The sequence below is a fragment of the Panulirus ornatus genome, chromosome 3 (assembly GCF_036320965.1).
Source record: "Panulirus ornatus isolate Po-2019 chromosome 3, ASM3632096v1, whole genome shotgun sequence".
NCBI classification, from domain to species: domain Eukaryota; kingdom Metazoa; phylum Arthropoda; class Malacostraca; order Decapoda; family Palinuridae; genus Panulirus; species Panulirus ornatus.
In genome coordinates, this window is record NC_092226.1 from 62,251,913 (window position 1) to 62,473,671 (window position 221,759).

Below are 221,759 nucleotides of genomic sequence, written 5' to 3' on the forward strand. Positions count from 1 at the left end.
ACTTTACCTCTTCATCCCACCACTCACTACCATTTCTAATCTGCCCACCTCCCACCTTTCTCATGCCACAAGCTTCTGTTGCACATATGATATATATATATATATATATATATATATATATATATATATATATATATATATATATATATATATATATATATATATATATATATATATATATATATATATCATATTAGGGAGGAGCAGTGTGGTTTCAGAAGTGGTAGAGCATGTGTAGATCAGGTGAAATGCATATGATAGAGTTGACAGAGATGCTCTGTGGAAGGTGTTAAAAGTATAGGGTGTGGGAGATAAGTTGCTAGAAGCAGTGAAAAGTTCTTATCGAGGATGTAAGGCATGTGTACGAGTAGGAAGAGAGGAAAGTGATTGGTTCCCAGTGAATGTCGGTTTGCGGTAGGGGTGTGTGATGTCTCCATGGTTTAATTTGTTTATGGATGGGGTTGTTAGGGAGGTGAATGCAAGAGTTTTGGAAAGAGGGGCAAGTATGCAGTGTGTTGTGAATGAGAGGGCTTAGGAAAAGAGTCAATTGTCGTTCGCTGATGATACATCGCTGGTGGCTGATTCGGGAGAGAAAATGCAGAAGCTGATGACTGAGTTTGGTAAAGTATGTGAAAGAAGAAAGCTGAGAGTAAATGTGAATAAGAGTAGGGTGAAGGGACAAGTTGATTGGGAGATAAGTGTGAATGGAGAAAAATTGGAAGAAGTGAAGTGTTTTAGATATCTGGGAATGGATTTGGCAGCGGATGGAACCATAGAAGCAGAAGTGTCACAGGTTGGGGGAGAGGCCAAAAGTTCTGGGAGCGTTGAAAAATGTGTGAAAGGCGAGAACATTATCTCGGAAAGCAAAAATGGGTATGTTTGAAGGAATAGTGGGTCCAACAATGTTATATGGTTGCGAAGCATGGGCTATGAATAGGGTTGTGCGGAGGAGGGCGGATGTGTTGGATGTGGTTTGATCGAGTAAGTAATGAAAGAGTAAGAGAGATGTGTGGTAATAAAAACAGTGTGGTTGAGAGACCAGAAGAGGGCGTATTGAAATGGTTTGGTCACATGGAGAGAATAAGTGAGGAAAGATTGACAAAGAGGATATATGTGTCAGAGGTGGAGGGAACGAGAAGTGGGAGACCAAAATGGAGGTGGAAGGATGGAGTGAAAAAGATTTTGAGCGATCGGGGTCTGAACATACAGAAGGGTGAAAGGCGTGCAAGGAATAGAGTGAATTGGAACGATGTGGTATACCGGGGTCGACGTGCTGTCAATGGATTGAACCGGGGCATGTGAAGCGTCTGGGGTAAACCACGGAAAGTTTTGTGGGGCCTGGATGTGGAAAGGGAGCTCTGGTTTCGGTGCATTATACATGACAGCTAGAGACTGAGTGCGAACGAATATGGCCTTTGTTGTCTTTTCCTAGCGCTGCCTTCCACGCGCGTGGGAGGAGAGGGGTGCCATTTCATGTGTGGCGGGGTGGCGACGAGAATAGATGAAGGCATCATGTATGAATATGTACATGTGTATATATGTATATGTCTGTGTATGTATATGTATGTATGCGTTGAAATGTATAGATATGCGTATGTGCGTGTGTGGGCGTTTATGTATGTACATGTGTATGTGGGTGGGTTGGGCCATTCTTTCGTTTGCTTTCGTGAGCTACCTCTCTAACGCGGGAGACAGCGACAAAGATATATATATATATATATATATATATATATATATATATATATATATATATATATATATATATATATATATATATATATTTCATCCCTGGGGATAGGGGAGAAAGAATACCTCCCTCGTATTCCCTGCGTGTCGTAGAAGGCGACTAAAAGGGAAGGGAGCGGGGGCTGGAAATCCTCCCCTCTCATTTTTTTTTAATTTTCCAAAAGAAGGAACAGAGAAGGGGCCCAGGTGAGGATATTTCCTTAAAGGCCCAGTCCTCTGTTCTTAACGCGACCTCGCTAATGCGGGAAATGGCGAATAGTATGAAAGAAATATATATATATATATATATATATATATATATATATATATATATATATATATATATATATATATATATATATATATATATATATATATATATATATGATATGCGTATGTGCGTGTGTGGGAGTTTATGTATGTACATGTGTATGTGGGTGGGTTGGGCCATTCTTTCGTTTACTTTCGTGAGCTACCTCGCTAACGTGGGAGACAGGCGACAAAGATATATATATATATATATATATATATATATATATATATATATATATATATATATATATATATATATATATATATATATATATATATAGGGTGTTTTGGTCGAGGTGGTGTGCAAAGTGAGAGGGTCAGGGAAAATGATTTGGTAAACAGAGAAGAGGTAGTAAAAGCTTTGCGGAAGATGAAAGCCGGCAAGGCAGCAGGTTTGGATGGTATTGCAGTGGAATTTATTAAAAAAGGGGGTGACTGTATTATTGACTGGTTGGTAAGGTTATTTAATGTATGTATGACTCATGGTGAGGTGCCTGAGGATTGGTGGAATGCGTGCATAGTGCCTTTGTACAAAGGCAAAGGGGATAAGAGTGAGTGCTCAAATTACAGAGGTATAAGTTTGTTGAGTATTCCTGGTAAATTATATGGGAGGGTATTGATTGAGAGGGTGAAGGCATGTACAGAGCATGAGATTGGGGAAGAGCAGTGTGGTTTCAGAAGTGGTAGAGGATGTGTGGATCAGGTGTTTGCTTTGAAGAATGTATGTGAGAAATACTTAGAAAAGCAAATGGATTTGTATGTAGCATTTATGGATCTGAAAAAGGCATATGATAGAGTTGATAGAGATGCTCTGTGGAAGGTATTAAGAATATATGGTGTTGGTGGCAAGTTGTTAGAAGCAGTGAAAAGTTTTTATCGAGGATGTAAGGCATGTGTACGTGTAGGAAGAGAGGAAAGTAATTGGTTCTCAGTGAATGTAGGTTTGCGGCAGGGGTGTGTGATGTCTCCATGGTTGTTTAATTTGTTTATGGATGGGGTTGTTAGGGAGGTGAATGCAAGAGTTTTGGAAAGAGGGGCAAGTATGAAGTCTGTTGGGGATGAGAGAGCTTGGGAAGTGAGTCAGTTGTTGTTCGCTGATGATACAGCGCTGGTGGCTGATTCATGTGAGAAACTGCAGAAGCTGGTGACTGAGTTTGGTAAAGTGTGTGAAAGAAGAAAGTTAAGAGTAAATGTGAATAAGAGCAAGGTAATTAGGTACAGTAGGGTTGGGGGTCAAGTCAATTGGGAGGTAAGTTTGAATGGAAAAAAACTGCAGGAAGTAAAGTGTTTTAGATATCTGGGAGTGGATCTGGCAGCGGATGGAACCATGGAAGCGGAAGTGGATCATAGGGTGGGGAAGGGGGCGAAAATCCTGGGAGCCTTGAAGAATGTGTGGAAGTCGAGATCATTATCTCGGAAAGCAAAAATGGGTATGTTTGAAGGAATAGTGGTTCCAACAATGTTGTATGGTTGCGAGGCGTGGACTATGGATAGAGTTGTGCGCAGGAGGATGGATGTGCTGGAAATGAGATGTTTGAGGACAATGTGTGGTGTGAGGTGGTTTGATCGAGTAAGTAACGTAAGGGTAAGAGAGATGTGTGGAAATAAAAAGAGCGTGGTTGAGAGAGCAGAAGAGGGTGTTTTGAAATGGTTTGGGCACATGGAGAGAATGAGTGAGGAAAGATTGACCAAGAGGATATATGTTTCGGAGGTGGAGGAAACAAGGAGAAGTGGGAGACCAAATTGGAGGTGGAAAGATGGAGTGAAAAAGATTTTGTGTGATCGGGGCCTGAACATGCAGGAGGGTGAAAGGAGGGCAAGGAATAGAGTGAATTGGATCGATGTGGTATACCGGGGTTGACGTGCTGTCAGTGGATTGAATCAGGGCATGTGAAGCGTCTGGGGTAAACCATGGAGAGCTGTGTAGGTATGTATATTTGCGTGTGTGTGGACGTATGTATATACATGTGTATGGGGGTGGGTTGGGCCATTTCTTTCGTCTGTTTCCTAGCGCTACCTCGCAAACGCGGGAGACAGCGACAAAGCAATATATATATATATATATATATATATATATATATATATATATATATATATATATATATATATATATATATATATATATATATATAACGTTTTTTTTCTTAATTTTCCAAAGGAAGGAACAGAGAATTGGGCCAGGTGAGGGTATTCCCTCAATGGCCCAGTCCTCTGTTCTTAACGCTACCTCGCTAATGCGGGAAATGGCAAATAGTTTGAAAGAAAGAAAATATATATGTATATATATATATATATATATATATATATATATATATATATATATATATATATATATATATTTATATATATTATCCCTGGGGATAGGAAATTAAGAATCCTTCCCACGTATTCCCTGCGTGTCGTAGAAGGCGACTAAAAGGGGAGGGAGCGGGGGGCTGGAAATCCTCCTCTCTCTTTTTTTTTTTTTTTCAAAAGAAGGAACAGAGGGGGCCAGGTGAGGACATTCCAAAAAAGGTCCAGTCCTCTGTTCTTAACGCTACCTCGCTAACGCGGGAAATGGCGAATAGTTTAAGAAAAAAAAAAGATATATATATATATATATATATATATATATATATATATATATATATATATTTTTTTTTTTTTTTTTTATACTTTGTCGCTGTCTCCCGCGTTTGCGAGGTAGCGCAAGGAAACAGACGAAAGAAATGGCCCAACCCCCCCCCCCCATACACATGTACATATACACGTCCACACACGCAAATATTCATACCTACACAGCTTTCCATGGTTTACCCCAGACGCTTCACATGCCTTGCTTCAATCCACTGACAGCACGTCAACCCCTGTATACCACATGACTCCAATTCACACTATTTCTTGCCCTCCTTTCACCCTCCTGCATGTTCAGGCCCCGATCACACAAAATCTTTTTCACTCCATCTTTCCACCTCCAATTTGGTCTCCCTCTTCTCCTCGTTCCCTCCACCTCCGACACATATATCCTCTTGGTCAATCTCTCCTCACTCATTCTCTCCATGTGCCCAAACCATTTCAAAACACCCTCTTCTGCTCTCTCAACCACGCTCTTTTCATTTCCACACATCTCTCTTACCCTTACGTTACTTACTCGATCAAACCACCTCACACCACACATTGTCCTCAAACATCTCATTTCCAGCACATCCATCCTCCTGCGCACATCTCTATCCATAGCCCACGCCTCGCAACCATACAACATTGTTGGAACCACTATTCCCTCAAACATACCCATTTTTGCTTTCCGAGATAATGTTCTCGACTTCCACACATTTTTCAAGGCTCCCAGGATTTTCGCCCCCTCCCCCACCCTATGATCCACTTCCGCTTCCATGGTTCCATCCGCTGACAGATCCACTCCCAGATATCTAAAACACTTCACTTCCTCCAGTTTTTCTCCATTCAAACTCACCTCCCAATTGACTTGACCCTCACCCCTACTGTACCTAATAACCTTGCTCTTATTCACATTTACTCTCAACTTTCTTCTTCCACACACTTTACCAAACTCAGTCACCAGCTTCTGCAGTTTCTCACATGAATCAGCCACCAGCGCTGTATCATCAGCGAACAACAACTGACTCACTTCCCAAGCTCTCTCATCCCCAACAGACTTCATACTTGCCCCTCTTTCCAGGACTCTTGCATTTACCTCCCTTACAACCCCATCCATAAACAAATTAAACAACCATGGAGACATCACACACCCCTGCCGCAAACCTACATTCACTGAGAACCAATCACTTTCCTCTCTTCCTACACGTACACATGCCTTACATCCTCGATAAAAACTTTTCACTGCTTCTAACAACTTGCCTCCCACACCATATATTCTTAATACCTTCCACAGAGCATCTCTATCAACTCTATCATATGCCTTCTCCAGATCCATAAATGCTACATACAAATCCATTTGCTTTTCTAAGTATTTCTCACATACATTCTTCAAAGCAAACACCTGATCCACACATCCTCTACCACTTCTGAAACCGCACTGTTCTTCCCCAATCTGATGCTCTGTACATGCCTTCACCCTCTCAATCAATACCCTCCCATATAATTTACCAGGAATACTCAACAAACTTATACCTCTGTAATTTGAGCACTCACTCTTATCCCCTTTGCCTTTGTACAATGGCACTATGCACGCATTCCGCCAATCCTCAGGCACCTCACCATGAGTCATACATACATTAAATAACCTTACCAACCAGTCAACAATACAGTCACCCCCTTTTTTAATAAATTCCACTGCAATACCATCCAAACCTGCTGCCTTGCCGGCTTTCATCTTCCGCAAAGCTTTTACTACCTCTTCTCTGTTTACCAAATCATTTTCCCTAACCCTCTCACTTTGCACACCACCTCGACCAAAACACCCTATATCTGCCACTCTGTCATCAGACACATTCAACAAACCTTCAAAATACTCATTCCATCTCCTTCTCACATCACCGCTACTTGTTATCACCTCCCCATTTACGCCCTTCACTGAAGTTCCCATTTGCTCCCTTGTCTTACGCACCCTATTTACCTCCTTCCAGAACATCTTTTTATTCTCCCTAAAATTTACTGATAGTCTCTCACCCCAACTCTCATTTGCCCTTTTTTTCACCTCTTGCACCTTTCTCTTGACCTCCTGTCTCTTTCTTTTATACTTCTCCCACTCAATTGCATTTTTTCCCTGCAAAAATCGTCCAAATGCCTCTCTCTTCTCTTTCACTAATACTCTTACTTCTTCATCCCACCACTCACTACCCTTTCTAAACAGCCCACCTCCCACTCTTCTCATGCCACAAGCATCTTTTGCGCAATCCATCACTGATTCCCTAAATACATCCCATTCCTCCCCCACTCCCCTTACTTCCATTTATATATACTTACTTCCATATATATATATATATATATATATATATATATATATATATATATATATATATATATATTTTTTTTTTTTTTTTTTTGCTTTGTCGCTGTCTCCCGCGTTTGCGAGGTAGCGCAAGGAAACAGACGAAAGAAATGGCCCAACCCACCCCCATACACATGTATATACATACGTCCACACACGCAAATATACATACCTACACAGCTTTCCATGGTTTACCCCAGACGCTTCACATGCCTTGATTCAATCCACTGACAGCACGTCAACCCCGGTATACCACATCGCTCCAATTCACTCTATTCCTTGCCCTCCTTTCACCCTCCTGCATGTTCAGGCCCCGATCACACAAAATCTTTTTCACTCCATCTTTCCACCTCCAATTTGGTCTCCCTCTTCCCCTCGTTCCCTCCACCTCCGACACATATATCCTCTTGGTCAATCTTTCCTCACTCATTCTCTCCATGTGCCCAAACCATTTCAAAACACCCTCTTCTGTTCTCTCAACCACGCTCTTTTTATTTCCACACATCTCTCTTACCCTTACGTTACTTACTCGATCAAACCACCTCACACCACACATTGTCCTCAAACATCTCATTTCCAGCACATCCATCCTCCTGCGCACAACTCTATCCATAGCCCACGCCTCGCAACCATACAACATTGTTGGAACCACTATTCCTTCAAACATACCCATTTTTGCTTTCCGAGATAATGTTCTCGACTTCCACACATTCTTCAAGGCTCCCAGAATTTTCGACCCCTCCCCCACCCTATGATCCACTTCCGCTTCCATGGTTCCATCCGCTGCCAGATCCACTCCCAGATATCTAAAACACTTCACTTCCTCCAGTTTTTCTCCATTCAAACTCACCTCCCAATTGACTTGACCCTCAACCCTACTGTACCTAATAACCTTGCTCTTATTCACATTTACTCTTAACTTTCTTCTTCCACACACTTTACCAAACTCAGTCACCAGCTTCTGCAGTTTATATATATATATATATATATATATATATATATATATATATATATATATATATATATATATATATATATATATATATATATATATATATATATATATATATATATAATCGAACTAAGGCATTATTAACAGACTTAGTTTTAACGTATTTCTTGAAGGTGGAAATTATAGAAACTAAGACGCAAAGTATATTAGGTCCAAAATACCGAACAAAGAATCTTGAGAAAATGCCAGAGGAAAGAGAGCCATCTGCCTCCCATGAATTCTATAAACAGATCGGTTGGCACAGCTGACCGGACCACAACAACCAACACCCCCAGCTGATCAGACCACTCCGTACCACAACAATCCTCCCTCCAGTTAACCGGACCAGAATACTCATCACCCCAGCTGACCGGACCACAACAATCATCACACCAGCAGACCAGACCACACCTGACCATAACAATCCTCCTGCCAGCTAACCGGACCACAATACTCATCACCCCCCCAGCTGACCGGACCATAATAATCCTCCTTCCAATTAACCGGACCACAGTAATCATCACTCCAGCTGACCGGACCACAACCACGATCAAAAACCTTTATACTATGTATAGATGAACAGCAAGTTGTGGGCAGTGATCAAGCTCCCTGTGTACTGCTCATATAAACTTTGAACATTGTGATTTCCACTAGCTGGTATACCGGGTTTTACAACCCCTGACCAGATACAGCAGTATAGCGATCAGAAGTAAGTAGACTTCAGATGAGTTCCAAAACAAGAAGGTATTGGTAATTTTGCTGACTAGTCAACATTAATAGGTTAAGTGATATTTTGCCAGCAGACTTATTTTTCTTTATTTTTACTCTTACTGAATTTATCGACTGTACTATGGAAAAGAAGTTTTGCAAATATCAAAATTCAGACAGGTATCAGTTTCAGTGAGTGATAAGAATTATTTTAATGGCAGTGTGTCCACTGGCTCATGGGAGAGATCATATCTGTTACCATCTTGAAGGCAAAGTATTTGGTTAAATCAGATGCAGAAGTTTCGTTTAGCTTCACATTAAGATCATTTATGGAAACTAGATTTATTTGTTTCGCAGTACTAATGTCGTGGGTAGAGAATACTATAATAGTTACAATTTGAAGCATTGTGTTTTACTGAATGTTATTAGGGAAGGCAATCACATTGAGTGATATGTTTATCAGGGAAAGAGTGGTGTTCATAAAAGTAGAAGTACGTAAAACTCCTGTTGAAAATCAATGGAACCTGTGAGAACCTCATCTAACCTCTCTTGGTAATGTAGCCTAAGTGCACTGCACCAGCATGGAATGGTTCTGCTTCTAGGTATTGCGTTGAATGGCTGCTTGTAGAGTGCTTAGGCAGTGACACAAGGGAATGCTTAGTCTGTCTGTTTATATTTGTTGTCAATTGTGCAGTGTTCACATTCATGAATGTGACTGGGTATATCGACTAGAATACTGAATGTTAACACTTTGGAACCATCTTATACTTTCCCTTGAAAATTGAATTGTTCAATTGACCATCTTCATAGCTTATTGATGTTGGAGGATAGTAAAGTTTTCATAGCTGGCACTGAAATTGGTTGATGTGGTGAAAAATATGATCTTTATTAAAAGGTCATGAAAAGTATCAGAGCCATTGACATCAACTGATGAGCTGATGTCGAGATTAAAGTTCCAAAATGTCCACCACATGCTTCTCTAATTATCATTTGTTGTGTTAGAAAACCATATGGCAAACATTTTAGGACTTCAGTCTGAACATTGGATTTTAGGTTCATTCGCTACTCTAGCTCTGAGTGCCTCACATGCATAATTAGATGCTCCAGTGAATGATATGATAATTGACCTTCTTACTTCGAATAAGGCCAAAAGATATTAGGAACATAACCTCTGCATTTTGAATACCATATGTCTTCCTAGTACTTATATATTTTTATATATATATATATATATATATCTTAATCAGGAATTCACCAGAAAATTCTCTTGGATGCATCTATAAAGTGCCTTGTGGAAACTGTGATAAATTTTATGTTGGTCAGACTGGTAAGGCTCTTTCTGTTAGACTTAAGCAACAGAAATATAGTATAAGAACAGGACAAGACTGAAATGCCTTGTTTAATCACGTTAAAAACTATGATCATTGTATTGACTGGAGTAACCAAGAGAAATATCATTGAATCTTCTATTATTAAATACACAAAGAATTATAATCTTGATATTAGTGATGGTCTATACAAATTAGTTAATTTTATTGTTGATAAAATTTGTAAAATGATAAGTTTATGAATGCTTGTTGTATGTTTTGGACAGTCACATATTTACCATATGATGTCCTAGCTTCGTCTCTTCGATGTATATCAACTGACTTATATTTCTCTTGTGTCTTCCCTGATGATGTGATTATTACATGAAAGTGCACTTGGGAACTTATCGTGCTTCATTTTCCCCATGGACTCATAGGAATATATATTTTTTTTATTTATTTATTTTGCTTTGTCGCTGTCTCCTGCATTTGCGAGGTAGCGCAAGAAAACAAACGAAAGAAATGGCCCAACCCACCCCCATACACATGTATATACATACACGTCCACACATGCAAATATACATACCTATACATCTCAATGTACACATATATATACACACACAGACACATACATATATACCCATGCACACAATTCACACTGTCTGCCTTTATTCATTCTCATCGCCACCCCGCCACACTCGGAATACCATCCCCCTCCCCCCTCATGTGTGCTAGGTAGTGCTAGGAAAAGACAACAAAGGCCCCATTCGTTCACACTCAGTCTCTAGCTGTCCTGCAATAATGCCCGAAACCACAGCTCCCTTTCCACATCCAGGCCCCACACAACCTTTCCATGGTTTACCCCAGACGCTTCACATGCCCTGATTCAATCCACTGACAGCACGTCAACCCCGGTATACCACATCGATCCAATTCACTCTATTCCTTGCCCTCCTTTCACCCTCCTGCATGTTCAGGCCCCGATCACACAAAATCTTTTTCACTCCATCTTTCCACCTCCAATTTGGTCTCCCACTTCTCCTCGTTCCCTCCACCTCCGACACATATATCCTCTTGGTCAATCCTTCCTCACTCATTCTCTCCATGTGCCCAAACCATTTCAAAACACCCTCTTCTGCTCTCTCAACCACGCTCTTTTTATTTCCACACATCTCTCTTACCCTTACGTTACTTACTCGATCAAACCACCTCACACCACACATTGTCCTCAAACATCTCATTTCCAGCACATCCATCCTCCTGCGCACTACTCTATCCATAGCCCACGCCTCGCAACCATACAACATTGTTGGAACCACTATTCCTTCAAGCATACCCATTTTTGCTTTCCGAGAAAATGTTCTCGACTTCCACACATTCTTCAAGGCTCCCAGGATTTTCGCCCCCTCCCCTACCCTATGATCCACTTCCGCTTCCATGGTTCCATCCGCTGCCAGATCCACTCCCAGATATCTAAAACACTTTACTTCCTCCAGTTTTGCTCCATTCAAACTTACCTCCCAATTGACTTGACCCTCAACCCTACTGTACCTAATAACCTTGCTCTTATTCACATTTACTCTTAACTTTCTTCTTTCACACACTTTACCAAACTCAGTCACCAGCTTCTGCAGTTTCTCACATGAATCAGCCACCAGCGCTGTATCATCAGCGAACAACTACTGACTCACTTCCCAAGCTCTCTCATCCCCAACAGACTTTATACTTGCCCCTCTTTCCAAAACTCTTGCATTTACCTCCCTAACAACCCCATCCATAAACAAATTAAACAACCATGGAGACATCACACACCCCTGCCGCAAACCTACATTCACTGAGAACCAATCACTTTCCTCTCTTCCTACACGTACACATGCCTTACATCCTCGATAAAAACTTTTCACTGCTTCTAACAACTTTCCTCCCACACCATATATTCTTAATACCTTCCACAGAGCATCTCTATCAACTCTATCATATGCCTTCTCCAGATCCATAAATGCTACATACAAATCCATTTGCTTTTCTAAGTATTTCTCACGTACATTCTTCAAAGCAAACACCTGATCCACACATCCTCTACCACTTCTGAAACCACACTGCTCTTCCCCAATCTCAGGCTCTGTACATGCCTTCACCCTTTCAGTCAATACCCTCCCATATAATTTACCAGGAATACTCAACAAACTTATACCTCTGTAATTTGAGCACTCACCCTTATCCCCTTTGCCTTTGTACAATGGCACTATGCATGCATTTTGCCAATCCTCAGGCACCTCACCATGAGTCATACATACATTAAATAACCTTACCAACCAGTCAATAATACAGTCACCCCCTTTTTTAATAAATTCCACTGCAATACCATCCAAACCTGCTGCCTTGCTGGCTTTCATCTTCTGCAAAGCTTTTACTACCTCTTCTCTGTTTACCAAATCATTTTCCCTAACCCCCTCACTTTGCACACCACCTCGACCAAAACACCCTATATCTGCCACTCTATCATCAAACACATTCAACAAACCTTCAAAATACTCACTCCATCTCCTTCTCACATCACCACTACTTGTCATCACCTCCCCATTTGCGCCCTTCACTGAAGTTCCCATTTGCTCCCTTCTCTTACGCACTTTATTTACCTCCTTCCAGAACATCTTTTTATTTTTATTCTCCCTAAAATTTAATGCTACTCTCTCACCCCAACTCTCATTTGCCCTCTTTTTCACCTCTTGCACCTTTCTCTTGACCTCCTGTCTCTTTCTTTTATACATCTCCCACTCAATTGCATTTTTTCCCTGCAAAAATCGTCCATATATATACACATGTATATAGATGCATGTCCACACACGCAAATATACATGCCTATACTACTCAATGTATACATATATATACACACAGACATATACATATATACACATGTACATAATTCATACTGTCTGCCTTTATTCATTCCCATCGCCACCCCGCCACACATGGAATAACAACCCCCTCCCCCCTCATGTGAGCAAGGTAGCGCTAGGAAAAGACAAAGGCCCCATTTGTTCACACTCAGTCTCTAGCTGTCATGTAATAATGCACCGAAACCACAGCTCATAGTCATGCTCACCATGAGTCATACATACATTAAATAAGCTTGCCAGCCAGTCAACAATACAGTGACCCTCTTTTTTTTAAATTCCACTGCAATACCATCCAAACCCGCTGGCTTTCATCTTCCGAAAAGATTTTACTACCTCTTCTCTGTTTACCAAATCATTCTCCCTAACTCTCTCACTTTGCATACCACCTCGACCAAAACACCCTATATCTGCCACTCTATCATCAAACACATTGAACAAACCTTCAAAATTCTCACTCCATCTCCTCACATCATCACTACTTGTTATCACCTCCCCATTAACCCCCTTCACTGATGTTTTCATTTGTTCCCTTGTTTTACGCACTTTATTTACCTCCTTCCAGAACGTCTTTTTATTCTCCCTAAAATTTAATGATACTCTCTCACCCCAACTCTCATTTGCCCTCTATTTCACCTCTTGCAGTGGTTTTTTTTTTTATTATTATTATATAACCAAATTGGGAAGTGAGTCAGTTGTTGTTCGCTGATGATACAGCGCTGGTGGCTGATTCATGTGAGAAACTGCAGAAGCTGGTGACTGAGTTTGGAAAAGTGTGTGGAAGAAGAAAGTTAAGAGTAAATGTGAATAAGAGCAAGGTTATTAGGTACAGTAGGGTTGAGGGTCAAGTCAATTGGGAGGTGAGTTTGAATGGAGAAAAACTGGAGGAAGTGAAGTGTTTTAGATATCTGGGAGTGGATCTGGCAGCGGATGGAACCATGGAAGCGGAAGTGGATCATAGGGTGGGGGAGGGGGCGAAAATCCTGGGGGCCTTGAAGAATGTGTGGTAGTCGAGAACATTATCTTGGAAAGCAAAAATGGGTATGTTTGAAGGAATAGTGGTTCCAACAATGTTGTATGGTTGCGAGGCGTGGACTATGGATAGAGTTGTGTGCAGGAGGATGGATGTGCTGGAAATGAGATGCTTGAACACAATGTGTGGTGTGAGGTGGTTTGATCGAGTAAGTAACGTAAGGGTAAGAGAGATGTGTGGAAATAAAAAGAGCATGGTTGAGAGAGCAGAAGAGGGTGTTTTGAAATGGTTTGGTCACATGGAGAGAATGAGTGAGGAAAGATTGACCAAGAGGATATATGTGTCGGAGGTGGAGGGAACGAGGAGAAGAGGGAGACCAAATTGGAGGTGGAAAGATGGAGTGAAAAAGATTTTGTGTGATCGGGGCCTGAACATGCAGGAGGGTGAAAGGAGGGCAAGGAATAGAGTGAATTGGAGCGATGTGGTATACCGGGGTTGACGTGCTGTCAGTGGATTGAATCAGGGCATGTGAAGCGTCTGGGGTAAACCATGGAAAGCTGTGTAGGTATGTATATTTGCGTGTGTGGACGTATGTATATACATGTGTATGGGGGGGGGTTGGGCCATTTCTTTCGTCTGTTTCCTTGCGCTACCTCGCAAACGCGGGAGACAGCGACAAAGTATAATAAAATATAATAATAAATATTTTGTACATAGTCTAATATTGGAAGTTTTTTTTTTTTTTTTTTGCTTTGTCGCTGTCTCCCGCGTTTGCGAGGTAGCGCAAGGAAACAGACGAAAGAAATGGCCCAACCCACCCCCATACACATGTATATACATATGTCTACACACGCAAATATACATACCTACACAGCTTTCCATGGTTTACCCCAGACGCTTCACATGCCCTGATTCAATCCACTGACAGCACGTCAACCCCGGTATACCACATCGCTCCAATTCACTCTATTCCTTGCCCTCCTTTCACCCTCCTGCATGTTCATGCCCCGATCACACAAAATCTTTTTCACTCCATCTTTCCACCTCCAATTTGGTCTCCCTCTTCTCCTCGTTCCCCCCACCTCCGACACATATATCCTCTTGGTCAATCTTTCCTCACTCATTCTCTCCATGTGCCCAAACCATTTCAAAACACCCTATTCTGCTCTCTCAACCACGCTCTTTTTATTTCCACACATCTCTCTTACCCTTACATTACTTACTCGATCAAACCACCTCACACCACACATTGTCCTCAAACATCTCATTTCCAGCACATCCATCCTCCTGCGTACCACTCTATCCATAGCCCACGCCTCGCAACCATACAACATTGTTGGAACCACTATTCCTTCAAACATACACATTTTTGCTTTCCGAGATAATGTTCTCGACTTCCACACATTCTTCAAGGCTCCCAGAATTTTCGCCCCCTCCCCCACCCTATGATCCACTTCCGCTTCCATGGTTCCATCCGCTGCCAGATCCACTCCCAGATATCTAAAACACTTCACTTCCTTCAGTTTTTCTCCATTCAAACTCACCTCCCAATTGACTTGACCCTCAACCCTACTGTACCTAATAACCTTGCTCTTATTCACATTTACTCTTAACTTTCTTCTTTCACACACTTTACCAAACTCAGTCACCAGCTTCTGCAGTTTCTCACATGAATCAGCCACCAGCGCTGTATCATCAGCGAACAACAACTGACTCACTTCCCAAGCTCTCTCATCCCCAACAGACTTCATACTTGCCCCTCTTTCCAAAACTCTTGCATTCACCTCCCTAACAACCCCATCCATAAACAAATTAAACAACCATGGAGACATCATTATTATTTTGAAATTTGAAACATCGGTATTGGTTCTGAACTAATGATGGTTCAACTTTGTTATATTGATTAAGAAGTAATGCAGTTGTGTTTTGTAACCCACACAGCAACTAGAGGCTAAGATGTTATCTTTTTGAATTCTGTTTGATGTACATTTTTTTTTTTTTCTTTTTTATACTTTGTCGCTGTCTCCCGCGTTTGCGAGGTAGCGCAAGGAAACAGACGAAAGAAATGGCCCAACCCCCCCCACACACATGCATATACACACGTCCACCCACGCAAATACACATACCTACACAGCTTTCCATGGTTTACCCCAGACGCTTCACATGCCTTGATTCAATCCACTGACAGCACGTCAACCCCGGTATACCACATCGCTCCAATTCACTCTATTCCTTGCCCTCCTTTCACCCTCCTGCATGTTCAGGCCCCGATCACACAAAATCTTTTTCACTCCATCTTTCCAATTTGGTCTCCCTCTTCTCCTTGCTCCCTCCACCTCCGACACATATATCCTCTTGGTCAATCTTTCCTCACTCATCCTCTCCATGTGCCCAAACCACTTCAAAACACCCTCTTCTGCTCTCTCAACCACGCTCTTTTTATTTCCACACATCTCTCTTACCCTTACGTTACTCACTCGATCAAACCACCTCACACCACACATTGTCCTCAAACATCTCATTTCCAGCACATGCATCCTCCTGCGCACAACTCTATCCATAGCCCACGCCTCGCAACCATACAACATTGTTGGAACCACTATTCCTTCAAACATACCCATTTTTGCTTTCCGAGATAATGTTCTCGACTTCCACACATTCTTCAAGGCCCCCAGAATTTTCGCCCCCTCCCCCACCCTATGATCCACTTCCGCTTCCATGGTTCCATCCGCTGCCAGATCCACTCCCAGATATCTAAAACACTTCACTTCCTCCAGTTTTTCTCCATTCAAACTCACCTCCCAATTGACTTGACCCTCAACCCTACTGTACCTAATAACCTTGCTCTTATTCACATTTACTCTTAACTTTCTTCTTTCACACACTTTACCAAACTCAGTCACCAGCTTCTGCAGTTTCTCACATGAATCAGCCACCAGCGCTGTATCATCAGCGAACAACAACTGACTCACTTCCCAAGCTCTCTCATCCCCAACAGACTTCATACTTGCCCCTCTTTCCAAAACTCTTGCATTTACCTCCCTAACAACCCCATCCATAAACAAATTAAACAACCATGGAGACATCACACACCCCTGCCGCAAACCTACATTCACTGAGAACCAATCACTTTCCTCTCTTCCTACACGTACACATGCCTTACATCCTCGATAAAAACTTTTCACTGCTTCTAACAACTTTCCTCCCACACCATATATTCTTAATACCTTCCACAGAGCATCTCTATCAACTCTATCATATGCCTTCTCCAGATCCATAAATGCTACATACAAATCCATTTGCTTTTCTAAGTATTTCTCACATACATTCTTCAAAGCAAACACCTGATCCACACATCCTCTACCACTTCTGAAACCACACTGCTCTTCCCCAATCTGATGCTCTGTACATGCCTTCCCCCTCTCAATCAATACCCTCCCATATAATTTACCAGGAATACTCAACAAACTTATACCTCTGTAATTTGAGCACTCACTCTTATCCCCTTTGCCTTTGTACAATGGCACTATGCACGCATTCCGCCAATCCTCAGGCACCTCACCATGAGTCATACATACACTGAATAACCTTACCAACCAGTCAACAATACAGTCACCCCCTTTTTTAATAAATTCCACTGCAATACCATCCAAACCTGCTGCCTTGCCGGCTTTCATCTTCCGCAAAGCTTTCACTACCTCTTCTCTGTTTACCAAATCATTTTCCCTAACCCTCTCACTTTGCACACCACCTTGACCAAAACACCCTATATCTGCCACTCTATCATCAAACACATTCAACAAACCTTCAAAATACTCACTCCATCTCCTTCTCACATCACCACTACTTGTTATCACCTCCCCATTTGCGCCCTTCACTGAAGTTCCCATTTGCTCCCTTGTCTTACGCACTTTATTTACCTCCTTCCAGAACATCTTTTTATTCTCCCTAAAATTTAATGATACTCTCTCACCCCAACTCTCATTTGCCCTTTTTTTCACCTCTTGCACCTTTCTCTTGACCTCCTGTCTCTTTCTTTTATACATCTCCCACTCAATTGCATTTTTTCCCCTGCAAAAATCGTCCAAATGCCTCTCTCTTCTCTTTCACTAATACTCTTACTTCTTCGTCCCACCACTCACTACCCTTTCTAATCAACCCACCTCCCACTCTTCTCATGCCACAAGCATCTTTTGCGCAATCCATCACTGATTCCCTAAATACATCCCATTCCTCCCCCACTCCCCTTACTTCCATTGTTCTCACCTTTTTCCATTCTGTACTCAGTCTCTCCTGGTACTTCCTCACACAGGTCTCCTTCCCAAGCTCACTTACTCTCACCACCCTCTTCACCCCAACATTCACTCTTCTTTTCTGAAAACCCATACAAATCTTCACCTTAGCCTCCACAAGATAATGATCAGACATCCCTCCAGTTGCACCTCTCAGCACATTAACATCCAAAAGTCTCTCTTTCGCGCGCCTGTCAATTAACACGTAATCCAATAACGCTCTCTGGCCATCTCTCCTATATCTCGCTTTTTAAACCAGGTATTCCCAATCATCAGTCCTTTTTCAGCACATAAATCTACAAGCTCTTCACCATTTCCATTTACAACACTGAACACCCCATGTATACCAATTATTCCCTCAGCTGCCACATTACTCCAGATGGATTTGTATGTAGTATTTATTGATCTGGAGAAGGCATTTGATAGGGTTGATAGAGATGCTTTATGGAAGGTCTTAAGAGTATCTGGTATGGGAGGTAAGCTGCTAGAAGCAGTGATAAGTTTTTACCGAGGATGTAAGGCATGTGATTAAGTAGGAAGAGAGGAGAGTGATTAGTTCCCATTGAAGGTCGGTCTGTGGCAGGGGTGTGTGATGTCCCCATGGTTGTTAAATTTGTTTAAGGATTGGGTGGTTAGGGAGGCAAGTGCTAGTGTTTTGGAGAGAGGGACGAAAATGCACTCAGTTGGGGATGAGAGGCTCTGGGAAGTGAGTCATTTGTTGTTTGTCGTTGATACATTTCTGGTGGATGATTAGAGTGGGAAACTGCAGAGGTTGGTGACTGAGTTTCAAAAAGTATGTTAAGGAGACAGTTGAGAGTAAATGTGAATAAGTGCAAGGTTAATAGGTTCAGTAGGGTTGAGGGACAAGTTATTTGGGATGTAAGTTTAAATGGAGAAAAATTGGAAGATGTGAAGTGTTTTAGATATCTGGCAGTGGACTTAGCAGTGAATAGAACCATTGAAACATAAGTGAGCCACAGGGTGGGGAGGGGGGAAAGTTCTGGGAGCAATGAAGAATGTATGGAAGGAGAGAATCTTATCTCAGAAAGCAAAAATGGTTATGTTTGAAGGAATAGTAGTTCCAACAATTTTATATGGTTGCGAGGCATGGGCTATAGGTAGGGTTTTACTGAGGGTGGATGTATTGGAAATGAAATGTTTGAGGACAGTTTATTTTATGAATTGGTTTGATTAAGTAATGAAAGGATAAGAGAGATGTGTGGAAATGAAAAGAGTGTGGTTAAGAGAGCAGAAACAGGTGTCTTGAAGTGGTTTGGGCATATGGAGAGAATGAGTGAGGAAAGATTTGCAAAGAGGATATATGTATCAGAGGTGGAGGGAACAAGGAGAAGCAGATCAAATTGAAGGTGGAATGATGGAGTGAAAAAGATTTTGAGCGATTGGGGCTTGAGCATACAGGAGGGTGAGAGGCATGCAAAGAATAGAGTGAATTGGAACAATGTTGTATACCAGGGTCACTGTGCTGTCAGTGGACTGAACCAGGGCATGTGAAATGTCTGGGGTTTCATGGTTTACCTCAGACGCTTCACATGCCCTGGTTAAATCCATTGACAGCACGTTGACCCCAGTATACCACATTGTTCCAATTCACTCTATTCCTTGCATGCCTCTCACCCTCTTGTATGTTCAGGCCCCGATTACTCAAAATTGTTTTCACTCCATCCTTCCACCTCCAATTTGGTCTCTCACTTCTCCTCGTTCCCTCCACCTCTGATGCATATATCCTCTTTGTCAATCTTTCTTCACTCATTCCCTCCATATGTCCAATCCATTTCAACACTCTTCTGCTTTCTCAACCATACTTTTTATATTTCCACACATTCCTCATACCCTTACATTACTTACTCAATCACTCAATCAAACCACCTCACACCACATATTGTCCTCAAATATTTCATTTCCAACACATCCACCCTCCTCCATACAACCCTATCTATAGCCCATGCCTCACAACCACATAACATTGTTGGAACTACTATTTCTTCAAACATACTCAATTTTGCTGTCTGTGATAACATTATCTCCTTCCACACATTCTTCAGCGTGTCCTGAACCTTCACCCCCTCCCCCACCCTGTGACTCACTTCCATTTCCATGGTTCCATCCACTGCTAAGTCCACTCCCAGATATCTAAAACACTTCATTTCCTCCAATTTTTCTCCATTCAAACTTATATCCCAATTAACTTTCCCTCAATCCTACTGAACCTAGTAACCTTGCTCTTATTCATATATACTCTCAACTTTCTCCTTTCACTCTCTTTTCCAAATTCAGTCACCAACATCTGCAGTTTCTCACTCGAATCAGCCACCAGAGCTGTATCATCAGTGAACAATAACTGACTCACTTCCCAGGCCCTCTCATCCACAACAGACTGCATGATTGTCCTTCTCTACAAAACTTGCATTTACCTCCCTAACCACCCCTTCCATAAACAAATTAAACAACCATGGGGACATCATACACCCCTGCCGCAAATCAGCATGCAATCACTCTCCTCTCTCCTTACTCGTACACATGCCTTAAATCCTTGGTAAAAAGTTTTCACTGCTTCCAGCAACTTACACACCACATACTCTGAAAACTTTCCTCAAAGCATCTCTTTCAACCTTACCATGTGCCTTCTGTAGATCCATAAATACATACAAATCCATCCATTTTTCTAAGTACTTTTCACATACATTCTTCAAAGCAAACACCTGATCCACACATCCTCTACCACTTCTGAAACCACACTGCTCTTCCCCAGTGAGATGCTGTGTATATGCCTTAACCCTCTCAGTCAATACCCTCCATATGATTTCCCAGGAATACTCTACAAACTTATACCTCTGTAGTTTGAACACTCACCATTATCCCCTTTACCATTGTACAATGGCACTATGCATGCTTTCTGCCAATCCTCAGGCACTTCACCATGATCCATACATACAATGAATATTCTTACCAATCACTCAACAGCACAGTTACCCCTTTTTTAGGAAATTCTACTGCAATACCATCCAAAACCGCCGCCTTGCCGGATATCATCTTCCGCAAAGCTTGCACTACCTCTTCTCTGCTTACCAAACCATTCTCCCTGACCCTCTCACTTCACACATCACCCTGACCAATCCACCTTATATCTGCCACTCTATCATCAAATACATTCAACAAACCTTCAAAATACTCACTTCATCATGACCTGTTATTACCTCACTACTTGCCCCCTTCACCGATGTTTCTGTTTGTTCTCTTGTCTTACACATATTATTTACCTTTTTCCTAAAATTCTTTTTATTATCCCTAAAACTTAATGATACTCTCTCACCCCAACTCTCATTGCCCCTTTTTTCACCTCTTGCACCTTTCCCTTGACCTCCTGCCGCTTTGTTTTATACATCTCCTGGACATTTGCACTACTTCTCTGCAAGTATCTTTCAAATGCCTCTCTGTTCTCTTTCGCTAAAACCTTACCTCTTCATCCAGCCACTCACTACCCATTCTAATCTGCCCACCACCCACCTTTCCCATGCCACATGCATCTTTTGTGCAATCCATCACTGTTTCCCTAAGTACATCCCATTCCTCACCCACTCTTCTCGTGTCATTTCATCTCACCTTTTGCCATTCTACACTCAATCTCTCCTGGTACTTCCTCAAACAAGTCTCCTTTCCAAGCTCACTTACTCTCAACACTCTCTTCTTCCCAACATTCCCCCTTCTTTTCTGGAAACCTCTACAAATCTTCACATTTGCCTCCACAAGATAGTGATCAGACATCCCTCCAGCTGCCCCTCTCAGCACATTAACGTCCAAAAGTCTCTCTTTTGCATGCCTATCAATTAACATGTAATTCAATAATGCCCTTTGACCATCTTTCCTACTCGCATACGTATACTTATGTATATCTCTCTTTTTAAACCAGGTATTCCCCATCACCAGTCCTTTTTCAGCATACAAATTCACGAGCTCTTCACCATTTCCATTTACAACACTGAACAACCCATGTATACCAATTATACCCTCACCTGCCCTTTTTAGAAATTGAAATTCAAGTGGGGGTTTCCAGCCCCCCACTCCTGCCCCTTTATTCGCCTTTGTACGACACGCAGGGAATACATGGGAAGTATTATTTCTCTCCTATCCCCAAGGAAACAGAAGGAGTCATGTGGGGAGTGCTTATCCTCCTCGAAGGCTCCAATTGGGGTGTCTGAATGTGTGTGGATGTGACCAAGATGAGAAGAAAGGAGAGATAGATAGTATGTTTGAGGAAACAAACCTGTATGTTTTGGCTCTAAGTGAAACGAACCTCAAGGGTAAAGGGGAAAAGTGGTTTGGGAATGTCTTGGGAGTAAAGTCAGGGGTCGATGAGAGGACAAGAGCAAAGAAAGGAGTAGCACTACTCCTGAAGCAGGACTTGTGGGAGTATGTGATAGAGTGTAAGAATTTAGATTCTAGATTGATGTGGGTAAAACTGAAAGTGGATGGAGAGAGATGGGTAATTATTGGTGCCTATGCATCTTTTCATGAGAAGAAAGATCATGAGAGGCAAGTGTTTTGGAAGCAGCTGAGTGAGTGTGTTAGAAGTTTTGATGCACCAGACCAGTTTATAGTGATGGGTGATTTAAATGTGAAGGTTAGCACTGTGGCAGTTAAGGGTATGATTGATGTACAGGGGTGTTCAGTGTTGTAAATGGAAATGGTGAAGAGCTAGTGGATTTGTGTGCTTAAAAAGGACTGGTGACTGGGAATACTTCCTTTTAAAAGAGAGATATACATCAGTATACATATGTGAGTAGGAGAGGTGGTCAAAGGGCATTATTGGATTACGTTTTGATTGATAGGCGTGCAAAAGAGAGACTTTTGGATGTTAATGTGCTGAGAGGGGCAACTGGAGGGATGTCTGAGCACTATATTGTGGAGGCAAAGGTGAAGATATTTAGAGGTTTTCAGAAAAGAAGAGAAAATGTTTAGAAGAGAGTGGTGAGAGTAAGTGAGCTTGGAAAGGAGACTTGTGTGAGGAAATACCAGGAGAGATTGAGTGTAGAATGGCAAAAGGTGTAAGCAAAAGACGTGAGGTGAGGAATGTGGGTGAGGAATGGGTTGTATTTATGGGAGCAGTGATGGCTTGCACAAAAGATGCATGTGGCATGAGAAAGGTGGTAGTTGGGCAGATTGGAAAGGGTAGTGAGTAGTGGGATGAAGAAGTAAGGTTGTTAGTGAAAGAGATAAGGGAGGCATTTGGATGATATTTGCAGGGAAGTAGTGCAAATGACTGGGAGATGTATAAAAGAAAGTGAAAGGAGGTCAAGAGATGAAAAAGAGGGCAAATGAGAGTTAAGGCAAGAGAGTATCATTAATTTTTAAGGGAGAATAAAAAATGTTTTGGAAGGAGATAAATAAAGTGCGTAAGACAAGAGAACAAATGGGAACATCGGTGAAGGGGCTGATGGGGAGGTAATAACAAGGAGTGATGAAGTGAGGAGGAGATGGAGTGAGTATTTTGAAGGTTTGTTAAATGTGTTTGACGACAGAGTGGCAGATATTGGGTGTTTTGGTCGAGGTGGTTGTGTGAAGTGATAGGGTCAGGGAGAATAATTTGGTGAACAGAGAAGAGGTAGTGAAAGCTTTGTGGAAAATGAAAGCCAGCAAGGTGGTGGCTTTGGATGGTATTGCAGTGGAAGTTATTAAAAAAGGGGGTGACTGTGTTGTTGACTGGTTCGTAAGGATATTCAATGTATGTATGGGTCATGGTGAGGTGCCTGAGGATTGGTAGAATGCATTGTACCATTGTACAAAAACAAAGGGGATAAAGGTAGGTGTTCAAACTACAAAGGCATTAGTTTGTTGAGTATTACTGGGAAAGTATTAATTGAGAGGATAAAGGCATATACAGAGCATCAGATTGGGTAAGTGCAGTGTGGTTTCAAAAGTGGTAGAGGGTGTGGGTCAAGTGTTTGCTTTGAAGAATGTATGCAAGAAATACTTGGAAAAACAAATGGATTTTTATGTAGCATTTATGGATCTGGAGAAGGCATATGATAGGGTTGATAGAGACGCTCTGTGGAAGGTTTTAAGAGTATATGGTGTGGGAGGTAAGCTGCTAGAAGCAGTGAAAAGGTTTCACCCAGGATGTGTACGAGTAGGATGAGAGGAGAGTGATTGGTTCCTAGTGAATGTCGGTTTGTGTGTTTGATATCCCCATGTTTGTTTAATTTGTTTATGGATGGGGTTGTTAGGGAGGTAAGTGCTAGAGTTTTGGAGAGAGGGGCAAGTATGCAGTCTGTTGTGGATGAGAGGGCCTGGGAAGTGAGTCAGTTGTTGTTGGCTGATAATACAGCTCTTGTGGCTGATTCGTGTGAGAAACTGCCGAGATTGGTCTGTTGTGGATGAGAGGGCCTGGGAAGTGAGTCAGTTGTTGTTGGCTGATAATACAGCTCTTGTGGCTGATTCGTGTGAGAAACTGCCGAGATTGGTGAATGAGCTTGGTAAACTGTGTGGAAGGAGAAAGTTTAGAGTAAATGTGAATAAGAGTAAGGTTATTAGGTTCAGTAGGGTTGAGGGACAGGTTAGTTGGGAGGTAAGTTTGAATGGAGAAAAATTGGAGGAAGTGAAGTGCTTTAGATATCTGGGAGTAGACTTAGCAGTGGATGGAACCATGGAAGTTGAAGTGAGTCACAGGGTGGGGGAGAGGGCGAAGGTTCTGGGAGTGATGAAGAATGTGTAGAAGGAGAGAACATTATCTTGGAGAGCAAAAATGGGTAAAGGATAAAGGAATAGTAGTTCCAACAATGTTATATGGTTATCAGGCATGTGCTATAGGTAGGGTTGTGCAGAGTAGGGTGGATGTGTTGGTAATGAAATATTTGAGGACAGTATGTGGTGCGAGGTTGTTTGATCAAGTAAGTAATGAAAGGGTAGGAGAGATGTGTAGTACTTTGTGGTTGAGAGAGCAGAAGAGTGTGTGTTGAAATGGTTTGGACATATGGAGAGACTGAGAGGAAAAATTTATAAAGAGGATATATGCGTCAGAGGTGGAAGGAACATGGGGAAGTGGGAGACCAAATTGGAGGTGGAAGGATGTAGTGAAAAACATTTTGAGCGATTGGGCCTGAACATACAGGAGGATGAAAGGCATGCAAGGAATAGCGTGGTTTCATTGCATTTCACATGACAGCTAGAGACTGAGTGTGAATGAATGTGGCCTTTTTTGTCCTTTCCTGGCACTACCTCATTGGAAAGGGGGAGGATGCTGTTTCCTGTGCGGCGGAGTAGCTACAGGAATGGATGAAGGCAAGTAAGTATGAATATGTACATATGTATTTATGTATATGTCCATGTATGTATATATTGATATGTATATGTATGTATATGTGAGTGTATGGGGTTTATGTATATATATTTGTATATGAGTGGTTGTGCCGTTCTTCATGTTTCCTGGCACAACCTCGCAAATGCGGGAAATGATTTAAGTATGATAATATTGATAGAATATATATAGATGGAGAGATAGATAGATGAATAAATAGATTGGTGTTCATTTTCTTTGGCTGCAAGTGTCAACACTGTGATGAATCTACTTTGATGAGGCTGTATCATTGTAAGTAGGTGGACAAGTGTATAGCATCATCAAGAATTGTCCTACCTCAGAGGATTCTGCCTACTCTTTCCACACTATATATTTCTGATTTCTTTTCCTATCACAAACAGCTACAAAATGGCCAGTGGTCTTTTGCTGTTTAAATCCCTATGCATTCCTTTGTGCTTCTTTGTGTCCTTTTACACAGAATCGAGCCTCGAAGCCACAGGAGCCCCATAAATGGGGTCCTGGGGTTACATGACTAAATAGCTGTATTAATGCTTTCGTGTAGAGTTGAGGAGATATGATATGGATATGAAATGATTACTTATTACTCATGCATATTCCCATCCTGTTATGTTTTGATAATCAAAGATTTTTTTCATTTAAGCAGGATGACAAGGAGTGAAAAAGTACAGTGCAGAAAATGCCGGAGATTACTCCTTTCAAAAGATGAATTTTGTATTCTCGATGCCCATGGCCAGGAGTATCATGATGCAGGTCAGTGCCCTGTTGAATTGCTTAGATTTTTTTGATTTTTATTATATTATTGATGTATATGTTTATTTCTTAATTCTGTTTATGATTAAACCTGGGCCACTTGCTATGTAAGAATCATGACCTTTCTAAAGGCTCCTACAGCCCAAAGTTGTGCTATTTCCAGTTGCACAAAAATGTACACTCCTTTGGGATGAGTTCTGTGATGAGACTGCATTCCAAGAGATACAGCCATGCCAAAAGTGATTTTTTACTCACAGTGCAAACTCGAGCAGGCAGAATCCGGTAACACCAGGATATATATATCTTTCTTCTTTCTTTCTTTTAAACTATTCGCCATTTCCCGCATTAGCGAGGTAGCGCTAAGAACAGAGGACTGGGCCTTTTTTGGAATATCCTCAACTGGCCCCCTCTGTTCCTTCTTTAAAAAAAAAAAACAACGAGAGGGGAGGATTTCCAGCCCCCCGCTCCCTCCCCTTTTAGTCGCCTTCTACGACACGCAGGGAATACGTGGGAAGTATTCTTAATCCCCTATCCCCAGGGATAGGATATATATATATATATATTATGTTATTATACTTGATTGCTGTTTCCCGCATCAGTGAGGTAGCACTAAGAAACAGACTAAGAATGACCCATCCACTCATATACACGTATATATACATAAACACCCATACATACACATATTCATACTTGCTTGTCTTCATCCATTCTCAGCGCTAACCCTCCCCACAGGAAACAGCATCGCTTACCCCTGCTTCAGTGAGGTAGTGCCAGGAAAACAGACAAAAAAGCCACATTCATTCACACTCAGTCTCTAGCTGTCTCATGTGTTATGCACAGAAACCACAGATCCCTATCCACATCCAGGCCCCATAGACCTTTCCATGGTTTGCCCCAGATGTTTCACATCCCCTGGTTCAGTCTATTGACAGCACATGGACCCCAGTATACTACATCATTCCAATTCACTGTATTCCTTGCACACCTCTCACACTCCAGCATGTTCAGGCCCAATCAATCAAAATCCCTTTCACTCCATCCTTCCATCTCCAATTTAATCTCCTGCTTTTCCTCGTTCCCCCCACCTCTGACACATTTATCCTCTTTGTCAGCCTTTTCTCACTCATTCTCTCCATATGCCTAGACCATTTCAACTCACCCTTTTCTTACCCACACACTTCTTAGTACCGCACATCTTTCTTACCCTTTCATTACTTAATCAAACCACATCACACCACATATTGTCCTCAAACATTTAATTTCCAACACATTCACCCTCCACCGTACAACCCTGTCTTTAGCCCATATCTTGCGACCATATGATATTGTTGGAACTACTATACCTTCAAACACCCATTTTTGTTCTCTAAGATAATGTTCACTCCTTCAATACATTCTTTATCCCTCCCAGAACCTTCGCCCCCTCACCCACCCTGTGACTCGCTTCCGCTTCCATAGTTTCATTCGCAGCTAAATCCACTCCCAGATGTCTGAAACACTTCGCTTCCTCCAATTTTTCTCCGTTCAAACTCTCATCCCAGTTAACTTGTCCCTTAACCCTACTGAACCTAATTGCCTTGCTCTTATTCACCTTTACTCTTAACTTTCTCCTTCCACACACTTCTAGACTCGTTCATCAACCTCTGCAGTTTCTCACTCAAATCAACCACAAGTGCTGTATCATCAGCAAACAACAACTGTCTCATACTTACCCCCTCTCTCCAAAAATCTTGCATTTTCCTCCCTAATCACCCCATCCCTAATCAAATTAACCAAACATGTGGACATCACATGCTCCTGCAGCAGACAGACCTTTAATGTGAACCCTTCACTCTCCTCTCTTCCTACTCTTACGCATGCCTTACACCCTTGATGAATACTTCTCACTGCTTTCAGCAGCTTACCTCTCACACCATATACTCTAAAGAACTCCCACAAAGTATCTCTATCAACTCTGTTATATGCCCTCTCCAGATCCATGAATGTTACATACAAATCCATCAGTTTTTCTAAGTATTTCTCACACACATTCTTCAAAGTAATCACCAACTCCACACATCCTCTACCACTTTTGAAGCCACACTGCTCCTCCCTAATCTGATGTTTTCCAGGAATACTTATCAAACTTGTGCCTCTGTAATTTGAGCACTCACCTTTATACCCTTTGCCTTTGGACAGTAGCACTTTACATGCATTCTGCTGGTCATCAAGAAATTCACCATTATCCATACATTAATTATCCTTACCAACTAATGAACAACACAGTCACTCCCTTTGTTAATAAATTCAACTGTAATACCATCCAAACCCACCGCCTTGCCAGATTTCATCTTCTGTAAGGCTTTCACTACCTCTTCCCTCTTCACCAAACCACTCTCCCTGACTTTCTCACTTCACACACCACCCCAACCAAAACACCCTATATCTGCCAGTCTATCATCAGACACATTCATCATACCATCAACATACTCACTGCATCTTCTCACTTCATCACTCCCTGTTGTCACTTCCCTCTTTCCCCCTTCATCAGTGTTCCCATTTGTTCCCTTGTCTTACACACATTATTTACCTCATTCTAAAAATCTTTATAGTCTCCTTAAAGTTTAGTGATACTCGCTCACCCCAAATCTCATTTGCCTTCTTTTTCAACTCTTGCACCTTTTTCTTCACCTCCTGCTGCTTTGTTTTATACATCTCCCAGTCATTTGCTCTACTTCCCTGCAAAAATCATCCTAACGCCTCTCTTTTCTCTTTCACTAACAACCTTATTTCGCCTCTCTTTTCTCTTTCATTAACAACCTTATTTTTTCATCCTGCCACTCGCTACCCTTTCTTATCTACCCACCTCTCACCTTTCTCATGCTGCATGCATCTATTCACATGCCATCACTGCTTCCCTCAATATATCCCAATTCTCACCCACTTCCCTCACGTGAAAGCTTTGTGGAAGATAAAATCCGGCAGGGCAGCAGGCTTGGATGGTAATACAGTAGAATTTATTAAGAAAGGGAGTAACTGTGTTGTTGACTGGTTGGTAAAGATACTCAGAGTATGTATGGATCATGGTGAAGTGCCTGGGATTGGTAGAATGATTGCATAGTGCCATTGTATAAAGGCAGAGAGGATAAAAGTAAGTGTTCAAACTACAGAAGCATAAGTTTGTTGAGTATTACTGGAAAATTGAATTGGAGGGTATTGCTTGAGAGGGTGAAGGCATGTACAGAGCACCAGATAGGGGAGGACCAATGTGATTTCAGAAGTAGAGGATGTGTGTATCAGGTGTTTGCTTTGAAGAATGTGTGTGAGAAATACTTAGAAAAACAAATGGATTTGTGTGTAGCATTTATGAATCTGGAGAAGGCATATGACTGGGCACCACAGGCCCAGTAGATAGTGTAGGTTATATTTTTCTCAACCCCCTAGCCATTATGATCACTACAATCAGTGAGTGATGCAGCACTCTGCTAAGCTATACGATGTTAGACTGCCATTTTGGGTTCAAGTGTAGTAGTCTATTGTAACTTTTCCTATAGAATTAACCACCTATATAGTATATTTTGTATCGTGTTTGTGGAAGGTCCTAAGAGTATATGGTGTAGGAGGGAAGCTGCTAGAAGCTGTGAAAACTTTTTACCATGGAGGTAAGGCATGTGTACAAGTAGGAAGAGAGGAGAGTGGTTGGTTCTCAGTGAAGGTCGGTCTGCAGCAGGGGTGTGTAATGTCCCCATGGTTGTTTAATTTGTTTATGGATGTGGTGGTTATGGATGTAAATGCAAGAGCTTTTGAGAGAGGGGCAAATATGCAGTCACCTGGGGATGAGAGGGACTGGGAAGTGAGTCAGCTGTTGTTTGTCGATGATACAGCTCTGATTTGAGTAAGAAACTGCAGAAGTTGGTGACTGAGTTTGGGAAAGTGTGTGAAAGGAGAAAGTTGAGAGTTAATGGGAATAAGAGCAAGGTTATTGGGTTCAGTAGGGTTGAGGGACAAGTAAATTGGGATTAAGTTTGATTGGAGAAAAATTGGAGGAAGTGAAGTGTTTTAGATATCTGGGAGTGGATTTAGCAGCGGATGGAACCATGGAAGTGGAAGTGAGTCATAGGGTGGGGGAAGGGATGAAGGTTCTGGGAGCAATTAAGAATGTGTGGAAGGAGAGAACATTATCTCGGAGACCAAAAATGGGTATGTTTAAAGGAATAGTAGTTCCAACAATGTTATATGGTTGTGAGGCATGGGCTATAGATAGGGTTGTACAGAGGTGGGTGGATATGTTGGAAATGAAATGTTTGAGGACAGTAGGTGATGTAAGGTGATTTGATCAGAGATGTGTGGTAATTAAAGGAATGTGGTTGAGAGACCAGAAGAGGGTGTGTCGAAAGGGTTTGGACACATTGAGAGAATGAGTGAGGATAGTCATAGGGTGGGGGAGGAGGCGAAGGTTCTGGGAGGGATTAAGAATGTGTGGAAGAAGAGAACATTATCTTGGAGGTTAAAAATGGGTATGTTTAAAGGAATAGTAGTTCCAACAATGTTATATGGTTGTGAGGCATGGGCTATAGATAGGGTTGTATACAGGTGAGTGGATATGTTGGAAATTAAATGTTTGAGGACAATAGGTGAAGTAAGGTGATTTGATCAGAGATGTGTGGTAATTCAACTAATGTTGTTGAGAGACCAGAAGAGGGTGTGTTGAAAGGGTTTGGACACATGGAGAGAATGAGTGAGGAAAGATTGACGAAGAGGATATATATGTCAGAGATGGAGGGAAGAAGAAGTGGTAGACCATATTGGAAGTAGAAGGATGGAGTGAAAAAGATTTTGAGCGATTGGGGCCTGAACATACAGGATGGTGAGGCGTGCAAGGAATAGAGTGAATTGGAACGATGTGGTATACCAGGGTTGATGAACTGTCAATGGATTGAACCAGGGCATGTGAAGCACCTGAGGTAAACCATGGAAAGATTTGTGGGGCCTGGATGTGGAAAGGGAGCTGTGGTTTTGGTGCATTATACATGACAGGTAGAGTGTGAATGAGTGTGGCCTTTGTTGTCTTTTCCTAGCACTACCTCATGCACGTGCGGGAGGAATGGGTTGTCATTTCATGTGTGGCGGGGTGGCGACGGTAAAGAATACTTCCCACGCATTTCTCACGTGTCGTAGAAGGCGACTAGGACGGGAGCGGGGAGCTGGAAACCCTCCCCTCCTTGTTTTAACTTTCTAAAAGGGGAAACAGAAGGAGTAACACGGAGAGTGCTCATCCTCCTCAAAGGCTCAGATTGGGGTGTCTAAATGTGTGTGGATGTAACTAAGATGAGAAAAAGAGATAGGTAGTATGTTTGACGAAAAGAACTGGATGTTTTGGCTCTGAGTGAAACGAAGCTGAAGAGTAAAAGGGAAGAGTGGTTTGGGAATGTCTTGGGAGTAAAGTCAGGGGTTAGTGAGAGGACAAGAGCAGAGGAAGGAGTAGCACTACTCCTGAAACAGAAGTGGTGGGAGTATGTGATAGAGTGAAAGAAAGTAAACTCTAGATTGATATGGGTAAAACTGAAAGTGGATGGAGAGAGATGGGTGATTATTGGTGCATATGCACCTGGGCATGAAAAGAAAGATCATGAGAGGCAAGTGTTTTGGGAGCAGCTGAGAGAGTGTGTTAGTGGTTTTGATGCACGAGACCGGGTTATAGTGATGGGTGATTTGAATGCAAAGGTGAGTAATGTGGCAGTTGAGGGTGTACATGGAGTATTCAGTGTTGTAAATGGAAATGGTGAAGAGCTTGTAGATTTATGTCCTGAAAAAGGTCTGGTGATTGGGAATACCTGGTTTAAAAAGTGAGATATACATAAGTATACGTATGTAAGTAGGAGAGATGGCCAGAGAGCATTATTGGATTACATGTTAATTGATATGCGCATCAAAGAGAGACTTTTAGATGTTAATGTGCTGAGAGGTGCAACTGGAGGGATGTCTGATCATTATCTTCTGGAGGCAAAGGTGAAGATTTGTATGGGTTTTCAGAAAAGAAGAGAGAATGGTGGGGTGAAGAGAGTGGTGAGAGTAAGTGAGCTTGGAAAGGAGACATGTGTGAGGAAGTACCAGGAGAGACTGAGTACAGAATGGAAAAAGGTGAGAACAAAGGAGGTAAAGGGAGTGGGGGAGGAATGGGATGTATTTAGGGAAGCATTGATGGCTTGCGAAAAAAGATGCTTGTAGCATGAGAAGCGTGGGAGGTGGGTTGATTAGAAAGGGCAGTGAGTGGTGGAATGAAGAAGAAAGATTATTAGTGAAAGAGAAGAGAGAGGCATTTGGACTATTTTTGCAGGGAAAAAATGCAAATGAGTGGGAGACGTATAAAAGGAAGAGGCAGGACGTCAAGAGAAAGGTGCAAGAGGTGAAAAAGAGGGCAAATGAGTGTTGGGTTGAGAGAGTATCATTAAATTTTAGGGAGAATAAAAAGATATTTTGGAAGGAGGTATATAAAGTGCGTAAGACAAGGGAACAAATGGGAATTTCAGTGAAGGGGCAAATGGGGAGGTGATAACAAGTAGTGGTGATATGAGAAGGAGATGGAGTGAGTGTTTTGAAGGTTTGTTGAATGTGTTTGATGATAGAGTGGCATATATAGGGTGTTTTAGTCGAGGTAGTGTGCAAAGTGAGAGGGTTAGGGAAAATGATTTGGTAAACAGAGAAGAGGTAGTAAAAGCTTTGCGGAAGATGAAAGCCGGCAAGGCAGCAGGTTTGGATGGTATTGCAGTGGAATTTGTTAAAAAAGGGGGTGACTTTATTGTTGACTGGTTGGTAAGGTTATTCAATGTATGTATGACTCATGGTGAGGTGCCTGAGGATTGGCAGAATGCTTGCATAGTGCCATTGCACAAAGGCAAAGGGGATAGGAGTGAGTGCTCAAATTACAGAGGTATAAGTTTGTTGAGTATTCCTGGTAAATTATATGGGAGGGTATTGATTGTGAGGGTGAAGGCATGTACAGAGCATCAGATTGAGGAAGAGCAGTGCGGTTTCAGAAGTGGGAGAGGATGTGTGGATCAGGTGTTTGCTTTGAAGAATATATGCGAGAAGTACTTAGAAAAGCAAATAGATTTGTATGTAGCATTTATGGATCTGGAGAAGGCATATGATAGAGTTGATAGAGATGCTCTGTGGAAGGTATTAAGAATATATGGTTTGGGAGGCAAGTTGTTAGACACAGTGAAATTTTATATCGAGGATGTAAAGCATGTGTACATGTAGGAAGAGAGGAAAGTGATTGGTTCTCAGTGAATGTAGGTTTGCGGCAGGGGTGTGTGATGTCTCCATGGTCGTTTAATTTGTTTATGGATAGGGTTGTTAGGGAGGTGAATGCAAGAGTTTTGGAAAGAGGGTCAAGTACGAAGTCTGTTGTGTATGAGAGAGCTTGGGAAGTGAGTCAGTTGTTGTTCGCTGATGATACAGCGCTGGTGGCTGATTCATGTGAGAAACTGCAGAAGCTGGTGACTGAGTTTGGTAAAATGTGTAAAAGAAGAAAGTTAAGAGTAAATGTGAATAAGAGCAAGGTTATTAGGTACAGTAGGGTTGAGGGTCAAGTCAATTGGGAGGTAAGTTTGAATGGAGAAAAACTGGAGGAAGTAAAGTGTTTTAGATATGTGGGAGTGGATCTGGCAGCAGATGGGACCATGGAAGCGGAAGTGAATCAAAGGGTGGGGGAGGGGGCGAAAATTCTGGGAGCCTTGAAGAATGTTTGGAAGTCGAGAACATTATCTCAGAAAGCAAAAATGGGTATGTTTCAAGGAATAGTGGTTCCAACAACTTTGTATGGTTGCGAGGCGTGGGCTATGGATAGAGGTGTGCGCAGGAGGGTGGATGTGCTGGAAATGAGATGTTTGAGGACAATATGTGGTGTGAGGTGGTTTGATCGAGTAAGTAATGTAAGGGTAAGAGAGATGCGTGGAAATAAAAAGAGTGTGGTTGAGAGAGCAGAAGAGGGTGTTTTGAAATGGTTTGGTCACATGGAGAGAATGAGTGAGGAAAGATTGACCAAGAGGATATATGTGTCGGAGGTGGAGGGAACGAGGAGAAGTGGGAGACCAAATTGGAGGTGGAAAGATGGAGTGAAAAAGATTTTGAGTGATCGGGGCCTGAACATACAGGAGGGTGAAAGGCGTGCAAGGAATAGAGTGAATTGGAACGATGTGGTATACCGGGGTCGACGTGCTGTCAATGGATTGAACCAGGGCATGTGAAGCATCTGGGGTAAACCATGGAAAGTTGTGTGGGGCCTGGGTGTGGTAAGGAAGCTGTGGTTTCGGTGCATTATTACATGACAGCTAGAGACTGAGTGTGAACGAATGAGGCCTTTGGTGTCTTTTCCTAGTGCTACCTCGCACACATGAGGGGGGAGGGGGTTGTTATTCCATGTGTGGCGAGGTGGCGATGGGAACAAATAAAGGCAGACAATATGAATTATTTACATGTGTATATATGTATATGTCTGTGTGTGTGTATATATGTGTACATTGAGATGTATAATTATGTATGTTTGCGTGTGTGGACATGTATGTATATACATGTGTATGTGGGCGGGTTGGGCCATTCATTCATCTGTTTCCTTGCACTACCTCGCTAACGCGGGAGACAGCGACAAAGCAAAATATAATATAAATGATAAATATATATGATATATATATATATATATATATATATATATATATATATATATATATATATATATATATATATATATTTTTATTTTTCTATTTTTTATTTTTTTTGTTTTGTCTCCCGCGTTTGCGAGGTAGCGCAAGGAAACAGACGAAAGAAATGGCCCAACCCACCCCCATACACATGCCTTGATTCAATCCACTGACAGCACGTCAACCTCGGTATACCACATCGCTCCAATTCACTCTATTCTTTGCCCTCCTTTCACCCTCCTGCATGTTCAGGCCCCGATCACACAAAATCTTTTTCACTCCATCTTTCCACCTCCAATTTGGTCTCCCTCTTCTCCTCGTTCCCTCCACCTCCGACACATATATCCTCTTGGTCAATCTTTCCTCACTCATTCTCTCCATGTGACCAAACCATTTCAAAACACCCTCTTCTGCTCTCTCAACCATGCTCTTTTTATTTCCACACATCTCTCTTACCCTTACGTTACTTACTCGATCAAACCACCTCACACCACACATTGTGTTCAAGCATCTCATTTCCAGCACATCCATCCTCCTGCACACAACTCTATCCATAGTCCACGCCTCGCAACCATACAACATTGTTGGAACCACTATTCCTTCAAACATACCCATTTTTGCTTTCCGAGATAATGTTCTCGACTTCCACACATTCTTCAAGGCTCCCAGAATTTTCGCCCCCTCCCCCACCCTATGATCCACTTCCGCTTCCATGGTTCCATCCGCTGCCAGATCCACTCCCAGATATCTAAAACACTTTACTTCCTCCAGTTTTTCTCCGTTCAAACTTACCTCCCAATTGACTTGACCCTCAACCCTACTGTACCTAATTACCTTGCTCGTATTCACATTTACTCTGAACTTTCTTCTTTCACACACTTTACCAAACTCAGTCACCAGCTTCTGCAGTTTCTCACATGAATCAGCCACCAGCGCTGTATCATCAGCGAACAACAACTGACTCACTTCCCAAGCTCTCTCATCCCCAACAGACTTCATACTTGCCCCTCTTTCCAAAACTCTTGCATTCACCTCCCTAACAACCCCATCCATAAACAAATTAAACAACCATGGAGACATCACACACCCCTGCCGCAAACCTACATTCACTGAGAACCAGTCACTTTCCTCTCTTCCTACACGTACAAATGCCTTACATCCTCGATAAAAACTTTTCACTGCTTCTAACAACTTGCCTCCCACACCATATATTCTTAATACCTTCCACAGAGCATCTCTATCAACTCTATCATATGCCTTCTCCAGATCCATAAATGCTACATACAAATCCATTTGCTTTTCTAAGTATTTCTCACATACATTCTTCAAAGCAAACACCTAATCCACACATCCTCTACCACTTCTGAAACCACACTGCTCTTCCTCAATCTGATGCTCTGTACATGCCTTCACCCTCTCAATCAATACCCTCCCATATAATTTACCAGGAATACTCAACAAACTTATACCTCTGTAATTTGAGCACTCACTCTTATCCCCTTTGCCTTTGTACAATGGCACTATGCACGCATTCCGCCAATCCTCAGGCACCTCACCATGAGTCATACATACATATATATATATATATATATATATATATATATATATATATATATATATATATATATATATATATATATTTTTTTTTTTTTTTTTTCTTTGTCGCTGTCTCCCGCGTTTGCGAGGTAGCGCAAGGAAACAGACGAAAGAAATGGCCCAACCCACCCCCCCATACACATGTACATACACACGTCCACACACGCAAATATACATACCTACACAGCTTTCCATGGTTTACCCCAGACGCTTCACATGCCTTGATTCAATCCACTGACAGCACGTCAACCCCTGTATACCACATCGCTCCAATTCACTCTATTCCTTGCCCTCCTTTCACCCTCCTGCATGTTCAGGCCCCGATCACACAAAATCTTTTTCACTCCATCTTTCCACCTCCAATTTGGTCTCCCTCTTCTCCTCGTTCCCTCCACCTCCGACACATATATCCTCTTGGTCAATCTTTCCTCACTCATTCTCTCCATGTGCCCAAACCATTTCAAAACACCCTCTTCTGCTCTCTCAACCACGCTCTTTTTATTTCCACACATCTCTCTTACCCTTACGTTACTTACTCGATCAAACCACCTCACACCACACATTTTCCTCAAACATCTCATTTCCAGCACATCCATCCTCCTGCGCACATCTCTATCCATAGCCCACGCCTCGCAACCATACAACATTGTTGGAACCACTATTCCTTCAAACATACCCACTTTTGCTTTCCGAGATAATGTTCTCGACTTCCACACATTTTTCAAGGCTCCCAAAATTTTCGCCCCCTCCCCCACCCTATGATCCACTTCCGCTTCCATGGTTCCATCCGCTGACAGATCCACTCCCAGATATCTAAAACACTTTACTTCCTCCAGTTTTTCTCCATTCAAACTCACCTCCCAATTAACTTGACCCTCACCCCTACTGTACCTAATAACCTTGCTCTTATTCACATTTACTCTTAACTTTCTTCTTCCACACACTTTACCAAACTCAGTCACCAGCTTCTGCAGTTTCTCACATGAATCAGCCACCAGCGCTGTATCATCAGCGAACAACAACTGACTCACTTCCCAAGCTCTCTCATCCCCAACAGACTTCATACTTGCCCCTCTTTCCAGGACTCTTGCATTTACCTCCCTGACAACCCCATCCATAAACAAATTAAACAACCATGGAGACATCGCACACCCCTGCCGCAAACCTACATTCACTGAGAACCAATCACTTTCCTCTCTTCCTACACGTACACATGCCTTACATCCTCGATAAAAAGTTTTCACTGCTTCTAACAACTTTCCTCCCACACCATATATTCTTAATACCTTCCACAGAGCATCTCTATCAACTCTATCATATGCCTTCTCCAGATCCATAAATGCTACATACAAATCCATTTGCTTTTCTAAGTATTTCTCACATACATTCTTCAAAGCAAACACCTGATCCACACATCCTCTACCACTTCTGAAACCGCACTGCTCTTCCCCAATCTGATGCTCTGTACATACCTTCACCCTCTCAATCAATACCCTCCCATATAATTTACCAGGAATACTCAACAAACTTATACCTCTGTAATTTGAGCACTCACTCTTATCCCCTTTGCCTTTGTACAATGGCACTATGCACGCATTCCGCCAATCCTCAGGCACCTCACCATGAGTCATACATACATTAAATAACCTTACCAACCAGTCAACAATACAGTCACCCCCTTTTTTAATAAATTCCACTGCAATACCCTCCAAACCTGCTGCCTTATATATTTATATGTATATATATATATTTTTTTTTCTTTCTTTTAAACTATTCGCCATTTCCCGCGTTAGCGAGGTAGCGTTTAGAACAGAGGACTGGGCCTTTTTTGGAATATCCTCACCTGGCCCCCTCTGTTCCGTCTTTTAGAAAATTAAAAAAAAACGAGAGGGGAGGATTTCCAGCCCCCCGCTCCCTCACCTTTTAGTCGCCTTTTACGACGCGCAGGGAATACGTGGGAAGTATTCTTAATCCCCTATCCCCAGGGATAATATATATATATATATATATATATATATATATATATATTTTTTTTTTTTTTTTTTCATACTATTCGCCGTTTCCCGCAATAGCGAGGTAGCGTTAAGAACAGAGGATTGGGCCTTTTTTGGAATATCCTCACCTGGCCCCCTCTGTTCCTTCTTTTGGAAAATTAAAAAAAAAAAGGAGAGGGGAGGATTTCCAGCCCCCCGCTCCCTCCCCTTTTAGTCGCCTTCTACGACACGCAGGGAATACGTGGGAAGTATTCTTAATCCCCTATCCCCAGGGATAATATATATATATATATTTTTTTTTTTTTCTTTCTTTTATACTATTCGCCATTTCCCACATTAGCAAGGTAGCGTTAAGAACAGAGGACTGGGCCTTTGAGGGAATATCGTCACATAGCCCCCTTCTCTGTTCCTTGTTTTGGAAAAAAAAAAAAAAAGAGGGGAGGATTTCCAGCCCCCCGCTCCCTTCCCTTTTAGTCGCCTTCAACGACACGCAGGGAATACGTGGGAAGAATTCTTTCTCCCCTATCCCCAGGGATATATATATTATATATATATATATATATATATATATATATATATATATATATATATATATATATATATTCTTTTCATACTGTTTGTTAGTGAGTGAGTGGTGGGATGAAGAGTAAGATTATTAGTGAAAGAGAAGAGAGGCATTTGGACCATTTTTGCAGGGGAATAATGCAAATGAGTGGGAGACTATAAAAGAAAGAGGCAGGAGGTCAAGAGAAAGGTGCAAGAGGTGAAAAAGAGGGCAAATGATAGATCGGGTGAGAGAGTATCATTAAATTTTAGGGAAAATAAAAAGATGTTTTGGAAGTAGGTAAATAAAGTGCATAAGACAAGGGAACAAATGGGAACTTCAGTGAAGGGGGGTAATGGGGAGGTGATAACAAGTAGTGGTTATGTGAGAAGGAGATGGAGTGAGTATTTTGAAGGTTTGTTGAATGTGTTTCATGATATGAGTATTTTGAAAGTTTGTTGAATGTGTTTCATGATAGAGTGGCAGATACAGGGTGTTTTGGTCGAGGTGGTGTGCAAAGTGAGAGGGTTAGGGAAAATGATGTGGCAAACAGAGAAGAGGTAGTAAAAGCATTGCGGAAGATGAAAGCCGACAAGGCAGAGCGTTTGGATGGTATTGCAGTGGAATTTATTAAAAAAGGGGGTGACTGTATTGTTGGCTGGTTGGAAATGTTATTTAATGTATATATGACTCATGGTGAGGTGCCTGAGGATTGGCGGAATGCTTGCATAGTGCCATTGTACAAAGGCAAAGGGGATAAGAGTGAGTGCTCAAATTACAGAGGTATAAGTTTGTTGAGTATTCCAGGTAAATTCTATCGGAGGGTATTGATTGAGAGGGTAAAGGCATGTACAGAGCATCAGATTGGGGAAGAGCAGTGTGGTTACAGAAGTGGTAGAGGATGTGTTGATCAGGTGTTTGCTTTGAAGAATGTATGTGAGAAATAATTAGAAAAGCAAATGGTTTTGTATGTAGCATTTATGGATCTGGAGAAGGCATATGATAGAGTTGATAGAGATGCTCTGTGGAAGGTACTAAGAATATATGGAGTGGGAGGCAAGTTGTTAGACGCAGTGAAAAGTTTTTATCGAGGATGTAAGGCATGTGTAAGTGTAGGAAGAGAGGAAAGTTATTGGTTCTCAGTAAATGTAGGTTTGTGGCAGGGGTGTGTGATGTCTCCATGGCTGTTTAATTTGTTTATGGATGGGGTTGTTAGGGAGGTGAATGGAAGAGTTTTGGAAAGAGGGGCAAGTATGCAGTCTGTTGTGGATGAGAGAGCTTGGGAAGTGAGTCAGTTGTTGTTCGCTGATGATACATCGCTGGTGGCTGATTCATGTGAGAAACTGCAGAAGCTGGTGACTGAGTTTGGTAAAGTGTGTGAAAGAAGAAAGTTGAGAGTAAATGTGAATAAGAGCAAGGTTATTAGGTACAGTAGGGTTGAGGGTCAAGTCAATTGGGAGGTAAGTTTGAATGGAGAAAAACTGGAGGAAGTGAAGTGTTTTAGATATCTGGGAGTGCATCTGGCTGCGGATGGAACCATGGAAGCGGAAGTGAATCATAGGGTGGGGGAGGGGGCGAAAATTCGGGAGCCTTGAAGAATATGTGGAAGTCGAGAACATTGTCTTGGAAAGCAAAAATGGGTATGTTTGAAGGAAAAGTGGTTCCACCAATGTTCTATGGTTGCGAGGCGTGGGCTATGGATAGAGTTGTGCGCAGGAGGGTGGATGTGTTGGAAATGAGATGTTTGAGGACAATATGTGGTGTGAGGTGGTTTGATCAAGTGAGTAATAATAGGGTAAGAGAGATGTGTGGTAACAAAAAGAGTGTGGTTGAGAGAGCAGAAGAGGGTGTTTTGAAATGGTTTGGTCACATGGAGAGAATGAGTGAGGAAAGACTGACCAAGAGGATATATGTGTCGGAGGTGGAGGGAACGAGGAGAAGTGGGAGAATAAATTGGAGGTGGAAAGATGGAGTGAAAAAGGTTTTGAGTGATTGGGGCCTGAACATACAGGAGGGTGAAAGGCGTGCAAGGAATAGAGTGAATTTGAATCGTGTGGTATACCGGGTCGACGTGCTGTCAATGGATTGAACCAGGGCATGAGAAGCGTCTGGGGTAAACCATGAAAAGTTGTGTGGGGCCTGGATTTGGAAAGGGAGCTGTGGTTTCGGTGCATTATTACATGACCGCTAGAGACTGAGTGTGAACGAATGGGGTCTTTGTTGTCTTTCCTAGTGCTACCTCGCACACATGAGGGGGGGAGGAGGTTGTTATTCCATGTGTGGCAAGGTGGCGATGGGAATGAATAAAGGCAGACAGTATGAATTATATACATGTGTATATATATATATACATGTGTGTGTGTCTATATATATGTATACATTGAGATGTATAGGTATGTATATTTGCGTGTGTGGACGTGTATGTATATACATGTGTATGTGGGTGGATTGGGCCATTCATTCATATGTTTCCTTGCGCTACCTCACTAACGCGGGAGACAGCGACAAAGCAAAATAGATAAATATAAATATGAATAAATATATATATATTTTTTTTTTCTTTTTGCTTTGTCGCTGTCTCCCGCATTTGTGAGGTAGCGCAAGGAAACAGATGAAAGAAATGGCCCAACCCACCCCCATACACATGTATATACATACACGTCCACACACGCAAATATACATACTTACACAGCTTTCCATGGTTTACCCCAGACGCTTCACATGCCCTGATTCAATCCACTGACAGCACGTCAACCCCTGTATACCACATCGCTCCAATTCACTCTATTCCTTGCCCTCCTTTCACCCTCCTGCATGTTCAGGCCCCGATCACACAAAAATCTTTTTCACTCCATCTTTCCACCTCCAATTTGGTCTCCCTCTTCTCCTCGTTCCCTCCACCTCCGACACATATATCCTCTTGGTCAATCTTTCCTCACTCATTCTCTCCATGTGCCCAAACCATTTCAAAACACCCTCTTCTGCTCTCTCAACCACGCTCTTTTTATTTCCACACATCTCTCTTACCCTTACGTTACTTACTCGATCAAACCACCTCACACCACACATTGTCCTCAAACATCTCATTTCCAGCACATCCATCCTCCTGCGCACAACTCTATCCATAGTCCACGCCTCGCAACCATACAACATTGTTGGAACCACTATTCCTTCAAACATACCCATTTTTGCTTTCCGAGATAATGTTCTCGACTTCCACACATTCTTCAAGGCTCCCAGAATTTTCGCCCCCTCCCCACCCTATGATTCACTTCCGCTTCCATGGTTCCATCCGCTGCCAGATCCACTCCCAGATATCTAAAACACTTTACTTCCTGCAGTTTTTCTCCATTCAAACTTACCTCCCAATTGACTCGACCCTCAACCCTGCTGTACCTAATAACCATGCTCTTATTCACATTTACTCTTAACTTTCTTCTTTCACACACTTTACCAAACTCAGTCACCAGCTTCTGCAGTTTCTCACATGAATCAGCCACCAGCGCTGTATCATCAGCGAACAACAACTGACTCACTTCCCAAGCTCTCTCATCCCCAACAGACTTCATACTTGCCCCTCTTTCCAAAACTCTTGCATTCACCTCCCTAACAACCCCATCCATAAACAAATTAAACAACCATGGAGACATCACACACCCCTGCTGCAAACCTACATTCACTGAGAACCAATCACTTTCCTCTCTTCCTACACTTACACATGCCTTACATCCTCGATAAAAACTTTTCACTGCTTCTAACAACTTGCCTCCCACACCATATATTCTTAATGCCTTCCACAGGGCATCTCTATCAACTCTATCATATGCCTTCTCCAGATCCATAAATGCTACATACAAATCCATTTGCTTTTCTAAGTATTTCTCCCATACATTCTTCAAAGCAAACACCTGATCCACACATCCTCTACCACTTCTGAAACCACACTGCTCTTCCCCAATCTGATGCTCTGTACATGCCTTCACCCTCTCAATCAATACCCTCCCATATAATTTACCAGGAATACTCAACAAACTTATACCTCTGTAATTTGAGCACTCACTCTTATCCCCTTTGCCTTTGTACAATGGCACTATGCACGCATTTCGCCAATCCTCAGGCACCTCACCATGATTCATGCATACATTAAATAAACTTACCAACCAGTCAGTAATACAGTCACCCCCTTTTTTTATAAATTCCACTGCAATACCATCCAAACCTGCTGCCTTGCCGGCTTTCATCTGCAAAGCTTTTACTACCTCTTCTCTGTTTACAAAATCATTTTCCCTAACCCTCTCACTTTGCACACCACCTCGACCAAAACACCCTATATCTGCCACTGTATCATCAAACACATTCAACAAACCTTCAAAATACTCACTCCATCTCCTTCTCATATCACCACTACTTGTTATAACCTCCCCATTTATATATACATATATATATAGTTTTTTAATTTTCCAAAAGAAGGAACAGAGAAGGGGGCCAGGTTAGGATACTCCCTCAAAGGCCCAGCCCCCTGTTCTTAACGCTACCTCGATAATGCGGGAAATTGTGAATAGTATGAAAAAAAATAAAAATATATATATATATATTGTTGACTGGTTGGTAAGTTTATTCAATGTATGTATGACTCATGATGAGGTGCCTGAGGATTGGCAGAATGCTTGCATAGTGCCATTGCACAAAGGCAAAGGGGATAGGAGTGAGTGCTCAAATTACAGAGGTATAAGTTTGTTGAGTATTCCTGGTAAATTATATGGGAGGGTAATGATTGAGAGGGTGAAGGCATGTACAGAGCATCAGATTGGTGAAGAGCAGTGTGGTTTCAGGAGTGGTAGAGGATGTGTGGATCAGATGTTTGCTTAGAAGAATGTATGTGAGAAATAATTAGAAAGCCTATGAATTTGTATGTAGTATTTATGGATCTGGAGAAGTCATATGATAGAGTTGATAGAGATGTTCTGTGGAAGGTATTAAGAATATTTGGTGTGGGAGGCAAATTGTTAGAGGCAGTGAAAAGTTTTTATCAAGGATGTAAGGCATGTGTACATGTAGGAAGAGAGGAAAGGGATTGGTTCTCAGTGAATGTTGGTTTGCGGCACGGTTGCGTGATGTCTCCATGGTTGTTTAATTTGTTTGTGGTTGGGGTTGTTAGGAAGGTGAATGCAAGAGTTTTGGAAAGAGGGATAAGTATGCAATCTGTTGTGGATGAGAGAGCTTGGGAAGTGAGTCAGTTGTTGTTCGCTGATGATACAGCACTGGTGGCTGATTCGTGTGTGAAACTGCAGAAGCTGGTGACTGAGTTTGGTAAATTGTGTTAAAGAAGAAAGCTAAGAGTGAATGTGAATAAGAGCAAGTTTATTAGGTACAGAAGGGTTGAGGGACAAGTCAATTGGGAGGTGAGTTTGAATGGAGAAAAACTGGAGGAAGTAAAGTGTTTTAGATATGTGGGAGTGGATTTGGCAGTGGATGGAACCATGGAAACAGAAGTGAATCATAGGGTGGGGAGGGGGCGAAATTTCTGGGAGCGTTGAAAAATGTGTGGAAGTCGAGAATGTTATCTTGGAAAGCAAAAATGGGTATGTTTGAAGGAATAGTGGTTCACACTATGTTATATGTTTGCGAGTCATGGGCTATAGATAGAGTTGTGCGGAGGAGGATGGATATGCTGGAAATGAGATCTCCAAATTGGAGGTGGATAAATGGAGTGAAAAAGATTTTGAGCAATTGGGGGATGAACATGCAGGAGGTCGAAAGGCGTACAAGGAATGGAGTGAATTGGAACGATGTGGTATACCGGGGTCGACGTGCTGTCAATGGATTGAACCAGGACATGTGAAGCATCTGAGGTTAACCATGGAAAGTTTTGTGGGGCCTGGATATGGAAAGGGAGCTTTGGTTTTGGTGCATTATACTTGACAGCAAGAGACTGAGTGTGAACGAATGTGGCCTTTGTTGTCTTTTCATAGCGCTACCTCACACACATGCGGGGGGAGGGGCTGATATTTCATGTGTGGCGGGGTGGCGATGGGAATGAATAAAGGCAGACAGTATGAATTATGTACATGTGTATATATGTATATGTCTGTGTTTGTACATATATATGTATACGTCAAGATGTATAGGTATGCATATTTGCGTGTGTGGACGTGTATGTATATACATGTGCATGTGGGTGGGTTGGGCCATTGTTTCGTATGTTTCCTTGCGCTACCTCACTAACGCGGGAGACAGCGACAAAGCAAAATAATAAAAAATTATATATATATATATATACATGTATATATTGGACAATGAGGACAATGTGTGGTGTGAGGTGGTTTGATCGAGTAAGTAATGTAAGGGTGAGAGAGATGTGTGGAAATAAAAAGAGTGTGGTTGAGAGAGCAGAAGAGGGTGTTTTGAAATGGTTTGGGCACATGGAGAGAATGAGTGAGGAAAGATTGACCAAGAGGATATATGTGTCGGAGGTGGAGGGAACGAGGAGAAGTGGGAGACCAAATTGGAGATGGAAAGATGGAGTGAAAAAGATTTTTGTGTGATCGGGGCCTGAACATGCAGGAGGGTGAAAGGCGGGCAAGGAACAGAGTGAATTGGATCGACGTGGTATATCCTCAAACATCTCATTTCCAGCACATCAATCCTCCTGCGCACAACTCTATCCATAGCCCACGCCTCGCAACCATACAATTTTGTTGGAACCACTATTCCTTCAAACATACCCATTTTTGCTTTCCGAGATAATGTTCTCGACTTCCACACATTCTTCAAGGCTCCCAGGATTTTCGCTCCCTCCCCCACCCTATGATCCACTTCCGCTTCCATGGTTCCATCCGCTGCCAGATCCACTCCCAGATATCTAAAACACTTTACTTCCTCCAGTTTTTCTCCATTCAAACTTACCTCCCAATTGACTTGACCCTCAACCCTACTGTACCTAATAACCTTTACATTTACTCTTAACTCTCTTCTTTCACACACTTTACCAAACTCAGTCACCAGCTTCTGCAGTTTCTCACATGAATCAGCCACCAGCACTATATATATAGCCCTGGGGATAGGGGAGAAAGAATACTTCCCACGTATTCCCTGCGTGTCGTAGAAGGCGACTGAAAGGGAAGGGAGCGGGGGGGCTGGAAATCCTCCCCTCTCTTTTTTTTTTTTTTTTTTTTTTTTTTTTTTTTTTCAAAGGAAGGAACAGAGAAGGGGGCTGGATGAGGATGTTTCCTCAGAGGCCCAGTCCTCTGCTCTTAACGCTAATTCACTGATGCGGGAAATGGCGAATAGTATGAAAGAAAGATATATTGGATTACGTGTTTGATTGATAGGTGCGTGAAAGAGAGACTTTTGGATGTGAATGTGCTGAGAGGGGCAACTGTAGGGATGTCTGATCATTACCTTGTGGAGGTGAAGGCGAAGATTTGTCTAGGTTTTCAGAAAAAAAGAGAGAAAGAATGTTACGGTGAAGAGAGTGATGAGAGGAAGTGAGCTTGGAAAGGAGACTTTTGTGAGGAAAGATCAGGAGAGATTGAGTGCAAAATGGAAAAAGTTGAGAGCAAATGATGTAAGGGAAGTGGGTGAGGAATGGGATGTATTTAGGGAAGCAGTGATGGCTTGTGCAAAAGATGCCTGTGGCATGAGAGAGGTGGGAGGTGGGCAGATTAGAAAGGGTAGTGAGTGGTGGATGAAGAAGTAAGATTGTTAGTGAAAGAGAAGAGAGAGGTGTTTGGATAATTTTTGCAGTGAAGTAGTGTGAATGACTGGTAGAGGTATAAAAGAAAGAGGCAAGAGGTCAAGGTAAAGGAGCAAGAGGTGAAAAAGAGGGCAAATGAGAGTTTGGGTGAGAGTATCATTAAATTTTAGGGAGAAGAAAAAGATGTTTTGGAAGGAGGTAAATAATGTGTGTAAGACGAGAACAAATGGGAACATCACTGAAGGGGGCAAATGGAGAGGTAATAACAAGTAGTGGTGAAGTGAGAAGGAGATGGAGTGATTATTTTGAATGATAGAGTGGCAGATGTAGGGTGTTTTGGTTAATGTTGTTTGCGAAGTGAGATGGTCAAGGAGAATGGTTTGGTAAACAGAGAAGAGGTAGTGAAAGCTTTGCAGAAGATGAAACCTGGCAAGGCAGCAGGTTTGGATGGTATTGCAGTGGAATTTATTAAAAAAGGGGGTGACTGTTGTTGACTGGTTGGTAAGTACCTGAGGATTGGTGGAATGCATGCATAGTGCCATTGTACAAAGGTAAAGGAGATAAAGGCGATTGTTCAAATTACAGAGGTATAAGTTTGTTGAGTAATTCTGGGAAATTATATGGGAGGGTATTGATTGAAAGAGTAAAGGCATGTAAAGAGCATCAGATTGGGGAAGAGCAGTGTGGTTTCAGAAATGGAAGAGGATGTGTGGATCAGGTGTTTGCTTTGAAGAATATATGTGAGAAATACTTAGAAATAACAGATGGATTTATATGTATCATTTATGGATCTGGAGAAGGCATATGATAGATTTGATAGAGATTCTCTGTGGAAGGTATTAACATTATATGGTGTGGGAGGTAAGTTGCTAGAAGCACTGAAAAGTTTTTCAAGGATGTAAGGCTTGTGTATATGAGTATCAAAAGAGGAAAGTGATTGGTTCCTAATGAATGTCGGTTTGTGGCAGGGGTGCGTGATGTCTCCATGGTTGTTTAATTTGTTTATGGATGGGGTTGTTAGGGAGGTGAATGCAAGAGTTTTGGAGAGAGGGGCAAGTATGCAGTGTGTTGTGCATGAGAGAGCTTGGGAAGTGAGTCTGTTGTTGTTCACTGATGATACAGCGCTGGTGGCTGATTCGGGTGAGAAACTGCAGAAGTAGGTGACTGAATTTGGTAAAGTGTGTGAAAGAAGAAAGCTGAGAGTAAATGTGAATAAGAACAAGGTTATTATGTTCAGTAGGATTGAGGGACAAGTTAATTGGGAAGTAAGCTTGAATGGAGAAAAACTGGAGGAAGTGAAGTGGGTTCGATATTTGGGAGTGGATTTAGCAGCAGATGGAACCATGGAAGCAGAAGTGAGTCACAGGGTTAGCGAGGGGGCGAAGGTTCTGGGAACGTTGAAGAACGTGTGGAAGGCGAGAATGTTATCTCGGAGAGCAAAAGTGGGTATGTTTGAAGGAATAGTGGTTCCAACAATGTTATATGGTTGCGAGGATGGGATATAGATAGGGTTGAGCGGCTTAGGGTGAATGTGTTGGAAATGAAATGCTTGAGGACAATATAGGGTGTGAGGTGGTTTAATTGGGTAAGTGATGAAAGAGTAAGAGAGATGTGTGGTAATAAAAAGAGTGTAGTTGAGAGAGCAGAAAAGGATGTATTGAAATGGTTTGGTCACATGGAGAGAATGAGTGAGGAAAGATTGACAAAGAGGATATATGTGTCAAAGGTGGAGGGAACGAGGAGAAGTTGGAGATCAAATTGGAGGTGGAAGAATGGAATGGAAAAAATTATGAGGGATCAGGGCCTGAACATATAGGAGGGTGAAAGGCATGCAAGGAATAGAGTGAATTGGAACAATGTGGTATACCAGGTTCGACGTGCTGTCAGTGGATTGAACCAGGGCATGTGAAGAGTGTAGGGTGAACCATGGAGTTTTGTATGGCCTGGATGTGGAAAGGGAGCTATGGTTTCAGTGCATTACACATGACAGTTAGAGACTGAGTGTGAACGAATGTGGCCTTTGTTGTCTTTTCTTAGCACTACCTCACATACACACTCAGGGGGAGGGGGGTGCCATTTCATGTGTGGCGGGGTGGCAGTGGGAATGGGTGAAGGCAGTAAGTGGGGATGTGTACATGTGTATATACGTATATGTCTGTGTATGTATACGTTGAAATGTATAGGTATGCATATGTGCGTGTGTGGGCGATTATATATGAACATGTGTATGTAGTTGGGTTTGGCCATTCTTTCATCTGTTTCCTTGCGCTACCTCACCAACGCAGGAGACAGCAACTAAGTATAATAATAGAAATAGTGATATATATATGTGTGGATCAGGTGTTTGCTTTGAAGAATGTATGTGAGAAATACTTAGAAAAGCAAATGGATTTGTATGTAGCATTTATGGATCTGGAGAAGGCATATGATAGAGTTGATAGAGATGCTCTGTGGAAGGTATTAAGAATATATGGTGTGGGAGGAAAGTTGTTAGAAGCAGTGAAAAGTTTTTATCGAGGATGTAAGGCATGTGTACGTGTAGGAAGAGAGGAAAGTGATTGGTTCTCAGTGAATGTAGGTTTGCGGCAGGGGTGTGTGATGTCTCCATGGTTGTTTAATTTGTTTATGGATGGGGTTGTTAGGGAGGTAAATGCAAGAGTTTTGGAAAGAGGGGCAAGCATGAAGTCTGTTGGGGATGAGAGAGCTTGGGAAGTGAGTCAGTTGTTGTTCGCTGATGATACAGCGCTGGTGGCTGATTCATGTGAGAAACTGCAGAAGCTGGTGACTGAGTTTGGTAAAGTGTGTGGAAGAAGAAAGTTAAGAGTAAATGTGAATAAGAGCAAGGTTATTAGGTACAGTAGGGTTGAGGGTCAAGTCAATTGGGAGGTGAGTTTGAATGGAGAAAAACTGGAGGAAGTGAAGTGTTTTAGATATCTGGGAGTGGATCTGGCAGCGGATGGAACCATGGAAGCGGAAGTGGATCATAGGGTGGGGGAGGGGGCGAAAATTCTGGGGGCCTTGAAGAATGTGTGGAAGTCGAGAACATTATCTTGGAAAGCAAAAATGGGTATGTTTGAAGGAATAGTGGTTCCAACAATGTTGTATGGTTGCGAGGCGTGGGCTATGGATAGAGTTGTGCGCAGGAGGATGGATGTGCTGGAAATGAGATGTTTGAGGACAATGTGTGGTGTGAGGTGGTTTGATCGAGTGAGTAACGTAAGGGTAAGAGAGATGTGTGGAAATAAAAAGAGCGTGGTTGAGAGAGCAGAAGAGGGTGTTTTGAAGTGGTTTGGGCACATGGAGAGAATGAGTGAGGAAAGATTGACCAAGAGGATATATGTGTCGGAGGTGGAGGGAACGAGGAGAAGAGGGAGACCAAATTGGAGGTGGAAAGATGGAGTGAAAAAGATTTTGTGTGATCGGGGCCTGAACATGCAGGAGGGTGAAAGGAGGGCAAGGAATAGAGTGAATTGGAGCGATGTGGTATACCGGGGTTGACGTGCTGTCAGTGGATTGAATCAGGGCATGTGAAGCGTCTGGGGTAAACCATGGAAAGCTGTGTAGGTATGTATATTTGCGTGTGTGGACGTATGTATATACATGTGTATGGGGGGGGGGTTGGGCCATTTCTTTCGTCTGTTTCCTTGCGCTACCTCGCAAACGCAGGAGACAGCGACAAAGTATAATAAAAAAAAATAATAATTTATATATGTAGTATATTTCTTGTGTATTATTTTGTATAGATTTATACTACTGTTATGAGTGAATGATGCATTTTGATTTTTTTACATGTAACTATTTCAGTTGGCATTACAAAGGAGGAGTCAAGAAGTGGATGTTCATCAGTGGAGGAGCATAACTGTCTCTATTTGTCAGAGGATTCATTCCCAGATTATATTTTGACAGCTGTTAATGAAGTAAGTGGCATAGAGATCATGAGTCTCATGGAATGGAATTGGGATCTAAAATTGAATTTAGAAAATAGATAAGATCACTGTAGTGTAAGCACCTCTGGCCTAACTTGATTCATTTATTTAATTAATTTGATAATGATTGAAGGTAAAAAAAGTACACATCTGTCGATAAGTCAGTGGCAAGTGCTTATTTTCAGGATTAGTGCAAAGGATATTTTTTAATCATTTTAGCTTTTGAGCATATAGATATTTTCAAATGTTAGAGATCCTTGATTGATGTTTAAAATTTTTTGCTGAAAAAAATGCATGTTTGCTTTTTAAAACTAATATGAAGCAGTTACCACCATCATGAATTCAGGCTGTGGAAGTGAGCTATTTGAGAAGAGTATGTGGTGTGACTGGATGAAAGGAACAAAGAAATGAAGGGGTGTGTGAGAGATGTGGTATTTCAAGGAATGCAGAGGAAGTAAATTATGGAGTGACAGAATGGGTAAAATGTAATACTTTGAGGTGGGTTTGGCAAGTGGAAAGAATGCAAGACTGGGAGTCTTAAAAGGGGTTGGTGTGAGTGGAAGACCAACTGTGATATTGGGAAATAGAGTGGATGAATACCGTCCTCTTTTCCCCCTTCATGAATCTCTCTTTATTTCAATTAAGGCTCAGTCTTGATGTGGACTTTTGTCTGTGACTGGAATCTTCATCATATATACATGCGTATATATGTGATGTCTCCATGGTTGTTTAATTTGTTTATGGATGGGGTTATTAGGGAGGTGAATGCAAGAGTTTTGGAAAGAGGGGCAAGTGTGCAGTCTGTTGTGGTTGAGAGGGCTTGGGAAGTGAGTCAGTTGTTGTTTGCTAACGATACAGCACTGGTGGGTGATTCAGGTGAGAAACTGCAGAAGTTGGTGACTGGGTTTGGTAAAGTGTGTGAAAGAAGAATGCTGAGAGTAAATGTGAATAAGAGGAAGGTTATTAGGTACAGTAGGGTTGAGGGACAAGTCAAATGGGAGGTAAGTTTGAATGGAGAAAAACTGGAGGAAGTGAAGTGTTTTAGATATCTGGGAATGGATTTAGCAGCAGATGGAAACATGGAAGCGGAAGTGAATCACAGGATGGGAGAGGAGGCGAAGGTTCTGAGAGCATTGAGGAATGTGTGGAAGGGGAGAATGTTATCTTGGAGAGCAAAAATCATTATGTTTGAAGAAATAGTGGTTCCAACAATATTATATGGTTGTGAGGCATGGGCTATAGATAGGGTTGTGTGGAGGAGGGTGGATGTGTTGGAAATGAGATGTTCATTGACAATATGTGTTGTGAGTTGGTTTGATGGAGTAAGTAAAGAAAGGGTAAGGGAGATGTGTGGTAATCAAGAGTGTGGTTGAGAGAGCAGAAGAGGGTGTATTGAAATGGTTTGGTCGCATGGAGAGAATGAGTTAGGAAAGATTGACAAAGAGGATATATGTGTCAGAAGTAGAGGGAACGAGAAGTGGGAGACCAAATTGGAGGTAGAAGGATGGAGTGTTAAGGATTTTGAGCAATTGGGACGTGAACATATAGGAGGGTGAAAGGTGTGCAAGGAATAGAATGAATTGCAACGATGTGGTGTACCGGGGTCGATGTGCAGTCAGTGGATTGAACCAGGGCATGTGAAGCATTTGGGGTAAACCATAGAAAGTTTTGTGTGGCCTGGATGTGGAAAGGGAGCTGTGGTTTCGGTGCATTACACATGACAGCTAGAGTCTGAGTGTGAACGACTGTGGCCTTGTTATCTCTTCCCAGTGCTACCTTGCGTGCACGTAGGGGGAGAGCGGTGCTATTTCATGTGTGGCGGGGTGGGGGCAGGAATGGATGAAGGCAGCATGTATAGATATGTACATGTGCATATATGTATGTATATGTTGAAATGTACAGGTATGTATATGTGTGTGTGTTGGTGTTTACCTATATACATGTGTATGTGGGTGAGTCTGGCCATTCTTTGGTCTGTTTCCTTGTGCTTTCTCGCTGATGTGGGGAACAGCGACAAAGTATGATAGATCAAGGGGGCTAATGGGGAGGTAATAACAAGTAGTGGTGATATGAGGAGATAGAGTGAGTATTTTAAAGATTTGTTGAATGTGTTAGACGATGGAGTGGCAGATGTGGGGTGTTTTGGTCGAGGTGGTGTGCGAAGTGAGAGGGGCAGGGAGAATGGTTTGGATGGTATTGCACTGGAATTTATTAAAAATGGGGTGACTAAGTTGTTGACTGGTTGGTGATGATATTCACTGTGTGTATGACTCATGGTGAAGTGCCTGAGGATTGGAGGAATGTATGCATAGTACCATTGTACAAAGGCAAAAGGGATAAAGGTGAGTGCTCAAATTACAGAGGTATAAGTTTGTTGAGTATTCCTGGGAAGTTATGATTGTATTATTGTATTATTGTATTGTATATTGTATTGGTTTCAGAAGTGGTAGAGGATGTGTGGATCAGGTGTTTGCTTTGAAGAATGTATGTGAGAAATACTTGGAAAAGCAAATGGATTTGTATGTAGCATTTATGGATCTGGAGAAGGCATATGATAGAGTTTATAGAGATGCTCTGTGGAAGGTACTAAGAATATATGGTGTGGGAGGGAAGTTGTTAGAAGCAGTGAAAAGTTTTTATCGAGGATGTAAGGCATGTGTACGTGTAGGAAGAGAGGAAAGTGATTGGTTCTCAGTGAATGTAGGTTTGCGGCAGGGGTGTGTGATGTCTCCATGGTTGTTTAATTTGTTTATGGATGGGGTTGTTAGGGAGGTGAATGCAAGAGTTTTGGAAAGAGGGGCAAGTATGCAGTCTGTTGTGAATGAGAGAGCTTGGGAAGAGAGTCAGTTGTTGTTCGCTGATGATACAGCGCTGGTGGCTGATTCATGTGAGAAACTGCAGAAGCTGGTGACTGAGTTTGGTAAAGTGTGTGAAAGAAGAAAGTTAAGAGTAAATGTGAATAAGAGCAAGGTTATTAGGTACAGTAGGGTTGAGGGTCAAGTCAATTAGGAGGTAAGTTTGAATGGAGAAAAACTGGAGGAAGTAAAGTGTTTTAGATATGTGGGAGTGGATCTGGAAGCAGATGGAACCATGGAAGCGGAAGTGAATCATAGGGTGGGGGAGGGGGCGAAAATCCTGGGAGCTTTGAAGAATGTGTGGAAGTTGAGAACATTATCTCGGAAAGCAAAAGTGGGTATGGTTGAAGGAATAGTGGTTCCAACAATGTTGTATGGTTGCGAGGCGTGGGCTATGGATAGAGTTGTGTGTAGGAGGGTGGATGTGCTGGAAATGAGATGTTTGAGGACAATATGTGGTGTGATGTGGTTTGATCGAGTAAGTAATGTAAGGGTAAGAGAGATGTGTGGAAATAAAAAGAGCGTGGTTGAGAGAGCAGAAGAGGGTGTTTTGAAATGCTGTGGGCACATGGAGAGAATGAGTGAGGAAAGATTGACCAAGAGGATATATGTGTCGGAGGTGGAGGGAACGAGGAGAAGAGGGAGACCAAATTGGAGGTGGAAAGATGGAGTGAAAAAGATTTTGAGTGATCGGGGCCTGAACATGCAGGAGGGTGAAAGGAATAGAGTGAATTGGATCAATGTTGTATACCGGGGTTGACGTGCTGTCAATGGATTGAATCAGGGCATGTGAAGCGTCTGGGGTAAACCATGGAAAGTTCTGTGGGGCCTGGATGTGGAAAGGGAGCTGTGGTTTTGGGCATTATTACATGACAGCTAGAGACTGAGTGTGAACGAATGGGGCCTTTGTAGTCTTTTCCTAGCACTACCTCGCACACATGAGGGGGAGGGGATGTTATTCCATGTGTGGCGAGGTGGCGATGGGAATAGATAAAGGCAGACAGTATGAATTATGTACATGTGTATATATGTATATGTCTGTGTGTGTATATATATGTGTACATTGAGATGTATAGGTATGTATATTTGCGAGTGTGGACGTGTATGTATGTACATGTGTATGGGGGTGAGTTGGGCCATTTCTTTCGTCTGTTTCCTTGCACTACCTCGCAAACGCGGGAGACAGCGACAAAGCAAAATAAATAGATAAATAGATATTATTTATCCCTAAGGATAGGGGAGAAAGAATACTTCCCTCGCATTCCTCAAGTGTCGTAGAAGGCGACTAAAGGGGACAGGAGTAGGGGGCTGATAACCCTCCCCTCCTTGTATTTTAACTTTCTGAAAGGGGAAACAGAAGAAGGAGTCGCAAGGGGAGTGCTCATCCTCCTCGAAGGCTCAGATTGGGGTGTCTAAATGTGTGTGGATGTAACCAAGAGGAGAAAAAAGGAGAGACAGGTAGTGTGTTTGTGGAAAGGAACCTGGATGTTTTGGCTCTGAGTGAATTGAAGCTCAAGGGTAAAGGGGAAGAGTGGTTTGGGAATGCCTTGGGAGTAAAGTCAAGGGTTAGTGAGAGGACAAGAGCAGGGGAAGGAGTAGCACTACTCCTGAAACAGGAGTGATTGGAGTATGTGATAGAGTGTAAGAAAGTAAACATGGGTAAAACTGAAAGTGGATGGAGAGAGATGGGTGATTATTGGTGCATATGCACCTGGGCATGAGAAGAAAGATCATGAGAGGCAAGTGTTTTGGGAGCAGCTGAGTGAGTGTGTTAGTAGTTTTGATGCACTAGACCAGGTTATAGTGATGGGTGATTTGAATGCAAAGGTGAGTAATTTGGCAGTTGAGGGAATAATTGGTATACATGGGGTGTTCAGTGTTGTAAATGGAAATGGTGAAGAGCTTGTAGATTTATGTGCTGAAAAAGGACTGGCGATTGGGAATACCTGGTTTAAAAAGAGAGATATACATAAGTGTACGTATGTAAGTAGGAGAGATGGCCAGAGAGCATTATTGGATTATGTGTTAATTGATAGGTGTGTGAAAGAGAGACTTTTGGATGTTAATGTGCTGAGAGGTGCAACTGGAGGGATGTCTGTTCATTATCTTGTGGAGGCGAAGGTGAAGATTTGTAGAGGTTTTCAGAAAAGAAGAGAGAATGTTGGGGTGAAAAGAGTGGTGAGAGTAAGTAAGCTTGGGAAAGAGACTTATGTGAGGAAGTACCAGGAGAGACTGAGTACAGAATGGAAAAAGGTGAGAACAAAGGAGGTAAGGGGAGTGGGAGAGGAATGGGAGGTATTTAGGGAAGCAGTGATGGCTTGCGCAAAAGATGCTTGTGGCATGAGAGGCGTGGGAGGTGGGCAGAATAGAAAGGGTAGTGAGTGGTGGGATGATGAAGTAAGATTATTAGTGAAAGAGAGGAGAGAGGCATTTGGACGATTTTTGCAGGGAAAAAATGCAAATGAGTGGGAGATGTATAAAAGAAAGAGGTAGGAGGTCAAGAGAAAAGTGCAAGAGGTGAAAAAGAGGGCAAATGAGAGTTGGGGTGAGAGAGTATCATTAAATTTTAGGGAGGATAAAAAGATGTTTTGGAAGGAGGTAAGTAAAGTGCATAAGACAAGGGAACAAATGGGAACTTCAGTGAAGGGGGGCTAATGGGGAGGTGATAACAAGTAGTGGTGATGTGAGAAGGAGATGGAGTGAGTATTTTGAAGGTTTGTTGAATGTGTTTGATGATAGAGTGGCAGATATAGGGTGTTTTGGTCGAGGTGGTGTGCAAAGTGAGAGGGTTAGGGAAAATGATTTGGTAAACAGAGAAGAGGTAGTAAAAGCTTTGCAAGAGATGAAAGCCGGCAAGGTAGTGGGTTTGGGTGGTATTGCAGTGGAATTTATTAAAAAAGGGGGTGACTGTATTGTTGACTGGTTGGTAAGGTTATTTAATGTATATATGACTCATGGTGAGGTGCCTGAGGATTGGCGGAATGCATGCATAGTGCCATTGTACAAAGGCAAAGGGGATAAACATGAGTGTTCAAATTACAGATGTATAAGTTTGTTGAGTAATCCTGGGAAATTATATGGGAGGGTATTGATTGAGAGGGTGAAGGCATGTACAGTGCATCAGATTGGGGAAGAGCAGTGTGGTTTCAGAAGTGGTAGAGGATGTGTGGATCAGGTGTTTGCTTTGAAAAATGTATGTGAGAAATACTTAGAAAAGCAAATGGATTTGTATGTAGCATTTATGGATCTGGAGAAGGCATATGATAGAGTTGATAGAGATGCTCTGTGGAAGGTATTAAGAATATATGGTGTGGGAGGCAAGTTGTTAGGAGCAGTTAAAAGTTTTTATCGAGGATGTAAGGCATGTGTACGTGTAGGAAGAGAGGAAAGTGATTGGTTCTCAGTGAATGTAGGTTTGCGGCAGGGGTGTGTGATGTCTCCATGGTTGTTTAATTTGTTTATGGATGGTGTTGTTAGGGAGGTGAATGCAAGAGTTTTGGAAAGAAGGACAAGTATGCAGTCCGTTGTGGATGATAGAGCTTGGGAAGTGAGTCAGTTGTTCGCTAATGATACAGCAGTGGTGGCTGACTCATGTGAGGAACTGCAGAAGCTGGTGACTGAGTTTGGTAAAGTGTGTGAAAGAAGAAAGCTGAGAGTAAATGTGAATAAGAGCAAGGTTATTAGGTACAGTGGTACAGTAGGGTTAAGGGCCAAGTCAATTGGGAGGTAAGTTTGAATGGAGAAAAACTGGAGGAAGTAAAGTGTTTTAGATATGTGGGAGTGGATTTGGCAGCGGATGAAACCATAGAAGCGGAAGTGAATCATAGGGTGGGAGAGGGGGCGAAAATTCTGGGAGCCTTGAAGAATGTGTGGAAGTCGAGAACATTATCTCTGAAAGCAAAAATAGGTATGTTTGAAGGAATAGTGGTTCCAACATTGTTATATGGTTGCGAGATGTGGGCTATGGATAGAGTTGTGCGGAGGAGGGTGGATGTGCTGGAAATGAGATGCTTGAGGACTGTATGTGGTGTGAGGTGGTTTGATCGAGTAAGTAATAATAGGGTAAGAGAGATATGTGGTAATAAAAAGAGTGTGGTTGAGAGAGCAGAAGAGGGTGTTTTGAAATCGTCACATGGAGAGAATGAGTGAGCAAAGATTGACCAAGAAAATATATGTGTGAAAGGTGGAGGGAACGAGGAGAAGTGGGAGACCAAATTGGAGGTGGAAAGATGAAGTGAAAAAGAATTTGAGTGATCGGGGCCTGAACATGCAGGAGGGTGAAAGGCGTGCAAGGAATGGAGTGAATTGGAAAGATTTGGTATACTGGGGTCGTAGTGCTGTCAATGGATTGAACCAGCGCATGTGAAGCGTCTGGGGTAAACCATAGAAAGTTCTGTGGGGCCTGGATTTGGAAAGGGAGCTGTGGTTTCGGTGCATTATTACATGACAGCTAGAGACTGAGTGTGAACGAATGGGGCCATTGTTGTCTTTTCCTAGCACTACCTCGCGCACATGAGGGGGAGAGGGGGTTTTGTTATTTCATTTGTGGCGGGTTGGTGATGGGAATGAATAAAGGCAGACAGTTTGAATTATGTACATATGTATATATGTATATGTCTGTGTGTGTATACATATGTATATGTTGAGATGTATAGGTATGTATATTTGCATGTGTGGACTTGTATGTATATACGTGTTTATGTGGGTGGGTTGGGCCATTCTTTCGTCTGTTTCCTTGTGCTACCTCGCTAACGCGGGAGACAGTGACAAAGCAAAATAGATAAAAAAATAAACATATTTATAATTTCCCAGGAATACTCAACAAACTTATACCTCTGTAATTTGAACACTCACTTTTATCCCCTTTGCCTATGTACAATGGCACTATGCAAGCATTCTGCCAATCCTCAGGCACCTCACCATGAGTCATACATACATACATTAAATAACCTTACCAACCAGTCAACAATACAGTCACCCCCTTTTTTAATCAATTCCATTGCAATACCATCCAAACCTGCTGCCTTGCCAGCTTTCATCTTCTGCAAAGCTTTTACTACATCTTCTCTGTTACCAAATCATTCTTCCTAACCCTCTCACTTTGCACACCACCTCGACCAAAACACCCTATATCTGCCACTCTATCATCAAACACATTCAACAAACCTTCAAAATACTTACTCCATCTCTTTCTCACATCACCGCTACTTGTTATCACCTCCCCATTAGCCTTCTTCACTGAAGCTCCGATTTGTTCCCTTGTCTTATGCCCTTTATTTACCTCCTTCCAAAACATCTTTTTATCCTCCCTAAAATTTAATGATGCTCTCTCACCCCAACTCTCATTTGCCCTCTTTTTCTTCTCTTGCACCTTTCTCTTGACCTCCTGCCTCTTTCTTTTATACATTTCCCTCTCATTTGCATTATTTCCCTGCAAAAATCATCCAAATGCCTCTCTCTTCTCTTTCACTAATAATCTTACTTCTTCATCCCACCACTCACTACCCTATCTAATCTGCCCAACTCCCACGCCTCTCATGCCACAAGCATCTTTTGCGCAAGCCATCTCTGCTTCCCTAAATACACCCATTCACCCCCACTCCCCTTATGTCCTTTATCCTCACCTTTTTCCATTCTGTACTCAGTCTCTCCTGTTAATTCCTCACACAAGTCTCCTTCCCAAGCTCACCTACTCTTACCACTATCTTCACCGCAATATTCTCTCTTCTTTCCTGAAAACCCCTACAAATTTGCACCTTCTCCTCCACAAAATAATGATCAGACATCCCTACAGTTGCACCTCTTAGCACATTAACATCCAAAAGTCTCTCTTTTGTGCGCCTGTCAATTAACACGTAATCCAGTAATGCTCTCTGGCCATCTCTCCTACTTACAAACGTATACTTATGTATATCTCTCTTTTTAAACCAGGTATTCCCAATCACCAGTCCTTTTTCAGCACAGGAATACTCAACAAGCACTGTTATATGGGAGGGTATTGATTGAGAGGGTGAAGGTATATACAGAGCATCAGATTGGGGAAGAGCAGTGTGGTTTAAGAAGTGGTAGAGGATGTGTGGATCAGGTATTTGCTTTGAAGAATGTATTTGAGAAATACTGAGAAAAAAAATGGATTTGTATGTAGCATTTATGGATCTGGAGAAGGCATGTGATAGAGTTGATAGAGATGCTCTGTGGAAGGTATTAAGAGTATATGGTGTGGGAGGCAAGTTGCTGGAAGCAATGAAAAGTTATTATCGAGGATGTAAGCATGTGTTCAGGTAGGAAGAGAGGAAAGTGATTGGTTCTCAGTGAATGTCGGTTTGCGGCAGTAGGATGAAAGGGCTTGGAAAGTGAGTCAGTTGTTGTTTGCTGATGATATAGTGCTGGTGGCTGATTTGGTTGAGAAACTGCAGAAGCTGGTGACTGAGTTTGGTAAAGTGTGTGAGAGAAGAAAGCTGAGAGTAAATGTGAATAAGAGCAAGGTTATTAGGCACAGTAGGGTTGAGGGACAAGTCAATTGGGAGGTGAGTTTGAATGTAGAAAAACTGGAGGAAGTGAAGTGTTTTAGATATCTGCAAGTGGATTTGGCAGCAGATGGAACCATGGAAGTGGAAGTGAGTCACTGGGTGGGGGAGGGGACAAAATTTCTGGGAGCATTGAAAATGTGTGGAAGGCGAGAACATTATCTCAGAAAGCAAAAATGGGTATGTTTGAAGGAATAGTGGTTCCAACAATGTTATATGGTTGTGAGACATGGGCTATAGATAGGGTTGTGCAGAGGAGGGTGGATGTGCTGGAAATGATATGTTTGAGGACAATATGTGGTGTGAGGTGGTTTGATCGAGTAGGTAATGAAAGGGTAAGAGAGATGTGTGGTAATAAAAAGAGTGTGGTTGAGAGAGAAGAAGAGGTTGTATTGAAATGGTTTGGTCAATGGAGAGAATGAGTGAGGAACGATTGACAAAGAGGATATATGTGTCAGAGGTGGAGGGAACGAGAAGTGGGAGACCAAATTGGAGGTGGAAGGATGAAGTGAAAAAGATTTTGAACAATCAGGGCCTGAACATGCAGGAAGGTGAAAGGCTTGCAAGGAATAGAGTGAATTGGAATGATGTGGTATACCAGGATTGACGTGCTGTCAATGGATTGAACCAGGACATGTGAAGCGTCTGGGGTAAACCATGGAAAGTTTTGTGGGGCCTGGATGTGGAAAGGGAGCTGCAGTTTCGGTGCATTATACATGACAGCTTGAGACTGAGTGTGAACGAATGTGGCCTTTGTTGTCTTTTGATAGCACTACCTTGCGCACGTGTGGAGGGGAGGGGTTTGTCATTTCATTTGTGGCGGGGTGTCGAGAGGAATGAATAAATGCAGCAAGTATGAATTATGTACATGTGTATATATGTATATGTCTGTGTATGTATATATATATATATGTGTACGTTGAAATGTATTGGTATGTGTATTTGCATGTGTGGATGTGTATGTATATACATGTGTATGTGGGTGGGTTGGGCTGTTCTTTCAACTGTTTCCTTGTGCTACTTCGCTAACACAGGAGACAGCGACAAAGTATAATAGATACATAAATAGATAGATATATATTGTTGAAATGGTTTTGTCATATGGAGCGAATGAGTGAGGAAAGATTGACGAAGTGATAGATGTGTCAGAGGTTGAGGGAACAAGGAGAAGCGGATGAAACCATGGAGGCAGAAGTGAGTCACAGGGTTGGGGAGGGGGCGAGATAGTGTTCTCTCCTTCCACACATTCTTCATTGCTCCCAAAACTCTTGCATTTACCTCCTTAACCACCCCATCCATAAACAAATTAAAGAACTATGGGGACATCACACACCCCTGACACAGACCGACACCCATTTAGATCCAGTCTTTCTCCTCTTTTCCTTCTCATACACATGCCTTACATCCTTGGTAAAAACTTCACACTGCTTCTAGTAACTTTCTTCCCACACCATATCCTCTTAAGAACTTCCACAAAGTATCTCTATCACCCCTATCATATGCCTTCTCCAGATCCATAAATACTACTACAAATCCATCTGTTTTTCTAAGTATCTTCGCACATATTCTTCAAAGCAAACACCTGATCCACACACCCTCTACCACTTTTGAAAGCACACTGCTCCTCTCCTGTCTGATGCTCTGTACATGCCTTTACCCTCTGAATCATTACCCTCCCATATAATTTCCTTGGGACACTCAACAGACTTATGCCTCTGTAATTTAAACACTCACCTTTATCTCCTTTACCTTTGTACAGTGGCATTATACATGCATTCAGCCAATCCTCATGCACTTCACCATGATCTATATGTACATTGAATATCCTTACCAACCAATCAACAACACAATCACCCCCTTTTTTAATATATTCCTCTGCAATACCATCCAAACCCGCGGCCTTGCTGGCTTTCATCTCTCGCAAAGCTTTCACTACCTCTTCTCTGTTTACCAAACCATTCTCCCTGACCCTATCACTTCGCACACCACCTTGACCAAAACACCCTGTATCTGCCACTCTGTGATCACACACATTCAATAAACCTTCAAAATACTCACTCCATCTCCTTCTCACTTCACCACTACTTGTTATTACCTCCCCATTTCCCCCCGTCACTGATGTTCCCATTTGTTCTCTTGTCTTATGCCCGTTATTTACCTCCTTCCAAAACATCTTTTTACTCTCCCTAAAATTTGATGATACACTCTCACCCCAACTCTCATTTGCCCTCTTTTTCATCTCCAGCACCTTTCTCTTGACCTCCTGCACTACTTCCCTGCAAAAATCTTCAAATGCTTCCCTCTTCTCTTTCACTAACAATCTTAATTCTTCATCTCACCATTCACTACCCTTTCTAATCTTCTCACCACCCACCTTTCTCATGCCACATGCATCTTTTGTGCAATCCATCACTGCTTCCCTAAATACATCCCATTCCTCATATTTTTATGCTAAGTGTTACCTCAATAACTTTTTAACTGCAGTATTCTGTAATAATCATATAATGATTGGTTAATTGGAATTTTAACAGAGTTCTTGGACCAAGGGGAAGATTCATTGTCCAGGTTGTGGGGGTCGACTTGGATCATTCAACTTTGTATCTGGCAGCCAGTGTGCATGTGGCTCTCATGTTCTTCCACAAGTTCACTTACTTAGGTCCAAGGTATGTTGAAACAGTTACATCCTCTTTTGAAGTAATGGAAATTCTTTTCATTTGAAGATAGATGAGTTGTCCGGTAATATGGAAAATATAAAGAAATCAAGATTACACTACTCCCTCTGTTAACAAAAAGTCACCATTATGTAAAGCAAATTTTTATCCAAATTTTACTTATTGTAATGAAAATTCATAGCAACAAAAAATTGAGCTATAGATTAAAAGATACACCTGTGACCCTAGTAGTGGGGATATCTGAAACATAAGAAATTATCTATCCTTAATCTTTTTCAACCATCCTATAGCACTTATATCACTTTTTTTTATTGTTGTCACATAACCAAATATTTTAGCTTATTCACCAGATATAAAAAGGAAAATCTTACTTGTTTTTGTACCATTGACTGATAAATGAAATATTGATTCTGGATGATGCTACCCAAGTGATATGATGAATTACGGGTGAAATAAAGGCCAGACAATTTGATCAAGAGGTTGTTCTATACTCAAAACTAAAAAGTTTCATATCTATAATTATTAAATTTCCATAAAATTTGTGATGTCCATTACCAAACTTAAAGATACTGCCACATGCAACAGCAGTACTGTGCAGTGACAGTAATGTGAAACACCACTTGTGGATTGTTTTGATTTATGAAACTGTTGGGAAGTTTCAGTGTGCACTGTGTTGTAACTTTTGTAGAATATTTACAAACTTATGAACGGATGGCCCTCTAATCAGTGTCTCTTGTAAGAAGCAATTACTAATAACTGTTTGACCTCTAATCAGTGTGTCTAGTAAGAAGTAATTGCCTAAGAGCAAAAGAGGCAATGAGGAAATACACTGCAAAACCATTACACTGGAAGTTACACTTTAGGTTTTATGTTGGTTTGATACTGGTGAGAAGCTTAGGGAAGTTTCAAAATCTTTAGGCCATGCTTGCTCTTCTGTAGCAACAGTTGAAGCTTATTGTGAATAAAGATTCATAATGATAAAAGAAATCAGCCTGAACATTAAAGAAATATTCCCACAGCCCTGGCCCTTACACTCATACAGTGGGGAAACCTGGGTGTGTAAGAAAGGATCTTTCCACAATTGTTTTCAGCCATCCTATAATGCATATGACACTTTTTTTTTATTATTGTCAAGTCAAGTAGTCTAGCTTATGCACCAAATAAAAGGAAAATCTTTCATATTAATACCTATAATTTGTAAATGAAATATTTATTCAGATGATGCAACCCACATGATTCGATGAATTATGAGTGGATCTAGAGGTTGCTCTATACTTGCACAAGAAAAAGTCACATCTTTAGTTCATAAATTTCATGAAAAGAAGTCACAGAAATTAGTGATGTTCATTATTGCTGTATACTTGCACCTGAAAAAGTCACATCTTTAGTTCATAAATTTCATGGAAAGAAGTCACAAAAATTGGTGATGTTCATTATTGAACTTAAGATTACCACCATAGGTGGTAGAGAAACTCAGTGACAGTGCTTAGACAGCTACCCCTTTAAGAGCATGTAAACTGTCTTGTCATAGAAGTTCAGTGATGGAAGACATGGAAAGAATGATAAGAATGTGGCAGGAGGACGTGAAGCAATGTCACCATTGTTGTTAAGCATGGTCAGCTTTAGTTCTGTTTGTGATCATCTTTTGTATTTTTGCAGTATGTTGAAGGCAAATATTTTTTAACAAAAATGCATCCCCATTGGTATAATGGAAGTCTGTGGGAAATTGGGTCTCTTTTAATGAAGTTTAACACTTAGCACAACACTTCCTAGGGATGTAAATCCTTTGTTAAACAAGGGAGTGGTTTATAAGAAATATTTCAGAAACTTTGACATGTGAACACATTTTTTTTGCTAGAATGGAGTGATCAGTAGGTAGAGATAGATAAGCTAGATTTTTTTTCTTTTTCTTTGATAAATTTCCAGGAGCATGTCCCTACTGAAGCTCTGATGTTTTGGTAACATTTCAAAAATATTGCAAATTTCTGGTGTTTCATCTCATTCATTCATATAGAATTATCATCAGGAAAGGCTGACATTAGTCCTTAGTTTCTTTGGATATATAGTATTTCCCTTTTCTGTCAAAATTTTTAAACTGTAATTACTAAAGACTTATATTCAGTGAATAGTAGAATACATTTCATTACAGTTTCTTAATGTTTACTTCAACTGTTGGATAAAGGAATTAATTGAATAGGTGGATTAGATGGATAGATAATTATTCAACTTCATGACCATTTTGGGGGCTTTTGCAATTTTGAGGCTGCTCTCCAAGCAGGAACAGGGAAACAGTGAAATGATGGACTCCTCTAGAGTGATAAGTTCCTCAAGGAGACTGTACTTCCTTCTGTCTATCACTGATGATGTAGCCTCACGAGTAAGATAAGGTAAATGTAGAAGGGGTTTATTGTAGATTGTGTTCTCCCAATCTGGGTCCCACAATTACGTATCAATCATGTCTTGTAGATACAAGAGGGAGGAATTCCACCCAGAGGGCTAAGATACCAAGATTTCACTACAGATCTTTTCATTCTGAGAATATTCTTTTGGGTCTATCTGTATTCTATGTCTGTGACTCCCATTCCCTCTGGAAACTCCCATCAAGGGGTGACCATAGCAAAAGAGTCTCCATTTGTCCTTGTCCTTGCATGCCTCCCTTGCATACACCATTCCACGCACTTTTCTGCCATTTCTCTCCCTCCAGTTTTCCTCCACCCTATTTGCCCATGTCATAGGCGGTCTTCCACTCGCACCAACCCCTTTAATTGTACTATCATACATTCTCTTTGTAAACATCCAGTCTTGCATTCTTTCCACATGCCCAGACCACCTCAGAGTATTACATTTCACCCTTTCTACCACTCCAATATTCATTCCCTTTGCAATCCCTGCCATACCACATCTCTCATACACTTGTTCATTTCTTTTTTCATTCCATCTAGTCACACCACTTTCTGTTCTCAAATTGCTCATTTCCACAGACTGGATTCTTGACCCCTGTGACTCATTTCATGTCGATGTTTTGGCTGCATAGGTAAGGGTTGAGAGGACTATGCTGTCCCTTAATCCTCTCTTTACTTACATACTTACACCTCTTCCTTTCATCATTCTGTTAAGGGACCCAGTGACTTCCACCCTGTACCGCTCTTTCCCTTTTTTCTCCTTCCATATGACCAAACTTACCCAAGACAGCTCCAAAATACTTAAATTCTCTCATTTCCAGTCTTTCTTCACCACATCCAAAGCATAATTTAGCACACTTTCTCCTTTCACTCTATGTGGTTTTACAAAATCCATACTTTTGCTCTGTATCCTTTCAAACACCATTACTTTATTTTCACTTCATTTACCTTCAATTGGCTATGCTTACACACATTATAAGACACTCTTACAACCTTCTGCAACTCCTCTTCACTCTCAGCAAACAATACAGTATCATTTGCAAACAGGCTTACTACTATCCACCATATCTTACTGCCACACTTCATCTATGCACCCCTTTTCTTTGGTTTTGCTTTCATCTCCCATATCATTCCATCCATGTGTATATATATATATATATATATATATATATATATATATATATATGGATGGGGTTGTTAGGGAGGTGAATGCAAGAGTTTTGGAAAGAGGGACAAGTATGAAGTCTGTTGGGGATGAGAGAGCTTGGGAAGTGAGTCAGTTGTTGTTCGCTGATGATACAGCGCTGGTGGCTGATTCATGTGAGAAACTGCAGAAGCTGGTGACTGAGTTTGGTAAAGTGTGTGAAAGAAGAAAGTTAAGAGTAAATGTGAATAAGAGCAAGGTTATTAGGTACAGTAGGGTTGAGGGTCAAGTCAATTGGGAGGTGAGTTTGAATGGAGAAAAACTGGAGGAAGTGAAGTGTTTTAGATATCTGGGAGTGGATCTGGCAGCGGATGGAACCATGGAAGCGGAAGTGGATCATAGGGTGGGGGAGGGGGCGAAAATTCTGGGAGCCTTGAAGAATGTGTGGAAGTCGAGAACATTATCTCGGAAAGCAAAAATGGGTATGTTTGAAGGAATAGTGGTTCCAACAATGTTGTATGGTTGCGAGGCGTGGACTATGGATAGAGTTGTGCGCAGGAGGATGGATGTGCTGGAAATGAGATGTTTGAGGACAATGTGTGGTGTGAGGTGGTTTGATCGAGTAAGTAACGTAAGGGCAAGAGAGATGTGTGGAAATAAAAAGAGCATGGTTGAGAGAGCAGAAGAGGGTGTTTTGAAATGGTTTGGGCACATGGAGAGAATGAGTGAGGAAAGATTGACGAAGAGGATATATGTGTTGGAGGTGGAGGGAACGAGGAGAAGAGGGAGACCAAATTGGAGGTGGAAAGATGGAGTGAAAAAGATTTTGTGTGATCGGGGCCTGAACATGCAGGAGGGTGAAAGGAGGGCAAGGAATAGAGTGAATTGGAGCGATGTGGTATACCGGGGTTGACGTGCTGTCAGTGGATTGAATCAAGGCATGTGAAGCGTCTGGGGTAAACCATGGAAAGCTGTGTAGGTATGTATATTTGCGTGTGTGGACGTATGTATATACATGTGTATGGGGGTGGGTTTGGGCCATTTCTTTCGTCTGTTTCCTTGCGCTACCTCGCAAACGCGGGAGACAGCGACAAAGCAAAAAAAAATATATATATATATATATATATATATATATATATATATATATATATATATATATATATTATATTTTTATTATACTTAATCACCATCTCCTGCATTAGCGAGGTAGCGCAAGGAAACAGATGAAAGAATGGCCCAACCCACCCTCATACACATGTGTATACATAAATGCCCACACACACGCCCATATACATACATATACATTTCAACGTATACAATACATATCCATACACAAACATATACATATATACACTTGTACATATTACTTGCTGCCTTCATCCATTCCCGTCACCACCCCACCACACATGAAATAGTGCACACACACACACACACACACACACACACACACACACATGCACAAGGTAGCACTAGGAAAAGATATAAAAGGCCACATTCGTTCACACTTAGTCTCTAGCTTTCATGTGTAATGCACCTAAACCACAGCTCTCTTTACACATCCAGGCCTCACAAAACTTTTCATGGTTTACCCCAGATGCTTCACATCCCTGGTTCAATCCAGTGACGACACATCGACCCCAGTATAACACGTGGTTCCAATTCACTCTGTTCTTTGTGCGCCTTTCACCCTCCTGTATGTTCAGGCCCCTATTGCTCAAAGTCTTTATCACTCCATCCTTCCACATCCAATTTGGTCTCCTGCTTCTCCTTGTTCTCTCTACCCCTGACACATATATCCTCTTTGTCAATCTTTCCTCACTCAGCCCTGCCTCACACATACATGTATCCCAAAACATTTTCTCAACTCTCCTTCCAATCTTACACACATTTACTCCTGTCACTTGAAACCATATATCCCTAACACATCCCACAAAGCATTCCACTCAACTGTGTCATATGCTCTCACCAGATCCATAAAAGCTGCATACACCTTCTTACCTTTTGCTAAATACTTTTCCTTATAAATCCGACTGCAATACCATCCACTTACTGCATTTCATCTTCCATAGGGCATTCACTTCCTCTTCTCTCTTCACTAAATCACATGACTCTCATTTCACATACCTCCCCAACCAAAACACCCTACATCTGCCACTCATATCATGAAACACATTTAACAATCCTTCAAAATACTCTTCATCTCCTCCTCATTTCATCACTCACTGTTTTCACTTCCCTTTTTGCCTCCTTAACCAATGTTCCCCTTTATTCTCCTAGTCTTTCACACAGTATTTACCTCCTTCCAAAACACATTTTTATTCTCCTTAGAGTTTAATACTCTCCCACCCCAAGTCTCATTTGCCCTCTTTTTCAGCCCCTGCACCTTCATCTTGACCTCTTGTTGCTTTTTCTTATACATCTCCCAATCATTTATACTCCTCCCTTGTAAGTACTGCCTAAACTTCTCTCTTTTTGCTTTCAATAGCAACTTTACTTCTTCATCCCACCATTCACTACCACTTCTAATCTGCTTACCTCCTACCTTATGCATGCCACATGCATCTCTTGCACATACCATCACTGCTTTCCTAAATACCTCCCATTCCTCACCCATTCCCTTTGCTTCATTTAATCTTATCTTTTGCCATTATATGTTGATTTGTTCCTGGTATTTCTTCACACAAGTCTCCTTTCCAAGCTCACTTACTCTCTGCACTCTATTCGCCCAATATTGTTTCCACTTTTTCTAAAACTTGCAAATTTTCACCCTTGCCTCCACGAGATTGTGATCATACATCCCACCAGCTGCCCCTCTCAGCACATTTACATCCAAAAGCCTGTCTTTCGCATGCCTATTAATTAGAATGTAATCTAATGATGCATGTTGACCATCTCTCCTACTCACGTATGTAAACTTGTATATATCCCTCTTTTAAAACCAATACCCAGTTATCATTCTTTTTTCAGCACACAACTCCACAAGCTTTTCACTATTTCCATTCATAACATTGAATTCCCCAAGTGCTCTGATTTACCCTCAACTGCCACATTACTTACCTTTCCATTTAAATTACCAATCACTAATACAGGCAGCAAGTATGAATTATGTACATGTGTATATATGTATATGTCTGTGTATGTATATATATGTACATGTTGAAATGTATAGATATGTAAATGTGCATGTGTGGACGTGTATGTGTGTATATGTTTATGTGGGTGGGTTAGGCCATTCTTTCGTCTGTTTCCTTGCGCTGTCTCGCACACGCGGGAGACAGCGACAAAGTATGATAAAAAAATGAAGTATAGTGTATGAGAAGAGAGAGGTGTTTGGACTATTTTTGCAGGAACTTACTGCAAATGACTTGGAGATGTATAAAAGAAAGAGGCAGGAGGTCAAGAAAAAGGTGCAAGAGGTGAAAAAGAGGGCAAGTGAAAGTTGGGTAGAGTATCATTAACTTTTTGGGAAAATAAAAAGATGTCTTGGAAGGAGGTAAAGTGTGTAAGACAAGAGAACAAATGGGAACATCGGTGAAGGGGGCTAATGGGGAGATAATAACAAGTAGAGGTTAAGTGAGAAGGAGATAGAGTGAGTATTTTGAAAGTCTGTTGAATGTGTTTGATGATAGAGTGGCAGACGTAGGGTGTTTTGGTCAAGGTGCTATTCGAAGTGAGAGGGTCAGGGAGAATGGTTTGGTAAACAGAGAAGAGGTAGTGAAAGCTTTGCAGAAGATGAAAGCCGGCAATGCGGCGGGTTTGGATGGTATTGCAGTGGAATTTATTAAAAAAGGGGGTGACTGTGTTGTTGATTGGTTGGTAAGGATATTCAGTGTATGTATGGTTCATGGTGAAGTTCCTGAGGATTGGTGGAATGCATGCATAGTGCCATTGTACAAGGCAAAGGGGATAAAGATGAGTGTTCAAATTACAGAGATATAAGTTTGTTGAGTATCCCTGGGAAATTATATGGGAGGGTATCGATTGAGAGGGTAAAGGCATGTAGAGAGTATCAGGTTGGGGAACAGCAGTGTAGTTTCAGAAGGGGGTAGAGGATTTGTGGATCAGGTGTTTACTTTGAAGAGTGTATGTGTGAAATACTTAGAAAAACAGATGGATTTGTATGTAGCATTTATGGATCTGGAGAAGGCATATGATGGGGTTGGTAGAGATGCTTTGTGGAAGGTATTAAGAGTATATGGTGTGGGAGGTATGTTGCTAGAAGCAGTGAAAAGCTTTACCAAGAATATAAGGCCTGTGTACGAGTAGGAAGAGAGGAAAGTGATTGGTTCCCAGTGAATGTCGGTTTGCATAAGGGGTGCATGATATCTCCATGGTTGTTTAATTTGTTTATGGATGGGGTGGTTAGGGAGGTGAATGCAAGAGTTTTGGAGAGAGGGGCAAGTATGCAGTCTGTTGTGGATGAGAGGGCTTGGGAAGTGAGTCAGTTGTTCGCTGATGATACAGTGCTGGTGGCGTATTTGGGTGAGGAACTGCAGAAGCTGGTGACTGAGTTTGGTAAAGTGTGTGAATGAAGAAAGGTGAGTGTAAGTGTCAATAATAGTAAGGTTATTAAGTTCAGTAGGGTTAAGGGGCAAGTTAATTGGGAGGTAAGTTTGGATGGAAGAAAACTGGAGGAAGTAAAGTGTTTTAGATATCTGGGAGTGGACTTACCAGCAGATGGAACCATGGAAGCGGACGTGAGTCACACGGTGGGGAAGGGAGAGAAGCTTCTGGGAGCATTGAAGAATGTGTGGAAGGTGAGAATGTTTTCTCGGAGAGCAAAAATGGGTATGTTTGAAGGAATAGTGGTTTCAACAATTTTATATGGTTGGAAGGCATGGGCTATAGATGAGGTTGTGCAGAAGAGGGTGGTTGTGTTGGAAATGAAATGTTTCAGGACAGTATGTGGTGTGAAGTGGTTTGATCGAGTAAGTAATGAAAGGGTAAGAGGGATGTGTGGTGGTAGAAAGAGTGTGGTTGAGAGAGTGCAAAAGAGGATGTGTGAGTGAGGAGAGATTGACAAAGAGGATATATGAGTCAGAGGTAGAGGGAACAAGGAGAAGCGGGAGACCAAATTGGAGGTGGAAGGATGGAGTGAAAATGATTTTGAGTGATCGGGGCCTGAATATACAGGAGGATGAAAGGCATGCAAGTAACAAAGTGAATTGGAACAATGTGGTATTCCGAGGTTGACATGCTGTATATGGATAGAACCAGGGCATGGGAAGCATTGGGGTAAACTATGGAAAGTTTTGTGTGGCCTGGATGTGGAAAGGGAGCTGTGGTTTCAGGGTATTACACATGACAGCTAGAGACTGAATGTGAATGAATGTGGCCTTTTTTGTCTTTTCTTAGCACTACCTTACGTGTCTGTGCATGTGTGGGGGAGGATGCTATTTCCTCTACAGTGGGGTGGCGACAGGAATGGGTGAAGGTAGCAAGTATGAATATGTACATGTGTATATATGTACATGTCTGTGTACGTTGAAATGTATAGATATATATATATATATATATATATATATATATATATATATATATATATATATATATATATATATATATATGTGTGTGCATGTGTGGGCGAATATGTATATACATGTGTATGTGGGTGGGTTGGGCCATTCTTTCATCTGTTTCCTTGCACTACCTCATTAACATGGGAGACGGCGATTAAGTATAATATATGATAAATAGATAGATAAATCATGCAGGAGGGTGAAAGGAGGGCAAGGAACGGAGTGAATTGGAGCGATGTGGTATACCGGGGCTGACGTGCTGTCAGTGGATTGAATCAGGGCATGTGAAGCGTCTGGGGTAAACCATGGAAAGCTGTGTAGGTATGTATATTTGCGTGTGTGGACGTATGTATATACATGTGTATGGGGGGGGGTTGGGCCATTTCTTTCGTCTGTTTCCTTGCGCTACCTCGCAAACGCGGGAGACAGCGACAAAGTAAAAGAAAAAAAAAAAAAAAAAAGATAGATAAATATGGGCGTTTATGTATATACACGTGTATATGAGTGGATGGGCCTTTCTTCTGTTTCCTGGCACTACCTCGCTGATGCAGGAAACGGCAATTATGAGTAATGTAGCAGTTGAGGGTATAATTGATGTACATGGGGTGTTCATTGTTGTAAATGGAAATGGTGAAGAGCTTGTGGATTTGTATTCTGAAAAAGGACTGGTGATTGGAAATACCTGGTTTAAAAAGAGAGATATACATAAGTATATGTTTGTAAGTAGGAGAGATAGCCTGAGGGCATTATTGGATTTCATGTTAATTGATAGGCGTGTAGAAGAGAGACTTTTTGATGTTAAAGTGTTGAGAGGGGCAGCTGGATCACTATCTTGTCGAGGCGAAGTTGAAAATTTGTAGAGGTTTTCAGAAAACAAGAGAGTGTTGGCGAGAAGAGAGTGGTGAGAATAAGTGCGCTTGGAAATGAGACTTGTGTAAGGAAGTACCAGGAGATTGAGTGCTAAATAGCAAGTGGTAAGAGCAATGGGATGTATTTAGGGAAGCAGTGATGGCTTGCGCAAAAGATGCATGTGGCATGAGAAAGGTGGGAGGTAGGCAGATTAGATAGGGTAGTGAATGTTGGGATGAAGAAGTAAGATTGTTAGTGAAAGACAAGAGAGGGGTGTTTAGACAATTTTTGAAGGGAAGTAGTGCAAATGACTGGGAGATGTATAAAAGAAAGCGGCAGGAGGTCAAGAAAAAGATGCAAGAGGTGACAAAGAGGGCAAATGAGAGTTGGGGTGAGAGAGTATCATTAGATTTTAGGGAGAATGAAAAGATATTTTAGAAGAAGGTGAATAAAGTGCATAAGACAAGAGAACAAATGGGAACATCAGAGAAGGGAGCAAATGGGGAGGTAATAACAAGTAGTGTTGAAGTGAGAGGAGATGAAGTGAGTATTTTGGAGTTTTGCTGAATGTGTTTGATGATAGAGTGGCAGATATAGGGTGTTTTGGTTTGGATGGTGTGTGAAGTAGGAGGGTCAGGGAGAATGGTGTGGTAAACAGAGAAGAGGTAGAGAAAGCTTTGCAGAAGATGAAAGCCAGGAAGGTGGTGGGTTTGGATGGTATTGTCATGGAATTTATTAAAAAACGGGGTGACTGTGTTGTTGATTGGTTGGTAAGGATATTCACTGTATGGATGGATGGTGAAGTGCCTGAGGATTGGCATAATGCATGCATAGTGCCACTGTACAAAGACAAAGGGGATAAAGGTGAGTGTTCAAATTTCAGAGGCATGAGTTTGTTGAGTATTCCTGGGAAATTATATGGGAGGGTATTGATTGAGAGGGATAAAGACATGTACAGAACATCAAATCGGGGAAAGAGCAGTGTGATTTCAGAAGTGGTAGAGGATGTGTGGATCAATTGTTTGCTTTGAAGAATGTATGTGTGAAATACTTAGAAAAACAGATGGATTTGTATGTTGCATTTATGGATCTGGAGAAGGCAGATGATAGGGGTTATAGAGATGCTTTGTAGGTTTTAAGAGTATATGGTGTGGAAGGTAAGTTGCTAGAAGTAGTGAAAAGTTTTTACCAAGGATGTAAGGCATGTGTATGAGTGGGAAGAGACGAAAGTGATTGGTTCCCATTGAATGTCAGTCTGCGGCAAGGGTGCGAGATGTCTCTGCGGTTGTTTAATTTGTTTATGGATAGGGTGGTTAGGGAGGCAAATGCAAGAGTTTTGGAGAGAGGGCAAGTATGCAGTCTGATGTGAATGAGAGGGCTTGGTAAGTGAGTCAGTTGTTGTTCGCTGATGATACAGCGCTATTGGCTGATTTGGGTGAGAAACTGCAGAGGTTGGAGACTGAGTTGGGTAAAGTGTGTGAAAGGAGAAAGTTGAGAGTAAATATGAATGAGAGCAAGGTTATTAGGTTCAGTAGGGTTGAGGGGCAAGTTAATTGGGAGGTAAGTTTGAATGGAGAAAAACTGGAGGAAGTGAAGTGTTCTAGATATCTGGGAGTGGATTTGGCAGCGGATGGAATGATGGAAGCGTAAGTGAGTCACACGGTGGGGAAGGGAGCGAAGGTTCTGGAAGCGTTGAAGAATGTGTGGAAGGTTAGAATGTTATCTCAGAGAGCAAAAATGGATATGTTTGAAGTAATGGTGGTTCTAACAATGGTGTATGTTTGTGAGTCTTGGGCTATAGGTAGGGTTGTGCGGAAGAGGGTGGATGTGTTGGAAATGAAATGTTTGAGAACAGTATGTGGTGTGAAGTGGTTTGATCGAGTAAGTAATGAAAGAGTGAGAGTTGTATGGTGATAGAAAGAGTGTGGTTGAGAGAGCAGAGGAGGGTGTGTTGAAATGGTTTGGTCACATGGAGAGAGTGAATGCAGAGAGATTAACAGAAAGGATATATGTGTCAGAGGTAGAGGGGACGAGGAGAAGCAGGAGACCTAATTGGAGGTGGAAGGATGGAGTGAAAAAGATTTTGAGTGATCAGGGCCTGAACATACTGGAGGGTGAAAGGTGTGCAAGGAATAGAGTGAATTGGAACAATGTGGTATCCCAGGGTTGATGTGCTGTCTATGGATTGAACCAGGGCATGTGAAGCATGCGGTAAACCATGGAAAGTATTGTGTGGCCTAGTTGTGGAAAGGGAGCTATGGTTTCGGTGCATTACACATGACAGCTAGAGACTGAGTACGAACGAATGTGGTCTTTTTTTGTCTTTTCTTAGCACTACCTTGTGTGCATGTGCACATGGGGGGGGGGGATGCTATTTCCTCTGTGACAGGGTGGCGACAGGAATGGATGAAGGCAGCAAGTATGAATATGTACATGTGTATATATGTACATGTCTGTGTATGTATATGTATGTATACATTGAAATGTATAGGTATGTATATGTGCGTGTGTGGGCGTTTATGTACATACATGTGTATGTGGGGGTGGGTTGGGCCATTCTTTCATTTGTTTCCTTGCGCTACCTCACTAACGTGGGAGACAGAGATTAAGTATGATATATAATAAATAGATAGATGAATATGGGTGTTTATGTATATATATGTGTATATGAGTGGATGGACCATTCTTCTGTTTCCTGGCGCTACCTTGCTGATGCAGGAAACGGCAATTATGAGTAATGTGGCTGTTGAGGGTATAATTGATGTACATGGGATGTTCAGTGTTTTAAATGGAAATGGTGAAGAGCTTGTAGATTTGTATGCTGAAAAAGAGATGTACATAAGTATGCATATGTGAGTAGGAGAGATGGCCAGAGGGTGTTATTGGATTTCATGTTAATTGATAGGTGTTTAAAAGAGAGACTTTTTGATGTTAAAGTGCTGAGAGGGGCAACTAGAGGGATGTCTGATCACTGTCTTTTGGAGGCAGAGGTGAAAATTTGTAGAGGTTTTCAGAAAACAAGAGAGAATGTTGGGGAGAAAAGAGTGGTGAGAGTAAGTGAGCTTGGAAAGGAGATTGAGCGCAGAATGGCAAATGGTGAGAGCAATGGGATGTATTTAGGGGAACAGTGATGGCTTGCACAAAAGATGTGTGTGGCGTGAGAGAGGTGGGAGGTGGGCAGATGAGAAAGGGTAGTGAATGGTGAGATGAAGAAGTAAAATTGTTAGTGAAAGAGAAGAGAAAGGTGTTTGGATGATTTTTGCAGGGAAGTAGTGCAAATGACTAGATGTATAAAAGAAAGAGGCAGAAGGTCAAGACGAAGGTACAAGAGGTGACAAAGAGGGCAAATGAGAGTTGGGGTGAGGGAGTATCATTAAGATTTAGGGAGAATAAAAAGATGTTTTGGAAGAAGGTGAATAAAGTGCATAAGACAAGAGAACAAATGAGAACATCAGTGAAGGGGGCAAATGGGGAGATAATAGAAACTAGTGTTAAAGTGAGAAAGAGATAGATTGAGTATTTTGAAGCTTTGTTGAATGTGTTTGATGATAGAGTGGCAGATATAGGGTGTTTTGGTCGAGGCGGTGTGCGAATTGGGAGGGTCTGGGAGAATGTTGTGGTAAACAGAGATGAGGCAGAGAAAGCTTTGCAGAAGATGAAAGCCGGCAAGGCAGCGGGTTTGAATGCTATTGCAGTGGAATTCATTAAAAAAGGGGGTGACTATGTTGTTGATTGGTTGGTAAGGATATTCAATGTATGGATGGATCATAGTGAAGTGCGTGAGGATTGGGGGAATGCATGCATAGTGCCACTGTACAAAGGCAAAGGGGACAAAGGTGAGTGTTCAAATTACAGAGGCATAAGTTTGTTGGATATTCCTGGGAAATTATATGGGAGGGTATTGATTGACAGGGATATAGGCATGTACAGAGCATCAGATTGGTGAACAGCAGTGTGGTTTCAGAAGTGGTAGAGGATGTGTGGATCAGGTGTTTGCTTTGAAGGATGTATGTGTGAAATACTTAGAAAAATGAATAGATTTGTATGTAGCATTTATGGACATGGAGAAGGCATATGATAAGGTTGATTGAGATGCTTTGTGGAAGGTTTTGAGAGTATATGGTAAGAGAGGTAAGATGCTAGAAGCAGTGAAAAGTTTTTATCAAGGATGTAAGGCATGTGTACAAGTAGGAAGAGAGGAAAGTGATTGGTCCCAGTGAATGTCAGTTTGTGGCAGGGGTGCATGATATCTCCATGGTTGTTTAATTTGTTTATGGATGGGGTGGTTAGGGAAGCAAATGCAAGAGTTTTGGAGGTGCAAGTATGCAGTGTGTTGTGGATGAGAGGGCTTGGGAAGTGAGTCAGTTGTTGTTCGCTGATGATACAGCGCTGGTGGCTGATTCAGATGAGAAACTGCAGAGGTTAGTGACTGAGTTTAGTAAAGTGTGTGAAAGGAGAAAGTTCACAGTAAATATGAATAAGAGCAAAGTTATTAGGTTTAATAGGGTTGAGGGGCAATTTAATTGGGAGGTAAGTTTGAATGGAGAAAAACTGGAGGAAGTGAAGTCCTCAAGATATCTAGGAATAGACTTAGCAGCAGATGGAACCATGGAAGCGGAAGGAACCATGGAAGCGGAAGTGAGTCACAGGGTGGTGGAGGGGGCGAAGGTTCTGGGAGCGTTGAAGAATGTGTGGAAGGTGAGAACATTATCTCAGCAAAAATTGATATGTTTGAAGGAATAGTGGTTCCAACAATGTTATGTGGTTGCAAGGCATGGGCCATAGATAGGGTTGTGTGGAGGAGGGTGGATATGTTGTAAATGAAATGTTTGAGGACAATATGTGGTGTAAGGTGCTATGATCAAGTAAGAAATGAAAAGGTAAGAGAGATGTGTGTGGTAATAAAAAGAGTGTGGTTGAGAGGACAGAAGAGGGTGTATTGAAATGGCTTGGTCACATGGAGAGAATGAGTGAGGAAAGATTGACAAAGAAGATATATGTGTCAAAGGTGGAGGGAACAAAGAAAAGCGGGAGACCAAATTGGAGTTGGAAGGATGGAGTGAAAAAGATTTTGAGTGATCGGGGCCTGAACATACAGGAGGGTGAAAGGCATGCAAGGAGTAGAGTGAATTAGAATGATGTGGTATACCAGGGCCGACATTCTGTTTGTGGATTGGACCAGGGCATGTGAAAGATCTGTGGGGCTTGGATGTGGAAAGGGAGCTGTGGTTTCAGTGCATTGTGCATGACAGCTAGAAATTGAGTGTGAACGAATGCGGTACTTCTGTGTTTTCCTGGTGCTGTCTTGCTGGAGGGGGGGTGGAGGTGATGCTGTTTCCTGTGTGGCAGGTTGGCAATGGGAATGGATGAAGTGCAACAAGTATGAATATGTACATGTGTATATCTGTATATGTCTGTGTATGTATGTGTATGTATACGTTAGAATATATAGGAATATCCTCGTTTATGTATATGTATGTGTATATAAGGGGTTGGGCCATTCTTCGTCTGTTTCCTTGCACTACCTTCCTGACGTGGGAAACAGCGATTAAGTATAATAAATACATATATATATTTTTTATTTTTTTTTATTTTTTATTTTTTTTTTTTTTATACTTTGTCGCTGTCTCCCGCGTTTGCGAGGTAACGCAAGGAAACAGACGAAAGAAATGGCCCAACCCCCCCCATACACATGTATATACATACGTCCACACACGCAAATATACATACCTACACAGCTTTCCATGGTTTACCCCAGACGCTTCACATGCCTTGATTCAATCCACTGACAGCACGTCAACCCCGGTATACCACATCGCTCCAATTCACTCTATTCCTTGCCCTCCTTTCACCCTCCTGAGGATTGGCAGAATGCGTGCATAGTGCCATTGTACAAAGGCAAAGGGGATAAGAGTGAGTGCTCAAATTACAGAGGTATAAGTTTGTTGAGTATTCCTGGTAAATTATATGGGAGGGTATTGATTGAGAGGGTGAAGGCATGTACAGAGCATGAGATTGGGGAAGAGCAGTGTGGTTTCAGAAGTGGTAGAGGATGTGTGGATCAGGTGTTTGCTTTGAAGAATGTATGTGAGAAATACTTAGAAAAGCAAATGGATTTGTATGTAGCATTTATGGATCTGGAGAAGGCATATGATAGAGTTGATAGAGATGCTCTGTGGAAGGTATTAAGAATATATGGTGTGGGAGGAAAGTTGTTAGAAGCAGTGAAAAGTTTTTATCGAGGATGTAAGGCATGTGTACGTGTAGGAAGAGAGGAAAGTGATTAGTTCTCAGTGAATGTAGGTTTGCGGCAGGGGTGTGTGATGTCTCCATGGTTGTTTAATTTGTTTATGGATGGGGTTGTTAGGGAGGTAAATGCAAGAGTTTTGGAAAGAGGGGCAAGTATGAAGTCTGTTGTGGATGAGAGAGCTTGGGAAGTGAGTCAGTTGTTGTTCGCTGATGATACAGCGCTGGTGGCTGATTCATGTGAGAAACTGCAGAAGCTGGTGACTGAGTTTGGTAAAGTGTGTGGAAGAAGAAAGTTAAGAGTAAATGTGAATAAGAGCAAGGTTATTAGGTACAGTAGGGTTGAGGGTCAAGTCAATTGGGAGGTGAGTTTGAATGGAGAAAAACTGGAGGAAGTGAAGTGTTTTAGATATCTGGGAGTGGATCTGGCAGCGGATGGAACCATGGAAGCGGAAGTGGATCATAGGGTGGGGGAGGGGGCGAAAATTCTGGGGGCCTTGAAGAATGTGTGGAAGTCGAGAACATTATCTCGGAAAGCAAAAATGGGTATGTTTGAAGGAATAGTGGTTCCAACAATGTTGTATGGTTGCGAGGCGTGGGCTATGGATAGAGTTGTGCGCAGGAGGATGGATGTGCTGGAAATGAGATGTTTGAGGACAATATGTGGTGTGAGGTGGTTTGATCGAGTGAGTAACGTAAGGGTAAGAGAGATGTGTGGAAATAAAAAGAGCGTGGTTGAGAGAGCAGAAGAGGGTGTTTTGAAGTGGTTTGGGCACATGGAGAGGATGAGTGAGGAAAGATTGACCAAGAGGATATATGTGTCGGAGGTGGAGGGAGCAAGGAGAAGAGGGAGACCAAATTGGAGGTGGAAAGATGGAGTGAAAAAGATTTTGTGTGATCGGGGCCTGAACATATATATATATATATATATATATATATATATATATATATATATATATATATATATATATATATATATTATCCCTGGGGATAGGGGATTAAGAATACTTCCCACGTATTCCCTGTGTGTCGTAGAAGGCGACTAAAAGGGGAGGGAGCGAGGGGCTGGAAATCCTCCCCTCTCGTTTTCTTTTTTAATTTTCCAAAAGAAGGAACAGAGAATTGGGCCAGGTGAGGGTATTCCCTCAAAGGCCCAGTCCTCTGTTCTTAATGCTACCTCGCTAATGCGGGAAATGGCGAATAGTTTAAAAGAAAAAGAATATATATATATATATATATATATATATATATATATATATATATATATATATATTTTTTTTCACACTTCGCCATTTCCCGCGTTAGCAAGGTAGCGTTAAGAACAGAGGACTGGACCTTTTAGGGAATATCCTCACCTGGCCCCCTTCTCTGTTCTTTCTTTTGAAAAATTAAAAAAAAAAATATATAGATATATAAATATATTCATATTTATTTATTTATTTTGCTTTGTCGCTGTCTCCCGCATTAGCGAGGCAGCACAAGGAAACAGACGAAAGAATGGCCCAACCTGCCCACATACACATGTATATACATACACGTCCACACACGCAAATATACATACCTATACATCTCAATGAACATGTACATATACACACACAGACATATACATATATACACATGTACATAATTCATACTTTATTTGTTCCCATCGCCACCTCACCACACATGGGATAACAACCCCCTCGCCACACATGTGTGCAAGGTAGCGTTAGGAAAAGACACCAAAGGCCCCATTCGTTCACACTCAGTCTGTAGCTGTCATGTGATAATGCACCGAAGCCACAGCTCCCTTTCCACATCCAGGCCCCACACAACTTTCCATGGTTTACCCCAGAGGCTTCACATGCCCTGGTTCAATCCATTGACATCACGTCGACCCCGGTATACCACATCGTTCCAATTCACTCTATTCCTTGCACGCCTTTCACCCTCCTGCATGTTCAGGCCCCGATCACTCAAAATCTTTTTCACTCCATCTTTCCACCTCCAATTTGGTCTCCCACTTCTCCTCGTTCCCTCCACCTCTGACACATATCCTCTTGGTCAATCTTTCCTCACTCATTCTCTCCATGTGGCCAAACCATTTCAAAACACCCTCTTCTGCTCTCTCAACCACACTCTTTTTATTTCCACACATCTCTCTTACCCTTACATTACTTACTCGATCAAACCACCTCACACCACATATTGTCCTCAAACATCTCATTTCCAGCACATCCACCCTCCTGTGCACAACTCTATCCATAGCCCCCCCCCTCGCAACCATACAACATTGTTGGAACCACTATTCCTTCAAACATACCCATTTTTGCTTTCCAAGATAATGTTCTCGACTTCCAAACATTCTTCAAGGCTCCCAGAATTTTCGCCCCCTCCCCCACCCTATGATTCACTTCCGCTACCAGATCCACTCCCAGATATCTAAAACACTTTACTTCCTCCAGTTTTTCTCCATTCAAACTTACCTCCCAATTGACTTGACCCTCAACCCTACTGTACCTAATAACCTTGCTCTTATTCACATTTACTCTTAACTTTCTTCTTTCACACACTTTACCAAACTCAGTCACCAGCTTCTGCAGTTTCTTACATGAATCAGCCACCAGTGCTGTATCATCAGCGAACAACAACTGACTCACTTCCCAAGCTCTCTCATCCACAGCAGACTTCATACTTTCCCCTCTTTCCAAAACTCTTGCATTCACCTCCCTAACAACCTCATCCATAAACAAATCAAACAACCATGGAGACATCACACACCCCTGCCGCAAACCTACATTCACTGAGAACCAATCACTTTCCTCTCTTCCTACACGTACACATGCCTTACATCCTCGATAAAAACTTTTCACTGCTTCTAACAACTTGTCTCCCACACCATATATTCTTAATACCTTCCACAGAGCATCTCTATCAACTCTATCATGTGCCTTCTCCAGATCCATAAATGCTACATACAAATCCATTTGTTTTTCTAAGTATTTCTCACATACATTCTTCAAAGCAAACACCTGATCCACACATCCTCTACCACTTTTGAAACCACACTGCTCTTCCCCAATCTGATGCTCTGAACACGCCTTCACCCTCTCAATCAATACCCTCCCATATAATTTACCAGGAATACTCAACAAACTTATACCTCTGTAATTTGAGCACTCACTCTTATCCCCATTGCCTTTGTACGATAGCACTATGCAAGCATTCCGCCAATCCTCAGGCACCTCACCATGAATCATACATACATTAAATAACCTTACCAACCAGTCAACAATACAGTCACCCCCTTTTTTAATAAATTCCACTGCAATACCATCCAAACCTGCTGCCTTGACGGCTTTCATCTTCCGTAAAGCTTTTACTACCTCTTCTCTATTTACCAAATCATTTTCCCTAACCCTCTCACTTTGCACACCATCTCGACCAAAACACCCTATATCTGCCACTCTATCATCAAACACATTCAACAGACCTTCAAAATACTCACTCCATCTCCTTCTCACATCACCACTACTTGTTATCATCTCCCCATTAGCCCCCTTCACTGAAGTTCCCATTTGCTCCCTTGTCTTACGCACTTTATTTACCTCCTTCCAAAACATCTTTTTATTCTCCCTGAAATTTAATGATACTCTCTCACCCCAACTCTCATTTGCCCTCTTTTTCACCTCTTGCACCTTTCTCTTGACCTCCTGCCTCTTTCTTTTATACCTCTCCCACTCATTTGCATTTTTTCCGTGCAAAAATCGTCCAAATGCCTCTCTCTTCTCTTTCACTAATAATCTCACTTCTTCATCCCAACACTCACTACCTTTTCTATATATATATATATTTTTTTTTTTTTTCCTTTGTCGCTGTCTCCCGTGTTTGCGAGGTAGCGCAAGGAAACAGACGAAAGAAATGGCCCAACCCACCCCCATACACATGTATATACATACGTCCACACACGCTAATATACATACCTACACAACTTTCCATGGTTTACCCCAGATGCTTCACATGCCCTGATTCAATCCACTGACAGCACGTCAACCCCGGTATACCACATCGATCCAATTCACTCTATTCCTTGCCCTCCTTTCACCCTCCTGCATGTTCAGGCCCCGATCACACAAAATCTTTTTCACTCCATCTTTCCACCTCCAATTTGGTCTCCCACTTCTCCTTGTTCCCTCCACCTCCGACACATATATCCTCTTGGTCAATCTTTCCTCACTCATTCTCTCCATGTGCCCAAACCATTTCAAAACACCCTCTTCTGCTCTGTCAACCACGCTCTTTTTATTTCCACACATCTCTCATACCCTTACGTTACTTACTTGATCAAACCACCTCACACCACACATTGTCCTCAAACATCTCATTTCCAGCACATCCATCCTCCTGCGCACAACTCTATCCATAGCCCATGCCTCGCAACCAAAAAACATTGTTGGAACCACTATTCCTTCAAACATACCCATTTTTGCTTTCCGAGATAATGTTCTCGACTTCCACACATTCTTCAAGGCTCCGAGAATTTTCGCCCCCTCCCCCACCCTATGATCCACTTCCGCTTCCATGGTTCCATCCGCTGCCAGATCCACTCCCAGATATCTAAAACACTTTACTTCCTCCAGTTTTTCTCCATTCAAACTTACCTCCCAATTGACTTGACCCTCAACCCTACTGTACCTAATAACCTTGCTCTTATTCACATTTACTCTTAACTTTCTTCTTTCACACACTTTACCAAACTCAGTCACCAGCTTCTGCAGTTTCTCACATGAATCAGCCACCAGTGCTGTATCATCAGCGAACAACAACTGACTCACTTCCCAAGCTCTCTCATCCCCAACAGACTTCATACTTTCCCCTCTTTCCAAAACTCTTGCATTCACCTCCATAACAACCCCTCCATAAGCAAATTAAACAACCATGGAGACATCACACACCCCTGCCGCAAACCTACATTCACTGAGAACCAATCACTTTCCTCTCTTCCTACACGTACACATGCCTTACATCCTCGATAAAAACTTTTCACTGCTTCTAACAACTTGCCTCCCACACCATATATTCTTAATACCTTCCACAGAGCATCTCTATCAACTCTCTCATATGCCTTCTCCAGATCCATAAATGCTACATACAAATCCATTTGCTTTTCTAAGTATTTCTCACATACATTCTTCAAAGCAAACACCTGATCCACACATCCTCTACCACTTCTGAAACCACACTGCTCTTCCCCAATCTGATGCTCTATACATGCCTTCACCCTCTCAATCAATACCCTCCCATATAATTTACCAGGAATACTCAACAAACTTATACCTCTGTAATTTGAGCACTCACTCTTATCCCCTTTGCCTTTGTACAATGGCACTATGCGCGCATTCTGCCAATCCTCAGGCACCTCACCATGAGTCATACATACATTAAATAATTAAGTAATTAAGTATATATATATTCTTTTCTTTGTTTTAAACTATTCGCCATTTCCCGCGTTAGCGAGGTAGCGTTAGGAACAGAGGACTGGGCCTTATTTGGAATATCCTCACCTGGCCCCCTCTGTCCCTTCTTTTGGGGAAAAAAAAAAAAAAACACGAGAGGGGAGGATATCCAGCCCACCGCTCCCTCCCCTTTTAGTCGCCTTCTACGACACACAGGGAATACGTGGGAAGTTTTCTTAATCCCTTATCCCCAGGGATATATATATATATATATATATATATATATATATATATATATATGTATATGTATATATATATATATATATATATATATATATATATATATATATATATATATATTTTTTTTTTTTTTTTTTTTCTTTTGCTTTGTCGCTGTCTCCCGCGTTTGCGAGGTAGCGCAAGGAAACAGATGAAAGAAAATGGCCCAACCCACCCCCATACACATGTATATACATACGTCCACACACACAAATATACATACCTACCCAGCTTTCCATGGTTTACCCCAGACGCTTCACATGCCTTGATTCAATCCACTGACAGCACGTCGACCCCAGTATACCACATCGTTCCAATTCACTCTATTCCTTGCACGCCTTTCACCCTCCTGTATGTTCAGGCCCCGATCACTCAAAATCTTTTTCACTCCATCTTTCCACCTCCAATTTGGTCTCCCACTTCTCCTCGTTCCCTCCACCTCTGACACATATATCCTCTTGGTCAATCTTTCCCCACTCATTCTCTCCATGTGACCAAACCATTTCAAAACACCCTCTTCTGCTCTGTCAACCACACTCTTTTTATTTCCACACATCTCTCTCACCCTTACATTACTTACTCGATCAAACCACCTCACACCACATATTGTCCTCAAACATCTAATTTCCAGCACATCCACCCTCCTGCGCACAACTCTATCCATAGCCCACGCCTCGCAACCATACAACATCGTTGGAACCACTATTCCTTCAAGCATACCCATTTTTGCTTTCCGAGATAATGTTCTCGACTTCCACACATTCTTCAAGGCTCCCAAAATTTTCGCCCCCTCCCCCACCCTACGATTCACTTCCGCTTCCATGGTTCCATCCGCTGCCAGATCCACTCCCAGGTATCTAAAACACTTCACTTCCTCCAGTTTTTCTCCATTCAAACTTACCTCCCAATTGACTTGACCCTCAACCCTACTGAACCTAATAACCTTGCTCTTATTCACATTTACTCTTAACTTTCTTCTTTCACACACTTTACCAAACTCAGTCACCAGCATCTGCAGTTTCTTACATGAATCAGCTACAGGCGCTGTATCATCAGCGAACAACAACTGACTCACTTTCCAAGCTGTCTCATCCACAACAGACTGCATAATTGCCCCACTTTCCAAAACTCTTGCATTCACCTCCCTAACAACCCCATCCATAAACAAATTAAACAACCATGGAGACATCACACACCCCTGCCGCAAACCTACATTCACTGAGAACCAATCACTTTCCTCTCTTCCTACACGTACACATGCCTTACATCCTCGATAAAAACTTTTCACTGCTTCTAACAACTTGCCTCTCTCACCATATATTCTTAATACCTTCCACAGAGCATCTCTATCAACTCTATCATGTGCCTTCTCCAGATCCATAAATGCTACATACAAATCCATTTGTTTTTCTAAGTATTTCTCGCATACATTCTTCAAAGCAAACACCTGATCCACACATCCTCTACCACTTCTGAAACCACACTGCTCTTCCCCAATCTGATGCTCTGTACATGCCTTCACCCTCTCAATCAATACCCTCCCATATAATTTACCAGGAATACTCAACAAACTTATACCTCTGTAATTTGAGCACTCACTCTTATCCCCTTTGCCTTTGTACAATGGCACTATGCAAGCATTCTGCCAATCCTCAGGCACCTCACCATGAGTCATACATACATTGAATAACCTTACCAACCAGTCAACAATGCGGTCACCCCCTTTTTTAATAAATTCCACTGCAATACCATCCAAACCTGCTGCCTTGCCGGCTTTCATCTTCCGCAAAGCTTTTACTACCTCTTCTCTGTTTACCAAATCATTTTCTGTAACCCTCTCACTTTGCACACCACCTCGACCAAAACACCCTATATCTGCCACTCCATCATCAAACACATTCAGCAAACCTTCCAAATACTCATTCCATCTCCTTCTCACATCACCACTACTTGTTATCACCTCCACATTTGCGCCCTTCACTGAAGAGGCAGGAGGTCAAGAGAAAGGTGCAAGAGGTGAAGAGGAGGGCAAATGAAAGTTGGGGTGAGAGAGTATCATTAAATTTTAGGGAGATTAAAAAGATGTTTTGGAAGGAGGTAAATAAAGTGCGTAAGACAAGGGAACAAATGGGAACTTCAGTGAAGGGGGCTAATGGGGAGGTGATAACAAGTAGTGGTGATGTGAGAAGGATGTGGAGGGAGTATTTTGAAGTTTTGTTGAATGTGTTTGATGATAGAGTGGCAGATATAGGGTGATTTGGTCGAGGTGGTGTGCAAAGTGAGAGGGTTAGGGAAAATGATTTGGTAAACAGAGAAGGGGTAGTAAAAGCTTTGCGGGAGATGAAAGCTGGCAAGGCAGCGGGTTTGGATGGTATTGCAGTGGAATTTATAAAAAAAGGGGGTGACTGTGTTGTTGACTGGTTCGTAAGGTTATTTAATGTATGTATGACTCATGATGAGGTGCCTGAGGATTGGCGGAATGCTTGCATACTGCCATTGTATAAAGGCAAAGGGGACAAAGGTGAGTGCTCAAATTACAGAGGTATAAGTTTGTTGAGTATTCCTGGTAAATTATATGGGAGGGTATTGATTGAGAGGGTGAAGGCATGTACAGAGCATCAGATTGGGGAAGAGCAGTGTGGTTTCAGAAGTGGTAGAGGATGTGTGGATCAGGTGTTTGCTTTGAAGAATGTATGTGAGAAATACTTAGAAAAGCAAATGGATTTGTATGTAGCATTTATGGATCTGGAGAAGGCATATGATAGAGTTGATAGAGATGCTCTGTGGAAGGTATTAAGAATATATGGTGCTAACGTGGGAGACAGCGACAAAGCAAAGGAAACAGACGAAAGAATGGCCCAACCCACTCACATACACATGTATATACATACACGTCCACACACGCAAATATACATACCTATACAACTCAATGTGTACATATATATATACACACAGAGACATATACATATATACACATGTACATAATTCATACTGTCTGCCTTCATTCATTCCCATCGCCACCTCGCCACACATGGAATAACAACCCCCTCCCCCCCATGTGAGCAAGGTACCGCAAGGAAAGGACAACAAAGGCCCCATTCATTCACACTCAGTCTCTAGCTGTCATGTAATAATGCACTGAAACCACAGCTCCTTTTCCACATCCAGACCCACCCCACACAACTTTCCATGGTTTACCCCAGACGTTTCACATGCCCTGGCTCAATCCATTGACAGCACGTCGACGCCAGTATACCACATCGTTCCAATTCACTCTATGCCTTGCACGCCTTTCACCCTCCTGCATGTTCAGGCCCCAATCACTCAAAATCTTTTTCACTCCACCTTTCCACCTCCAATTTGTTCTCCCACTTATCCTCGTTCCCTTCAACTCTGACACATATATCCTCTTGGTCAATCTTTCCTCACTCATTCTCTCCATGTGACCAAACCATTTCAAAAAACCCTCTTCTGCTCTCTCACCCTCACTCTTTTTATTATCACACATCTCTCTTACCCTATTATTACTTACTCGACAAACCACCTCACACCACATATTGTCCTCAAACATCTCATTTTCAGCACCTCCACCCTCCTGCACACACCTCTACCCATAGTCCACGACTTGCAACCATACAACATTGTTGGAACCACTATTCCTTCATCCATACCTATTTTTGCTTTCTGAGATAATGTTCTTGACTTCCACACATTCTTCAAGACTCCCAGAATTTTCACCCCCTCCCCCAACCTATGATTCACTTCCGCTTCCACGGTTCCATCCGCTGCCAAATCCACTCCTAGATATCTAATACACTTCACTTCCTCCAGTTTTTCTCCATTCAAACTTACCTCCCAGTTGACTTGACCCTCAACCCTTCTGTACCTAATAACCTTGCTCTTATTCACATTCACTCTCAACTTTCTTCTTTCACACACTTTACCAAACTCAGTCACCAGCTTCTGCAGTTTCTCACACGAATCAGCCACCAGCGCCATATCATCAGCGAACAACAACTGACTCACTTCCCAAGCTCTCTCATCCACAACAGACTGCATACTTGCCCCTCTTTACAAAACTCTTGCATTCACCTCCCTAACAACCCTATCCATAAACAAATTAAACAACCATGGAGACATCACACACCACTGCCACAAAACTACATTCACTGAGAACCAATCACTTTCCTCTCTTCCTACACGTACACATGCCTTACATCCTCGATAAAAACTTTTCACTGCTTCTAACAACTTGCCAACCACACCATATGTTCTTAATACCTTCCACGTAGCATCTCTATCAACTCTATCATATGCCTTCTCCAGATCCATAAATGCTACATACAAATCTATTTGCTTTTCTAAGTCTTTCTTACATACATTTTTGAAAGCAAACACCTGATCCACACATCCTCTACCACTTCTGAAACCACACTGCTCTTCCCCAATCTGATGCTCTGTACATGCCTTCACCTTCTCAATCAGTACCCTCCCGTATAATTTACCAGGAATACTCAACAAACTTATACCTCTGTAATTTGAGCACTCACTCTTATCTCCTTTGCCTTTGTACAATGGCACTATGCAAGCATTCCGCCAATCCTCAGGCACCTCACCATGAATCATACATACATTAAATAACCTTACCAACCAGTCAACAATACAGTCACCCCCTTTTTTTTTTATATATCCCCTTAGGGTTGGAGGAGAAAGAATACTTCCCACGCAATCCTCACGTGTCATAGAAAGCGACTAAAGGGGGCTAGAAACCCTCCCCTCCTTGTATTTTAACTTTCTAAAAGGGAAAACTGAAGAAGGAGTCATGCGGGGAGTGCTCATCCTCCTGGAAGGCTTAGATTGTGGTGTCTAAATGTGTGTGGATGTAACCAAGATGAAAAAAAGGGTGAGATATGTAGTACATTCAGTAAAGTCAGGGGTTAGTGAGAGGACAAGAGCAAGGGAAGGAGTAGCAGTACTCCTGAAACAGGAGTTGTGGGAGTATGTGATAGAATGTAAGAAAGTAAATTCTCGATTAATATGGGTAAAACTGAAAGTTGATGGAGATAGATGGGTGATTATTGGTGCATATGCACCTGGGCATGAGAAGAAAGATCATGAGAGGCAAGTGTTTTGGGAGCAGCTGAATTAGTGTGTTAGTGGTTTTGATGCACGAGACCGGGTTATAGTGATGGGTGATTTGAATGCAAAGGTGAGTAATGTGGCAGTTGAGGGAATAATTGGTATACATGGGGTGTTCAGTGTTGTAAATGGAAATGGTGAAGAGCTTGTAGATTTATGTGCTGAAAAAGGACTGATGATTGGGAATACCTGGTTTAAAAAGCGAGATATACATAAGTATACTTATGTAAGTAGGAGAGATGGCCAGAGAGCGTTATTGGATTACGTGTTAATTGACAGGCGCGCGAAAAGAGAGACTTTTGGATGTTAATGTGCTGAGAGGTGCAACTGGAGGGATGTCTGATCATTATCTTGTGGAGGCTAAGGTGAAGATTTGTATGGGTTTTCAGAAAAGAAGAGTGAATGTTGGGGTGAAGAGGGTGGTGAGAGTAAGTGAGCTTGGGAAGGAGACTTGTGTGAGGAAGTACCAGGAGAGACTGAGTACAGAATGGAAAAAGGTGAGAGCAATGGAAGTAAGGGTAGTGGGGGAGGAATGGGTTGTATTTAGGGAATCAGTGATGGATTGCGCAAAAGATGCTTGTGGCATGAGAAGAGTGGGAGGTGGGTTGATTAGAAAGGGTAGTGAGTGGTGGGATGAAGAAGTAAGAGTATTAGTGAAAGAGAAGAGAGAGACATTTGGACGATTTTTGCAGGGAAAAAATGCAATTGAGTGGGAGATGTATAAAAGAAAGAGACAGGAGGTCAAGAGAAAGGTGTAAGAGGTGAAAAAAAGGGCAAATGAGAGTTGGGGTGAGAGAGTATCATTAAATTTTAGGGAGAATAAAAAGATGTTCTGGAAGGAGGTAAATAAAGTGCGTAAGACAAGGGAGCAAATGGGAACTTCAGTGAAGGGCGCAAATGAGGAGGTGATAACAAGTAGTGGTGATGTGAGAAGGAGATGGAGTGAGTATTTTGAAGGTTTGTTGAATGTGTTTGATGATAGAGTGGCAGATATAGGGTGTTTTGGTCGAGGTGGTGTGCAAAGTGAGAGGGTTAGGGAAAATGATTTGGTAAACAGAGAAGAGGTAGTAAAAGCTTTGCGGAAGATGAAAGCCGGCAAGACAGCGGGTTTGGATGGTATTGCAGTGGAATTTATTAAAAAAGGGGGTGACTGTATTGTTGACTGGTTGGTAAGGTTATTTAATGTATGTATGACTCATGGTGAGGTGCCTGAGGATTGGCGGAATGCGTGCTTAGTGCCATTGTACAAAGGCAAAGGGGATAAGAGTGAGTGCTCAAATTACAGAGGTATAAGTTTGTTGAGTATTCCTGGTAAATTATATGGGAGGGTATTGATTGAGAGGGTGAAGGCATGTACAGAGCATGAGATTGGGGAAGAGCAGTGTGGTTTCAGAAGTGGTAGAGGATGTGTGGATCAGGTGTTTGCTTTGAAGAATGTATGTGAGAAATACTTAGAAAAGCAAATGGATTTGTATGTAGCATTTATGGATCTGGAGAAAGCATATGATAGAGTTGATAGAGATGCTCTGTGGAAGGTATTAAGAATATATGGTGTGGGAGGCAAGTTGTTAGAAGCAGTGAAAAGTTTTTATCGAGGATGTAAGGCATGTGTACGTGTAGGAAGAGAGGAAAGTGATTGGTTGTCAGTGAATGTAGGTTTGCGGCAGGGGTGTGTGATGTCTCCATGGTTGTTTAATTTGTTTATGGATGGGGTTGTTAGGGAGGTGAATGCAAGAGTTTTGGAAAGAGGGGCAAGTATGAAGTCTGTTGGGGATGAGAGAGCTTGGGAAGTGAGTCAGTTGCTGTTCGCTGATGATACAGCGCTGGTGGCTGATTCATGTGAGAAACTGCAGATGCTGGTGACTGAGTTTGGTAAAGTGTGTGAAAGAAGAAAGTTAAGAGTAAATGTGAATAAGAGCAAGGTTATTAGGTACAGTAGGGTTGAGGGTCAAGTCAATTGGGAGGTGAGTTTGAATGGAGAAAAACTGGAGGAAGTGAAGTGTTTTAGATATCTGGGAGTGGTTCTGGCAGCGGATGGAACCATGGAAGCGGAAGTGGATCATAGGGTGGGGGAGGGGGCGAAAATTCTCGGAGCCTTGAAGAATGTGTGGAAGTCGAGAACATTATCTCGGAAAGCAAAAATGGGTATGTTTGAAGGAATAGTGGTTCCAACAATGTTGTATGGTTGCGAGGTGTGGGCTATGGATAGAGTTGTGCGCAGGAGGATGGATGTGCTGGAAATGAGATGTTTGAGGACAATGTGTGGTGTGAGGTGGTTTGATCGAGTGAGTAACGTAAGGGTAAGAGAGATGTGTGGAAATAAAAAGAGCGTGGTTGAGAGAGCAGAAGAGGGTGTTTTGAAATGGTTTGGGCACATGGAGAGAATGAGTGAGGAAAGATTGACCAAGAGGATATATGTGTCGGAGGTGGAGGGAACGAGGAGAAGAGGGAGACCAAATTGGAGGTGGAAAGATGGAGTGAAAAAGATTTTGTGTGATCGAGGCCTGAACATGCAGGAGGGTGAAAGGAGGGCAAGGAATAGAGTGAACTGGAGCGATGTGGTATACCGGGGTTGACGTGCTGTCAGTGGATTGAATCAAGGCATGTGAAGCGTCTGGGGTAAACCATGGAAAGCTGTGTAGGTATGTATATTTGCATGTGGACGTATGTATATACATGTGTATGGGGGTGGGTTGGGCCATTTCTTTCGTCTGTTTCCTTGCGCTACCTCGCAAACGCGGAGAAACAGCGACAAAGCAAAAAAAAAAAAAAAAAGAAAAAAAAAATGTAGTACATTTGAGGAAAGGAGCCTGGATGTTTTGGCTCTGAGTAAAATGAAGCTCGAGGGTAAAGGGGAAGTGTGGTTTGGGAATGTTTTGGGAGAAAAGTCAGAGTTTGGTGAGAGGACAAGAGCAAGGGAAGGAGTAGCACTACTCCTGAAACAGGAGTCGTGGGAGTATATGATAGAATGTAAGAAAGTAGACTCTTGATCGATATTGGTTAAACTGAAAATGGATGGAGAGAGATGGGTGATTATTGATGCATATGCACCTGGAAATGAGAAGAAAGATCATGAGAGGCAATTGTTTTGGGAGCAGCTGAGTGAGTGTGTTAGTAGTTTTGATGCATGAGACCGGGTTATAGTGATGGGTGATTTGAATGCAAAGGTGAGTAATGTGGCGGTTGAGGGAATAATTGGTGCACATGGGGTGTTAAGTGTTGTAAATGGAAATGGTTAAGAGCTTGTAGACTTTTGAGCTGAAAAAGGACTGGTGATTGGGAATACCTGGTTTAGAAAGAGAATTATACATAAGTATATGCATGTAAGTAGGAGGGATGGCCAGAGAGCATTATTGGATTATGTGTTAATTGATAGGCGCATAAAAGAGAGACTTCTGCATGCTAATGTGCTGAGAGGTGCAACTGGAGAAATGTGTGATCATTATCTTGTGGAGGCGAAGGTGAAGATTTGTACAGGTTTTCAGAAAAGAAGAAAGAATGTTGGGGTGAAGAGAGTGGTGAGAGTAAGTAAGCTTGGGAAGGAGACTTGTGTGAGGAAGTACCAGGAGAGACTGAGTACAGAATGGAAAAAGGTGAGAGCAAAGGTGGTAAGGTAAGTGGAGGAGGAATGGGATGTATTTAGGGAAGCAGTGATGGCTTGCGCAAAATGTGTTTGTGGCATGAGAAGTGTGGGAGGTGGGTAGATTAGAATGGGTAGTGAGTGGTGGGATGAAGAAGTAAGATCATTAGTGAAAGAGAAGAGAGAGGCATTTGGATGAATTTTGCAGGGGAAAAGTGCAAATGATTGGAAGATGTATAAAAGAAAGAGGAAGGAGGTCAAAAGAAAGGTGCAAGAGTTGAAAAAAAGGGCAAATGATAGTTGGGGTGAGAGAGTGTCATTAAATTTCAGGGAGAATAAGAAGATGTTTTGGAAGGAGGTAAGTAAAGTGCATAAGACAAGAGAACAAATGGGAACATCGGTGAAGGAGGCTAATGGGGAGGTAATATCAAGTAGTAATGATGTGAGGAGATGGAGTGAGTATTTTGAAGGTTTGTTGAATGTTTTAGATGATAGAGTGGCAGATATAGGGTGTTTGGACAAGGTGGTGTGCAAAGTTAGAGGGTTAGGGAGAATGATTTGGTAACCAGAGAAGAGGTAGTAAAAGCTTTGCGGAGGATGGAGGCCAGCAAGGCAGCAGGTTTGGATGGTATTGCGGTGGAGTTTATAAACAAAGGGGGTGACTTTGTTGTTGACTGGTTGGTAAGGATATTCAATGTATGTATGACTCGTGGTGAGGTGCCTGAGGATTGGCGGAATGCATGCATAGTGCCATTGTACAAAGGCAAAGGGGATAAAGGTGAATGCCCAAATTAAAGAGGTATAAGTTTGTTGAGTATTCCTGGGAAATTATATGGGAGGGTATTGATTGAGAGGGTGAAGGCATGTACAGATCATCAGATTGGGGAAGAGCAGTGTGGTTTCAGAAGTGGTAGAGGATGTGTGGAATAGGTGTTTGCTTTGAAGAATGTATGTGAGAAATACTTAGAAAAGCAAATGGATTTGTGTGTAGCATTTATGGATATGGAGAAGGCATATGATAGAGTTGATAGAGATATTCTGTGGAAGTTATTAAGAATATGTGGTGTGGGAGGGAAGTTGTTAGAAGCAGTGAAAAGTTTTTATCGAGGATGTAAGGCATGTGTGCGAGTGGGAAGAGAGGAAAGTGATTGGTTCTCAGTGAATGTTGGTTTGCGGCAGGGGTGCGTGATGTTGCCATGGTTGTTTATTTTGTTTATGGATGGCGTTGTTATTGAGGTGAGTGCAAGAGTTTTGGAGAGAGGGGTAAGTATGCAGCCAGTTGAGGATGAGAGAGCTTGGGAAGTGAGACAGTTGTTTGCTGATGATACAGCACTGGTGGCTGATTCGGGTGAGAAATTGCAGAAGCTGGTGACTGAGTTTGGTAGTGTGTGAAAGAAGAAGGCTGATAGTAAATGTGAATAAGAGCAAGGTTATTAGGTACAGTAGGGTTGAGGGAGAAGTCAATTGGGAGGTAAGTTTGAATGGAGAAAATCTGGAGGAAGTGAAGTGTTTTAGATATCTAGGAGTGGATTTAGCAGCAGATGGAACCATGGAAGCAGAAGTGAGTCACAGGGTAGGGGAGGGGGCAAAAGTTCTCGGAGCATTGAAAAATGTGTGGAATGCGAGAACATTATTTCGGAAAGCAAAAATGGGTATGGCTTACCACAGATCCTTCACATTCCCTGGTTCAATCCATTGACAGCATGTCGACCCCGGTATACCACATCATTCCAATTGACTCTATTTCTTGCAAGCCTTTCACCCTTCTGCATGTTCAGGCCCCAATCGCTCAAAATCATTTTCACTCCATCCTTCCACCTCCAGTTTGGTTTCCCACTTCTCCTCGTCCCCTCCACCTCTGACACATATATCCTCTTTGTCAGTCTTTCCTCACTCATTCTCTCCATGTGACCAAACCATTTCAAAACCCTCTTCTTCTCTCTCAACCACACTCTTTTTATTACCACACATCTCTCTTACCCTTTCATTACTTACTCGATCAGACCACCTCGCACCACATATTGTCCTAAAACATCTTGTTTTTACAACACATAACTCTATCTATAGCCCACGCCTCACAAACATATAACATTGTTGGAACCACATTTCCTTCAAACATACCCGTTTTTGCTTTCCGAGAAGCATTTGTCTTTCACACACTTTACGAAACTCAGTCACCAGCTTCTGCAGTTTCTCACCGGAATCAGCCCCTGTGCTGTATCATCAGCGAACAACAACTAACTTACTTCCCAAGCTCTCTCATTCACAACAGACTGTATACTTGCCCCTCTCTCCAAAACTCTAGCATTCACCACCCTAACAACCCTATCCATAAACAAATTAAACCATGGAGGCATCACGCACCCCTGCCACAAACTGATATTTACTGAGAACCAATCACTTTCCTCTCTTTTCACTTGCACACATACCTTACATCCTCAATAAAAACTTTTCACTGCTTCTAACAACTTCCCTCTCACATATATTTTTAATACCTTCCACAGAGCATCTCTATTAACTCTTATCATACGCCTTCTCCAGATTTATTATAAATGCTACATACAAATCCATTTGCTTTTCTAAGTATTTCTCACATACATTCTTCAGTACAAACACCTGATCCACACATCCTCTACCTTTTCTGAAACCACACTGCTCTTCCCCAATCTGATGCTCTGTACATGCCTTCACCCTCTCAATCAATACCCTCCCATATAATTTCCCAGGAATGCTCAACAGACTTATACCTCTGTAATTTGGACATTCACCTTTATCCCCTTTGCCTTTGTACAATGGCACTATGCATGCATTCCACCAATCCTCAGACACCTCACCATGAGTCATACATATATTAAATATCCTTAACAACCAGTCAACAACACAGTCAACCCCTTTTTTAATAAATTCCGCTGCAATACCATCTAAACCCGCTGCCTTGCTGGCTTTCATCTTCCTCAAAGCTTTTACTACCTTTTCTCCGTTTACCAAATCATTCTCCCTAACCCTCTCACTTTGCTCACCACCTTGTCCAAACACCCTATATCTGCCACTCTATCATCAAACACATTCAACAAACCTTCAAAATACTCACTCCATCTTCTCACATCACCACTACTTGTTATTACCTCCCCATTATCCCCTTTCACCGATGTTCCCATTTGTTCTCTTATCTTACACACTTTATTTACCTCCTTCCAAAACATCTTTTTATTCTCCCTAAAATTTAATGATACTCTCTCACCCCAACTCTCATTTATCCTCTTTTTGACCTCTTGCACCTTTCTCTTGACCTCCTTCCTCTTTCTTTTATACATCTCCCAGTCATTTGCATTATTTCCCTTCAAAACTCGCCCAAAAGCCTCTCTTCTCTTTCTCTAATAATCTTACTTCTTCATCCCACCACCCACTACCCTTTCTAATCTGCCCACCTCCCACGCTTCCCATGCCACAAGCATCTTTTGCACAAGCCATCACTGCTTCCCTAAATACATCCCATTCCTCCCCCACTCCCCTTACATCCTTTGCTCTCACCTTTTTCCATTCTGTACTCAGTCTCTCCTGGTACTTCCTCACACAGGTCTCCTTCCCAAGCTCACTTACTCTCACCACTCTCTTCACCCCAACATTCTCTCTTCTTTTCTGAAAACCTTTACAAATCTTCACCTTCGCCTCCACAAGATAATGATCAGACATCCTCCAGTTGCACCCCTCAGCACATTAACATCCAAAAGTCTCTTTTTCGCACGTCTATCAATTAATACATAATCCAATAATGCTCTCTGGCCATCTCTCCTACTTGCATACGTATACTTATGTATATCTCTCATTTTAAACCAGTTATTCCCAATCAATAGTCCTTTTTCAGGACACAAATCTACAAGCTCTTAAACATTTCCATTTACAACACTGAACACCCCATGTACACCAATTATTCCCTTAACTTCCACATTACTCATCTTTGCATTCAAATCACCCATCACTATAATCCAGTCTCGTGCACCAAAACTACTATCACTCACTCAGCTGCTCCGAAAACATCTGACTCTCAAGATCTTTTTTCTCATGCTCAGGTGCATATGCACCAATAATCACCCATCTCTCTCCATCCACTTTCAGCTTTACATATCAATCTAGAGTTTACTTTCTTACACTCTGTCACATACTCCCACCACTCCTGTTGCAGGAGTAGTATTAGTATGTAATTTGAACACTCAGCTTTATCCCCTTTGCCTTTGTACACTGGCACTATGCATGCATTTTGCCAATCCCCAGGCATTTCACCATGCGCCATACATACATTAAATATCCTTACTAACCAGTCAACAACACAGTCTCCCCCTTTTTTTGATAAATTCCACTGCAATACTGTCCAAACCCACCGCCTTGCCAGCTTTCATCTTCCACATAGCTTTCACTTTCACTACCTCTTCTCTGTTTACCAAATCAGTCTCCCTACCCCTCTCTCTTTGCCCACCACCTTGACCAAAACACCCTAAATCTGCCACTCTATCATCTAACACATTCAACAAACCTTCAAAGTACTCACTCCATCTCCTTCTCACATCACCACTACTTGTTATTACCTCCCCATTAGCCCCCTTCACCGATGTTCCCATTTGTTCTCTTGTCTCATGCACTTTATTTACCTTCTTCCAAAAATCATCTTTTATTTTCATGTATCATACTTTGTCGCTGTCTCCCACGTTAGCGAGGTAGCGCGAAGAAACAGATAAAAGAATGGCCCAACCCACCCACATACATATGTATATACTTACACGTCCACATACACACACATATATTCCTATGAGTCCACGGGGAAAATGAAACACAAAAAGTTCCCAGGTGCACTTTCGTGTAATAATCACATCATCAGGGGAGACACAAGAGAGAAATATAACAGTCAGTTGATATACATCGAAGAGACGAAGCTAGGATGCCATTTGGTAAACGTGATTGTCCTTTAAAAAAATATATATGTATGTATATATATATATATATATATATATATATTTTTTTTTTTTTTTTTTGCTGTCTCCCGCGTTTGCGAAGTAGCGCAAGGAAACAGACGAAAGAAATGGCCCAACCCACCCCCATACACATGTATATACATACGTCCACACACGCAAATATACATACCTACACAGCTTTCCATGGTTTACCTCAGACGCTTCACATGCCCTGATTCAATCCACTGACAGCACGTCAACCCCAGTATACCACATCAATCCAATTCACTCTATTCCTTGCCCTCCTTTCACCCTCCTGCATGTTCAGGCCCCAATCACACAAAATCTTTTTCACTCCATCTTTCCACCTCCAATTTGGTCTCCCACTTCTCTTCGTTCCCTCCACCTCCGACACATATATCCTCTTGGTCAATCTTTCCTCACTCATTCTCTCCATGTGCCCAAACCATTTCAAAACACCCTCTTCTGCTCTCTCAACCACGCTCTTTTTATTTCCACACATCTCTCTTACCCTTACGTTACTTACTCGATCAAACCACCTCACACCACACATTGTCCTCAAACATCTCATTTCCAGCACATCCATCCTCCTGCGCACAACTCTATCCATAGCCCACGCCTCGCAACCATACAACATTGTTGGAACCACTATTCCTTCAAACATACCCATTTTTGCTTTCCGAGATAATGTTCTCGACTTCCACACATTCTTCAAGGCTCCGAGAATTTTCGCCCCCTCCCCCACCCTATGATCCACTTCCGCTTCCATGGTTCCATCCGCTGCCAGATCCACTCTCAGATATCTAAAACACTTTACTTCCTCCAGTTTTTCTCCACATATACACACATATATACACACAAATCCATTTGCTTTTCTAAGTATTTCTCACATACATTCTTCAAAGCAAACACCTGATCTACACATCCTCTACCACTTCTGAAACCACGCTGCTCTTCCCCAATCTGATGCTCTGTACATGCCTTCACCCTCTCAATCAATACCCTCCCATATAATTTACCAGGAATACTCAACAAACTTATACCTCTGTAATTTGAGCACTCACTCTTATCCCCTTTGCCTTTGTACAATGGCACTATGCAAGCATTCCGCCAATCCTCAGGCACCTCACCATGAGTCATACATACATTAAATAACCTTACCAACCAGTCAACAATACAGTCACCCCCTTTTTTAATAGATTCCACTGCAATACCATCCAAACCTGCTGCCTTGCCGGCTTTCATCTTCCGCAAAGCTTTTACTATCTCTTCTCTGTTTACCAAATCAGTTTCCCTAACGCTCTCACTTTGCACACCACCTCGACCAAAACACCCTATATCTGCCACTCTATCATCAAACTTATTCAACAAACCTTCAAAATACTCACTCCATCTTCTCACATCACCACTGCTTGTTATCACCTCCCCATTTGCGCCCTTCACTGAAGTTCCCATTTGCTCCCTTTTCTTACGCACTTTATTTACCTCCTTCCAGAACATTTTTTTATTCTCCCTAAAATTTAATGATACTCTCTCACCCCAACTCTCATTTGCCCTCTTTTTCACCTCTTGCACCTTTCTCTTGACCTCCTGTCTCTTTCTTTTATGCATCTCCCACTCAATTGCATTTTTTCCCTGCAAAAATCGTCCAAATGCCTCTCTCTTCTCTTTCACTAATAATCTTACTTCTTCATCCCACCACTCACTACCCTTTCTAATCAACCCACCTCCCACTCTTCTCATGCTACAAGCACAATACTTAGAAAAGGAAATGGATTTGTATGTAGCATTTATGGATCTGGAGAAGGCATATGATAGAGTTGATAGAGATGCTCTCTGGTAGGTATTAAGAATATATGGTGTGGGAGGCAAGTTGTTAGAAGCAGTGAAAAGTTTTTATCAAGGATGTAAGGCATGTGTACGTGTAGGAAGAGAGGAAAGTGATTGGTTCTCAGTGAATGTAGGTTTGCGGCAGGGGTGTGTGATGTCTCCATGGTTGTTTAATTTGTTTATGGATGGGGTTGTTAGGGAGGTGAATGCAAGAGTTTTGGAAAGAGGGGCAAGTATGAAGTCTGTTGTGGATGAGAGAGCTTGGGAAGTGAGTCAGTTGTTGTTCGCTGATGATACATCGCTGGTGGCTGATTCATGTGAGAAACTGCAGAAGCTGGTGACTGAGTTTGGTAAAGTGTGTGAAAGAAGAAAGTTAAGAGTAAATGTGAATAAGAGCAAGGTTATTAGGTACAGAAGGGTTGAGGGTCAAGTCAATTGGGAGGTAAGTTTGAATGGAAAAAACTGGAGGAAGTGAGGTGTTTTAGATATCTGGGAGTGGATCTGGCAGCGGATGGAACCATGGAAGTGGAAGTGGATCATAGTGTGGGGGAGGGGGCGAAAATCCTGGGAGCCTTGAAGAATGTGTGGAAGTCGAGAACATTATCTCAGAAAGCAAAAATGGGTATGTTTGAAGGAATAGTGGTTCCAACAATGTTGTATGGTTGCGAGGCGTGGGCTATGGATAGAGTTGTGCACAGGAGGATGGATGTGCTGGAAATGAGATGTTTGAGGACAATGTGTGGTGTGAGGTGGTTTGATCGAGTAAGTAACGTAAGGGTAAGAGAGATGTGTGGAAATAAAAAGAGCGTGGTTGAGAGAGCAGAAGAGGGTGTTTTGAAATGGTTTGGGCACATGGAGAGAATGAGTGAGGAAAGATTGACCAAGAGGATATATGTGTCGGAGGTGGAGGGAACGAGGAGAAGTGGGAGACCAAATTGGAGGTGGAAAGATGGAGTGAAAAAGATTTTGTGTGATCGGGGCCTGAACATGCAGGAGGGTGAAAGGAGGGCAAGGAATAGAGTGAATTGGATCGATGTGGTATACTGGGGTTGACGTGCTGTCAGTGGATTGAATCAGGGCATGTGAAGCGTCTGAGGTGAATCATGGAAAGCTGTGTAGGTATGTATATTTGCGTGTGTGGACGTGTATGTATATACATGTGTATGGGGGTGGGTTGGGCCATTTCTTTCGTCTGTTTCCTTGCGCTACCTCGCAAACGCGGGAGACAGCGACAAAACAAAAAAAAAAAAGAAGATTTAAACACACACACAGACATATACATATATACACATGCACACAATTCACACTGTCTCCCTTTATTCATTCCCATTGCCACCTCACCACACATGGAATAACATCCCCCTCCCCCCTCATGTGTGCAAGGTAGCGCTAGGAAAAGACAACAAAGGCCATATTCGTTCACACTCAGTCTCTAGCTGTCATGTAATAATGCACCGAAACCACAGCTCCCTTTCCACATCCAGGCCCCACAGAACTTTCCATGGTTTACCCCAGACGCTTCACATGCCCAGGTTCAATCCATTGACAGCACGTCGACCCCAGGTATACCACATCGTTCCAATTCACTCCATTCCTTGCACGCCTTTCACCCTCCTGCATGTTCAGGCCAAGATCACTCAAAATCTTTTTCACTCCATCTTTCCACCTCCAATTTGGTCTCCCACTTCTCCTCGTTCCCACCACCGCTGACACACTTATCCTCTTTGTCAATCTCTCCTCACTCATTCTCTCCAAGTGACCAAACCATTTCAAAACACCCTCTTCTGCTCTCTCAACCACACTCTTTTTATTACCACACATCTCTCTTACCCTATTATTACTTACTCGATCAAACCACCTCACGCTTCATATTGTTCACAAACATCTCATTTGCAGTACATCCACCTTCCTCCGCACAACTCTATCCATAGCCCATGCCTTGCAACCATATAGCATTGTTGGAACCACTGTTCCTTCAAACATACCCATTTTTGCTTTCCAAGATAATGTTCTCGCCTTCCACACATTCTTCAACGCTCCCAAATATTTCGCCCCCTCTCCTACCCTATGATTTACTTCCGCTTCCTTGGTTCCATCCACTGCCAAATCCACTCCCAGATATCTAAAACACTTCACTTCCTCTGGTTTTTTCCATTCAAACTTACCTCCCAGTTGACTTGTCCCTCAACCCTGCTGTACCTAATAACCTTGCTCTAATTCACATTTACTCTCAGCTTTCTTCTTTCACACTCTTTACAAAACTCAGTCACCAGCTTATGCAGTTTCTGACACGAATCAGCCACCAGCGCTGTATCATCAGCGAACAACAACTGACTCACTTCCCAAGCTCTCTCATCCAGAACAGATTGCATACTTGCCCCTCTTTCCAAAACTCTTGCTTTCACCTCCCTAACAACCCATCCATAAACAAATTAAACAGCCATGGAGACATCACACACCCCTGCCGCAAACCTACATTCACTGAGAACCAATAACTTTCCTCTCTTCCTACACTTACACATTCCTTACATCCTCGATAAAAACTTTTCACTGCTTCTAACATCTTGCCTGCCACACCATATATTATTAATACCTTCCACAGAGCATCTTTATCAACTCTATCATATGCCTTCTCCAGATCCGTAAATGCTACATACAAGTTCATTTGCTTTTCCAAGTATTTCTCACATACATTCTTCAAAGCAAACACCTGATCCATACATCCTCTACCACTTCTGAAACCACACTGCTCCTCCCCAATCTGATGCTCTGTACATGCTTTCACCCTCTCAATCAATACCCTCCCATATAATTTACCAGGAATACTCAACAAACTTATACCTCTGTAATTTGAGCACACACTCTTATCCCCTTTGCCTTTGCACAGTGGCACTATGCAAGCATTCCGCCATCATCTTATTCTCCCTAAAATTTAATGGTACTCTCTCACCCCAACTCTTGTTTGCCCTTTTTGTCACCTCTTGCACCTCTCTCTTGACCTCCTGCCTCTTTCTTTTATACATCTCCCGTCATTTGCACTATTTCCCTGGAAGAACCGTCCAAAAGCCTCTCTCTTCTCTTTCACTAATAATCTTACTTCTTCATCCCACCACTCACTACATTATTATATTATATATATTTATTTATTTCATCAAACGTAATTGCTGTTTCCCGCACACAGAGTTAGATATAACAGCATATTTTGAGTTATTAGTCTTCTTTCTTATTTCACTCAAGCTTTCACCTTCACAGAGGCATTATCAAAAGTCTACAAAAAAGAGAAAAAAGCTGTCACAAAACCTGGATACAAAGTACAAGTAAGAAACACACTCGGAAAAAACACAGTACATAGTGCATAAAGTAAGGTAAAACACTAAAAGCGAAGCAAATTGATGATATCATAAAGGGTGGTATGAGTTACAAACTAATTACAAAATATGGGAACAGAAAAATAGAAAAACTTACAATTGAAGAAACACAGAACATTATTAAACAAGGTGGTAATATAGAAAGTTGAGGGTAGGTTGGGCTTGTCAGCAATCCAAAAACATGTTTGCTCACAATGAACAATGATATGGTAGATTGCTCTAGAAGTTTGAATCATACCAATGCGGTATATGAGTACCAAAGCAATATTGGGAACTATCAGCCCTACCATATAAACTACAGTGGACATATATCCTGCACCCTGAGCTGTTGCCTCTTGCTCCACTTACAATAAGGTAGAAGCAGACATCATGATGCACAAAAGTATGGAACGAGACTTACAAGGGAGATTATAGTGAATAACACCAAAACCATTACTAGTTGTAGTGATTGGAGGAGACTACAGATATCAGAAGGCATTCACATTAGAGAGAGCACCTGTCATCAGCATCCAGACAGACATGACCACTGCCATGCATCTCTGTGAAGGCATTTGCCCCCTTCACCGATGTTCCCATTTGTTCTCTTACCTTACACACATTATTTTCCTCCTTCCAGAACATCTTTTTATTCTCCTTAAAATTTAATGATATTCTCTCACCCCAACTCTCATTTGCCCTCTTTTTCACCTCTTGCACCTTTCTCTTGACCTCCTCCTGCTTTCTTTTATACATCTCCTAGTCATTTGCACTACTTCCCTGTTATACATCTCCCAGTCATTTGCACTACTTCCCTGCACCTCTCTCTTCTCTTTCACTTATAGCCTTACTTCTTCATCCCACCACTCACTACCCTTTCTAATCTGCCCTCCTCCCACCTTTCTCATGCCACATGCATCTTTTGCACAAGCTATCACTGCTTCCCTAAATACTTTCCGTTCTTCCCCCCATTACCTTCATGTCATTTGCTCTTACCTTTTGCCATTCTATGGTCAGTCTCTCCTGGGACTTCCTCACACAAGTCTCCTTTCCAGGCTCACTTACTCTCACCATTCTCTTCTCCCCAACATTCTCTCTTCTCTGAAAACCTCTACAAATCTTCACCTTTGCCTCCATAAGATTGTGATCAGACATCCCTCTAGCTGCCCCTCTCAGAACATCTACATCCAAACGTCTCTCTTTTACACTCATATCAATGAACACGTAATCCAGTACATATGTATACACAGACATACACATACATCTACATATATTCCATGCACATATTCATACTTGCTTGCCTTCATCCATTCCAGACCCCAACCCGCCCCACAGGAAACAGTATTGCCACCCCCTGCACCAGTGAGGTAGCACCAGGAAACAAAGAAAGGCTCATCCGCTCACACTCATTCTCTAGCTGTCATGTGTAATGCACTGAAACCACAGCTCCTCTATCTACATCCACGAACCACAGACCTTTTCATAGTTTACCCTGGATGTTTCACATGCCCTGTTTCAGTCCATTAATGGCACTCTGACTCCAGTATACCACATCATTCCAATTCACTCTGTTCCATGCGTGCCTTTCACCCTCCTGCATGTTCAGGCCCCAATCACTCAAAATCTTTTTCACTCTATCCCTTTACCTCCAATTTGGTCTCTCACTTCTTGTTCTCTTCACCTCTGACACATATATTTTCTATGTCAACTTTTCCTCTCTCATTCTCTCCATTATGTCCAAACCATTTCAACACACCCTCTTCTGCTCTTTTTACCTCACTCTTTTTATTACCACACATCTCTCTTATTCTTTCTTTACTTACTTGATCAAACCACTTCACAGCACATATTGTCCTCATACTTTTCATTTCTAACACATCTACCCTCCTCCTCGCTGCCCTATCTAAAGCCCGTGCCTCACAATCATGTAATATTGCTAGAACTACTTACCTTTCAAACATATCCATTTTTGCTCTCTAAGATAATGCTCTCTCTTTCCACACATTCTTCATTGCCCCCAGAACCTTTCCCCCCTCCCCCACCCTTTGACCCACTTCCACTTCCATGGTTCCATATATATATTAGGAAGGTAGTACCTGGAAGAGATAAAGAAATTGCCTCATTTGGTCATATCCATTCTTTAGCTGTAATGTATAATGCACCAAAACCAGAACCTTGTATCCACAACCAGGCACAACAGACCTTTCCATGGTTTTCTTCAGCTGCTTTACATGCCCTAGTTCATCCCATAATCCCTTTATACTCTAATTGGCTCTATTCTCTGCACACCTAGCACCCCCCTGCATGTTCAGGCCTTGAACCTTCGAAGAATCTTTTACTCCATCCTTCCACCTCATCCTTGGTTTCCACCATGTCCGTATTCCTTCCTCTTCTGACATGTATATCTTCTAAGTCATCCTCTCCTCATTCATGCTAACCATATGTTCAAACCATTTCACACACCCTCTGTATTTCTGCTGTACACACTTATCCTACTACCACAACCTCTCTCTTTCATTGTCATGTCTTATTTAAGCAACCCTCTTCGTGCCACATCTGTCCTTAGACACATCATTTCCAACACATCCCTTATCTTTATATTTACTTCATTCAATGCATGCTCTTGTCCTCAAAAATGTTTAGGGATGGATACCTCAAAGCATCCTTCACTTCATCCCATATCATCTCAGTTTCCCCTTTCCCCCTTCTTCCTCCATTTGACACATGGATGGTGCTATTCAGTCTTCCTTTGCTCATCCTCTCCACATGCCTGAACCATATCTGCATGCCCTGGTCAGCCATCTCAATCCAGCTGTGCTTACTACTACCCTTCTTTCTAACGCTGTCATTCCGTGCGTGATCAACCCACCTCACATTACAGATTATCCCTGGGCATTTCATTTCCAGTACATCAAACTCATGGCTCAAGACTCACATTCACACAATGTTGTTGGAGCAACTATACCTCCAGGTTTACCCATCTTAGCCCTTATGGGCACTGACTTCTCTTTCCACACACACTCTTTAATCCCCCCCCCCCCTCACTCACCTGGTTACTCATTATAACCTCCTTGGGTCCATCCATATATTATAACATTGTATTCTGCACTTTTTCCCCTCCATACATTCCAATTTTTCCGGGAGATTCAGCTTCTTCCAAACTCTATTCAACTCAACCAATTTTCTAAGATCTTAACCAATTTTCTTAGATCTTCATTCTACCACACTGTACCTCTCCTTTTGAAGTGAAACCTTAAAATGCCACACATCGTCATAGCAGCCTCTTTTGGTGCTCTCTTAACCCTCATCCTCACATGGTACTGTGTGCTAGTTTTTTAAAAGATTTTTAGGCTTTTTGTATCCTAAAATCATTATATGGAGATAGATCTTGTGATGGCTTTAAATATTTGTTTCAGGTGGACTGGATGAAAGTAGGTGAGGCATTGCCCTGTCCTGTCTCATTTCCTGATCATGCTGTTGCTCTGTCTGCTGTCACATTGCCTTTTGATACTGAATCAACCACATGTAAAGGTGTTGAAAATTGTGTTTCTGATGATGGAAGCAACAGAGACTGTTCTTCTGTCTTGCCAGCCATCTTGCAAACCAGCTGTAATGGTAACTAGAAATAAATTTTTTGAATATTTAAAGTAATTCATTTAAAATCCCTCCTACAGGTAGGGCTTCAAAAACTCTAGCATAAGAAAGTAAAACTGGAAATCCCAGTTTTCTTTGCTGACAACTGATTTTGAGATATCAGTTTTTATCAATGATTTAAAGGTATCACTGAAATGATAAGTAGTTTCTACCAATGAGAAAGATCATATTATTTCATCCAGTTTTGATTAACAGCTTATTTTTCTTTTATTCAAAGATTCTTCATACCAAACATATGTTGAGATATCTGTTTGAAGGACAAAATTCATCTTGATACTGGTTACTTTAACGACAATTCCCTTAGTTTTAGAAATTTCTGTTTACTTATTCACTGTTGATAATAGTTGATAGCATGATTATAAAGTTAGAAAAATTATTACTAACATGTTAACTTGTCTGCCACTTCTCCTGTTTAGAAATTCATGGTGCTTATAGACTTTTAGCATTACATTCAAAGTAGCAATACTTGAATCTATGTTGAAAAACTCTGCACTAAAGAATCAATTCCCCATTGTTTACAACAGAATGAGGGGGTTAGGTGTTTGATATTTCACTGATATATTCACTAAAAGGTTTATATTTGGTAAGTGGGCTTAGAAAAGAGGCCTGTGTGAAGACACACCAAGAGAGATTGGATGAAGATTGGATAAAGAGTAGTACAGGATGAGAGTAAATTAAACGAGAGAAAGATAAATAGAGGGTATTTAGGGAAGTAGTTCTTACATGTACCAGTGAAGAGTGTGGTATGCGGATGGTGGAATGTGAACATATGAGAAAAGGCAGTGAGTGAAGGGATGAGGAAGTTGAATTACTAGCAATTGAGAAAAAAGTGCTGTATGGATAGCATCTGCAGGGAAGGAGTGTGAGTGCTTGAAAGGAGTACAAAAGAAGTTGCAAGTAGCAGATGGTCAAGAGGAAGTTACAGATGAAAATGAAGGCAAATGAAAGATGGGATGAGAAAATATCAATGAATGTTTTGAAAGGTGATTATTGTAAGGAGAACAAAAGAAATGGAGAGAACAGTGAGGAGAGCAAATGAGAAAGTCTTCATGGTAAAAAAAGAGATGAAAAGAAATGGAATGTGTATTTTTGAAAGACTGTTTAATGTGTTAGATGATAAGGTAGCAGATGTGGCATGTGTGGGACAAGACAGTATAAGAAAAAATGGCTAGTAGTTTAGTGAAAAGAGAGGAGGTAATGAAAGCCTTGCTTAAGGTGAAGTCTGGCAAAGTGGCAGTGGTGATGTGATTACAGATAGATTTCTTAAGAAGATGGGTGATTGTGTTGTTAATTGGTTAATCAGGCTATTCGGTGTTTGTATATCCCAAGGTGAGGTACCTGAGGACTAGGAGAATACATGTACAACACCCTCACATGCAAGCAAGGGGGACAAAAATGGAGGCTTGATTTACACCGATTAAGGTGTATGGAGAAGTAGTGACCGAGAGGTTGACACACACATATCATCTGAATAGGAACAAGCAGTATGGCTTCCAGAGAGTGTGTGGACCAGGTGTTTGCTTTGAAGAATTCTTGTGAGACTACCTAGAGCATTAATTGTAGCATTTTTGGGTCTGGAGAAAGCTGATGAGCTTATGATATGATTGACAGATGCATCAAGGAATGTGTGAGAATGTATGTGGTAAATGGAAGATTACAAGGGAAGAGTTTTTACTGGGAGAGTAAGGAATGCGTGTGGGTAGAAAGGGAAGAGGGTAAGTGTTACCTATTTAAAGTGAATTCACATCAAGAATGTGTGATGTCTCCATAATTGTTTAGTCTGTTTATGGGACAGGGTGGTGAGACAGGTAATGCAAGGGCCTTTTTGCATTGGTCAGATCTGGTGGGGGAGCATAGATGATGAATTAGTTACTGTTTGCAGATGATATGGCTGTGATGACAGACTCCAGAAAGAAGCCCCAGAAGCTCGTGGCAGAGTTTCAAAGAGCATGTGAAAGGATAGTTATGAGTTAATGTGAACAAGAGTAAGGTAACGAGGGGCAACAGGGGGATAAAACAGGTTTGAATGGGGAAGACCTGAAGGGAGTAGAGTGCCCTTGGTACTGGGAGTTTACATGGCAACAGATGGAATCATAAAAGTTGAAATGTCATAGGGTGCAATAGCAAGCATGTGTAAGGAAATTTCAGCATCTGTTCGGGGAAAGATGAGTACATTTGAAGGTATAATAGTCCTGACAGTGTTGTTGTGTTATATGGATATGATTCTTGGGCCTTAGGTAAAAGAGTGGAAGAGGGTGGATGTGTGAAAAATAGATTGCCTTTGGATGAAATGTGGTGTGAAGCAGATTGAGCATGTAAAGAATGAAAGCATAAGAGAGAGATGTGGCAGTAAGTATAGTTTGATTCAGAGAACTGGCATGGGTGTGCTGAAATGGTTCGGACATATGGATAGTAGGAGTGAAAAAGGACTGACTAAGGGGGTTTGCATGTCAGAAGTTAAGGAAGCAAGGGAGGGGGAGAACAAGGAGATGGAGGATGGAGCAAAGAAGACTTGAAGATCATTTTAGTGTATGGAGGGGTGACATGCTGTCAATATGATGAACTGGGACATGTGAAATGGTCAAGGTAAACCTTGGAATAGTCTGTGGAGTTTAATTGTTGATGGTAAGTGCTGGTTTCAGAATGCTATTCAGTACAGCGAGGAGGTAGATGCATGCGGATGAGGTTGTTCATTTTATCCTTGATGCTACCTCACTAACGTGGGAGAAGCTGTTATGTGTAACATAGAAAATTAAGAGCCTTGGAACAACCTGTTTTGAAGGTAAGAGATTTCAGGGAAATGATATTTCCCAAGTAATCTCCTTGCTGTTTGCATTTCCTCATAAGTGCAGTGAACACTGTTAACTAATTTACATATTCATGATGATTAGATCATCTACCATCTTGCATTATTATGTCAGTATTATGTGTGGTAAGCCATTTTGTACATTCCAAGCAAAGCATCTCATGTTGAATGATTTAACATTTTGTCAATGATTTTTTATCGCCACAGCTTCAGGTGTCATTAGTAATGCCTGGATCACTAGAAAATTTTATTGTAACATAAAAAAGATGTAAATGAATTGCTCTTTACATAACTGTCCATCAGGATCATCATGACCACATTTTGTATTCTAAGCAGGTTAGTGCAGGGAGTACATTTTTTCATAGATTGTACTTGATAATCACCTTTATGCCAGTAAAGAGTCATAGACATGTTTTTTCTCACACAGAATTTTTTGGAACAATTAGCTGGTCTTCAGGTAGCATTTGGAACACTGTTCTACTGTTGTATAGATATTCTCTGATATAACTAATTAAAGTGACTAGACCTTCTGTAAGGATTGCATATCACTCATTAAAACCTGATGTGCATTGCAAACAAAATGCTGTTGAATATGTTGTGTTTACCATCCTTATAATGTTCACTCTCATCTGCCAGCCTTAAGGTCAATGCTCAGGTATTGATTTATATCTGAAGATGGTTCTCTGATGCAGTCTCAGATGGAAAGCAGATGTTTGGCAACCAGTTCTTTGGGAAAAAGTGATGAACATAAGCTTTGCTGAACTAAATTATCTTGTGGCTCAAATTGCTGCAAGTATTTGCAGTTCAGGGATGGCAGCAGCTTTTAAAGTTGGGGGCTCACAGGAGTAAAAGCCAGGGGTCTGAAGGCAACTGCAGTTCTATACAAGGAAGTTTAAACAAAATGGGGAGCTGAACTCCCTGCTTTTCAAAATGGGGAGCTTCAATTCCCCCTTTCCCCCCTGTGCTGCCACCACTGCAGTTTGAAGCTTGTTATAGCTGGGAATTGGCAGTCTTTTGGGATAACTTACTTATTCATGTATAATGTTAGCTACCTACTAGTCTCTAGACACAGAGTAACTTTACAGTTGAAGCACAGGCAATAATGAACATATGAATCTGCTTCAAAAGCAGGTGACTGTGTTGCGTTAGAATTTGGTGAGATTTTTCTCTCAACTCTGAGCTACAATCTGGATCATGAAGAGAGTTTAGTTTTACAATTGGCTGATGCTTCAGAAGAGCTTTGCCAGCTGTATGGAATATTTCAAAATTTGACAGGTCTTATTCAATAAATGAATTCCAGATTGAGTGATGCACTTGAAGTGAATGACTTTCTCAGAGAAAACACTACAATACACTTAGATTGAATGACTTACTTAAAAGAGAATACTAATCAAAGGAAGTTTGCACCCTCCATGACAGATGCATCCTTCAAACTTGGGGAAAGAATCTATAAAAGTGAAGTGGCCCGGAAGTATGGACGTCAGATAAGACATAGACAGCATGGGAAAGAGAAGGATACAGGAGTTGAGGAAACAAGTACAACAGCTGGCTGTTCTGATGCTGATTTATTAATGACATCATCAAATTTTGAGGTCTTAACTAATGAAGACCTCAGTGAGGTATAGTTCCAGTGATTCATACTACAGTTACTAATTAATCACACAATAAAGAAACCATAAGAAAACTTAGATGATCCCTTGAATAATTTCTACACTATTTGTCAGAAATTTTTTTATATGTTTCACAATCAAGTGGTGAAAAAGGTAGTTTACATATGTTTAAGAACTCTTTGTCAAATTTGTTGCACAATAACCTACCTGCTTACATCATATATCCCAGCATACACCTTCAGAGCGGTGCTGCATGTAGAATCTTTTGCAAACACTTTTGTTATAAAACATCTCTTCATCTTCATCTTTAATCATCACCTTCATTGGAGAATTCTACATGCTGACAGTCACATAAATGAAGCATTCATCTCCTTTTTAAAGAAGATTCAAAATCTAATTAGAAAAGAATGCAGGTTGCCTTGCTAAATCACCTTTGTGATTTACATCCTAATATACATCAGCAGCAGATGAAATAGTTTTTGTAAGGGAAGATTGGTAGAAGGAAAAAAATCATGATAATGCCTTGCATACTCAACTTAATTTTTGCCATTTTAGAAAATGACATTTTTCTCAAGAGCACCTTATTTGTAGAAGAAAACTACAGATACTATTTAGCTGCTTGGGGCAAATGGTCATACAAGCGCATTTCCTTAAGGACCAATACGGGATTTAATCCTTGCTCTAGGTTCGCTCTATGTGGCCACAGGTGTAGATGCTTGTGAATATATTGTAACCCATTTACCTCTTACCACCTCAGTTGGTTTTCCTTTCTAAGTCTGTTCACAATTTTCAAGTGGCATCCCCAGAGGTAGGGCAGAAAGAATTCTACCTCCATATTCCCTGCGTGTCATAGACGGCGACTTAAGGGGGTGGAAGCGAGAGGATGGAAACCCTCCCCTTCTTGTATTTCAATTTCTAAAAGAGGAAACAGAAGAAGGAGCCTATTGGGGAAAGCTCATCCTCCTCGAAGGCTCAGACTGGGTTGTCTGAATGTGTGTGGATGTAACCAAGATGAGAAGAGAGGAGAGATATGTAGTATGTTTCAGGAAAGAAACCTGGATGTTCTTGTCCTGAGTGTAACAAAGCTTAAGGGTAAAGGGAAGGAATGGTCTTAGGGGTAAAATCAGGGGTTGGTGAGAGGGCAAGAGCTAAGGAAGGAGTATCACTACTCCTGAAGCAGGAGTTGTGGGAGTGTGTGATAGTGTAAGTAAGTAAATTCTAGATTGATTTTGGTAAAACTGAAAATGGATGGCGAGAGATAGGTGATTATTGATGCTTATGCAACTGGCCATGAGAAGAAAGATTATGAGAGGTAAGTGTTTTGGGAGCAGCTGAGTAAGCGTGTCAGCAGTTTGGTGTACAAGGCGGTTGTTAGTGATGTTTGTATTTAACTCGAAGGTAACGTAACAGTTGAGGGTATGATTAGGGCACAGGGGTACTCAGTTTTGTTAATATGAATGGTGGTAAATTTGTAGAGTTGCGTGCTGAAAAAAGACTGATGATTGGGCATACCTGGTTTAAAAGAGGGATACGTATACACAAGTATACTTATGTGTCAGTGGACATTATTAGATTACATATTAATTGATATATGTATAAAAAAGAGACTTTTGGATGTAAATGTGTTGAGAGGGGCAGCTAGTGGGATGTCTGATTTCTATCTTGTGGAAACAAGGTTGATGATTTGAGGAGGTTTTTGAAAAAGAGGAAACAAAGTTGGGGAGAAGAGAGTGGTAAGAGTAAGTGAGCTTGGAAAGGAGACTTGTGTGAAGAAAGACCAGGAGAGATTAAGTGTAAATTGTCAAAAGGTGAGAGTAAATTATGTGAGGGGAGTGGGTGAGGAATGGGAGTTTTTTTTATGTTGAAGGCTCCAGTCACGCACAAAAGTCCACATCAAGGCCAGGCCTTAATTGAAATATAGAGAGAATCATGAAATGGAAAGATTAAAGATAAAGGAAAGTATTTACAAATTTTGGAGGAAGTGAGAGACCTGTCTTCTGAAATGTGCCAGGTCATAGTTATTGGGAACACATGAGAAGGTAGAAAGTTCCAAAGCTTTGACGTGTAGCGAAAGAAGCAGGTATCAAAAGGATCCATCCTTGAGTTGCCAATGACCACACAATAATCATGTGATGCAGCAGCTTGCCAAGTATTTCATGGTCTAGCTAGTGATGGGGGTACTTATGCAGCCAGCTCTCAAGAGCAAAAGCCAAAGTAACACCTATAGAAGAGGGAAAGTGAACCAACATTGTGGCGTAGGGCAAGGGGGTCAAGTTTGGAAGTTAGCATAGGACAGTTATATGTTGGATCACTTTCAACTCAACTCTGTCAAATAAGGATACAGAGCTAGAACCACCCCAGATGTGGGAGCAGTACTCCATACAAGGACGAATCAGTCCCTTGTATAAACAGAGCAACGATTTAGAAGAGAAGTTTCAACATCTAAACAGAACACCCAGTTTCTTAGAGGCAGCCTTAGCTATTCCTGTAATGTGGGGTTTCCAAGAAATAGTGGATATTACATTAATACTAAGTATGTTTATTGAGTCAAGAGGTGGAATTACAGAACTGTCAAACGAGGAGAGATGAGAATTATGAGGGGTTTTCGATAGAGAGATGTGAAGAAATTGGGTCTTGGAGGCATGAAGTATAACTAGATTTTGTCTACCCCACTGCAATTCGAATGAAAGAAGAGGGAGCAGAATTGAAGGATGTGGATGAATGCAGTGTTGAGTCATCATCATATGAGTGCATTGGATTGTTTGTGGAGGAGAGGAAATCATTGAAAAAAGGAGAAAAATTGTAGGGTACAGGACAGAACCTTAAGGGACACCACTGTTGATGGAGAAATTTGGGGAGGCTGATCTATCAACAACCACAGAGATAGATATGAAGGAGCACATTGAGGGAGGGAAGCCAAAAGAAGGGAGCTTAAAGATGAGACCCTGATGCTATACCCTGTTGAAAGCCTTAGATATGTCAATGGTGACTGCATGACTCCCCAGCCATTAGTAAGATAGGATAGAATATCACCAATGGATCTCGCCTTACTGATCAGAGAGAGGACTATTATTTTTGAGTTGTTTAAGGATATGGGAGTTGAGGAGGGATTCAAAGACTCTGGAAATGGTAGATGTCAAAGCAATAGGACGATAATTAGAGGGGTCAGAACAATCACCCTTCTTAGGGATGGGATGTATCAATTCATGCGTCCAAGGAGAAGGAAAAGTTTTGGTTTTTAAACAGAAATGGAACAGATGAGCAAGCACAGGTGCAAGTTTAGAAGCACATTCTTTCAGTACACAGGGATGGATGCCATCAGGACCATAAGCTTCGCTTGTGTCCTAAGAAAGAAGTGCTTTTTGGACAGTCTGAAAAGAGATAATGGCAAGAGGCTTAGGATTAGTAAAAGGACCATCAGCAGGTGAAAGAATGTTAGAGTCATCCAAGGTGGAGTTAGAGGAGAAACAGGAACCAAAGACAGTTGCTTTGTCTACAGGAGAGACAGCTATAGCGCCATCCGGACAGAAAAGTGAAGGAAATTTAGAGCGACAGAAGTTGTTAGAGACTCTCATAGCTAAAAACCAGAAAGACATATTATTGGATGATGAGGAGAGGTTATTACACTTCCTTTGAATAAAGGAATGTTTTGTCTCATGGAGAATATGCTGCAGTGATTATGGGGAGTGATAAAAGCTGAATGGGAGCCAGAAGAAGGAGAATTTTTCCAAGCCCAATATGCTTAATCCCTTGCCTGAATGGCCTCAGGACAGGAATAACTGAACCATGGATTGGAAGAGGGGATAAAAGCGTCCATTCCCGCAAGAATAACCTCTGCTATGCGTTAGGTGGGGAGAGAGAAGCATCATCACATAAGAGACAGTAATTTATCCAAGGAAAGTCAGAAAAAAGTTACGTAAGTTATTCCAGTCAGCTTTGTTGAGATGCCAGTACTTACGCTTAGAAGGGGCTGCTAGAGGAGGAGGTGAACCAATTGGGGGCAAGATTGTATGTTTACAGAGGAATGGACTAAAAGTGAAAAACAAATCCAGAATATTGGGAGAGTGGTCACAGTGGTCAGGAATATGGGTAGGATTGGAGATAATTTGTTCTAAATAATTGAGAGTGGAGAATATGAGGGCTTCAATCCCTCCACCATTTGTATGGGAGGAATTCAACCATTCCCCATGGTGAATGTTGAAATTCCCAAGGTAGAGGATCTCAGCTTGGCAGGAGTTTAGATAGCCGAAGAAGGAAATAAAATTTGTAGAATTAGTAGAGCAATAGGGAAAATTGTGGTAGTAGGGAGACAGACCTTGAGCCACATAACATCAAAGTTTGGGGACTCAAGGTCCTTGAGTCAAGCAGGTGTGTTGATGTTGGAATAAGCACAGACACCACCTTTGAACCGGAATTGTGAGTGGAGGTTATAGTTAGATATGAAAAAAGAACTAGTGAGAACATCATTAGAAAACTGTCTCAGATAGAAGTAAGATATCAGAAGAGGTACTACACAGATGTTCAACTGAGAAGAGGTTACTAGAGAGACCACAAATATTGGTATAGTGGATGGAAAAAGAGGAAGGTCTAACAAAGAGGGAAAGGCCATAGGAGGGACCAGTACAACTACTGCCAGAGCTCTCCCTCTCATTGACAGTAGTCAGGCAGAAACCCAGAGATTATTCGCATTTCATGATACCAGGGACTGGAAGATGTAGATGGCATCAGAAAGAGTAGTGAGTGGTGGGATGAAGAATTAAAGTTGCTAGTGAAAAAGAAAAGAGAGACATTTAAGTGGTTCTTACAGGGAAGGAGTGCAAATTTTTGGGAGATGTATAAGAGAAAGTGGCAGGAGGTCAAGAGAAAGGTGCAGGGGTTGAAAAAGAGAGCAATTGAGAGTTGGGTGAGAGAGTATCATTAAACTTTAGGTAGGGTAAAGAGATGTTTTGGAAGGAGGCAGATAATGTGAGAAAGACAAGAGAACAAATGGGAACATTGGTGAGGGGGGCAAAAGGGAAATGATAACAGGTAGTGATGAAGTGGGGAGATGGAGTGAGTCTTTTGAAGGATAGTTAAATGTGTTCGATGATAGAGTGGCAGATATATGATGTTTTGGTCAGGGTGGTATGCGAAATGAGAGCGTCATGGAAAGTGGTTTGGTGAAGAAGACGTTGAAAGCCTTGTGTAAGATGAAATGCAGCAGGGCGGTTGGAATGGATGGTATTGCAGTTGAATTTATGGAGAAAGGAGTTGATTTTGTTGTTAAGTAGTTGGTAAGGATATTCATTGTATGTATGGATCATCATGAGGGACCTCAGGATTGCTGGAGTGCATGTATAGTACCATTGCATAAAAGCAAAGGGGATAAAGGTGAGTATTTAAACTACATAGGTATAAGTTTGCTGATTATACCTGGTAAGGTATATGAGAGGGTATCGATCGAGAGGGTGAAGTGATGGACATAGGATTAGATTAGGGAGGAGCAGTGTGGTTTCAGAAGTATTGGAGGATGTGTGGATCAGGTGTTTGCTTTAAAGAATATGTGAGAAATGTTTAGAAAAATAGATGGATTCGTATGTGGCATTTATGGATCTGTAGATGGCATATGATAGGGTTGATAGAGATGCTTTGTGGAAGTTCTTAAGAATAGCTGAGAAGTCTTTATCAAGAGTGTATGGCATGTATACAAGTAGGAAGAGAGGAAAGTGAATGATTCCATGCAAAGATTGGTCTGCAGGAGGATATGTGATGTTATCATGGTTGTTCAGTTTGTTTATGGATAGGGTGGTAAGTAGAGGTTAATGTGAGAGTCTTGGAGAGAGGGGCAAGTATGCAGTCTGTGAGGGATGAGAGGGCCTGAGAAATGAGTCAGTTGCTGTTTGCTGACGATAAAGCATTGGTGGCTGATTTGAGTGAGAAACTACAGAAATTGGTGACTGAGTTTTGAAGAATATGTGAAAGGAGAAAATTGAGAGTGAATGGGAATAAAAGTAAGGCTATTAGTTTCAGCAGGGTTGAGGGACAAGTTAGTTGGGAGGTAGGTTTGAACAGAGAAAAATTGGAGGAAGTGAAGTGTTTTAGATACCTGGGAGTGGACATGGCAGCAAATGGATCCATGAAGCAGAAGTGAGTCATATATACATGGGGTTGAGGGACAAGCTAATTGGGAGGTAAGATTGAGTGGAGAAAAACTGGAGGAAGTGAAGTGTTTTAGAAATCTGGAAGTTGATTTAGCAGCAGATGGAGCCATGGAAGCAGAAGTGAGTCACAGGGTGGGGGAGAGGGCGAGACTGTTATCTCGGAGAGCAAAAATGGGTATATTTGAAGGAATCGTGGTTCCAACAGTGTTATTTGGTTGCGAGGCATGGGCTATAGATAGGGTTGTGCAGAGGAGGGTGGATGTGTTGGAAATGAAATATTTGAGGACAATATGTGGTGTGAGGTGGTTTGATCGAATTAGTAATGAAAGGGTAAGAGAGATATGTGGTAATAAAGGAGTGTGGTTAAGAGAGCAGAAGAGGGTGTGTTGAAATGGTTTGGACATGTGGAGAGAATGAGTGAGGAAAGATTGACAATGAGGATATATGTATCAGGGGTGGAGGGAAGAAGAAGCAGGAGACCAAATTGTAGGTGGAAGGATGGAGTGAAAAAGATTTTGAGCGATCGGGGTCTGAACATACAGGAAGATGAAAGGTGAGCAAGGAATAGAGTGAACTGGAACGATGTGGTGTACCTGGGTGGATGTGCTGTCAGTGGATTGAACCAGGGCATGTGAAGCATCTGGGGTAAACCATGGAAAGGTCTGTGGGGCATGGATGTGGAAAGGGAGCTGTGGTTTGGTTGCATTGCACATGGCAGCTAGAGACTGAGTGTGAACGAATGTGGCCTTTTTTGTCTGTTCCTGGCACTTCCTCACTGGAGGGAAGGGATGCTATTTTCTAATGTGGGAGGGTGGGAATGGGAATGGATGAGGGCAGCAAGTATGGATATGTACATGTGTATATATGTATATATCTGTGTATGTATATGTATGTATGTGTTGAAATGTATATGTATGTATATGTGCATGTGTATGTGGATGGGTTAGGCCATTCCTCATTTGTTTCCCTGCTCTACCTCGCTAATGCGGGAGATGGCAGTTAAGTATAAGATATTATATATGATAATATATATATATATGTGTGTGTATGTATATGTACATGAATGTGTTTTTATGTACATATATGTGTATGTGAGTGGGTGTATCTTTCTATGTCTGTTTCCTGGCACTGCAGTGGTAATGCAGGAAATGGCAATTAAGTATGAATGAAAACTGAAAAATAGAATATGTATTTAACCTTACAGTTTCAAGATATTCATATATCACTGAAAAATAAAATAATCCCAGAGGTTATTTTGTCTCCTGGTATCCCTCTGATAATATATAGAAGATTTGTAGTTGTGTCAGCACAAAACGTTAGAAATTGTGGGAGTAAGGCCTGAGTATCAAGTCAGATGCCATTGTGCAGGTTTTATTTTACCTTCACTGAAAGATTTATTACTGATTTTCTCTTATTCTGTATAGTGAACCTCTTCTTGTTTTAGTAATTGTGATTCACATATAATTAAAAAAGAAAAGCAAAATTTTAAACTCTGAAAAATGTGCAGTGTTTTAGAAATAGGTGGGTAGTAGTGGCAACACTGTCTTCACTTGCACTACAGACATCCTTACTTGTCTCATCTTGGTCAAAATTCAATTAACAGACAAGTTGACTTGAACGTATGAGTCCTGCCACATACATTAAGTTAAACCCACTATTGGTAGCACATGAAGATACAGATAGCAGATCAGTTACTACTTCAGGGAAGCCTGCTTGTTCATTATGTTTACAAATTGTAATGAGCTAACTTAGATTTATTAAGTAAGAATGATTAATTTCTCAGGGCTTTTCCCACATTAGGTAATTCAACGAATAATAGACCTGTAAATAAGTAAAGAAGAGTTTAATGTTCTAGGAAGAATTCTTGTACAGCTCTGCAAGTAATGCATCATACAAGCTTCATAGGTTTCATAACCATTGCAGGTTTACATCATTTTCTGGCTACATAACAATGGATTGTTTCTTATGTCCAAGCTTTTAATAACTTCTCAAACTTTCTTTCAATGTAGACTTTGCGTGTTGCAGTCTTCTCAAGCCTGAATGCAAGAATAAAAGCTACAGGTTAATCTTTATACTGCCTATGGTTATGAAGATGATTTGATAGCAGATTGCTTACCTGTACATTTCATTTAGGTTTAGCTAGGCAAACTAAAGTTGGTTTTCAGCAGTCACAGCCTGTAGTTTTTAGTGGTTTTTGTGGTTAAGGCCAATTGAGACATCTGTCTCTTCGTCATTCAGTTAATATGCCAATGTTCTTTCATGTTCTGTTATTAGACATGGTATCAGTTGTAAATCTCATTATTCATGTTACTGAATTCATATTTCTCACCTTTGTAATCATGCCTTAAATCACTTCAATATTGCTGTTAGATTATACACACATCTCTCTTAAATCATTTCAGTATTACTGCTGAATTATATACTCATTTGCCTAAAATCATTTCAGTATTGCTGTTGAATTATATACTCATCTTTACTTTTGGTTTGCTTAAGTGAGAAACAAGATAAGTTTAAGAAATGGCACATTTTTAGTTACATTCTCAGCTTCACACATTTTAGGTTCATATCTATCTATCTATCTCTATATATCTCTGATGCCCATTCTCTCTGGGAACTCCCATCAAGGGGGTAGCCATGGCATTAGGGACGTCCACTTATCTCTGTCTTTCCATGCCTCCCATGCACACTCCATGCTGTGCATTCTCCCACCATTTCTCTCTCTCCTTTACTCTTCTACTCTTATTTTCCTATGTCACAGGTGCTCTTCCTCTAACACCAACCCCTTTAATCATACTTTCATACACTCTTCTTGTAGACAACCAATGTTGCATTCTTTGCGTATGCCTAAAGCACCTCAAAGTATCATGTCAAAGTACTATGTTTCACCCATTCTCCCACTCCATAATTGATTTATTGCCTGTGCATTCTGTACCATCTTTTGTATGACCCCTCATAGCTGTCCTCATTCCAGCTAGTCATACCACATGCTCCTCCCTAATAACTCATTTCTATATCCTAGATTCTTGACCTATGTGACTCTATGGTAAACTAATGTAAGTCGTAAAGGCTCATAAGCAGTCAATAAGGAAACAAATATATGTTGCAAAGATGTGGCTGTCTTTCTAGAAATTATTTTGAAGTAGATTTTTGATTGATTATTAATAGGACCAACCTTGTGTCAACTAGATTTACAATTCATGCTGTAGTCTTTTGATATCATATAATGACGGTTGATTTTAAAATACTATTATTTCTTTGGGCATAGCCCGTGCATGATTATGGTGAGAAAGCATTTGCTGATACCTCAGAGTACCTCTAAATCATCAGGACAGGTTCTAGTGATTTAATTTAGTTTTGAAAGATTTTATTATATATAGAAACATTTCAGAAGAATTCAGTTACAAAACTGCTTATAGCTATGTAATGGCTATCTTTTTATAACTGGACGTAGCATATCCCACATATTGGTACAAGGATTGTGTAAGCAATCATGGACATCAAAATGCATCACAGATTGTAATGTATTACAAGTATAAGATAACTTTTCTTTGTCTTGTTGAAAGGATGATTTGAGTAAAGAACAAGAGGAGATGATTCCTGAGCACCTTCAATGCCCTGTGTGTCTGGACATACTCTACAGTCCTCTAGTTGCACGACCCTGTGGACACACGTTTTGTGAGCCTTGTTTGCGTCGCCTAGCCCAAACAGACCCCACTCACACACTCTGTCCTCTCTGCAGGCAGACAATTGGCCAATGCATGCCTTGTCCAGGTGAGACTTGGATTTCTATTGCTTCCCCGAATGTCATCTTTAACCCATTGACTGCAGCTAGTCTATATATTTGATATGCCTTTAGTGCAGCAATTTTCAATAGATATGAAGAAATCCCTGGGGATAGGGGAGAAAGAATACTTCCCACGCATTCCTCGTGTCGTAGAAGGCGACTAAAGGGGACGGGAGCAGGGGCCAGAAACCCTCCCCTCCTTGTATTTTAACTTTCTAAAAGGGGAAACAGAAGGAGTCACACGAGGAGTGCTCATCCTCCTCGAAGGCTCAGATTGGGGTTTCTAAATGTGTGTGGATGTAACCAAGATGAGAAAAAAGGAGAGATAGGTAGTATGTTTGAGGAAAGGAACCTGGATGTTTTGGCTCTGAGTGAAACAAAACTCAAGGGTAAAGGGGAAGAGTGGTTTGGGAATGTCTTGGGAGTAAAGTCAGGGGTTAGTGAGAGGACAAGAGCAAGGGAAGGAGTAGCACTACTCCTGAATCAGGAGTTGTGGGAGTATATGATAGAGTGTAAGATAGTAAATTCTAGATTGATATGGGTAAAACTGAAAGTTGATGGAGAGAGATGGGTGATTATTGGTGCATATGCACCTGGGCATGAGAAGAAAGATCATGAGAGGCAAGTGTTTTGGGAGCAGCTGAATGAGTGTGTTAGTGGATTTGATGCACGAGACCGGGTTATAGTGATGGGTGATTTGAATGCAAAGGTGAGTAATGTGGCAGTTGAGGGAATAATTTGGTATACATGGAGTGTTCAGTGTTGTAAATGGAAATGGTGAAGAGCTTGTAGATTTATGTGCTGAAAAAGGACTAGTGATTGGGAATACCTGGTTTAAAAAGTGAGATATACATAAGTATACGTATGTAAGTATGAGAGATGGCCAGAGAGCGTTATTGGATTACGTGTTAATTGATAGACGCACGAAAGAGAGACTTTTGGATGTTAATGTGCTGAGAGGTGCAACTAGAGGGATGTCTGATCATTATCTTGTGGAGGCGAAGGTGAAGATATGTGGGGGTTTTCAGAAAAGAAGAGAGAATGTTGGGGTGAAGAAAGTGGTGAGAGTAAGTGAGCTTGAGAAGGAGACTTGTGTGAGGAAGTACCAGGAGAGACTGAGTAGAGAATGGAAAAAGGTGAGAACAAAGGAGGTAAGGGGAGTGGGGGAGGAATGGGATGCATTTAGGGAAGCAGTGATGGCTTGCGCAAAAGATGCTTGTGGCATGAGAAGCGTGGGAGATGGGTTGATTGGAAAAGGTAGTGAGTGGTGGGATGAAGAAGTAAGATTATTAGTGAAAGAGAAGAGAGAGTCATTTGGATGATTTTTGCAGGGAAAAAATGCAAATGAGTGGGAGAGGTATAAAAGAAAGAGGCAGGAGGTCAAGAGAAAGGTGCAAGAGGTGAAAAAGAGTGCAAATGAGAGTTGGGGTGAGAGAGTATCATTAAATTTCAGGGAGAATAAAAAGATGTTTTGGAAGGAGGTAAATAAAGTGCGTAAGACAAGGGAGCAAATGGGAACTTCAGTGAAGGGGGCTAATGGGGAGGTGATGACAAGTAGTGGTGATGTGAAAAGGAGATGGAGTGAGTATTTTGAAGGTTTGTTGAATGCGTTTGATGATAGAATGGCAGATATAAGGGTGTTTTGGTCGAGGTGGTGTGCAAAGTGAGAGGGTTAGGGAAAATGATTTGGTAATTAGAGAAGAGGTAGTAAAAGCTTTACTGAAGATGAAAGCCGGCGAGGCAGCAGGGTTGGATGGTATTGCAGTGGAATTTATTAAAAAAGGGGGTGACTGTATTGTTGACTGGTTGATAAGGTTATTTAATGTATGTATGATTCATGGTGAGGTGCCTGAGGAGTGGCGGAATGCTTGCATAGTGCCATTGTACAAAGGCAAAGGGGATAAGAGTGAGTGCTCAAATTACAGAGGTATAAGTTTGTTGAGTATTCCTGGTAAATTATATGGGAGGGTATTGATTGAGAGGGTGAAGGCATGTACAGAGCATCAGATTGGGGAAGAGCAGTGTGGTTTCAGAAGTGGTAGAGGATGTGTGGATCAGGTGTTTGCTTTGAAGAATTTATGTGAGAAATACTTAGAAAAACAAATGGATTTGTATTTAGCATTTATGGATCTGGAGAAGGCATATGATAGAGTTGATAGAGATGCTCTGCGGAGGTTTTAAGAATATATGGAGTGGGAGGCAAGTTGTTAGAAGCAGTGAAAAGTTTTTATCGAGGATGTAAGGCATGTGTACGTGTAGGAAGAGAGGAAAGTGATTGGTTCTCAGTGAATGTAGGTTTGCAGCAGGGGTGTGTGATGTCTCCATGGTTGTTTAATTTGTTTATGGATGGGGTTGTTAGGGAGGTGAATGCAAGAGTGTTGGAAAGAGGGGCAAGTATGCAGTCTGTTGTGGAAGAGAGAGCTTGGGAAGTGAGTCAGTTGTTGTTCACTGATGATACAGCGCTGGTGGCTGATTCATGTAAGAAACTGCAAAAGCTGGTGACTGAGTTTGGTAAAGTGTGTGAAAGAAGAAAGTTAAGAGTAAATGTGAATAAGAGCAAGGTTATTAGGTACAGTAGGGTTGAGGGTCAAGTCAATTGGGAGGTAAGTTTGAATGGAGAAAAACTGGAGGAAGTAAAGTGTTTTAGATATCTGGGAGTGGATCTGGCAGCGGATGGAACCATGGAAGTGGAAGTGAATCATAGGGTGGGGGAGGGGGCGAAAATTCTGGGAGCCTTGAAGAATGTTTGGAAGTCGAGAACATTATCTCGGAAAGCAAAAATGGGTAAGTTTGAAGGAATAGTGGTTCCAACAGTGTTGTATGGTTGCGAGGCGGGGGCTATGGATAGAGTTGTGCGCAGGAGGGTGGATGTGCTGGAAATGAGATGTTTGAGGACAATATGTGGTGTGAGGTGGTTTGATCGAGCAAGTAATGTAAGGGTAAGAGAGATGTGTGGAAATAAAAAGAGTGTGGTTGAGAGAGCAGAAGAGCGTGTTTTGAAATGGTTTGGTCACATGGAGAGAATGAGTGAGGAAAGATTGACCAAGAGGATATATGTGTCAGAGGTGGAGGGAACGAGGAGAGGTGGGAGACCAAATTGGAGGTGGAAAGATGGAGCGAAAAAGATTTTGAGTGATCGGGGCCTGAACATGGAGGAGGGTGAAAGGCATGCAAGGAATAGAGTGAATTGGATTGATGTGGTATACCGGGGTCGACGTGCTGTCAATGGATTGAACCAGGGCATGTGAAGTGTCTGGGGTAAACCATGAAAAGTTGTGTGGGGCCTGGATGTGGAAAGGGAGCTATGGTTTCAGTGCATTATTACATGACAGCTAGAGGCTGAGTGTGAACGAATGAGGCCTTTGGTGTCTTTTCCTAGTGCTACCTCGCACACATGAGGGGAGAGGGGGTTGTTGTTCCATGTGTGGCGAGGTGGCGATGGGAACAAATAAAGGCAGACAGTATGAATTATGTACATGTGTATATATGTATATGTCTGTGTGTGTATATATATGTGTACATTGAGATGTATAGGTATGTATATTTGTGTGTGTGGACGTGTATGTATATACATGTGTATGTGGGCGGGTTGGGCCATTCTTTCATCTGTTTCCTTGCACTACCTCGCTAACGCGGGAGACAGCGACAAAGCAAAATAAATAAAATGAATATGAAGAAATCTGTTAAATTTTTTGTTTCACTTAGTTGCTCTGCATTCTCAACACAGACATACAGTCAACATCACAATGCATTATTATCAGTGGTCCCACACAGTGGAAGTGGCCAGCTCCCTGAGTGTTGCAGGAGCTTCATAAGGATAGAAGGGAGATGCAGATAAGGGTTTCAGTGCATTACACTTGACATCTAAAGAATGGATGTTAGTTGATGTGGTCTTTCTTCCTCTGTTCCTAACAATATCTCTATGTTGTGGGAGATGGCAATCAGATATGAAAACCATATATTTATCATTACAGTAACATGAAAGATGGTGATTATGAAAGAACGGAGAAAGTAACACATTACTTATGGGTGTGGTGAGATTATCAAATGAGTAACTGTTCAGGCTGCAACAATCTCAGGCATATGAGCATCTGCCAAACTGCATAATATATATACATCTCAGTGTGCAAATATGTTATAATTCCTGAGCAAAAATGGGTATGTTTGAAGGAATTGTGTTTCCAACAATGTTATATGGTTGCAAGGCTTGGGCTATAGATAGGGTACAGAGGATGGTGGATGTGTTGGAAATGAAATGTTTGAGGACAATATGTGGTGTGAGGTGGTTTGATCAAGTAAGTAATTAAAGGGTAAGAGAGATGTTTGGAGATGAAAAGAGTGTGGTTGAGAGAGCAGAAGAGGGTGTATTGAAATGGTTTGGACATAAGGAGAGAATGAGTGAGAAAATATTGACATAGAGGATGTATTTGACAGAGGTGGAGGGAAGGAGAAGCGGGAGACCAAATGGAGGTGGAAGGATGGAGTGAAAAAGATTTTGAGTGATCAGGGCGTGAACATACAGGAGGGTGAGAGCGTGCAAGGAGTAGAGTGAATTGGAATGATGTGGCATACTGGGGTCGACGTGCTAACAGTGGACTGAACCAGGGCCTTGAAACATCTGGGGTAAACCATGGAAAGGTCTGTGGGGCCTGGATGTTAATAGGGAGCTTTGGTTTGGGTGCATTACCCATGACAGCAAGAGACTTGAGTGTGAACGAATGTGGCCTTTTTTGTCTGTTTTCATGGCACTACCTCACTGAAGCAGGGGATTACGATGCTGTTTCTGGTGGGGCGGGGTAGCGTCAGGAATGGATGAAGGCAAGCAAGTATGAATATGTACATGTGTATATATGTATGTCTGTTTATGTGTATGTATATGTATGTATGTGTTGATATGTATGTATATGTGCATGTATGAGCATTTATGCATATATATGTGTATATGAGTGGATTGGCCATTCTTCATCTGTTTCCTTGCACTACCTTGCTGATGCGGGAAACAGCAATTAAGTATAGAAAAAATCTAATGATATAGATTTGTGTAAGGTTTTCATATGTATATTATTTCTAAACATTTTATTTGCTGCATAGGATGTACGAAATGATGTACTAAGCCCAACAGGATTTGGATGATTACTGAGTGGCTGAGTTGATAAAATAGGATGTAGGAAGTGGAAACACTGTCAGAGTTACCTGTAGTTGCTTCCTCATTTGCTGCTTGGCTGTTTACTGCATCTGGGGCATTTATATGCCCTGTGCCATACATGGTACACTTTCACTTAGCTATGTTCTGTACCATGTACAGCACAGCAGCCAATGGGTTAATGATTATTATCATTGCCTGTTTTAGGATTTTAAATTGCTTACCTGTTTTACAAGTAAAGCTCATTGTTTTCTTCATAGGAATGTGGCACTCATCACAAAAATGATACAGTAGAGAGGTCTTTTCTTTCAAACTATTCGCCATTTCCCGCATTAGCGAGGTAGCGTTAAGAACAGAGGACTGGGCCTTTGAGGGAATACCCTCACCTGGCCCAATTCTCTGTTCCTTCTTTTGGAAAATTGAAAAAAAAAAAAAAACCGAGAGGGGAGGATTTCCAGCCCCCCGCTCCCTACCCTTTTAGTCGCCTTCTACGACACGCAGGGAATACGTGGGAAGTATTCTTAATCCCCTATCCCCAGGGATAAACAGTAGAGAGGTGTGACTTATAAATAGCTTGAAGAGTTATGCTGATGGTTTGGTGGATTTTGGTGTTTGTCTTAGCACAGATGTCAGATGCGATAGGTTCACCATACATAGGAGTATACCTATTGGCACTGTATACTTGGTAAAAAAGTATCTTCCCACTTTTTTATCTGAAAAACATGATACCACAAATGAAAGATTCTGAGAAATGCCCATTGATCTGGTTTATATTGGCAGCTGTGCTTTCATGTTACTGTAATATATCATCTTTTCTTTGTGATATTGAAGGCTCCAGTTACAGACAAAAGTCCAAATCAAAGCCAGGGCTTGAATGAAATATAGAGAGAATTATGAAAGGGAAAAAGAAAAGACTAGGGAAAGAATTTTCAAATTTGGCAGGAAGTGCAAAACCTGTCCTTTGAAATGTGCCAGGTCATAGTTATTGGGAAAGACATGAGAAGCTTCAACATGTGAGGGGAGAAGGAGATATCAAAGCATCCCACATTTGAGTTGTGATAGCTACACAATGATCATGTGATGCAGTAACTTGCTAAGTATTGTGTGGTCTAGCTAGTGGCATGGGAGCAAAAACCAAAGTAATACCTATAGAACAGGGAAAGTGACTCAACACTGTGGTGCAGGGTAAGGGGGTCAACTATAGAAGTTAGCCTGGGATAGCTTATAAGTTGGATCACTTTTGACTCAACACTATCAAATAAGGAGTCAGAGCTAGAACCTCTCTAAATGTGAGAGCAGTACTCCGTACAAGAATGAATCAACCCGTTGTATAAACAGAGCAACGTTTCAGAAGAGAAGTTTCGATGCCTACACAGGACACCCAGTTTCTTAAGAGGCAGATGTAGGCATTTATGTAATATAGGGTTTCCAGAAAAGAGTGCTTGTTACCAAAGTGGATTTCCAAGAAAGAGTGGATGTTACAGTAGTGGGGTTTCCAGAAAGAGTGGATGTTACAGTAATACCAAGTATGTTCATTAAGTCAAGAGGTGGAATTACAGAACCTTCAAAGGAGAGATGAGAGTTGTGAGGAGAGATGGGTAAAAACTGGGTATCGGAAGTATTAAACTTGACAAGATTTTGTGGCTGATCCATCAACATCCACAGAGATAGATCTGCTAGAGAGAAAGCTGGATGTGAAGGAGCAAATCGAGGGAGGGAAGCCAAAAGAGGGGAGCTTTGAGATGAGACCCTGTTGCCACACCTTGTCAACTTTTCCTGTCATTTGCCAGAATAAAGTTTATATTGATTTCATATTTCAGTGAAAATATTAAGTGGGGCTCCCATAATTGTTTGCAAATTTGTCTCACATTCATGCTTGCCAACCCTACTGGGAGAACATGAATCATATTAATCATTTTGATATTCACTGGGCCCATCCAAGGAAGATACTTTTTTACTGAGTGTACAACCATGTTTTGTGTATTTATCCACCTCAGTGCATAGTTCATGTACATTAGGAAAAGGATGATATTAGTAGATGCTAAAAACATTGTAGGTGGTGGGGTACAGAAACATAGCTAGATTCCAAATTTACCCTTGTACAAAGCTTGAATATATTATTTCATTTCAAATAAATCAAGCTTATGCCCTTTACGTACGATAATGTAGATGCACCCATGTAAAGCTTTATCAGCCATATAAGATAATTTCATTTGTTCCAGAGTCTCATATCCTGCAAAAATTTCTGTCAGAATCATTTTTCTTTATGTAGCATGTATGATTTTTTGGCAGAACCTTAGATTCATGGTGATACTTTTAATTAGATACACATCAATTAATCTTCACCAAAATATTCTTGTGAAGATGAGGCACCTTTTAAGACATGCTCTTACAACAAAAGAGTAGCATAATGCTGTACTTTATGAAAAATGCCCATCATTGTTGGTAGTATAAGTTGAAGTTCTTGTGCTCACTAGCAGCTCAATCTCTACCCCCCATTTTATCTTTTTTTTCAATACCTAGTCAATTATTAGTTCTTGAGTTAAGTGACAGCATACTGAAAAAAGTGTGAAAATATATGAAAAATACAATTTCTATCTTATCTTTATATATCTGTGATGCCTGTTCCCTCTGGGAACTCCCATCAAGTGGTGGCCATGCTAGAAGAGTCTCAACTTATTCCTGTCTTTACATGCCTCTCTCGTATACACCATTCCATGCGTTCTTCCTGTATTTCTCTCCCTCCAGTGTTCCTCCACCCTATTTGCCCATGTCACAGGTGGTGTGCCACTCACACCAGCCCCTTTTATTATACTATCGTACACTCTCCTTGTAAACTCACTGTCTTGCATTCTTTCCACATGCCTAGACCACCTCAAAGCATTACATTTCACCCATTCTACCACTCTGTAGTTCATTCCCTCTGCTTTCCTTGTCATACTACATCTCTCATACATCTCTTCATTTCTTTCTTCATTCCATCTTGTCACACCACATTCTCTTCTCAAATAGCTCATTTTTACAGCCTTTTTTTTTTTTTTTTTTTTTTTTTTTTTTTTTTTTTTACCCCTGTGCCTCATTCCTTGTCCATGTTTTGGCTGCATAGGTCAAGGTTGGGAGGACTGTGCTGCCCCTTAATCCTCTTTTCACTTCCATACTTACACCTCGACCCTTCATTATTCTATTGAGTCTTCTACCCTGTAATGGTCTCTCCCATATCTTTCCTTCCATGTCACCACACTTAGTCAAGACAGCTTTTAGGTACTTATATTGTCTCACTTCTTCCAGTTTTTATCTCCCCCATATCCAAAGGACAATTTAGTACACTTTCTTCTTTCACTATATGGTTTTACAAAATATATACTTTCACTCTGTTTCCTTTCAAACACCATTACTTTTACCTACATTTTACCTTCAATCACCTAGGCTTACACAAATCATAAAACACACTTATAGCCTTCTGCAATTCCTCTTCACTCTCAGCAAACAACACAGTATCATCCTCAAGAAGGCTTGCCACTAGCCACCATATCTCGCCACCACTTTCCATCTCTGCACCCATTTTCCCTAGTTTTGCTTTCAACTCTCTTTACTATATTTTTTACCAAGTACTGTATAGGTTGAATGGTAAGTTGACCCACATGCTAGCATTTCTCAGCTCACTCTTGTTTCTGCACCCACTAGTTGTTCCATCTCTGTCACTTTTTTTTTTAATAACCAAATGAGTTAGATAAGTATGTACCGAAAAGAACTGTGTTGAAAATATATAAGAATACAGTGTACTATATCATAAACTGAATGAAAGTTGAGCTGTCTTACTGAGAGAGCTGACCAGTGTCTGCTAAACTGATTTGGACAAATGTAGAAGATGAGCAAAGAAGAACTTCCACAGAGGATCTACACTTCAGAAGTGGATGGAGTGAGAGGGAAGGGAAGACTAAGGAAGAGATGGAAGGATGTAGTGAAAGAAGCTTGTGGGCGTTGTGGCCTAAATATTCAGTAGGGTGAGAGGCATGCATGGGACAGAGCAGATTGAAGCAATGCGCTATACAGGTGGTGATGTACTGCCAGTGGCTGGACTGAACCAGAGCATGTAAAGTGATCAAGGAAAGCACAGAGTGGCTTTTGGGGCTAGGTTATGGATGGTGGGCTTTGGTTTTGGTGCATCATCGAGACATCTAGAGATTGAAAGTGAGCAAGTTAGGCCTTTTATTTGTCTGTTCCTGGTACTACCTTGCTAAGGCTGAAAGTGGTGAGCAGTTACGAAAAGAATACTTGTAATAATCTTTGTCTGTTTCCTTGCGCCACCTCGCTGATGCAGGAAACGAAAGTTATGTATAATGAATAAATAAATAAATAAATAAGAAAAATACTTTTGATAATCAGTTGCTGTATTCATTAGCTGTTCTAATTTCATTACTCATTTTCTGCATTATTTTTGTGAATATCAAGATAATTTTCAGTCTATTAGCTCGGTAATAACTACTGAAGAGAATTGTTAAGTAGAGTTAGCACACTTATGATTTTTTTCATACTTGATCACGAGTTCCTGTGTAAGTGAGGTAGTGCCAGAAAAAGACAAAGAAAGGCCACATCCACTCACATCCATTATGCTGCTGTCATGTGTTGTGCACTGAAACCACAGCTCCCTATCAACAAGAAGGCCCTACAGACCCTGGATGCTTCAGTTGCCCTAGTGAAGTCCATTGACAGCATGTCGATCTCAGTATACCACATTGCTCCAGTTCACTCTATTCTGTGCACATCTTTTATCTTCCTGCATGTTCAGGCCTCAAATGCTCAAAATCTTTTTCTCCTCATCTTTCCATCTTCAGTTACACTTCCTCATTCTCCTTGTTACCTCCACTTTTGACATATATCCTCCTTATCAACCTTTCCCCGCTCATTTTCTCCATATGTCCAAACCATTTCAGCACAGCCTCATCAGCTCTCTCAATCACACTTTTTTTTTATTTCCACAACTCTCTTACCCTTTCATTTCTCACTCAATCAAACCACCTCACACCATATATTGTCATCATACATCTCATTTCCAATGCATCCACCCTTCTCTGCACAGTTTTTTTTATAGCCCATGGTTTGCCTCCATATAATGCTGTTTGAACTACTGTCCCTTCAAACTTACCCATTTTTTTTCCTCCCAGATACTGAACTCTCTTTTCACACATTCTTCAACTCTCCCAGAACCTTTGCCTACTAATCCACCCTATCATTCACTTCCGCTTCCATGTTTTCATTCTCTACCATGGCCACTCCCAGATATCTAAAACACTTTACTTCCTCAATTTTTCTTCAATGAAACTCACACCCCAACTAACTTGTCCTTCAGCTTAAAGTCTAATAACCTTGATTTTATTCACATTTGCTCTCAATTTTCTACTTTCACACACACTTCCAAAGTCAGTCACCAAGTTCTGCACTTGAATCTACCTCCAGTGCTGTATCATCACCAGACAACATACTCACTTCTTAGGCCTTTTTATCCCCCATAGACTACATACTGCCGCTTTCTACAAGACTTTCGCTCTTACCACCCTTTTCATTCCATCCATAAACAAAGTGAACAACCATCGTGAGATCATACACCCTTTCGTACTTCATCTTTCATTTGGAACCATCCACTATCCCCTCTTCTGCTCATACACATGCCATACACTGTTGATAAAAACCTCTCATATGCTTTCTTCAGATCTATGAATGCCGCATATAAATTCAACCGTTTCTCTAAGTATTTTATACACATTCTTTAAAACAAACACATGATACACACATTCTATGCCACTTCTGAAACCTCAGAGCTCCTCCCCAATCTGAAGCTCTGCTCATGCCTTCACCTTCTCAATCAGTACCCTCCCATACAACTTACCAGATCCACTCAACAGACTTATACATATTAGGTTGGAACACTCATCTTTACCCCCCCCCCTTTCCTTTAAACCGTGGCACTATACATGCATTCCACCAATCCTGAAGCACCTCATTATGATCCATACATTCATTGAAAATCCAAACTAGTCAACACAGTCACCCCCTTTCTTAATAAGTTCAACTGCTATATCATCCACTCCAACTGCCTTGCCACATTTAATATGTAATACTTTCACCACCTTCTCTTTCATCATCATACCACTCTCCATGACTCTCACTTTGCATACCATCCTGACCCAGATTCCCAACATCTGTCATCAAATTCATTCAACAATCCATCAAAATATTCACTCTATTAAGATATCAAAATTTTTCTCTCAAATGTGTATAACATTTTGCTTGCAGTGTCTTTCAGACATTTATTGCTGTACAATAATGCCAAGCCATGAGATCTTATTCTTATATGATAAACAGCATTTATTTGTATGTGACATGATGAGTGCAGTACAACTGAACTTATAGGATTTGTTTTGACTTGAGAAATTTATCCTCTATGATGCAAAGTGTGAACCAGATTGGTGTTCCTGGTTGGCTGTTTGGGATCTAAACTTATTAACTGCCAGGGTCATTAAAGCCACCAGCATCAAGCTTCATCCACCAAATAAGAATTTTTAACATCTTTAGGTGATAAGGATGATCTTCAGATCGCATGCACTCTCATTACACTCTTATTATACAAGTATTTTAGAATCACATGTGCTCTCATTACACTTATTATACAAGTAGACTATGAACTTTATTACCAGTAGAGAGTTTTTTTGAAAAATGTTAATTTAGAGTAACTTTAGGCCATAAAAAGACAGTAAGTGAGAAACTTGTTAGAAAAGATGTAAGGAAGTTGTGGATGAATAGATTAGGCTAAGTGATGAAATTGCGAATGTTTATAGTATACAAAAGCTTCAGAAATTTTGATACAGAAGAGAAGTTCAAGAGATGGGACATTTAAGTTTAGGATTCTGTTGGTAATTACATTATTTTCATATTATTATACTCAGTTGCCGTCTCCCATGTTAGCAAGGTAGCGCAAGGAACATATGAAAGAATAGCCCAACCCACCCACATAGACATGTATATAAATAAATGCCCACACACGTACATATACATACCAAAACATTTCAATGTATACATGCATACACATAGACAGACATAAACATATATACACATGTCCACATTTATACTTACTTCTTTCATCCATTTCCATTGCCACCCCACCACACATGGAAAACAGCACCCCCCTCCCCCCCTCGTGTGCACGAGGTAGCGCTAGGAAAAGACAACAAAGACCATATTCATTCACACTCAGTCTCTAGCTGTCATGTGTAATGCTCCCTTTTCACATCCAGGCCCCACAAAACTTTCCATGGTTTACCCTTGACACCCTGGTTCAATCCATTGACAGCACATCGACCCCAGCATACCACATCGTTCCAGTTCACTCTATTCCTTGCACGCCTTTCACCCTCCTGTATGTTCAGGCCCTGATTGCTCAAAATCTTTTTCACTCCATCCTTCCACCTCCAATTTGGTCTCCCACTTCTCTATGTTCCATCCACCTCTGACACATATATCCTCTTTGTCAATCTTTCCTCCCTTATTCTCTCCATGTGACCAAACCATTTCCATACACCCTCTCCTGCTCTCTCAACCACTCTTTTTATTACCACACATCTCTCTTACTCTTTCATAGCTTACTCTATCAAACCACCTCACACCACATATTGTCCTCAAACATTTCATTTCCAACACATCCACCATCCTCCGCACAACCCTATCTATAGCCCATGCTTTGCAACCATATAACACTGTTGGAACCACTATTCCTTCAAGCATACCCATTTTTGTTCTCTAAGATAACGTTCTTGCCTTCCGCACATTCTTCAGTGCTCCCAGACTTCGCCTCCTCCCCCACCCTGTGACTTCCATGGTTCCTCCCGCTGCTGAGTCCACTCCCATGTATCTAAAACACTTCACTTCCTCCAGTCTTTCTCCATTCAAACTTACCTCCCAGTTAACTTGTCCCTCAACCCTACTGAACTTAATTACCTTGCTCGTATTCACATTTACTCTCAGCTGTCTTCTTTCACACACTTTACCAAACTCAGTCACCAACTTCTGCAGTTTCTCATCCAAATCAGCCACCAGTGCGAACAACAACTGACTCACTTCCCAAGCTCTCATCCACAACAGACTGCATACTTGCCCCTCTCTCCAAAACTCTTGCTTTCACCTCCCTAACAACCCCATCCATAAACAAATTAACCATGGAGACATCATGCCCCCCTGCTGCAAACCAACACTGGAAACCAATCACTTTCCTCTCTTCCTGCTCGTACACATGCCTTACATCCTCGATAAAAACTTTTCACTGCTTCTAGCAACTTACCTTCCACACCATATACTCTTAATACCTTCCACAAAGTATCTCTGTCAACTCTGTCATATGCCTTCTCCAGATCCATAAATGCTACATACAAATCCATCTGTTTTTCAAAGTATTTCTCACATACATTCTTCAAAGCAAGCACCTGATCCACACATCCTCTACCACTTCTGAAGCCACACTGCTCTTCCTCAATCTGATGCTCCTGTACATGCCTTTACTTTCTCAATATAATTTCCCAAGAATACTCAACAAACCTATATCTCGGTAATTTGAACATTCACCTTTATCCCCATTGCCTTTATACATTGGCATTATATATGCATTCCGCCAATCCTCATGCACTTCACAATGAACCATACATACATTGAATATCCTTACCAACCAGTCAGCAACACAGTCACTTCCTTTTTTAATAAATTCCATTGCAATACCATCCAAACCCACCACCTTGCCAGCTTTCATCTTCTGTAAAGCTTTCACTACCTCTTCTCTGTTTACCAAACCATTTACCCCTGACCCTCTCACTTCGCACTCCACCTCAACCAAAACACCATGTGCCACTCTTATCATCAAACACATTCAACAAACCTTCAAAATACTCACAATATCTTCTCACTTCACCACTACTTGTTATTACCTCCCCATTTGCCCCCTCCACCAATGTTCCCATTTGTTCTCTTGTCTTACGCACTTTATTTACCTCCTTACAAAACATCTTTTTATTCTCCCTAAAATTTAATGATACTTTCTCACCCCAACTCTCATTTGTCCTCTTTTTCACCTTTTGCACCTTTCTCTTGACTTCCTGCCTCTTTCTTTTATATATCTTCCAGTCATTCGCACTACTTCCCTGCAAAAATCATCCAGACGCCTCTCTCTTCTCTTTCACTAACAATCTTACTTCTTCAGCCCACCACTCACTACCCTTTGTAATCTCCCCACCTCCCAGCTTTCTCATGCCACAAGCATCTTTTATGCAAGCCATCACTGCTTCCCTAAATACATTCCATTCCTCTCCCACTCCCCTTACATCATTTGCTTTCACCTTCTTCCATTCTGCACTCAATCTCTCCTGGTACTTCCTCACACGTCTCCTTTCCACGCTCACTTACTCTCACCACTCTCTTCACCCCAACATTCTCTCTTCTTTTCTGAAAACCTCTACAAATCTTCACCTTTGCCTCCAGAAGATAATGATCAGACATCCCTCCAGTTGCCCCTCTCAGCAGATTAACATCCAAAAGTCTCTCTTTCACACGCCTATCAATTAACACGTAATCCAGTAACGCTCTCTGGCCATCTCTCCTACTTACGTACATATACTTATTTATATCTCTCTTTTTAACCCAGGTATTCCCAATCACCAGTCCTTTTTCAGCTCACAAATCTACAAGCTCTTCACCATTTCCATTTACAACACTGAACACCCCATGTACACCAATTATACCCTCAACTGCCACATAACTCACCTTTGCATTCAAATCACCCATCACAATAACCCGATATCTTGCATCAAAGCTGCTAACACACTCACTCAGCTGCTCCCAAAACACTTGCCTCTCACGATCTTTCCTCTCATGACCAGGTGCAAAGGCACCAATAATCACCCATCTCTCTCCATCCACTTTCAGTTTTACCCATATCAATCTAGAGTTTACTTTCTTACACTCTATCACATACTCCCACAACTCCTGCTTCAGGAGTATTGCTTCTCCTTCTTTTGCTCTTGTCCTCTCACCAACCCCTGACTTTACTCCCAAGACATTCCCGAACCACTCTTCTCCTTTACCCTTAAGCTTCGTTTCACTCAGAGCCAAAACATCCAGGTTCTTTTCCTCAGACATACTATGGATCTCTCCTTTTTTCTCATCTTGGTTACATCCACACACATTTAGACACCCCAACCTGATCCTTCAAGGAGGATGAGCACTCCTAGCATGACTCCTTCATCTGTTTCCCCTTTTAGAAAGTTAAAATATAAGGAGGGGAGGGTTTCTAGCCTCCCGCTCCCATCCGCTTTAGTCGCTTTCTACAACATGTGGGGAATGCGTGGGAAGTATTCTTTCTCGCCTATCCCTAGGGTTGGTAGTTGGTAGTTATTTTGATGATATAATGTATTTGCAAGATTTGTATATCTTTGTCACTACATATCATCTTATATATTCATTTTATAAAACACTGATTGTAATTCATCATACACACTTAGTTATAGTCTTATATATTACTTGCGTATTAGAGTTGGCAACTGAGGTACGTGAGAACTTCTCAGAGTTGTACAGACAGCGACGTCAGTTTGAGTTGCAACATAACAGCCAGCACATGCCACTTCCATGGCTCAAAAACTTCAGGTTAGTCATCCATGTAATATTCATGCATGATCTTTTGATATTCATTTCTTTTTTATTATTATTATATCAAATTCATCTTTACATAAGAAGCTGACCCTTCAAATGTATGAGTGGTAAGATTCATACTTATGAATTAAGAAAACTATATTTTTCCTTCAGACACATACTTATAGTGTCTTTTGAATATTCATTTCTTTACATTATTGCCAAGCCACAAGATCTTATTCTTTGCAGCCTGCTGTTATATTTACAAGTTTCCACTTAAATGTTAGAAAACTGTTTGATAGATTCATGCTAACACATGTAACACAGACAATAGAAACAGTTTCATTTATCATAAATTTCCAGATTAAGATATACTCATCAAGATGGACACAGCTGGATCGAAAGAGCAGGGGGCTGGTGGACAGTGATGTGGATGATGTCTTTAAATATTTTAGGTATTGGAATTTTATTGTATCTTGGGAGACCTGTGAAGGATGAGCAAGATCTTCATGTGCATCCAGATTCTTGAATGCTTGTAGAATCATAGAATCAACATATTTTTTGGAACTATTGTTAAGCAGTGTTCTTGAGGGCATGTATGTGTAAACGATAAACAGAAAATAAAAGTGAAAAAAAAATTACAGACAAAGGCGAATAAACTTGCTATTTTCATTCCAAAAAGAAGCTAAACAATATTGCAAATATAATCAAGATGATTATACAAGGGAGTTGTAGCACCATACATTTAGATAAACTGATCATTATTACATGGGCTTAAATATTTCTGGAGTATTTCAGCTAGGATAGTGAAATTAAAGCAAATAAGTTGAGAGGATGGCAGATTGCTAGAAACTTAAAAAGAATGACAGAACTAATAAATGTGTCTTTGATTGTGGTAATGATCTTGAGATTGAAGGTGTGCAATTTACGATATATTATGTGCTCATAAAAGCAGGTCTCTGATAGAATGCCTAATAAACTGCAGGTAGTTCAGATGGATATCCTAAGATGAATGACATGTTGAGGAATGAGGAAATGTGAGAAAATGAGGGGGGAAATACAGCTTGGGAAAAAATAGTTGACATGTTAAAATGCAGAGTACTGAGATTATTTCCACAAAGACTACATATTACATATTACCGCATATTACAGATCATGTATGACAAAAAGAAGAATCCATAACAAGAGAGCTTTTAGGGCAGTGATTATTGACATAAGTTTTGTACAAAATTTGATAGATGTGTTGCTTAAGAAAGATGTAAAGGAATAAGATAGATACAATATTAAAGATTAAAACATGAGATTCATGTTGATATTTGTTGAAGAACATAAACAATTTTTATTGGTGACTTTGAAACATAGACACACAAAATTGAGATGACAGCAAAATGATTTGGTATAAATGACAGAGTTAGATTAGTGCATTGACTGGAATAGATATACACATTTTTAAGAGAATGGTAGACTAATAAACACAGATTAGCATTAGCATAGCTCTATTTTGTTACAAAAAGGCAATTATTGTGCCATTCAAGATACAGTGCATTGTTTGTAATATGAGATGTCCATTATGCACAATGTACAGTGTATATTATTTGTAAGTGATTTCTAGGCATTAACTAAGGTGAATGATACCAAAAATGTTTGTAAAGGATATGTTATGATTATGATAACGTAACAGAAATATTTCTCTTAAAATTTCATACGTATAGCTGTAAGATAATAGACTTTGTTTAGTTTGAAGTTCAGAAGTTAATAAGCCATTGTGTATTTAGTTAGGCATTGAATTCTTACATATTTTAACGTAGATTTAAAGACAAGACTTTTCTACACATTTTTATGCGATTCTGCAGTTTATTCCATACCCCTTTTGTCTTTGATTTTGATAGCATTTTCAGATTTTTTTTGTATTTGGTAAAAAGTAATTATTTTTTAGTCTCACAGAATACAGATGGTTACACTCATATAATTGCATTTGTGATAAAAAGGATGGTTTGTAATTGTAGTTGACAATGGTAAATATTTAAATATTACCAAGTAGCCAAGTAGATACATATGTCATCAAAATTTAGGAGGTTCTGTTACTTAAACAAAACAGAAGAACTGTGACTCAGAAAAGATTTATGAGGTCTTTTTTCTTTCCTTTCATACTTGGCCTCCATTTTCCATTTTAGCAAAGTAACGTCAGGAACACATGAGGAATGGCCACATCCACTCACATCCATTTTCTAGCTATCATGTGTAATGCACTGAAACCACAGCTCCCTATCCACAGCCCAACCCTTCCATGGTTTACCTGGACACTTCATGCCCTGGTTCAGTCCATAACAATATCTCTCCCCCTGTATACCACGTTATTCCGGTTCACTGTACCCCTGCACACCCTCCACCCTCCTGTATGTTCAGACTTCCATTGTTTAAAATCCATCTTGCAGCATGCTTCCATCTCCAGTTTGGTCCTTCTGTTCTGTTTTCCTCCTCTTCTGACTTACATATATGTCCAAACCATTTCAGCATCCTGGTCTTCAGCTCTCTTAAACATACTCTTTTTACTACCACTTCTTTCTCATACCTTTTCATTACTTACTTAATCAAACCACCTCACACCACATATTGTCCTGAAACATTTCATTTCCAACACACCAACCATCCTGCACAGTCTTTTTTAAAGCCCATGCCTTGGGACTACTATACCTTTAAACAAACCCATTTTTGCCCTCACAAATAATGATCTTTCCACACATTCTTCAGTGCTACCAGAACCTTCACCCCCTCACTTTCACTTCCATGGTTCCATTTGCTGCCATGTCCACTACCAGGTATCTAAAATACTTCACTTCCTCCAGTTTTCTATGTTCAGACTCACTCCCCAACTAAACTGTCCCTTAACTCTGCTAAAGCTAATAACCTTGCTTTTATTCACATTTATTCTCAGCTTCTTCCTTTCACATACTCTTCCAAATAGTCAGCAACTTTTGCAATTTCACAGTCGAATCTGCCACCACTGTTGTATCATCAGTAAGCAACTGACTCATTTCCCAGGCCCTTTCATCCCCTACAGACTACATACTTGTCCTTCTCTCCAAGATTCTTTTATTCACCTCCCTCACCACCCCATCCATAAACAATTTGCCCCTCTTTTTCAACCCTGCATCTTCCTTTTGACCTCCTGCCACTTTCCTTTATACATTCCCCAGGCATTTGCACTCCATCCTTGTAATTACCACCCAAATGCCTCCTTTTTCTTGTTCAATAGCAACTTTCTTCATCCCACCATTCACAGCCCTTTCTAATCTGCCTGCCTCCAACCTTTTGCATGCCACATGCATCTCATGCACATTCCAGCTCTGCTTCCATGATTACCTCCCATTCCCCACTCACTCCCCACTGCTTCCTTCACTCTCACCCTTTACCATTCTACTCTCAGCCTCTCCCGGTATTTCTTCATACAAGTCTCTTTTCCAAGTGCACTTACTTTCACCACTCTCCTCTCACTGATATTGTTTCCTCTTTTCCTAAAACCTCCACAAATCTTCACCTTTACTTCCACAAGATAGTGATCTGACATCCCACCAGCTGCATTTCTCAGCACATTTACATCCAAAAGTCTCTTTTACGTACCTTATTTATTGATATATTCATTATATTTTGTCGCTGTCTCCTGCGTTAGCGAGGTAGCTCAAGGAAACAGACGAAAGTGGCCCAAAACACCCACATACATATGTATATACATACACGTCCACACACGCACATATACATACCTACACATCTCAACATATACATATATATACACAGTCAGACATATACATATATACTCATATGCATAATTCATACTGTCTTCCCTTATTCATTCCCGTCGCAACCCCGCCACAAATGAAATGACAACCCTCTTCCCCCGCATGTGCACGAGGTAGCACTAGGAAAAGACAACAAAGGCCACATTCGTTCACACTCAGTCTCTAGCTGTCATGTATAATGCACCGAAACCACAGCTCCCTTTCCACATCCAGGCCCCACAAAACTTTCCATGGTTTACCCCTGATGCTTCACATGCCCTGATTCAATCCATTGACAGCATGTCGACCCCAGTATACCACATCGTTCCAATTCCCTCTATTCCTTGCACGCCTTTCACCCTCCTGCATGTTCAGGCTCCAATCACTCAAAATTTTTTTCACTCCATCTTTCTACCTCCAATTTGGTCTCCCACTTCTCCTCGTTCCCTCTACCTCTGACACTTATATCCTCTTTGTCAATCTTTCCTCACTCATTCTGTCCATGTGACCAAACCATTTCAAAACACCCTCTTCTGCTCTCTCAACCACACTCTTTTTTATTACCACACATCTCTCTTACCCTTTCACTTACTCGTTCAAACCACTTCACTCCACATATTGTCCTCAAACATCTCATTTCCAACACATCCACCCTTTGCTGCACATCTCTGTCTATAGCCCACGCCTTGCAACCATAGAACATTGTTGGAACCACTATTCCTTCAAACATACCCATTTTTGCTTTTTGAGATAATGTTCTCGCCTTCCACACATTCTTCAACACTCCCAGAATTTTCACCCCCTCCCCAACCCTATGATTCACTTCCGCTTCCATGGTTCCATCCGCTGCCAAATCCACTCCCAGATATCTAAAACACTTCACTTCCTCTAGTTTTTCTCCATTCAAACGTACCTCCCAATTGACTTGTCCCTCATCCCTACTGTACCTAATAACCTTGCTCTTATTCACATTTACTCTCAGCTTTCTTCTTTCACATACTTTACCAAACTCAGTCACCAGTTTCTGCGGTTTCTCACCTGCATCAGCTACCAGGGCTGTATTATCAGCGAACAACAACTGACTCGCTTCCCAAGCTCTCTCATCCACAACTGACTGCATACTTGCCCCTTTCTCCAAAACTCTTGCATTTCCCACCCTAACAACCCCATCCATAAACAAATTAAACAACTATGGAGACATCATGCACCCCTGCCCCAAACCGACATTCACTGAGAACCAATCACTTTCCTCTCTTCCTACTCGTACACATGCCTTACATCCTTGATAAAAACTTTTCACTGCTTCTAACAACTTGCCTCCCACACCGTATATTCTTAATACCTTCCACAGAGCATCTCTATCAACTCTATCATATGCCTTCTCCAGATCCTAAATGCTACACACAAATCCATTTGCTTTTCTAAGTATTTCTCACATACATTTTTCAAAGCAAACATCTGATCCACACATCCTTTACCACTTATGAAACCACACTGCTCTTTTCCAAGTGCACTTACTTTCACCACTCTCTTCTCACTGATATTGTTTCCTCTTTTCCTAAATCCTCTACAAACCTTCACCTTTACTTCTGCAAGATAGTGATCTGACATCCCACCAGCTGCCCTTCTCAGCACATTTACATCCAAAAGTCTCTTTTACATACCTATCAATTAATATATAATCCAGTAATGCCTGCTGACTGTCTTTCCTACTCACATGCATATACTTGTATATGCCCCTCTTTTTAAACCCAGTATTCCTAATCACTAGTCCTTTTTCAGCACACAACTCTACCAGCTGTTCATCGTTTCCATTCATAATACTGGCTGCTCCATTCCCCCCAATTATACCCTCAACTTCCACATCACTCACTTTCATATTCAACTCACCCATCACTAATACCTGGTCTCTTGCATCAAAACTGCTGACACACTCATTCAATGCTTCCAAAACCCTTGCCTCTCATGATTTTTCTTCTCATGGCCTGGTGCATAAGCAATAATAGCCACCTATCTCTCGCCATCCATTTTCATTTTTATCCACATCAATCTAGAATTCACTTCCTTACACTCTTTCACACACTCCCACAACTCTTGCTTCAGAAACAGTGATCTTCCTTTCTTATCTCTTACCTCTCACCAATCCCTGACTTTACTCCCAAGACATTTCCAAACCACTCTTCCCCTTTACCCTTGAATTTTGTTTCACTGAGCCAGAACATCCAAGTTTCTTTCTTTAAACATACCATGTATCTCTCTTCTTATCTTGGTTACATCCACACACATTTAGACACTCTTGTCTGAGCTTTCAAGGAGGATGAGCACTCCCTGCTTGGCTCATTCTTCTGTGCCATCTTTTAGAAATTGAAATACAAGGGGGTGGGGGGGACCAGCTCCCCACACCCTCCCCCTCATGCTGGGAATGAGGTGTGCCTATGTTTGTCAGCTTGATGCTTGAAGCAGAAATAGCAATCAGTTAAGTAAGATTTTTCACTTATCATGTACCTTGAATTCCATAATGATAGTTTCTGGAGTGATGTGTCATGATTGATACTTTCAAATGTTTTGCAAAGCTCAGTGAATACAGTTGCAGGGATACTGTTTCTGATCAGATCAGAGTAAATAACCTGATATAGCTAGGTTTTGTTTTGGAGATGTTTGGTTTAGGAAAGATCCAAATTGATTAGGTTGCATGTCAAATGTAGTATATATATGAATATGATCTAAAATCTTTGGTCTTGTCAAACTATGCCTGCTTGAGGTTACACCTTTAGTGAAAGGTTGTCTTTGTTGAGGCTGTATCATTGTCATGTAACAGAATAGAGCACAGTCTCTTCAAAGATTTTTTCATTTCAAAGGAGTCTGTCATGTGCCTGCAACTGATTGTAGCACAGCCTTGAAGCTACAAGAGCTCCTGGGCAAGGGATGTTTGGACATACCACCCCCAAACAAAAATAGGGGTCCTGGGTTGTTAATATAATGATAATCTGAAATTTATAATATATCAACTTTTGAAATACTTTTGATGTATGTAAAGAGATCAGTTGATATTTGATCATGCTTGTATGATTGCCATTTTTAAGTATTGGTGTTCTTGCAGCTTTCAGTGTGCTGTGGAAAAAAGTTATCATTGGTAGATTCCCTTAATAAGGCTGAAATTTGAGAAGAGGTATTGTGATAGGAAAATTTAAAAACTGTACCTGCTTTTAATCCCGACCATTTGTTATGATTTTCAAGTCTAAAAGTGCTTTTGATACCTCTTCATTTGTTGAAGTAAGCTACAGAAATTGCTGGTAAGTGTCAGTTAGTTACAGCACTTTTTTCTTTGGAAAAGTACTGAAGGGATTACATTAATGTTTAACCCTATGGAGGTAAAAAATTACTTAAATAGGTAGCCACCTCTGTTTGATCTTTTTAGGTTTGCATGGTTTCTTTTTGATTCAGTATTAGATCATATATTTTCTTTATGTATACTTTTTACTGTTATACATGATACTTTGTGTTTGTAAAATTGCTACTTGGCAATTATTGATAATTACCAGTACTACCCGCCTGGGTATCAGGAGGGTTAGTGACATCTGCTTAGTGAGCTTGCACTTTAGTGGTTGTCAAGTTACACTCCTCTGACCCAGGTAGCTGTATTTTCTTTCTGCCTCACTAACATATGGACTACTGGCATTCAGTCCACAAACATACAATCTCTCCTTGTCATTGTAACACTTAACACTTAAGCTCATTCTTCAGTACTCTAGATTTTCCTGCAGTGAGCACTATTTGCAAGCCCTGCCTTTTGGCAAAATGGTAGTAGTAGATAGAAACATTTGGTAGAAGTAGTAGGTAGGAGCATTAGATAGTAGTCATTAGGAACATTAGGTGGAGCCTCTGCAAACACTCTGCTAGACTTGCCTTCTGCCAGTGTTCTGTTAAGGGTGGGGCACTAAAGCTATGAAGCAGCACTAGAGTTCTTTAGTTATGGAGACTCTGTTGCCATGGCCACCGCTTTGAGGGAGTTCCAATTGGAACAGGCATTAGAGATATAGATAGTATTATTTTACATAGAAGCAAAAATTAGTTAGTAATCCTAATCAGAATTCTTTGGCATTGTTATGTTTGGACTTCATAAATTTAAGAATTGAATCAGTAAAGCCAGGTTTATGTAGTCTTTTTATAATTACATGTTTGGTGAAAAGTGGATTGTGTTTGTTAAAATTCCATCTTACACCATTATCCAGGCTCCATGACTTAAACTGTTTGAATATTATGTAATCTTAATTATATAGTGTCTGGTGTATGAAATGTCAGTTAAAGAATGTGGAGTAATAGCAAGTGGTACTGTTATCAATGATAATGCCAATCATTTACAGATTGTAGTGTTGGTTTGTAAATGATCAAAGGTGGAGGTAGCCACAGGTGAGATCCTGGTTGGTTGGGTTTGGTGGATAGTGAAGGCATGACTTTATGACACTAGTAACTTCTTGTTAGTGGGATTTGTGCAGCCAATGCTGAATTCTCTAGAAATAAGAGTTTTGTCATTATGATTTTCAGGAAGCAGGATTTTTTTTATATTATCAGTAAACTTGTATCCACACATATGACCCAACCTGGTTGCTCAAAGTTTGCATAGATGTAGTCATTCAGCTGTTTTGTTACAGTTTGTGATAACAAAGGGTACATTTTAAATCTTTTGTACATATTTGCTCTTTCTTAGATGAGCAAGGTAACACCAGGAATAGATGACTTAGTCTTAGAGGGGAAAACTTCACTGGGGTCTTTCATGTTTCTTGTTTTGGAAAGTAATATATGAGGAGAGGACTTCCAGGCTCCTGCCCCACTTAGTCACCTGTGACACACAGGGGTTAAGTAGGCAGTATGCTTTCTTCCAAATTCCTCGGGATAGCATGTTATATAATTCATATGATTTAATTCAGTATTGTTTCATAAAATTCATTTCTTTTAATTGTGTATTGATGTAAAACAACAAATTATACAGATTTGGAAATTATAAGTTACAAGTTATGTGTTATGTTACTGAATATGTTTAAATTCACATTTTCTTGCATGAATTGGTAAAAATTTTTTTACTCTACTGTATTTAAAACATGCAGTACTACATATACTTATAACTTAGGATCACATAGTTAGCAAGAAGTTTGTTTTATGATAATGTAAAAGTGCACATAATGATGAAGTGATTGGAAGTTGTAATTCTTAGGGAACATTGTATTTGATTGGGATCTCAGTGGGCAAGTGAAAGTGGAGATACAAAAATACCAAATATGATTGGAAAAACAGAGTGAAAGCTTACACATGTGGAAGGGAAAATTCACTGGACTTGTTTGTGGAAGCTTGCTGGTACTGTGGTGTGTGGAGGAGCTATACAGTATGGTAAATACTTATGTTCTGATCACACTTATTGGACATAATGTATGTTTCAGTTTTGCTGAATCAATCACCATTAAAGAATTACTTCAGAAAAGTATGATTCACATTGGATGTAAGATATGTACTTGCTTAAGCTGTCCCAGGACCCATTTTATGGGGCTTCCCTGGTGCTCAGGCAGTCAACCACATCCACCTGCTAGAAACACAGGTCAAGAAGCATGATGTGTGGTTGTCTTCGTAGTGTATGTGCAGGGTAGCTGAGGAGCAGGTGATTTGTGTCTTCAGTGAGGAAGCTGCATTTTGGGTGTTAGGGATTCTGTGAAATGTTAAACCAGTGTTTGTAATGTTGAAGAGATGGATAGTATCTAGATTGCAGACAACAAAATGCAGCTAGTAATTGCCTTGGAAGCATAGTTTTAAATAGGTGTATGGCTCATGTGTAATGCTGAAGTGAGGTTTTTGTTTGCGTTTGAAGGTTGATGGGTGGTAATATAGTGGCATGGATAGGAGAGTGTTAGTGCTTTTGCATGAAGATGAGTGCTAAATGTTTTGAGGTAAGATCATATTGGAAATTGTTTTGTTGTGCAGTTGTTAAATGTTTGAATTTGTAAAGCAGCCAGTGATTTGTCTGTGTTATGTTGGAAATTATAAGTTACAAGTTATGTGTTATGTTACTGAATATGTTTTAAATTCACATTTTCTTGCATGAATTGGTAATAAATTCTTTACTCTACTGTATTTAAAACATGCAGTACTACATATACTTATAACTTAGGATCACATAGTTAGCAAGAAGTTTGTTTTATGATAATGTAAAAGTGCACATAATGATGAAGTGATTGGAAGTTGTAATTCTTAGGGAACATTGTATTTGATTGGGATCTCAGTGGGCAAGTGAAAGTGGAGATACAAAAATACCAAATATGATTGGAAAAACAGAGTGAAAGCTTACACATGTGGAAGGGAAAATTCACTGGACTTGTTTGTGGAAGCTTGCTGGTACTGTGGTGTGTGGAGGAGCTATACAGTATGGTAAATACTTATGTTCTGATCACACTTATTGGACATAATGTATGTTTCAGTTTTGCTGAATCAATCACCATTAAAGAATTACTTCAGAAAAGTATGATTCACATTGGATGTAAGATATGTACTTGCTTAAGCTGTCCCATACCATTTTATGGGGCTTCCCTGGTGCTCAGGCAGTCAACCACATCCACCTGCTAGAAACACAGGTCAAGAAGCATGATGTGTGGTTGTCTTCGTAGTGTATGTGCAGGGTAGCTGAGGAGCAGGTGATTTGTGTCTTCAGTGAGGAAGCTGCATTTTGGGTGTTAGGGATTCTGTGAAATGTTAAACCTGTGTTTGTAATGTTGAAGAGATGGATAGTATCTAGATTGCAGACAACAAAATGCAGCTAGTAATTGCCTTGGAAGCATAGTTTTAAATAGGTGTATGGCTCATGTGTAATGCTGAAGTGAGGTTTTTGTTTGCGTTTGAAGGTGTGATGGAGGGGTAATATAGTGGCATGGATAGGAGAGTGTTAGTGCTTTTGCATGAAGATGAGTGCTAAATGTTTTGAGGTAAGATCATATTGGAAATTGTTTTGTTGTGCAGTTGTTAAATGTTTGAATTTGTAAAGCAGCCAGTGATTTGTCTGTGTTATTTCTTTAACATGCAGTACTACATATACTTATAACTTAGGATCACATAGTTAGCAAGAAGTTTGTTTTATGATAATGTAAAAGTGCACATAATGATGAAGTGATTGGAAGTTGTAATTCTTAGGGAACATTGTATTTGATTGGGATCTCAGTGGGCAAGTGAAAGTGGAGATACAAAAATACCAAATATGATTGGAAAAACAGAGTGAAAGCTTACACATGTGGAAGGGAAAATTCACTGGACTTGTTTGTGGAAGCTTGCTGGTACTGTGGTGTGTGGAGGAGCTATACAGTATGGTAAATACTTATGTTCTGATCACACTTATTGGACATAATGTATGTTTCAGTTTTGCTGAATCAATCACCATTAAAGAATTACTTCAGAAAAGTATGATTCACATTGGATGTAAGATATGTACTTGCTTAAGCTGTCCCAGGACCCATTTTATGGGGCTTCCCTGGTGCTCAGGCAGTCAACCACATCCACCTGCTAGAAACACAGGTCAAGAAGCATGATGTGTGGTTGTCTTCGTAGTGTATGTGCAGGGTAGCTGAGGAGCAGGTGATTTGTGTCTTCAGTGAGGAAGCTGCATTTTGGGTGTTAGGGATTCTGTGAAATGTTAAACCAGTGTTTGTAATGTTGAAGAGATGGATAGTATCTAGATTGCAGACAACAAAATGCAGCTAGTAATTGCCTTGGAAGCATAGTTTTAAATAGGTGTATGGCTCATGTGTAATGCTGAAGTGAGGTTTTTGTTTGCGTTTGAAGGTTGATGGGTGGTAATATAGTGGCATGGATAGGAGAGTGTTAGTGCTTTTGCATGAAGATGAGTGCTAAATGTTTTGAGGTAAGATCATATTGGAAATTGTTTTGTTGTGCAGTTGTTAAATGTTTGAATTTGTAAAGCAGCCAGTGATTTGTCTGTGTTATGTTGGAAATTATAAGTTACAAGTTATGTGTTATGTTACTGAATATGTTTAAATTCACATTTTCTTGCATGAATTGGTAATAAATTCTTTACTCTACTGTATCTAGAACATGCAGTACTACATATACTTATAACTTAGGATCACAAATATTATTATTCCAATATGCATGTCGTTGTGATGAATTTAGAATACAAGTTATATGTATTTATTGACAATATAATACAGGAATCAATAAGGGCAATTTTTGTGGCTGCTCAAAATGGAATTAGACTTACAAATGTCATGAGAAACTAATTTTTTGTGCAATACTGTGTGAAAAAAATTATTGCTTTGATGGTCATTGAAATTTTGTTACAGAAAAACTATGGAAAACTGCTTGAGTGTAGAATGTTAGATTCTAAGCATCACAGTGTGTTAACTCGTTCTTCACGTTTGGGCATACTTGAAGAAAATAACATATTACTACATATACCAAATGCTTCATTGTTATTTTGAGAAACTTATACAGGTGTAGGCATGTCCTTACTCATATCCTGCTCTTAAAGTCTTTCATTACTTTATAAGCTGTAACACTACTACCTCACATCAACACTTCAGCACTTTCCCAAGACATCTCCACATATCAGTGTTTCTTCCACAGATCTGCCCACAAGATGAACTTATCTTTATGTTATTGGTTTCTGCTCCTTCTTGTCAGTTAGGTGATAAAAAGTTTCAGTAAATGTATTTGTGTATTTTGGCTAACTATAACTAGTGGACATGTGATATTTGAGAAACCTTCAATAGAAATAGCATATTCCCATGTTTTCGGATTAATGTTTCTTCAAAGGAGTAAAGTAGTGTGAATAGAATGATTTTCATCACTAGTTAATGTAGATGTTACTATGATATATTACTGTACTGATTATGCTATTTTATACTTAGAGTAAACATGCTACTGCATTTTCTATTCATTATTGATAATGAAACTGACAATTTAGTGAAAATCTGATGATATCCACTGTAATTTTGGTGCTTGTAAGTTACAGCTTTGTAGTTTTGATAATATCAATAAGTGATGTGATTTGCACTGTGGATTGTTTTTATGCTGACTCAGAAAATAGATATATGTATAGAATGCTGAATGGAGAAACAGCATGTCAACTCTTTGTAACTACAGCCAATTTTTTTATGCTGAACTGAATGAAAGCCATCTAGGGTAAAGGATGTTGCATTGATTATATTAATTCTGTCATGTAAGTGACAGTAAGATTTATTAAACAATATATAGGAGCTCAAAAGGATTCTCTACATTGTAATAGAGGATTCTGCAACATGAAAACCTGTGCCATATTCATTAAAAAGTGTGTGGTTGATGTTTGATAGATTTTTTTTAAACTTGGCTCATGAGTGTTTACAGGGTCACAAGTGTAGCCAGAACCCTACTTACTGTCACCAGTAGAGGTATTCTTGATAACATAAATATAGTCATATGTATATTTGCAGAGAATTCTACAGAAATCTGTCATACTAAGAGATGGTAATTTTAAGGATAAGCAGCTTGTACTTCAGGCAAGTCATAGACTTAAAATTTAGTTGATAATCAGTGTCTTTTTCACCATAAATTCTGCATACAGCATTCAAAGCAAGTTGGTGCATTCTGTCATTCTCAGACATTTCTGTTGTGAACTATCACCACACTTTTGAATGTTGAATATTTACGAACAGTATGCAGCACATCATTCACCTGATCATTCATATATGTATATTAGTGCATGTATATAAATAGGATATTACTGTAGATTTAAATACAAAATGGTGTGATTTAATGCATATACATCAGTATATACTCCAGTTAAAAGACCATTTTCTTCATTTTTTAAGTTATGTAAATTAACATCATTTGTAAATCGCTTATTATTGTAATTTGAGATATAGAATTATGTTCCAAAATGATGTTTTCATTTGTGAGTGAATGTGTTTTATTATATCTGTTGGTTAAAAGACTGTTTTGTTCCTTTTTATTTATCCACATATGCCATTTCATATTCATAAACAGCATTTTACTGAGAGTTGAAATACAAAATGAGGAGTTTTTAATAGCTTATATTACTTTGTGATGGAACGCAGATGTTCTCTTAAATAAAAAGAGAAAAATGCAGCCAACAGTGATTGCATATTATATATTTAACACTACCCTGCTAATGTGGGAAATGGCGAATATGTATGAAAAAAAATTTCACAGATATATAAAAAAAGAAATGAGACCTTGGTGGAAAGAGACTTTTTCATCTCTATGATTATATCTGAGACTGAAGGGAATGTGAGCTTGATTGTGTTTACCATTGTTCCCTCCATCAGCAAACTATGGCCACTCACAGAACAACATATCAAACTGCTTCAGCCTCCATTCATTCATATTCTTGGTAACTTCATTTTTGGCATTCCTACTCATTACCATGGAGTTAGAAACAAAAGAAAAAGAAAAACATTGAAAACTGGGATTCAGCATAACAGTAGGGATCTTCAAAAATGATAGCAAATTGTAAGGCTGGACTTTGGAGAATGTTTTTGAAAGAAAAGCTCCTCATCATACTTGGATAGGAATATTAAAAGGAACAGTACAGCCCACTCCTGTGTTTGGATAACATGGACCTTAGGTTAAGAAGTCAAATAAAAAAAGACAAGTTTTATCAATTAATTTTTGGAATTTTTAGTCAGGAGTACGTTGGATTGAACTATTTTATTTTATTTATTTTGCTTTGACGCTGTCTCCCATGTTAGCGAGGTAGCGCAAGGAAACAGACGAAAGAATGGCCCAAATCACCCACATACACATGTATATACATACACATCAACACATGCAAATATACATACCTATACATCTCAACGTATACATATATATACACACACAGACATATACATACATACACATGTACATAATTCATACTCTCTGCCTTTATTCATTCCCATAGCCACCCCGCCACACATGAAATAACAACCCCCTCCCCCCGCATGTGCGCGAGGTAGCGCTAGGAAAAGACAACAAAGGCCACACTCGTTCACACTCAGTCTCTAGCTGTCATGTGTAATGCACTGAAACTACAGCTCCCTTTCCTCATCCAGGCCACACAGAACTTTCCATGGTTTACCCCAGACACTTCACATGCCCTGGTTCAATCCATTGACAGCACGTCTACCCTGGTATACCACATTGTTCCAATTCACTCTATTCCTTGCACGCCTTTCACCCTCCTGCATGTTCAGGCCCCGATCTCTCAAAATCTTTTTCACTCCATCTTTCCACCTCCAATTTGGTCTCCCACTTCTCGTTCCCTCCACCTCTGATGCATATATCCTCTTGGTCAATCTTTCCTCACTCATTCTTTCCATGTAACCAAACCATTTCAAAACACCCTCTTCTGCTCTCTCAACCACACTCTTTTTATTACCACACATCTCTTTTACCCTATTATTACCTACTCAATCAAACCACCTCATACCACATATTGTCCTCAAACATCTCATTTCCAGCACATCCACCCTCCTCTGCACAACTCTATCTACAGCCCACGCCTCGCAACCATATAACATTGTTGGAACCACTATTCCTTCAAACATACCCATTTTTGCTTTCCGAGATAATATTCTCGACTTCCACAGATTCTTCATCACTCCCAGAACTTTTGCCCCCTTCCCCACCCTAATATTCACTTTCGCTTCCATGGTTCCATCTGCTGCCAGATCCACTCCCAGATATCTAAAACACTTCACCTCCTCCAGTATTTCTCCTTTCAAACTTACCTCCCAATTGACTTGTCCTTCAACCCTACTGTACCTAATAACCTTGCTCTTATTTACCTTTACTCTCAGTTTTCATCTTTCACACACTTTACCAAACTCAGTCACCAGCTTCTGCAGTTTCTCACACAAAGCTACCAGCGCTGTATCATCAGTGAACAACAACTGACTCACTTCCCAAGGTCTCTCATCTACAACAGACTGCATACTTGCCCCTCTTTCCAAAACTCTTGCATTCACCTCCCTAACAATCCCATCCATAAACAAATTAAACAAGCATGAAGACATCACACACCCCTGCCGCAAACCAAATTCACTGAGAACCAATCTATTTCCTCTCTTCCTACCCATACAAATACCTTACATCTTCGATAAAAACTTTTCACTGCTTCTAACAACTTGCCTCCCACACCATATATTCTTAATACCTTCCACAGAGCATCTCTATCAACTCTATCATATGCCTTCTCCAGATCCATAAATGCTACATACAAATTCATTTGCTTTTCTAAGTATTTTTCACATACATTCTTCAAAGCAAACTCCTGATCCACACACCCTCAACCACTTCTGAAACCACACTGCTCTTCCCCAATCTGATGCTCTGTACATGCCTTCACCCTCTCAATCAATACCCTCCCATATAATTTCCAAGGAACACTCAACAAACTTATACCTCTGTAATTTGAGCACTCACTTTTATCCCCTTTGCCTTTGTACAGTGGCACTATGCGAGCATTCCACCAAACCTCAGGCACCTTAAATACATTAAATAACCTTACCAACCAGTCAACAATACAGTCACCCCCTTTTTTAATAAATTCCACTGCAATACCATCCAAACCCGTCGCCTTGCTGGCTTTCATCTTCCACAAGACTTTTACTACCTCTTCTCTATTTACCAAATCATTCTCCCTAACCCTCTCACTTTGCACACCACCTCGACCAAAACACCCTATATCTGTCACTCTATCATCAAACACATTCAACAAACCTTCAAAATACTCCCTCCATCTCCTTCTCACATCACCACTACTTGTTATCACCTCCCCATTAGCCCCCTTCACTGAAGTTCCCATTTGTTCCCTTGTCTTATGCACTTTATTTACCTCCTTCCAAAACATCTTTTTATTCTCCCTAAAATTTAATGATACTCTCTCACCCCAACTTTCATTTGCCCTCTTTTTCACCTCTTGCACATTTCTCTTGACCTCCTGCCTCTTTCTTTTATACAGCACCCACTCATTTGCATTATTTCCCTGCAAAAATCGTCCAAATGCCTCTCTCTTCTCTTTCACTAATAATCCTACTTCTTCATCCACCACTCACTACCCTTTCTAATCTGCCCACCTCACACGCTTCTCATGCCACAAGCATCTTTTGCGCAAGCCATCACTGCTTCCTTAAATACATCCCATTCCTCCCCTACTCCCCTTACGTCCTTTGTTCTCAACTTTTTCCATTCTGTACTCAGTCTCTCCTGGTACTTCCTCACACAAATCTCCTTCCCAAGCTCACTTACTCTCACCATTCTCTTCACCCCAACATTCTCTCTTCTTTTCTGAAAATCTCTACAAATCTTCACCTTCGCCTCCACAAGATAATGATCAGACATCCCTCCAATTGCACCTCTCAGCACATTAAGATCCAAAAGTCTCTCTTTCATGCGCCTATCAATTAACATGTAATCCAATAACGCTCTCTGGCCATCCCTCCTACTTACTCCTACTTACATATGTATACTTATGTATATCTCTCTTTTTAAACCAGATATTCCCAATCACCAGTCCTTTTTCAGCACATAAATCTACAAGCTCTTCACCATTTCCATTTACAACACTGAACACCCCATGTACACCAATTATTCCCTCAACTGCCACATTACTCACCTTTGCATTCAAATCACCCATCACTATAACCCGGTCTCGTGCATCAAAACTACTAACACACTCGTGTAGCTGCTCCCAAAAGACTTGCCTCTCATGATCTTTCTTCTCATGCCCAGGTGCATATGCACCAATAATCACCCATCTCTCTCCATCTGTTTTCAGTTTTACCCATATCAATCTAGAGCTACTTTCCCTACACTCTATCACATACTCCCACCACTCCTGTTTCAGGAGTAGTGCTACTCCTTCCCTTACTCTTGTCCTCTCACTAACCCCTGAATTTACTCCCAAGATATTCCCAAACCACTCTTCCCCTTTACCCTTGAGCTTCATTTCATTCAGAGCCAAAACATCCAGGTTCCTTTCCTCAAACATACCACCTATCTCTCCTTTTTTCTCATCTTGGTTACCTCCACACACATTTAGACACCCCAATCTGAGGCTTTGAGGAGGATGAGCACTCCCCGTGTGACTCCTTCTTCTGTTTCCTTTTTTAGAAAGTTAAAATACAAGGAGGGGAGGGTTTCCAGACCCCCACTCCCGTCCCCTTTAGTCGCCTTCTACGACACTTGAGGAATGCGGGAGAAGTATTCTTTCTCTCCTATCCCCAGGGTTGAACTGAAATCAGTTTTTATGTCTTGCCACTGCTCATAGTGTATGTAGAATAATATGTCATCATCCTTGTATCTGTGCATCTGTATGTGGACATTGTCAGCACAACTCAAAAACAATACACAATAGAAACTTCATATTCCATAGGTACCCCCTGATCAGGTAAAACCACTGTTTTTTAATGCTTTAATATGAAAGTGCTGAATGACGTTGGAAATTCAAATGTATAACAGAAATATTAGGCAAAGGCAACTATCATAACATAGAAATTTTGGTGATTGATGAACTCCTTCTTCTTGTAACATTTTACTTTTTTTTTTTTTTTTTTTTTTTTTTTTTATACTTTGTCGCTGTCTCCCGCGTTTGCGAGGTAGCGCAAGGAAACAGACGAAAGAAATGGCCCAACCCCCCCCATACACATGTACATACACACGTCCACACACGCAAATATACATACCTACACAGCTTTCCATGGTTTACCCCGGACGCTTCACATGCCCTGATTCAATCCACTGACAGCACGTCAACCCCTGTATACCACATCGCTCCAATTCACTCTATTCCTTGCCCTCCTTTCACCCTCCTGCATGTTCAGGGCCCGATCACACAAAATCCTTTTCACTCCATCTTTCCACCTCCAATTTGGTCTCCCTCTTCTCCTCGTTCCCTCCACCTCCGACACATATATCCTCTTGGTCAATCTTTCCTCACTCATTCTCTCCATGTGCCCAAACCATTTCAAAACACCCTCTTCTGCTCTCTCAACCACGCTCTTTTTATTTCCACACATCTCTCTTACCCTTACGTTACTTACTCGATCAAACCACCTCACACCACACATTGTCCTCAAACATCTCATTTCCAGCACATCCATCCTCCTGCGCACAACTCTATCCATAGCCCACGCCTCGCAACCATACAACATTGTTGGAACTACTATTCCTTCAAACATACCCATTTTTGCTTTCCGGGATAATGTTCTCGACTTCCACACATTTTTCAAGGCTCCCAAAATTTTCGCCCCCTCCCCCACCCTATGATCCACTTCCGCTTCCATGGTTCCATCCGCTGACAGATCCACTCCCAGATATCTAAAACACTTCACTTCCTCCAGTTTTTCTCCATTCAAACTCACCTCCCAATTGACTTGACCCTCAACCCTACTGTACCTAATAACCTTGCTCTTATTCACATTTACTCTTAACTTTCTTCTTCCACACACTTTACCAAACTCCGTCACCAGCTTCTGCAGTTTCTCACATGAATCCGCCACCAGCGCTGTATCATCAGCGAACAACAACTGACTCACTTCCCAAGCTCTCTCATCCCCAACAGACTTCATACTTGCCCCTCTTTCCAAGACTCTTGCATTTACCTCCCTAACAACCCCATCCATAAACAAATTAAACAACCATGGAGACATCACACACCCCTGCCGCAAACCTACATTCACTGAGAACCAATCACTTTCCTCTCTTCCTACACGTACACATGCCTTACATCCTCGATAAAAACTTTTCACTGCTTCTAACAACTTGCCTCCCACACCATATATTCTTAATACCTTCCACAGAGCATCTCTATCAACTCTATCATATGCCTTCTCCAGATCCATAAATGCTACATACAAATCCATTTGCTTTTCTAAGTATTTCTCGCATACATTCTTCAAAGCAAACACCTGATCCACACATCCTCTACCACTTCTGAAACCACACTGCTCTTCCCCAATCTGATGCTCTGTACATGCCTTCACCCTCTCAATCAATACTCTCCCATATAATTTACCAGGAATACTCAACAAACTTATACCTCTGTAATTTGAGCACTCACTCTTATCCCCTTTGCCTTTGTACAATGGCACTATGCACATTTTACTTATGGTGGGATATTAGTCCGTGCAAGTGCCTCTTTGTTTCTAAGATTGTTTCACTTCATTACATTTCAGCTGGGGGTTTAATTCAAATTCTGACAGGGGCCATTTTTTCCTGCTTCCAGTATGATTAATTTGTCTTATGTGATAACACATATAAATGATATGACTGTTTATTGTGTTGATGGTTCTCATGCATTTAATAAATTATTTGATATTCTGAAAGATACCTGTTTTGTAAAGAGCACTATACCAGTTATATACCAACATGATAACTGTGTTGATGAAGATTGCACCCATGAACATGAAAGTGAATGATGACCATAAATTTCACTATGGAGAATAGTTAGTTTGCCAAAAGGATAAAAAAAAAAACTAAATTAATGAGGCTTACACTAACAAAGCAGAGAGAGAGAGAGAGAGAGAACAAATGCAAGAGGGTCAGATGGGAATGGAAAGATGTAGGAAAGAGGGTTGACATGGAGATGTGTGGAGAAGTGTAGGATAGGAGTTGTATGATGATTCTAAGGAGACACAACATTTCAAGAGTTTTTTTGGGGATGAAGATTAGAAAGAAGTGCAAGTATGGTGGCAAGCAAGAAAATGAAACAAAAAATGAAGGGAAGAGTATGAAAGGAAGGTAACTGAAAGCTTAGATGGAAGTGCAGTGAATATAAGGATGCAAACATGTGTGAATGAGGTGTTTAAAATATTTATCTTTATTTATTTATAATACTTAGTCACTGTCTCCCACGTTAGTGAGGTAGTGCAAGGAAACCGACGAAAGAATGGCCCAACCCACCCACATACACATGCATATACATAAAATGTTTAGAGAAATACTGTTAGAGGTTGTAAAATTAGTAGTAGGATACAAGGTTGTGAGATATAGGAATAAAAAGGGCACTGCATGGCGGACAGAAGAGATCAGAAATGCTGTGGAAGAGAAGGAAAAGGTATATGGCAGATTAATCAATAGTAATGTACCAGCAGAGGAGGAGGGAAGAATATTGAATATGAAAGCAAAATGATAAGAAGCTGATAGAGGAAAATAAAGAAAGAGTAGATGAAGATTTTGGAAGAAAGCTATGTGAAAAGTTTCAGGATAATAATAAACTTTATTGGAAGAAGGTGAAAGAGGTGGATGTAAGAGTGGAAATGTTACTATGTGAAGTAAGGAAGGAGAGTTGCTAAATTAAATGAAGGAAGTGAAAGGAAGACGGAAAGAGTATTTTGAAGAACTGATGAATGTGGGAGATGGGGAGGCAGCAACTGTTAACATAACATGAGTACAGAGGATAGATGGAAGAGGAAACAAGTGCAAGGGCCCTAGAGCAGAAGGGAGATAAGAAGGGCAATAATAAGGCTGAAGGTAGGAAAGGCACCTTGATTGGATGAGATTAAGGCTGAAATGCAGAAGTATGAATGAGAAATTGTGATGAGAGTGGGTGCATCTGATAGGTAATTTAGTATGGAAACAGAAGGTTGTGTCTAAGGACTGAGTGAAAGCTATTATTGTTCCTTTATACAAAGGATGTGTGCAGCTAAGGATGCTAAGGATGTGTGCAGCAATTATAGGGGAATAAGTCTGTTAAGGATACCAGGAAAAGTGCATGCATGAATGATGATTGACAAGAGTGATAGAAGCAACTGACTAGAGTAAGAAAGGTAGGGGATGTGTGGATCAGATTTTTGTGGTAAAGATAACCATGGAAAAGTATTTAGTAAAAGGTAAGAAGTTGTAAGCAGTTTTTATGGATCTGGAGAAAGTATATGACAAAAATTCGAGTGGAATGCTTTATGGGATTTGTTAAGGATATATGGGGTAGGGGAACAACTGTTAGATAGTGTGAAAGCCCTCTATAGAGGAGGAAATACATGTGTAAGAGAGGATAGAAAGTTGAGTGAAAGTTTTTGTTTATATGTAGGTGTAAGGCAGGGTTGTGTGATGTCACCATGACTTTTTTATATATTTAAATGGAGTTATAAGAGAGATGAAAGCAAAACTAGGGAAAAATTGGTGCAGAGATTGAGTGTTGGGGTGAGATATGGTGGCTAGTGGCAAGCCTTTTTCAGAGGATACTTTGTCGTTTGCTGAGAGTGAAGAGGAGTTGCAGAAGGTTGTAAGTATGTTTTATGATGTATGTGAGCATAGGTGACTGAAGGTAAATGCACGTAAAAGTAAAGTAATAGTGCTTGAAAGGAAACAAAGTGAAAGTATAAATTTTTGCAAAACCATATAGAGTGAAAGAAGAAAGTATACTAAATTGTGCTTTGGATATGGGGGAGAAACACCGGAAGAGGTGAGAGAATTTAAGTATTTAGGAGCTGTCTTGAGTAATTGGTGATATGGAAGGAGATATAAGGGAGAGGGCAATACAAGGTAGAAGAGTCACTGGGTCCCTTGAAAGAATAATGAAGGAAAGAGGTGTAAGTATGGAAATGAAAAGAGGATTAAGGGACAGCATAGTCCTCCTGACCCTGACCTATGTAGCTGAAACGTGGCCATGGAATGAGTCACAAAGGTCAAAAATCCAGGTTGTGGAAATATTCTGTTTGAGAAGAGCGTATACGATAACTAGATGGTATGAAGAAAAAATGAAGGGGTGTATGAGAGATGTGGTATGGCAGGGAATGAATTGTGTAGCATTTGAGTAGGTGAAACACAAAACTTTGAGGTGGTTTGGACAAATGGAAAGAATTCAAAGAATTTGCAAGGAGTGTATATGATAGTACATTTAAAAGGATTGGTAAGAGAAGACCATCTGTGACATGGTGAAATAGGGTGAAAGAATACTGGAAGGAGAGGAATGGGGGAAGAATTGCATGAAATGTTGTATGTGAGGTAGGCATGTAAGGACAGGGATTAGTGGAGACTTTTTTGCCATTGCCATCCCTTGATGGGGGTTCCTAGAGGGAACATGCATCAGAGATATAGATAGATAGATATATACTAGTGTGGGATAGGAAGAGTGTTAGGAAAGGATTTAATTCCAGGAATATAGAGGAAAAATTTAGAGGGTCATAGTGAGGGTTAAAGAGTGTTTGGAATTGGCTGAAGAGACCATGGAATAAGCATGTGAGAGAGAAGGATGGTGAGATTTGAGGAGGACTGAAGGAAACGAGTGAGTGAGAGTGAATGAGGGAAGGTAACATGTGGGTAAAAAAAGATATATAAAGCATAGGTGGGGATGAATGGGAGGGTAAGGTATGGGTAAGAGAGGACATATGAAGGATAGGTGGAGATGAATGGAGGAGGGTAACATGTGGATAAGAGAGGACATGTAAAGGACAAGTGGGGGAAAAGTTTGAAGTGGAGGATGGTTGTCAGAGGACACATCTGGTAAGAAATAGATGAGGCAGAATGTGAATGATATGGGTGGCCAACAGAGAATAACAGATAACACATGAGGCAGTCAATTGGTGACAAGGATTAGATGACAGAAAATGTGGGTAATAACAAAGAGTGCAGGTGAGGCATAGTTGGGTTAAGGAGAATGATGGTAAGTGGGTACTAAGAAGGTCGGATGGGCAAGATGGGGGAGGCAGAATGTGGATGAGAGGGACAGGTTAGGAAGGGTGTGACAGGGAGATATATATATATATATATATATATATATATATATATATATATATATATATATATATATATATATATATATATACATATATATATATATATATATATATATATATATATATATATATATATATATATATATATATATATACATATATATATATATATATATATATATATATATATATATATATATATATATATATATATATGTTTTTTCTTATTAGTTATAAATCTAGCTTGTGTAACCAGTCTCTATCATTAACAGCACCACTGGTGACCAAAGTGCTTCATATTAGATACTGTATGTTTTTTCAATAGTGCCAAAAATGATGACGTGGTAAGAATAGAAGTCCTGCACAGTTCCTAGACTGTGACATTGGCTATTCAGGGAAGATTAGTTATGATAGGGAAAGTGAAAAACAGATTTCTGCTAATAATGTGGTCTAATAGAAGTAAAGGGCCTGAGGATACAACTCGCTTATGACAATGCCAGATTTGAGACTCCTACCGAATTATTATGGTTAGTGTAGCACCATCATTTCAATGATGTTTCACAACAACTTTTTAACTTAAAGCCTTGGAAAGGTTATTCATGCAGCAATAGAAGTAGTAGGTAAGAACATTAGGCAGGAATATATGTTAGAAGCATAGGTAGTAGTCGGTAAGAATATCTGGTAGGAACCTCTGGAAACACCGGGCTTGTGTTGCTTTGTGCCAGTAACCTGTTAAGCATGAGACACTGAAAGCTAAGAAACGGCACTGAGTTCAGCAGTTAGAGATTCTTTTTGCCATGGCCACCCAAAAGAGGGCGTTCTTCAAGGGAATAGTCGTTGAAGATATATGAATAGCAATAAAGATGTTATGTCATTTTTTTTCATAATTATGTCTTTCAGGGTTTTGAACTTAGAAGTGAATATACAAATTTTACCAAGCTTTGTTTAATAAATGCTGCTCTCACATCCTTACTTGGCAAAGTTAGTGGTCAGAATTATAAATTCTCCTTGGCCTACTGCAAAATTTGATACACTTCTATTGTTATTATTTCCGTTTATCCTTTTGAAAGCTGTCTACTTGTGTTCCCCCACCAATAGCAAGACTACGTAATATTCGGTAAGTTACTGCGTTACATTATTACTATGTGGCCGTTGGCAGCTCAAAGGCTGGCGGTTGTGATAAGTTTCTTTCCCTACACCTGGAAGCTTTGGAACTCTACCCTCTCATGTCTAAAAAGGACAGGTTTTCCATTTTTTTTTTTTTCTAAAAGTTCGTAAATACTTTCTCTTGTCTTTTCATTAATGTCTCTATATTTCAGTTGAGGCCGGGCCTTGGTATGGACTTTTGACTCTGACTGGAACCTCCAGCTTAGAGAAAAAGAACAAAAAATGATGAGCATTTTCTACACACGATATTAAAAGAACAAACCAAGAGATTTACGTACAAATGAATAAAAACGCGTCTTACCCCCTACTCCCCACCTCGTAATCGATTTCCAAGGAACCCTAGATTGGATAATTAAATAAAAATGCTGTCATAACTGAAATCACAAATACGGATGTAGATGAAATACGAAAACGTGAGCAGAAGTTCGAACTCATTATGGTCCGAGAACTGAAACAACCTTTTCCACGTTTTCAGAAACGAGTCAGACATTTCTTCTCAACCCATGTATACCTTATGTTAGCCAAGTGTATTTTCAATATATTCGCATCGCTCATAAACACATTTGTACTTTTTAAGCGTGTATTGTATTTTTCTTATAGCTTGTTCCGATATATTTTTCCTGTTTTATTTTGCTCCTTACCGATGATCAGTCTAACTCATATGACTTACATGGTCACCTGTTGGTCATTTGTGACAGTTACATAGACAAGAGGTAAAGACTAATGAATGGGGTCACTTGATGAGCTACATGGTTTTGCCACCTGTCACCTGGTTGGCGGATTGGGTTGTCAGATTTCATCATTTACCTTTGTAACATGCTTACGCTCGCTTATAGATATGCATATCTGTTGAGTTTTCTTGGCGTGTTCATGAGCAGACTCGCGTAATTTGCATGGTTACCTTTCGTGGGACGTCATCGCTAACTAATGAAAGTATTTAGCACCAGCATGTGCGCGCCATATCACGGTCAAAATCATGACCGGACGAATGGTCGCATTTTTTTTTTCAAGCGGAAGTAACGAGACAATCTTGTCAAATGCGCATCATGCACAACATATATATCAGTTTTTGAAAAAAGGCTACACACACACACACACACACACACACACACACACACACGCGAACTATGCCGATAACATTCAGAAAATACACCGTACGTGTGTGCCAGTTATGGCATCTGGAGAACCCACCCAATATTTCACATTCCGACTAAACTCTGTTACTGCAATTTCAATATGCATTTTCTTTCTATACTGTGAGCGTTGCAGTTTATTTTTGGCTCTTCTGGTTTGGATATTATTGGTACCGAAACTATGTTAAGTAAATAACGGTTTATTGGATATAGGCAATCATTCGCAGCGATATTTTGATAATCTGTGCACACCGTCGTACTCAAAGACTATATAATATAGTGTTTAGTCTTACTCTGACCGTAGAAAAAGACACTTGTTATAGATGGATAAAATTTTACCACGGGTTTTTAGAGAATAGAATGCAGATAGAAGAATCCCGAGATTTATAACACATTTTTAGAAATTATCGTTTACAAAAACTTTATATCATCAATACTTATTTACACCAATACAACGTTACTACTTCTTTTTGAATCACTATTTTAGAATAAACCTTAAGATTTATTTCGTAATATTTTCAGAAGTAATTTTGAGTTGGAAAATCTTATAACATTAAATCAAGACTTTCGCTGTGACGTCACGATATTATATTTTTGAAATTATTATACAAAACATACTATAGCATTTATATTTTTTATAAAATGTGTGATTAAAAAAAGAATCCGTATTTTTCACTAATAAATGATATATATGTATAGTGTCGAAAATTACGTCTATGTTGGTTCTGTTGACAGCAGTTCTTTTACAAGCAGCAGCAAAGGTGAGGTCGACGGGTGTTGAGCGCTGAGTTATTTTTTTCAAGTTTTTCGAATGTATCATGGATAAGTTTGGAGTTATTATGTCGGACTTAAAGTACGATAATGGTATTCGTTCTTGCTGAGGGATTTGGTTGTTATTGCTTGATGAATAGTAGGATGATTGACGATATAAAATGACGGATCATAACAGACGCCCAGTAACGGACGATGCAAGTCGATATGGCCGTTGGTTCATGCTTTATGTATGTATCCGAAATGTTGGTTAACATAGATCAGTCGATGCAGTTTTATGTGGCGGCAATCCTTAAATGTGTTTTTCGAAGTTATAAAGCAATTGCTAAAAGGAAGCTTGTAAATATGGTCCCCTTGGGTTAAGTTTGGGCGTCGTCCCTTCGTAAGGCCTTGCCTGTCTAGGGTTTTGTACATCGGGTAGAAATTTAAAGTCAGGACTTGGCAAAGGTTTAATAAAGATTATCTTGAAAGAGAATGTAACTTTTGTCAGTGCAGTGTAAGATCTACGTTCGTGATTTATTGTGGGTGATCCTTAGAGCAACGCATGCCTATATATGCCTATATGAGAACTATATGATTACCGATTTGGACATCACAGGGAACCGGAGTTTTGGTTTGGGGAATTCGCATAGTCGTCGATTTGTGACGGAAATGAAGGTCAGAAGTGTTCATAAAGATATCAAGATCAATATTAACCTAGGGAAATCTTAGAATTTAATAAATTTTTACAAACCTAACCCAAATTTCGCTTGATGTCCGTAACTGTAATACCTAAGACTTCTCCCCATTCTCAGTATAACCTTGGAACTCCCCATTGCCATGTTTTGTTAGGGCGAGATTTAGTCAGCGTTGCTCTCTCTGCAGTTTTATTACAGGTGACGGTGGCTATTGGCCCTTCATCTCCCCCCCCCCCCCCCAAGGTTGTCTCCATAATTTGGCTACTCGTAATCCTATGTCCTGATTGTTAGACTTCATTGATAAGGCAAGTGATACAAAAGTTTCGGATGGATGATTTAAAATTCTGAATAGTGATTGAAGGTTCTTCTGATTCATTTTATATGTCGTTCTTGTTGTGAATTAGTCCATTTTATTCAAGTAATTGGTTTATATGGATAAATTGACTTTGGTTCTCGTATGCAAGTCGATGGGTGCAGACAATAGATTTCATAATTTTTTCGTATGATTCACAGGTTCTATTTATACATCGCAGATCATTTTCTTGGAGAAATAGTAAAACCCACTGACTGTGGCTACTTTAGATGCTTAGCATTTCTTCAGTGTGGCAGTTGCCATCAAATTTCAAAATGCCTTTTTCTTGTCATTCAAAACCTTTTTCAGCAGAAAAGAAATTTGTACATTCTGTCACGTGTGGTGGCGTAGCCCAAGGAATAAATACTTGGTTTGCAGCGCACTTCCAGGTTTACAGTGCATCCCCACTGAAAGGTGTAACATGTGCACATCTTTATGCAGTTGTTATATATTCCTAATCAGATGTTTCATTATTTATGTACATTTTCATATGACAATATTTTTACTAATATTCATTGCTGCCTAAGCATTGCTAAAATCTCATGACATGATGGTTACTGACCAATTGGTGTGAAGATATGGGTGAAGGAAGTAGGAAATGCCTCAGACTAGACAAACATCGTTGTAGGCAAAATGTGTCCCGTGCCATATGGCATAAGAGCAGAAGGACCCTGTATTATTCAGTGTATGTGAAAATCTAGGTTGATAGAAGCTGCTTAAGGGAAGACTTCTTGTTTCATAATCTGATGCAGTGAGAATATACTTCGAGTTGGAAATGTCATATGTCTGAAATAATGCTAATGGAATTTATTATGATGTAGAAGGGTACTGACTTAGAGGGCTTTGGATTGTGGCATGGATGCTTGTCTACATAAATGTAATATAAAGTTACGAGTTTCTTGATGGTGTGAATTTGCTTAGCCAAACACTGCGCTAGAGTTGCCCTCTTCTAGTAGCTTGTTAAAGATGAGGCATTGAAGGCTATGTGACCCTGGAGTTCACTAGTTATGGAGACTTTGTTGTGGCCACATACTTGAGGGAGTTCCAGTTGAAATAAGGATCAGAGATATAGTGAATGTGTTCTCCATACACTTGCGTACATTTTGTACATTTTGGTTCATTCCGCCAATGATTTTCTATTCATATTGTACATAATTTGACATAGTTCATATATAATTACACAGCATTATTTGAAGAGGGCTTGCTGGAAAGCCACTCTATCATCAAGAGGTAGTGAGAGCTTTGTGGAAGATGAAAACTGGCAATTGGCAGGTGTGGATGGTACTGCAGTGGAATTTATTAAAAAAAGGGAGTGACTGTTTTTGACTGGTTGGTAAGGATATTCAGTGTATGTATGGTTCATGAAGTGGCTGAGGATTGGCAGAATGCATGATAGTTGATAGAGATGCTCTGTGGAAGGTATTAAGAGTATATGGTGTGGCATTTAAGTTGATGGAAGCCGTGAAAGTTTTTTATCAAGGATGTAAGGCATGTATACAAGTAGGAATAGAGGAAAGTGATTAGTTCCCATTGAATGGCATTTTGCGGCAGGGGTGCATGATGTCTCCATGGTTTAATTTGTTTATGGATGGGGTTGTTAGGGAGGTTAATGCAAGAGTTTTTGAGAGGGGCAAGTATGCAGTCTGTTGTGGATGAGAGGGCTTGGGAAGTGTTGGTTGTTGTTTGCTGATGATACAGCTTATGTGGCTGATTTGGGTGAGAAACTGCAGAAGTTGGTGACTGAGTTTGGTAAAATGTGAGAGCAGAAAGCTGAGTAAATGAATAAAAGCAAGGTAATTAGGTTCAGTAGGTTTGAGGGACAAGTAAATTGGGATGCAAGTGTGAATGGAGAAAAACTAAAGGAAGTGGTGTTTTAGATATCTGGGAGTGGATTCAGCAGCGGATGTAACCTTGGAAGCGGAAGTGAGTCATAGGGTGGGGGAGGGGGCAAAGGCTCTGGGAGTGTTGAAGTGTGGAAGGTGAGAACGTTATCTCGAAGAGCAAAGATGGTTATGTTTTAAGGAATAGTGGTTCCAACGATGTTATATGGTTGAGGCATGGGCTATAGATACTATCGGGTTGTGCGGAGGAAGGTGATGGATGCACTTGGTAATTTTGCATATTGAAAATTTTTCCTCAAAGATTTTCAGTAAGTTGCATGGATATTAACATGTGAAGATGTGCAATATTAAACAATGTAATGATCTGAAATGCGTATTTTGATGTCGGTAAAATGATTGGTAAAGCATGCATATTGGCATCTCATGTTACGCTCGGGGACTTTCTCCCACACGTACTATGTTGTGCTGACTGAAATCAATTATAAGTGAGATGATAATGGACAAAATGTACCTGATTTTTTTATTTTTTCACATAGAAATCCATTTCAAATTGTAGGGTTAAATTGTCGGAATGCAAACAACTAAATTGGAAAAAAATTCTGAATAAAGCTTTTGGAATTATAAAATCTCTTGAATTACTTATAAAAAAGTGTAAAGTGCGTAATTGAAGGTTTTGGCATTTAGTTATATGTTCTAAGATATTATGTTCTTCAGTGGTTAGTTTAAAAAAATTTTCCATATGGTATTCAGGCAATTGTGAATCGCTTGTAAGACGGTTATTAAGGTTTTTATTAGCTGGTCATTAATCACTTGATTACACATTTAGGTATTTATGATTTTTATTTCTTCTCAGATTTCATCATGGCTGTGGTGTGTGCTGGTTGTGACTGGAACTCATTTGAGATTGACCGTAATTTTCAGGATAAAGAAAGACTTTTTGATTTTCTTTTGAGCCATAATTTGATTGTGCCAACATGTGTTTGCCCTAAGTGTCAGCGTGTTGTTAGTGTAAATCCAAAAACATTGTCATATAGATGTGATAGAACCCTAACAGGTGAGAACAAGAGGAAACAGGTAACACGTTGTCGCTTCTTCAAGAGTGCTCTCAAGGGCACATTTTTTGAGAAGGCTCACTTACCCTTAGATAAAATTCTTTTGTTGTCATATTTGTTTTTGACACCTCAGAAAAGTGTGTCGTATGTTTCCCGAGAACTGCGGATTTCAAAAACTACCATTACAGAATGGTTCGGTTTTTGCCATGAGGTACTAGTATATTATTGTGTCTCAAAGAGAGAGAAGATTGGTGGCGTGGGTAAGATTGTTGAATTATATGAAACCGAGTTTGGCAAGCATAAATATCATCGTGGACGTTTAATGGCCGGAAACTGGGCCGTAGGGGGCTTCCAACGTGACACCAAGCAACTGTTTTTTGTGCCTCAGGAGGGAAGGAGCGATGAAAAATTAGTGAATGTAGTACAAGAATATATCTTCCCAGATACAACCATAATAGCAGATTGTTGGTCATCTTGCCATGGTTTGCGTGACCACGGATACATACATAAAACTGTGAACCACAGCCGCAACTTTGTGGACCAGAGCCTGGCAGAATATCTATTTAAAAAGTGTTTCATGAAGATGGATGATCGTTTCCACAATTTTATGCTCCTTGCTGGTGAGCTATACAGTTTTTAGTAAGGTAAGTTAACAAATTGCCTGCTAAGTTAAAGTTAGGTTTAGTAATGTGTACTTGGGTTTAATTTGTTTCTTAGGTTTTTGCTGCATTTTTATGGGCTTTATATAATTTTTTTCCCCCCCACTTGCCTTAAGAGCCCTTCCATTTTGGGGGCAAGTCAGTTGGTCTTATTGTCTTAAATGTTGTATCATAATTGCCCCAGGAAGAGCAATATTGTTTTGTTTAATATATTTTTTATAAAAAAAATTTTCTCAAAAAAGTAGATGCTGCTAAATTTATATGGTGTTCTAGTTGTCCTCAAATACTACTTTCTAATGGAGTTATGCCCAACTATATATTCCAAGCAATTTTTCTGTGTCGTCTAATCTCCAGGACTTCAGGATTCTTTCGATTAGAAGTTGATTTTTGTTTCACGCTTAGTGGATTTTGATCTATTTGTACAATTTTCTAATTTTTGCAGTCCTTTGTTTTCACAAAGCTCATGCATTAATGAGAGAGCTTGGGAAGTGAGTCAGTTGTTCGCTGATGATACAGCGCTGGTGGCTGATTCATGTGAGAAACTGCAGAAGCTGGTGACTGAGTTTGGTAAAGTGTGTGAAAGAAGAAAGTTAAGAGTAAATGTGAATAAGAACAAGGTTATTAGGTACATTAGGGTTGAGGGTCAAGTCAATTGGGAGGTGAGTTTGAATGGAGAAAAACTGGAGGAAGTGAAGTGTTTTAGATATCTGGGAGTGGATTTGGCAGCGGATGGAACCATGGAAGCGGAAGTGGATCATAGGGTGGGGGAGGGGGCGAAAATTCTGGGGGCCTTGAAGAATGTGTGGAAGTCGAGAACATTATCTCGGAAAGCAAAAATGAGTATGTTTGAAGGAATAGTAGTTCCAACAATGTTGTATGGTTGCGAGGCGTGGGCTATGGATAGAGTTGTGCGCAGGAGGATGGATGTGCTGGAAATGAGATGTTTGAGGACAATGTGTGGTGTGAGGTGGTTTGATCGAGTAAGTAACGTAAGGGTAAGAGAGATGTGTGGAAATAAAAAGAGCGTGGTTGAGAGAGCAGAAGACTGTGTTTTGAAATGGTTTGGGCACATGGAGAGAATGAGCGAGGAAAGATTGACCAAGAGGATATATGTGTTGGAGGTGGAGGGAACGAGGAGAAGAGGGAGACCAAATTGGAGGTGGAAACATGGAGTGAAAAAGATTTTGTGTGATCGGGGCCTGAACATGCAGGAGGGTGAAAGGAGGGCAAGGAATAGAGTGAATTGGAGCGATGTGGTATACCGGGGTTGACGTGCTGTCAGTGGATTGAATCGGGGCATGTGAAGCGTCTGGGGTAAACCATGGAAAGCTGTGTAGGTATGTATATTTTGCGTGTGTGGACGTATGTATATACATGTGTATGGGGGTGGGTTGGGCCATTTCTTTCGTCTGTTTCCTTGCGCTACCTCGCAAACGCGGGAGACAGCGACAAAGCAAATATATATATATGTATATATATATATATATATATATATATATATATATATATATATATATATATATATATTGCCAAAATAATGCAGCTCTGAGCAAAGCTCATATGTCAAAGAAGTGTTCAACCTGAACAAAACACCCCAATGGTAATATATATTTTGCTTCTTGAATTGCATCACATGTACCCCATGATGAGGCTTCGCATACTCCCAGGGGGTTTATCGAACCTAGGTTGGGAACCACTACACTGTTGTCATGTTTTAAGCAACCCCTTGTCAGCGAGACCACAAATACTGTTGCATTTTTAGTATGTTGTCCAAAATTTGTCTCTGCGGTCTCTAGTTTTGTTAAATAGTGAGTATATCATTTAGTGTTACAGATGAATGCTATGGTGTTATCCAGCATGATGGTGAAATATTGACCGTCACTCTTTTTATTCTAATGTAGCAGACATAAGGCAACTAAGGAGTGCTGCCATTATATACATTATATACACTGAATGTTTATATTTCTTAGATTACCAATGGCGGTTTTATATTGGTATTTTATTTAGGAGAGAACATGCTTATTTTAGCTATGGGATTTTTGTTGTAATCTAACAATTGTTTTGAATAGAAATGTGTGTCTTTTTCATTAGGATGATTTCTTTTCTTGCTTTTCAATATTAGGTAGCCTTGTAGCGAGGAGGAATATGAAGAACAGGGAAAATATGGAGTTGAACATTAATGGTAATGTAAATTAAGATACACCCCTTCCCCGACATGCTTCTTGAGTTCCGTTCTGACCATTCACACGGATCTCAAAGTGGATGTAAATTGGACACAAGGCAGCATGGCATGTAGAATTTTTATGCTGTACATCATTATTTTATCCAACTCTTATTTCTATCATGATTTTCATTTTTTATTAACTACCTTTATTATGTGATTTTATAATTTTTTGTTTTAAGATAGGGGATCAGGTGTAATTTGTTTATCTGAATGTTATAGAAGAGATGTGGCTGTGGAGTCTAGTAATTGCTGATCATTGTTGTTAAAGTTAATGCCATGCATCATTATGGATTAAATGTAAATGCTGTTGCAGTGCTTCAAACGTGTAGGTTGAGTTCAGATGTCTACAATACTGTTATGAATTGGATACTCTTCAAAATAGGTTTGCCGAATGTAAGTGGAAGGAACTCGTACAGCACTCCAAAGGTTTAATGCTTCACATGAGGTCCTTCACAAAGGACAGGACAGCTGAAAACAAACATTCCCATGGAGCCTTAAGAATATAAAAAAAATTTTCCATTTGATTCATTTGGCTAAATAAAGCTCTTTAGGATATGAAGTTGACAGCTATATTCAGGATGGATAATTGCAAAGGGCCTTTTTCGAAATGAAGCCCAAAGCAAAGTACTTATATTTGTTAATCACATCCTTTTGCTTGTGAATCGTATAACTTTGGTGACTGTGACCATTACATGATTGTTCCATGTGTGTCAAGGAAAAGATTAGCACAATTGTTCTATGTGTGTTAAGGAAAAGATTAGCACAAATAAAAGGTTATAATCCTTACTGTAAATAGAAGGTGAACATGTAATAGGATAGAGACTTGCTTTAGATAAGATTAATCAAATTGATTGTATACTCTGTTAATGAGATGAAGCAAGGCAGATGAAGCAGTGAGGATGAAACTTGGCCTAGTCTGTGGAAGTTGTGCTTTGGTTTCTGAAGATTGTATGTGATAAGGAGAGTTAGGTTATGTGTGAAGCCATTGTTTGTTTGTTGCCAATTCTATTTTGCTGAGATGATCCCACCCCCCATAGTGCCTTTCTTGGCTGAGCAAGGCACCATCAGAAACATACAAGAGTCTCATTTGCACATGTGTACTTCCTGTCACGTACAGTGTATTGAAACTTCTGTTTATCATTCACAGCTAAGCCCTTCTGACCTTTAAATAGTTGCAATTGGTGGTAGAGGGTTTTGTAACAAAGCAGGGGTTAATGGGAGTTTTTATTGTTTTGTCCTCTATATCGTCTCTGTCGTAGGCAGAGGATTGAAAAGAGGATTGAAAAACTGCAAGACTAAAAATGTTTAGGTCTGGAACAGGTAAGTGTTACGTAATTGCCTTAATTTGATTTATGAAGTATTACAAATAATGTTGCTTGTTTCCAATTGAATACATTTTTTAGGGCTAGGTTCTTAATACTATTTTCATGATTATTAGAGATTAGTTGATTTTAAGCATGCATCCTGCAGAAACAAGATAAATTTTTGCTTTTCTCTTGAGTCATGCAAGAATAAAGAGTTAAGTTTGAAGGTTAGTAAGTGGTTTGCTTACCATCCTATAGGTAGTTCTCGACAACAAAAAGCATTTGATTTTATAGGTAACTGCAAAAAAAATTTTTCACACTTTGTCGCTGTCTCCCGCGTTAGCGAGGTGACGCAAGGAAACACGAAAGAATGGCCCAACCTACCCACATACACGTGTATACACGTATATACATACACGTCTACACACGCACATATACATACCTATATATCTCACCGTATACATATATGTACTTAGTCATATACATATATATACGAACATAATTCATACTGTCTGCCCTATTCATTCCCATCACCACCCAGCCACACATGAAATGACAGCCCCCTCCCCGCATGTGTGTGAGGTAGGCCACATTCGTTCACACTGTCTCTAGCTGTCATGTATAATGCACCAAAACCATGTTTAAAGGATGAAAACATCAGCAGAAAATTTGGACATTTATGTAAGCATAGATAAGGGTATGTATGAAAAAGTATTCCTAACATTAATGTATGTTTGAACATAGAGTATTGCCAACATTGTTTTACTGAACCGAGTCTTGGGTAACATTGTATACGAAAGAAAGAGGATGAATGTGTTAAAAATAGATTCTTGGTGAGGTGGAGCAATAAAATGTCAAGAGATGTGATGGTAAGTTGAATGTGATAGAGAGGGCCAACTATGGTGTATTGAAATGGATAAGACATAAGGAAAGCATGTGTGAAGAAAGAATTACTGAAGATGTATGTCAAAAGTGGAGGGGGAAGGGGGAGACTGAGGAGATGGTAAGATTGAGAGGAGACTTAATTAGGGGGTGAACATGTTACAGGATGAAGAGTTGCTTTGGATAAGATTAATTGAATTGATGTAATACTCTATTAATGAGCTGAACCAAGGCAGATGAAGCAGTAAGGATGAAACTTGGCCTAGTCTGTGGAAGTTGTGCTTTGGTTTCAGAACATTGTATGTGATGGGGAGAGTTAGGTTGTGTGTGAAGCCATTGTTTGTTTGTTGCCAATTCTATTTTGCCGAGATGATCCCAACCCCCATAGTGCACTTCTTGGCTGAGCAAGGCACCATCAGAAACATACACGAGTCTCATTTGCGCATGTGTACTTCTTGTCTGTCATGTACAGTGTATTGAAACTTATGTTTACCATCCACAGCTAAGCCCTTCTGACCTTACCATTGCCTCATCTCACCTTATTTGCATGCCCCAGGAGTCCCTTATTTATTCAGCAGGGCTCCTGCAGCACTTAGGGAGCTGGCCGCATCCTCCGAATAGAACCACAGGTCATATAGTGTTATGATTGATTGTAAATTTTGGCGTTTAAAACTCTCAGTAGCTGCTTATTTGAAATACTGCGATTATTTTTAGTACATTATGATTATCAAGGAGGCATTACATTGACCATAGACTTTAAATGGGCTAATGGGTTTATTAACTGTATTTGGGCCAAGACCCACCTAAATACTTAATACACTTGAGCACTTTTCTGGGAATTGTGGAGGACTCCCCAATTTTTTTAGCATGGATATAATTATATTTTATTTATTTGATATATTTTCTCGCTGTCTCCCGCATTAGTGAGGTAAAGCAAGGAAATGGATGAAAGAATTGCCCATCCACATACACATGTATCTGCATAAACGCCCACACATGCACGTATACATATCTATACATTTCAATGTATACATACAGACTTGTATACACGTATACATATTCATACTTGCTGCCTTCATCCATTCCCATCGCCACCCCACCACAAATGAAATGGCATCTTCCCCCCCAATGCACGTGCGAGTTAGCTGTCATGTGTAATGTACCAAAATTACAGCTCCCTTTCCACATCCAGGCCCCACAAAACTTTCCATGCTTTACCCCAGACGCTTCACCTGCCATTGTTCAACCCATTGACAATACGTAGACTTCGGTATACCACATCATTCCAATTCACTCTTATTTCTTGCATGCCTTTCATCCTCCTGTATGCTCAGGCCCTGATTGCTCAAAATCTTTTTCACTCCATCCTTCCACCTCCAATTTGGACTCCCACTTCTCGTTCCCTCCACCTCTTGACACGTATATCCTCTTTGTCAGTCTTTCCTCACTTGTTCTCATCTTGTAACCAAACCATTTCAATACACCCTCTTCTGCTCTCTCATCCACACTTTTTATTACCAAACGTCTCTTACCCTTTCATTACTTGCTTGGTCAAACCATCTCGCGCCACATATTGCCCTCAAACATCTCATTTCCAATGCATCCACCCTTGTACAACCCTATCTATGGCCCATGCTTCGCAAATGTATAACATTTTTGGAACTACTATTCCTTCAAACATGATACCCATTTTTGCTCTCCAAGATAGTTCTTTTCTTCCACGCATTCTTCATTGCTCCCAGAGCCTTTGCCTCCTCCCCCACTCTGTGACTCGCTTCTGCTTCCATAGTTTCATCTACTGCTGAGTCCACTCCCAGATATCTTAAACACTGCTCTTCCTCCAATTTTTCTACTTTCAAACTTGCATCCCAATAAAGTTGTCCCTCAACCCTTCTGAACGTAATAACCTTGCTCATATTCACATTTACACTCTACCTTTTCCTTTTGCACGCTTTTCCAAACTTGGTCACCAACCTATGCAGTTTTTCGCACAAATCAGTCAGTAGAGCTGTATTGTCAGCAAACTACCGACTCGCTTCCTAGGCACTTCCCTCCACAATAGGCTGCATTCTCGCCCCTTTCTCCAAAACTCTTGCATTTACCTCCCAAACCACCCCATCCATAAACAAATTAAACAACCATGGGGAAATCACACACGCCTGCTGCAGACCAGCATTCACTGGGAACCAATCGCTCCTTTCTTCCTACTTATACACGTGCCTTACATCCTTGGTAAAAACTTTTCTCTGCCTCTTGCAACTTGCCTCCCATGCCATATACACTTAAAACCTTCAACAAAGTGTCTCTATCAACCCTATCATATGCCTTCTCCAGATCCATAAAAGCTACATACAAATCCATTTGTTTTTCTAATCAACAAAGTCATGTGAAACAACATAGTTAATGCTCTCTAAATTAGTCCCTGTATCTCCAAGGAAGATGATTACCCATTTGGCATTATGTAAATTTTGCTAAACTTGTAAGACAGTTCCATGTACAAGTGTTATGCTAAATATTTAGAAATCCAGATTTTCGAGTTCTAGATTTCGTCTGCATTTTGCTGGGAGATGGTATGAAGATGAACTTGTAACTTTAACCAGCTACCCTTAAAAGGATAACTTATGGCTCACCTAGGTTATGTCAACAGAATTTCAGAATCCAAGTGCAAGGCGCATGGCTTTTTTTTTTTTTATTATAGCATCCATATTATGAATAAGGACACCTGTTAAGGTAGTGTATGATGGGTACAGGCATTCAGTTGGTGGGTTAGTCAGTATAGGTAGTAACAGATTTACTTTGTGTTGTCCCCTGATGTGATTTTAAGAATTACATTTTACTGAAATTCCTGACAGATGCAGATCTTTGTGAAGACCCTAACGGGTAAAACCATCACTCTTGAGGTGGAACCCTCAGATACCATAGAAAATGTGAAGGCCAAAATCCAGGATAAAGAAGGTAGGTGTATGGCTCTCAAAAGATGGGCAGCTGCTCAGTTTTTGTAAGTAGTTAGAAATATAATTGTTAACTCTTGTATATCCTTGAGCAATTAATAAATCAATTGGTTTTTGTATATCCATGAGCAATTAATAACAAAACAGTTGTGTTACTTGGAATAATATTAGCTGGTGTTATGGAACTTCTTTTTGCCAATTTTGTCTCGTGAATAGTGGCAGCTTCTTTTCTCTGTTTTTTTGTCTGCCCTCGTGTCACACCTAAACCCGCTTCATATCCATGATCATACCTTGAAAATATGTATTTTAAATATTCATGAATCTTTATAGTTGTTCCAACATCTAAAGAAGTGAATGGCATAAGACCCAAAGCGCTAGGTTGATTTATGTACTACCTACAGAAATGTTCGACTTATAATGGTTATGGAACTATTTCTCTAATGGTATTTCTGTCCAGTCTTTATTCATTCTGAAGATAAGTTTTATGTAGAACATCTTTTTAGATAAAATTATGTATTACTACTGTGAAAGTAATGGAAATTGAAAATCGCACTCATGCACATTTAAGTTGAATTAGTGATTTTCCATTTTATGGAAAAGTGATAAGCACATGCCTCAAAATTAGTACGAGTTAAACTATCCCTTTATGTGAACCTCTTATGTGCAGCTTTGAAGTTGCAGGATCACCAAAAGGGGTCTTGGGTTTGTATTATAGTAATATTGATGATAAGTGGAATTGAGCTCTCAACCAAATGTAGTTATGGTTATAAAGCTGCTGCTGTAATTGCTTATCTTTAAATAGTTGCAATTGGTGGTAGAGGGTTTTGTAACAAAGCAGGGGTTAGTGGGAGTTTTTATTGTTTTGGCCTCCATAATGTCTCGGTCATAGGCAGAGGATTGAAAAACGGATAAAGAGATAATGATCTTTAGGTCTGGAATAGTAAGTTTTATGTAATTGCTTAATTTGATTTATGAAGTATTACAAATAATGTTGCTGTTTCCAATTGAATACATTTTTTAGGGCTAGGTTCTTAATACTATTTTCATGATTATTAGAGATTAGTTGATTTTAAGCATCATCCTGCAGAAACAAGATAATTTGTGCTTTCATCTGAGTCATGCAAGAATAAAGAGTTAGTTTGAAGGTTAGTAAGTGGTTTGCTTACCATCCTATAGGTAGTTCTCGACAACAAAAAGCATTTGATTTTATAGGTAACTGCAAAAAATTTTTCACACTTTGTCGCTGTCTCCCGCGTTAGCGGGTGACGCAAGGAAACACGAAAGAATGGCCCAACCTACCCACATACACGTGTATACACGTATATACATACACGTCTACACACGCACATATACATACCTATATATCTCACCGTATACATATATGTACTTAGTCATATACATATATATACGAACATAATTCATACTGTCTGCCCTATTCATTCCCATCACCACCCAGCCACACATGAAATGACAGCCCCCTCCCCGCATGTGTGTGAGGTAGGCCACATTCGTTCACACTGTCTCTAGCTGTCATGTATAATGCACCAAAACCATGTTTAAAGGATGAAAACATCAGCAGAAAATTTGGACATTTATGTAAGCATAGATAAGGGTATGTATGAAAAAGTATTCCTAACATTAATGTATGTTTGAACATAGAGTATTGCCAACATTGTTTTACTGAACCGAGTCTTGGGTAACATTGTATACGAAAGAAAGAGGATGAATGTGTTAAAAATAGATTCTTGGTGAGGTGGAGCAATAAAATGTCAAGAGATGTGATGGTAAGTTGAATGTGATAGAGAGGGCCAACTATGGTGTATTGAAATGGATAAGACATAAGGAAAGCATGTGTGAAGAAAGAATTACTGAAGATGTATGTCAAAAGTGGAGGGGGAAGGGGGAGACTGAGGAGATGGTAAGATTGAGAGGAGACTTAATTAGGGGGTGAACATGTTACAGGATGAAGAGTTGCTTTGGATAAGATTAATTGAATTGATGTAATACTCTATTAATGAGCTGAACCAAGGCAGATGAAGCAGTAAGGATGAAACTTGGCCTAGTCTGTGGAAGTTGTGCTTTGGTTTCAGAACATTGTATGTGATGGGGAGAGTTAGGTTGTGTGTGAAGCCATTGTTTGTTTGTTGCCAATTCTATTTTGCCGAGATGATCCCAACCCCCATAGTGCACTTCTTGGCTGAGCAAGGCACCATCAGAAACATACACGAGTCTCATTTGCGCATGTGTACTTCTTGTCTGTCATGTACAGTGTATTGAAACTTATGTTTACCATCCACAGCTAAGCCCTTCTGACCTTACCATTGCCTCATCTCACCTTATTTGCATGCCCCAGGAGTCCCTTATTTATTCAGCAGGGCTCCTGCAGCACTTAGGGAGCTGGCCGCATCCTCCGAATAGAACCACAGGTCATATAGTGTTATGATTGATTGTAAATTTTGGCGTTTAAAACTCTCAGTAGCTGCTTATTTGAAATACTGCGATTATTTTTAGTACATTATGATTATCAAGGAGGCATTACATTGACCATAGACTTTAAATGGGCTAATGGGTTTATTAACTGTATTTGGGCCAAGACCCACCTAAATACTTAATACACTTGAGCACTTTTCTGGGAATTGTGGAGGACTCCCCAATTTTTTTAGCATGGATATAATTATATTTTATTTATTTGATATATTTTCTCGCTGTCTCCCGCATTAGTGAGGTAAAGCAAGGAAATGGATGAAAGAATTGCCCATCCACATACACATGTATCTGCATAAACGCCCACACATGCACGTATACATATCTATACATTTCAATGTATACATACAGACTTGTATACACGTATACATATTCATACTTGCTGCCTTCATCCATTCCCATCGCCACCCCACCACAAATGAAATGGCATCTTCCCCCCCAATGCACGTGCGAGTTAGCTGTCATGTGTAATGTACCAAAATTACAGCTCCCTTTCCACATCCAGGCCCCACAAAACTTTCCATGCTTTACCCCAGACGCTTCACCTGCCATTGTTCAACCCATTGACAATACGTAGACTTCGGTATACCACATCATTCCAATTCACTCTTATTTCTTGCATGCCTTTCATCCTCCTGTATGCTCAGGCCCTGATTGCTCAAAATCTTTTTCACTCCATCCTTCCACCTCCAATTTGGACTCCCACTTCTCGTTCCCTCCACCTCTTGACACGTATATCCTCTTTGTCAGTCTTTCCTCACTTGTTCTCATCTTGTAACCAAACCATTTCAATACACCCTCTTCTGCTCTCTCATCCACACTTTTTATTACCAAACGTCTCTTACCCTTTCATTACTTGCTTGGTCAAACCATCTCGCGCCACATATTGCCCTCAAACATCTCATTTCCAATGCATCCACCCTTGTACAACCCTATCTATGGCCCATGCTTCGCAAATGTATAACATTTTTGGAACTACTATTCCTTCAAACATGATACCCATTTTTGCTCTCCAAGATAGTTCTTTTCTTCCACGCATTCTTCATTGCTCCCAGAGCCTTTGCCTCCTCCCCCACTCTGTGACTCGCTTCTGCTTCCATAGTTTCATCTACTGCTGAGTCCACTCCCAGATATCTTAAACACTGCTCTTCCTCCAATTTTTCTACTTTCAAACTTGCATCCCAATAAAGTTGTCCCTCAACCCTTCTGAACGTAATAACCTTGCTCATATTCACATTTACACTCTACCTTTTCCTTTTGCACGCTTTTCCAAACTTGGTCACCAACCTATGCAGTTTTTCGCACAAATCAGTCAGTAGAGCTGTATTGTCAGCAAACTACCGACTCGCTTCCTAGGCACTTCCCTCCACAATAGGCTGCATTCTCGCCCCTTTCTCCAAAACTCTTGCATTTACCTCCCAAACCACCCCATCCATAAACAAATTAAACAACCATGGGGAAATCACACACGCCTGCTGCAGACCAGCATTCACTGGGAACCAATCGCTCCTTTCTTCCTACTTATACACGTGCCTTACATCCTTGGTAAAAACTTTTCTCTGCCTCTTGCAACTTGCCTCCCATGCCATATACACTTAAAACCTTCAACAAAGTGTCTCTATCAACCCTATCATATGCCTTCTCCAGATCCATAAAAGCTACATACAAATCCATTTGTTTTTCTAATCAACAAAGTCATGTGAAACAACATAGTTAATGCTCTCTAAATTAGTCCCTGTATCTCCAAGGAAGATGATTACCCATTTGGCATTATGTAAATTTTGCTAAACTTGTAAGACAGTTCCATGTACAAGTGTTATGCTAAATATTTAGAAATCCAGATTTTCGAGTTCTAGATTTCGTCTGCATTTTGCTGGGAGATGGTATGAAGATGAACTTGTAACTTTAACCAGCTACCCTTAAAAGGATAACTTATGGCTCACCTAGGTTATGTCAACAGAATTTCAGAATCCAAGTGCAAGGCGCATGGCTTTTTTTTTTTTTATTATAGCATCCATATTATGAATAAGGACACCTGTTAAGGTAGTGTATGATGGGTACAGGCATTCAGTTGGTGGGTTAGTCAGTATAGGTAGTAACAGATTTACTTTGTGTTGTCCCCTGATGTGATTTTAAGAATTACATTTTACTGAAATTCCTGACAGATGCAGATCTTTGTGAAGACCCTAACGGGTAAAACCATCACTCTTGAGGTGGAACCCTCAGATACCATAGAAAATGTGAAGGCCAAAATCCAGGATAAAGAAGGTAGGTGTATGGCTCTCAAAAGATGGGCAGCTGCTCAGTTTTTGTAAGTAGTTAGAAATATAATTGTTAACTCTTGTATATCCTTGAGCAATTAATAAATCAATTGGTTTTTGTATATCCATGAGCAATTAATAACAAAACAGTTGTGTTACTTGGAATAATATTAGCTGGTGTTATGGAACTTCTTTTTGCCAATTTTGTCTCGTGAATAGTGGCAGCTTCTTTTCTCTGTTTTTTTGTCTGCCCTCGTGTCACACCTAAACCCGCTTCATATCCATGATCATACCTTGAAAATATGTATTTTAAATATTCATGAATCTTTATAGTTGTTCCAACATCTAAAGAAGTGAATGGCATAAGACCCAAAGCGCTAGGTTGATTTATGTACTACCTACAGAAATGTTCGACTTATAATGGTTATGGAACTATTTCTCTAATGGTATTTCTGTCCAGTCTTTATTCATTCTGAAGATAAGTTTTATGTAGAACATCTTTTTAGATAAAATTATGTATTACTACTGTGAAAGTAATGGAAATTGAAAATCGCACTCATGCACATTTAAGTTGAATTAGTGATTTTCCATTTTATGGAAAAGTGATAAGCACATGCCTCAAAATTAGTACGAGTTAAACTATCCCTTTATGTGAACCTCTTATGTGCAGCTTTGAAGTTGCAGGATCACCAAAAGGGGTCTTGGGTTTGTATTATAGTAATATTGATGATAAGTGGAATTGAGCTCTCAACCAAATGTAGTTATGGTTATAAAGCTGCTGCTGTAATTGCTTATCTTTAAATAGTTGCAATTGGTGGTAGAGGGTTTTGTAACAAAGCAGGGGTTAGTGGGAGTTTTTATTGTTTTGGCCTCCATAATGTCTCGGTCATAGGCAGAGGATTGAAAAACTGGAAGAGTAATGATCTTTAGGTCTGGAATAGATAAGTTTTATGTAATTGCTTAATTTGATTTATGAAGTATTACAAATAATGTTGCTCGTTTCCAATTGAATACCTTTTTTTAGGGCTAGGTTCTTAATACTATTTTCATGATTATTAGAGATTAGTTGATTTTAAGCATCATCCTGCAGAAACACAAGATGAATTTGTGTTTCATTCCTGAGGCATGCAAGAATAAAGAGACTTAGTTTGAAGGTTAGTAAGTGGTTTGCTTACCATCCTATAGATAGTTCTCGACAACAAAAAGCATTTGATTTTATAGGTAACTGCAAAAAGATTTTTTAAGATTTTTTAGATTTGCAAGTTGAGGGCAGGTATTTGTTCTCTGTTAATGTTGGTTTGCAGCAGGCGTGCGTGATGTCTCCATGGTTGTTTTATTTGTTTATGGATGGGGTTAGGGAGGTGAATGCAAGAGTATTGGAAAGAGTGGCAAGTATGCAGTCTGTTGTGGGTGAGAGAGCTTGGGAAGCGAGTCAGTTGTTCGCTGATGATACAGCACTGGTGGCTGATTCGGATGAGAAACTGCAGAAGCTGGTGACTGAGTTTGGTAAAGTGTGTGAAAGAAGAAAGCTGAGAGTAAATGTGAATAAGAGCAAGGTTATTAGTTCAGTAGGGGTGAGGGACAAGTCAATTGGGAGGTAAGTTTGAATGGAGAAAAACTAGAGGAAGTGAAGTGTTCTAGATATCCGAGAGTGGATTTGGCAGTGGATGGAACCGTGGAAGTGAATCATAGGGTGGGGGAGGGGGTGAAAGTTCTGGAAGTGTTGAAAAATGTGTGGAAGTCAAGAATGTTATCTTAGCAAAAATGGGTATGTTGGAAGGAATAGTGGTTCCAATAATGTTATATGGTTGCGAGGTGTGGGCTATAGATTAGAGTTGTGCGGAGCAGGGTGGATGTGCTGGAAGTGAGATGTTTGAGGACAATATGTAGTGTGAGGTGGTTTGATCGAGTAAGTAATGAAAGGGTAAGAGAGTTGTGTGATAATATAATGAATGTGGTTGAGAGAGCAGAAGAGGGTGTTTTGAAATGGTTTGGTCATATGAAGTGAATAAGTGGGGAAAGATTGACAAAGAGGGTATATGTGTCTGTGGTGGGGGGAACAAGAAGTGGGAGACCAAATTGGAGGTGGAAAGATAGTGAAAAAGATTTTGAGTGATCGGGGCATGAACATGCAGGAGGGTGAAAGGCGTGCAAGGAATAGAGTGAATTGGAACGATGTGGTATACCGGGTCGTCGTACTGTCACTGGATTGAACCAGGGCATGTGAAGCGTCTGAGGTAAATCATGGGAAGTTTTGTGGGGCATGGGTGTGGAAAGGGAGCTATGGTTTCGGTGCATTACACATGACAGCTAGAGATTGAGTGTGAACGAATGTGGCCTTTGTTGTCTTTTCCTAGCGCTACCTCATGCACATGTGGGGGAGGGGGTTGTCATTTCATGTGTGGCGGGGTGGCGACAGGAATGAATAAGGGCAGACAGTATGAATTATGTACTTGTGTATATATGTATTTGTCTTTGTGTATATACATGTATACGTTGAGATGTATAGGTATGTATTTGTGCGTGTGTGGACGTTTATGTATATACGTGTGTATGTGGGTGGGTTGGGCCATTCTTTCGTCTGTTTCCTTGCGCTACCTCGCTAATGTGGGAGACAGCGACAAAGTATAATAAATGTAATTTCTTGGTTATTTTTTTTATTAATTAAACATTTAATTTTTTTTCTTTTAAACTATTCGCCATTTCCCGCGTTAGCGAGGTAGCGTTAAGAACAGAGGACTGGGCCTTTGTGGAATATCCTCACCTGGCCCCCCTCTGTTCCTTCTTTTGGAAAATTAAAAAACGAGAGGGGAGGATTTCCCTCCCCCGCTCCCTCCCCTTTTAGTCGCCTTCTATGACACGCAGGGAATACGTGGGAAGTATTCGTAATCCCCTATTTAATGCATTGTGTGATATTGCGAGTGTTATACATCGCTTTAAGGATAAGGGCTGGATTAGATTCTGTTAAGACAATTTCAGTGTTGATTTGTGCCCGGCATAAATATCACTTTTTCATGTGTCTTATGTTGCAATTAATGTTTTACATTTACTTTAAATTGAAAGTTGAATTTACAGGTATCCCTCCAGACCAGCAGCGCTTGATTTTTGCTGGGAAGCAGCTTGAAGATGGTCGCACTCTTTCAGATTACAACATTCAAAAGGGTAAGTTATTTGCTTTTGTTTCCTTCTAAGAAATTGAAAAGTTATTGGCCTGTTATTGAAGAATATTTCAAGACTGTAATTTATTTTGTTAGGCCTCAGCTGGTATATAAACTCCATCTAGAACATGTCCTTATGGATTTTATTAACTTTGTCAGTGCTCGGCTTTATTTTATGATTGGAATTGGATTGGTAATTGCTACTTCCATTCAAAGTTTTATCTTGTCATGCTTTACTAAGGAAATGTTATTTCTTGGAATGGGAGAGAAAATACCTATATGATTATGCATGTTAATAAAAGGCAACTATGAGGCAGGAGTGTGGGGCTAGACATTCTCTTGTAATCAAGGACCAGGAGCTATGCAAGGATTTTATTCAAGGGTCAAGTTCCTAATGCTACATTCCTTAGGCAGGAAAGGCAAACAAAACAGACTTAGATGAAATATAAAGGATTTGTACATTTCAGACATTGGGTCAGATATGATTCAAGAAACTTTCATATTTAATCATGGCACAAGTTTTTGTTAAAGACAAAGTTAATGTCACTACCAAGTCTTTATCTTTCTATGATTAATGAATGTTTTAGTTTTAGGACAGGTTGTTACCCAAGATGTTTCTGATGTATTACATGTATCACGTATTTGACATTCATTCCTCTCTACCCATCTAATTCAAATTTCAGATAAATTACATGTACTGTGTGTATAACATTCCACCTTTCATGCCTAACCTTCTAAAGTAGTATTTCTGATAAAGGGCAAACTCCTGATCACAGTACATAACACTTTTATTTACTGTATGCATTGATACATAGAGTCGACGCTCCATCTTGTCCTGCGTCTTCGTGGTGGTGTCATTGAACCTTCCCTGAAACTTTTAGCCGAGAAGTACAACTGCAACAAAATGATTTGCCGCAAATGTTATGCACGTCTTCACCCAAGGTATGTGTATTGTCTCTTGGAACAAAGTAGAATTTGGTTCAATATATCAAACAGGATGTGATAACAATAAGGCATTTTGTGACATGTTTGCCCTAAGCCAAGGCTGAAAGTAAGCTATTGTAAATAGTCGGATACTTACCACCTGTATCTATTGTAATCTGTTTGTAAATATAAAGGATTTGGATATGTTTTTTCTGTCTGCAAACACACAATCTCTCCTTGTCATACATAACAGTTGACAGCACTTAATTTGAATATAGCTCATTCTTCGTAACTAGGTTTTCCTGCGGTGATCACTGTGCACCAGCCCTGCCTTTTGGCAAAATGGTAGAAGCAATAAATGGAAGTAGTAGGTAGGAACATTTAGGCAGGAACATAAGGTAGAATTATTAGGTGGGAAAGTTAGGCAGGAGCATTAGGTAGTAGTATTCAGAAGGAACATTTGGTAGGAGCCTTTGCAAACACTGCACTACTACAGTTGCCCACTACCAGCGGCAGATTAAGGATGAGGCACTAAAGTTTGAGTCGACACTAGAGTTCATTAGTTGTAGAGACTTGATTGCTGTGGCTTTGCCCTAGAGGAGTTCCTAATGCTCCTGCCTAAATGTTCCTCCTACCATTTTGCCAAAAGGCAGGGCTAGCACATAGCGCTCAGAGCAGGTAAATCTAGATTAGTTATGAAGAATGAGTTGTAAGAGTCGAGTGTTGTGTATTACAAGGACAGATTGTATGTTTGTGGACAGAATGCCAGTAGTCCATTTATGGGTAAGGCAATTTGACTACTACTGAAATGCTGGCTTGCCACATAGCCATCACAACCCTCCCAGGCATGTAGTAATGGTAATATACTTGATATCTACTTTAGGAAGACAAAAGGCAGCCACTTATGCAAAGGATCATTATATTGCCATGTTTAGGTTGATATCAAGGCAGCCACTTGTACAGGTATCATTATATATTGCCTTACTTTGGCCTCCAGTAGTAGTATTTTATTTATTTTATTTTGCTTTGTCGCTATCTCCCGCGTTGGTGAGGTAGCGCAAGGAAACAGACAAAAGAATGGCTCATCCCGCCCACATACACATGTATATACATACATGTCCACACACGCAAATATACACACCTATACATCTCAACGTATACATATATATACACAGACATATACATATATACACATGTACATAATTCATACTGTCTGCCTTTATTCATTCCCATTGCCACCCCGCCACACATGAAATAACAACCCCCTCCCCAGCATGTGTGGGAGGTAGCGCTAGGAAAAGACAACAAAGGCCACATTCGTTCACACTCATTCTCTAGCTGTCATGTAATAATGCACCAAAACCACAGCTCCCTTTCCACATCCAGGCCCCACAGAACTTTCCATGGTTTACCACAGACGCTTCACATGCCCCGGTTCAATCCATTGACAGCACATCGACCTCGGTATACCAATTCGTTCCAATTCACTCTATTCCTTGCACGCCTTTCACCCTCCTGCATGTTCAGGTCCCGATCATTCAAAATCTTTTTCACATCCAGTTTGGTCTCCCACTTCTTGTTCCCTCCACCTCTGACACATATACCCTGTTTGTCAATCTTTCCTCACTCGTTCTCTCCATGTGACCAGACCATTTCAAAACACCCTCATCTGCTCTCTTAACCACACTTTTTATTACCACACATCTCTCTTACCCTATTATTACTTACTCGATCAAACCACCTCACACCACATAATGTCCTCAAACATCTCATTTCCAGCTCATCCACTCTCCTCCGCACAACTCTGTGTATAGCCCGCACCTCGTAACCGTATAACATTGTTGTAACCACTATTTCTTCAAACATACCTATTTTTGCTTTCCGAGATAATGTTCTCGACTATCACATTCTTCAACGCTCCCAGAACTTTCGCCCCCTCTGCCATCCTATGATTCACTTCCTCTTCCATGGTTCCATCTGCTGCCAAATCCACTCCCAGATATCTAAAATACTTCACTTCCTCCAGTTTTTCTCCATTCAAACTTATCTCCCAATTGACTTGACCCTCAACCCTACTGTACCTAATAACCTTGCTCTTATCCACATTTACTCTCAGCTTTCTTCTTTCACACACTTTACCAAACTCAGTCATCAGCTTCTGCAGTTTCTCACATGAATCATCCACCAGCACTGTATATGAGCCAGCACTTATATGGTTTCTATGTTGCCCTGCTTTTCTTCCTCACCCATACATGGACTACTGGCATTTTGTCACACCACACCTAACTATTGATAACTCTTAACTCACACAAATCAGTCTTAACTAAATTTTCCTGCATTGAGTGCTGTGCACTACCCCTGCCTTTTGGCAAAATGGCATGTGCTGATACAAAACATGTGGAGTGGGCAACATAAACAATAGTCATGAGCCAGCACTTCAGTGGTTGCCAAGTTTTACTGCTTTGACCCAAGTAGCTGTCTTTTCTTTCTTCCTCACCCACACATAGACTGTGGCATTCTATCAACAAACATACAGTCTCCCTATCGCATATCACACACTACTATTAACTCTTAACTTGAACAAAGCAGTCTTTATAACTTGATGTTCGTGCATCGAATGCTATGCACTACCCATGCCTTTTGGCAGAATGGTAGGAGCAATAGATAGAATTAGGCAGTAGCATTTGGTAGAAGTGTTAGGTTGGAACATTAGGTAGTAGTTGGTAAAAATTGTAATTATCCATAGATGGTAGCCTCAAGTATTGATAAATTGTACTTGAAGGCAAGAGTGTATGTGCAGCTGAAGTGAGTATGTCTTTTTCAGAAGTTGCAAAGACAGTTAGGAGAAAAACAAACTATTTAAAAGCAGCAAAGTAGACATAGTTAAGGACATTTGTTGTTTTTAGTCTTTGTTCATTCTTTGTCATTATAGTTAAACTCAAAGGATGAGATTGCTGGTGCGACTGTGTTAAATTTATGGTTAAACTGTATGTTCAGGCAGGACTTGGCTGTCTGCATCATGATGATTTATCGGAAGTTCCCTCAACTGAGATGTTATACCTGACACAAATCCTTGGTGTGATATTTTCCATCCGAGATTTTTTCTTTATATAAAGTCATTCACATAAGGGATCTTGCTGATTCTTTTCTTCAATTTCAGAGCCACTAATTGTCGCAAGAAGAAATGTGGACATACATCAAACATCCGACCCAAGAAGAAGATCAAGGGTTAAGCACTCTTGAAAAGAAAATGAGAGGTGAAACCATAATTTTGTGATTAAAAGTATCGAATAAAAAAGTTCAGCAATTTTTTTGTTTACCTTTGGTGTGAAAATTTTGGTACAAACCAGTTTTAGGGATATTGGAAGTGAAGGGCAAGATGAGCTGAAGTAGTTGGCTTTTTGATAAAAAAAAAAGATTCGGATCTGGAGTTAGACAAAATTGTTAGATTTTAGTCTTGAATAATTACTCAGAGGGGTTTTTGGTGAAATATTTAAGGCCAAAACATGGGAGAATATCCCTGCCCATAAGATGTGAAGGTGACTACCTCAAGAGGTTGTGATGGAGGTAAAAGGGAGGGATTGCATCAACATAAAGTGGACCTTGACATGCAAAGATAGTCCCAATACATGGTTTGGGAATTTCTGTAAGGGGGTGACAACTGCAGGATTCTCCAAAACTGGTGATGTACATTGTTGCTGCTTGGCCTTTTATTGTCTAAACAGTCCACTGGCAATAGGCAACCCCTGCACAGTTTTCAGAGGCTCATACTTAGAGGCCTGTCTACACGAGCGGGCCTGATCGGTGGGCTTGCCCGTTAACGGGCATATTTGATGGGCAAACGATCAAATTGCCCGAAAGCCCGCCGAGCGAAATCACTGAGCTGGTGCCTGGTAGCTGGAGTTTCTACCCTGCCAGACGCAAGATAATATCGTGAACCCACAGTGGGCCTTCATCCCACATCCCACGGCATAGTAGCACAGTGAACATTTAACGATGGCAGCCCAGGATAACTCTAGTGAGCCACCAACAATTTTTTGGTCTAAAGCACTTACTAGTACTTTGATTGACCTTTATCATAAGAATCCATGTTTATGGAATGTGAAGCTGAATAAGTAGACCCACTTGCTAAAAATCGCAGAGTTGCTTCCAGATGAGCTTCTGCTGTAATGCTGTTTCTCATAACTGTGTCTTTCTAAACTATGTATGGCTCCACCTTTGATAACAAGATGTAAAAAGTGCTTACACTCATCCTCGGTTAATTTCTGAAGTCGTGTTCCTCACTACTTTGTAGTTCATGAAGTTTTGTTGCAGTGCTTCCAAACGTACTTCTTTTCTTTAACCAATCTTTACACCATATCCTTTTCTTTTTCTTCTTGAGACACAAAGCTATTATCATAGAGCACAAAATCTTTTTCTTGACAATGCTAGGCACCATGGTTCTCGTACCGCACTCCACCCGCTACTGGCAACATCGTCGGGCAGGCCCGGCTGTTCATCACTTTGGTCGTGTGGACAACATTCACGGGCAGGCCCGCCAGAATTTGCCCGTTAACGGGCAAACCCACCAATCAGGCCCGCTCGTGTAGACAGGCCTTAATGTTGCTACTGACTACAACTACCTTATGCTCTTACTACAACTACCTAACTTCTACTTCTGTGTAATGTTCCTACCTTCAACTGCCACCATTTCACCAAAAGGCAGTTATGTAGGAAGTTATGTGAATTGTGTTGCTATGTGCGAGGAGAGATTGTATGTCTGGGTGAACAGAATGAGAGAGGCAGAAAAGACAGCTACCTGGGTCAGAGGAGTGCACCTTGATAATCACAGGTGCTGGCTCATTACAAAGTCATCACTAACCCAACCGATAGCCAGGCTGGTAGTACTAATAACACATCTCCCTTGGTGGTAGTAGTCTACCAACTACCACAATCATCACCTATCAAAAACAAATAATAGCTAGCATGAAGTGTTTTAAATTTTTTTTTTTCATATTTGATCATTTACCTTGCAAGTTAGTGCTAAGAACAAACGAAGAAAGGCCATATCTGCTTGCATCCACTAACTAGCTGTCGTGCATAATACGCTGAAACTACAGCTTCCTAAACACAACCAGGCCCCACAAATATTTCTATGGTGTACTACAGGTGCTTCATATGACCTGGTTCAGACTGTTGCAGCTTGTCAACCCCTGTACACCTCATCGTTCCAGTTTACCGCTTCACATGCATGCCTTTAACTATCTTGCATGTTTCTTAAAATCTTTTTCATCCCATCCTTCCATCTCCTGTTTGGTACCTCCATTCTTGTTTTCTCCAATGCTGACATTTATCTAAAGTCAAATTTTTCTTTGTCCAAACCTACCCTTTTCAGTGCTCTCAGCACTTATTACCACAAATCTCTCAACCTTCCATTACTTGGATCAAATCGCCTCGCACAACAAAGTCTAAAAACATTTCATTTTCAACACATTTGCCCTCCTTCGCAAAGCCTTATCAATTAAACCATGCCTTGCATCCATATGATATTGGGACACCCTTTCTTTCACCTTCTAGATAACTCTCTCCAAACAATCTTTAGTGCCCCCACTTTTGTACTCTCAACGTGCATGGTTCCATTTGCTGTTATGGCCAGTCCCAGGTATCTAAAACACTTTGCCTCCACCAATTTTTCCTCATTCAAACTTGCACCTCAAATAATGTCCCAAAACCCTAACCCTAATAACCTTTAAGAAAAAACTAAACTCTAAACTCTAACTTCTTTGACACACATTATGCAGTCAAACTAACTTCTTTGACACACATTATGCAGTCAAACTAGTAGCTATTGCAGTTTCTCCCTAGAATATGCCACCAGTGCTGTATCAGCAAACAACTGACTCTTCCCAGGCCCTCTCATCGTCTACAGACAGCATACTTGCCCGTTTTCAAGACTCGTTACTTTCCTTGCCACCCCAGACATAAGTTATACTACTATGGTGACACCACACACCTTTGCCACAGACCAGCCTTCATTTTGGAACCATTCATTCTTCTCCAAACTCTTACACTTTCCTTACAACCTTGGTAGAAAATTCAAACTACAAGCAACTTTCCTCCCACATTACTCTTAGATCACAGGCCACACCTATCAACCTTGCTTTCTCCAGATCCGTAAAGGTCTCAAACCCATATGTTTCTTTTTAAGTATTTCTCGCATTCTTTAAAGTAAATGCATGATCCATACTGCTCCACCCTAATCTAATGCTCATTTAGTTACTCTTTAATATAACTTACCACATAACAAAATTGAACCTCTGAATTTTGAACTCTCATTTATCTCCTTTGCCTTTGTGCAGTGGCACAATACATTCATTCCTCTCTAATCCTTGGACACACCACCATGATCCATATATATTTTCTCTTTTAATACTGTTCGCCATTTCCCGCGTTAGCAAGGTAGCGTCAAGAGCAGAGGACAGCCTTTGAGGGAATATCCTCACTGCCCCCTTCTCTGTTCCTTCTTTTGGAAAATTAAAAACGAGAGGGAAGGATTTCCAGCCCCCCACTCCCTCCCCTTTTAGTCACCTTCTATGACACACAGGGAATACATGGGAAGTATTCTCTCTCCCCTATCCCCAGGGATGGCAAACTGAAATAAGAATGGGAATAAATTAAGGTTTTTAGTACCAAAATCTCTCTATATCGGTAATGAAAAATGTAATGAAAGTCTTTGATACTTGATCAGATAATTTAAACTATATCATAATGCTCCCTCTCGCCAAAGATGCTAACTAAATATGAAGCCTTATGAAAGTTTTCAATTTTTTAAAACAATGCTTAATTGCAATACTTTTTGTCCCCCAAAGAATATTTCAATCCTAGGATGATATTCACCGTGAAAAATACACCATTTACTAAGATTTTGAGATGTGGTTTACAAAGAATAATTGCAAAAACGAATGTAATACAGCACAAGAAATGGTTAAGGAAAAATTTTTTTTATTACATGTTAGCAATTAACATAGTGTAAAATAAACTGCAGTATAATTTTTTTAAGACTTGATTGCAGTTTTCCACATAAGTGAAGTAGTGCCAAGATCATATGAAGAAAGGCTGGATTTGCTCATCTAATTCTCCTTCTGGAAGAGATATACCAAAAGGATCATGTGAAAGTTTTTACTAATGTACACATTTGAAATTCAGCACGGTAAACAGCCCAGCACTGAGGTTTGGAAGGAAATTTGTTTTCCCAAGAATAATGCCAAGAAATACAGGTGATAAATAGTGATGGATTGCGCAAAAGATGCTTGTGGCATGAGAAGAGTGGGAGGTGGGCTGTTTAGAAAGGGTAGTGAGTGGTGGGATGAAGAAGTAAGAGTATTAGTGAAAGAGAAGAGAGAGGCATTTGGACGATTTTTGCAGGGAAAAAATGCAATTGAGTGGGAGAAGTATAAAAGAAAGAGACAGGAGGTCAAGAGAAAGGTGCAAGAGGTGAAAGAAAGGGCAAATGAGAGTTGGGGTGAGAGACTATCAGTAAATTTTAGGGAGAATAAAAAGATGTTCTGGAAGGAGGTAAATAGGGTGCGTAAGACAAGGGAGCAAATGGGAACTTCAGTGAAGGGCGTAAATGGGGAGGTGATAACAAGTAGTGGTGATGTGAGAAGGAGATGGAATGAGTATTTTGAAGGTTTGTTGAATGTGTCTGATGACAGAGTGGCAGATATAGGGTGTTTGGGTCGAGGTGGTGTGCAAAGTGAGAGGGTTAGGGAAAATGATTTGGTAAACAGAGAAGAGGTAGTAAAAGCTTTGCGGAAGATGAAAGCCGGCAAGGCAGCAGGTTTGGATGGTATTGCAGTGGAATTTATTAAAAAAGGGGGTGACTGTATTGTTGACTGGTTGGTAAGGTTATTTAATGTATGTATGACTCATGGTGAGGTGCCTGAGGATTGGCAGAATGCTTGCATAGTGCCATTGTACAAAGGCAAAGGGGATAAGAGTGAGTGCTCAAATTACAGAGGTATAAGTTTGTTGAGTATTCCTGGTAAATTATATGGGAGGGTATTGATTGAGAGGGTGAAGGCATGTACAGAGCATCAGATTGGGGAAGAGCAGTGTGGTTTCAGAAGTGGTAGAGGATGTGTGGATCAGGTGTTTGCTTTGAAGAATGTATGTGAGAAATACTTAGAAAAGCAAATGGATTTGTATGTAGCATTTATGGATCTGGAGAAGGCATATGATAGAGTTGATAGAGATGCTCTGTGGAAGGTATTAAGAATATATGGTGTGGGAGGAAAGTTGTTAGAAGCAGTGAAAAGTTTTTATCGAGGATGTAAGGCATGTGTACGTGTAGGAAGAGAGGAAAGTGATTGGTTCTCAGTGAATGTAGGTTTGCGGCAGGGGTGTGTGATGTCTCCATGGTTGTTTAATTTGTTTATGGATGGGGTTGTTAGGGAGGTAAATGCAAGAGTTTTGGAAAGAGGGGCAAGTATGAAGTCTGTTGGGGATGAGAGAGCTTGGGAAGTGAGTCAGTTGTTGTTCGCTGATGATACAGCGCTGGTGGCGGATTCATGTGAGAAACTGCAGAAGCTGGTGACGGAGTTTGGTAAAGTGTGTGGAAGAAGAAAGTTAAGAGTAAATGTCAATAAGAGCAAGGTTATTAGGTACAGTAGGGTTGAGGGTCAAGTCAATTGGGAGGTGAGTTTGAATGGTGAGAGGCTGGAGGAAGTGAAGTGTTTTAGATATCTGGGAGTGGATCTGTCAGCGGATGGAACCATGGAAGCGGAAGTGGATCATAGGGTGGGGGAGGGGGCGAAAATTTTGGGAGCCTTGAAAAATGTGTGGAAGTCGAGAACATTATCCCGGAAAGCAAAAATGGGTATGTTTGAAGGAATAGTAGTTCCAACAATGTTGTATGGTTGCGAGGCGTGGGCTATGGATAGAGTTGTGCGTAGGAGGATGGATGTGCTGGAAATGAGATGTTTGAGGACAATGTGTGGTGTGAGGTGGTTTGATCGAGTAAGTAACGTAAGGGTAAGAGAGATGTGTGGAAATAAAAAGAGCGTGGTTGAGAGAGCAGAAGAGGGTGTTTTGAAGTGGTTTGGGCACATGGAGAGAATGAGTGAGGAAAGATTGACCAAGAGGATATATGTGTCGGAGGTGGAGGGAACGAGGAGAAGAGGGAGACCAAATTGGAGGTGGAAAGATGGAGTGAAAAAGATTTTGTGTGATCGGGGCCTGAACATGCAGGAGGGTGAAAGGAGGGCAAGGAATAGAGTGAATTGGAGCGATGTGGTATACAGGGGTTGACGTGCTGTCAGTGGATTGAATCAAGGCATGTGAAGCGTCTGGGGTAAACCATGGAAAGCTGTGTAGGTATGAATATTTGCGTGTGTGGACGTGTGTATGTACATGTGTATGGGGGGGGGGGTTGGGCCATTTCTTTCGTCTGTTTCCTTGCGCTACCTCGCAAACGCGGGAGACAGCGACAAAGTATAAAAAAAAAAAAAAAAAAAAAAAAAATAGTTCAGTGTGATTTTTAGGCCCACAGGTTCAAAATAGAAATATAAGGCAAGGGAAGACTTTTGCACTTGAAATTTCAAATGTATACTACAGTAAAACTTCAAGTTATGCAAAAGGCTTGGGGAAATCAGCTGTCTCAAATAAAAACTGATTTGTCTTCTTAAATACATTAAATAATTCAATAATTACCCTTCACTCACTTATGCAGGGTTGTGTTCAGTTCTGCAAAAACCTTGCATGAAGACAAAACACATAGCACTGGTGATATTTCATTACCTTCAAGTTATTTAACTTCTTACATCAAATAAACTTTGCCATTCTTTACTTGCTTTAAATAGTTCTGGTTTCAGCTACATTGCCTTCTTTACATAACACACATAAGTCTTCTAATAAGGGCATTTTCTCCATCTCCATACGTGAATTTCTAGTCCTTGTGGTTACCTAGGAAGACTGAGGAATAGTGGAACACACCACTTGAAATTTTTTCTGCAATCTTCTCTGTTATGCAGACTGTAAAGATGTCTAGGCTGTATTTCAACTTTCTAAACTGGGAAACAGAAGAAGGAGTCACGCGGGGAGTGGTCATCCTCCTCGAAGGCTCAGATTGGGGTGCCTAAATGTGTGTGGATGTAACCAAGATGAAAAAAAAGGAGAGATAGGTAGTATGTTTGAGGAAAGGAACCTGGATGTTTTGGCTCTTGAGTGAAACCAAGCTCAATGGTAAGGGGGAAAGAGTGGTTTGGGAGTAAAGTCAGGGGTAAGTGAGAGGACAAGAGCAAGGGAAGGAGTAGCACTACTCCTGAAACAAAAGTGGTAGGAGTATGTGATATAGTGTAAGAAAGTAAACTCTAGATTGATATGGGTAAAACTGAAAGTGGATGGAGAGAGAGGGGTGATTTTTGGTGCATATGCACCTGGGCATAAGAAAGATCATGAAAGGCAAGTTTTTTTGGAGCAGCTGAGTGTGTTAGTACTTTTGATGCTCAAGACCAGGTTATAGTGATGAATGATTTGAATGCAAAAGTGAGTAATGTGGCAGTTGAGGGAACAATTGGTGTACATGGGGAGTTCAGTGTTGTAAATGGAAATGGTGAAAAGCTTGTAGATTTATATGCTGAAAAAGGACTGGTGATTGGGAATACCTGGTTTAAAAAGAGAGATATACATAAGTATACGTATGCAAGTAGGAGAGATGGCCAGAGAGCATTACTAGATTATGTGTTAATTGATAGGCGTGCGAGAGATATTTGGATATTAAGGTGCTGAGAGGTGCAACTGGAGGGATGTCTGATCATTATCTTCTGGAGGCGAAGGTGAAGATTTGTAGAGGTTTTCAGAAAAGAAGAGAGAATGTTGGGATGAAGAGAGTGGTGAGAGTAAGTGAGCTTGGGAAGGAGACTTGTGTGACGAAGTACCAGGAGAGACTGAGTACAGAATGGAAAAAGGTGAGAACAAAGGACGTAAGGGGAGTGGGGGAGGAATGGGATGTATTTAGGGAAGCGGTGATGGCTTGTATAAAAGATGCTTGTGGCATGAGAAGGGTGGTAGGTGGGCAGATTAGAAAGGGTACTGAGTGGTGGGATGAAGAATTAAGATTATTAGTGAAAGAGAAGAGAGAGGCATTTGGACAAATTTTGTAGGGAAATAATGCAAATGTCTGGGAGATGTATAAAAGAAAGAGGCAGGAGGTCAAGAGAAAGATGCAAGAGGGCAAATGAGAGTTGGGGTGAGAGTGTATCATTAAATTTTAGGGAGAATAAAAAGGTGTTTTGGAAGGAAGTAAATAAAGTGCATAAGACAAGGGAACAAATGGTAACATCAGTGAAGGGGGCTAATGGGGAGGTGATAACAAGTAGTGGGGATGTGAGAAGGAGATGGAGTGAGTATTTTGAAGGTTTGTTGAATGTGTTTGATGATAGAGTGGCAGATATGTGGTGTTTTGGTCAAGGTGGTGTGCAAAGTGAGAGGGTTAGGGAGAATGATTTGGTAAACAAAGAAGAGGTTGTAAAAGCTTTGCGGAAGATGAAAGCCAGCAATGCAGCGGGTTCGGATGGTACTGCAGTGGAATTTATTGCAAAAGGGGGTGACTGTATTTTTGACTGGTTGGTAAGGTTATTTATTGTATGTATGACTCATGGTGAGGTGCCTGAGGACTGGCGGAATGCTTGCAAAGTGCCATTGTACAAAGGCAAAGGGGGATAAGAGTGGGTGCTCAAATTAAAGAGGTATAAAGTTGTCAAGTATTCATGGGAAATTATATGGGAGGGTATGGATTGAGAGGGTGAAGGCATGTGCAGAGCATCAGATTGGGGAAGAGCAGTGTGGTTTCAGAAGTGGTAGAGGATGTGTGGATCAGGTGTTTGCTTCAAAAATGTATGTGAGAAATAGAAAAGAAAATGGATTTGTATGTAGCACTTATGGATCTGGAGAAGGCATATGATAGAGTTGATAGAGATGCTCTGTGGAAGGTATTAAGAATATATGGTGTGGGAGGTAAGTTGTTAGAAGCAGTGAAAAGTTTTTATCGAGGATGTAAGGCATGTGTACATGTAGGAAGAAAGGAAAGTGATTGGTTCTCAGTGAATGTTGGTTTGTTGCAGGGGTGTGTGATGTCTCAATGGTTGTTTAATTTGTTTATGGATGGGGTTGTTAGGGAGGTGAATGCAAGAGTTTTGGAAAGAGGGGCAAGTATGCAGTCTGTTGTGGATGAGAGAGCTTGGGAAGTGAGTCAGTTGTTGTTCACTGATGATACAGCGCTGGTGGCTGATTCGTGTGAGAAACTGCAGAAGCTGATGACTGATTTTGGTAAAGTGTGTGAAAGAAGAAAGCTGAGAGTAAATGTGAATAAGAGCAAGGTTATTAGGTACAGTAGAGTTGAGGGACAAGTCAACTGGGAGGTAAGTTTGAATGGAGAAAAACTGGAGGAAGTAAAATGTGTTAGATATCTGGTAGTTGATTTGGCAACGGATGGAACCATGGATGCGGAAGTGAATCATAGGGTGGGTGAGGGTGCGAAAGTTCTGAGAGTGTTGAAAAATGTGTGGAAGGCGAGAACGTTATCTTGGAAACAAAACTGAATGTTGGTTTGCGGCAGGGGTGTGTGATGTCTCCATGGTTGTTTAATTTGTTTATGGATGGGGTTGTTAGGGACGTGAATGCATGAGTTTTGGAAAGAGGGGCAAGTATGCAGTCTCTTTTGGATGAGAGAGCTTGGGAAGTGAGTCAGCTGTTGTTGCTGATGATACAGCGCTGGTGGCTGATTCGGGTGAGAAATTGCAGAGGCTGTTGACTGAGTTTGGTAAAGTGTGTGAAAGAAGAAAGCTGAGAGGTAATGTAAATAAGAGCAAGGTTATTAGGTACAGGAGGGTTGAGGGACAAGTCAATTGGGAGGTAAGTTTGAAAGGGGGAAAAACTGGAGGAAGTGAAGTGTTTTAGATATCTGGGAGTGGATTTGGCAGCAGATGGAACCATGGAAGGGAAAGTGAATCATAGGGTGGAGGAGGGGGGAAAGTCCTGGAAGCGTTGAAAAATGTGTGGAAGTCGAGAAGATTATCTCGGAAAGCAAAAATGGGTATGTTTGAAGGAATAGTGGTTCCAACAATGTTATATGGTTGCGAGGCGTGGGCTATAGATAGAGTTGTGCGAGGAGGGTGGATGTGCTGGAAATGAGATGTTTGAGGACAATATGTGATATGAGGTGGTTTGATTAAGTAATAATAGGGTAAGAGAGATGTGTATTAAGAAAACGAGTGTGGTTGAGAAAGCAGGTGTTTTGAAATGGTTTGGTCACATGGAGAGAATGAGTGAGGAAAGTTTGACCAAGAGCATATATGTATTAGAGGTGGAGGGAACGAGGAGAAGTGGGAGACCAAATTGGAGGTGGAAAGATGGAGTGAAAAAGATTTTGAGTGATCGGGGCCTGAACATGCAGGAGGGTGAAAGGCGTACAAGGAATAGAGTGAATTGGAATGATGTGGTATACCAGGGTCAACATGCTGTCAATGTATTGAACCAGGGCATGTGAAGCGTCTGGGGTACACCATGGAAAGTTCTGTGGGGCCTGGATGTGGAAAGGGAGCTGTGGTTTCGGTGCATTATACATGACAGCTAGAGACTGAGTGTGAATGAATGTGGCCTTTGTTGTCTTTTCCTAGCGCTACCTCTAGCACATGCTGGGGAGGGCGTTGTTATTTCATGTGTGGCGGGGTGGCGATGGGAATGAATAAAGGCAGACAGTTTGAAATATGTACATGTGTATATATGTATATGTCTTTGTGTGTATATATATGTATACGTTGAGATGTATAGGTATGTATATTTGCCTGTGTGGACATGTATGTATATATATGTGTATGTGGGTGAGTTGTGCTATTCTTTTGTCTGTTTCCTAGCGCTACCTCGCTAATGCAGGAGACAGCTACGAAGTAAAATGAAAATAAATATTTTTTTATTTATATTTATTTTGCTTTGTCGCTGTCTCCTGTGTTAGCGAGGTAGTGCAAGGAAACAGACGAAAGAATGGACCAACCCGCCCACATACACATGTATATACATACACGTCCACACACGCAAATATACATACCTATACATCTCAATGTACACATATATATACACACACAGACATATACATATATACACATGCACATAATTCTTACTGTCTGCCTTTATTTGTTCCCATCGCCACCTCGCCACACATGGAATAACAACAACCCCCTCCCCCCCCTCATGTGTGCGAGGTAGCGCTAGCAAAGACACCAAAGGCCCCATTCGTTCACACTCAGTCTCTAGCTGTCATGTAATAATGCACCGAAACCACAGCTCCCTTTCTACATCCAGGCCCCACAGAACTTTCCATGGTTTACCCCAGACGCTTCACATGCCCTGGTTCAATCCATTGACAGCACGTCGACCCCGGTATACCACATCGTTCCAATTCACTCTGTTCCTTGCACACCTTTCACCCTCCTGCATGTTCAGGCCCTGATCACTCAAAATCTTTTTCACTCCATCTTTCCACCTCCATTTTGGTCTCCCACTTCTCCTCGTTCCCTCCACCTCTGACACATATATCCTCTTGGTCAATCTTTCCCCACTGATTCTCTCCATGTGACCAAACTATTTCAAAACACCCTCTTCTGCTCTCTCAACCACACTCTTTTTATTTCCACACATCTCTCTCACCCTTACATTACTTACTCGATCAAACCACCTCACACCACATATTGTCCTCAAACACCTCATTTCCAGCACATCCACCCTCCTGCTCACAACTCTATCCATAGCCCACGCCTCACAACCATACAACATTGTTGGAACCACTATTCCTTCAAACATACCCATTTTTGCTTTCCGAGATAATGTTCTCGACTTCCAAACATTCATCAAGGCTCCCAGAATTTTTGCCCCCTCCCCCACCCTATGATTCACTTCCGCTTCCATGGTTCCATCTGCTGCCAGATCCACTCCCAGATATCTAAAACACTTTACTTCCTCCAGTTTTTCTCGATTCAAATTTACCTCCCAATTGACTTGACCCTCAACCCTAATGTACCTAATAACCTTGCTCTTATTCACATTTACTCTTAACTTTCTTCTTTCACACACTTTACCAAACTCAGTCACCAGCTTCTGCAGTTTCTCACATGAATCAGCCACCAGCGCTGTATCATCAGCGAACAACAACTGACTCACTTCCCAAGCTCTCTCATCCACAACAGACTGCATACTTGCCTCTCTTTCCAAAACTCTTGCATTCACCTCCCTAACAACCCCATCCATAAACAAATTAAACTACCATGGAGACATCACACACCCCTGCCGCAAACCTACATTCCCTGAGAACCAATCACTTTCGTCTCTTCCTACACGTACACATGCCTTACATCCTTGATAAAAACTTTTCACTGCTTCTAACAACTTGCCTCCCACACCATATATTCTTAATACCTTCCACAGAGCATCTCTATCAACTCTATCATATGCCTTCTCCAGATCCATAAATGCTACATACAAATCCATTTGTTTTTCTAAGTATTTCTCACATACATTCTTCAAAGCAAACACCTGATCCACACATCCTCTACCACTTCTGAAACCACACTGCTCTTCCCCAATCTGATGCTCTGTACACGCCTTCACCCTCTCAATCAATACCCTCCCATATAATTTACCAGGAATACTCAACAAACTTATACCTCTGTAATTTGAGCACTCACTCTTATCCCCTTTGCCTTTGTACAATGGCACTATGCAAGCATTCCACCAATTCTCGGGCACCTCACCATGAATCATACATACATTAAATAACCTTACCAACCAGTCAACAATACAGTCACCCCCTTTTTTAATAAATTCCACTGCAATACCATCCAAACCTGCTGCTTTGCCGGCTTTCATCTTCCGTAAAGCTTTTACTACCTCTTCTCTATCTACCAAATCATTTTCCCTAAACTTTGCACACCACCTCGATCAAAACACCCTATATCTGCCACTCTATCATCAAACACATTCAACAAGCCTTCAAGATACTCACTCCATCTCCTTCTAACATCATCACCACTTGTTATCACCTCCCCATTAGCCCCCTTCACTGAAGTTCCCATTTGCTCCCTTGTCTTACGCACTTTATTTACCTCCTTCCAAAACATCTTTTTATTCTCCCTGAAATTTAATGATACTCTCTCACCCCAACTCTCATTTTCCCTCTTTTTCACCTCTTGCACCTTTCTCTTGACCTCCTGCCTCTTTCTTTTATACCTCTCCCACTCATTTGCATTTTCTCCCTGCAAAAATCATTCAAATGCCTCTCTCTTCTCTTTCACTAATAATCTTACTTCTTCATCCCACCACTGACTATCTTTTCTAATCAACCCACCTCCCTCGCTTCTCATGCCACAAGCATCTTTTGCGCAAGCCATCACTGCTTCCCTAAATACATCCCATTCCTCCCCCACTCCCCGTACCTCCTTTGTTCTCACCTTTTTCCATTCTGTACTCAGTCTCTCCTGGTACTTCCTCACACAAGTCTCCTTCCCAAGCTCACTTACTCTCACCACTCTCTTCACCCCAACATTCTCTCTTCTTTTCTGAAAACCCCCATAAATCTTTACCTTCGTCTCCACAAGATAATGATCAGACATCCCTCCAGTTGCACCTCTCAGCACATTAACATCCAAAAGTCTCTCTTTCGTGCGTCTATCAATTAACACGTAATCCAATAACGCTCTCTGGCCATCTCTCTTACTTACATACATATACTTATGTATATCTCGCTTTTTAAACCAGGTATTCCCAATCACCAGTCCTTTTTCAGCACATAAATCTACAAGCTCTTTGCCATTTCCATTTACAACACTGAACACTCCATGCATACCAATTATTCCCTCAACTGCCACATTACTCACCTTTGCATTCAAATCACCCATCACTATAACCCGGTCTTGTGCATCAAAACCACTACCACACTCATTCAGCTGCTCCCAAAACACTTGCCTCTCATGATCTTTCTTCTCATGCCCAGGTGCATATGCACCAATAATCACCCATCTCTCTCCATCAACTTTCAGTTTTACCCATATCAATCTAGAATTTACTTTCTTACACTCTATCACATACTCCCACAACTCCTGATTCAGGAGTTGTGCTACTGCTTCGCTTGATCTTGTCCTCTCACTAACCCCTGACTTTACTCCCAAGACATTCCCAAACCACTCTTCCCCTTTACCCTTTAGCTTCGTTTCACTCAGAGCCAAACCATCCAGGTTCCTTCCCTCAAACATACTACCTATCTCTCCTTTTTTCTCATCTTGGTTACATCCACACACATTTAGACACCCCAATCTGAGCCTTCGAGGAGGATGAGCACTCCTCGCGTGACTCCTTCTTCTGTTTCCCCTTTTAGAAAGTTAAAATACAAGGAGGGGAGGGTTTTATCCCCCCGCTCCCGTCCCCTTTAGTCGCCTTCTACGACACGTGAGGAATGCGTGGGAAGTATTCTTTCTCCCCTATCCCTAGGGATAAAATTCTCTCTTATTGTTGTTCACTTCATCTTCTTCATTTCGAAGAAATATATATATATATATATATATATATATATATATATATATATATATATACGGAGAAGATCCTGATTAACCAGGGAACTCCACGGTCATCCCCTTTCATAATAAATTCAGCTGCAATTTCATCCACTTAGCTGTTTTGCCACTTTTTCATGTTGCATACTGTTTTCACCACCTCTCTTAAGCAGTCCATGGACCTCTTGATGGTCTTTGTATACCACCCTTACCCAATCACCCTTCTACAGCTGGTACTCGGGGGAGTAGTGGTAACCTCACAGATAAAGGAATTAGCAAAGCAAGGTCAAGTAAGGCCAGTGGGGGACAACTTGGGCAGTATAAGCAGCAAGGTAATGCAGCTATAAGTCTGGCACTGCGGGAAGGGTTAGAGTAAGATGGCGAACCCAAGACATGGAAAACCGTCTCTCCCACCGCTGCACACAAAGACATTAACAGGGATGACCCAAATGCGCACACCGATGAAAAAGGGTAAACTCAGTTTAGAAAGCAACTCCAAGGAAAATAAGTTCAATATACACAAATGGCAGGAGCATCATTATGAAATGCAATGAACTTGTGTCCAATGCATGTACTGGAAAATCTATCATTATTGCAATTTTGGAAACTTGGGTAAACTTGGAGAATAAGCACTTAATTGCTGAGTTAGTGGTACCAGGATACAAACTACGAAAGCGCTTATACAGGGGAGATGGTGGAGTTTTGATTTATGGTGATAATCTTATGTGCTATTAGGCACATAAGTAGATACTCGCATGATTATATTGACATTACTGACAGGTTCAAAAGTTAACTTCATCGTGGAGTTATTTACAGACCTAAGCAAAAGACGATAATGATAAGATGCTGTACAATGAAATCAAAACTTTAGTACTAAAAAACAGTAAAGAGGTTATAATAGGAGACTTCAACAGTCCAAACATAAACTGGAACTAGTTAACAGGTGACCATGATGGAACTAGACTAACAGAACTGACTGAAGACACTTTTCTAGAAAAGTTAATCAAAAAGCCAGCTGGAGGGAAAAACATTCTTGATCTTGTCCTTACCAGAGATGCAAACTTAACTAACAAAGTAGGCGAGAGTTTGTCAAGCAGCAATCACAGTTTGATTAAATTATGAAATAATTTCTATTCCAGATTACAGTTGAGTAAATTTCCAAAACTAGACATGAAATAAATTCTATCCCAGATTACAGGTGAGCAGATTTTGAAAACTTTAGACATGAAATTCGCAGTACCAATTGAACAAAAATTTTTGATGTTCACACAGTAAAGAAAATGTGGAATAATTCTAAAAAAATCCGAGATTGAAAATAAACATTCAGTGAATCATGAAGAGAACTTGCAATATTTCAAAATCATCATGAATGAATAGGAGAATGGGACTAATTTGCCAAAAGAAGAAAACATAGAAATTCAAATTAATTCCTGGTGATGAAAATTGCCACGAATTAATCAAAATCCAAAGAGAGTGTAAGGAGGTCATAAGACAGAGAAATGCAATGAAGAATAATGAATTTCCTTGAAAGTTAAGAATTCTTCAAATATATAAGACAAAGGAAGACAGTAAGAGGAACTGGACATTAAGAAATGAACATAACTTGCCAACAACTGATGACAAGGAAATGGCTACCATACTAAATTATTTCTTTAACTCTTTATTCACAATTGAAGAAACATCTCCAATACAACAACCAATGAAAATGTTTCAAGGATCTGATGAAGAAGGTTGGGGAAGTAAAGAGCTCTGAAGTACTGAAATACCTGGACCAATTAAATCCAATGGCCCAGATAACTTAGCTACAAGATTTTTTAAGAGGTCAGGAGACAGCTGATATACCCAATAGAAATATTCAACATATCTCTAATGGATGGGTAGGTGCTAACTGACTGGAAACTAGCAAATGTTACTTGTATATATAAAAGGAGACAAAAAGTGTGCCTTGAACTACCACCCAATCAGCCTTATGTCAGTGTTAGGTAAAAAGATGGAAAAAAATAATACATGATAAAATGTCTTGTTTCTTCATCATACATCATTTTGCTTTGTCGTTGTCTCCCGCGTTTGCAAGGTAGCGCAAGGAAACAGATGAAAGAAATGGCCCAACCCACCCCCATACACTTGTATATACATACACGTCAACACACGCAAATATACATACCTATACATCTCAATGTACACATATATATACATACACAGACATATACACATGTACATAATTCCTATGGTCTGCCCTTATTTATTCCCATTGCCACCTCACCACACATGGAATAACATCCCCCTCCCCCCTCATGTGTGCGAGGTAACGCTAGAAAAAGACAACAAAGGCCCCATTCGTTTACACTCAGTCTCTATCTGTCATGTAATAATGCCTGAAACCACAGCTCCCTTTCCACATCCAGGCCCCACAGAACTTTCCATGGTTTACCCCAGACACTTCACATGCCCTGATTCAATCCATTGACAGCACGTCGACCCCGGTATACCACATTGATCCAATTCACTCTATTCCTTGCCTGCCTTTCACTCTCCTGCATGTTCAGGCCCCGATCACTCAAAATCTTTTTCACTAAATCTTTCCACCTCCAATTTGGTCTCCCACTACTCCTCGTTCCCTCCACCTCCGACACATATATCCTCTTGGTCAATCTTTCCTCACTCATTCTCTCCATGTGCCCAAACCATTTCAAAACACCCTCTTCTGCTCTCTCAACCACGCTCTTTTTATTTCCACACATCTCTCTTACCCTTACATTACTTACTCGATCAAACCACCTCACACCACATATTGTCCTCAAACATCTCATTTCCAGCACATCCACCCTCCTGTGCACAACTCTATCCATAGCCCATGCCTCGCAACCATACAACATTGTATGGTTGCGAGGCGTGGGCTATGGATAGAGTTGTGCACAGGAGGGTGGATGTCTGGAAATAAGATGTTTGAGGACAATATGTGGTGTGAGGTGTTTTGATCGAGTAAGTAATGTAAGGGTAAGAGAGATGTGTAGAAATAAAAAGAGCGTGGTTGAGAGAGCAGGAGAAGGTGTTTTGAAATGGTTTGGGCACATGGAGAGAATGAGTGAGGAAAGATTGACCAAGAGGATATATGTGTCGGAGGTGTAGGGAATGAGGAGAAGTGGGAGACCAAATTGGAGGTGGAAAGATGGAGTGAAAAAGATTTTGAGTGATCGGGGCCTGAACATGCAGGAGGGTGAAAGGCGGGCAAGGAATAGAGTGAATTGGATCGATGTGGTATACTGGGGTCGATGTGCTGTCAATGGATTGAATCAGGGCATGTGAAGCGTCTGGGGTAAACATGGAAAGTTCTGTGGGGCCTGGATGTGGAAAGGGAGCTGTGGTTTCGGGCATTATTACATGACAGATAGAAACATGGTGTCTGCAATAGAAGATCCTGCCTGACAAATTTGCTGGAATTTTTTAATTGTTATTTATCAGAATTGGCATGAAAAAGTACCCTCTAATGTAGCATATTTCTAAAATGCTTTCAATAAAGTACCTCAAAGAGACTGTAACATAAACCACACACACTCAGTGAAGAACTCTGTACATGGATCAGAGGCTGGCTTACCGGAAGAAAGCAGCATGTGGTATTAAACGGGAAAGCCTCAGACTGGCTAGATGTAATGAGTGGTGTGCCACGGGTTGGTCCTAGGCCCAAATTTTTTCATATACATTAATAACCTAGAACTTGTTCTCATATCAATGATCTCCAAATTTGCTGACGATACTAAACTAAGAGGTAGAGCCGTAAACAGGTGGGACTGCAAAATGATTCAGAGAGATCTTAGCTTACTAGCAGAGAGGTCAGACAGATGGCAAATTAGGTTTAATATAGACAAGTGTAAAGTTAAACACTTTGGAGACAAGAATATACATTAGGAGTATAAACTATTTAGAAACTCTCTAACTAAAGTAAATGAAGAAAAGGACCTTGGAGTTGTCATTAACAACAATCTGAAGTACATGAAACAGTGTCAAGCAGCAGGAAAAAAGGCAACCAAATGTTAGGATTCATATCCAGGAACCTATATTACAAGACAAGAAAAAATTTTCACATGATGTCATTCTGTAGTAAGAGACCACACCTAGAATGCAGTTCACTTTTGGTCCTCACACTATAAAAAATACAAGGAAAAATTAAAGCAAGTACAAAGATGCGCAACAAAATTGATCTCATCTCTTAAAAATCTGGCATACAAAGAGAGGCAAAAATGATTGGATCTCTTCTCCCTTGAAAAACGTAGACTTCACAGGAACTTAATCTAAGTGTTCAAAATTCTGAACAAGTTCAATAATGTAAATCATGAACATCTTAAAATACAAGAAAATACGGTTACCAGGACAAATGGAGTAAGTCTCAAAGCTAAAAGATGTAATACTTACTTGGGAAAAAGCTGTTCCTATAGGTGTGTTGAGTACTGGAATACATTACCTTCAGACATAGTGAATGCTAAAACTACAAGTACCTTCAAAAGTGGTTTGGACAAATATTCTGTAAATTTAGGTATACTCTTGAGAAAAATGCCAGAAATAAACTGTATAAATGACAGCAGTAATGGGATAGTAGAAGGCTAATAAGCAGCAGCGGGGAGTCAGTGCTTAAAAAACTGGTGAGCAGAATTATATTTTTTGTCAAGTTATAAAAAAAAACACAACCTAGTCATGGGCCTCTGTTGTCTGTCTTTCTCATGTAAACATGCAACACTCCTCTCCTCACTTCATCACAACCTGTTTCCACCTCCCCTTTTGCCCCTATCACCTATGTTCCTATTCTCTTGTTTTTCACACTTTTATTAAGGTTCCAAAATATCCTATTCTCCCCAAAGCTTAATGATACTTGCTCGCCCCCAACTCTCATTTGCCCTAATTTTCATCCCCTGCACTTTGCTCTTGATCTCCTGCTGCTTTCAGTTCTTACATCATCACAACCTGTTATCACTTCCCCTTTTACCACCTTCACCTATGTTCTTATGTTCTGTTTTTCATACATAATTAACCTTCCAAAACAATTTATTTTCCCAAGAGTTTACTGATATTTGCTCATCCCAACTCCCATTTGCCCTATTTCTCATCCCTGCACCCTCCTTTTGACCTGCTGCTTTCTCTTATACATTCTCCAATCATTTGCACTCCTTCCTCGCAAGATCTATCTATATATCTGGGGATAGAGGAGAAAGAATACTGCCCACATATCTCCTGTGTGTCATTAAAGGCTACTGAAAGGGGTGGGAGTTGGGGTCTAGAAATCCTCTCGGGTTTATTTCCAAAAGAAACAGAGGAAGGGGCAAATGAAAGATATTACTTCAAAGGCTTGGTCATGTTCCTCACAGAAAAATCAAAAATGTTATGGGTCTTTGTAGAAAAGCTTATTTAATAAAGACTTACTAAGGAAATACACTTAGTTCAGAGAGTAATGGCCACATCTGAAAACCCATCTAATTATGGCTGTTAAAGACTGGCTTTGTGAAGATGGACTAAAATCATGTTGCATCATTGTAGGTTGCAGGGGAAGTTCAAGTCAACAATTTTGTACTTGTGAGTTTAATATTTAGCCTTCAAATTTAACGAATGGCATTTGTGTATTGCTTGTTTACTTATTGATTTTATTGAATATATAATTTGCCAGAATTTTTAATGTGAAAACATATGAAAATTTCATAATTTTATGGTTTAAAGCATAAATACATTCTTATTTCATTTTAATCACAGATGTCACAGGTTACAGACTGGTAGTGATAGAGATTGCATGAGATTTTGTTAAGGATATGTTAGAGTAATGAAATAGATCAAGTAGGTGTTAAGTGAAAGTTGGTAGAAGCAGTAGCTATTATGTAATATACTGTGCATTATTCTGCACATTTCTTAGTCATTAATCCATGTGTCTTTTAAGGCAAATGTTGCTTTAGATGACTGTAGAACTACTAACATGAGCAGCTGACAGTCTCAAAGGTATTTTTTTCTCTGGTTCATCTTGTGGAGAATAAAACTTTTTTTTTTTCTTTAATAGCTATGTATATTATAATAATAACAAAACTAAATCTTTGGTATTATCATATAAGGAATGAACTGAAATTCATATAAAAATTCTTATGATACTAAAAAGATAATAGAATTACCAGTCATACATTTATGGTAACAGTGTCAAGTTCTCATGGACAAATGCTACTGCTTTTTCTTGTCTTGAAAGAGTTGGAAGGTATATGAAAATAATACAAGGATTACATCATGTAATGTCTTATGAGAAACTTGAAAATTTTCTGTAGAGCAAAAGGTCTCTGTTTAATGGTGGTTGTGGTCCTTTCACTGCCAGGGCAACATAACTGTTATAGATGTCTCTTGAGCGGCGGGCAACAGCAGGTGGATCAGTTTCAAATGAAGAGTCGAAACTAAAGCTTGACCTTTGTATGAGAACTAATGGGGCTGGAAAAAGAAAAAAATGTATTACATTGCTCTCAATGTAATTGGTTCAGTAATTAAGGTAATTTTAGTGGCCTGTAACCAATAATATAGTAAACTGTGTAGTACCTATATTTGTTAACCCTATAACCAATTTAGTGATCAATACAGACTAGCCAGTTAAAGAACTTCCTAAATGAACACCCCAGTCAATCATATCCATTCAACTTTATGCCCATTTACCTATCAACTTTTCTTCAGCATCCCAATTTCCACTCTTTGGCATATGTACAGTTTTAGACAATATTTGTATAAAAATTTGGTACATCATTTAGAAAACCTCATTACCTTCAAACCATTTACTTATATTCTTCCTTAGTGTTTCCTCTACAGCACTATAAAGGTGAACCAATCCCTCTTGCAACCCTCTCAACAACTAGACTGTCTTGCATTTTCTAAATTACTCGAACCAACTTGCTTATACTACAATGTTAAGATACTGTACCATGCAAATAAGTAAACAAACATTATGTATCAAGAATGAAAGTTCCCCAACTTCACATATTGCTAATTTTCACCCCTCAATTTTCTTTCCTCTTCATAGGCTAATTCCTTTTGAGTACTAATATTCAGCAAATTTTGATTTGCTATTGTTTGTTGTTTTCGTTACACGACAGCAATGATATCCTGAACTTTTATTCTCATGAATTTAAGCTCATCTAACAGTGCTACCTAATTACAGCTAAATTTTTCTACTCTACCCATATTCTCCTTTGCAACTGCCATGGTTCTTTCTCTAACTCTCTGGAAAAGTAACAGCTAACACAAAGAATACCAAAACAACTTCTGGGTCTGCTACCTAAAACTAAGGTCATTAAAAGGAAGTGAATATGTGTGATTTTAAATGTTTCCAAATACCTGGCAAACCTGTTTAAGACCTTCACTATTACATCCAAGCCTTATATGAAAAAGGATGAGAAATAGAAGGCAGAGATTAAAATAAAATGTCTGTGTATTGGGAACAAACATAATAAAGTTGAGCTCAGAAGTGTTCTTTTACTGATGAACAATAGCATTCTTGACAATGGTTCAGGACAACAATACTCACTTGGGTGGCTGATATAAGCAAAATAACACCTGCTTTATGTTTTACCTAGAATTCACAACTTATGATTTGTTATTTTTCTATTTATTATACTTTGTCGCTGTCTCCCATGTTAGCGAGGTAGCGCAGGGAAACAGACGAAAGAATGGCCCAACCCACCCACATACACATGTATATACACACACGTCCATACATGCACATATACATACCTATACATTTCAACGTATACTTATATATACATACACAGACATATACATATACATGCACATAATGCATACTTGCTGCCTTTATTAATACTCGTCGCCAACCCGCCACACATGAAATGACAACCCCCTCCCCCACACACGCATGGGGTAACGCTAGGAAAAGATAACAAAGGCCACATTTGTTCACACTCAATCTTAAGCTGTCATGTATAATGCACCGAAACCACAGCTCTCTTTCCACATCCAAGTCCCACAAAACTTTCCATGGTTTACCCCAGACACTTCTCATGCCCTGGTTCAATCAATTGACAGCACGTCCACCCCGGTATACCACAGTGTTCCAATTCACTCTATTCCTTTCATGACTTTCACCCTCCTGCATGTTCAGGCCCTGATCGCTCAAAATCTTTTTCAATCCATCCTTCCACCTCCAATTTGTTCTCCCACTTCTCCTCGTTCCCTTCACCTCTGACACATATATCCTCTTTGTCAATCTTTCCTCACTCATTTTCTCCATGTGACCAAACCATTTCAATACACCCTCTTCTGCTCTCTCAATAACACTCTTTTTATAACCACACATCTCTCTTACCCTTTCATCACTTACTCGATCAAACCACCTCACACCACATATTGTCCTCAAACATCTCATTTCCAACACATCCACTCTCCTGTGCACAACACTATCTATAACCCATGCCTCACAACCATATAACATTGTTGGAACCACTATTCCTTCAAACATACCCATTTTTGCTTTGAGATAATGTTCTTGCCTTCCACACATTTTCCAATGCTCCGAGAACTTTTGCCCCCTCCCCACCTTATGATTCACTTCTATGGTTCTATCTGCTGCCAAATCCACTCTCAGATATCTAAAACACTTCACTTCCTCCAGTTTTTCTCCATTCAAACTTACCTCCCAAATGATGTCCCTCAACCCTACTGTACCTAATAACTTTGCTCTTATTCACATTTACTCTCAGCTTTCTTCTTTCACACACAGTCACCAGCTTCTGCAGTTTCTCACCCGAATCAGCCACCAGCTCTGTATCATCAGGGAACATCAAATGACTCACTTCCCAAGCCCTCTCATCCGTAACAGACTGCATACTTGCCCCTCTCTCCAAAACTCTTGCATTCACCTCCCTAACAACCCCATCCATAAAGAAATTAAAGAACCATGGTGCCATCACACACCCCTGCCACAAACCGACATTCACTGAGAACTAATCACTTTCCTCTCTTCCTACTCGAACACATGCCGTACATCCTTAATAAAAACTTTCACTGCTTCTAGCAACTTGCCTCCCACACCATATACTCTTAATACCTTCCACACAGCATCTCTATCAACTCTTATCATTTGTATATATTTCTAAATTCAAGTTTCTTTGGAGAATCATACTAAAAAAAAGAAAAGTAAAAAGTTTCTCTTAGAAAATAGCTCACCTGCAATAGCTGCATTCTGGTTCACCACTGTCCCTGAACAACTCGTTGCTCTGTAAATCTGCTCATATCTGTAATTAATATCAGGTGCACAGTTTAAATGACACTAACTTTTGGAACACCACACAAACTTACTACTGATAATGGTGTGAGTTTAATGAGAGAATAAAAGAGGTAAAAGTCAGCTCGATTCTATTGAAGCAGTGGTTAGTGTCCCGTAACTGTAGATCATGTGTGGCCTTGCCCTTATGTTCAAATCATGAACTGGAAAGTTTGCTTGCACCTAAGCCAGCTGTTCATCCTATCATTGGGGATGGTCTGTAAATGGGCACAAAACATATTCTGAAGTTAAGGACTAGGTGTCAACTTTGACAAGTTCATTTGAGAAATGCTCCCCCCCCCCCCCAACTTGATTGCCATATCCTGCATTAGCAGAAAGGAAAGGAAAGACTGGGATTGTGAAGTATGCATGGATATGTGTATATGTGCCAGTGAATATGAAGACTGTACAAGGTAAAGATGAAGCTGTTCTGGAGAAATTTGAATGACTGTATAAATGATTTTGAGAATGAGAGAACATGGTTTTACTGGGTGATATGAATGCAAAAGTGGGACGTGATGAAATTGGTGAGATAGTTGGTATATGGGGAGTCCCAGGAGTAAATGAGAATGGAAGTTATCTTGTAAATATTTGTTTTGAGAGAGGTTTATTCCTTGTGAAATACTTTTTTTTTTTCAATACATGATGATCCACAGATAAACCTGGATGAGGAATGATGATAGAGAAGAGCAATAGGCTTTAATTGACTATGTGGCACTGGATGACAGACTGAGAAAGGCCCTGCTAGATGCCAGAGTTGTGAGAGGATTCTTTGGACACTGACCATTTTGCAGTTATTGTGGGGATGAGGATCAAGGAGAAGTGGAGGTATGATGTAAGGAAGAATGGAGATTTAAAGGTTTTGGCAAGTGAGAAGATGAATCAGAAAAATGCAGGGAGAAGTATGAAAGGAAGGTAAGTGAATGCTTGGATAGAAGTGCAGTGAATGTAGGGATGAAATTATGTGTGAGTGAGATGTTTAAAGTGTTTAGAGAAATACTATTAAAGGTTGTAGAATTAGTAGTTGGATACAAGGTTGTGAGATACAGGAATAAAAAGGGCACTGCATGGTGGACAGAAGAGTTCAGAAATGCTGTGGAAGAGAAGAAAAAGGCATATGGTAGATTGCTCAGTGGGAGTTCAGCAAAGGAGGAGGGAAGAATATGAAATATGTAAGCAGAATATTAAGAAGCTGATAGAGGAAAACAAAGAAAGTTAATGAAGATTTTGGAAGGAAGTTAAGTGAAAAGTTTCAGGATAAGAAACTATACTGGAAGGAGGTGAAAAAGGAAAGAGGTAGATGTAAGAGTGGAAATATTAATGTGAGAAGTAAGGAATGGGAGTTGCTGGATTAAAATGAGGAAGTGAAAGGAAGATGGAAAGAGTATTTTGAAGAACTAATGAACGTAGGAGAAAAGGCTACAGCAGTTGTTGCAAGCATGCATATGGAGGATGGATGGAAGAGGATATAAGTGCAAGGACATACAGAAAAATGGGGAAATAAGAAAAGCAATAATGAGCCTGAAGGTAGGAAAGGCACCTGGAGTGGATGGGATTACAGCTGAAATGCTGAAGTATAAAGGAGACAGTGTGAAAGAGTGGATGCATCTTACATGTAATTTAGCATGGAAACAGAGGGTTGTGCCTGAGGATTGGGTGAAAGCTATGATTGTTCCTTCATTCAAAGGAAAAGGTGCTAAGAATGTAAGTAGCAATTATAAGGGGATAAGTCTATTAAGGGATGGAAGTGAATGAATGCAAAACAAATGAAGAGCAAAGGGGTTTTGGGAATGGCAGAGGTTGTGTGGATCAGATTTTTGTAGTAAAGATGACAGTGGAAAAATATTTAGCAAAAGGTAAGAGCTGTATGCAGCTTTTATGGATCTGAAGAAATCTTATGAGAGTCAAGTGGAATGCTTTATGGGATGAGTTAAGGATATATGATATAGGCCAACTGTTGGATGATGTGAAAGCCTTCAGTAGTGGAGCAAATGTGTGTGTCAGAGTGGATGAAGAGTTAAGCAAAAGTTCTAGGATAAATGTAGGTGTGAGTCAAGGCTGTGTGATGTCACTGCAGCTTTTTAACATATAAGGGGAGAAAGAATACTTCCCATGTGTTTCCGCTTGTTATAGAAGGCGGACTAAAGGAGGCAGGAGCAGGGGTCTGGAAACCCTCCCCTCCTTGTATTTCAATTTCAAAAAGGGAAAACAGAAGGAGTCAAGCAAGTAGTGCTCATCCTCCTCGAAGGCTCAGATTTTGGTGTCTGAATGTAAGTGGATGTAATCAAGATGAGAAGAAAGGAAATATAGATAGTACGTTTGAGGAAAGAAAATTGAATGTATTGGCTCTGAATAAAACAAAGCTCAAGGATAAAGGTGAGGAGTGGTTTGGGAAAGTCTTGGGAGTAAAGTCAGGGGTTGGTGAGAAGCAGTTGTGGGAGTATGTGATGAATATAAGAAAGTAAATTCTACACTGATGTACGTAAAACTGACAGTGGATGGCGAGAGATGGGTGATTATTGGTGCTTATACACCTAGTCATGAGAAGAAAGATCATGAGAGGTAAGTGTCTTGGGAGCAGTTGAGTGAGTGTATTAGCAGCTTTGAAGCACAAGAGTAGAATATAGTGATGGGTGATTTAAATGCGAAGGTGAGTAATGTGGCTATTGAGGGTATAACTGGTGTACATGGGGTATTCAGTGTTGCTAAAACAAATGGTGAAGAGCTTGTGGATTTCTGTGCTGAAAAAAAAGACTAGTGATTGGGAATACCTGGTTTAAAAAGAGATATACATAAGAATATGTATGTGAGTAGGAGAGATGGTCAAAGGGCATTTTTGGATTACATGTTAATTGATAGGTGTGTAAAAGATAGTTTTGGATGTTAATGTGCTTAGTGGGGCAGCTGGAGGGATGTCTGATCACTTTCTTATGGAGGCAAAGGTGAAGATTTGTAGAAGCTTTCAGAAAAGAAGAGAGAATGTTGGGGAGAAGAGAGGGGTGAGAGTGAAAGGGCTTGAGAAGATGGCTTGTGTGAGTAAGTATCAGGAGAGATTGAGTGTAGGATGGCAAAAGCTGAGAGCAAATGACATGAGGGGAGTGGGTGAGGAATGGGATGTATTTAGGGGAGCAGTGATGGCTTGCACAAAAGATGCATGTGGTATGAGAAAGGTGGGAGGTGGACAGATTAGAAAGGGTAGTGGATGGTGGAATGAAGAAGTAAGATTGTTAGTGAAAGAAAATAGAGAGGCCTTTGGATGATGTTTGCATGGAAGTAGTGCAAATGACTGCGAAATGTATAAAAGAAAGCAGCAAGAGGTCAAGGGAAAGGTGCAAGGGTTGAAAAAGAGGGCAAATGAGGGTTGGGGTGAGAGTATCATTAAACTTTAGGGAGAATAAAAAGATGTTTTGGAAGGGGTGATTAACATGCATATGACAAGAGAACAAATGAGAACATCAGTGAAGGAGGCAAGTGGGAAAGTAATAAGAGGTGGTGGTGAAGTGAGAAGCAGATGGAGTGAGTATTCTGAAGGTTTGCTGAATGTGTTTGATGATAAGAGTCGCAGATATAGGGTGCTTTGGTAGGGGTGGTGTGCGAAGTGAGAGGGTCAGGGAGAGAGGATTGGTTAAGAAAGAAGAGGTAGTGAAAGCTTTGCAGAAGATGAAATCCAGCAAGACAGTGGGTTTGGATGGTATTGCAGTAAAAATTATTAAAAAATGGAGTGACTGTGTTGTTGATTGATTGGTACGAAAATTCATTGTATGTAGGGATCATGGTGAAGTGCATGAAGACTGGCAGAATGCATGTATAGTGCCATTGTACACAGGCAATGGGAATAAAGGTGAATGTTCAAACTACAGAGGCATAAGTTTGTTGAGTATTCCTGGGAAATGAGATGGGAGGGTATTGATTGAGAGGATGAAGGCATGTACACAGCATCAGATTGGGGAAGAGCAGTATGGTTTCAGAAGTGGTAGAGGATGTTTGGATCAGGGGTTTGCTTTGAAGAATGTATGTGAGAAATACTTAGAAAAACAGATGGATATGTAGCATTTATGGATCTGGAGAAGGCATATGATAGAGTTGATAGAGATGATTTGTTGAAGATTTTAAGCATATAAGGCATGGGAGGTAAGTTCCTAGAGGTAGTGAAAAGTTTTTACCAAGGATGTAAGGCATGTGTACAAGTACGAAGAAAGGATAGCGACTGGTTCCCAGTGAATATCGGTCTGTGGCAGGGGTGTCTGATGTCTCCATGGTTGTTTGATTTGTATATGGATGGGTTGATTAGGGAGGTAATTACAAGAGTTTTGGAGAGAGGGGCAAGTATGCAGTCTGTTGAGGATGAGAGGGCCTGCAAAGTGGGTAAGTGGGTCAGTTACTGTTCGCTGATGATACAGCTCTAGTAGCTGATTCGTGTGAAACGGCAGACGTTGGTGATCGCGTTTGGAAAAGTGTGTGAAGGGGGGAGTTGTTATTTCCTGTGTGGCGGGGTAGTGACGGGAATGTAGGAAGGCAACAAGAATGAATGTGTACATGTGTATATATGTATATGTATGTATATATTGAAATCTATAATTGTATATGTGCATGTATGGGCATTTATGTATATCTATTATTATTATTATTATTATACTTAGTCACTGTCTCCCTTGTTAGTGAGGTAGCGCAAGGAAACAGACAAAACGATGGCCCATCCCACCCACATACACTTGCATATACATAAAAGCCCATATACGCACATATACATACCTATACATTTCAACGTTTACATACATATATATACATAGACGTATACATATATACACGTGTACATATTCATACTTGCTGCCTTCAATCATTCCCGTTGCCACCCCGCCACACATGAAACAGCACCCACCCCCTCCCCTACATGCGCATGAGGCAGCACTACAAAAAGACAACAAAGGCCACATTCGTTTACATTCAGTCTCTAGCTGTCATGTGTAATGCACCAAAACCACAGCTTCCTTTCCACATCCAGGCCCCACAAAACTTTCCATGCTTTACACCAGCCGCTTCACATACACTGGTTCAATCCAATGACAGCACGTCAACCCCGGTATACCACATCGTTCCAATTCACTCTATTCCTTGCACGCCTCTCACCCTCCTGCATGTTCAGGCCCTGATGGCTCAAAATCTTTTTCACTCCATCCTTCCACCTCCAATTTGGTTGCCCACTTCTTATTCCCTCCACCTCTGACAGATATATCATCTTTGTCAGTCTTTCTTCACTCATTCTCTCCATGTGACCAAAACATTTCAATAAACCCTCTTCTGGTCTCTCAACCACACTCTTTTTATTACCACCCATCTCTCTTACCCTTTTATTAATTACTCGATCAAACCACCTCACCACATGTTGTCCTCAAGCATCTCATTTCCAGCACATCCACCCTCTTCCACACAACCCTATCCATAGCCCATGCCTTACAACCATATAACATTGTTGAAACCACTATTCCTTCAAACATACCCATTTTTGCTTTGTGAGATAATGTTCTTGCTTTCCATGCATTCTTCAACACTCCCAGAACCTTCGCCCCCTCCCCAACCCTGTGACTCACTTTTGCTTCCATGGTTCCATCCGCTGTTAAATCCACTCCCAGATATCTAAAACACTTCACATCCTCCAGTTTTTCTCCATTCAAACTTACTTGCCAATTGAATTGTCCCTCAATCCTGCTGCACCTAATAATCTTATTCACATTTACTCTCAGCTTTCTTTTTCACACACTTTACCAAACTCAGTCAACAGCTTCTGCAGTTTCTTACCCAAATCAGCCACAAGCATTGTATCATCAGCGAACAACAACTGACTCACTTCCCAAGCCCTCTCAACCACAAAAGACTGCATACTTGCCCCTCTTTCCAAAACTCTTGCATTCACCTCCCTAACAACCCCATCCATAAAGAAATTGAACAACCATTGAGACATCATGCACCCCTACCGGCAACCGACATCCACTGCGAACCAATCACCTTCCTCTCTTCCTACTCGTACACATACCTTACATCCTCGAAAAAACTTTTCACCGCTTCTAGCAACTTGCCTCCCACTCCATATACTCTTAATACATTCCACAAAGCATTTCTATCAACCTTATCATATGCCTTCTCCAGATCCATAAATGCTACATACAAATCCATTTGTTTTTCTAAGTATTTCTCACATACATTCTTCAAAGCAAACACTTGATCCACACATCCTCTAACACTTCTGAAACCACACTACTCTTCCCCTATCTGATGCTCTGTACATGCCTTCACCCCCTCAATCAATATTCCAGGAATACTCAACAAACTTATACCTCTGTACTTTGAACACTCACCTTTATCCCCACTGCCGTTGCACAATGGCACTATGCATGCATTCTGCCAATCCTCTGGTACTTCACCATGAGCCATACATACAGTGAATATCCTTACCAACCAGTCACCACCTTTTTTAATAAATTTCACTGCAATATTCACTCCACCTCCTCACATCACCACTACTTGTTATTACCTCCACATTAGCCCCCTTCACTGATGCTCCCATTTGTTCTCTTGTCTTATGCTTTATATTTACCTCCTTCCAAAACATCTTTTTATTCTCCCAAAAATTTAATGATACTCTCTCACCCCAAATATCATTTGCCCTCTTTTTCACCTCTTGCACCTTTCGTTTGACCTCCTGCCTCTTTCTTCTATACATCTCCCAGTCATTTGCATTATTTCCCTGCAAAAATTTTCCAAATGCCTCTCTCTTCATTTTCACTTATAATCTTACTTCATCCCACCACTCACTCCCCTTTCTAATCTGACCACCTCCCACCTTTCTCATGCCACAAGCATCTTTTGCGCAAGCTATCACTGCTTCCCTAAATACATCCCATTCCTCCCCCACTCCCCTTACGTCATTTGCTCTCACCTTTTTCCACTCTGCAGTCAATCTCTTCCGCTACTTCCTCACACAAGTCTCCTTACCAAGCTCATTTACTCTCACCACTCTCTTCACCCCAACATTCTCTCTTCTTTTCTGAAAACCTCTACAAATCTTCACCTTCGCTTCCAAAAGATAATGATCAGACATCCCTCCAGTTGCACCTCTCAGCACATTAACATCCAAAAATCTCTCTTTCGTGTGCCTATCAATTAACACGTAATCTAATAATGCTCTCTGGCCATCTCTCCTACTTACATATGTATACTTGTGTATATCTTGCTTTGTAAATCAGGTAACCCCAATCACCAATACTTTTTCAGCACACAAGTCTAGAAGCTTTTCACCATTTCCAACACTGGACACCCCATGCACACCAATTATTCCCTCAACTGCCATTACTCACCTTTGCATTCAAATCCCCCATCACTATAACCCATTCATGTGCATCAAAGCTGCTAACACACTCACTCAGCTGCTCCCACAACACTTGTCTCTCTTGATCTTTCTTCTCATGACCAGGCGCATAGGCACCAATCATCACCCATCTCTCTCCATCCACTTTCAGTTTTACCCATATCAATCTGGAGTTTACTTTCTTACACTCAATCACATACTCCCACAACTCCTGCTTCAGGAGTAGTGCTACTCCTTCCTTTGCTCTTGTCCTCTCACCAACCCCTAACTTTACTTCCAAGACATTCCCAAACCTCTCTTTCCCTTTACCCTTGACCTTCGTTTCACTCAGGGCCAAAATATCCAGGTTCCTATCCTCAAACATACTACCTATCTCTCCCTTTTCCTCATCTTGGTTACAACCACACACATTTATGTATATATATATGTATATATATATATATATATATATATATATATATATATATATATATATATATATATATATATATATTTTTTTCTTTTTTTTTTTATACTTTGTCGCTGTCTCCCGCATTTGCGAGGTAGCGCAAGGAAACAGACGAAAGAAATGGCCCAACCCCCCCCCATACACATGTACATACATGCGTCCACACACGCAAATATACATACCTACACAGCTTTCCATGGTTTACCCCAGACGCTTCACATGCCTTGATTCAATCCACTGACAGCACGTCAGCCCCGATATACCACATCGCTCCAATTCACTCTGTTCCTTGCCCTCCTTTCACCCTCCTGCATGTTCAGGCCCCGATCACACAAAATCTTTTTCACTCCATCTTTCCACTTCCAATTTGGTCTCCCTCTTCTCCTTGTTCCCTCCACCTCCGACACATATATCCTCTTGGTCAATCTTTCCTCACTCATTCTCTCCATGTGCCCAAACCACTTCAAAACACCCTCTTCTGCTCTCTCAACCACGCTCTTTTTATTTCCACACATCTCTCTTACCCTTACGTTACTCACTCGATCAAACCACCTCACACCACACATTGTCCTCAAACATCTCATTTCCAGCACATCCATCCTCCTGCGCACAACTCTATCCATAGCCCACGCCTCGCAACCATACAACATTGTTGGAACCACTATTCCTTCAAACATACCCATTTTTGCTTTCCGAGATAATGTTCTCGACTTCCACACATTCTTCAAGGCCCCCAGAATTTTCGCCCCCTCCCCCACCCTATGATCCACTTCCGCTTCCATGGTTCCATCCGCTGCCAGATCCACTCCCAGATATCTAAAACACTTCACTTCCTCCAGTTTTTCTCCATTCAAACTCACCTCCCAATTGACTTGACCCTCAACCCTACTGTACCTAATAACCTTGCTCTTATTCACATTTACTCTTAACTTTCTTCTTCCACACACTTTACCAAACTCAGTCACCAGCTTCTGCAGTTTCACACATGAATCAGCCACCAGCGCTGTGTCGTCAGTGAACAACAACTGACTCACTTCCCAAGCTCTCTCATCCCCAACAGACTTCATACTTGCCCCTCTTTCCAAAACTCTTGCATTTACCTCCCTAACAACCCCATCCATAAACAAATTAAACAACCATGGAGACATCACACACCCCTGCCGCAAACCTACATTCACTGAGAACCAATCACTTTCCTCTCTTCCTACACGTACACATGCCTTACATCCTCGATAAAAACTTTTCACTGCTTCTAACAACTTTCCTCCCACACCATATATTCTTAATACCTTCCACAGGGCATCTCTATCAACTCTATCATATGCCTTCTCCAGATCCATAAATGCTACATACAAATCCATTTGCTTTTCTAAGTATTTCTCACATACATTCTTCAAAGCAAACACCTGATCCACACATCCTCTACCACTTCTGAAACCACACTGCTCTTCCCCAATCTGATGCTCTGTACATGCCTTCACCCTCTCAATCAATACCCTCCCATATAATTTACCATATATATATATATATTTTTTTTTTTCATACTATTCGCCATTTCCCGCGATAGCGAGGTAGCGTTAAGAACAGAGGACGGGGCCTTTGAGGGAATATCCTCATCTGGCCCTCTTCTCTGTTCCTTCTTTTGGAAAATTAAAAAAAAAAACGAGAGGGGAGGATTTCCAGCCCCCGCTCCCTTCCCTTTTAGTCGCCTTCTACGACACGCAGGGAATACATGGGAAGTATTCTTAATCCCCTATCCCCAGGGATATATATATATATATATATATATATATATATATATATATATATATATATATATATATATATATATATATATGTATTATTATTTTTTTTTTTATTATACTTTGTCGCTGTCTCCCGCATTTGCGAGGTAGCGCAAGGAAACAGACGAAAGAAATGGCCCAACCCACCCCCATACACATGTATATACATACGTCCACACACGCAAATATACATACCTACACAGATTTCCATGGTTTACCCCAGACGCTTCACATGCCTTGATTCAATCCACTGACAGCACGTCAACCCCGGTATACCACATCGCTCCAATTCACTCTATTCCTTGCCCTCCTTTCACCCTCCTGCATGTTCAGGCCCCGATCACACAAAATCTTTTTCACTCCATCTTTCCACCTCCAATTTGGTCTCCCTCTTCTCCTTGTTCCCTCCACCTCCGACACATATATCCTCTTGGTCAATCTTTCCTCACTCATCCTCTCCATGTGCCCAAACCACTTCAAAAACACCCTCTTCTGCTCTCTCAACCACGCTCTTTTTATATCCACACATCTCTCTTACCCTTACGTTACTCACTCGATCAAACCACCTCACACCACACATTGTCCTCAAACATCTCATTTCCAGCACATCCATCCTCCTGCGCACAACTCTATCCATAGCCCACGCCTCGCAACCATACAACATTGTTGGAACCACTATTCCTTCAAACATACCCATTTTTGCTTTCCGAGATAATGTTC

At 40.7% G+C, this 221,759-nt stretch overlaps 3 protein-coding genes across 7 annotated transcripts in view; 2 read left to right on the forward strand and 1 right to left on the reverse strand.

Moving 5' to 3' along the window:
• The first annotated feature begins 8,216 nt into the window (after positions 1-8,216).
• Positions 8,217-137,944, forward strand: LOC139762807 (uncharacterized). Of its 2 annotated transcripts, none has more exons than XM_071687965.1 (9): positions 8,217-8,685; positions 26,127-26,236; positions 50,552-50,664; positions 62,587-62,718; positions 106,878-107,076; positions 111,341-111,540; positions 121,235-121,442; positions 137,167-137,278; positions 137,627-137,944. In XM_071687965.1, exons 2-9 carry the CDS (start codon positions 26,131-26,133, stop codon positions 137,790-137,792), a joined length of 1,236 nt encoding a protein of 411 aa, XP_071544066.1. In that variant the 5' UTR covers positions 8,217-8,685; positions 26,127-26,130; the 3' UTR covers positions 137,793-137,944. The 2 variants fall into 2 exon arrangements, with proteins under 2 accessions (XP_071544066.1, XP_071544072.1); XM_071687971.1 differs by having other exon boundaries at positions 26,130-26,236.
• Positions 137,945-180,354: 42,410 nt separating this feature from the next.
• RpL40 (ribosomal protein L40) lies at positions 180,355-187,893 on the forward strand. The gene is made up of 4 exons (XM_071687979.1): positions 180,355-180,510; positions 183,579-183,665; positions 184,477-184,603; positions 187,746-187,893. The coding sequence occupies exons 1-4, from the start codon at positions 180,408-180,410 to the stop codon at positions 187,816-187,818; spliced, it is 390 nt and encodes a 129-aa protein (XP_071544080.1). The 5' UTR covers positions 180,355-180,407; the 3' UTR covers positions 187,819-187,893.
• A 20,282-nt stretch (positions 187,894-208,175) lies between these two features.
• FIG4 (polyphosphoinositide phosphatase FIG4) overlaps positions 208,176-221,759 on the reverse strand; it is a 322,728-nt gene continuing 309,144 nt past the window's right edge. For 3 of the 4 annotated variants that reach the window (XM_071687992.1, XM_071688012.1, XM_071688003.1), the window contains exons 21-22: positions 211,348-211,415; positions 208,176-208,608 (exon numbers count right to left, since the gene is read on the reverse strand). In XM_071687992.1, coding sequence (XP_071544093.1) covers positions 208,424-208,608; positions 211,348-211,415 — 253 coding nt within the window. In that variant the 3' untranslated portion in view covers positions 208,176-208,423. The remainder of the gene's footprint in view (positions 208,609-211,347; positions 211,416-221,759) is intronic. The other variant, XM_071688022.1, reaches the window with a different exon arrangement.

What these genes read in the sequence shown, in the direction of transcription:
- LOC139762807 (XM_071687965.1), top strand. Translation starts at nt 26,131, where the DNA reads ATGACAAGGAGTGAAAAAGTACAGTGCAGAAAATGCCGGAGATTACTC. An exon ending in CTTGCAAACCAGCTGTAATG is followed by an intron (nt 107,077 to 111,340) that starts GTAACTAGAAAT and finishes CCTCCATGACAG; the next exon opens with ATGCATCCTTCAAACTTGGG. An exon ending in CTAATGAAGACCTCAGTGAG is followed by an intron (nt 111,541 to 121,234) that starts GTATAGTTCCAG and finishes TCTTGTTGAAAG; the next exon opens with GATGATTTGAGTAAAGAACA.
- RpL40 (XM_071687979.1), top strand. Translation starts at nt 180,408, where the DNA reads ATGCAGATCTTTGTGAAGACCCTAACGGGTAAAACCATCACTCTTGAG. An exon ending in AGATTACAACATTCAAAAGG is followed by an intron (nt 183,666 to 184,476) that starts GTAAGTTATTTG and finishes ATTGATACATAG; the next exon opens with AGTCGACGCTCCATCTTGTC. An exon ending in TATGCACGTCTTCACCCAAG is followed by an intron (nt 184,604 to 187,745) that starts GTATGTGTATTG and finishes CTTCAATTTCAG; the next exon opens with AGCCACTAATTGTCGCAAGA.